Below are 286,849 nucleotides of genomic sequence, written 5' to 3'. Positions count from 1 at the left end.
CGTTACGTTATCGCAAGCAGCGTGTTTACTTTCTGAAAAATACTTTCAACACTCTCAAGGTCAAGTGCGCTGAATGGGGGGGGGGGGGGGGGGGTGGAAAGAGGATCGTAGGGGGAAAAAAGCAATATGAACATGACTAGATTATTGAATTTTACTATCTGACATTTTACTATCTGACGTGTACCAATGTAAGAGCCTGTATGGTGTATTGGACACGCAATAAAACATGAATGAATGAATGAATGAAAAAACATGAATGAAGCGTTCTAAAATTCTGAGTAATATGCGAACGACAGCCCCATAGCTTTGGGCTGAGTGGATTTGAAATATCCGTTTTACTTGCAAATTTCTTACAGTCCCTGGCTATGGGGCCCCCTCCAATCAATCAATCAATCAATCAATCAATCAATCAATCAATCAATCAATCAATCAATCAATCAATCAATCAATCAATCAATCAATCAATCAATCAATCAATCAATCAATCAATCAATCAATCAATCAATCAATCAAACCCCTTTCTCCCAATCAATACCGAAATGAAACGGTCGTTTCAAACTGCGACTAAGGGCATTTCCAACTCAGTATGCCTAGTTAAAAGTTGTTCCGTGCTCAGTGAATATTTCTGGAGGCAAGCCGCAGCGCAGTCACAGTGTTTCAGAGTATAGATCTGTTCGAACGGGGCTTGGCTTTCGGAACCCCGCATTCTTCGCGCCACTTCCTTTAAAAAGGTTCACAACCCAGATGCCATCGTTTTTTTATTATTATTTGAAGTTTCAAAAATTGCGCCAATGAACTCCCCACAGCATCACGTGACGAATGCCTGACCGGCCGGAATTACACGCTTAACCATCAATAAAAACAACGTGCCACCGTGGAAATCCCTCGTTAATTCGCTTCACAGCCATTGAACGTCGCGAGTTTAAGCATTCTGCTTCACTTTCGGAAAGAACAGCTTGCCGGCCGCACAATTGTTCCTTTCTATCGAGCACTGAGACACAATTAGCCACCATTAAGCGCCAGCAGGGCAGTCGCGGTGTCCAGCCGAACGAGGGAAACTGGCCGTAGAGGGAGAAGGGGCAGACTCGTACAGACGCGACGCCGGCGCAGCCTCGGGGACATTTCGGCGTCGTTCCCGGAATCGGGCTCTCTCGGCCGGCGTTCGACGCGCACCGGTTTCTTATCGGACGTTCGCATGCGCCGGAATTCTCCGCGCCGACTTGTATATACGCGGGTCACAGTTTGTACAAGGCGACCAGGTATACAGCGCTGGCGGGAAGTGTCTCTCGGTGGAACCAACTATCCTTAACCGTTGCAGCAATGAGCTGCTGTAGGGACGTAATTGTGAGGATAATTATGCACAACCGGCGGTGATTCAATCAGCGCATGCGCGTACTTCACGTCAACAGGTGCACTTGAAGGCAAGAACTGTGGTTACAATTTTTTTACGTATCGTTACGTGTCTCGTGGGTGTGCAACGCTCAAACGATTTTCGCGACCGCGGAAAAACGAACGCGATTTTAATAACTCGCTTGTGTAATCCAGTGGACTCGATTAATTATGCGCAATCTATCTACGTCGGCTTCAGGTCGACAGGAGGACTTCAAGGCACGAACTGCAGTTAGGGTGTTACACGTCCCGCGGGCATATAACGCTAAAAGATGCTCGTTAGGCAACGCCAGCGTGGAAAAAATTTTGTTAAGAAACAAGAATGCCCGATCTGAGTACACAACCTTGAGCACTGCAGCGCGCAATCTTGCGCCAAGTTGCGCACAGGATACATATCACTTAGGGTGCTTTCAGTCTGAGGACGCTGCTACGGGAAGTAACCGGCGGAAGGGAACCTATTGTGGTGTAGCAGTTAAACAAAAAACGGCGCCTGTCGTAACAGGTCGACCACCGGAAGATCCTGACGAGAAAAATTGCCAGGTGGAAGCTGTAACGATGAAGGACGACACTGCTTGCTACACGACGTCATTTCGCTAGGTTGCTGCGCCAGACCGCTTCGACCGGCCGACGCCCATCGAGCCAATTCACGCGGGTGCACCTCCCGGTTATAAATATTGATGCATTTTAGTAGAAAGGTAGCAAGACGCGCCATTCTGAATAATTACGCAAGTGTTCCCTGTATACATTACCTGAAAACCCGCGTCGTCTAACGCAAACCTTCCAGTGTAAAGTACGTAGATGTAGTGTAACAGAAAGCATTTGTGCAAGAGCAGGCTGCCGACGCTGTGACGGCGTTGACTTCAGCGCAAGACATCTATAGGACGTACTTTGCATAGGCGAGTTTTAAGTTCACCGATTTAATCTGATTCGAGAGAGAAAAAAATACGGCTCTAATTCCCCCTTTCCACTGAATCTGCGTGAACGTAACGATGACAAGTAGTTGGTGTATTCATGCCATGAGACATCACACTTATGAAGTAAGGCACCATGATGTGGCCCCTAATGGAGCGTAAACGGTGCGTCGTTCCACTCTGCCTATAGCAATCCACAACTGTGCAAGGTCGAGTTCCTGCTTCATCCATCTGCTCATCAAGTTAGTGCGCTGAGCTAGTCGTGATCATGACGATGGCATCGCGTCCTGACTCCTGACGTACGGACAGTTGTTGACTTGGGGCAAACACTTTCTGTCAAGAGAGAGAGAAACAGAGACACGAACAGAGATAGAGACACAGACAGAGATAGAGATAGAGACACAGACAGAGATAGAGATAGAGACACAGACAGAGATAGACATAGAGACACAGACAGAGATAGAGACAGAGACAGACAGAGATAGAGACAGAGACAGACAGAGATAGAGACAGAGACAGACAGAGATAAAGACAGACAGAGGCACAGACAGAGACACAGACAGAGGCACAGACAGAGGCACAGACAGAGACACAGACACACGGAGACACACACAGACAGAGACACAGACAGAGACACACACAGACAGAGACACAGACAGAGACACAAACAGAGACACACACAGACAGAGACACACACAGACAGAGACAGAGACCCAGACAGACAGACAGACAGAGGCCTTTGTGACGCAACAGGAATGTATACGACACCTTATTAGCGAATCGTCGCTAAGCCGTCTACTTTTTATCAGAGCAACGGGGCCGCAGAGCCGCATCGCGTCACCTCCAGATGGCGGCGGGCCGATCGGAAGCGGTTTATGGCCTCTTGGCGTTTTTGTCTCGACGAAGTTCGTCGGCTCGCCGTTACCTATACCAGCAAAGAGGAGGAAGCTGGCGGCATCTTTAACGCCGTTTCGATTCGGTAAAAAGCTTTGCCGCGAGGTCGAATTCAGGCGGCTGATGGAGCGCCCTGTTATGCAACTGCAGCGCGCCTACTACGCGACTGTGCGGCAGCGTTCGATCGGCGACCGACTCGTCTGGCGACCTGCTGCAGCAACCTGCTATGGGGGACGAAGACGATAAAGCACCCGTTTCTTCACCCCCCTCTCAACCCCGCTTTCTGCGGCAACCCGACAAACCACGGCGTTCAACACCGTTCAGAGAAGAAAGTATCATCACTGCGCCGTTGTTGAGGGATGGGTACTACGATTCGCGCTTTTTCGTAACGGCGGAGGGTCGAAAAATGTTACCGCAGTGAGCTGGAACTTTGGACGTATATGACGGGAAAAGTGGAAATGAAAGGTGATGAGGAAGCTTTCTGTCTGGAGGGTGGTGATGGAGCGCCTCCCATTTCGAGATTCCCGCCAAGGCTGCCCTTTCGTTCCAGAATCCGCCGACTGCAGCTGAACGAGTCTCCCTTGACGGGGGCCCTCCGACGAGCCCCGCATTTTCAGGCGAAACTGTTGTCTCGACGAGAGATGTCACGCACTGGGACGACCTTAAAGGAGCCGCCCTGTTCGCTGTGCCGCGCGCAAGCTGCGTCCCATTAATCGTGCTTTCATGCGCGCTAATTGCTTTTTGATGTTGCAACGCTTTAAGAGAAACTGCTTTGAAAAATAAATTACTGACAGACGATATGTCGCTCACACGCACGTCTTTTATTTTTTGTTCCTCCACATCCGCTACTTCGAAACGGTATTCGGCTAATGTGTCGTTTGGACAAAGTGAGTCCACCATCTAAAGAGCTCAAGATAGTTCATTAGGGAACTGACTATTTCCTTCCAGGGCATCGACTATTACCTTCACTGACGGTGCCCGCACACTGAAACATTGGAACATGCCTTGTTTCAGCGTCGTGTAGCAGTAACGTTTTGGACTGTATTAAGCAGGTTGTTTGGTCTTACACTTAGAACGAGCACACGTTCGAATGAACGTTGGTTGGTTCGAATAAATGTTGATGAACTTCCTGATATGTGCTAGTGCTTTTGTATTGTGGCGAAATCGTGGTGCCGCGTGTCTTCGCGCCCGACCTCAACCGGCGATGTTCCACTGCTGTGGCGTGTGCGGCAATGCAGCACGTAGGGCCGTGAGTTCAGTAACCATCGACGAGTCACTTAGAAAATGAGTTGGCAGCGCTAGGTGAAGAAGCCTTCCTGTTACGCTGGTCCACGCGATTCATAGTGGTCAGTAACAACATCATGAACATCACCATTGGCGGATCCAGAGGGGGGGTCCGGATGTCCTGACCCCTCCCTTAATTTTTGAATTTAAACCTTCAAGAAGATGACCACTCAGGTCGCAGAAAAAGGTGAATTGATGACTTGTTGTATTCCTTGTGTTTTTGCTTTCCCGAAATTTCAGTGAAAAGTCATCATCATCGTCATCATCACTGATAGGAGCTCACCCCCCTCTCAGAAAAATCCTGGATCCGCCCCTGAACATCACTATTGTACCGTATTGAGTTTCAACGAGTTTCTGAACTCTTTCTGTGAACGCCTGTGAACTTTCTGTGGATTGATTTTGGAGTAGCTTGTTTCACCACCGCATACATTTGTTGTACAAAGTGTTCACTGCCTACCCGGAGTACTTGTAAACTGATTGTTTTCTTTTTCTGTGTTTAGGGCAGCGCTGTTACCACTAGTCGCTGCGAGCTAGTATGTGGTTTTATAATAAATTCTCTTTTTCACACTGACGGTCGCCCTTTTCCGCCAACGCCTCCAATGGGCGCCACTACAGACCGGAACCACCTCCCCTTTTGTAACATCGTTACACAAGTTAGTCGATAATAAAGCAGTGTAGAAACACAGTTTCAGTTTCCGGTCGTGGCAACACAGTGCGATAATGGAGCCATTATAGGAGGAGGGTGGTCGATAGCGAGAGCCGCTAAAATTAGGTCACTTCCTCGTCTTCATGGCACATGCCGGATACAAGACTCACACCGCTGGTCAATTAGAGCTAAAATGTGCGATCGGCAAGCGACAGCTATTTGGCGCCCTCTCCCATTCTCCTCACTTCTCGCACTCCTCCCGGCGACAGCGCTCAAATTCTTGCCCGCAGCCAGCGTTCGACCCAGATTGGTATCGGCGTCCCTGTACCTCATGATGCCGAACGGAACAACTTGCGCGGGATAGCACACACACACACACCTAACGAGACACGCCCGAGGTGTGTAACCCGCGGCCCAATGCTCCTTTCGTTCTGTTTCTTTCGTCCAATCAAATAACCGGACTCGGTGGTTCTTTTCCACTTCCCAATTCGCCCCTCTCTGCAGCGCGCGGCTGTTCAACTTGCGTCCTTTGAAGGTCGAACTCTTCGCGCGTACGTGATTGTCAGGTCATTAGCTCTGTGCACGTGATTGTATCGTTACGCCATGTACGTTCGCGGACGCCTTCTTCGTGCGCGATCCATCGCCTCCCGTAGGGAGACTGGAGCGGAGGAAGTCTAGAAAACTACGCCGTCGGTACGGTGGAACCACTGTATTTACATAATTTACACGAACAAAAGCCGCGATGGTCGTTAATGATTCTCGTCGTTGTATTTCACCAACTTCTGCAACTCATTGTGATAATGATACAGTAGCCGACCGTTTTTTCGGACTCCGAAAATTCGGACTTGCTGGATATTTCGGACTTTCCCGAGGAACCGCAAGTTTTCCCATTGGGGTAATGTATGTGAACAACGGATATTTCGAACAAAATAAAGCCAAAAGTTCGATTTTACGAACAAAATTTTCCGCGACACAGCCACGGTGCGACTCTAGGACGACGCCATTTGGAATGCTAAGCCATCTGGCTAGCTTCGGGAATTGGCTTGATTCCCGCGGGGTAACAAACTTTGATCTTGGAGGCCATAATTTTGCATGTAGTCTGCGGCGGGAGCAATCTCGAAGGCCGGAAACGGGTCGTACGTGGCCAGTTTTATTTTTTTTAGACACCATTTTTGTTTAGGAACCAGGTAACGCTCACTTATAAGCAACATCATTATCAGGTTTGTCCTTAACCATTCGCGGCTTCTTCAGTCCCATTTAAATGAAATAAATTAAATGAATTACAAAAGTTCGTTTTTGCGAATCGCGATTTTTCGGACTATTTTTCGTTTCTCTCTACGTCAGAAAATCGGTCGGCTTCTGTAATTCTGGCAGGAATTGTCCCGAAGGACCCGGACCTTTCGCTTTCACACTTTTTCCAACACAAGACGATTGAAGCAAAGGCAAACGGATGTTGCATTTCGTCTCCGTTCCCGCGCCTGTATACTTAAAGTATACCGAGAGCGATTCTTGCGTTAAGGGGTTTGAATTGCTAGTCCCCTCGTGGTAATCATATTCTCCCTGTTCTTCGTGTAGGGAAAGATTAAGGACACTAGGCGATAAACCTTGCCTTATTTTCATTTCCAGAATCATTTAAGCTGTTTTAACAACCTTCTACCCCCTCCCCCTATGATTCTGCAACTGTATTGCAAATTACTCAACTCAATTTAATTCAGTCAATACTATTAGCAGTAACTGTCAGCTGAGGATTCAGCCAGTTTGGTTGGTGGGCTATAGGACCAGGCAGGATACACGACTTGTTAATCGAGAGGTTGGTTGGCACGTGTAGCCGCTTACTGACCCTGTGCGCGTAGGAAGAGGGTCGGATAGAAAATATGGGAAGAAAAAAAGAATAACTGGAAGGTCTTTCAAGAAGAAGAAGAAGAAAGAAAGGAAAGGCCGGGAGGTTAACCAGGTGTAGAGCCCGGTTTGCTACTCGGCACTGGGGGAATGGGGCTCAGGGAATAAAAGTGCGGGAAAAGAGGAAGAGATAGGAGTGGGAAAGCGGGCACTCTAGTCCCATTTCGGGCACTATAGTCTTTCACGCAAGTTCGTTTCACTCAGGAAACGTAAAAGGGCTTTCGTCGCCTTCTGCGAGGTCGATGGTAAAGACCGATGACTTAGGATTGTTTCCACTGTCCTGTACAAATGTACATGGTTGATACCTTCAGAATTGATGAGGAATTGGATAATACAAGAAATAAAAACACAAAAGATTTGTAATACGGTCTAACCTCGTTATAAGTGGTAACGGAGCAGTAAATTAGTTCGTTATATCCAATATTCGTTGTAACAGTGGAGGTAAAAATCGGCTCTAACAAATCGAAAATCTGGCGCCCGCGAAAATCCTAGATAATAAACACATTACTGTAGGCTCCGAACCCGCTATACATGAGGTGATCCTTAGATGTCTCGTTTTGGCATTTGAAACTATATGGACCGGACTGCGTTCTAATTTATTTGAAGAAAAATGTTATCTTCGCCCGGCGGCTATTCACAGAACTGCCGGATTGAAGTTTACCACAGTGTCCACGCCCCGAAAGGGCTCTTCTACTTTTGTAGTTTTACAAACTGTTATCTTCTATATTTTATATTTTGCTTTTTAAAACTAGCTATCAAGTTTGAAGCCTCACGTGAACAAAATATTTCTTCGTTAAAGCCGACATCGTGCTCGGCTCTGGCGGTTTTCGTTTTGTTATGAAAAGAATAAGTGGCACCGAAATAAAGCATGACCAATCAAAGTAGTTCGCTGTATCCGATAATTCGCTATATCAGTGTTTCTTATAACGAGGTCCGACTTTATGCGCTAGCAATGCATTTGTGTACAGCAGTGAAGCCGACTTTGTAAGAACTAGGCTCATAGCTCTCTGTAGGGAACACGGAGCCTTCATAGCTACTTCGATACGAGTGGTTGCATCGCCGCTCATAAATTGTATTCCCAGCAATGCATCAGTGTACCATAGTGCAGCCAACTTTTGCAGCAGTCAATCCCACAGCGAAGCAGCGAACAAATTGAAGGCCATCGAACTCACTTCAACATTCCCTTAATGGGCTTCTTTCAACTACGGCTGGAATACGAGGCGCTAAACTGCTCGAGTTACTTTTCACGCAACAATTACTCCAAAAACAAAACACCGCAGTTGGCGGAACGCTGAAATCACACCACGCGGGGGGGAATATACGAAGGGGATCGCCGAGGTGCGAGAAATGCGCTTTAGGGCAACCAAGCACTCGCACAATCACAAAGGCGCGCATTCAGTCGTAGCGGACACCGCAGGATGTGTGATTTATCGCGTTGCCGCGCGGCGTTATTGGATTCGGAAGTAAACAGAACGTGACGCTATTCCGGCAGGAACACACAACGGAGAGCTTGTTTCCCTGGAAACGGTTCACCGCGCTATACTTGCTGTCTGGTATAGTAAACAGCCTATAGCCAAGTGCATATGGCACATATATATCCATACCTGCATGCCCCTATATATCACACATTCACACAAACACTGCGCCAAAAACAAATAGACCACGATTATGATTACGTACAAATACTTGGAATGGGCGCAGTTTACGATAGTATGCGATGCAACAATATTCAGGGCAGAAACCACCAGTTATCAACATAAGGATAATATCACGGCAAAGAAGACGGAGAGCCGATGAAGATCATCTCACGCATGATGAAGAAGCGCCGGCACCATAGAAATTCCTCTTATCGTATAGCAACCCCCAGATTACCTAGAAGATCCGATCGTAAACACTGTGTGTGCGCGTGGGCGCGCGCGCCTGTCTGTCTGTGTGTCTGTGCCTGTGTCTGTCTGTCTGTGTCTGTGTGTCTACGCCTGTGTCTGTCTGTCTGTGTCTGTGTGTCTACGCCTGTGCCTGCATGCCCGTCTGTCTGTGTCTGTATGCCTGTGTCTGTATGCCTGTGTCTGTATGCCTGTGTATGCCTGTCTGTCTGTCTGTCTGTCTGTCTGTCTGTCTGTCTGTCTGTCTGTGCCGGTATGTCTGTCTGTGCCTGTCTGTCTGTCTGTCTGTCTGTCTGTCTGTCTGTCTATATGTCTGTCTGTATGTCGTGTGCGTGTCATTCCAATTAGGTTTATTCCAGTATATTAGCACGAAACTTGTGTGTGCGTTAGCGTTCAACTGCAGTGTGCGTTACCACATCGGGTGCATCAACGGCCATTTACGACGGCTTGCCTTCTGAACACTATCCGGCACTTCTGCCTCCCGTTATAATTCTCATACTAATCTGCTATCTAATCACCTTCTACCACATCTACTCTGAACACCTCCGTCTTCTGGGTTGGCAGTCCGAGGCGAGTGCACGCCGGGATTGTTCTGCCACATTCAAGCCGTGTAGTTAACGGCTTATTAACGGTGCTAACGGCACATTAATCTCAAGCAACCAATGAGGCGAGTTGGTGTGATAGCTCACCAGAAAATCAGCTAAAAAACGCCGGATCAAAACGCATTAACAGGCGTACAGCAGTGCTGTACATCATCTTAGTACAGTGTTTCCATGCTGTTTTAGTAAGGCAGTGGTTCTGAAATGGGGGTCCGCGAGAGCATTTCGGGTGTCCGCGAAGCCTCCCTCAAAACTTTTCTTCTGCCAATTTTTTCTAGATTTTGCCAGCACGTTCTCGCAATACAAAAAGGTGGGTTCTCCGCATTACCAGTACGTTTAGTTTCTCCGCGTAGTACATATTTTAACATCTTATTTTTGAAAAACACGCCAGCTATGAATATAAAAAGAAAACAGGCCCACAAAAGGCAGCATATAGGTGTTTAGAAGACTTATAGATTCAAGTACAAATCGTTTGACATTATGACACCGATTAGAATATGCTCCATCGTGGGGTTCCCATTCACTTTCGCAAGCCCAAAAGGGGTCCCCGCGGCAGTCATGGCTGAGAACCACTTTCTAAGGTGCCGACGAATCGTTCGCAGGTAAGGACAGTTGTTTAGTTGGCACAGACGAGCTATGCGCAATACCAAAATAAGAGCTCCCCAAGCAAGTGTTTGCTATATAAGGTATTGTGTGATTGTGAACCGGGCACTTACGTCATGCACAATCCACCTGCCGCATATGCTCACCGTGCTTTACAGAATGCCGCCGTGGGAAGCACGTATTGCGCAAGAAAAAGATAGAAAAGAACGAAATGCATGCAGTCTCGGGCTCAACTGTACGCGCTGACACGCGCTTTTGCGCGCGTTTCTACGCGCCGACGCAACCGCTGCAGTCTAGGCGGTGACACATCCCGGATTGTGACGTTAACTTCCGGCGGAATTCCTCCGTATCTCTTTCCTCTACAACTACTCCGTCGGCTTCCAGCGTCTACAGATCGAACTTTTCATTTTGCTTGTGTTGTGGTTGTAGGCGGGCTGATAAGTGCCTGGCAGATCTACAACACCACGCTGCAAACACAGTGGGCGCTTCGTCCGGATAGCCTACATATTTGTCAGATGCCAGGCATGCAGACGCATTCCTTTCAACCGTGCGCGATGCTGTCAGAAGAGTCTGCTGTTATCCCAGCGTAATCTACGCACTCCAATAGGTTCGTAGCTCGGTGGCGACACCTTTCCTGGAAGTCCGCCCTATCCCGGTGTGGCCGCGAGTCACGAGTGTAGACGCGTTCGTGTCAATCTCTGTGCCCGCTGTTTCGCGTGCGTTGCTTTAGGAGGCTGACAAAGGCGTTGTTTCAACAGAATTTCGCGGTTTATTTGTGCTTTTGCTTAGTCTCTCGGCTTATCTGAGAGGGTTGCCGGCACAAGATTTTCCAACATTACTGCAATAACGCGTTCCGTTTTGCATAGCTTACAACCCCGCCCTGTCCATTATCGGAGCTTTGCGCACCGTGTTTACGTTTCAGGGGCGAAGCGCCTCCCCTTAGTGGCTGGAGCTGTCGGCGTCTTCTGTCGTCGTCGTAATCGTCGTATCATGTAGTCACGGTACTAAAACACCGGGGATCTCTTTCACGCCTCGCGCTAGAACGTAACGCCAACTAAAAAAAAAACACCGGGACACTCGTTTACGCCTCGCGTTAGACAGCTTCGTGCTTCAAAGACAAGAGACTTTTGCAGCAAAGCTGTACACCTCTACCCCCAACGGTTTCATCTCCTTTGGCAGAAACGCGAAGGCGCCAAGAATACACTCATACACGGCATGCTTCGCCCCTCTCCAGGTTTTACGTTAGTGGAGATGGCTCGGGATATCTTTTTAACTGAATTTCCGCCGCTAGGCATTCATGTTAGCGCGAAAGCTAACGCAATAACTGCGTCACCCAATGCCACCGCGTAGACCTCAGCCGCCCCGACAATGGCGCTGTCAGGGGGCGTGGTACACGTAAAACCCATACAACGAACTGCGGGGCAAGTTTCATAACAGCGTTTTCATTCTCCAACGTTTGATAAGGCCCGAACATGCTTTGGAATGCTGTTCACAAAGACGTCAACCCAATCTGTCAAGTGCCCAATCAAAACGCGGCTGGCACATGCGATAAAACGGCTGAGGCATAAAAGAAAAAAGTAAAATGCTTGTGTAAGGTATTTTTGACGCCCACTGAGGTTTTTTTTTCATTTTTTCCTCGTAGAGTGTCCGTATCAGCGTGAGAGGCGTCACCGCGAGGAGAAGCGTGTCCACACCCTACATGGACAGTGACTCTTACAACAGACATTCATCGATGGCGCCACGTAGTCCATCAATACAGACGGACAGGATTGAGGGACAGTGTACAATCGTAGACAAATGAAACGCGATCACGAAAGTATGGATCAGAACACCCAAATAGCGCGATTTCTTTCCATGCAAGTCAAATTGACGCATGGCTTAATTACAGTAAGAAAGTTGGTAAATGCGGCTTTCCAAATATACCAATAGCGCGCCATTATTTGACCTCCACGAATAGTATATATTCTTCAATTTTGCGTGTTTTGATTCATATTTTCATGTTCTATTTTCATTTGACCATGATTGTACACTGTCCCACAATCATGTCCATCTGTATTGATTGATCATGGGCGTTTAACGCGCCGACGCTACACAGGCGATGAGGTGCGCCGTAGTGGAGGGCTGCGGATTAATTTTACCACCTGGGGACCTTTAACGTGCGCCGAAATCTCGAACATGCGGGCGTTTTCGCGTATCACCGCCATCAGAAATCCACCTGTATCCCTCCGTAGTACCTCGTAGACCTGTTATTTGGACACTGAACGACGAGCTGTGGTGACATTGTTGCGTCGATTGCGTTACGAGGGTGGCGGAGGCGTTTAAAAGTGAAGATAATATCATAACAGGGCACGCCACTGGGGAGAGGTTACGTTATGCATGAAGTGCAGTGCGACTGTTAAGGCGTTCACCCCATGAATACGCAGTCACAGTCTCTTGAGAACCATCTTTTCGTGCTCGAGGTGGGACAATTATTGCTCAAAGGGGTTCCCCTCGCCCACTCGCGCACACCTTGTATGCGCTAATGACAATTCAGACCTGAAACTCGGTTATAATTCGCTAACGCGTGTACAAAACGTAACGTCAACAAAACGACCACGCCTACCCCGTCTACTCTTCCGTAGTGTCCGCCGGAGCTAGGTGAGGGTAACTAGCTTCTTAATTTTAAAAAAATTCAGTTTTAGTCAAGCACTAGAAGAACAAGAACATAATTTTAACAAGTCTCTGGTTTACTTCGGTTTTTTGAAGGACTTATATAAAACGCGCACAGAGAGGAAGCAGTATGCACTGTCTCAACCATCCGTCAAAAGAGAAGGAACAAAGGAAAGAATTTCAAGAAATTCGCCTCCAATGATTTGAACAAACATTCTAGGCTCCAACAGCTTGAATTAGGCCGTAAAAAATTTTTTTTTTCAACTTTAGAGACTAACAAAACAGGCCACATGGCAAAGAAACAAAAGAGCTGTCCAGGGCTTTTCGGGCGAAGGCAGAGCCGTAGTTTATGGCACCGATTGCGGATTAACTCTCAAAGATTTTTTCACAATCCTTAGGTGGACACAGTGCGACCGAGATACTTTCACGCGATCCAGAAGTCGATAAGCTTCACAGGCAGCTTACAGCCGTGCTCGAATTCACCCGATCCCAGCTGCATGCCCGAATACATCAGTGGGCGCGAAAGTCGAGTGGAACGAAAACCTTGACGCATCAATAAAGGTGCAGGCAGGGGCCACCCGCGGACAAATCCAATCTACGCTCCGGCGTTGAACGCGATTACATCACCACATTAATCGACTCCGTAAGGATATACACGTCAGAAGTCATTACGGACAAGCGTACGCGAGTCATGAGCTCGGTTTGAAAATGGCGCCCAAATGGGGACGAAATTTAAACTTGAAATGAGGCGGGGCGGACGTCGCGATCAACGAGTTTTCCGCCGCGCCTTCGGGAGCCTCGCAATGGCCTCATTTCGAGGGGGGGGGGGGGGGGGGGGTGAACTGTGTAGACGAGATATAAGACGACGTGAACGAGCAGAAACAGACAAACACATATGCCCGGCGGAAACGGCGGTAGACGTATAGCTTGTCCACGACTGCGGGCGCCGAAAGATTTTTCTTATTTTCCTCTTGCTCCTCAAGCAAGAAATGTCCTTCAGCGATTCTTTGCCGCCGTTCTCCGTGATCAAGAAGGAAGAGGAGACAGCACTTGCTGGCGCCCGCCCGCTTTTGCGGTTGCGTTAGAGGAGATATATAAGCCGATAACTCGCCGCTGGGAGGTCTATCGCCCTGGGCAGCGCTTAGACAAGCATAGCCTGTTATTCCATCCTTTTGTTGGGTGGTTTAGTGAAAAAAAAAATGAGGCAAGGCTGAATACTGCTGCCTTGTGCAAAACACGCTAAGGAAAACCGCTTATCTGATTTATTAATAACCCCGACAGCAGTCCTTAATCTCTCCTTTATAACCCGGCTACTCTATAACCATACGTATCCTGGTTATTAAGTACACTGTAGCGAAGAAGTAAAGGCGCCAAACGAATGAATGAAGCTGCGACCCCGAGTGTAATGCCAGAGGAACGCTTGAAAATTTCTCGGGACATTGACGTCGCTTACGTGCCTTGAAAGCCAAAACGCGGCGTACTATTGTGACATGCGGTACTTTTTATAACGCGTCCACCCGTCGACACAGCAGCCACGCTGCTTTGCCGTCCTTAATCCACATCAATCCATTTTGATTCATCTGAATGCAAGTTAATCTCAACATAATTCCCCATAATCCCGCCTTAGTCCATCTTAATCCTTCCCAATTCGTCTCAGCTTAATCCATCTTAATCCCGCCTTTGTAATCGTTTTATCAATCATTATTCAACCATTAATTCGTCTTAATTCATCTCGATCCACCTAATCACTGTCAATTAATCTTGATCAATTTCAATCTCACCCTTACTAAACATTACTATCAATCACTAATCAGTCAGTGATTAGCTTTGGTAATCATTAATAACCTCTTATACACGGCTGCCATGTTTTGGTTCGCTTCTGGCCTTCCTGATGTCACGTGGGTTTTTATACCATTAGTGTGGAGGCCGGGGTCATTCAAGGTCACCTTCCAATGAAGCATACAAGTCTTTCGCCTTAAAAGTGTAACTAAAATTTCTGCTGCATTAGGTCAGTGGAGTACCCGAGGCACCTCCCCCACATCTCCTTTCGCATAGGCACCCTTGGCGTACTCTTCCGGAGGACCCTATTGCCTCAGGCTCATCAACCACTACTCTATTCTCTGAACAGACTTCTGGAGTTTGCAACTGTTGATCGTGCACTTTTGGTCTTGCCGCCCCCACACATTAGTAACATCAGACATTCCAAAGGATAGTTGACGAAAAAAAAGTTGCCTCCTTCCAATATACATCTTTGATGTCACCCGTAACATCGATACCATTGTTTCGCGCGTTCAATGATCTACGCTCAAAGACACAAAGCCAGTACTTGTATCCAAGCCCACGTCACTGCAAGATATCACTTGAAATGGCAGCGTCCGCATTAAAGGGCCACTGTGCACAGTTGCGAAAGATTTAGGGCAATAGGGAGGCGGGTAGGAATGAAGCCGCTCGCGGCATCACCCTTCAATATCGGTGACGGCAATGTCGTTTACGACGGCTGGCGCAAGGAGGCAGGTGCTGTCTTCGAGCGTGGCGATAAGTCACTAGAGGTCAACTTCAGAGGTCACACAGAGGTCAACTCTATAAACAAAGTCTGGTGTGTACATAGTGGAGGCCATATTCGTTTCCGTCTATGTCTCCTCTTCCGTATTCATTAAAACTCTCTCCCCCTATGTGTGTCTTAGAGCGTACAGTGTAAATGAACGCCTTGTGTAAACGTCGGCAGACGTGGACCACAGATGGAGTTTCCTCTACAGCATATTTGTAACTTGTTCTGACGTTCCGTATCACATTTGTTTCAGTTCTTTCGCTTTTGTATATAATTCACCAGCAACTACTCGTGACGAGATCGCCGACTGGTTCTATCAAGACCCTCCAAAGCCGTTGCCAACACGTCCTTTCATCGATCGAAGGTTAAAAGTTGGGGGAAGAAAATGGCCGAGGAATGGGAAGTTGTCGCCTTGACTGACAGTATCGCCTCACGCAGCGGAGGGTACCTTTGCGCCAAGAAGAGTAACGGCGACATTTTCAACGAAGTGCGTCAAAAAAAAAGAAAAGAACGCCGCCTTTGACAGCTTGCGCACCTTGCCGTGACAAATTGCAACACCACGGGCAACTGCATCACATTTGCCTCGTATTTTACATCGCGCGTGTCACGCCTGCGAGTTGGCTTCCCTGTACGCCGATTCTCCTCGAAGCCAATTGCACGGGGCCGAGAAATACTCCCTTCAAACTTCTTCCGTAAGCCCGTAGGAGCTACCCATGGAGCAGTTTACGATCCGACGCGCTCAAAGAGGCCCGCGACGCCGTGCGGAATCGCACCCGGGGCGGAAGCATCAATCAAGCCAGCAAAACGCGCATTCTTGGCCCCTGACAACGCCTCTGGGAAACTGGCTAATACTTCTTGAGGCAACGCCTCGCATACCTTCCGACTAGGAGAATGTGCTTCCGTGTCGCAACGGGCAAGAAGGCCATATCGCCCGCACGTGACGCTATGGCGCGGGGCAGGATAGCGTCTCAAAGTTCCGCGGATAACGAGCACGCGTAAGGATGACGCTGCCACCGTTTGACGCGGAGCTGACGCGCTCAGAGATTTATGACCAAAGGTGCATCCTTTAAAAACTTCCTTTCCTTGCGTACTTGTTTTTTTGCGCTGCTCCTCAAGATGTTCAATGAGTACCAACTCGGCCAAATATCGATTCTTCTGCAGACGCAGTGACGATCATCCCGCTCCTCGCTAGCGTTATTTCTCTCTTGAAATAACCAGTGGTAAGGCTTCCGCTCCTCTCTAACAGAGGAGCATTGACGGATTCGGGTACAGTAGAAGATCAAGGTAGAGTGGCAGGTTCCGGTGGAGTGCATTTCACCGTAAAATGAAACCTTGAGAGGGAAATATTAACCTGAACGTACAAAATTCTAGATTTTGTTATCTCAAGGTAGACCAAAAACGTGTCTCAATGATTATTCTCTGAACGTGAAGAGTGTGATAAAAAAAATCAATCATATTTACTTTTCCTCGCTTGGTATTGCTTTTTTGTTTACCTGCAAATAAGAAACTCCGGAATGTTTCACTATATGCCCGAGTTGGGTCCCCGTCAAGCTGGCTGCGACCAGCTTTTTGCCCTCCTTCCCGCATTTTCTGTTGTTAAGAAAATGCAAAATTGAATGAATGAATGAATGATAACCGGCTGCAATCGTAGCACTTTCTCCTCCTTCTCTAAACATGCCAGCATTTCGTTTCAACTAAAAAAAAACTAGATTTGTATACGTTTATGCGTTCACATTGTTCAGCGTGATTTTTTGTTTGTTTGTTTGTTTGTTTGTTTGTCGAAGTGCATGGCCTCATCGCGAAGATATTCCCTCAACCAAGACTTTTTCACGCGAAATTAGGGCAGCACGTGAAGCACCCGCGTCGATCGCCCGAATGGGACACGGTGGTGTTTGTGGCGAAACATGGAGCAACAGCGGTGTGACGACGCGTCAAGCAAGCGCCCCGTTTCCGGTCACCTGGCGCGTGGCGAGGTGTCAGTGGGACGAATCCGTAATTCCCCTTCAAGGGTATAGACTGCGACGGATCCCCGAATTCCATTTGTGAACTTAAATGAAGCTCGGTTAATATCTGGCTTGGATATTGATCGCGAGAGAAAGGGCTGGACAAAGCAGAAATCTTGCTTCAAACGTAAAAGAATGTGTGCGTGGGTATATGTTGGACGGGGAAGGAAAGAGTCCGAAAGGACGGAGGGCTGATGCTTGAAAGCGCATTAGCTACGAGGAGGAATGTACGGAGAATGGGGAGCAGGGGAGAATTTTGGTATATAGACCTACTTGTTGGGCTTCTCGAACAGTTTTATACGGATATTTGTTTTCAATGCAACTGCAGTCATTATTATTGTTCATTTAGGAGGGGTGACTCAAGGTTTAGTCAAGGATGAGGAAGGCGGGAAAGGAGGTGAAAGCGTCTGCATCCTCTTGTATAATAAAAAAAACATGGTCGGCGAACGAGTGCCGGAAACCGGCCGAACGCAATCCGGATAAGCCAGAGCATGTTAACAATTGGCAAGCCAAGCCAAGACAAATAAAAAAGCCAAGCCGAACCAAGCGATAGAGAATTTCTCAAAGATAACCGAAAGGCGGAATCCACCTGCGTTAAGATTCTTTGCATGGGTCACGTGCATTTCAAAACTTCTCCTAAGTTCACATTTTCGGGGGATTTAACGCGTCGAAGCTACATCAGGACTATGAGGCGCGCCGTAGTGCATGGAGGGCTCCGGATAAATTCTTACAACGTGCGCCCGAATCTCGACACAGGGGCGTTTTCGCTTTTCGCCTCCATATGAACTCCCACGACCGTCCACGGTACGTGCTTTGCTACGTCGTACAGCCGTCGATCCCCAAGGTAGAAAACAAAATTGCAGTGCCTGCTGTTCGCATTATACTTCTGAAGGCACACTTTCGTATCTGTATGCGGCCATCGCACGACGACGGCACGACTCTAGAAGTGCCCGAGGGAGATTGTAAGGGGCCGAGATTGTACGCTGATAAGAGATGCACGATGCTCCGGCGAGATTGAGGCAACTGTATCAGGAGCCTTCCAGAGAAGACACGAGATAGTAATAATAAAAAAAAAATTCCCGCGCCTTCCCGCGAGGGGAACACGAGTAAATGCAGAGCATTGGGGGTCGTTAACGCCGCGTAAAGTCGCGTTAGGTTGGGTAGTTGGGTCGTAGTTACGTTGGTGTTGGTTTGGGGTAGAGAGAGGAGAGTAAAGTCGAGTTAGGGTGGAGCGAGCGTCAACCAAGGAAGGAAGGAGCAACGCAGTGACTGAAGCACCAGCGACCGCTAGCCGCTTTATATTTGCAGCGCGCGCAGTAGAGGGAGAGCAGTACGGGGGGGAGAGCGCGCATGCGCAAGCAGCGCGCGCCCTTCCACCCCCCCCCCCCCCCCCGCGCTGCTATCACGCACCTGTTAGGCCGAGACCGCGACGGAGCGAACGGGCTGGGCTGACTACGACGCATGCGCGCGCCAGCTGCTGTTGAGAGAGAGGAGGGAAGGAGGAGAGGCGCACCTGCTGCGGACGCGGAGCTGTGGACGCCGTCCGACGCAGGAAGAGGCGAGGCTAAGAAATGCTCTGCATTTAAAATCCGTCCCCTGCTGTACGTTGGAGAGAGGGTATTTAATTATTGATTTAAGACAATTATTACAGGGTGCTAATTAAGCTACTAAAAACAAGTACAAGAGAGGTGAGGGAACGTGAGAAGCTTCGGTCCCACAAAGAAGCTCGTTCATGCTCACAGGACGAAAAGTATCAGATAACAAGAAATAACATTTAATGAAGGGCAGTTGTCAGATGGTATGGCCACTGCCAGGACTCCTGGAGGGTGGACAGATCAGAGTTCATATATTTCCGCTAGAAAAATATCTCTCCAGCAATGCATTTGTGTGTAATTGTGAATACGACTCTAAAAAAGCCACGGCGTATAGCGCTCTAAGAAAACATGGAGTTTCATGAGGCTATTTAAAAAAAGGCGCCATGGCCTTCATATTTTCATACGTTACGTCCCTCTTAACAAATCTCGTGCTGGCAACATCATGCCCACTCGTGAATAAAATCTCTCTCTCTCTCTCTCTCTCTCTCTCTCTCTCTCTCTCTCTCTCTCTCTCTCTCTCTCTCTCTCTCTCTCTCTCTCTCTCTCTCTCTCTCTCAACAATTTTTCTGCCGGAATCCCAAGTAAAACTGATCTGGCCCACCACCGAATTCTGGGTTCAAAGAAGACAAGACAGCCCACAACCCAGCACGAAGACGTCCTGTCGGTTTTGGCCGAGCTCGTATAACTATACTCCCCACCAGGGAGCCTGGTACCCGCTGGACTGTGACCTGATACCATGATACCAGATACCATTCATCATCATCATCACCACCAGCCTATCTACGCCCGCTGCAGGGCAAAGGCCTCTCCCATTAATCTCTAATTACCCCGGTCCTGTGCTAACTGCAACCAATTTATCCCCGCAAACTTCTTGATCTCATCTGCCCATCTAACTTTCTGCCGCCCCCTGCAACGCTTGCCTCCTCTAGGGATCCACTCTGTTACCTTTAATGACCAGCGGTTATCTTGCCTTCGCATTAAATGCCCTGCCCACGTCCATTTCTTCTTCTTAATTTCTATTAATATGTCCTTAACATGCGTCTGTTCCCTGACCCACTCCGCTCTCTTCTTGTCCCTTAATGTTACACCTATCATCTTCCGCTCCATTGCCCGCTGAGTCGTTCCCAATTGAAGTTGAACCATCTTTTGAGTCTCACCATTAAGATACCATTAAGCACGTGTTACTCTCAAATGAATTAGATTTTGTCACTGATTTCGATCAGATTATGAAATGCCGTTATGATTTAAAGATATGTGCCGGATTTGTCTAATTCAAAGCTTCGGCACAATTCCACCAAACTCCAGTGGTACCGTCAAGGTCGATCTAACGGTTCTATAGCGACACCAACAGCAATTTACAACGAACTATAAAAATCCACGTCACAAAAGCAACTGTTTTTGGGCTCTGTAGCTATGTTCGGGTCGCGAATAGCGGAAGGCCGAGGGATAAAAATAGAGCAACGCCCGTAATTCCGTTAGGGGTCACATAGGTGATAACCTTTCGAGAAGCCCCACGTCACGGGCGTTGTTCGAATACCCTACTGAGTGCATCTGTGACCCAGGACGGACAAAAGAAATAAAAGTATGGAATCAATACAGGAAGGGCAACCAGAGGAGAACGTTGACTGCTTGCGTTCGCCAGGTCTCCTCGATTTCCGGCCATCGTTTTGTTTCCGCCGCCTGCACGCGAATGGATTTTTCACAGGTGCGATCAAAAGTGCGCTAGATTCTAAGCCGCGGCCGTGACACCATATGTGGCTTTCCAGCAGCTGCCTAGGAAAAAGGACGTCACTTTCCGTTTCAAACAAACCAGTCCACAAAAGGAAGTGAACGACTGACGTCACGGGGCACAGGTCGTGTACTATGGGTGCCGCTAAGCCCTGCATACGGAGTCATGCAGACGTAAAAGCTGACGCAGTGCGCCACGATCGAGAAGAAAAATGGCCGCCCTTTCTCTTTCCCGGGTAAAGTCAGGCGCATGTAACTGAGGGCGTTGCAGCCACAATTGGGGACACTACATTAAAGCACGTTCTTTTTTTACGCACCAGTGTTCGCTCTTGCCTCGCTTCTTGAGCGGGTCGGTGAAGCTCCGCCTTGGTTTCTCTGGTAACCTGACGCTTTTCTGGTGGCAATTACCGGGCGGCCCACTAGAGCTTCTTTCTGTGGCTTATCGAAAGCTTCGAGGCTGCGGTAGTGTTTCCAGCTGTCGTAACTCCATGGAAGTTTTTTTCCCATTTAAGTGACTGTGGAGCCCCGTGACCAAGGTCTCCTCCAATCGGCCTCCCAGCAGGACGACCCCGGTTTCGGGAAGGTTCTAAAATGGCTTCGTCCCGTGCACCTTCCACGATATGCCCAAGCGCGACGAGGGTTCCCCGGCAGCACATAAAAATATATATATATTTTAAATCAGGACGCCCTCGTACAAGTGAAGTAGTTCGGTTATACATAGGATGATGGGCATGTCGCACAGGACAGTGTCGACGATGTGTTTTTCCCGCAATACTAGGGTTGGCAGAGTCTAGAAGCATAAGCCTGTATGGTTTCTTAGAAAGGCCGATGTGATTGTGGTCTGGGACAAATGAATCGCGACAGAAAAATATGAAGCTGGACACAGAAATTATCGGACTATTCTTACATAAGTCAAATTGCTGCCGTACTTGATTGTGACAATAAAGTACTGTAATAGTTCTTGCTGTTTGTTCAAAGTCGTGATCACTTCAGTTTCATGCACCAAAATCTCCAATACTGTGTGTTCTGGTTGATAGCTTCGTTTTCGCATTTCATTTTTTTTTTTTTTTTTTTTTTTTTTTTTTTGCTAGCCTATGGCAGGTCATGCACGAGAGAGAGAAACTATACCAGGCGGAGACAACGCCACCACGCAAGCAGCGCTACCGCACTACCGAAGTGCAGCCGTCAGTGCACTTCGCAACTTTCCTTTCTTCCCCCAAATCTCTCTCTCTCTCTCTCTCTCTCTCTCTCTCTCTCTCTCTCTCTCTCTCTCTCTCTCTCTCTCTCTCTCTCTCTCTCTCTCTCTCTCTCTCTCTCTCTCTCTCAACCAGTATCCATACTTCATTGTTTCGTCAGTGTATCGCCCTGTACTTCTAGTGCACCACGCAAGAAGGCCTAGTGCTGTTGGTGGGCACTTTCAAATAAATAAATAAATAAATAAATAAATAAATAAATAAATAAATAAATAAATCCCAAGTCCTAATTGCCATTCCTCTTGTCAATAAAAGAACTGCGGTTAGGTTCGTGACACAGAACTGAAATATAACTGCGGTTAGGTTGGTGTGTTAGGTTTACGAGGCAAGCACTTAGCTCCCTGACGGTTACTTATATTTTCCTGTGGTAACAAAATATCACCTCTTCGGCTCCCTTGCGATTCCAAATTTGATTGTAACGCAGCTGCTCGTATAGTTCCCGACTCAACATCTCCGTTTTAGAAGGCAAGACAACCAATCTCTGCCGCCTCATTTTAATTCTTCCGCGACGAATCAACGCAATTTGTCACCCCGAGCAATCGCAAGCCCCCCGCGGCCCTTTTCATTAACTATACTGGCAGACAGCCAGCTGTCAAATAAGCAGCCTCGGCGCAGGTCAAAAAGGTGGCTGCAGCCCGCAGCAAAGACAATAGGCTGCGGGAGCCGCGACCCCATCGAACCGTCCGTCGTGGTGCCGGCGAACGTTTGCTCGCCGAAAATGCCGCCGCCGCATCCTCCCGTCAGTCAAACATCCCGCGCGGCGGAACACAATAGCGATTGAGTTACGCGCCACGGCCAAAGCCGTTTGCCGCCGCTCTCGCTTTGCCGCCGCGCGCCGTTGCGCCGGACGAGACACGCAAGTCCCGCCGTGTCGCGTAGCGGCGGGCAGTGTGTCGACTACGCGCCATATTTGAAGCAACTGAAGCGACACGAAACCGAATCCGCCGGCGCGCGATCGAGTCGTCGCTCCATGCATGCTTGATCGCGCGACAGACAGCCCGTCGGGCCGCGATCCGGTTGCGGGCTCGCCTCGTCTTTTATATAGGCGGACGTCGGCGTGTCCCCATGCTTCGCAAGATTACGACCGTTTCGAGAGCGGTGCACCTGCGAAGAATGGAAGTCAGTCCTTGGGATCCGGGACGGCGAAGCGTTGTGGATGAAAAGAGAACGTATAATAGCTAATAAAAAGACCCGCTGTGGGTAAATACTGCCCTGACCTCAAAGATAATAGTTCCAGTGATTGGAAGCGAACAGGAAACCTTACTCGCCTAATGAGCTGTATTGTGCAGGGCGCTCAGTTGTACGCTCGATTCACGCAGTACCAACTTCCGTGAGAACTCCCGTGCACCGATATTTCCATGGTGTCGACCTGCGCAGCTTATGCGTTGCAGCCAAAGCAGAGGAGCCCAATGTCTTAAAAGCTGCAGTAAACGTGGAAGTGATTGATTTGATTGTAGGGTTTAACGCGCCGACGCAACGCAGGCGATGGGGCGCGCCGTTAGTGGAGGGCTCCGGATTCATTTTGACCACGTGGTGATATTTAATGTGCGCCGAACACACGAGCTTTTTTGCTTTTCGCCTCCATCAGAAAAGCAGCCACCGCGGCCGGGAATCGAACCCGCGTCCTCTTGCTCAGCAGCGCAACGACTGAGCCACCGCGGCGGGTATAAACGCGGAAGTCCTTACCATGCTACCTGGTGCTGCCACCACATATGACTTTCAGCAGACAACATCGTCAATCAGTTTATGCTATGGGAGGCAGCTCTGGCCAGCTCCGACCTAGGGGTCCACAGGGACCCAGCAGTTAGGGTACGGGGAGGAGTGAAGGGCCCCATAGTTACAGCCATAGCCTCCTTTAAAGGAGGCTATGTTACAGCTTAACCCCTTTGGACTGCTGAACAAATGTTTCTCTCTCTCTCTCCTCAGATGCTTTGAGGGAATAAAAATGGCTGCAATGCAAACGAACTTTAGGGCGACCCCAGACAGTGAGACCCAACATTTTATTCAGCGTTTGGAGGCATAGCAGGTGGTGCCGTTGGTCGCTGAACTCAGCAAACCACGTGGCTCAATGGCGGAACGCGCGTCTCGTGAGACCGTATACATTGTGCGGTGGTTCACACCTGGCGGGTGTTCAATCTCGAAAGGTCGACGACCGCTGGCGCCGACGCCTGCACGATCGTAAACAGCTACCTGCTTCTTTCGGAATTCATTAAGTAGTGCGGATCTGGTGGTTACGACATCAGCACGCCATAAACGAGACGACAACACACGAGGGAGCACACAGAGGGCGTATTTAAAACTGTTCTGTTTAATGGTGCAACACGTGGTTGTCGCACAGGGCGGAATACCAGGGCTAAAATGAGAGTACTATATGTTGTGGGTCAACTGCAACTGGGCGTGCTTACATCTTGCTTGGTTATGGCTGGGACAGCCGCTACTATGATAAGGTGCTCGTCAGCAAGGTATCCCATCAGGAATTTAAGCAGAGAGAGAGAGAGAGAGAGAGAGAGAGAGAGAGAGAGAGAGAGAGAGAGAGAGAGAGAGAGAGAGAGAGAGAGAGATTAAATTAATACTAACGGCTGCACCCGGGCGAGAAGGCGGTCAACGGACTTTTTTCTAATGTGGTTAGCGGCGTTGATCAGAGGGCACCCCCCTCCCCAAACACCCCTACAGCCCCCTCAACCCCGAACACAAACACCCCTACAGCCCCCTCCCCCCGGAACACAAACGCTCCTACAGCCCCCCCCCCCTCCCCCCCACACACACACACACACACCACACGCCCCCACTCCCCCCACGAAATTATCTAAATCACACATCCGTGCTCCTGGAATTCCACCCAATCGGATGCAAATACCGTATTCTTGTAAAACCTAACGCCCAGCAGTTTCGTGCAAACGGCACGCATCCCTTGGAGATTCACAAGGTCATTTTTTGAGCATTCGCACACACGAACGTTCTCGCCTTCGTATAAGAACATATTAGAATAAGATAGCCTTTGCTTACATAGCCATGCATATAGTTACACTTTCGCCGACCTTTCCCCTTGCTTTGCGCCGGGTAAAGCTGCTCGTGATAACACCAAGTTGAATTTTCGACGTCATCTGCGCGCGCCAACAACCGCCTTTATAAAATGGGATGCCTCAAAGGCAGCACACCTCCACGCGACTCAAAATAAGACGGATAATCACACGAACGCCCCCACCTACCCTCAGAGACTCCGACGGGCACGCGAGCACACCCACGCACAAATATCAACTCCCGCAGCGCGGAGACGCCGAGGCAAACGACAAGAAGAGTTGGAACGGCTTCTACTCGGATCACCCAGCTGTTCGCCGCCGTCAGTGCGGGTAAGAAGACAGTTCCAGTCCCACGGACATCCCGCGTGCGAAGCGCGGCAACCGGATGTGCTCGTTGCTCAAGGGAAAAAAGAAAAAAGATCTAGACGCCGGCCGATGTGCGTGTTCGTCAAAATAATGTGTGGGAAGGGAAAGGGAGGGAGTGAAAGGGCAATGCCGGTAGCGTGTGTGGATGTGTGCGTGAGAGAGGGACCCCGTCTATGCACACTCAACAAGCCACCAGCATCGAAGCGCAGAGCCCAGGTGTGGGTCGTGACCCGGTTTCACCGTATGCAGTTGCCAACACTGCGTGCATCCACCCCCAGGCGAATTAAGCCAACGGGTTCGGGCGAGGGCGCCGCGTACGCGAGCGCGCAGAAACACGCGCGCGGAAGCGCGTGCTGCCAAAAGAAATCGTCGGGGGCAGAGGGCCATTCCGTGGCCAGACTGTAGACCAAGAAGAGTGCGGCGTTCACAGCTTCGTGTGTAAAAGCTACATCGCTGGCAGGCTGCTACACTCATGAACAGGGTGGTAGGTTACTGGGCTTGCTTTCGCGGGAAATTGAAGTACATCGAAAACAAGAAGAGAAGGGTTTAAGAATTCGGATTCTGTCGGAAGACACTTCTCAAGATCATTGGTGCGTGATGGTCACTGTAGACCTGAACGCCACGGAAAACTTTTTTTTTAACAGCGAAGCTGTTTAGCAAATAGCAATTTTTCGTGTCCGAAGTTTAAAATACAAACATTGGCAAAAAAAAAAAAAAAAAACTCCAGCGTTCACCGTAAGCTTCGGAACGAGAAAGACTCCAGCATTCGCCGTAATCATGGCAACACTTGCCCGGAACGAGAAAGACACGTCATAACGTACGCCCCTCCAAGGTGATGTCCAATGATTATCACTTCCAAAAAAATGAGAGAAGCTCACACTTATAGCAACAGTGACGGAGTAAAGGTCGTTGCGGCAGCGAAGAAGAAGCAAATCGCGGGGACATAAACCTTCGTGATAGTCGTGAAGGTTGCGCCCAGCTTCGCTACCTTCAAGTCTTATGCGTTAGTGTGAGCTTCCTTCATTTTTTTTTTATTGAGTGAGTATTCAGCTCTCAGATGGTGGCGCCCCTAGTCTAAGGCCCCATTTGCTGCTGCGATCCGTCTCCTGTTAATCAGCCTTGCGCCGTTACTTCATCGTTTGGGAACTCTAACGGCGAAACTTGAATACGGTAAGGTTTCTCATTTTTACAATCCAACAAGCTTTCTTCTCAGTGAAACTTCGCACTTTGCCCTAAAGCTGAACGGGCCGCCAAATTTCACCAGTGCTTCCGACCGGCCGTTGGGGTCCTCAGTCACTCGCAAACCGTTCCACTCAGGAAGACCCACACGTTCGAAAGGCCTCTCAATATACCGCCCTACAGTATGCTGTGCAAACAGCCCCCGGCTAGCCTCTCGTCGTCGGCGGCAGGGTGTACAAAGGTGTACAAACACTGGCGACACGCGCACTGGAACTCTTCGCAGTGGCGGCATCAATCCAGACAGCAGCAGCAGCGTGACTTCGAGGACGCACAGCATCGAAACCGGCCGGGCGTGGGACGCGTGTACGCTGAACGAAAGGAACTCCAGACAGAAGAACAAAAGCGCAGAGGAAGTGGGCTCGGTAGCGGCGGGGGAAGCTTGGGTGTCAAGACAAGAGAGACGGCCCCGGGTGCGATGCTCTTCCCGCGACACTACTACTACGCACACCGGAGACCGACAGCCCAGCGTGTTCGCACGAACGCGCACACAGGGCAAAAAAATCGTGCGCGGCGTGTGGGTCGTGCTCCGCTTTCGTCGCCTCGGCAGGGCCGATGGAATTTGGACGCTTTCCTCAGAGACGGCGCTGGGGTGAATCACACCGCGTGTCGCGCGCCTTGGCTCTGCCGACCTGGATATTTTCCCGTTGTTCAGTTCTTATGAGCCGCCCTCGGGGTGTTTGTTTTCGTCCTATCTCTCACCTTTTGGTTGTTGTCTCTCCGCCCCCGGCACCCTTTATTTTTCTTTTTGTTATCTTCCCGCGGCCGCGGCGAACAACAAGTGAGCGATAGGCTCTGTGTACGGTGGTTACCGTGGCCCATTTTCGTCCCAGCGACGTTTCGGCAATGTGCCACATTGCTCTCCGCGCGGGGGTTGAGGCTGTGTCATCTGCTGGTGGGAAGCCACAAGAGCATAGGTGGGACGAGTGTTCGGTTGGTACTCCACAAGGCTTACAGTCGAATACCCCCCCCCCTTCCCCCACCCCGCTGCGGCGAGACTGTCGTACGTAAGAATGCCCCTCATCTTTAAAGGGCTGAGAAGACAAAATAAGAGCCTCGTTCATTAAAAAGACCGCTTTGTCACTCTAACAATGACACCAATTTCATCGCAAGTTTCAAAGAAATGAGGAAGATGTTGCATGTATCACTGGCATGCATCACTGGCGACTCCCCCGTCCCTCTCCGGCGATTCGTCTATGCCGTCACAGAATCTTTCTAGTGCGATTGGCGGCCACCGACCAAATCCACCACCAAGAAACATGGCCGGGCGATCGTAGTGGTGTCTACAGTTCCATTCTATCACATCACTTGAATAATAGCGTGCAGTTAATACACTTATAACTGTTTTCAGCGCTGTTCCATAACACGTGACTGCTGCCATAATACGGCACTGCGGCGCCAAACTTGAAGGTTTTTCACTATTTCTTGCGTTTTTTTTTTTCGTCTTTCGTGGCTGGGATGGAACTGAGTGAGTTAGGAAAGATTAGTTCTTTCTAATGGGGGGAATTTTTTTTTTGTATTCACGCATCTTTCACGTATCCACGCATCGGGATAAAAAGCCACTTACTTCAACCTCTTGTAAACTGTTCACAAAAGTTCGCGACGAATAAGCACACACCGAAACAGCCGACGCCACCACGTTTCCCTCAAGGACCAGTACCCTGAAGCTGATTCCACTAGTGACGCAATAATGTGATGGACGTTCGCGCCGACAAGGAAGATCCCGTGACGTCAGCGTACTAGTGCGCTTCGCCAAATCGGAGCTTAGTTGTCGCGCCCACAAGGTCCTATCGTCGCGAGAAATCGCTTCAGTACACAGGCCCTAATACGTCGTTTCGCCCGAGGCTGCCAAAACCGGGCGTGCTCGAAGGCTTCGGTTGTCGCGGTTGAATGGCATTCGGTTGCAGAACACGCGTAACCAGCGTTCGTGATGCGGAGTGCGGCGGCGGACACGCGGTCATGACGCTAGGCTTAATAATTGCCTTGCTGACGAGTTCGTGGAAAACGGGCAGGCAAGACATTCGATCGCGGGAAAATCGAAGCTTCTCAGCAAAGCACACAGGTGTTGCTGTCAAGCAACTTGTTGCATTGATGGAGGCACGTTGCATTCCGATTTCCGGGTGATTCGTAGAACTTCGCGTAGAACTCCGCTAACTTTGCGCACTGTCTAGGTAGCCTATAAGGCCGGTGAATCTTCGCTGCTATTTTATTGTTGTCTCCAACAGCTCGTACGGTCAACCCATGCAATCTGCTTGAGTACGCCAGTGAATTAAACATTACTTATTTGCTATCACTAGTAATTATTTTTAATACTTAACAAAATATTACTGTTCCAGCTATCTGCTATTCCGTTTTAACAATTACAGCGCACCTGGCTCTTAGCTTAGGCTATGGGACCTTGTTTAAATTATTGTTACCCCTTCTACAGGACCGACCCACGGTGGTTATGATCATAAACTGAACATTGAAGCGCACCACAACACGACTACAGCGCAAGTGCCATAAACTCGAGAAGAAGAAGCTGATAGGACGAACTAACATAGGAAGCCACACACGTATACCTGTCAGGACGGCACACGACACACAGGGATCACATAAGACACGCACACGCAATGAAGGAACAGGATATACAAAGAAGACTGCGAAACTGGTTAAGGTTCAAAAATCAGTTTTTATCTGGCATCTTGGCTCGTGCACCTTGGATGCAACTCTGTGGCCCGTACTCGACTTGAGCACAAGATTTTGTGCTCACAAGCTAGTCTCCCGGCTACAAGCTATAAACGGGACGGCTCGTTAAGGTGACTGTAGCCCTGCTGACCCTACTTTCAGTTATTTTAATCGTAACTGCAACCACGGCCGCTGAAACTGTACACGCGTTTTTGTAAAGCTATAAAGACCCCTAAATAAACTTACGAAACTATTTTCCGACGCCAAAACGCATAACCGACTGCCCTAGCAGAGTTCCGGCTTCCCTTGCTCAACTAAACGCCGACATGCGTGAAATTGCCGCTCGTGGGTCGTTGACACAATTCTCTCCCTCTTCTTCGGTCTTTTTCGCCGAGACAGTGGTCGAGATACGCTCGGAGCTTCCGCTGTACCACGTGTTCAGAAGCCCATGCGAAGCGCAGCCCCTCAAGGAAATCCATTTTAGGAGATCGCGTAATCCTGTCTGCGCTAGACTGTGGGCCTCGTAAACGCGTACATGGGCGTGTACGTGGTACAGTTCTCGAGAAGACCCATGGTGTCCATAGGAACACAAAAATGAGAATAAAAATAAAAAAAGAAAGATAGCGGCCGGCCATACTTTTTTTTCTTTCTCTCTCCTTCGATGAGACCGTTGCATTTTTGCTCACATATCTTGTAAGAGGAGGAAGTATTACACAATTGGCTCGCAAATGACGTCACCATTGCTCTTACTACTAGACTGCCCTCAGATTTCTCAGCGCTGTTCGAGATAAGAGTGGCAGATAAGTTCACAACCTTCCACCATGCGCGCAGTGGTAACTGCAGTGGTAGCTGAACACGAGGTCGCGGGTTCGATTCCCGGCCGCGGCGCCCGCTTTTCTGATGGAGGCGAAAAGTAAAAACGCCCGTGTGTACAAGATTTCGGCGCATGTTAAAGATCCCCAGGTGGTCAAAATTAATACGGAGCCCTCCACTACGGCGCGCCTCATCGCCTGCGTTGCGTCGGCGCGTTAAACCCTACAATCAATCAACTACAGTGGTAACTATACAGTGACGTCAGCGCAAGCTATGTAGAGTGTATACGCTGAGAAGAATTAGGACTAGGCGGTAGGCTAAGTACCAGTGTAGTGTGTGCAAAGTGTAGGCGAAGGGGTATCACAGTGCACGTAGGCTAAGCTAAGTACAACGATGACAAGCGGATATAGATAAGAAGTATCACCCATGCAGGGTCCACAGACGTGGATAGTTCAGCGTGCGCGCCCTCACACATCAAGCGCGTTCGGGTCAGTGAAGGTCATCGGACACCTTCTTTAACGAGGGCGGCCTGACACCTCGATCCCGTGTCGTGACTAGCGACATGACGCCGTGTGCGGTGGTCGCGGCCGTAAAGGGCTGCAACGGCGGCCGAGGACAGGCTACAGCCGTTATGGTCGCAGTCAGCTTCGTCTGCTGCAGACGACAAAAAAAGAAAGAAAGACAGAAACCGGTGCGATCCGGTCCCGACGTGTGCGTGCAAACGGACCGACCCGAGATGCTGCCGCGGTGTTAGGCGCCGGGGAAGAGATCGATGAACCTATCATCGCGGTCGAGGCGGCACGCATACAAGCTGGATGCTTGATGCTTGCTGGGGCGTGCCTTTGATAGATCTCTGTAAGGATCGTCAGCGCAGTCGTTTGTGGCAACTGACAACACGAAATTGCCCGAACCGCAGCGGGCGAAAAGGCGCCATCAGTCACGCAGTCATCACTCCGTTGCGCAATCATTCCCCATTACGTCAAATTTCGGTTTTTCTTGCCTCTCGAGAGTCAACGAAGCTGCGGTGATGAATGCTGGCATACTTGTATATAAACAGCACACAAACCTCTCCTTCTCCCCTTCAGTATTTTAACTATATGTCCGCATTAACCTGGAAGAAAACTAGTAGCCATGGATGTACGCGAATGGTTGCACATAGGGCAAGGAAATTGACATTAAGAGGCCGTTAATGCGCCGAACTATCCTTTTACTGCATCTGCATGCACGGAAGTCCGGCTTTAAAAAAAATGTGGGCAGACATGCTTCAGGAATGGATTCCGAAACTATGTTCCAGGATTCTACGTCAGGCGGGAAAAAATTAATTTATCTCGTTGCCATAGATTTGGAAATATGAGCAAGGATTTCCCTCGTTCCTATGGATATTGGTCCACCTCTACAGCCTATTCGAGCGATACGTCTGTGCGAAAAGACGAGGACGTTCAACGGTTTCACCCTGCCCGCGTACCACAGAGACGAGAAATGACGCGCGCTCGAGATGATCACGCCAACTGCCCCCTAACACGGCACCCTAAAGCCCAGAATTGCCGCAACTGCCTCCGGCGCGAAGCGATCGTAAAGGTCGTGTTTATGGCTTTCGGGTCGGCGCAGTCGGCTCTGGGGGACTCGTAAAGACGGTCCCGCCGGAGAACACAATGGTCACGCTGCCGTCGTCTCCAAGCTTCGCTGTCGTGGCTTTTTTTCTTTTCTTTTTTGAGATCTCACCGTTAAGCCACAGGCCGCACCGTCCTAGCTCGTATGCGTGACACGTCTTGTACTATGCCCGGGGCGTTTGCTCACAAGACGCATAGAAATAAAATAAAAAAGTGCCTGGAAGTATACGGGACCGTTAAGGACGTAGAAAATACGGCCCCTGAGAAAGAACATTAACAAGGGCGACCGGACAGCGTAGGTAAGTAAACCATCGTTCATTACCTACGACGACATGATTTCGGTTCGGTACGTGCAGTTGTCAAATAACGCGTGAGCAGTCACTACCTGCACGCGAGTTCGCGGGATTTCTCGCTGCTGAAGTGGAAAGGCAACCGACTCAAAATTAATTATACACTGAATGTAGCAATGGTCGATACGGAGGCCACGTTTCGAGGCCGCTCTTGGCAAAAATAATGCACACTTGGAGTTTGCTTCAATTTTTTAATGTACCGAATAATCAAGGCTCTCACAATAACTGGACCTGGCGCAGATAAGAGCCATTACGCACACCCCTTATTATTCAGCACGATTGTGGACTCACGCTACGACCCGTGGCTTTGCTCAGTTCCAAGCGTTTAGACAAGCTGAACCAGAAAGCTTGCAGGAAACCGAGAACTGTTGTAGCGGTGTCTACACGATTCTGTTCATGCCAGAGGACGCATTAAGAAATTTTCGGCGCGAAAAACTAAAAGCGAAATTGAGGAACGCCGGTGTATTAATTGATGCCCCTCGAAACCTTTCTAACAAATCTGTGGCACATATTTTCAGTATTTAGCTCTCAGATGTACTTCCATGTTAGCCTGTGTACAACGACACTAGACTTACATTAGGGTTTTATACACCGAAGCTATACACTTGGGTCACGAGTAGCGGAGTAGTTGAGGCTTGCAGGTTAGTGTATAGATTAACTTGGCACCTTTAACGGTCGGGTCTTTAGAAAAGTGTTAACTTCTCGCAAAATGACCCTTCAATATTTTATAGCATTATCTTACTCTATTCCTCTCCGTTTCCCGCGAGACGAATAAATGGCGAAGAACAGGTCAGGTTGAGCTTAGAGAATCTCAAGAAATTGTCGACTGTGTCCTTGACGTATAAGGGTTGTGATATTTTTAACGTTATTTTCCCACTAACTCACCTACAAAAAAAAGCCCTGATCTGATGAGCGTCCTATGATACGGATAACCTACACCCAAAACAGAGGGCTTTTCCATATTACCTGCAGTCAGCCCCATAACGGTTATTTATAGCCATTACACATGCGACGAATTTGGAAACATATTCCCGGCCGCAGACACCAATTTAGATCTTTCGCTGTATACCCTCCTATCGGAGTATGTACCGACAGCGAAAAAGCAAGTTGACGCCCGAAGCAGGCGCGCGTGCGCGAATCACACGAGGACAATCCCGCACTCATCGATGTCACAACCATCAAGCGAGTATTCAATGTCGGCGCGCACTGTACATACATACATACATACACACATGCCGTATTTATAGTACAGCGCACGGCGCATGGATGCATGCAAGGAGCAGCGCCCCAGGAGGAAGCCCCGTCGGAAAGCCACTACTCTGCGGCAGGCGGGGGGGCTCGTAAAACAATTCCATTGAGGAAGGTCGATCGCACTATCTGCTGGCGGCACTGTCGCCGCGCAACCTTTCCGGCAAACGCCCCATCCTTCATTCCTGCCGATGGACTCATATCCTGCCGGCTGCGGCATTGGCAGAAGACCATGTGCAATGGCACTGTTACATAGCGCCATTCTTGCAGACGACGCGGTCGTCTGCGGGGGACACAGTTTCGACATGGGGCCGCGCGCGGCGAGGGAGTCCTACGGGCACAAACAACCCTTGCGGATAACCAAACCAGCTCTCGCGTTCGCTGGCGTAATCGTTAAGCCCTTACGACTGGAAGCAGTGTACACCTTTAATGCGGTTGCGAACGTACCTTTAGCGAAGTGTGAGCTTTAATGTGGCTTGGCTCTGATTGTTTGGTTAAAACGTTCGTATAAAAAAATGGAATAATTAAAACAGAATTTTGTTCTGGAGGTTCAAGTGTATTAGACCAGCAGTACTTGCAAGCATGTCCTAGAAAAACTAATAAAAAGGAAGAAATAGAAAATGCGGGCTATTCGGGCCCAAACGATCGACTACAGTGGTGGCTATCTAGCAGATGATTTTTTTTTTCGCTGCGCTCGGATAGACGCGTCACAGCGGTAGTGTACGGGGCAGACAATTATGGAAGAGGCCACCGCATCGCTTCAGAACATACAAACCAGTCATTTCGTCTCGCTGTGCAATAGCGCATAACCCGCGGAGTTCACACACACACACAAACACACGTATAGGCGGCTTGCTGCCGCTTGCGCGCTCCGCCGCTCACGACCTCGGAGCTCATGCATAAAGGCGCCGACACCAAAATTACGCGGAAGAAATTAAACGCAAGCTCCATTGGGGAGGGTCTCCGGAGTGAATGCAGACGACAGGTGCACGCGCGCGCTACAAGGGAGCGTCGTCAACTGATCGCGTACAGTAACGCTGAGTGCGTATATCATTCATCCGTGCAGAGACGGACTGTTTACGTCTTCTCTACCGGCCTTCTTAACTTCTTGCTGGGGATGCAATTAGAATACGCAGACGAGCTTATTTGAATTCCGCGCGTATCAAGAGTCGTTAGGGAAGGCACAACACCGATACGGCTGCCACTCGCAGAAGACTTCAGCCTTTCTTTTTTTTCTTTTTCCCAGGCCGTAAGGCCGATACCAACGGTTCCGTAATAAGGACCTTCTGCGGCGAATTCGGCCTCTCCATTATAGCCGTTTGGGGGAGGGGGGGGGGAGGGAACGGGGTTTGCAGCGAGGAGAAAAGAGGCCTGAATTGCTTAAACGTAGAGGCATAACCAATGAAATGGCCTTGTTTATTCATGAACGACCTTGACATTTCAACGTATTTATCTTGCGGCTCAGTTGTCATCGGCCGTGCTTTTTATGCGCATGCGCACGACCCCGCCAGTTCGCCTCCCGTTCGCGGCCACTATTTCTTTGAGGGTGAGATAAAAAATACACTAGATTATACTTGTTCATGCGAACTCAATTTTGCTTTCCCCGCATGCGACCTATTGAGTGCCCACATGGCCTATAACGCTAGGAAATAAGGAAGTTGCAGGTTTCGGGATGCTCATTTTAGCTTGGCGCGTGACTGCATTCATGCGAGACACCGGCCGTGGTTTCGGATGGTGAAACTTCGGGCGCGGGTTGTTCGGTGGTTATGTCACCGCTTCATGGGTCGCTCAACAACCATACCTGATTTGTTGGTTCTTTTCCAACGTTTTTCGACGATTATCTCATTCGCAAAAAAAAAAAAAAGAACAAATGGATAAGTAAACGATACATCTGCAGACATTAGATGCAAGACCAGCACGGGACTTTTTTTTTTTTTTTGCCTCAGGAATTTCGGCGATTTAAGCGCAAATTACAGTCGCCGCGGAGGTATCTCATGACATCGCGCAGGCACGTGACATGCGGCACTTTTTTTCCTGTTTGCGATGCTTACAGTTTCGCCCGGCACCTGTGCAAAAAATAGCGTAGTCTGCAAAGTGCCGTTAGTTTCGGTTTTTCAAGCGAAAATTTCAACTCACAAGTTGGATGTCTCCGCGGCAGCAATTCCGTCGTACAAATCCGATTAGCAGCTGTATCCTCTCCGGCGTCCCCGCGTTGCACCTTGCGCGAGCTGGCCGCCGCACACTTCAACCCGTCGCGCCGCAAGGAACAGTTATCGCAGCACACGCCGGCTGCTCAAACGTGATGGCATGCCGCTTGGGGGCTTTACTTCCACTGACTGTCACCAGGGTCGTGTTAGTCGCTATGCGGACACATGAGCGCAGCGCTCAAGCGAGTCTTGTGCAGCGCGTCATTGTACTACCCCTATTTATAAACTTTGTAGTGCTTCAAACTGCCGCTAGATGCAACTTAACGCGTCCTTAAGGCAAAAGTTGGCGCTGTAAGTAAACCAAGTTTAATGGCTTCAATAAGGTTGACTTGCAGCGCTTTTAAGTTTGTTTTTTAGGTTCAACGGTTTTGCAGCGGGAAATAACTGAACTACAAATTTTTTAAGCTACGTTAGCATTGAATCAACATGAATGGTGGTGACAGGGAACAAATGATTGGGAGTGGGGCCACTAAAATATTTTTAATAAACGCGCCAAATGTAGCAGAGACGCCCCTCTTCAGCTTCCCTTTCCCGTTGGACCTGCGCTGATCGAATCGGCTGAAACGAGCTTGGATCACGACTCCGATGCGGTGCTCCATGGTTCCTTATTTCGATGCTACTGGAATACGCTCTGTTTAGGATGATGGGCCTTGTGCACGTCTAAGCTAGCCATGCAGTCAAGGAAGTCTATGAAGGCGGTGTTCAAGGAAGTCAGCGATGGAAAACAGACAAGAGTGTTCATTGAAAACGACGTGAGTATGCGGCGATTATATCTGTGGCCGCGTCCAGTGAGCATCTTGGACGTCAGTTGCCTCAATGCGAATCTAGTTGTAATTCCCTGCTTTTACAGTGGTTGTTCTGACGTTGTTCAATCAAGTTGCATGTGTGGGCCTTTTAAAGGAGACGCTATTTGTAGCGCAGGTAGCAGCAGGACCGTTCATTCATCATGTACCATGAGAAAAGAAAGGAAAAAAGATATCAGGCTGTCTTTACGCTATCGCGCAATCACTCTGCTATGTGTGTCACTAGGCATTTTAATTGAACCTGAGCTTGACGGCCCGATTTCATGTTTTCCGTCGCGCTACCTCTACCTCATGTCAGCTGCCATGTGTGTGGAGCCCGTGGACATGTGTTTTGTTTCATCACACTGACAGCTGACTTCGTGTTTTCCGAACGTTTGGCGGCTGTACGCAGGGATTTGGCCTTGGTATTAGGCTTTTTTCTGAAACGTCGCCATTGCTCGAGGCTTTGCATTGTAACTGTGTCTGGGCCGAATGTGCGTTGCGGGATGCGAGCGAAAATCGATAGCGCGCAGCGTAGATGTAGTACAAACGCTCGATGCCATTCAAGGCCGCGGGGTCCGGCGGCTGCTGCGTCCGAAAGTAACCCTGACGCCGGCCGTTCCTTGGCCCCTCGAGTTCTGGCAGAGTTAATTTCGGGGCGTTTTATATTGTTCGGCACGATATGCCTCTAGCGCTTCGTCAAAGATGCGCTAGCTGTCAACGTCGTACTTGCATCTTTTTGACAGAAACGACTTCAGACGGCGCGTTTTGGGCGATCAATTGCCTTCAAGGTCGCGTTAAAATGCGCTAGTTGCGCGTCTTTAATCCTTGGGTTAAAAATTTTGGGACATATGTTAACAGCTTAATCGCGCTGGTCAAACCTCTGTAGATGCTGTTTATCTGCAATGCATATTCATGTCTGTAAAAGGTGCAGTAAAACCCGCGTTATTACAAAACTTCGGAACAGAAAACTAGCTTCGTTATAAGCGATATTTCGTTAAAAGCCGGTAACCCTGACACATTTGGAATGAAGGGGTAACCATATGCAGCGATTTTTAAGAGCGATGCAAAATGAGCGATGCTCAACGGCTATAGTAAATAGGTAGTCTGGGAGGCAGTGACAAGCGAAAAAATTAATACACTGCCGCTGGGCCCGTCTGTCGCTTTCGCTCACATCTGTGCAGGCAGACGTTGCCCACTAGTGAGCGACGGCAACAGAGAGCCCGGCAGCAGGGTATTAATTTTTTCGCTTGTCGCTATCGCCCACACCACCTATTTACTGTACCCATTGAGTTGCGCTTTTCTTTTCGCTCACAAAATTGGTGCATGTGATTACCCCTTAAACCGAGATTTCAGATGAAGTGATTTCATTAAACAAGGGTTTACTGTGCTCTTAACTTGCTGAGGCAATTAATAGATAACTAAAAAAAAAGCATAGGACCTTTTCTAAGAAAACTTAAATATTAGTGCTTTTTCACAGGTCCGCTAGTGATGGGAAATGCGTCTTTTATTCCCTCCCGATACAGTGGCTTCGGGTATCAGTGTGTTATGGCCCTACTTTCGGTTGAGTACGGTGGGCAGGTATCTTTATGTATGTCCCTTTGTACTTTGCAGGTTGATATCCCAAAGGTGGACAAGTATTCTGTGTTGGTCAGCGTGAAAGCATGCGGCCTAACCAGTACTGATGATAAAGTAAGTGGTGGCACATTTCAATATCTTGATGCTTAACACGAGTGTATATATAGCTGTTCTGTTTTTATAAAGTTTTTTGCATAAAGTAGCTGAGAGGGCCTGTATGCTGATAACGATGAGTTAATCTACATTCAACAACCCTGCGGGGACACTCGAATTGGATTCTGTTTTAAACTTTGTTATATCACCTCCCCCCATTTTGCATTGCACGTATGATGAACTCTTTTGAACAGAGAACACTTTACTCCTTCATGCTCTGAAACCATGCCGCACCATGCTAGGCATAAGTACCGTATATTGAGTGCACTATGGCAAGCCTTGAAAACTAGCAGAAAAAAGTTGCATGATTATCGGTAAATGACCGAACATAAAGCTGCCGGGATTTGTTTCTAAAAATGTCAGTCAGATAAGCTCATAAGCTCTTTAACTCCTTGGTGGATAGTGAAAGCTTGTTAGTGGCTAGACGAGGGGGGCCTTGCGGAAAGGAATAGCATCTGAGGTTAATAACAACCTTTTTTGTTAAACAAAAATGAACTGTGATCAACACGATTAGGTGTCAATACTTGATGTTCACCCTTGCATGTCAGTCTGTGTTGATATCAGAGAAGAGCTGCTTGCTAGGTGGCCGCCAGGGTCGTAATTTTCACTTTTTGTGGTCAGTTAATCCCAGCAAACTGTTACAATAGTGTTTTACTTATGTGCGTTAATCTTTAATATGAGAAATCACAGAAATTGAATATGTGTGCGACTGTAAGGGAAGTGTTCTTCAAATAATATGTTGTATGATTTTTTTTTAATGATGTGTTAAATTTGTTTTTCTTTTCAACCTAAGTAATAATGTCATACAGTGTGCCCCAAACACAGCTTCTTTAATCCACTTGCATCCATCTCCTCTTCAAGGTCCTCAAACTCTTGTACAAGGACCAGTCAAAGACCAAGTATCCGGTGTGCTACGAAGTGGCTGGTGTGGTGGTTGAGGTTGGCGAGTGGGTGACTACTGTCAATCGTGGTGATGAAGTTGTGGGTACGTACCAGCAGAAGCAACGTGCAACACAATCTCGGTCCCCAAATCATCCAGAACCTGTTGACGTGGTGCTTTTTGGCCTTTTCTAACTATGGTGATTTGGTCTTTGTGGGTGTTGCATTAATGGCTGGCTAGTATTTAATATGAAAAATAGTGGAAAGCATATTTCCTTACTTCATTTGTTCATATGTGCCATGTTTGGACATTTTAAACCTGTGGTGAGCCAGTTACTGTTGCCATTGTCGTAAATGTAACCATCACAGTCAGTCCATTAAGCCTTGCAGCGCATGCAGGGAGATGGTAATTTTTTTTCTTTCAAATATTCACTGTTGCATCGTGGAGCTAACTGTGCCTCCCATAAGTTATTGCGAGAGTTGTAGTGGTGAATTTACAGGCTTTTCTCATTCTAGGACTGATTCCTCTCGACTATGGCCAGTCTGGATGTGCTGAATATGTCCGTCTCAACGAATATGATGTCAGTAAGTATGCTAAGTGTCCCTTGGCAGTATACGTTTGGTGCAGTCCCCCTGTTGGTGCACCCCATAAATTCATCATCATCATCATCACCATTAGCCTATTTATCTCCACTGCAGAATGAAGGCCTCTCGCATTGACTTGCAATTGCTCTTGTCCTGCACCCTCTAAACTCATGCTTTGCCACCAAATTGCCTTATCGCATTCCTCCTCTGAATTATAAGTCTTCTCTTATCGGCCCTTCTAATGGTAGCCAAATCAGTGCACATTAGCCGGCGTTTCCCAGTTTTGAGCCCAAACGCAGGTGCATGTGACACTTTCACTAATTCCCACGAGTATGCCAGAAGTACCTTGAGTGAACAGCATTACGATTATATCGCTAATGGTCTTATGATTAAATAGCACGTCATCATCAGCATCCACCATCTTGGTAAGGTACCAAGATCACAGTTCCCTGATGAATCGCTGCAGTACTTCTTGTGCGAGGGTGTTGTTGGAGCTTTTAAAGTCACCGATTCTTTTGTGGTCTGGGCAAAAACTGCTAGTTAACTCTTTTTTTGTTCCTAGGTATTCTGGCTTCATCAAGTTGACTTTGTAGCTTCACTAGAAAAGCACTCTTGGCAATAAATGGGCACTCTTGCATTATTTGCTGGGCTGTCAACAAAAGGCGAAGAAGTGCTGTCTGCAAGGTCATCTGGAACAGCTCCAAGTATTGTAACTGGTAGTAAAGCAGGCATCAGATTCTGGTACTTTTTGTTTTTTTGTGTGTGTAGAATGTGCACTCTAGCTGTTTTCTATCCTCTTAGAACCGGCATTTGTTACTTTAGTGGAATTGTGTTTTCAGAGATGCTTGCGTTGCTCTCTTTGCAGCCAAGAAGCCGAAAGGGGTGAGCTTTGTAGACGCGGCCGGCTGCATTGGCGATGCCGTGAAGGCCTACACGGGCCTCCACTACCTTGGGCGCCTCACGAGTGGAGACACCGTCCTGGTAATGGACGGCGCATCCTCTTTCGGAGCCATCGCTGTTCAGCTGGCACAACACTGGGGTGCAAAGGTCAGTAGTAGTCCTTCAGTGATTAACATGTGTGCTGGTTGGGGGCAAGCCATGAAAGATGAGAAAGGAACACGCGATCACTGGACCCTGCCTCACCCATTTTTATTCTTTTTGTTGCAGTTTTAGCGTCTCGAATTACTGGACCTATAAATGGCTGTTAATCTTATCACTGAACGATTTTGTGATGTGGTGGCGAGACGATACAGATTTCTGTGTGCATGTAGAACATGCACGTTAAAGTTGAATTGTGCTCTGCAGTGGGCAGTTGTGTCTACGAGTGCTTCTATTCGCAACTCCTGCTGGCTGCACGCACATTCAAACCGTGCTCGAACCACACAGCCAGATTGCATGTATAGTAGTATAGCGTGCTTCTTCTAGAAGTTGGTGGTTATTAAACTCTGATGATTCAGTGCTGTTACATATTTGCCTTTGTGACCCACTGCGACGCAGCCTAAACTGACAACGGCTCGCAAGACAGAATAAAGATTACTTGAGTGGCAACAAAAGCTGTATAGCTGGTATCCTAGCTGAGTGAAAATTAATTGCAAGCAATGGCAAGGTAAAATATAAAAGGACAGCGTGCTTTGCTGAAGAAAAATACCCTTAATGTGTTGCATTTCAGAGCATTGCTAATCCTCTTGTGGTATGGCATCACAGCGCAAATTAAAGAGAACAAGTGGACCTGGGCGGGGCATGTAGTACGGAGAGCTGACAATCAGTGGGCCATTAGGGTAGTGAGTGGCTGCCAAGAAATTGGACTAGAAATGGAAAAAGACCATTAACTCCATGGAGGGATGAAGTCAGAAAATTCAGAGGCTGAGAATGGATGAGGGAATCACCAGACAGGAAAGGCTGGAGGAACGCGAGAGAGGCCTTCATCCTGATGTGTACTCGAATAAACTGATGATGATGATTGTAATTATAAAGGCGAAGGCGGTGTTGTCTCGGGTTGTTCTGATTGGGAATTGTGTATTTGGACGTGCAGGTGATCACGACTGTGAGCTCTGACGATGAGGCGCTCTACCTTGAGGCGCTCAAGGGCCAAGTGGCTCGGGTGGTTGACTTGCGCAAGACCGACAACTTGGGCTCTGGCTCGGACTTCCACACTGGCTACACAATTGGCGTCAACAACAATAACAACAACAACAACAATGTCAACAACAACAAAAGTGGAAGTGCTACTGCGCTGCTGCCAGCTTGCATGCAGGTAAAAACAACCGTGGTACTTCTTTTTGTGCCGCAGTAAGTACAGATGTCGGAAATTGCACACTGCCCACTAGTCTTGTAACCGTGTTGCTTGAGCGTTTCGAAGGCCTTTGAGTCGAATGTCATTTGACTCAAATGACACCTTTGAGCTGCTACGCAACGTTTTTCAAGGCCTTTGGTTGAAATGCCACTTGAGTCAAAGGAGCACCGCCAACGACCTTTGAGATTCTCAATGGCCTTTGAAACGCGAATGGTTATACTCTTGGGCACAACTTCTATGCCGTAGTTACAAAGACAATTATTTACCAGTAAAACTTTGTGTTTAAAGTGCATGGTCTTCGTAATTTTTCGCTTGTGTTTGTTTTCTATCACTTGCTCTATGATCACGGGGTAACTTCGTAGTCTGAACGCTGGCTGTGAAAAAAAAAAAAAAAAAAGAAAGAAATTAACTGGTTGTTCATGCATGTTTTGTTTGCACTTGTAGGTTGTTATCAACTTGATCACTACTAATTGCTCTTTTCTCCATTTTTAACTCCAAAATTAAACTTTTGTCGACAACAAAACAGGGCAGCAGTAGTGACAGCAAAACATGGCGGGCGATAGCGGAAATTTTCAACTGCCTTTGAGAATTGTTGTGCAGATCGGCGGAACTCCCTCCTGTTCGAATGGCATTTGAAATTTCGATGGCCATTCGACTGAAATGTCCTTTCAAACGCTCGTGTTGCGCAGGTGTTACCCTTATTGTTACATGGTTTTTCCAGCACTTATATCAAATTAATTAGTTCTTCATTATATTATAAAAGTTATATATTACTTTGTAGCATATTATACTGCTCTTTTTGTGATGTTCTTGTTTGTTACCAAGTCCCATTGTATTGAACCTGTTGGGGATACTCTTGTCTGGCATGGTTTTACTGTGCTTCCACTACTAAAAAACAAAAACAGTTGTAACTGCTATGATCAGATTTCATTTCATCAATGTTTGCTGCACTACGAGCTTGTGAGACGAGTAACGCTTGCTCTGTCCTCTACATCTTTTTTTCCTGCAGGAGTCTGGTGGACTTGGCATTGACCTGGTGCTGGACAATGGTGTGACCCAGTTTGCGGACACCAACTACCGCATACTCCTGGAGGACACCTACAAGCACCCTGTGCCGACCAAGCACGACATCGTCTCCTGTCTCGCCGTGGGCGGCCGCTGGATCACCTCCAAGAGTGACCTGCAGGTGACGGACTTCTTTCAGCTTGTGTTTGTCTTTATGGAGTGCAGTAAACCTTTTATTAATGTTTGCTAATCTAAAACTGCCTTAAATGAGCAAAGAACACTGATTGGGTCACTGCCCCATAATGGATCCAGTGCACACAAAATTGTCACAAAACCCATGGGTGTCTCCCTTTAACAGCTGTCACGGTAAAAGTACATCGTGTTGCACTTATTGCACTCAGAAATGACACAAAGTACAATGATGAGGAGACAAAATTTGTGCAGGCGCTTGGTTGCAGTGATGTTGCGTCATATGCTGGCATAGAACAAGCAGGGTGATTTTAAAGGTTGAAGTTTCTGTTAAAACAATTGTGGGCTAGCAGTATATTTGTCTCCCTGTCACATAGATGAATGACCATGACTGATAGTGATGTTTATGAGTTGAGGCTTAACCTATACACATATAACATGTATCCTATACAGTCAAACTTGGTTATAACAAACAGCGTTATTCAGTGGGATTTGTTTGCTATACGAAGTAATTTGATATAACCAAACCCGCTTTTAACAAACTTCAGGATCAGATTCATTATAAACAATATGAACAGTTTATTGAAAGTGCGATAACGAAAGAAAGACCATGCCACACTCCATGTATAGTAGTCTACTTCATAAGAAATTTATTGCAAAGAAATGTAGACCTATTTACAGTAGGCAGTGATTTTTGCCCGAACACTCCGTTTAGCATGCGCAACGAGAACCGCATTCTCGACACACAACATCTTTTCGGCAAACTCCAGTCAGTTTTTCCCTGTATTTCGGCACAGTATCGCCGCAGCCCACTGGTAGTAGAAAGGGCTTCTTGCAACGTAGGGCAAGGGCGATCTTCTTCAGGCGGCAGTTCATTGGTGGCACTGGCCCCAGACGCCATCACATCAATAACAATTTCAGAATCCAATGGTGTTGCTGTCATAGCAACGTAGTCGTCGGCTGGCAAAGGCACGGATTACTCCTGCTACTGGGTTTCATGGAAACGCGGGCGGACAGGCCTGCGGCCCGTAAGCTAGGCATGACCGGTGCTGAAGCGCGTTGGGGAGGGTTTGGTGACCAATCATGCGGGCTCAGAATTTGATATTACCAATGTTTACTTATAAAAAATATATTTTATGTGCATAGTGACAGAACAACATTGAGTGTTCGCTATAGAGCATAATTCGCTCTATCCAAGTTCGCTCTATTCATAATTCGCTCTATCAGAGGCATTTTCATTTCGTTAGGGTGCAGTGATGGTGATAAAGTATACAAGTGATAAACCTGTCTCCCTTTCTTTTTCCCATCTATTTTTCAGCTGGACCCTCCACATTCCCAGATGTTGTTCATGAAGTGTGCCTCGATTGGATTTCTTTTCGAGCAAGCCTGGATCCTGTCTTCAACACAGCAAGGCCGATACTTGCGTATCCTTGGCAAGAGCTGCGAGAATTGTGGGATGTTATTAGCGCCTATCGCTAGTTGAAAAAATTATGAATTTCACGAATTCCTTGCGCGGGATTTTTTTCGTCCACATTTTCACTTTTTGTATCTTTACAGGAGACGGGAATAGAAATATTTGTAATGTTCGCTTTGCATGAAACTAACAAATTTTGCAGAAGAGTAACACATTACCTCGTGCTACTTGCTTGTTTATCCTTCGTTGTTAACTGTTATCGCTGTGTGAGTTTCTTCCTTGACTCTGGTGAAACAGACATCCTGATGGACATAATGGAAAAAGTTTCCAGCGGAGTGATCAGGTACTTTAACTGTTTTGCATAGTCTAAACGCATGCTCTGTGAAAGTTTTTGAGAAAAAAAAAAACCGAAAAAAGCTCACTTTCGTGCAAGATTACTGCTCTTCAGCTCATTTTTCTTGTACATTGAGCCCGATTTGCAAATTTTATTTTTCCACCCATCTGGGACATAAAGAAAACTCACGAGAGCTCCAGAGAACTCACTATAAAAGGGCGTGGTCACCCTGGTGTAGTATTAGGCTAAAACTGTCCGATGAGCTAGTACAACCAAATTCACGGCCAGTACCATAGCCAGAAATTTTTTTCGGGAGGGGGTATGGGGTCAGAGGGAAGAGTTTTTCTGAAAGGAACATCGAGTCCTGCCTACACGCTGCTTCAAAAATATTTTGGAAGGGGTTTGAACCCCCCAAACTCCCGCTCTGGCTACGTCCCTGTTCACGGCCTTTATCCCCCAGCAGCTGTAGAGCACCTGACCATGGCGGTGGTCAGGCCAGCGACACAGCAGACGGTGCTAAGATCTCTGGGTCCGGATAGACCGCCCCTGGAACATAAACATGGCAATGTTCAACATGTGAACTCTGTCTGGCAAGGCAAGCCCTTAGCTATGCTACTAGAGGAGCTCTCAGATCTCAGACATTGATTTGGATGTCATGAGATTTTAAACTAAGAAGATTAAAAGAACAGGTGAAGGCTTTGATATGTTGAATAGTGGGGACATCATGGGCTATCGAAGACACCTAGGAAGAATTGATCCTCAGTGAGATAGCCAAGAATGTAGAAGAACTATAGTGCTAGCAAAGGGCTTGCAGCCTTTGTTATGTGACCAAGCTAAACAAGAAACACAAGGGGGGGGAAGTGAATTTAGGGTGGACATGCAATGCGGAGACGTAACAACTGGCGGATTACTAAAGTAGTAGCATGGCTACCAAGAGATGGGACCATAAGTAGGGGAAGAAAATTTGGATGCAAAAAATGGACCCAGGCGACGCTAGACAGAAACAATTGGAGATCTATGGGAGAGGCTTTCATACTGGAGTGGACCCAAATAGACTGGGGATGTCGATGGTGATAGTGAGCCCGATTCAAAGATTTGTTGACTTGCAACGCATATCCAACTATTCCTCTGTTTTTCTTGCAGGCCAAACATCCACCACACCGTTCCGTTCGAGGCTGTGCCCGATATCCTGCAGGGCCTCTCCGAAAAGAGGGTGGGGAAGGTTGTGATGAAGATGAAGTGAGCAAGGCGACGTACCAAACTCTCCAGTAGTGTTACGGCTCTAGAGTCATTCATTGTCATCTTCTGGTCAGTTAAAGGCACCTTTATGCCTACCTTAATGGAGTTACTAGTAGAAGATTTGCTCTAATCTCTGTAGTTAGTGCTTCAGATAATCTTATCTTCCGAGAGGCTACTTTTTGATGTGCACTTTTGCCGTGTGGTCCCGCCTTGCTACTACTGTTTCTTCAAGCACCGTAGAGCTTGCTGCTAAAGGCAGCCTCACTGTGTGATGCTCGTAGAGGTTAGTTTTTACATGTGCAATACGCTAGGAACATGCACACCTTAACTTGCTCATTTGTGTAGCACGTACCGAGATGTGATCGTGATAGAGCACTAAGCTATGTGGCAGCCCAATCCCTTCTTGCACTTAGACGTAGACACTTAGCTCTCTTTCGTTTCTACTACGAGCTCCAAAGCCTGTTTCGACTATCTTGGAGCAAATACTAAACTTCTAAGTGACTTGTTCGATGTTAAGGCACGTCTCTACCTCTGTCTAGTCGTTTTGGGGTGCGTGTGAGAGGGTAGACATCGTTGCGCGTGGATGAGTTTGACTACCACCAAGCGACACCCCAGTCATGGTGATCGTTTGTGGTCGGTGTGAAAGAAGTGATGGTGTCAGCTTAGTTTGCATTTATGAGGGCTGTTGAATGTCTGCTGCTTGGTGAGGTGGATGCACTTGAAATCTATTCAATGGCTCGTCACTGTTTATGCAAGCTTCGCCTCGATGCAAGGCAAGTTGTGTGTCGGACAGCTTTGTCACGGTCACGTATTATATTTCAATCCGGTGCCTGTGTGATAATTTCACCACGCGTTTGCAGTAACCATAACTACACTGCTTAGTAGTCTCTCACAAGTGAAGTCTTGGAAGACTGCACTGTCCAATTCTAGACCGTCTTTTGGACTTAGCTTGGACTTGGACTTGGTGTACGACTTAGCTACACGTGGGAATCGCGACGCATGTCTATGGGTTGTCGGTGTCGCGCTTTTCGAGCCGAGTTTTTCTGCAGTTTCGCTTGCATGCTGCTGGGAAAAAGAAAAGAAAGAAAAAAAAGCTGCATAATGATTTATCAAATATCTTTTGCCTTTGCTTTCACCTCGTTCAAAGGTTCCAGTGCAAATGGTGCTACACCTGGTGAAATATTCTTGTAGGCTAGTTCGAGCTGAGAAAGCAGTATTACGTAGTGTTACAGAATTTGATTCTTTTTTTGGACATAGTTAGTCACTGGGAATCTTTGACTTCATCTTCACTGTCGTGGTCCTAACTGCTATCATTCCGAGACTACTTCTTGTCTTGACACTGTGTTATGCAGAGACCTATTTATCTGGTACCTACAATCTCGTGCTTTGTGTGATGTTCCCATGTTGTCTGCAGCGCACACACACAATGTATTGGTGTGCTAAACAGAACAGGCATGCATTAGGGCATTGTTACGTAGATTTGAGGCAGTGAGAGATTATTCTTGTATAAAAATGTAAAATGACCTCCTGAAGCTTCTACTTTAAAATTAAATAGTTCTTGCTTTGCATAAGTTTTGCTTTTATGTGCGCTATTATACTTGAATGTTTAAGAGGGAACGGTCAATAATTTTGTCGCGACAACAAGATTTGAGTGGTGAGACTGATGTGACTAAAAAATACAAATTATGAAATTAGTTAATTTTTTTTTAATTTCTATTCCTCTTTCTTTCAATAAGCATGTGAAGTAATTACTGAAATTAGCTTTCTTTCGAGTTCTTTACTTTGAGGCGAGGAGGATATAAACTAGTGACCCTTTTGTATATATACACGCTAAACAATGGTCAAGAATGCCTTTGGATTTTCTCCGAGTCAAAAGTTGGCAATGCTAAGTGTAGATGTTGTTGTTGTGCTTGTACTATAAACAAGGTTCACATTTTGTCCATTCTGTAAAATGCGAAATACTTTCTTGCCTTCTTTTTCTAGCAATACCGTGTGCCGTACCATTTTCAGGCAGATTGATTCTCCATCTTTTGTGCAATACAGTTTTGCCGTCTTCTACATGTTGCAGATTCCATCCATACTCAATCGAAAGCAGACCCAGTTTTGCATTCTTCTTTGCAAGCTGTTTTTCGACCTACGATATATGGGTCGCCATACCTAAACCTGCCCTGTGCAATTTTTCTGGGTGCATAATATGTATTGCAGCTTCCACTTTTTGGGAGGAAGTGTTTTTAAAGCCTCTTTCTAGATGACCGTTTCTCGTCAGAGCTAAACTTATCCAGTGCTTGGCTGAGTATAATGGATCGCACGTGTAATGTCCAAGAAATTCCTTCCGGAATTCCCACTCTCGAAATGGTTAGACGTTACATTGCGACATCCCTGTCACATCTTCTAGGGTGTCTTCTTTTTCACTGCTGTTGATGTTGTAGGCAGCAACAGCTTACATAAAGGTATTCATAAATTACAAACACCAAGTTCTGTGAGCTAGGTTGAATGTCTTGTATAAAATCGGATTTCTAACTACAAAAATATAACAATTACATCCATTATTTAATTTGTCGGCATTCTATTCTGTGCACAAAGTGTGTGCTAGCATGTCCAAGCCTCAGCTATTCTTGCAAACTTGAACACTGCATACCGGCTTTTAAGAGCATGTCTAGATGAACTAGATGAAAGTGCTAGACGAACTGCTTAGTAGCGGGTCGTAATGACTGCAGCAAGTAGCAGCTAAATGTACGTTTCCGCAACATCAAATGAAGTGGTCCTACCTGTCCACAACATGTACATTTCAGGCTTGTAGCTTCATGTTGGGGTTGTTGGCCAGTGTTCCTGGCAAAGCGCTGAGATTCCTCAAAGTTGTGCTTCTTCGTTCGTCGCAGTTTTAACAGCTTTCATGCAAAAGAACGAACGGTTGCTCTCTTTGTTCATAATCTTGTACAGACTGCTGAACAGCTCTATTTTTGGGCACAGTACTATATTGGAAAAGTGCAAAGAACAACGAAATAGAAGGAAAAAGTGTGCCAACAATCTTCTACTAGTAACCTAAGCTTCAGAAACTATAACATACAAGGCTACCACATGACGGCATAGACTACAGTCTCCCAGTGCTCCTTGCGGCTTTTATTGTCGTGCGTTCGACGTAGACGTACTAAACTTTCTCAACTCTTTCAGCAATGTGACAAATTTTTCTTGCAGTATTACATGAAAGAAATCAAAACAAGCAAGCGAAGACAGGTGGTGTTTTGTGAGCATTAGGGTTAATTCTTTAAAAAAGCAAGTTTGCATTACTTTATCGGCCAAGCATGCATGTTTATCTATCCCCACACCTGGAATGTCAGAAATGACAGAAAATGCCTGGCCGCAGTTTCACTTTGCATGCCTATTTCAAGCTGTCTTCACTTCTTGTTAGAGCGCTCAGATTCAGACTGACCCACTGCAACTCGTAAAACTCCTTGTGAAAAATCTATTTATGCATCATTCAGATGCGTACGCGATGCAATGCTGTGCCATGTACTTCTTCACTGAGCAATAAAAACTTTTCAGCAGCTTCACTCCAGAAAAACCTGGTATAGTACTTTGCATCTGTTGCTCAAACACCGTGCATCATGTTCAAACAGATGTTGCTGCATGATTCTTTTTAAATTTATAGTGACGGGACGATCTTTAATAAAATTGAAAATGAAGATTGAAATGGATTCGCATTTCTGCCGACGGGCCATGCCAACAAAATGAAAGTTTGATTTGATTTCAAAGCTTGCAACATTCGAATAACAATCATGCCAGCTTTAAAGAAGCCATGCAGACAAAACACAAGTTTGGTCCGTTCGAAAGATTGCCTCGTTGGAATCATACTGACGCCACTTTTAATGTAAACTTTGCTCAAATAAGCTACATAATTAGGAAAAAAAGGGAATGCCCGTGCAACCCACTAGCTCATTTCCCACAACAGAACCTATGATGTCATATGCCTAGCTGTGTGATTGGCTGAGGCCGGCAAAAGCAAAAGCAAACTCAAATGAGGCAGGGCTTATAAGCTTCCTGAACGAGCTGTTTGCGCTCAAATTTTTGGCACATTATTTTTATAGCGGTAGGAAGTGGGGGTGAACAATTAAAGTTGCGAACAAACACGCAAACAGTGAAGAAGTAAGTGCAGCACTTTTGCCGGCTGACACTGCATAGAACAGCTGTCGGACACCCTGGACTTAGTCTGACACAATACTGACCAGCTGACATAAGTGGCGCATTCACTTTCATGACCATGTTTGTCGAGTCGTAGCCTATGTTTTAGGAAACTATTTGTATGAACCCTAACAAAGAAATACGGTAGGCATAGAAGTCTGGCCAGAAGCCAGAACTCTGGCACTTCAGTGGTATTGCAGCGCCATCTATGAAAGTGGGCAATAAACAAGATAACGGAACGGCCGTCTGTAACGTGGGAGCAGCCCTGGTCACCAGGCTATCTTAGTTTTAAGGCCCTGCTCTGGATATGTCATTGTCACGAAAACACACAATGTAGGGGGGGAACTGAAATTTTGGCTTAAAATGTTTAATTTTTCGGTGAATAAAGCATCGTCTGCTGCCGGGCAAGTGCTGAAGTCACTGTAAAACACTAAATCTTTCGAATAAAACAAACGTGTTTTGTCTGCATGGCCCCTTTTACAGCCAGACAACAAGATATACTGGAGACTCGCTGGGCGCTTTCTTGAATTGCCCGTCATTTTTTTTGGTTGGAATGGAGGTGAGCAAGTTGTCAAAGGCTGCTTCTTTCAAACACACGAGACATATGTTGTTTTCACGGTCTTTTTAATTAAGGAAGTTTGAGTCGTCAGAAGCGACCGACACCAGAAATGCATAACGCGCATTAATAAGATTCACAGACCCAAGCACGACAAATCGGTAAGTTCAAGAGTACGGCTAATTCGGTTCTTCTGGTGCTCGCAGACCACATGGTTGCATTCTGCAAAGCATGTCTAGAAGCGCAGTGCAAGTGCTGAATTTAGTTTTTTACACACACAAGCAACATTTGGGCTATACAATACTGTAAAACATCTCCAGATGCTTGGACATCTCCAGATGCTTGGTTGCCAGGGTTTTTTTTTTGCAGGCATCAAAATATTGCATACAGAAGAAGTACATGCGTTGTTATCCCCATAAACAAAAAAAATTGGAGGTCGATCAACAATGTGAAGGTGGAATGCTAGTGAAGCTGCCGCATGCCCGAACTCTCTTCTAAACCATGATGCGAACAGGGTTGGACAGCACAGCAAAATAAATGCACGAAACAGGACACAGTCTGAAAGAGTAATTTGCAGCTGAGCTTGCTTCTTAGTTATTTAGCTGAATAAAATTTTGGAGGACAAGGGTTTTACTTTAGGGGACGACCCGCCGCGGTGGCTCAGTGGCTAAGGCGTTGCGCTGCTGAGCACGAGGTCGCGGGTTCGATTCCCGGCCACGGCGGCCGCTTTTCTGATGGAGGCGAAAAGCAAAAACGCCCGTGTGTACGAGATTTCGGCGCACGTTAAAGAGCCCCAGGTGGTCAAAATTAATCCGGAGCCCTCCACTACGGCGCGCCTCATCGCCTGCGTTGCATCGGCGCGTTAAACCCTACAATCAATCAATACTCTAGGGGACGAACATCGTGATGTCGATTGCCCTCCTATAGTGACAGCAGATTGGAATACCCCAACTTTTACAACTTCACCATGCACTTTGATTGATTGTAGGGTTTACCGTGCCGACACAATGCAGGCGATGAGGCACGCCGTAGTGGAGGGCTCCGGATTAATTTTGACCACCTGGGAATCTTTAACGTGCGTCGAAATCCCGTACACACGGGCGTTTTTGCTTTTCGCCTCTATCAGAAACCATGAACTTTGTACAATTCTACCCCTTTATAAGAGACACACACCGTGGAGCAGTTTTTGTCTCTTATATGCAGGGTACCATGTTTTCACTTGCTGATCAACCCCTAGCTCAATGTCGGCACCATTGACTAAAATAAGCAAAAAGGAAAGCTAAAGCATGTTGCAAACGGTCTATTGTAATTCACGTTTTGCCACGACAATTTATGAAGTGGCTCTGAATCTCTAGTGTATACAGTGTTTTAATACGAAAGTGTTTTATGCCGGGGTCCACCGAGATCTCCCTGTTGTCACATCCGTCACGGAAATGACATCTCCAGAAAAACTTCGACTGATGCGGCTGCGCCGGGATTCGAGCCACAAACTTTTTCGCCACAACGGGAGGCACGGAACGTGCTCCTGACTGCGCTATGAACAGACGCGTAAATAGAACGATGAACATGCCTTATACAACTGCTCCTGTGAAGGCACATTTCACTTCGTGTTTTACTGGTTCCTATGGAAGACGGATCAACCACATTTTTTTTACAACCGGTTCTTCTAGCTTTCTCTTCTTCCACTGTTTGTGCAAGAAGAAGCATCGCAGATGTTAAATCCGCAATGCTTCTTAATTGGGAGCTACATGTTTGGAAGAGGCCAACGCACATCTTTGGTATTCTTGGCTCGCGCAGACGGCCATATGCGTGGTCGCCCTCATATGCTTGGCGGTAGGCTTTAGCCACTTCTGTACATTGAATTTCTATTGCCGGGGCTCCTCAATTGCTGACTGAACAACCCTGCGTTTGCTGAAGTTGTAATGAATAGTCCCCCTTTGTATCCACAACAGATTGCAACTGCACTTAGTGACTGGTGGAACCGCATCTGAAATCAAATGTCTGTTACAAGCGAGCTTGTTGACCAAAATTCAACGATAACTTGTCCTTTAGAACCATCTTCTATATCCGATGTCTGTTATAAAAGAGGTCAAACTAACGGAAAGGTAGGGCGGCCAACCATGTGGGTGAATAGTGTCTCTCATACCTGATTGTCTGTGATGACCCATGCCTCTCACAACGGTGTTCAACTGCAATCACAAAAAGTAAATGAAGCTTGCCATAATGAAGTCATTGTAGTGGCTTGTCACATAATTTGCTGCAAGACAATACTGATAAAACAAGAGTTAACCATTTTCTCTAACGATAATCCTGTAGATTCCCATGTGCTGTTAGCAGATGGAAATTTTTCATCAACTAATTATAACATGTAAAAGTAAATAAAACTTGGAGTAATGTTGCCGTTGCCTTAGCGGCCAAATGTAATATAATTTTTGGGGTGACAGTTTTGATGAAATAAAAGTTACAGCCGTTTCATGCAGAGCATTTGCGATAAAGTTGACTTTGCCACAGGGAATTTTTGTTCCCGATAGAACATTAGCGGCCCAAGGTACCCCTCGTGGGTGGGGATGCATACAGGGACTGGAGCTGAACAACTTCGCTGAAAAATTGGGGGCAGCTGCACTAGGCATTGGAATGTCTCAATTGCTGACAGAAACAGCAAGCTTCCGCAAACGTCTCAACAAAAAAATATGAGCCAGAACACGCAAAACTGAAAAATGCTGTTTGTTGAGGTCCAATAATGTTGCTCTAATGGTATATGGTATTTGGAAAGCCACGATTCCCAACTTTATTTTTTTTAACTAAGCCACGTGTCATTTTGGCTTGCATGGAAAAAAATTACAATATTTTCATGTATGCATTTTGATTTGATTACGAGGTTTAAATTACTGCATTTAGATCAGTAAAAGAATATTTTAAAAATTTTGTTTGGAATTGAGTTATTGATTGACTGACTGACAATGAGATTTAACGCGCCGACGCAATGGAGGCGATGAGGCGCATTGTAGTGGAGGGCTCCGTATTAATTTTGACCACCTGGCGATCTTTAACATACGCCGAAAGTACAGTGTACTATACTGATGATCACATTATGCAGGTGCCCACTAAAGATATCTTCCAAATGGTGTTTTAAACACCTAGCATTTAAAGGGCCTTTGGGAGTTGTGCCTATGGTGAAGCTGCAAGCATTTGGCAAGATGTACAGCTGTGAAACCACGATTTGGATCCCTCTATTTCGATGTTCACTTGCCCTTTTTTCTAAAATTTTTGTGGTAGGGTGTTTACCAGCGTCCTTCGCTCGTTGCAGTCCATAAAGTCATTAAGCCTGCCAGACATGTGACCTACCCTGAGAGATGGAACCTACATGACAATGTGTTTCATTGCTTAAGAATTAGAGCTGCTCTATTTACTGTGGAATAACCTGAGACCCAAAGGTTGCTACAACTATGAGGCTGATCAACAAAAAGAAAAATGCAGTCGCACAGAAGCACCGATTTCCTTAGAAGTGACCAAAACGATGCAAGTGACAAAATCAATTCTTTACGCCTTTTCTAAAAAGTTTCTTATGGCTTCGAAGTATTTTAGAAAATGATGGATGTTGTGCAGGTTTAGCAACACATAGGCCAGCATTTCACCAGTGTTGAGCAAGTGGTTTACATACGCCCTTGTGAAGTGTTCGCATGTGTAACACTCGCATCCTTCCAAAAGTGGGGTGAATTTGTCCCTGTAGCTAAGATCCTTCATGTTCAACGCAAGTTGGTGATCCGACAGGTCTCCTTCGAGCATCAGGGAAAGATCCTTATCGCCACTGCAACTGAATGACAGCGCTAATCCGCCGTCGGTCGCCGCTTGTGCGAATGACGCATCAAAAACGTCAATGCCGCTCATAGCGGCCTTCAGAATAAACTCGGGTCGAAGGATGCCGTACATAAACCTTGGCTTGTTCTCTGGCAAGGCCGAGACGACTTCATCCAGCAAATCCTTCACATCTTCGAATTTGAGAGTCATCGATTCGGGTCCGTCGACGTGAAATCCCTCCACCACGTATCCGTCAACGTCGCGCTTTGCGATTTCCCGCACGGAAGCCATACGGTGCTCTCTGCTGTAGCCACCCACAACCGTTCCCAGGATGGAACAGTCGCCGAGGGCGCCGGACAGGGACTTCGCGGCGATGCACTGATCGAGGAGAGAAGTGGTTCTTTCGACGGCACGATCAAGCCTCTTGTTTGATGCGTCTTTCGGCGTGTCGCTGTCGCAAAGCGCTTGGTAGCACGCCGGCTTGAAGGATTCCATGATGCGCGTGAAAGTTAACGCGTTCAGATGAATGCGCCCAGCTGAATCCCAGACCGACACGCCGGCCTTGTCGTTGAACCCAGAAGGCGTGAGTTTCATCGGATCCTGGACCCTGACGATGGCCGGATGCGACGGCAGGCCCGTGAACTTGGAAATGCCGCCGCCAAACTCTTGCACGGAGCTCGAAAAGCTGGCGATGGGGGGCAGAGGAAACAGCGCGGGATGGTGGTCGATGTGTTTGATTCTGTGGAGCGTGTCGTAGCTTAAGTGTGGTACGCTGCCGGCTTGAGTGTAGAGAAGGCACATCGGTGTGGAAAGCTGCTCGCCGTCAGGAAAATCTTTCAGCGCCAAAATCTCGCCGCGGCGGCCGTTGCATCCTTTGCAGGCGTGGGAAACGGAGAAACGCATCGTGATGATTGCTTCGAGCAAGACGACGTCTCGGCCCTTGAAGAAAGCAGAAAAGCAAAACAGAACGAGAAATTCAGTCATGCGTTACGCAAGTCCGAATCATGCTTTCTGCGTGGGAGTATTTTTGTTACGAGAAAGCATACGGACGAAGTGTCGTGACTTACTTGGGAAATATAAGCTTATTTTGCAGTGCGCGCGCACCACCGCACTCTCACTTAACACTTAATTCCAACCAAACGCCGAAACATGAACGCGTGCTCGTTGCATATCTTTGAAGACGTTTAATTCGTGGGCGCAGCCATCATAAATGCTGATACTTTCGCGATGGTGCTTTCGAAATTCTTATGGTCCCTACGTGAGTGCGAGAAAGTACAGATAACTTCAACGAAAGTACAGAAATTCTCAGAATTTTCTACGAATGAGCAAGCATTCTTACGCCGCTTATCTGTTTCACAAACCTTACGCTTCCTTCGTAGAACCGACGGAACACGTCAACTCACAGCGTCTTCTCCTTCCTTTTAACAACGGAGCTGTTGCTGGCCGTAAGGGCCGTAATGTGTGCGGGTGCGGCCTCATCAGAAAATCCCGGGTCATACTTACTACCACCGTTTACCGCGCACGTGAAATGTCCGGGCGAGGAGCGCCCGGCGTCGTCTAGGCTTGCGCATGACGCTCGCAAAAAAAAAAAAAAAAAAAAAAAAAAAAAAAGGCGCCAGTTCACATGCTTTTGCGCCTCAGGGCTGGTAAGCCAAGATAGCTCGCGCTACAGGCGCCCAGTTCGCGGAGCCGGTTGCCGCTGGTTCGAGTAGTTCGAGCGCGTGCTAACGCGTTTGGAGATGATGATGATGGTTCAGACGGGGTTCCTGCTTGGGAGTGGCAGTGTCCTCGAGTCTCGACCCTTCAGACGGCAGTCCGCAACCCTTGGGCCCTGGCAGCGTCTTCCACTAGCTGGACGACTGCTGTTTGACGTAGGGTTAAGAGCTAATTCAGTGGGGCCTCCCATTGCTCGTGTCTTGTAATGCCTACACCTGATGTGGGTGTCCGTTGTTTACTGGCACACACCCAAACCATGTGTGGAAGTGTGGCGGCTGCTGCGCTGTACCACTTGTACTTACCACTTGTACTGATCTGTGCATGTATTTGGTGAGTTGCGGTGGCACAAGGAGGGGTGTGGGAAGGTGTTAGATTGTATCCTGCGCCATACAACTGATTGCCTTCTGTTTAGTGTACGATGAGCGGCTGGAAGCCAGCCTGTCCCTCCCCCTGTCGATGATGGTGCATTGTCTTCGAAGTCGGCCTGGTAGCTAAATCCTTGGGTTGCAAATTTGTGTGCCATCTTGTTTCCAGGGAGAGACGAGTGCGCTGGTGTCCATATGATATAGACATGTCGTGAGGGTAGGGTTTGTTTGCTTTGAATTTTCTTGGCTACAGTTATGGATATTCTTCTTTGTGCATAATTTCGTAGAGTGGTCTTGGAGCCGAATATAACGGTCGTAGCTGACGTGCCCGCAACGACCAGAGCGATGGCTACCTCTTCCCCAATTTCAGGACTAGCCTCTCTGACAGAGCATGATGCGACTGTATTACCCTGCTGGTGTACTATAACAGCCATGGCCGCTCGTTGTCTGGGGTAGTCAGCCACATCAACGAGCAGACTTCCGAGTTGGAGTGGTACTGCTTCCCTCTCTCTTGATGATGCTCCGGATGCATTATTTTTTTGGTAAAGGGGCCACACTTTGGTGTGGTTGATTCGTCATCAAGCAAATTTTTTGTGTTGGCCTGCGTAGAAGATGTTAAAAAGATATAAGATGGCTCTTCCAGTAGAGCTTCCGGCTAGTCTGTTGTACTGTGCTGTGTGCTGGGCTTTGACGAGTTCGTCTACTGTGTCATGGATGCCCACCTCGATCAGTCGTACGGTAGAGGCTGAGGCTAAGACGCCCACCGCCAACTTGATGGCTTTGCGTGTAATGCACTCAACTTTTTCTTCTATGTTATAGTGGGCTTGAGGTACGGAGTGATGTAGGTAATTCTGCATATAATGAAAGCATGCACTAGACGTAGGATGTTGCCTTCTTTGAGTCTATGGTGTCTGTTGGCTATTCTCGCTATTAGCCTGCCAATTTGAGTAGCTGTGTTTTGCAAGGCCTGTATTGTGACCGTATTGGTTCCCATTTCCTGTATGGGAGAAATGCGAAAGCCTGTGGACGAAACGATCCAGGCCTGCCAGTAATGCACGAGGAAGACGACGATATAGATGGATGCGACGATGAATACTAGTCTACCACAGTGAAAAGAGACAATGGAACAAAAATAAAGAATTTCAAACCTAACGCAATGCGTGGTGGTGTGGCCTTGTGTTTACATAGCAAGAAATCCTACAGCTCTGCTATGGTTCAGGCCTTGCACAATTCAGTGCAAGCTTCGCCAACTGTTTTGCTTTTTCGACTTAATTGAATGAGACTGCTGTGTGAGATACACCTAACATCACTAAACGAGGTGTTATTGGTTCTGTTGTGTTCTTAATCTGTTATTTATAATTATTTCGGCACTAGCCTGATTGCAGGAATGTCCAAATTTCTCAAATTTTTTAAAAATTAATCGAAATGCAGTTTTGAGAGGAACACAGCATTATTATTTGACCTAGTGACAGCTAATGCAAAGACAAAATCACAGCAAATATTTATTACGCCTTGGTTAAGCATGTACAGCATTGTTCGTCTACCTAGTGAAAGCTAATGCAAAGATAAAATCACAGCAAATCCCTGTCTATTATGCCTCTCTTATGCATTGTGAAAAACTGCGCAAATCTAACACACACCATGGACTAGTAGCCCTGCCTAATCATTACTCCAATTATACACTATTCTACAAACTTCTTCACTGCATCTATGAATCATTAGTATGGGAACTCCCAGCTCAAACAAGAGATAGCAAAATCCATAGGAGCCTGTCTAGATCAAACACAATGTCAGTGGATAATATTTTCTGTACTTTGTGCATTGCCAACCCTAACGCCCGAGCACAAATGTTTGTCTCTGCATTTACCTTACCTTGTCTCCTTGTTCTTGCTTTCAAGCGTGGTAGTTAATTCCATGCACAAAACCGGACTGTACCAGCACAGGTACTGTCTGCAGCACATCACTACAAGCAGCAAGGCCTCCGACATTTGTATTCACAGCTAACAACACACCCATGACACATTCTTTGTAACATACGCTTAAATTTGGTGTTTTTTAAGCTGTCTTAACTTGAGGTGACCTGAACTCTTAACATTTGGGCAAGAAAATGAGCATCCCAAGTTCCTGACATTTCTTCCGATTTTTACAGCACATGACCATACTTTTTGTGCCACTCTGTTACAAGAGCCTCACAGAGATGGCGCCACAGGCTGGTTGAGAGGGGGGGGGGGGCAGGAAATACCTTGAGGCACTTCCATTGTTTCCCAGTTCATGCAGTGCAGCTTGTATCAAACTTGCCACGTTTGACATTGGACTATGGCTACATTTTGTGCGAAGCAAAGTTGCCTGCTGCCCTCAACGTCCCTTTAATCTTCACATCTGCATAAATGGGATGTGTGGCGAAGTGAGCCTCTCGCCACGCTCAGTGTTTGCGTCAAATAACTACCTCAGTGGTAGAGGTAGTTATTTGATGTAGCAAGGTATGGTATTTTATTGCTGCTTGCAGACTCAACGCAAGTACCAATCCAGAGGCCTGCACTAGGGAAGGCGAGACACACAAGCAGCTGATGCGAGCGGATCGAGATTTTTCCGCAGCCATAGACACACTAAGCAGGAGGGGTTGTCACTGTCACGAATATGCTTCTGGAATGCCGTCAAGGCTGCCTTGCTTTGGCTTGCCTTAGGTGCATCACTGCTTTCGCTTCGACTCGCACATTTTGGACCTCTCAGAGTGGTATCTTGGCAGGCACGCTGTTTCCTTTTAACTTCTTGAACTTGGTGGTGGTCTTGTGAGGCAGCATGCTGCGAAGATGGCACTGCTACCTTTTAGCCGAACCATCTTTACCACAAATAAGATGGTGACAATAACGAAATTGCAATAATGGTGGCTTTCATTTAGGTAGTCTCTTGGTCAACATACTCAGTCATTGACGATGTTGATGAGGTGGCGACATTGATGGCAACAATAATGATGGCTTTCATTTAGGCAGTTTCTTGGCCATCATGCTCAGTCATTGAGGATGATGAGATGGCAACATTGATGGCAGCAATGATGGCTTTCATTAAGGTAGTCTTGTGGCCAACATGCTCAGTCATTTAGGATGTTCATGAGATGGTGACATTGATGGCAACAATATTGATGGCTTTCATTTAGGTAGTCTCTTGGCCAACATGCTCAGTCATTGAGGATGCGGATGAGATGGCCACACTGATGGCAACAATAATGATGGCATCCATTACAATGGCAACAACAATGATGGCATCTTGCTTAACCTGCTTAGTTATTGAAGGATGCTGATGACACTGAAGGTGATTATCACTTTGACTGCTGACCTTTAGCACATTGACAAGTATAACAGTGAAAAATTATGATGGCTCAAATTTAGCTTGGCCAATCATTGTTTCATGCAGGCTGCTGGCCAACTTAATGGGCTGCCGCAGTAAAATTCAAGGCTAATAATATGGCCTAGCACAGTACAATACTTCCAACTTACATCACAGAGCAGAAAAAGCTGGCACTCAGCACATCTGTTCTCAGTATGCCAAAAAACGTAAAGAGCTGCAAACGCACCGCTCAATTAAAAATAACAAAAACATGGCACACCAAAAGGAGTGTTCTTGAACAGCATTTACTGTTTCTTGGCATCTAAAACTGCTTAGTTTAAAGGGACAGACAACCGATTTTTGTTGAGTATATATTCTCTTTCCCAAATGAAAGGGCATCACCTTGACGAGAAACAGTTTTGCTGATAACGCCCTAGAACTTTTTAAATCGAAATTTTTATATCTAAGCCGTATGTGTCCCTCCCAAAAATAATGCTTGCAACCATGACATAGAGTAGCTCGGCAACATACTTTTGTCTGTATGCTAAATGAAAAACGATATTTAAAAACTTGTCCCCAGCTAAAAAAGTTTGAACCGCAGGCTGTCCTGTTCCTTTGTGTTTTTTTAATGCAATGGTCTATTTTTAACGAATGCGCCATCTGTTGGGATAGACGATAGGTAGAATCTGGCTTCACGTTGTGGAGGTGGCAAGTTCGATTCTCCCCGGGTACGACGTTCTTTTTTTTTTTTTTACGCTGTCGTTGGCGTATTTGGAAACTGAAATCAAATATTTTGGCAGAACAAACGCCCCTGACTCGGGCAGAACCGTCAAAGCTCCTTCAGTGGGTCTGTTTACTGAACGCTGCCGTTGATTCTGGGCATGGAGGCTCAGTTAGCCACACTGAGAGCAACCCAGCTATGGCGGGCTTTCAATTTTTAAAATAATGTTTAGAAATACATATGCAATTTAACCTTGTACAAGTACTTGTGTTAAAAGGTTTTCAATATGTAAATAAACGTTTCAGCAGTTACAGTAGCTGCTAGGTTTGCAGGTCACGTGACAGGGACACATATTGTAGTGTCAAGTTTCAACACTACGAACCGCCACCCTTCCGATTACAGGAAGTTTGCTGCCAAATTAAAATTATTTCCGCAAATTTGTTCAGAAATTGCTTGTGGCTACCGGGCTATATAAAACGCTGGCTTTCATGTGAGCTAGAGAACATATACGCGACAAAAATCGGTTGTCTGTCCCTTTAATGTAAACCGACAAGGCCATAATGCACTTAGTGGTGAACATGACGATGTAACTGTACCACTAATGACAGCAGTGACCTAACAGGAAAGAAACAGGCCAGGACACAAAACGTGAAAGCGTCACTTTTTCCTCAACACGTGCGTTTTATTGAGTGCGTCGTATATGTACACAAATGAACATGCGTATGGGCACAATGTGACGATGGTGAGATTGAACACTTAAAAAACTAAAAACGTGGTTAAAGACACGGTAAAAACTTGCAGCATCTGCGTTGAAATGGCGATAAAAGTACAGCGGTGAAATGACAGCACTTGCGCTATTCCATGAATTCAGAATCATTCAGCATATGCTGTGCGTTTTGGGATGCTTCAACCTCTTCGGAGGGGGCGTCAAGGTCAGCAAGGACGCGTGGATTTATTGTACACGAATCTGTGCAGTTGTGCACCTTGAAAATGCCAATGAGGCGATCCGAAAGCTCAAACATGTTGTTCCTGAGCGATATGATGATGAACTGGGCATTTCTTGTCCGCTCCTGAGGGAGAGAGGGGGAGAGGAAAGATATTCAGGTTAATTTTTTTTCCTTATTTACGGGTATTTGGGTCCAAAAATGTTCCCAAAAACCATTTACAGTAGACTCTCGATAAACGGAGCTTTAAGGGACCGAAAAAGTCAGTTCCGTTTAACAGGAGTTCCATTTACTGAGACAGGTGTGTGAAAGTGCAAATTTATGTGCGTACACACCCTTAATACCATTTCATGGAGCTCTAAGTACTTGAAGGTGAATGCAGCTGATAGTTTTTCGAATGCAAGAAAACTACAAGAGGTTTAGGCACAGCATTCACAAAGTTGATTTGGCAACAATGAGTCGCTGTGCACTACAAAATGCATCAATTATTTTTGTTTGAGTCCTTGCAACTGCATCTTCATGGAAGCTGAAGGCCTCAACTTCACGACTGCTTACGAGCCATTGAATTTAGAAGACGGCAACGCAGTTAATGAAGCGCGAATAGCACCTTGATGGCACAAACGAGGAGGCAGGAGCTGAGCCCTGTAATCTCGGCGTCTTGAATCCAGGCCGAACGACTGCAGCAAGAACTGCGATGTTGCATTTGTTGCACTAACACGGCTGACGACCACTAACGAGATGAGGCTTACAAGGTAAAAAAACATGGAGGAATAAAAAAACAAAAACGAAACAGCCGGAAGCGAAAAAAGCTGATTCTCATGCCAATGATTTTCACAAGTTCATTTCTGGTTCCGTTTACACGGTGACGCGGAAAATTTAGTTCCGATTACCGAAAGTTTTTTTAAAATGCAAAACCAACCAACTTACAGGCTACTGTTCCGTTTAAGCGGCAATGCCATTTAAGGGGGACGTGGCTTTCAAAATCAACTTTTTTATTTCTTTGTAGATTTTGATGAAAATTGGCAAAGCAATTGGAAATGCTTCTCTGATAACACGATAGAAATTTCAAAGTAATATTTTGAAAACTTTGTTATTTATTAACTTTTAGCTTGAGTGGCTTATAAAACATGATAGAAAACTTGTTCGAAGTGCTTTGCATTCCCAAATGAATGGACGAGGTCGTGACAGTTTTAGAATTTTTTTTTACAAAATGTTTTTTAGTTTTAATTTTTTTAGAGGTTAATGTGCAACAGGCATGTCGACTGTGAGCGCTATTTGAATAAGAAAAATCACAAAAAACAAATCTGGAAAACCAAGAGTGTCACGAACTGAACTGTTCATCAAGGAATGTAAGGCAAGAAACGGAATCAAAATAGACCCAGTGGTCACGAAGAAATCCCTGGAACAAGCGACACAGTTGGCAAAAAAAGGTTTTGAGAAAACGGCTTTAGAAGTTGCAACATAGGTTTCACTTGTCAAAAGTCGTCAGGGTTGTAGCCGTTCGTGTCCTTTTGAACATGGGGCTTCTGGAAGGCCATGCCTTGAAATTGGAGTGCCTTTTGCAGCCTTTCTTTTTCTACAAAACATCATTTTCAGCTCCTCTGTGAAGAGTACATACCCCAGTTTGCAGACCGAACAGAGGGGGAGATGGCTCTCAATGGGCTTGCAATGCAAAGTAGGTAAGCTGGTTGGCTGTATCGCATTGGACAACTTCCCTTTGCAGTGTTGTCACAGTGAAGCATTTTTTTTACTAAACATTTTTCGCTTTTATTATGTTTTATCATCTTGCCTGGCGCAGCAACATAGTACTCATACGTGCAGGTGTTCATTGCCAAAAGTTTGCATACCACAAGGATGCAATCGAGCTACTTTGAAGTTTGGAAGCTTGTTATAATATTCTGCATAACTCCAACTTCAATGCAAGGGCATTTTTTTTACTACTTTTGACATTCAAGGCATTCAATATTTCTCGCAGCACAGCCAGTATGTCCTAAGCCATTGATGTATGCATTGGTATCAATATATTCCCTAAAAAAATCACCGTTAAATGCTGCAACAGTAAGGTACATTTTTAACGCAGAGAACATATTTTTACTCCTATATTCCTAACTCAAACCTGTTTGCATGATTATTAGAAGTGAACGGGAAACGTTGCGCAAGAAAGGCGATATGGCTCGCGTGCATCGCAGTGCACGTTTACCACGACATATCGTACTTTGATTATCCCTGATACGGCTGGTCAGGTCGCTTTTAAGATTAAATCTAACATCCCAGGCATTAATTACAACTATTGGCGTTCAATCGTAACCGGTTGCACAGTCATGTGATGCTCCAATGCGCGCCGGCTATGCCGTGCGCGCCGCAGCGTTTGACGCGTCGACAGTTTCTTTCCCAAGGCTAGCGAGCCCACAGTCAAAGCGCAGCAATAACTAAGTGTGTAAACATTGCAAATCTGACTAAAAGTTCACTTCAGGAACCGCTATCGCAAGCGCACACACCGCGTCACCCTCCGGGGTCTGGCGACGGTAGCGTCACGCGCACCATGAAGCGTTCGATGACCTCCGCCTTTCGAGCCACACAACTTCCCGTAATCTGGCTCGTGATCTCAGGCATTGCAATCGCGATAACGTCCGTGTTGAATACCACAGATTGAACAGAAACTTGGCCGAGCGAAGCAGTGAAAATGGCACGCTACGCAGTTCTGGCGGCCGCCATCTTGCATTGCGCCGCGACACCCAATCAGGAGGGCCGTCTTGGCGCGGCCCGATCGGAGGACGAATAGCGCTTCAGCATCTATTTCTAGCTTGGTTTGTGCGTCATTTCTTTTCGGCCGTTTGTGCGTTTCTGAATGAACGAAGATAAAAGAGACGAGCGGAACCGGAAAGACGAATGCTCGGCCGATCTAATGATATCAAAATGGCCGCGCCCGGTGGCACCGTTGCGGAGATACAGCCCTCCGAAAATTGCCGTTTTTTTGCTCTTTTGCGCTGATAGGTTGTCACCGCACCTGGCAAAAGTATTTTTTATGCCACTTTGCGACGCTTTTCAGCGGAAAAACTTTGCCGACGCACAGAATAGGAAACATAGAAGCCAAATAGGTGACTACAAAAAAAAAAAAAAAAAAAAAAAAAAAAAAAAAAAAAAAAAACGCACACACGATGTTTTGGTCATTTTACAGAAGTTTAAAGCCGTGTCCCCCCTTAAGCGATTTCTGTTTATCGAGAGTCTACTGTATTTTGGTTATCACATTTTCTTAGCTTTCACAGTTTTTCCTCCAAAAGGTTGGTACTTGAACAGTACCAGGTCCTTAAAAAGCCACACAGGCCCAATTTTGAAGAAGAAAAAAAAAATGTTTTTCTTCTATAATTCCCACTTCTTCACCACGATAAGTATTGCAATGATAGGAAATTCTCAAGAGGTACATCCTAGCATGTAGCGCAGCTAGAAAGATCATTTCTTTCGCAGCGTGGAGCTGAATGTGTAAAACTTGCAATAAGAAAAACACATTATGTATTTCACATTTCAGTAATTGTTTAAGTATCATTATTCATAATTTGTCAGTAGGAGTACTTTAATCCTAGGAGTTAGAAGCATCCACAAACCCTCCCGCCTTCCTTCCTTACCCACTTTACTCCTAACCTGACGAGAAGATGGCATGTTATGCCTCACATGAGAAGAACTATCATGACCTTGCTCTTGGAGAAGGGCAGTTCTGCTGTTTCTGCTCATCTGAATCGCGATTCCCTTCATCCTGCTGTTCCTCATGCCAGCGAAAAAGGCGTCCTTGCAGCGGCTTTCCGAGCCTCCGTTCATGACGCAGGACAGCCCCCCAAAGAAATGCTCGTAGTGAAATGAAGCAACGGCGTACCTTGATGTAGTAGCCGACAATAGAGACGTTCCTGATGTCCAGCGCCGCGTCAATCTCGTCCATCACGTAGAAGGGCGTCGGCTTGTAGTAGTGCAGGGCGAAGACCAGGGCCAACGAACTCAGCGTCTTCTCACCCCCGGACAGGTTGGAGATGTTCTTCCAAGACTTTTTGGGGGGACGCACACTGCGTGAGGAAGGGGGGAATGAACTGCTTAGCAGCGCCTTTGCTGGCAGGGAAATGATGTCTTTTCGTGGCAGGGATAAAACGAAACCAAAGCAATGCGCTTTGTAGAAACTGACAATGTGGGCTTCCTTAATTAACTGAGCACATAACAAAATGCAGAAACCACTGATGTTGGTAGGAACCCGAACACTCAACAAGTGTCACTGTTTTTCTTTATCAGTTATGGTCACAGAAAGCAGCAGCAGCAGCAGCAGCAGCAGCAGCAGCAGCAATAATAATAATAATAATAATAATAATAATAATGATAATGATAATAATAAAAATAAAAAATAAAACAGAATTCCTATGGGGGCTTAGGAAAACAGAAAAGAAACACCCGGCATTTGAGGAACCCCATAAAGGAAAGCTACAGAATTTCGCCTCAGATTTTTTTTTAAACCCGTGCTGTGGTCTCTCAGAAGAGAAGCAGTTGGTTTTCACCTTCTCCAGAAAAACAGCCACCACGATAAAAAATCAAACTCAAGATCAACTCGACGTAGCGAACAAGAAACAACCGTTTGGTTGTGAGCAGTGCTTCAGTCCCTCCTTTTACAGGAGTCACGAAAAACATTTTTTAGGAGATAAAATGGAGGGAGTGCTGAAATTTTTCAAATTGTGCACTACAGAGACTTATCATGGGCACAAGTTACATAACATAACAGCACCGTATCATTCAAGTGACATGATCAAACGAAACTAGAGACCCTTCTACGATCTCGGCAGAGACTTTGGTGGGTGGCCGCTGATCACACAAACAAGATTCTGCGACGTCATAGAGACTTTGCCGGAAAGTGGTTGGAAGGACGCGACTGGTCAGGGGTGGAACAGGGTACATGGGTTTGGGAGCAGTCCTGGGAGCAGCCAGAAATGGCAATTGGACCGGACGCAACACCATTTGATAGCATTATGGTGCCTGACTAATCTCCCTACGGGCCTATGTGCAAGTCCCCCGCCAATCACGTTTTTTCTATCTACTATATCAGAATCTAAACATTGCTGGCACTAAGTGGGACAAGGACGAAGAATTACACAATTACACATTTTTTAATCACAAACATAGCTTATAAGGAAACATTAAGATGACGTGACAGGAGGGTGTTCGATTAAAAAACCAACTAGCCCCATTCCAAGCTCTGGTTACTATATCAGGCGTTCTACCATGAACTATAACCCTGAATGAGGAACGTAGTTCTACAGTCAAACCTGACTATATCGAACCCGTTTACATCGAATTATCCTCTACATCGAACTATTTCTGCGCACGGAATGTTTTCTATGAGAATGTATAGAAAAAATTACGCTACAGTTATATCGAACAGAAATAGCAGCAACTACCGATATATCGAAAGCCAGCGGCGCAAAAGTGCCTCCCCAAGTTGGCTTTCCCTCGCGGCAGAGGAGAAACCCGCCAACACACCCTCGAAAAGTGGTTTAGCCCGGCGGTTCCTGTGCAGCTCCTTAACCTCGCTCTTTCTCCCTCTCTCTCTCTCGGGCTGTTTCCGCGTCGGGAAGCCGCCGTCGACCCCCCAACATAAAAATGATCGTGGCCCTCCCGCCCCGTTTGCTCAGACAGCCAATCACAGGCTGTTGCCACTCCAGTTCTCTCGTCACTGGAGAGGCGCGCGTTGTTCTTTTTGCTGTTTTTGCGTTCCGAGTGTTCGAATTGTCGGCTTGTGTTGGACTTGTACTGTGTAGCCATGATGGCTAGCGCGAAGCAGCAGAGCCTGCCTTTCGCCGTGAAGCTGGAAATTCAGGACTACTTCGTGCGGAAGTGAGTTTGTTTCATTAATAAAGTACTTTCATAAACGGTAGGTGCTTTTATGCTGTCCAATTCTTCAGCATGCATATATCGAATTATGCCATATATCGAACTCGCGGGCGTTTTTTTGCGAGTTCGATATAACCAGGTTTGACTGTATATCTGGATGTTTACAAAATGCGAAGTTATCGAATTTTGGCCCCAGAGAGCGAGCTGCGTTATTACCGTTCAAAGATACCACGTCTTGCTTTGTTTTTGGTGAATAGCAGTGTTTAAAAGCGAACGCACAGCGGAATTCCGTAAAACAAGGCGTTCGCTTGCATCGTTTTCTATCGAACAGCAGTTTCAGTGCATGCAAGGCTAAACATAGTTTTGTCTTAGGGTGGCGAGAGTCGACAAACTTATGCCGTAGACTACATAACTAGAGCGTGTTAGAAGACATCAATAGTGTTGGATTCATCCTCTACTAAGCAAAAGCAAACCCCAAAGTTCACAGGCAAAAATGATTAATCGCCTCAAAACAAAAGCGAGCTGAATTAACAAGCGCGGGCAAGGAGTCCAAGATGCGGTTTGTTCTACACATGCAGCTATGGAAAGTTGCGGGCAGCAAAGCAAGCATCGCCAAAAAAGGGCGACTAAATTGAGTTTCACCTCCAATAAACAACAACATTTCACGCGACTATTATTCTATCCGTTTGCGATGAGACACACAAACATTTTACTTTTTGCCGTTTTCTATTGATTGTGGCGCAGCGGACGACACCCGAAGACAAAAGCGTGCAAATGCAACACAAAGAAATGTAAAGAGAACGCGGAGAAGGCATGTAGTGCCTGCGGCCTTACGGGTAAGCCAAAGCCAACTTCCATGCTTGCTCATAGCCTTTATGAAACTGAAACCATAACCGTCGTGATGAAACCGAAAACGCAATGTTTCAGCCAAGTTTTCAGGCATGGGGCATTGTGGCGGTCGTATCTCGCTAGACAATTCAGGCGCTGCGGCGCAGGACGCTGCTGATAAACAAAAGTTCGGCACAACAGGGGCAGTTCGGCGCAGGATGGCGCAGGTGAATGGCGCAAATGGCGCAGCTGTTCCACCCCTGCACTGGTTCATCCGTTTTCGTTACTTATCACGATTATTTGTTCGAAGTTTGCGATAATATTGGCATCGGGACGAAGCAGTCCTTTTAACGAACCAAACTTGAACGAGGTCTACCTGAAGACGATGCCCTCGGAGAAGGGGTCGAGCGAATCGACCAGCTCGAGCTCGGCGTCGCCCCCGAGGGTGAGCATCTGGTAGGTCTCCTTGAGCTTGCTGCTGATGATGGCGAAGCCGCGCATGAACTCGTTGAGGCGCTGCTTGCGCAGGCTGTCGTGGTGCCGCCGCTGCTCCGCCCGCTTCTCCGTCACGGCCTCCAGCTCGCTCACCCGCTGCTTGTACGCCTCCTCCTGCAGCCGGAAAAGATGGATTGGCCTTTCAAAAGGGGTTGGCTAGTCGATCGGCAAACCCGAAGACAAAAAGCTTTTGTCCGTACAATAAAGTCAACTGTTATTCTGCTATTACTTGTAATTCCTCAATATAAAAAGACATCGAATGATTCACAAATGGCGCGCTGTTACTGAATATCCAAAGTTCTGGGTATTAGCTCGTCGCAATCGAGAGGTTAGCAAAAAATTTGAGCAACAACCAGAGCAGAATGGTGCAATTTCTAGCCTCAGCTAAAGTTTCCGATCGAATTTACTAGTTGGGTGACTGAAGCTGCTGATTGGAATGATTTATATAACTAGCCATTTTGCAAAAACCTTAACCACTCTCCCTCTGTGGATGTGTGCTACTCTGAATGTATGTGCACTGGGCCTTACTGGGACACAAGTTGGAAAGATTGATGTACACAGATATTGCACAAATCACGAATGCACCAGTCCCCACAATGACAGCTGACACCGTTGAAGCAAAGTCAAAATTAAGTCTCCAACAACTATGCGAAGGACTAATGACCTTGGAAGCTGCTCAGGCCTTATCAACTTTCAGGCCTATCAACAGGCATGCTTGGGTATTACCAACAACCTCAAAACCCTCGACACTGACTGGTCAGCGATACCAACACCAGGTAATATGCTGAAAAGCTGGAAGGTAGGAAAAATTGATCTGCTACACTCATAGATGTCACAACTGAAGCTCACGTGAACTGTCCTCACTTTGGCAGCAAAAAACAACCACCATTGGGTAACAGTGGCCGCAAACAAATTTTTACGCTGCGGTCCTTACTTAGAGTTGACCAACATGGCGGCGCCCTGCCCCTCCTGTTTTTCAGCGATATCAGCTTTGTTGCCAATTTCTCGGTGCGATATCGTGTTCTAAGCTGTTTATTTCACCTTCAATTAGTCCATTCTTACCCTCACCTAAAGTTTAAATCTGCAAACAGCTTTTGTTTTTCAGGGTGATTTGTCAGCTGTTAAGCCTGACAAAGTAGCATTTGTCGTCGTCATAGCTCGCGAGATCATGAGTGGCTACACCAATGTCTCTGTCTGTTAGTAGATGGCACTAGGAATAATGCGCGGCTATGGGCGGAAAGTGCGTGCTTCCAGGCGCCCCACGCACGGATGCGTCGCGTACGTGTACCTATAAGGGTTTCAAACTACATGCGCGCACACTAAGTATACATTTCACGTTTGCGCACGTGAACTCTGTTCTCACGTGAAAGTAAAACTGTCTAAAGACGAAACACAACTATGTTTCATTCGGAAAAACTAGCCTTTCGTAACTCATTCAGCACAACAAGAACTTGTTGCTTGGCGAGCTGAGTGAACACTTGAGGAGATGGTTTAAGCGCTAAAAGAAGTGAAAGAACAGGTGCTTGTCCTGTCACCTTTCATGCGTCTGTCTTTTTTAGCGCATAAACCACGTCCTCAAGTACTCACTCAACGCCATTCCAGAATACCCCGTGGCCCCACTGGGGAGAGACGCTTTATGGGGCTCGGACCAATCGCCTGCCGCCCCCGTGATGATAGAGAGTGCGAGCGTGGCTTGCCTTGCGCTTGTACTCCTGTATGGCGGCCATGTTGGGCTTCATGGAGGCCAGGTTCTCCTTCAGCATGGCGTGCTTCAGGGTCAGCGGCTCTTCGTCCAGCTCCTCCAGCGCCTGGGCGTCCAGCTCGGGAAGGGGCACCTCGGGCTCTCCTTCGATCGCATGACACGTGAGCTTCTTCACCTGCGTTACACAAAGGAAAAGGAGCCATTGTCACACGAGGGGCCTCAGTGTTACAATGCAGTGGATGTCACGTACTGCTTCGTGCAACCAGCAGTCGGGGTGCAGTGACAAAAATCATCAGCTGTTTGCATCAAGCAGGGGTGAGACAGCGGAATCAGATTTGGGAGCAGTTTTTGGAGCAGCGAAACCTCGATTTTGGAGCAGAAGAACCTTGATTGGGAGCAGAAAAACGACACTTATTATGTCACGTTAAGAGCCTAAAAAATCAAACTTTTGGCAACTCACGGGGGGAAAGTGCACTTTTTAATCGGTTCTGAGCGAACATAACACTGAAACAACCTTTAAATAAAGTTTTTTCCACCAGAGTATCATCAGGTACGAACTGCACTAACTTTTTACAAACCATTTTTAAATTCTTAGTCTCTATGCATAAATAGCGTGGAGTGCCGTTGAAAATATCGAATTGAAAAGCTAAGCAATCGTAAGGCATTTTCATTATGTGAATGCCGAAATGGTTATTTCTGTAATCCCAGACTCGGCTTTACGCACAAGTGTAGAGCCCGGCAAAAGTTGTGCAAAGTGAGGTGACAGTCATCGCACCCCACCAGGCCTCCCATTTCAATTCCCCCCGAGGTGCACATTCACTGCGATCGTAATTTGAGTAACATTGGTATGTTTACCCGCCTCCCTCTTGGCGTTAAATTTTACTTCAGATAAACGAACCATGTTTACTAGTGTGAAATACTAGCCCGTCCCACTATCGTGACACTGCTTGAGCATTTTGCGGCAATATAGTCTGCGACGCTACTTCTGCAGCGTCGATCGTCCCATTCGCACCGCTCGCCAGCTCGGTGTGACAGGCAGCAATAACTCAGCATTCTATAACACCGCAATGAGTCCGAAATTTCACTTCAAGCACGCACCGGCCTCGCACTCAATGCCAAAACACAGCGAATTTGTGGGCGCCATGTTGATTTTGATGAACTCCCATCTTTCGAGTCTTGCAACTTCCCGCAACAGATCAAATGACTGAATGTAAACCCGGCCACCCCCATAACTAAAACCAAGGCAGAAATCGGCGAAGAGTGCGCACTCTGCCTTGAACCACAAGCAACTGCTTCGCCCGGCGGCCAGGTTTTCACACCTTCACCACACCAAGTTGGCGGCGCCAAGTAATGTCGTTCCGAAGATACGGCGCTCCAAAAATTGTCGTTTTTTTTCATCAACTTGCACAGGAAGTTGGACGCCTCAGTACACATAAGTATTTTTTCTACAGGACATTGCAATGGTTTTCAATAAAAAAACGTTAAAAACACGCAGAATATAACATGTGCAACCCGCAGGACATAGTGACTTTCAAAAAAGACTATCTCGGGGACAATTTTATGCAGGTTTTTCATTGAATGATCACTCACTTTACAAACAGCATCACTTTCGGGGTGCTGGAAAATTATGCCGTCAGTAAGAATTTTTCCCCACCGAAACTGACGGGAGCGTTGAAATCCTTGGCTTTCAGGCTGTTTTGGAGCAGTTTGGCGCAATTTTTGCAATTTTGAAGCTTTTGGAGCAGCCTGGCCCAGGAAAACAGATCCGTATCAAAACTGTGCAATATCAAGAAGCCTCATTTTGAAAACTACTAGGAACAGTTGCGCAAAGCTTCCACTTTCTGTTCCAGGCGCTTCATTCCAAACGTTCCTCGTCCTCAGTGGTGATGCCTCCGAGTAAGAGCGACCCACCTCCTTGGTCCAGCGAGCCACCTTGGCCTGTCTGTCCTTGAGCGTGGCCTCGTACTGCTCCAGCTGGTTCTTGACCTCGATCTGCTTCGAGTTGAGCGAGGTCTCGGCCGACTTGCCACCGTCGATGGCTGCTTGCATCTCGGCCAGCTTCTGCTTCTGAGCCTTCAGCTCTTCCTGAAACCAGGGGGGAGTAAGCACAAGTAAGCACGATGGGAAGAGATCCAAAGTAAACAATTTAATAAATAAAGGAACAGCAATGCAGTCACTGATCAAGTCGAAAAGTTAAAAGAACACATACAGGTACCGAAAAGTCTTTTAACTTTTAACTTGGTCATTAGGGGAAGGCCATTAAACCCGATGGAGGGATGAAATACAGAAATTCAGGGGTAAACTGTGGACTCAAGCAGCGCCAGACAGGAGCGGTTGGAGGTCAATGGGAGAAACCTTTGTGCAGTGGTACCGAGTAGGCTGATGCTGCTGCTGATGAGTGACTGCATTACTGTTCTTTTATACAATGCTAGACTGGACAAACTTTTGTCAAACTCTTGTCTAAATAAATTTCTGAGTTAACTAGAATGAAACGAAAGAGTGCTTCAATAAAGTCAGAACCTTGTACTGAACAAAAAAAACTTCACCACATCTGAAAGGACAAAAGAAAGTGCCGATGCCAGCAGCAAACAATAACTTTGCGAGGTATGGTAACCTCAAATAGGCACCAACAAAGCGACGAAAAAGGAAGTTTGGTTTAATGAAGCCAAAAACTATCTAGCCTGTAAGTGACAGAAATGTGAATGTAAGCTGCGTTTCCTCCAAAGATAAATAGTAGAGAGAGCGGCGCTGTCCTGTCTTTTACTCCCTTCTTCAGTGCCCCGTTGTTTTGTGTGCTGATGATCATTGATGATGAATATCCACCAATTCGCTGTCCTCGTGAAAGGCACGCTCACTGGTGGACGTCAGTCAGCGATGGAGAAGCATTGCGCGAGGAGGGAAAGGCGGTTCTTACCGCAGCCTTCTGGCTGACAGCGAGCAGTTCCTTGGCCGCGGCCTCCACTTCGGCGTACTCCTTCTTCAACGCGTCCAGCTTCAGCTTGGTCTCCTCAAGCTCGGCCTCTATGCTGGTCACCTTGCTCTCGGCCTTCTTCAAGTTTCTACAAAACAGGGAAAAGAGCGACACCGACTTCTGTGTACTGCACACAAGTAAAGGCACCTAGCAACAAACAGCCACTTCCTTTCAGAGCAAAAGCGCCACTACTTCCAGTACAAACGCTGAAAATGGCTCGCGGTGTCAGCCTGGCCTTCAAGCTCGGCCAAGGGCAAGCCAGCGCACCTTGTGCGGCTGTGCAGTGAAAGCCTCTAAATTCGTTCCAAGGGGAGCAGAACAGAGTGTGCGGTAGGGGGAAAGATTGACTGATTGATTGAATTGAATTGATTGAAGGGTGTGGGAATTGCGGAGCTCCGCCATCTTTCCTATCCCTCTCGACCTGCCGCAGAGGTGAGAGGGGTGGTACCTCTCTCCCCGCGGTCGCGCGCTTCCCCCTCCGGGAGGATGCCCGTGAGAGCGGGGGGCGCTGCCGAACCCCTCACGTGACAGGTTCCGAGGCGGACGACGGAGGTAGGGGTCTCTTTGGACCCGAACCATCGTCGGGAGCGGCCGTAAGTACGACTCGCTCCTTTTTGGCCTGCCTTTGTCCGCCCTCGCGCCTGTCTCTCCCGCCCTGGCTAAGGTGGTCTTGGCGGTGTAGAACGACGTGCCCGACGTCTCCTTTATTGCATTGCAATAAACGTCGGAGTGGGCGAATTCTGTGTCCTGGGTTCCTTGCTGTTCGCTGCTGATAACGCCAAGTTGGCGATCCGTGGCGGTGTTCAGTGGAGCTAGCCTTGCGGCTGGATCTCGAGGATTGAGCTAGGCCGCCGTCAGAACCCTGGACCCCACAAGGGTTTAACACGCCGACGCAACGCAGGCGATGAGGCGCACCGTAGTGGAGGGCTCCGGATTAATTTTGACCACCTGGGGATCTTTAACGTGCGCCGAAATCTCGTACACACGGGCGTTTTTGCTTTTCGCCTCCATCTTTTCAAAAAAGCGGCCACCGCGGCCGGGAATCGAACCCGTGACCTCATGCTCAGCAGCACAACACCTTAGCCACTGAGCCACCGCGGCGGGTGATGGGGGGGGGGGAAAGAGTAAAGGCGCATGCCAGCAGATACAGGGAGGCTCTGGCTGCATCCAAGTGCACTGCACCTGACTGTGCGCACTCTCGGTGTGAAAACCGAGCTCTTGCTCGACAAACTTTGTTTAAGGGGAGACAATGTATCTTAAAACAATTTCTTTTAATTTGTAAGTAAACTCTGTGAAACTAGTCAGTCTTGCTACCTTTTCCCACTGATTTCAAATGTGGCATAATTTTTTGAGTAAGTCAATTAGTTCCCAAGATAATTAGAGATAATGAGCCATTTTTGGAGGAACAATAGACAAAACCGTGTTGGTCATAGAACTGTAAGCTCTATATTTTTCCACCACCATGAACCCTGGTGAGTGCAATAAGAGAATCGGTGAACCCTGGTGAGCGCAATAAGAAAATTAACTTTAAAGCTTATTAAACTTTGGTGTTTGAAATGGGCATTCGAAATGGTTCCTTCGCACTGGGGCCACCAAAGTTTAATGAGCTGTAAAATTAGTTCCAAGCGGCGCATCAAAAACTTGATTCTCTTGTTGCGCTCACCAGAGTTCATAGTATTGGAAAAATATAAACATTACAGTTTTATGACCAACACTGTTTTGTCTATTGTTCCTCCAAAAATGGCTAATTATCTCTAATTATCTTGGTATTTAATTGATTTACTCAAAAACTAATGCCATACTTGAAATCAGCGAAAAAAAAAGCTGCAAGACTGACAAGTTTCACAGAGTTTACTTGACAATTAAAAGAAGCTGTTTTAAGAATCGTGTCCCTCCTTAACCACATTCAACCACTACTTCATTATAATGAGGTTCGACTGTACCGCCTCCGGAATTGCACATTTCCACACCATGCTGGCAGCCACAAAAGTTGGGGCACACGGAAAGGTTGTCCGTACCGTTCGGCGGTCTTGATGCTGGACTCCGCTCTTGTGATCTCCATCAAACAGGCGTCGAGCTGCTTTCTGACTTTCTCTGCCTCCTGCTGAGCCGATCCCATGCACTTTCCTGTGATCTCCATGATCTTGCTGTGGAGACTGGGGTGGGGAAAAAAAGACAAAAATCGCGGTCAGGAAAAAAAATGGCTCCAGCAGACACAGTTGCAGCATGAGACATTTTTGCTCTCTTCTGAGTACAACTATGACAAACCAGACAACATGGCACTGTGCAGAAAGCGCTGTGTGTGGTGTTTTGAACTCTGCTAAGGTGAACTGCCCTGCATGTCTTGGCTTGTTTAACAACTCTTCATTTTAAACCACGCACCAATAGTTGCTCAGCAAGAACACGTTGGCTTATATCAATAGATTACAGTGCTGTGAATTTCAATATACCAGCAGTTTGTTAACGCAGGAAACACCAAATGTGTGAAGACAAGTCACCCGGTATGTCGTTCCGCAGAAATATTCCTGATGTCGGAAATTGCACATGGTGGGATGTGATTGGCAAAGCTTATCTAAACATATCTGGCACATTTTGCTTAGCACACCTTTTCTAAATATATATATATATATATATTCAGGCATTAAACATTTAAAAAAAGACTAAATCAGTACAGTTAAACCTGGATGTAACGAACCTCTATATAACAAATTCCTGGATTTAACGAAGTTTTTCGATTCCCCATTTCCACCTTCATTGAAGCACATGTGTTTGCGACCTCTTTGTTACGAAGGAGTTGCGACGGTTAACCCGGATGTAACGAATTTGCTACGCTGATGAGTCAAGGTTTCTTGCCCCTTTTTGTAAAAAATTGGCTAGCTGCTAAGCCTGGCTGTCGGCGTGTAGTCGCGTGTGTCCCCTCGAATCTGTGGTGTGGGTTCGTGGATGATTTCTGCTGCCTGAATACGAAAAGATTTGCCTTTTCAAGACAAGCTCGCAATATTAAATGCTGTCTCCGCCGGGCGAAAAAGAAGAACGTCACCGCCCGCTCCATGTCACAGCTAGCATTCCTTCAACAATTTTGACCTCAGAAAAGAGCATGGAGTTCGCGAAAGGGCGCCCTTTCAGCATTAGTTTGGTTCTCTAAACGCGTTAAGGCACCGCTAAGTATCAAAAAGCAAAAGTGATACTTAGTTACGTTAGTGAATTCGGAGGCCGTGCATAGTAGCAGCAAGCGCAAAGCACGCAGTTTTTCAGTGTGAAATATATCTTTAAACAAGGGTGAGTTCAGCATTACTGATGCCTAGCGTATTCGTCTCGTTTCTCGTTCATTCCCGAGAGCTTTAACTCGAAACCTGGATGTAACGAAAACCTGGATGTAACGAAAAAATGCGAATTTTTGTCAACTTCGTTATATCTAGGTTTAACTGTACCATTGATGGTGGGCTCTGCACCACATTTAAAAAAATTAATGGCTACTTGTTAATTATAGATAGGGATGATGATGATGATCGATAGAAGTATCCCCTTTGTAGTGAGGATGACGTGCCATTTCACACACACACACACACACACACACACACACACACACACACACACACACACACACACACACACACACAAAAAAAAAAACCTAAAAAGAAATTAATATACGTATGTTTTACACTTTCTGTTTGATACTAGCGCTGTTCTTGGAGCAGGCACAAAAAGCTTATTAGGCACACTATACTTATTTTTTTCGTTACAGGTGGTAGCTGTCCTAGGCAATATTCCCCTCTCCGCTTTTTGTCCACCAGCATTCTAACCTTCTTTTTGTCGCCTCAACAGCTTTGAGGTTAACTCCCTCTGTGCTACCCTTAAATCCTAGGGCTTTCGGAAGCCGAATATTTCCCTCTAGATTTGGATGGATACTCTCACATTCTAACACTACATGCCACATAGTTTGTTTGTTTTCTGCAGACCACGCATACCCCATATTTATATTTATAGTAGGTACAGTGTAGACCATTTATAACGTAACCGCTTATAGTGCGGGACCGGATATAACGCGGGTTTTTGCGACCACCGGTTTGCCTCCCATAGAACTCAATGCATAAGCATACCGCTTAAGATGTGGTTGGCCGAAGCACAATACCGTTTATAGTGCGGTTTTTCGGCGGGTCTGCTGATCGACCGGCGCAGCTGAGGCATCGTTTTAGGGTAGCAAAAGAAAAAAGAAAGGATGAAATCGGCCATCTGACGCAGCGTGCACCCCTTGCCCTCCTCTAACGTGGACACCCCCCCCCCCCCCCAAAAAAAAAAAAAAAAAAGGCACCCTATAGTTTGCGCGTACCTGACTGATAACCACAACTGACCTTGCTTGATGCACCTCGGAAGATAGCGGCAGACAAGATCCGCGCGCGGCAAGTTGATTTTATTAATCGTGAACCGCATGGCCCGTTTTCGCGCACGAATCATGCACATCAGCGTCGGGCGTTTTTTTTTTTTTTTTTTTTCGTGCTCGTATCGACGATTCCGCGCTCGCGGTGGCTTCTTCGCGTGGCAGTGGGAGGAGCCTGACGACTTGCACCAATGGGGAGACGCGTACCTAATGGCGGGAGATTCGAAGCGCTCCGAGCCGGCTAGCCGCGCCAGAGATGTTTAGGTTTACCACCGCGGTATTTTTTGATGAGCGCTTTCACAAGCAGCGTGGATGGCAGTTTATATTCCACTTTTCGCCCACATTATTAGCTCTTTTCTTGCATGAGCATCTTCGCTTGCGCCCCGTGCGGCATTTCAGCGAGCGGTTAGAACTGGAACTGCCTGCACCGCTTCACGGCCAGTGCCGACGCCATGTTGCCGCCTCTTACCGCGCCGCCCACACCACGCCAGTTGTATCCGCGCTGGCGAGCACTGCACGTTTTCGCGATACCAAATCTACCACTCGGTTCACGCTTTAGAACGTTGTTGCAGATAAGCCACCGCTCTTTCCCTTTCCGAACATTCGAGCCGCGCAAAGCCGAAGATTTCCACCACCAGTACGTTGCGCTGATAAGCAGCCGCCTTCGGCATCGTGAACACAAGGCGGGGTAAAAAAAAAATCCCGCTGGCGTTCTTATCACGTCTTGCGGCATTTGTTCATAGACGCTAAAAACGCAGCCATGGTCTTTCAAAACAAACACAACGGAAGTTAAAGCCGCACTCGCCGTTTTGAGACTGCGCTTTTGCCCTGCAGCAGCGGCTGATGTTAAAAATAATACGAAATATAGACCGTGCCTTCGTTTTTAAGCGCTGTGCGTTTGAGTGATGATAAATATAGGTTGGCTTGAGCGATAGGTGGCGATGTGGTTGAATTCTCGCGTGTTTTGGTTATAGTGCGGTACCGCTTATAGTGCGGATTTTTGCGGCTCCCGCGACATACGTTATAAGCGGTCTACACTGTATATGCAAGTTTTTGTAGCTCGATCTTGCATACAATTTTAGTGTAGGGAGGCTACGACAAGAGCTTATTTTACATCCCTGGTTTCAACATGCAGAGAAAAAGAAAGGGAAATTCTCTTTCCCCATTTTCACACTACGTTTTTTGAGAACCTTTCTTTTCCTCCAAGACCGGGGAATAACTTTTTACTACCACTAAGGCAATTTGTGCTGCCCGCTATTTTCTAAAACACTACAGTAAACTCATCCTTTTGAAAAAGACCGCTGAACTGAAGCTAAACCTACTTGAGTACTTTCTCCTCCACTTCGTTCCACGATGACATGGCTTCGTCGTAGTCTGTGACACACACACACACAAAAAAAAGCAAGGTGGTCACGCAACATGATGCAAACTAACAGCACAGCAGCTAACAGCTGTGATTTTGGCACTACAGACCGTCACACGCAGCGCAAGGAGAACCACACGCAATCTTGAACACACAATTCAAACCTCTCAGTGGCACTGCTGTTTCGAACGTGTGCATGGCGATGTTCTGAAGCTAGAGTTGACAGCGCAAATTCATTGCATCTTTCGTGACCCTGAAGACATTGGTAATCTTGACGCACTTATCCTTGCTTGGGTGTCCCCTTTAGTGCACATTTTGTTAGGACAAGAAATTCAAAGCGCCATTTGAACAAATCGGTCACGTGAGCAATCAACTGCCACCAAGGTGGGTTATGTGACAACACGCGCTGGTGCGGTAGCGCACACTTGTTCAAGAAACGCTCAAACATTTCATTAAGGGGTGCAGGTGCGAGAATTAATGACTGACGAGTACTTGGTCATGCCATCGTGATCACCATAAACGATGGCTTAATGCCTGTGTGCTAAGTGACAATTTAGACCAACAGACCAAAGTTTTTTGGGGCAAAAAAATTAATGCTGCCAACAATGGGGTCACTATGAGTTCATGTTGCCGATAGTTATCTCAGTATTAACAGTAATGCCAAGTAACTCCTTCCCCTCTCACACTCGTACAGTGCTTGTTTTGCCAATCCAGAACAACTCAATGTATTAGCTACCCACCAACAGACGTCAGACATTGTGGCACACTAGATAATAACTTGGGCAAGCAAGTACATTGGAAATATCAGGGTGCGATATACTGGTATCCCCCACAGCTGAACAGCTTGACGTTTCAAGAGCCGTTCAGCGACTGTGATGCAAGAAAATGAAATTGGACACCCTTGGAAAGTTCAAGACAACGAACCCTTCTTGAACGTAGCCACGTTCTTTTCCAACTGGGCACATTTCTTCTTGTCGGGAACAGCCTTAGCAACCTTCTCCTTCTGTTCACTCAGTTGGGAGGTGAGCGAGGTGTGTTGCTGCTTCAAGCCCTAAAAAGAGAAGAAAAAGTGAATGAATGAATAAAACAGTGTCCCAAATGTATTAAATAACCTTTCACACTAACAGATGCAATCTCTGTCATTATTAAGGATAGTAAATTTTCGTTGCGCTTAGATTTTTCTTATGACCTACTAGAGCCAGATAAAATCAAATTACACAATAGTCCACAAAGCACTGTGAGGTAGCGAAAATATTTTCTGCAATATACCCTCGTATTCTTAGTAAGTTTATGAAATAACAACAATACCACGAAAGAGCCCTCCAAAGATGCTGACCTCATGCCTTTCATTTTCTTGCAATTGGGAGCACTATGGAAGCTAACAACAAAACCATGGAGCGTAATGGCAAAGTCGCGGAACAGCACAGAGCAGGGAAGGAGTGCGGAGTACGCTTGGTGCTTTGTTTGCAAGCCAGAGTGCTTTCATGGAGCTATACGCAAGAAGGACTGTTCTCTGTGTTCAGCAGGTGGCATTCCGCAAGTGCGCCATTTTTAAATTGTGAGCCCCAGCATTTGCGCTCGCGTCCCTGGCTACTGTTGCGTTTATTTTTTTTTTGTTATAATGTTTTTTTTGCCCTTTTCTGCCTGTACTGTGGCATGATATCAAGTCACTGCGATCGTTCATGGCATCATCAACCATGCTGAGATAAACACATTGAACAGTAGCTTTTCCATTCCTGCAGCATTTTTTATGCGAGGTGACAAGAAAGTGAATTCTCAAGAAGAAAAGTGGGGAGGGGGGGTTCCTTACGTGAGTGGGTTCATTATGCGGGTAAATACAGCATTATGGGCAGCTCATTGCGCTTGAGCTTAGCGCGTATTCTTTTTATAGCAGTAAGAGCGGTGGGGAAAAACAAAAGTTACGAACGAACACGCAATCATAGCAGTTCGTGTGGCACTTTGCCAGCTGACAATGCCTCACAGAGCCGTTGGGTGTGTTCGGCATGTCTGACACGACTTTGGCCAAGTGACATAAGCGGCCTTATTTGTTGAGTCATACCTGATGCTTTATGAAACAACTGCTATCAACCGTAACAAAAATATGGCAGGCATACAAGTCCAGTCAGAAGCAGAAATGCAGACAGCGGTCCTTCAGCAGTATTGCAGCGCCATCTAGGAAAAAGCGGATGATAAACACGATAACAAAACAGGTGCCTGTGGGATGGCAGCAGCCCCGGTCAACATATTACCTGTAGGCTTCGGTACCTGCCTTGGATGAGTCATTGCTGACATCACGAAACGTACGATGCAGTGGGAGAATTGAAATTTTGGCTTGACTTGTTTAGGCCAGATCATTTTTCTTTGTTTGTTAAATCATTTGCCCCCATATAAGTGTTGAGTTTACTATAAAACCAAATAATCTGAATAAAACAAACATGTATTTTGTCTTCATGGCCCCTGTAATGTGTGCCCAAGTCTCGTCACACGGGGGCATTTTCACTTTTTGTCTTTACCTGAAAAGCAGCCTGAAAATGAAATTTTCGCTCGGGGAAAGGAGAGGAGGGGAGTGGGGGGCAGCAGCGCACCTTGACTTCCACCTGGAACTTCTGCAGGGCGTGCTTGGAGGCGGTGCAGTCCTTGCGCAGCGCGTTGACCTTGTCCTCGAGGATGGTGCGCCGCTCGTGCAAGTCCTTCACCTTGTTCTCCAGGGTCGACAGCTGTGCCGTCAGCTGCTCCACCTGGGCTGCGTTGTCCTCCACCACCGCTTGGCCCATCTTGCCCCGCATGGCACGGCCGCCGCCGCTCATCGTGCCTGCATGAGACATGATGCATCTCTGAGCTGGCCTTCTTCGACGAGTGGCTCCAAGGTACCTAACTAGTGCCTGGCCTCTTCGATGAGCAGCTCCAAGGTACCTACTGGTTCCTTGTTGCTTCGATAACTGGCTCTAAGGCACCTACTAGTGTCACTAGATAAGATACAGAGTACCGTCACTAAGGCACGCTAGTGAGCAACGGTGGCCATTTTGGTGTTTATCAGTGTTTCCAGATTGCCGCTTCTGCGGCTTCACTGCTAAGTTTGACGAGGTTATTTGTAAACAACACTGCCGAAGACGCAACAGAACGGCATCTTCGGACACTCTTCTGCAGCTGAAATGCTGCGAAAGCGCGGTATTTTTTATTCGCATTCAGAACGACGTCATCGCGCGCAGCCACAGAGCAGGCAGGGCAAGGTAGGACTATCACAGTTGGTGACCAAAAATGCATAAACAACAAAATGGCGGTGCCCATGAACATTCACAATGTAAACAAATGTCACGTGATGCGAACTGACTAATGATCATGGCGGCGGCATGGAACAATAGGAAACAAGAGTGCCAATACTCTGTAACCTTATCTAGTGACACTAGCACCTACTATACGTGGGTACAACTTGAGAACGACAACAGAAGTTGCCCCTGTGCCTACACCGCAGCCTACTCTGCACGGCGCAAAAAATGCGCTACTGCGAGTACTTTGAATGCGTCACGAGTCGTTTTCGTAATTTTTCGGGCTTAACCTGTTTTAAATTATCGCCGCGATGAGAAACAAACTAGGTGAGATGGAGCAGGCGACGCCATGCATTAAGTGCGATCTCTATGCATTGCACTTAATGCTGCCTAGACCACAGGGAAAGAGGACTCTGGTTTAGTTCTAGGCCCAGTAATCTTGGTAAGGGTTGACAGGGAGACGTAAAGCTGACTTTACTGCAATGTGTCTACATAAATGTGGCTTCTTCACGTAATACAAAGATTTATGGCAATTACTCTACAGGAAAGCCGAAGCTTAGCTGTGACAACACACCAAATAAGCACAGAATGTGTGCAAAACGCAATGCCTGGGTCGTAAAACCTGGAAAGCTAGTGCTGCATACAAATTATTAGAGATTAGCCACACTTAACTATACAGTAGACTCATTAAACAGAACCTCAAGGGACAGGAAAATATGTTCTGTTCATCAGGAGTTTCGTTTGCAGACAGAATAGGTACGGCTATCATATGTTCGAATAGGTTCAACTACGCAAAATTAGGCATTAAGGAGAACGGTTGATAGTGGGGGGCAAACTTTATCACAAAACTACAAAGTAAGCAGTGGATTGTCTTCATTCCGAAGTATTAAAAAAAAAAAAAAAAAAAAAATCAATTGCCCACTTACTCATTGTGCCTGTAAAATACAGTGTAAAATGCAGCGATTTTCTGGCTGTTTGAACAATTACTTTACATTTGCTTGTTTTAATTTTTGCAGCTTTTTTTTTTAATGGACGCACTAATACCATTCAGGCTTTGCAGAGGCAGTTCAGAACAGTCCAAGAAAACTTTAAAGCTTCCCAACTCCCGATTCCACCTGCGAAGGTGTCACCAGACAATTGGATTCTACTGTCCTTCGGCTTTAAAGGAGCCATGAAGCCAAAACACAAGTTTGGTTCATTCAAAAGATTGCCTCGTTAGGATCAAACTGACACCCCTTTCAACGTAAACTTCGCTCGAATAAGCAATATAATTAGGAAAAAAGGGAATGGCCACGCGACCCCCTAGATCATTTCCCGCAACAGAACCTATGATGTATTACCAGCGAGCTCTACGATATGCGGAGGCTGGCAAAAGCAAACGCAAATTAGGCAGAGCTTATCAGCTTACCGAACAAGCTATTTGCGCATAAATTTAGCGCACATTCTTTTTATATCAGTAAGAATGGTGGGACAAACAGTGGAAGTTACGAAAGCACACGTAAACATAGAAGTACTGGTGCGTACTGCTGTTGATACTGCGCTCACTATGCTTGGTTTAGCTGCACAGCACTGCGGGGCTTTGGGGTTGTCTCAGATGACACGGGTCGATTGACGCAAGCGACGATGTCTTACGTGACCATATTTGTCGAACGACCACTATGTTTCACGAAACGATTATTCTCTCCCAGAACAAAAACAAGCCAGGTTTAAATATGGCCAAAAACAAACCAACGGCAGAAAACGGTTTGCAACGGTATGGCGGCACCATCTAGGTTCACAACGGCAAACAAGGCTTCAAAATCGGCTGCACAGCGGTCGGTTCCTGTGATGTCATTGCGGACCACGAAAACGCTCGATTTAGCGGGAAAATCAAAATTTTAACCTAAATTGATTAATTTCTCGGTGAACAAAGCATCGTTTGTATCCGGTCAAGCACTGGGGGCACTATAAAACACAAAATCTTTTGACTAAAACAAACTTGTATTTTGTCTTCATGGCTCCTTTAACGAAGGCTCTAAGGCTTAAGGCCTTCTGGAACACAACTGCTAGCACACCGCAACTACAAGCGAGTGATGTGGCAGCACTATATTGAGAGCGCAATATAATAGGAAACTGCCGGAGACATGAGTTGGGGAGTGAGGCTAACCACGATGGCACTGAGTTTTCCGAACTCTGCTTTGGTAAGCAAAGTTGAGATCTGATTAGACACAAGATCTTTTTTTTTTTTTACATTGCCCGAACACAAAACCGACCAACTGCGAGGCATTTGTTCGTTTAACTTTTTTGCAACCGCGGGAAGACGGCCGATTTTAAGCGCTTCCAGAAAATTTTTTTTTTTCTCTTGAGCTACTGGACACATTTACCATTGCTATGCATAAAATTGTACCTTATAGATTTTATGAAAGGTGTAATTATTCAGTGTTTATTGGTCAATGAAAAAGAAAAAAAAGCACCAAAAAGTATACACAAAACACTAAAAGGCAATTTTACTGAGCATAAAAATTATTCAGGAATTCTAAGATATACAAAATGTTTCTACGTTCCTAAGCTATGATTCAATATACAGTAGAATCTCGATGATACGATTCTGGGTGATACGAATTTCGGGATGATACGAATTTCTGAAAAGTCCCGGCAAAATTGCATTGTTTGCAATGGGAAAAATTTCGGCTGTTACGAACGGACCTGTGCGGCCCGGCGGATGATACGAACGAGCCGGCGAGGCGCCCGAGTGCCGAACAAGCAAGTGACGGCTCTCTCTCTCTCCCCATTTGTCACTCTTCTTTCTCCAGAAACAGCCGGGCTGTTGTTTTCTGCTCGCGAAAACGCGCCCCGCACGCCCCATGCACGCCGCAAAACCTCTCGCACGCTGCGCGCGCCGCGGCCGGCGGCGGCAACATGGCGGCGGCTTCGGCCGCGAAGTGGCACGGCCGCTTGAGCGACTGCTTCTAGCCGCTCTTTAAAATGCTGCTCAAGGCAGACACGAAGTTTCTTGTGCAGTAAAGGAGCTGATAACGTTGGCGAAAACGGTACTATAAAACACCATCCGCGCCGCTAGTGAAAGCGCCCATAAAATATCTGCTGGAGTGCTAAGCCTAAACATCTCGGGCGGAGCCAGCGGGCTGTCTCGATCGTTTCGCAAGTCGTCAGCGTCTTTTTCTGACCGAGGTAGGAGATACCGCGGGCGCGAAATTGTCAATGCGGCCGTGAAAATATAGCGCGTGCAAAGCCGAGGCGTGCGGTTAACGCGGTTCACTATGCGGTTCACGCTTGACTGTTGCGGCGTGTAGCGACCTTGGACACCAGGAGTGAGGAGACAAGCGCGAAGCTAGGCGAAGCGTTACGCGCTCCAGAAAGGACTGCTTTGTGACGTGGGGGTTTAAAAAAAGCAGAAAAAATCATAGATTTGTTCACGCGAAAGTAAGAAAAGAAATAAACGAAAACTTTTTTCAGTGCTCAATTTTTTGGTCTGTGTTGGTTCATACGAATTTCGGATGATACGAATATTTTTCGCGGTCCCGCGAGATTCGTATCATCGAGATTCTACTGTATACATCAACACTGTACACCAAGTTCTGGATTTTTGCAGGCCCACCAACCTAACGGCCCTGACGGCTGTGCCACTCCGCGAAGCCACTTGAGAGTCAGTCGGCCTCTCTAAAATATGCATCCAAGCATGCTTATTTGTGTTTTCACACAAAATCCTTATCACAGGGGGAGGGAAAAAAAAGGGGAGAGAAGTGCTCTTGAAAAGCAGTGCGCGTCACTCTGCAGCACTAATTTTACACAAGCGCCAGGCTATCTTGAAGCCGAAAATGCGATACGGCGCGGTGCATTTGGCAAAACATCTCCGCTGCACGTTGTCCAGGCCCAACACATGAAAGTAATACCGCAGTCGTCAGATATTAGGCATGTTTTGGTTATAAATACAGCACGAAGGCAAAAACAAACCTTCCCTGGCAGCACCAGCCAGACTATGAGGCTGTGGAATGGGAAAGTCTTTATCAGAACTAAAATCTCGAAAATCCACATCGTTGCTGGAGCCATCACTGCTGTCGGAAAAGAAAAAAAAAACACCAGCAAAAGTGGCCAAAGTTCCTACAACTGCTGTCCGTCTTTGCAGAGCGCGCAGTGAAACAGGATGCCATTTTCGCCCAAGTCGCCACTACCTTGGGTTCAAATTTCACTCGCAATGCGGTCTACCCACGCGAAATGTAAACAAACGGCAACGAAACTCAAAAAGGGGTCCCCAATGAACATGCCAGATGGCATCAGTTGTCCGAATAGTGCCGTTTTTAGTTTTTGAGGGAGGTTTGAAAATCATCGTTCACCCGTGAACGCACGGTCGCGAAATAGTTAAGACACACTTCAGCTGAGGGCTGGTTTTTCACAAGAAATGTCCCACCCCACTTCTTTCATTACAGCACGGTGCCCTCCCCTCCATAGGAGACCCTCACAGCGACCGGTTCCCCCTCCCCCAGCTCACCGGACATGTCGACCAGCTCGCCCTTGAGGGTGACCACCCTGTAGCGGCGGCTCCCCTGGAGGCCGATGCGGGTGGCCTGGTCAAGGTCATCCGCCACCAGGGTGTCTTGCAGGGCAAAGTAGAAGGCCGGCAGGATGCTCTTGTCCTTCACTTGCACCAGGTCGAACAGCCGGGGCACATTTTCAGGCCTGCAGAGCGGAGCAGCACACCACAATCATAGTCATCACAACACAATCATTGGCTGTAGACGTCCATCGGAGTAGAGTTACCCAGTACCACCACTTGCGAAACTCCGCATGGGCCCCATGTATCAAAAACCGGTCCGCGGTTCGCCGCCTGTGCTGAGGGCAAACAGGGACAAGCATGAAGCTAGTTGACTGGCCTGCCATCTGTAGGCAGAAAGTTCAAGTAATGCTCAATGCTTGCGGCTCATGTCACAAGTTGCAAAGTAAAAATAACCGTGGAAACATAAGCAAACATTACCTAATTCAGTGTTTCCTAGTTTGAAAAGAAAGCTCTGTTTTGTTAAATTGTGTTATTAAATAAATGTTTAACAAACTTCAGTTTTGTCCCCTAGCTGTCGCGCCAAGACACTTGCTCCTCAGCTTGAATGAAGCAGGGCTGCTCGCACAGACTGGATTCCAGAGCAAAGTTTCGCAACTGGTGTATATTGAAGAACTCCGCATTGGACGAAGACAAAGACCTTTCTATAATAGACTCCCTGCTAACCCTATCACATGCCCTTCGAATCCATTCCCCCTCTTAAAGTTCCTATCTCATCCTTCCACGGAGTTCTCCGTATAGATTGATTGTTGGGTTTAACGCGCTGACGCAGCGCAGGGGATGAGGCGCGCCGTAATGGAGGGCTCGGATTAATTTTGACCACCTGGGGATCTTTAACGTGCGCCGAAATCTCGTACACACGGGCGTTTTTGCTTTTCGCCTCCATCGAAAAAGCGGCCGCCGCGTCCAGGAATCGAACCCGCGACCTCAAAGCTCAGCAGCGCAACGCCTTAGCCACTGAGCTCGGAGTTCTCCGTAAACCTTTAACACTTCTGGAACGAGGGTAGTCCACCGGTTGTTCTTCATCTCTGCGCTGAATCGCAACTTGCTACAGAATTAGCGATTGTAATTCCTGAAGAATTTGTGTAAGCGCGACAGCTTGACATTTGAGGTAGTCTTCGTTTTTTTTTTTTTTTTACCGACCGATTGATTCATGAGGGCTGAAGTATAATATCAAAAATTTAGCCAACTCCCGCAATTCATTTACACTTGTTTAAAAACAGGATTTAGAGCAACCTGAAATTGCCCTTGCTCTATTCCTTGTGTTTTCCCTTCTTAACTCTTTCGGGACCGCTCCATAGGCCATCGATCACATATGATCGATGGTTTCACGAGCCTGCAGAATACAAATTTTCGCTCGATGGAACACCTAGCGACATCTAGGAGATAGTTTGAAAACTATAGTTTTCTCTTTTGTGAAGTTTCTTTTTTTATCGCCAGGCGGCAACGCATCAGATATTTTATTCTGACGGGCAGTGGTTTCAAATATAAACAAACATGGTGTCATACTCGCGCGAGCGCGATAAGAAATCCGCCTCGTCTCGTCTCGCATATCTTCGCCTTCTACTGTGGATTTTAACGATGAGAGTGGCAGTGAAAAGTCGGAATGCGGCTTTAGAGATCGGATTTCAGCTCGAGTGAGGATTCAGGTGTCGATCAGCCTGGAACATCAAATCGCGCTCAAAGGTGGGTGTTGGTTTCGGTTTCAATTGTCTCTGGAGTAGGTATGTGCACTTGAAATATCTTCTGGCTGGTTTATATTTGTTCGCTAGGGTGTTAACTACCTATGGTGGTGATCTCCTGCCACCATCTCAGAAAGGGATCAAGTTTTCGCCGAGACGAAAGCCCGGCGTGTACCTGGGCGACGACGTAGCCATGGCCCTAGTGCCAAAGAAATCACGCACAAAACAAAAAACCAGTTACACCTAGCCGCATCAAACTTTCGCGATGCAGAAACAAAGCATTGTGTTAGATTTTGTATATCCTGAAATAATTTTATTCTTTTTTAATATTTTTATATTTACGCTTTTTTATATCTTTTTCTGTAGTTTTTTTACAAAGTTCTTACTTTAAGATTTTTTCATAATTCTATCGTCAGTGTTTAAGTAAAACTTGGTATTGTATGTCAAAGAACATATAATTAGCTGCATTTTGGTATATGCTAAGGTAAGATGGTGCCTTTGCTTTATGTAATAAAAAATTTGTAGCGAGACCTCACTTTTTCGGGCGGTCCCAAAAGAGTTAATTAAGTGCAGCCAGTATCCATCAACTCTGCTTAGTTGCTAATGTTTTCAGGAATATTTGCTTGCTTGCTGCAACGCACAATTTCCTGCAAGACGCCATTGGTCAGACTCGAGGTAAAGCCCTTTATAACCATTTAGACACTGGTGATCAAAAGACTTTGCGCAAGAGCATAGTAGGCGCTAGGCATGGCTACGGAAAAGTGGAAGGACTCCGTAAACACAAGAGTGCTTTGTACACCTTTTCAAGGCAGATTGAAACCTTTCCACATACACTGCCAATATGTCTAATTTCTTAGAATGTTCAATTGGTTGCTGATACAAAAAAAAAAAAAATCTGATACACTACAATTGCGTTTAGCAACATCACTGCACCATTCCCTTGATAGAACAATGAATTGCATTCATATTAAACGCAAAAGGCCGATTTCAATAAGGCATGAGTGGCAGTTTTATGCACATTGAAATCTTTCAACATCCACCGCCAACTTACACGGAAATTTTCTTTTGCATGATGGGTATCCAGCGATCCATCTGCAATTCATAAAAGAAAAGTGCTTCAGCTATGCGAAGTGGGACACATACAGCAAAACATGCAAGTTACACAAAGAGCAGCACTAGTTCGCTCTTCAAAGCTGTTGTACCATCTTATGCACCTTCAAATAAAAAAGCAGGATGCTACAAGGCTGGAAAATTGCAGCATGATTTCACAAAAGGCAACACCAGTACCATCTCTTTTTAACCCTTTTAATCTCATGAACCCTCAACAGCTCCCTCAGTGACACGAAAGAACCATTTCCACCTCACATCAGCAAGCAAGTCATTGTTGTTCTCCCTGGTGAAATGCCAAAGTCAACACAGTCGAACCGGCTTATAACAAACACATCGGAAAACTGAAATCAGTTCGTTATATCTGCTTTTCGCTATATCTGAACACAAAATCTATGTGTACAAATGGTAACAGGAAATGAAGATTTGCTCATTATAGCCGCTATTTCGTTAGAACCGGGTTTGCTATAAGTGGCCTATACTGCATTAGATTAGTCTGCTTATCCCATTCTCACAACTTCAAAAGCAAAAAAGACTTCTTGTTGCTGTGTGTTTGTTACCCATTTTTGCTTCACAGCAGGCAAATGAAGTTTTCGCTTCCGCATAACATTGGCCATTTATGCCTTCATCAAAGTTTGTTTTTCGACAAGAGACGCTTTCGGTGCTGACAAAACCACAAACAACGAACGTCTTCCATTTCCTCGCCAATTTCTTAAGGGGGGGATGTTGAAGACAAAATATAACATTGTTTCAATTTGAAAGAACCAGCATTAGGCAACTCAACGCGGTTCTATTCCAGCCACGAAATGTTTTTTTTTAACAAGAAAAAACAAAAAAATGGTGAAAAATTTCGAACTTTCATGCTACAGTGACATAATATGGGCAGGTAAAATTCTAACGCGCCCCCGATTCTAACGCACACCCGATTTTACAGGCAAAAAAACTGAAAAAACTTGCACCTCCGATTGTAACGTGCACGGAACTTTGTGACCAAAGAAACAAATGCGAGCGAAACAGCGATTTATTCCCCGAAGTAATCTCACTCATCTTACTCCTTGTTGCTTTCTGCCGACTACAACACCTCGTCCTTGGTCAAGCGCATTCGCGATGCCACACTCCTGAACGAACGTTCAACCATTGTCGAAGGGATCGTGGCCCACACCTCGCATGCCCGTCCCGCGAGCTTCTCCAGAGGCGCAACGCTTCAGCCGACCGCTTGTTTTGAACGCAAGGGAGCCGCTCGTAAGCCGCTCGTGGAAGCGGCGCACCTTCGTTGCCGCTACTGTCACTGCTCTTATCAAGGACGCAAGTGGAACGATTTGACAATTTGTGTGAACACCGATAGAAAAGCCCAGGCGCCTAGGCTTCCAGAGTCCGAAAAATCGTTGCTAAAGCTTTGGCGCCATCTTGAGATGGTGATGGTGATGGGTGGGACGAAATTTCCGCTGTTTCGGCAGTTTCGGTTTCGTATCCGATTCTAACGCGCATGCAATTTTTCGGCCTATTTTTTCGGGGGAAAAAAAAAAAGTGCGCGTTAGAATCGGGTAATACAGTAACAAGGGAAGCACTAAAAACCCTGTTATCAGTGTGTTAACTGCACTTTTCATCCAACAGATAAAACCAAATGGAACTAGATAACTAGATGCCCAACGCAATCACACAAACAAGCTTCTGTGACATCACGGAATCATCTCCAGTGGCTGGGGTGTCATCACCACTTCTCCAACTGTTTTGGTTAAAATCTCAATTATTTGTTTGAAACTTGCAATTAAAATTGGTATCACTGTTATCGAGACATAGCACTGTTTTTAATGAACGAAACCTGCATTTGCTCTTCATTGCCCCTTTAAGAGCTGCGTCTCAACCTCTCAAGCCGACAACAAGACAGCCCTTAGCAGCAGTCGCACAGGCCCCTTGCCACTAAAGTTCGCCAGATGCGTTGTAGGGAAGTTCTATACAACTTCTAGGTAATCAACAAAGTCCGCCAGTGATCCACTCTCGCAATTCGTAACACTACTTTTATAGCTCCTTCCTCCCTCCCTCCCTTGCAATTTAGGAGTTGCAATGACCTTTTCCAGCGCAAGGAATTTGCCCAAGCCGATGTCGTGCTTCTTGAGGTACTCCACACTGCACTGGGCTGTCAGCACTGTGTCCGTGACGACGTAGTCCAGCTGCCCACAGGCTGTCGAAATCGCCACGTCGTACTTCGCATCTATGCCTCCCAAGTCACCCTACAGGGGAAAAAAGGGGCGGAGATGGTTACTGTGGCATTTCAAATAGTACACCGTACCCTCCATTTTTGACACCTTTATGCATTTTTTTTAACGTTTTCACACAAAGAAGGGTGCTCAGTCAACAGAGAACACCACAGGGGAGGGCTTCTAGCACATAAAGAACCATTCGCACGCACTTAAATTCTTAAACAAGTGCAGGGGTGAGACAGCTGAATTAGATTTGGGAGCAGTTTTTGGAGCAGCAAAATCTTGATTTTGGAGCAGAAGAACGGCATTTATTATGTCACCCTAGAAGCCTAAAAAGTCAAATTTTTGGCAACTCACGGGAAAAAAGTGCACTTTTTAATCGGTTTTGAATGTACATTCAAAACCGAACCAACCTTTCAATAAATTTTTTTCTACCAGACTATCACAAGGTACGAAAACTGCGCTTCCTTTTTACAAATAATTTTTAAATTCTTAGGCTCTATGCATAAAGTGGAGCGCCGTTGAGAATACTGAATTGAAAAACTACGCAATTACAAAGCATTTTTATTATAACATGAATACTGAAATTATCATTTTTGTAATCCCCGACTGGGCTTTACGCGCTTTTTTTGTACGTTCTCGCCTTTTTCTCTTTACTGACATATAACGTGTTATTTGTTGTTCCGCTTTTTGTTGATTCGAAGTTTGATGTTACCGTACAATTCTGTCGCAACACCCACCCTTTGTTACCCCCCTTACACAATGCCCTGCAATGAGGGCCTGTAAGGTATTTTTAAATAAATAAATAAATAAATAAATAAACAAGTGTAGAGCCACGGAAAAAGTTGTGCAAAACGATGTGACAGTCGTCGCACCCCACCAGCCCTCCCATTTTAATCCCCAAGGTGCACGCTCACTATGATCGTAATTTGAGTAATGTTCGTATGTTTAGCCTCCTCCCCCTCGGCATTAAATTTCACTTCATATAAATGAACCATTATTACTAGCGTGCAATAATAGCCCGTCGCGCTATTGGACACTGCTTGAACATTTTGCGGTGATGTAGCCTGCACCGCCAATTCATGCAGTGTCGATCATCCCATTCCCGCCGCTGGCAAGCTCGCTGCAAAATTCAGTCATAGCTCAGCCTTTTATAACACCGCAATGAGTCCAAAATTTCACTTCAAACACGCACCGCGCCTGACACTCAAGGCCAAAACATGGTGAATTCTCGGGCACCACGTTGTTTTTGATGAACTCCCGTCTTTCGAGTCGCGCAACTTCCCGCAACAGATCAAACGACTAAATGTAAACCCAGCCGTCCCCATAACCAAACCCACGGTAAAAATCGGTGAAGAGCACTCGGCCTGAACCCCGAGCAACTGCTTCGCCCAGCAGCCATGTTTTGATTTTCCAATCTTCACCACACCAAGATGGCGGCGCCCAGTGATGTCTTTCCGAAGATATGGTGCTCCGAAAATTGCCGTTTTCTCGTCAACTTAATTGCACAAGTTGTTTGTCGCTTCAGTACACATACGCATTTTTTCCACGGCACTTTGCAATGGTTTTCAATGGGAAAACTTTAAAAACTCACAGAGTATAACTTCTGCAACTCCACATTGTGACTTTCGAAAAACTATCTCAGGGACAATTTTATACGGGTTTTTTTATTGAATGATCAATCAATTTAACCTTTTCAAACAGCATCACCTTGGGGGTGCTGGACAATTATGCCGTAAGTAGAAATTTTTCCCCACTGAAACTGACTGGAGCGTTAAAATCCTTGGATCTCAGACTGTTTTGGAGCAGTTTGGTGCAAGAAAACAAATTTGTATCAAAACTGCGCAATATGCGCAGCTGTCTCACCCCTGTAAGTGTTGCCCCCATCAAAAACAGTTTCTGGCATGGCCTTGGATGAAATCAAACTTGCTCAGGCTTCGCCTCGGGTACTAAGCAGTTACTGCTGTATTGTCCTCTCCCATGCTTCCCCCAACCAAGAGTACCAACCCCAGGTGAAGTGTGGCGAGAGAGTCCAGATGGATTTACAAAACCGCCACACATGTGGGTGCTTACGGGTTTGGCCCAAGCCAGTCTCTTTACAGCCCAAAATTGAGAACCCCCCCACAACTCTGATAACACGCCCCTCCTCCACTGCGACTCGACTCACCAATCGTCCGATGATTCCGGGCAGCTCGCCCGACCGCTTGGCCTGCAGGAGCGAGTTGAGGACATGTGACCGTGACCGGTTGGCCTGGGCGCTAGACCGCATCTCCTCGACGCGGCGCCGGTCGAGTCTCAGCTGCGCCTGGGCCTCCTCCTGTTCCTTGGTCACGCGCGCTAGCTCGGCCTCCTGCTGCTGCAACTGGGCCTGCCTCTCCGGAACCAGCTTCTCCAGCTTTGTCAATGCACTGGGGAGAGCAATAAAGGACGAGGATCAAGATGGTGATTAAGGCTTTTAAAGCAACCAAAAGGGTGCGCTGCACAGAACACTGAACGCCTCCACTGAGGAACTGTCCACTGACAAACTCAGCACTGGTGTTTCCCAAAAAGAGAATGATCGCAGAAGGAATAATACTCAGTGATTGCACTGTTGGCACGCCCGAGAAAGTGACCTTCGGAGCAGCTGCTGCAGCTGCCAATACGTTGCATATGTACCTCAGTTCTAACTAAACCGGGAGTCAGATCAGAGTTGAACAGTACAGTCGAGCACGCCTATAACAAACTTGATGACCGACCTACGCTGCATTTACTCGCCCTGCCCAAGAAACCAGAAAATAGAAAAAGCTTCCGACATTTCCCCGGTTTTCCCATACTCGCAGAACTCCCCGAGAATAGCTTGTTTTCCCTGTAGGTACACCCCCACTGTTATAGGTTGTATTCACTGGTGAGGCACGCATGCAGGCAACTATGCGAGTGCGCCGTCACTGGTTACGTCGGGCTCTGCTGGATGGCGGTACTTGTCCATGCTAAGCACATGATGTATGTTGGACATGCCAAACTCTACCCCACCAAATGCAAAGTAATGCCCCGACTCCAATGTTAGTGCCATTAATAACATCTCTGTTGAGACCACCATTGAGAATTGGGTTGAAACGGAGCAGACGACGCATGCCGGTGTTTTTTTTTCCTGCAGCGTGCGGGCGCAGCGGCACAAGCCATGCCATGTCTATGGCGTTTCGGCCATGTCCGTGGCCATTTCCAGTGTTGTCAAGGGAAGACATTGACAGCTAAACTTTTCAATGAATACCATCTACAGGGGTGAGACAGCTGACTCAGATTTGGGAGCAGTTTTTGGAGCAGCGAAATCTTGATTTTGGAGCAGAAGAACCTTGATTTGGAGCAGAATAACGACATTTATTATGTCACCTTAGGAGCCTAAAAAATATAATTTTTGGCAACTCAGGGGGGAAAATTGCACTTCTTAATCGGTTCTGAACGTACATAACATTTAAACAGCCTTTCAATAAAGTTGTTTTCTAGCAGAGTATCACAAGGTACGAACTGCACTACCTTTTGAAACCATTTTTAAATTTAAAGGCTCTATGCATAGATAGCGTGGAACGCCGTTGAGAATGTCGAATTACCCGCCGCGGTGGCTTAGTGGCTAAGGCGTTGCGCTGCTGAGCACGAGGTCGCGGGTTCGATTCCCGGCCGCGGCGGCCGCTTTTCTGATGGAGGCGAAAAGCAAAAACGGCCGTGTGTACAAGATTTCGGCGCCCGATAAAGATCCCCAGGTGGTCAAAATTAATCTGGAGCCCTCCACTACGGCGCGACTCATCGCCTGCGTTGCGTCGGCGCGTTAAAACCCCACAATCAAATCAATCAATCGAGAATGTCGAATTGAAAAACTAGGCAATTGTAAGGCATTTTTATTCTGTGAATGCCGAAAGTATTGTTTTTGTAATCCCAGACTGGGCTTTACGCACACGTGTAGAGCCACGGCAAAAGTTGCGCGAAGCGAGATGACAGTCGTCACACCCCACCAGCCTTTCATTTAAATCCCCGAGGTGCACGTTCACTACGATCGTAATTTGAGTAATGTTGGTGTCTTTAGCCACCTCCCTCTTGGCATGAAATTTCACTTCAGATAGGTGAACTATTATTAATAGCGTGCAATAATAGCCCGTCCCGCTATCAGACACTGCTAGAACATTTTGCGGCGATGTCACCTGCGCCGCCACTTCTGCAGTGTAGATCGTACCATTCCCGCCGCTCGCAAGCTCGCTGTCAAAGGTAGCAATAACTTGGCGTTTTTAACACCGCAATGAATCCGAAATTTCACTTCAAGCACGCACCGCGCCTCCCACCCAAGGCCGAGACACGGCGAATTCGCGGGCACCATGTTGTTTTTATGAAACCCCGTCTATCGAATCGCGCAACTTCTTGCAACAGATCAAACTAAATGTAAACCCAGCCACCTCCCCAACCAAACCCATGGTAGAAATCGGCGAAGAGCTCTCTGCCTGAACCATGAGCGATTGCTTCGCACGGCGGCCATTTTTTCCAATAATATTCAGCACACCAAGATGGCGGCGTCCAGTGATGTCGTTCCGCAAATACGGCACTCCGAAAATTGCTGTTTTTTCATCAACTTGCACAAGTACTTTGTCGCCTCAGTACACATAAGTATTTTTTCTACCGGACTTAGCACTGTTTTCTGATGAGACAACTTTAAAAGCTCACAGAATATGTTATGTGCAACCCGACATTGTGACTTTCGAAAAAACTATCTCGAGGACAATTTTATGCGGGTTTTGTATTGAATTATCAATCAATTGAACCTTTACAAACAGCATCACCTTTGGGGGGTGCTTGAAAACTATGCCGTCAGTAACCATTTTTCCCCATGGAAACTGACTGGAGCGTTAAAATCCTTGGCTCTCAGACTGTTTTGGAGCAGCCTGGCGCAGGAAAACAAATTTGTATCAAAACTGCGCAAAATGCGCAGCTGTCTCACCCCTGCATCTATATGATAGCACCATCCGTCCGTTAGTATGACAGAAAACATGCTCTGTGCAGATTTCCAGGTGCTCATTTTTACCAGCGCAGTGTTACCCTCTCCAAGCCCTCTCGTTCCATGATGTGCACACACAATGAACTATAGCCTCACCCGTTATGAACTTGCACAACAAGCAGCCTCTCACCTGGACTTCTCGTTCAGCGAGGTGGTCACTTTTTCGAGGTTTGTTTCAATCTCCCGCAACCTTGACGTTTCCCGCTCGTACGTGCTGTTGCAAATATCCAGCTCCGACTTGGCGAGTTCGTACTAAAAGGAGGCAAGGAATATGTAGAGCCACGTAAGATTAGTTTCGTGTTTTACGCCTACACACAGAGTCAAAACTGATCAGGCCTTACAAAACTGGAAACATGTGATAACACAAACAATGAAGTACAAATGCTTCTGTATTTTCACACAACAACAATGCAGCGTCCACATGAAGGAAGGCAATGGCAACACGAAACGAGTTCTGCTGCCTCGCAGCGTAATTGCACAAATAAACCTGCCATGTGTTCTCTGGCTTGACAGAAGCGTTAATTTTTGTCTGTGACTACTACAATGCCATCAGGTGCGCTTGAGTTTCTTGCTTCAAAACTCCACCTAAATCGAATATTTTTTTCCAGATCTTTAGCACTGTATTGCATACTTGATTGTATAATCAAGTATTCAATCTTTCATAACTCCTGTACCATCTCCAATGCCTTCTCAATCGCCATCAGATTTAAAGTGCTGCTGGAGCTACTAAGTGCCAATAACTTTTGGTGTTGTAAACGACAACATTTTGTGAATTCTTTTCATACATTTCCAGGCTTTTGATAATTCGAAGTCACTTGACTGAAATTTTCGGTTAATTGGAAGTGATGTTCTGGTTTGATTGATTGATTATGATGTTTATCGCGCCGTCGCTAGACAGGCAATGAGGTGCGCCGTAGTGGAGGGCTCCAGATTATTTTTGACTCCCTGGGGATGTGATGTTCCGGGCCCGGCAATTTTACATGCAATTCAATGGATGAAACTGCTCAATAATTCTAAGCTAAAACCCATTATATAAGTTAATTGGATGTTATTTCGAATAAACAGCATCTAGGTGACTGCCATTTTTCGATAAAATTAACAATCTTAAGCGCCAAAACACCGCCGTGCTCTGCACTATGTCGGTGCCATCACATCAAAGCAGCAGTTCAGTGGAGACTTGCGCCAGCATATGCATCCCTCTCTTTTCAGATCCTCGATCTTCTTTGCTGCACAAAACACCTTGTGAGCAGTCTGTGTGGTGGGTGCTTCAGGATTTGATTTTAGCGATAAGTCTAAACTATCAATTATCTTAACTACGCTCAAATTGGCGACGACAGCCAAGAATCTGGATAAAATGAAGGGAGACGTGTTGCGGACTCATACAAATTGCGTTCTTGTGTGTTTTTTGTCAAATTGGAAGTTTCTTGTGGTCCTCGTGGACTTTGTATTAACAGGAGTCGACAGCACTACTACGAGCCCCACTCGGTCTGTCGTGTTCTTTCTCATCCTTTAATAAGCCCCCAGCCCCACTACATTTACACTATTATTACATTTGCTGCTAACAGCGAGGTTCGTCCATAATTGTTGGTAAATAATCTGGCCCTTGAGTTGTCATTTCCTCTCCTCGTCATTCCTTCCACTACTTTAGACGCTGCAATTGTTGTACATGTCCAGGTGCGCACAACACGTCGCACCAAAGCAGCACATCTTCTGCACTAGCTTTCATACCATGCAATTATTAAATGCAGGGCTAAAAGCACACTCCCTAGTAGGAAATCAAGCTGCCCCTTTTAGCAAGATCTTTAAGCGACTTCCCCGCAATCGAGCACAGCCCTAAATGTTTGGCAGATTTGCACGCGCTGGATAAAAGTGCCCGGACAGAGCAGCATAACACTTACCCGAGACTTCTTTTCACTGACTCCTTTCTGGAGTCCAAGCAACTCTTGTTCGTGGACCTCCTTCTGTTCTTGAAGCGCCACAGTCTGTGTCTTGAGCGACTCCATGACCTGCAAACAAGGATAACAATATTTGCAAGGTGGCAATATTTGCAATATTTGCAACACAACACGGCCAAATGAGCAGCTATATTTTGCTCGTTAATCACTTCCCAGCACTGAACATCCGCCTATAACTAGTGATGTTCCCATTCACAAGGTACAAACAATAGTACCAAATGATTTGACTGATTGATTGTAGGGTTTTAACGCGCCGACACAGCGCAGGCGATGAGGTGCGCCGCAGTGGAGGGCTCCGGATTAATTTTGACCACCTGGGGATCTTTAACGTGCGCCGAAATCTCGAACACACGGAAGTTTTTGCTTTTCGCCTCCATCAGAAAGCGGCCGCCGCGGCAGGGAATTGAACCCGCAACCTCGTGCTAATAGTGACAAATGAATAATGGCCACAATTTTTCACAGGCCTTGTCGTAACCTGCGGACAATTGCAGGCTTTTGTACACGAAGCCACACACATTTCCGGTAGGATGAAATCGACTTGTTGGCTCCATTATACCCGTTTTGCTGGTCTCCATCTGGTAACTTTATGGTACAGCACACATCATTATTTACCAGTCAAAATATCTTGTACTTATTTCCTTGAGACTCACATAATAAAGTACTCCGATTTGTACAATTATTAAATGACCTGGCAAGAAAGAAAGAAAAAAAAAAAAAAAAAAAAAAGGCGCAAACTTGCGAAGAAAGATTGTTACAACAAGCAGCTCAACATCACAGAGTGCAGCACATTTCGGTAAAAGCAAGGTTTGCAATCCTCCTCTCCACGAGGACTATATGCACAGATTTACCTCGGCAAGCTTCTCCTCTGCAACCACCTTCTCCTTTTCCAGCTTTTCCTTCTTGGTCTGGAGCTTTTCAATGTCCTTCTGATGCTTTGCTGGCAGCTTCTGACACTCATCCACCTGCACACAAGCACAGCGCTTTTGTCAAAACAAAACCAAAACGTTTTTACCAGTGAGTTTGTCACAAGTTGTATGCAAAAAGAGGCAACGACGCCAATGCGCAAGAATCTCAGATTTATACTGAAACCACTGTCTGCCATCCATCTTTGTGTAGGCTGCGGTGATTTCAAATTCAGTACGTCTAACGAACATGTCCAAATCACTACCTCAGTTCCATGCTTCGAAAACTGAAGAGGAACAGAACCCACAACGAGGATGCCGCGTTGCGGAAAGACTGCTTTAAGCAATGTGGGCATGGTTTCTAAGCAGAGACTTATCCATGTTTAACTGTGATTGCTTGGACAATGGAATAGGGGGTAATATTTCAGCAAAGTTAACCTCCGCACATTACTAACTGCCCTGTGCCTCCGAAGACGAAGAATGCTTGCCAGTTGAAAGGCGTGCAATGTACAAAATAGAGCAGCGTTTTGTGTTTTCAAGCGGGGATTGCTAGAACTGCAATTGCATGCATTCATGCATCAAGCTTATTTTGTATTTTCACACAAGACTAGCATCAAACGTAAAATAAAACTGCACACTGCAATAAAAAAAAATACAAACTAAAGAAATACACGTTTCCATAAACACCTATCTTTAGAGGCACACAGTGGACCGGTACCCACTGAACAAGGCCATTGTACCTCTAGACGTGCTTTGTTCCCAGTGTTAAAGAGCTCTTAGCAACCCCACAGCTCGGGCGATTGCCAACCCTTGAACCGTAGAGTTTCATGCCAACATATACTAGAGGAAAATCTGTCTCTGCAATCACTAGGTGTCGTTGGTGCCACCATAGCAGCTTGCAACATTCCTTTACCACTTGGCTTGGCTAGCCACATGGCTTAATTTCGCTCCTGAAACCAAAACCAACCAAAGGGCAACATCTTGTTTCTTATTTGTCTTGCATGAAGCTTCTAAGAATGCACTGACAAATAAATCTTTCAAGGCTCCACTTTTCTGCTGATATAACAACTTTAAATATTCTTTTGCAATAATATTGTGCTTTTCTGCAGCCGCAGACAACTTTTCAGCCGGCTTGTGAGCCGTGCCAAGGAAAAGAGAAACGTTCCAAACCCAGCACATGACAACACGCTTGCTGAAGTGCAGCTCGCCTGGACACTAGTGCTGGTATCCCCTCTATTGTGTAGTGTTACTATAAAAACCTCCATCCTGAAGGTCCCAGATAAGGAGGAGGAAAAGGGGCAAAAGAGGCAGGCATGGGGAAGGCGACAGGATGCGGGGGAGACCTTTTGCTTGGCAGTGTCCATACTCTTCTCCAGATCCTTGCCCTTCTGCTTGGTGTGCTTGATGTTCTCCCGGATCTGCAGGTCTCGGCGCTCTAGCTCGGCATACTCCTGCTTCTTGGCCTCCACCTCTTTCTCCTTCTTTTCGCACTCCCTGCAACAGAGCACGGGCCAGGGTTCAGAGCACTGCCACACTGTGATGCTTCCAACTACAGTCGAACGTCGATTTGGGCCCCGGAATAAGAAGTACAAGACGGGAGAGGAAACGGCGCTTCCTAGGGGGACCAGATAACGTCACAAGCACTTGGCCTAGGTTAGGCTAGCGGCATGTGTCGTGGCAGAAGAAACTGCGCAGCCGCCGCGATTGGCATTTCACTGCGCAGCCCTGGAATAAATGGCTGCTATCATTTTGCCTATCAGATGCCACTACTCTCTCCTTCACCGTCACAGCTACAAAGCTTTGTAGTCCAAGTTCGCTTTCATTGTGACATTATCTGGTCGCTCGTCTTACCGCAATGGGCGATTTCGCCTCCTAGATATATTCTTTCTCCATGATTTGGGCTAAGTTGCCTGGAGCCATTGATAATTTCGTTAAATAAAAAAATCACTAAAATAAAACATACAATTTAACAACACAGGGGGTTAGTGTGCTGAAGCTACATCATAGTGCATGCACCATAATGGAAGGCTACGGACTAGGATAGGTTCCAGAGAATCTTTGTTTCATTTTTATTTGTTTGTTTACGGTGCTGCATGCCCCCAAACGGCATGATGCCTTCAGCATGGTGCGCATCAAATACGAAGTCAAGAAAGATAAGTGTGCAAAAAAAAAAAAAAAAAAAAAAAAAAAAAAAAAAAAAAAAAAAAAAAGGGGCAAAGAAAGATCAAAAGAACATGCACCAAAATCTTGACGTGCGGGTGCTTTTGTTTGGCCGAAATTGAGCCTGCGTGTTTGAACTCTGAAGCACAAGGTGAACTTCATAAAATTGAGAAGGCATTGAGCCCACGAGCAACTGCAGAGACGATTTGAATTTGTTTGTTAATTTGGGAAATTTGTAAAGTCAGGCTTCATAAAAGGAGCTTTAACCGCATTTTGTTTTGTGACTCAGTGTTCTTCGAACTTGTCCATGCAAGGAGTGTGCAAAACAATAACGCTGAACCTGACCCCTGACCTCTGCTTTTTGCTATTTAGTAAAATGTCACATCCTTAAGTTCAGCATGCAACAGCTCTGTTCACACCCATTCTTAACAGACAGCACTCAGTCATTCAAAAAAAAAAAAAATAGTGTAAAAAAACACTGACATAGAATGGTAGCGTTAAACAGCCCATCTTGATTAAGACTGCACACATTCATGTCTGCCAAAAAAATTTCGTTGCTTCACGCACCAATAATTAGGCTACACTTCGGACCTAAGCAGTACACAAAACAGGGGAGTCAATATTTTTTCGGCGCACAGTGAATCGTAACACTGCACTCAGAGGGGGCAGCAGTGGTCAAAAGTTTCCGACCCACTGGCCCATGTGAAGCATTAAGACGATGTGTGACTTGGACGTAAAACATCACCATCCGACTTTGTTTAATTTAAAAATCGTTTCAAAGGGGAGGGGGAGGAGGAGGAGAGTCCGCAAAGTGAAAGAAAGCGTGGCACGAAGAAGCAAGCAGAATAAGAAGAAATACTTGGCTGCATATCTGTTCACTTTACTGCAAATGTTGTCGAAAGACAATAGTCCACTCCCACCCCTGCCACGTAAACGCCACTCCTCTTCCCCTCTGTACCACTCCCCCATACAATAAACATTGTGGAGGTCTGCTCAAGTCAATTCAATTTTTTCGTGTTCCACTGCTTTCGCGCCATCTACTTTAACGTTTTGCTACTGTTGTACTTCTTGAAGTGCCACCACAATATGTATGTCACGAGAGCTTTTTGTATTTTTGGGTGAAAACATTGTTTTCAACGCGCATTTTTTAATTTGCTATCGTTAACATTCAGCACACATTTACTTTCAATCGAAAGAACACTGCCAGTACCAGTTGGGCATTGCTGTTTTTCCTCAAACGTACCTAACGTTTCTTTTTTGCTGAACAATGTTGACAAGTATGAATTGTATTGTTTCCATATTATAGGTTTGGAAACATTTTTCCTTTATAAACTTGTCTTAGTATTCCTCTAACTTTTGGCCGGGCGACTGAATCGAGGGACAAACAGACGTACATTGATTGATTACATGGTTTAACGCCCCGGCGCTACAGCTACACAGGCGATGAGATGTGCCATAGTGGTCGGCTCCACATTAGCATTGACCATACTGGGGTTCTTTAAAGTGCACTGAAATCTGGAACACTGGCATTTTTGCTTTTCACCTCCATCAGAAAAGTGGCAGCCGCGACCGGGAATCAAACAGATGTACATACAGATAGACCAAAATTCTCGCGTTCGAGTAGCCCACGAAAGACTATCACGTTTAAAGGGGGGAAAACTAGCCTTAAAAAAAAAAAAAAAAAAATCTGTATTATTTTATTTGCAGTCTACAGGTCCCAAAGAATGCACCTGCAAAATATCATAGCTGTGTCATAAGTATTCACAAAGCTGTCACCCTTTGAAGTCGCCTAAATGACCATTTTTGCCTGTGTTTGCCAACTTCGTGCCGTTTTCTCGGAACCAATTTTTTTCCCGCATGGTCAGCTGTCGGGTACAATATCTTGGGATGTACCGGTTCGATTTACATCATTTTTGCTGCATTCGAAAGCTTATGAACTGAACAGTGCAATAAAACCACAAAAGTACAGAATTCCTTTTTGCTGGCACAAGATTGTAAGCAGTTAGATTTACAAAAACATTGTAAATTGATGACCTGACAATTACGAATCTTACAGCGTTTGCATAAACCAGTGGTTCTCAGCCATGAACGTGCCGAGGACCCCTTCCGGGCTTGCAAAAGTGATGGGGGACCTCACGAGAGTTGCCTAGCCAGAAATATTTGGGGAGGAGGGGGGGGGGGGGGGGGAGAGAGGGGGGAAGGGTCTATGTTACCGGTAAATAAAAAACACTAAAAGGAAGATAGCCTGTCCAAAACATTGTCTCAGTCCCTCTTCATCCTTGTCATTTTTATTTTCGCTTTTACACATTAACATTATTTGGCGTGTACATATTAAAAAGACTGAAAGTGGGGAGATGCAGCGGTTAGAAAATTTCGGGGGCGGTTCTTACACCGATCACATCTACCCCCCCCCCCCCCCCCTGCCCCCCTGCAACCTCGGCCTTGCTTTTCCCGTGCCCCCCGACTAACTAATGCTGACTGTGTCATAATGTCAAACAATTTGCACCAACATTCTTATTCAATGCCAGCCTGTTATGTAACTTTTATCCTTGTTCACGTAATATTGCCGAACAATTCGCTCGTGCAGCCAAGAGTCACCAAGCCTTTTGTGTGTCTGGCTTTTACGCATTGTTTTCATGTCTTGCAAAAAAAAAGTTAAAACATGGGCTACGCGGGGAAATTAAACGTACGAGTCATGCAGTGAAGCCACCTTTTCGCATTTCCAGCGAGGTTTAGCAAAAAGACGAAATGAATGGGGTGGGAGGCTTCCGGGAGAGCGTCGGGGAAGGCTTCGCGGACCCTCGAAATGCCCTCGCGGACCCCCTTGCGTCCGCGGACCCCCATTTGAGAAACACTGGCATAAACCATGCTAAAATTACTGCAGTGGTATAGTTGCACTCCCTGGTCCTTCTAGAGCACAAAGGGATAAAAGCTATTTGAGTATTTCATAGGTACATAATGAAAAAAATTGCCCGAAACAAAGTGACATAACATGTTGCACAACCCTAAACTTGCACCCCATATACACTGACTGCAGGTTTGTGCTCAGGATGTTGAAAAATACACTCAATGTGTAAATCTCAAGCACATAGGTCAAAAAATAACAAAAATGTCCTCAAGACCCGCGTCCCCCCCTTAAAAAGGAAGTTGCACGCAGCTCTCACTTGAACGCCTTCTTGAACTCGGCCTCCTGCTGCTTCTTGGCTTGCAGCTGGGCGTCCAGCTCCTTCTGGAGGTCGGCCAGCTGAGTGCGACCCTCTTCCACCTGCTTGGCAGCCTCAGCTTCCGCTGCCTGCTCCTTGAACCTGGCAGGGGAGAGATCGGGAGACGCGATGGATCAGGAACGATGCACACAGTTCAAACAGGACGGGGGGGAGGTGTTATTAAAGGGGACGTGACGACAGAATACAACTTTGTTCAACTTGAAAGAACTTGCTTCTGGTAACTCACTCGTCTCCATTCCAGCCACAAAAGACTTCTAAATTTCGCGCTACAGACACATATGGGCCAGCACTAAAAGCATGGTTTTTAGTGTGCTGACTGCATGTTAGAATTCAAGTACAGTGGAACCCCACTAATACGTGCCCCGGACTTACGACGACCCGTTTCTTACAATGGATCACCGCGGTCCCAGCAAACTCCCCATAGAAACAATGCATCAAAAACCTCAATGATTTGACACTCAGGTGCTTGCGGTCCGCTTCATACGACGGACCCTGGCGCGAATAAACCGGCGTTTTTCCCACATTTTACACCACTTCGCCACCTCATCCCGATCTTTCTTTATTCTTAAACCCCGTTAGACGCTGCTTTGTGTGCAAAGGTTCGAATGCGGGCCAGACCACTTGCTGAACAGACGCAAGCAAGCAGGCGGGTACTTGTGAGCGGGAGTTGACCTTCGACGGCCCCACACGGCAGCAGTATGCCAACGCACTAACCGTGAGAAGTTCAGGCGGCAGGCGGATTGCGAATTTGAAGCTCCCATCGAGCTGTCGCAGAACGCGAAAACACATGTGACGCGACCCCACGGCAGTGACCGAACACCCGCTTTCCCCGCCTGCTCCATCTAAGTTGTTCCTTTCGAGACGCTCTCTCTCCCTATATCTGTGCTTGTGTCTTTCAAAGCCGCGTTGTCACTCCGCTCCTCTCTTTAGTACAGTGTCTCAATTCATGCGCGTCCGCCACAAGGATGGAGACACGTTCCCGTTGGCACTGCCATTTTGGGTCACTCGCTGGCCGCTGCAGAAAGTCACTGCACAAGACTGCGCTATAATTTTCACCGCAACACGGTTTACTCACAAAGTTTGAATCATCTATTTCGCGTTGCTGAATCTTGTGGGAAACGAAAACAGCTATGTGTTGAGCACTTTCACCCAATAGTGACGGCACGGGACCGTTCAAAAGGTGTCTCCACCATGTACGGGTATGCCGTTTTTTTTTTTTTTTCCCACCTAGTACCAACGTCCGTTTCACTTAGCAGTTTCACACTCGCCTTTTCCCCTCTCGATCTATTTGACCACAACGGTCTTATCTCGTGCACGCATGGTGCCGGCCGGCACGGGTGTCGTACAGCATGTGGCACTTGTCTGGCGGGCTAGCTCTGACGCATGTAGAGGAGGGGGGCGCAACATAGGCCTTACTTTTTTTTTTTAACTTAAAATTTCAGATAAAGGTTCACAAATCACACGAGAACGCACTACATATAGTACTGTATATACAGGGGTGAGACAGCTGAATCAAGTTTGGGAGCAGTTCTTGGAGCAGCAAAATCTCGATTTTGGAGCAGAAGAACCTTGGTTTGGAGCAGTTAACGACATTTATTATGTCACCTTAGGTGCCCAAAAAATCAAATTTTTGGCAACTCGGGGGGGAAAGAGCACTTTTTAATCGGTTTTGAATGTATCCAACACTGAAACAGCCTCTTAATAAAGTTTTTCTACCAGAATATCACGAGGTACCAAATGCACTACCTTTTTACGGGCCATTTTTGAATTCTTAGACTCTATGTATAGATAGCATGGAGTTCTGTTGAAAATAACAAATGAAAAAACTAAGCACTCGCAAGGCATTTGTATTATCATGGGAATGCCGAAATTAATATTTTTGTAATCCCAGACTCGGCTTTAAGCACAAGTGTAGAGCCACGGCAAAAGTTGCGCAAAGCGAGGTGCCAGTCGTCGCACCCCACCAGCTTTCCCATTATAAACACTAAGGTGCACGTTCACTACGATCGATCGTAATTTGAGTAACGTTGATATGTTTAGCCATCTCCCTTTTTGCATTATATTTCACTTCACATTGATGAAATATTATTACTAGAGTGCAATAAAATAGCCCGTCACGCTATCGGACACTGCTTGAACATTTTTCGGCGATGTAGCCTGCGCCGCCCCTTTTGAAGTGTCGACCGTCCGATTCCCGCCGCTCGCAAGCTCGCTGTCAAAGGCAGCAATAACTCCGCGTTTTATAACAACGCAATGAGTCCGAAATTTCACTTCAAGCGCGAACCGCGCCTCACACGAAACGCAGTGAATTCGTGGGCACCACGTTGTTTTCTATGAACTCCCCCTTTCGAGTGGCGCATCTTCCCGTAACAGATCAAACTAAATGTAAACCTAGCCACCCCCATAACCAAAAGCACGGTAGAAATCTGTGAAGAGCGGTCTCCCTTAACTAGAGTGAACTAGCCTGAACTACGAGCAACTGCCTCGCCCGCTGGCCATGTTTTCCGATCCTCACAATACCAAGATGGCGGCGCCCCGTGTACGTACGTAATGTCATTCCGGAGACACGGCGTTCAGAAAATTGCCGTTTTGTCATTAACTTGAAAAAGTTCTGTCGCCTCAGTAAACATTAGTATTTTTATACAGGACTTTGCAATGATTTTCGATGGGAAACCTTTAAAAACATACAGAATATAACATGTGCAACCCGACATTGTGACTTAGGAAAAAACTATTTCGGGGACCATTTTATGCAGTTTTTTTTTATTGAATGATCAGTAAATTAATTTTTACAAACAGCATCACCTTGGGGGTAATTGAAAATTATGAGGTCAGTAAGCATTTTTCCCCACTGAAACTGATGGGAGCGTTAAAATCGTTGGCTCACAGACTGTTTTGGAGCAGTTTGGCGCAATTTTACCAGTTTTCAAGCTTTTGGAGCAGCCTGGCGCAGGAAAACAAATTTGTATCAAATCTGCGCAATATGCGCAGCTGTCTCACCCCTGTATATAAGTTCTTAGCCCACCTGCCGCGCGAGATCGTCTACTAGGCCGGCATTTACCCGCACCCTGGTCGTACAACACCCGGTCATACGATGCTTTCTCGCAGTCCCTTGAAAATCGTATTATCGGGGTTCCAAAGTAATAAGATCAGACAGAACCTGAGACCCCACTACGATTGTCCGGTTCTTGGTGGTGGCTTAGGTCCACGGCCGCCAATCGCACATGCATTCTGCGACGCCAGAGAAATTGCCAGGAAGTGTTTGGGGAGTAGTCAGCACTGCTTCATATGTGCTCTTTAAACCTTGATTATTTGTTCGAAGTTTTTTGATAAAATCTGCATCGTTGTTATTGGGACAAGGCAGTTTTTTTTAATAAACCAAGCCTGTATTCTGTCTTTGTGGGCCTTTACATAAGGAAACAAAATAGATTAGCTCTGAGTGCTTCACAACATAAAAAAGAAAGTCAGCCTGTCAGCCCTAAAACGCCGCTGCCGAAATTTAAAAGAGACAATGTGACATCACTGACGTTGCTCCCATTGCTACGAAAACAAAAAGCATGAAACAGTGAAACTGCCGCAAAAGTGGTGCAAATTCATCACTAGTGCCGTTCCTTTTCTTTGAAGCGAGCAATGTGTGCTTGGTAGCATTTTGCCAAAAGGCATCATTGTTGCCTTACAAAGGTCTGTTTTCCTGAGCTTACACTCGTTCGAGCGTGGTACGCGACCACTGGGAAGGCAACTGCAATGTGTTACTGTTTATTGCAGCGTGTTTTAGCTGGGCAGCTCGTTGAACAAGACAGGGAACAAATTTTGAGAAAGGCTTTGTTTGCCATCCCCACACAAGCTTAGAGTTCGTTTTGTTTTTATCGAAGGTGAATCTGAAGATAATAAACAATAAAAAACTTGCATGAAATATTAGTGCCCACTTGTCCAAGCTATGGGCTAGCTAAAGACGCAAACTTATTAGTGCAGCGAAGACTGAAATAGAGATTAGTGACCACTCCATGGACGCACGTGGCCCCACTAACCTGTAGTGCTGATAGAGCTGGTTCTCCACAGTGGCAATCTCATTCTCAAGCTTCAAATACTCGACAGCTTCGTCCCGGGCCCCTTTCAGTTCTTCCATGTCCTTCTCCACCAGCTTGACTCGGTTGAGCTGTGGGCCAGGGAGAGGGAAAAAGTTAACGTTTACGAGGCAGTACCTCGAAAGTAGACGGCAGAAATAGAAACGGCAGACAGTCACTGATCTTAGAAATAATATGCAGCAGAACGGGCCCCCTCGGGGTCTTTGCGTAGCTTTCTCCGAGCACCGCATTCATACTTGCCTTCTCGGTTCTTTCCTCAGTGAGCTCCTCAACACGCTTGCCCAGCAGCTCAATGGGCTCCTTGTAGCGGGAGCTGCCGATGATGTCTTCCAGAAACTCCAGCATCCCCGTATCGTGCTCCGTTTGCGCCTTGGCCTTCATCAGGGCAATCTGCTCCACTTCTCCCTTTGGGGGACAGGATAAGGGGGGAGGGTGTTGTTGCGCCAGCACAGCCATCTTGCGTGCCAAAGAAGGCACCTACTACCCCATACCAGCTTGCTTGCTTACCAATACACTAGACACACAAAAAACAGACTACGTTCCTGTTTGAACACAAAAAAGCCTGTTTTGGAGCTCTCTGGCCTTATTTAATGACAAAAGCTGCCCTCATTGTTCAATTGCTAAACATTAGGCTAGACAGACAGAAAACAAAACAAAAAAAAAAAAAAGCTTCAAAAGAAAGCCTCTTTTGAAGCTTTCGCTAGGCTTATTTAATAACAAAAGGAGCCTTCCTTGCTTAGAAAGTAACATAAAAAGCAGGAATCAGTTTTCTTTTTCTTTTTTCACATCACTCTGGTGTTGAGTGCGACATCACAGATAGCACTACTCCCTGTAGTACAAGGCAAATGTGAGGGCAGCATGTTAAAGCTTACCAAAATCATTTTCCGTACATTCACAATGAGCCTGCACGCTAACATTTTCTATGAGAGGCCCCTACAAGATCTGCGAATCCAATGTGAAGATTTGCGAAAACACAAATTAAGTTACAAATTCGATGGCACCGCCACTTGTCCCTACACCTTTCCTCATTTGCTGGTTTACCAAGGTGTTGATGCCACCGAGTATCGTGTCGCACCCCTCTTATTTTTATGCAAGTTACAACCCTGTCACAGGGCAAATAGAATGTCATTTACAACGAATGGCGTTAGCTGTAAACGCCATTAGTTCGGTGCCACACGAGAATACCAAAGACACAAACGGCATTTGGTGAGTGAATGAGTAACCTCAACAGCAGTGGCCCATGCTAAACAAGGGAATTTAATAATAAACCGGAGAGCCCGCCGTCCAAAGACTATCACCAAATCAACAATCTTCCAATCTCTGAATGCCGTTTTAGAAGAAAAAGAAGGCAAACAACACCTTCACAAGGCTCTGCTATGTTGCTGCTACAAAATACGGATTCATTGCCGACTTGTCTCGGCTTGTTGTGTCTACTTATGCTGCCAAGAGCAGGGACAATCTTCCTTTCTTAGAAAAAAAAAAAAAAAAAAAGGGGGAGGGGGTCTGTTTTGCCTTTATAGTAGTAAAGGTTATAAAATATTATAGAAGCATTTATATCATCTTGCAATTCCGCCACTTTTCTAGCTATCGTTATCAAATGACATTTTTGTTTTGCCCCTCACGGCCAAACCCAATGTCATACAGGTGTCATGTGCTTTGAATGACATTAAAGTAGCAATGAGACAGGGGTATTATGACCTGATCGCTTAATATTTATCACCAGGTTTACCTGTATGTCGAATTTACAGGTTAAAATACATCTTGCATAAAGTGTGAGAGGAACCGAAAAGAAAAAAAAAAGAAAAAAAAAAAAGCACTGGAAACAATCAGTCAAAAACATATAAAGAGCACCTAGTGTGTAAACTTGGGGTAAAGTGTGAGGGTGTAAACATAAGCTCTGAAGCTAACCTGAAGGATGAGAAAGCGGTTGTGGTCCAAGTCGATGCCAAAGGACCGAAGTAACTTCGTGGCCTCTTTGAAGGTACAGCGGCGGCCATCAACCGTGTAATACGAAGAATTGTCACGGTGGGCCGTTCTTCCAACCACGAACGCAGAGTTTGGAACCACTTCGAAAGCGTTTTCATCCTAGAATAAAAAGTTATCAACATTAACAAATGCGGGACAACCTTCTGGTAATGTTATACAGTTGAACCTCGTTATAAGAGACACTGATGTAAGAGACAAATGGGTATAAGAGACACTATTCACCCACATGGTTGGCTGCCCTATCTTTCCCATTAAATCGACCTCTTTTATAACAGACATTGGACGTAGGAGATTGGTTATAAGGGACAAGTCATCCTTGAAGTTTAATCAATAATCTTGCTTGTGACAGACATTTTAACTTCAGATGCAGTGCCACCAGTCACTAATTGCAGTTGCTTCCATTGTGGAAACACAGGGGGACGACAGACACCTGCAGTCGCTATTTATTATAACTTCAGCAAACACACAGTTGTTCAGTCAGCTATGAAATGACGATGAGAAGCCCTGCCAATGGAAATGCAACTGACAGAAGTGGTTGAAGCTTACTGCCATCCATTGGATGGAGCGTGATCGCACATGCGGGCTCTCCCACTCGCGTAGCTCCCAATCAAGAAACACTGCAGATGTTGAGTACTGCAAGCATAATGAATAGCCTGAGCACACAGCGGAAGAAGCTGTGCGCTCTGGCTATTCATCAGGCTTGTGAACTCAACATATACGATTCATCTTCCACAAACAAGGAAAGGAAAAAAAGCTTGTAGAATTGGTTGTAAAAAACAGTGTAAATACAGTCATGAAGCAAACAAAGTTTCATAAACTCTGGGGCCAAACATTCATTAGAATGAATCTTTTGAAACATGCTGTAGAGTTCTTTTGAGCTTATTTTAGTCATACGGTGCCCACATGGAACTAGGGTCTGATTTGTAAGTGAGAACATGGTTCCCTGCTTATAAGAGACATCTCGTATAAGAGACAGAAACTGCTCCCCGGTACGTGTCTCTTATAAAGGGGTTCAACTGTATAAGTGGCAAAGCTGCTTTGTCACATAATGAAACACTGGGTCCTCCTGTTCGCGTTTCTTTCAAGGGATGGACCACTGATTTTTGTCACGTATGTGTTCTCTACCTCACATGAAAGCCAGCAATTTATACACCCCGGTAACCACAAGCAATTTAAAAACAAAACAAACTGGAGGAAATAATTTTAATTTGGCACCAAACTTTCTGAAATCGGAAGGGTGGCGGTTTGTAATGTAGGAACTTGCCACTACAATATGTGTCCCGGTCACGTGACCTGCAATCCTAGCAGCTACTGTAACTGCTGAAACATTTATTTTTAAATGCTGTAACTGCTGAAACAACATTTTCAAGACACGCCGCTGGGTTGCTCTCAGTATGGCTAGCTGAGCCTCCATGCCCAGAATCAACGGCAGTGTTCAGAAAACAGACCCAGCGAAGCAGCTTTGATGATTCTGTCAGAGTCAGGGTCATTTCTTCTGCTTAAATATTCAATTTCGGTTTTCAAATATGCCAACAACAGCTTAAAAAAAAAAAAAAAAAAAAAAAAAGGGGGACGACGACGACGCACCCGGGGAGAATCGAACTGCCGCGTTTCACAACGTGAAGTCATGTTCTACCTATCGTTCATCCCAACAGATGGCGCCTTCGTGCAAAATATAGTAAATTAAAAAAAAACACATAAAGGAATAAGAAAGCCTGAAATTCACACTTTTTAAAGCTGGAGACAAGATTTTAAATATCACTTTTCATCTCACATTCATACAAAAGTATGCTGCCGCGCTACTGTATGTCATGGTTGCCAGCATCATTTTTGGGAGGACACATGGCTCGTAGATCTAAAAATTTCGATTTAAAAAGTTCTAGGGCCTTATCAGCAAAACCGTTTCTCGTTAAAGGAGTACTGACACCAATTTTTGCCATTAATATTATTGCACAGTTTGGTTCATTTACTCAACAGAGTACCCTAGCTGAAATATGAGCGGCCTGCGACGCCAAGAATACTTCAATGGGATCTCATTTATCACGCTGACGGAGCAGCGCACGGAGCGGCACTCAGCAAATGGACATCAGCGTGACATCACCCCATGAGAGGAAAAAGAAGTGACGCGACAACGCTCGTCAAAAACTCGTAACGTCACTTCACGTGCGCAGCGGCGCGGACCCGCGAGCGGGCGCCGGCACATTCACAAACGGGTGCACGTAGCCAGAGCTACAGGCATAACCGCTCCCCAGAAAGGCACTGTTGTCAAAAATAAAGTTCCACGCACGGGAAAGGAAGCAATAATATAGCCCGGAATCGTAATAGAAGTTGCCATCAGGACTTTTATTGAAAGCGGTCATCGAATTTCCGCCGCAGTGGTAGGCCTAGCACCTTCAGGCAGCGCAGTCGTTCAGCTACGGCGGTGACGCTATCGAAACAACGCCCCCACCGGCCTCCGCAGTGTTTTGACGTCCGCACAAAGCGGTGAGGTAATGCCAGGATTCTGTCATATGCGCCTTTCGGGATGAAAGCGCGGGAATTTGAAACAAAAGATTTTCAGGCCGTTCAATGTAATTAATTATTGCGCGCTGAAGTGCTGTTTCGGCTTCGCCAGACCATTAAGCATCGATAAAAGCAATAAAAGTGGAACATAAAATTTTCGTGTCAGTACTCCTTTAAGGTGCTTTAAGGAATGCCCTTACATTTGGGATAGAGAACATATGTACTCAACAAAAATTGGTTGTCTGTTCGTTTAAAAGATGGAAGCAGGTTTTATGTGTAAGAATTTTCAGGATAGCTCCAGATCACTTCAGTGCATAGGAAGATATGGAAGAACAATTATCAGGTAAAACTTTTAGAAGTTCCATATGCAACCGGTTCACTCACTATCTGTAGTACCAAGTACTGGGAAAGCAAATTTGTTACACTGAAACTCTGAGAGGAGGTAACAGGGATAAACATTGCCATAGCCATTTCAGCATAATGACAGCCACAAACAACTGCCGAGTAAGAGATATGTGCGAAAATAATATTCTTGAGCTAGACTTTGCCCCTACACTTAGAAGAATTAAGGAATTACGTTCACAAGCAATCTAATAATTAAAATAAGTAAGAAGAAACGACTTTAAGAATGAAATTGAATAAAAGAGAAACATCCCTGTTACCCTAGCTAACTTTTAGGACATGACATTCTTCTAGGGCAGCTGTTTTAACGTACCACATCGATGACTCTCTGAAAGTGGACGTTCACTGTGCAGCTCTCCAGATTTTTGTGGTTTGTGCTGTTGTGGATGAGAACACCGACTTTCTTGGACCGAATCTTCTGCGCCCGGTAGCCAAACACAAAGAGCATGGAGTCGATGACATTGGACTTCCCGCTGCCGTTGGGTCCCACAATGGCAGTGAAGTTCTGAATGAGAGGACGGAAGAATAAAGGTGGGAACGTCAACTTTAGAAGGAACACACATTCAGTGCTAGTTCACACAAACACATACACAGGAAAAGCAAAGGAGAGTGGGGAGGGGGGGTGGGAGGTAAGAAGGAAACATGACATCAGGTACATCCTTGGGTTAAAGGGTACCATCGACTACTCGGAATGTATTTTGGGGCAAACTCTATTGTCCCAGCAATCTTCTCCCGCAAGAATTATGAACATTCATTCACTATCACCGCCGAAACTATGTGCCATGAATTGTGAAAATTTATTCACTATAACCGAAACTACGCGCGATGAGAAATCGCGCATAATTGTTCCCTATCAACTCGACCGCAGACAATGCGCCTCTCTTCCGGCGAGTGGAGCGGCTCGCGGTGTTCTCTTTGGCGGCCTTCGATATATCACAGGCCGGGGAGTTTTCTCCTTTTCTCCGAAACGTGGAGGGGTCTATTTTCGGTCTGGTGCCACAAAAAAGCAGGCATGGCTGCCTGCTCGCAAATGCGCACTCAGGCTGGTATGGCGTTTTTGAAGCAATAAACGTTTGTTGTTTAATGGTCTCGTTGAAAGGGGAGTATTGAGTTAGTCACTAGAACTCTGCGTGCACTCAAAACAAAAAAGAAACGCCAAAACTGTGCGTACAGGTTCAGGCATAGAAGAGGTTGGCACACAGCGCCGACGACGGCAGATTGTCACAGGAAATGCAAGAAATAAGCCGTGAAGTTGACCAGCGGCAGCCAATAGAACGGCCATGGCCGCAATGACGTCTTTTAGGCCATGCCAGGGGTGCAAATGAGGAAAACTGAAGAGAGCGCAATTGGTTTTTCCGCATCTTACACAGCGATTTGCTTGTGTAATATTTGGCTGACAGAACGCCGCACAGTTTTAAAATTACCAGAAATTAGATGTGCCAGTTTCAGGTTCGTGGGCTAAGCAGTGGAGAAGATTGCCTTACAACAAAAATAAAAACCAGAGCTATCCCGTACGCCGCTTACGTCGCCCATATAACGCCATAATTCAGTAAGCAGACTCCAGCTTTCACGCACCTTTGGAATACTCGTGCATTTCCGTGGAAATATCCGTTGCTCTCACCTTGTGAAACGGGCCGATCACTCGTTTGCCCGCGTACGACTTGAAATTGATGTTTTCGATCTTGTATATCATGAGCCGGGGACCGGTCGGGTCGAACGTGCACGAAGCAGGTGGTGGCGGCGGGACGTAGATGTCGTCTATGCCTGCGGCACAGAAAAGTCTGCCGGTTAAGGTTGGCGTATTGCAAGTTTTCATCTAGCTGGTGCGCGAGACCAAGAAAGTTAGCCGAAAGTTAAAGCTAGCGAACTACGCACACAGAATAACCACTTTATTACGCAACAGTGCCACCTAAATGAGCACACATGTATCATATGCAAGGAATGTTGAAAAACCGAAGGCGAGCACACAAGGTGTAAAGGAGTACACAGAGAGCACATGAACTTACGGAAACCTCCTTCTTCTTCTTCGAGCTCATCGTCATGGTCTTCGGCAAAGCCGTTTTGCGTCATGGTCGGAGTGCGCTAGATATTTTAAAGTAATGAGTAAAAACCGGACTTCAATTCAAATCTGAAGACGTTGGGGGACTGCAATCGTCCCGTACAGAAAAGCCAAGCAATGAAGAGCTCATTTCAGTAAGAAATTACAAAAATTACAAGCACGAAACGTCACCTTGCTGGTCGGATGAACCTTTTCGCAAACCTTCAAAGGAACAATACCACATAAATTAAATTTTTAGCACCTCGCACGAATAACCGCCAAATCAGGCCAAATCCGCGCTAAATTCTTGTTGCCAGATCGTAAGCGCAACGGTAAATGCCTTCCGCCGCTTCCGCCCACGACCGAATGCTTTTTCGTGTTTCTTCACCTAAAACATATATTGTAAAAAGTAAAATTTTTCTCGCCATTATTTTTATTTTCATAAATTTTTATTACAAGTGCCATATAATAATTTAAATTCCTCTGAAATGGCTTTACGTGCTTCGTCAGCTTCGGCAGCTTCGGGCTTTGTTTTGTTTAGTGTTTAGTTTTGTTCAGTTGCTGAGTGCCTTGAGGAAAAGCACACTCAACTGACAACAGCGGTGGTAGGGTTGCGTGAGCAAAGTGTTTGTGGTCATAACCTTTGAGCTGAATGTAGTACACAGTTCGAATTAGCTAGATCAGCTTCGTATATTCGCGATTTTATGCTGGCGGCATTGAGAAACCTCACTTTGTATCCAACACTACCTGCTAAGCCAAGAGCCTACAATTCCGGCGCACTGAAGGGCCATGACGGATGAAGCTACAATCATGGGAAAACTAGAGTGTCTCAAGGAAATAAGGTATTGTTATGATATTCAGATATGCTTAGCTCCGCGTTTTTCCTAAGGGCAGCCAAAGAAGCTTTGTAAGGAAAGCAAAGTGGCAAGGTATTGCGAGGTGCGGGGTGTGAAGCAAATCTCGCGTTGAACGGGGGAGTGCGCGTTCTTCGGAAATGCAACGCGTACGAGTGCTGAATTGCCGTAGAACTAGATTAACAGCAATGTTTCCTTATGCCTTGAAACGATATGGTCCGGAACTTCACCCTAGATCAATAGCCTAGCTTGCAATGTAATATGTAAAGGGCGCCTTGTTGATGTAGTGTGTGTATTTTGGGAGAGGAGATGCTTTAGAAGTTTTGGGGGGAAAATACGACATGTACAAATGGGGCGGCCATGTATGAAAACACATCGCAGTGCCACTAGGGATGAGCCACTCTGTGTCAAGATTCATAGGTGGTGCATTTTCCCCTTAATTATTTCAGAAATTCGGGTATGCCTCCTTCGGTCCGGTACATTGGTATGATTCGCACACGTTGAAATTAGTGGCCAAAACGCGCCACAGTTAGTGTACATGGGCTGATTCAACTTCCTGCTGGAAAATGAAAAAAGCCTTTTATCAGTGGGGCAGTTTTGTATTGACCAAATAATTTGGGAGACAGCATCCCATTCAACTGTAAATGGCTTCTCCTTGAAACATCAAGGACATCACATTACCAGTATTTATTTGTTTGGTATTGATTACCAGTATTGAGCAGACAAAGCAAAGGGCATGAAAATCTAGTGCACAAGGTGTTTGTTAAGCAGGTAAAGGTGGTCAGGTTTATTGTAAGCCTTTGCATTAACGGCATGCTGTACTGCAGCAACTATTATTCCTGGTGAGAGTAGTAAAAAAAAAGCAAACTTTTGTTCCACTGCACGGCTTTTGTGTGGCTGTTTGGTGTCTTAATGAGCGCACCTCCACATTTGATTGCTTACGGAAGGCTAAGAAAGGTTTTTGAAATGTTCGGTGACACCATCCAAGTATTCATCAAGAAAATATAAATGAAACAGATGCTTGAAGCTTGCAGACCACATCAGGTTAGCAGTTCCAACCGCAAGGCGCATCTAATCGTCGAGTTATCACAACTACTAAGACAGTAGGGAGGTCAGATAACACCACCATATTGGAAATCAGGGAGAATGCAGTGGCAGTGCAAATGTGCCAAGTGTGGTTTTCATTCGCAGGTGACCCTCCTAAAGCCCCCAGGAGCTTTAGACCCTCCCACTTGTTTGTGTGGCGATGTATCTTGACCGATGTTCTTGAGTTGCACTTCATTTTGTTCACTACTGTACCTCAACTCCACGTAGTGAGGCCGTACGCTATTCTATTCACGTCATTTTTATTTTTATTTAAACGAGGTGAGCCGTTCTTTTGAAGGCTGCTCGGGAACTCAAGTGTATTGTGAGCCAACTCTTGTCTCAGTAGAAGTTGTGCATTTGAGTGGCCGTTCGGTTTGCTGCAGGGCTCGCACTGTCCAGATGGAGAAGCTGAAGTCGAGGCTTCGCAACGAAATTGAGGCCACTGAAAATGAAGAGAGGTGTCTTCAGGAGTACAGGCATGAGATGGAGTTGCTGCTGCAAGAAAAGATGGCTCATGTGGAAGAGCTGAGGCAGATTCACGCTGACATCAATGTGGTACGTGTGAAATATACTTACTTTTTGAACGTAGGGTCACAGAAGGTTTAGTTGACACTGTCTATGACTTTGGGCCTGCTTGCCTTGTTTGTGGATGAAGGTGAATACCGTAACTTGCAAGATTACTGTTATAAAACCTCTGTTATTCCCATAGAGGTTTTGTTTCTGCTTATTAGCTATTTACTATTTGATACCATCTATCACAACTGCTGTTCCTTAAGTGTTGTTAGAAAAGTTACTTAATATGAATTAGCCATTGTTTGAATGTGCACTTCCAATGCATGCTATTTGAAGTTGTAGTGCGATTGGGGATTTATTCCTGTTTAAGTAAATCATTTGCACCCACAGTGGCCACACCTTTAACAAACTAAAAAAAGAAAGTTGTGTTTGGAATTCTACTTTTTTTTTTTCTCGTAGTTCGTACCTGTATAACAGGAATCAACAAACAATATATCTCTCTGCGGGATCTTGATTTGAATTAACACCTAGCTGGAAGCGACATTCCTCGTTTTCACATCACTTCTCATGGTTTCACTTTTCTTACTTTAACTTTTTTATTTTACCCTCATGACCAGGGTTACGAGTTGCAGAGGGGAGTCGATATAATGCAAGGTTGCAACTAAACTAAGTTCATAACTAGCAAAAAAAGAAGTTCTGGGGAAAAAACGTTAATCCTGATTTGCGGTAGAAGAATCAATAACAAGACAAAGAATGCAAAAAAATCGTTCACAGAGACTAATAATAAAGCACCAACAGAAGCAAAACAAAGGGCACAAGTAACCATAGTCGTCTGTTGCATATTCAAGTTATTTTTAAAGAACTGTACTCAGTGTGCAATATATGAGCAGGTAGTAAGCAAGAACAGTAAAAAGGCGAACAGCTAACAAGAAACATCTGAATGTAAGTTACAGAAGCAGGCCGTCAGAGCTTATTGAATGTATGGTGGTCATGAATTGATACCGGTAGCTAAAAAAGGCGGTCCTAGTTTGTTACTGCCTGTGTTAGAAAATAGGGGTTGCATTGATGTACAGAAGATGAGTTTAACAGTGTGACACGGAATTTAAGCGATGTAATATATACATAGGACTCAAAAGGAGCAAACCAAGTATGTCATGGCGAAAAAATGTGCAAAGCGGGTGTAAACATTGGAGCTGATAGTGTGATGACAAATCGGGTAAAAGCAAATGTGATTTCGTTGTGACACTAGTGGTGCAGTGATAATTAGGAAGGATAAAGTATGCAGATTGGTTTGGAGCAAGCACAGCATAAGAAGTTGAAGATGCCATGCCAGGGTCCCAAATAGAAGCAGCGTATTTAAGTTTCGAACATATAAGCGTTTTATGAAGTTATAGTCTAAGCGACGAAGCAAGGTTAGAAAAATTATGTTTGAAACAGGCAAGCAGGCAATTAACATTATTTATTATCTAGTTGACAAGCTGTTCCTAGAATAAATTATATGGTGTGGGAGCGCCTAAATATTTGTGCAGATGCACAGCCTCTGGAAGATTACCTCAAAGAGTGTAAACATAAATAAGTTAAATTGTGTGGGTTTAGTGCATTGCCCTAAATTTATTGTGCTGAAGTGTATGAGACCCAGTAGAGAGCACTGTCACCACGGCAAAGAGGTTAGTCAAAGACCGAAGAACTGTGGTGAATGTGAATTAAAAAAAATAGCAGCGACACAGAACGGAGCCTTGGGGGACACCACGGGAATCACCCCCCGTGGCCACCACCACTGCAGATGGAGACGGTGATCAAGCAGTCGGAGGAGGACCGCAACAAGCACCTGGACGGGGCCAAGCAGATGCACCACGAGTACAAGCCGCTCAAGGAGCTGGTGGATCGGCTGCGGCTGGAGATCGGCCTGGCCAAGCTGCCCGAGCTGCACGAGGAGGACCAGGCGTTTAAGCCGGAGTTCTTCGAGAAGCAGAAGAGCGAGTGGCACCAGAGCGAGCTGGCCGAGGCCGCCCTGCCCCCGTCCCTGGCCGCAGCCGTGCACCAGATGCAGCAGCCGGGAGGGAGGAGCCGGGCCGCCCTCGCCGCCACCGAGCGCCCACAGCCCTCGGCCTTCCGCCAGCAGCCCCCGCCCATGAAGGTCTCGCTCCCCTCTCCTTCTCCCCTGTGCCCTTCTTCGCTGCTTCCTCTCCATTTCCCCCCACCCTCTCCCTTCTTCTCTGAGCTCACACTGTGGCCACTTCTTGTCCTTTCTCCTGACCACCTTTTACTTCTTTCTTCTTCTCCTCTTCTTCCATTCATTCTACTGCTTTTTGTTCGTTTTTTCCCACCTCTCCCTGCCTCATCGAGGCCACTCTGGCTCTCTTTTTCCTTCCTGCCACCTCCTCTTTTTTTCATTCTACTTTCCGCCCCTTCTCTTCTTCTTTCACTCCTACTTTCATCTCATTTTGTTCACCCCTGCTTCTCTCACCCTTCATCCTATCTCCGCAGTGTCATATACCCACTGAGGCACATTGGCAGCATCACTCTTTCTTTAACTTTCTGTATAAATTACTTTATATGGAGAGCAGGGTATTGGTATAAAATGCCGAAACAATTGAAAAATGGCATGCGGAACTGGCACTTGCTCTCTGATGCGTCGTGAAGTATACAGGCACAACAACCAGTGACGTTCCCTGCGGGGAATTTTCCCTTTTTGGGAGAAATTTCGGCTGTAATTTTTGCTAAAAGGGAATCTTTAATGCATGCAGGGAAATTTAGGAGTCGTGGAGTAGCAAGCGAAAATAATGTCAGTAAACTGTACCTCTCATCATTTATTATGCTGTTTTCTTTTGTTCCCTTAATACTTTGTCAGATTTATGTTCAAATACCTGAAATCGTGTTACCGCAAGCCACGAGCATCCAGGACCACTTACAATTCATTTCATAAAACAGGAACGAGCATAGAGGAGTGAATACTGCATGATAAAGACTTAGTAAAGCGTGAAGCGGCGGCGCTAAAGGGCTGAAGCCTGTTCGCATGTATTCCTGCGCAATATGCAAAAAAAAAAGTATTTTGGGTGCACCTTAGTCCACATGCTGTCAACAAGAGATGGTGCCAGAAGTCCCGGTGCAAAGCTAAAATTACCTCAATGGCTCAGAATGTCTTGTTCTTTTTAACATGGGCAACTTAGAGCTTTAACATGCAAAGTAAGCATGCTGTTTGGTGCAAAATGTGAAATGCATAGTGAAATGCTACTGGAGAGACCGATGTTGTGAAATTTGGTTCAGCTGACACTCTGATTCTCTGAACGGTGGCTGTATCCGGAAGGCTAGAATGAGTAGGCATAGGGGGCGCTGGCGAACGCCTAGAACTAAACAGGAGTCCCCGGAAAGGTCTATGAGCTGAAAAAAGAGAATGGAGGGAAATTTGCAGGGAATTCTTGAGAAGTCTGCGGGGGGGGGGAGCAGCACTAAAAAGAGAATTTGTAAACCCAGAAATGGGAATTTTTGACTCAAGTACGGAACATCACTGACAACAGCGCATGCCTGCAGAAACAGTTGCCAGAGCCTGGCTTGTCCCTAATCTCGTCTCGTTTGTTGTCCTTGCTGCCTGCAGGCTTGCCTGTCCTGTCACCAGCAGATCCACCGCAACGCACCCATCTGCCCGCTCTGCAAGGCCAAGAGCCGTTCCAGGAATCCCAAGAAACCAAAGCGCAAGCTTGAGGATTAGGCACAGCAGCTTGCTTCTGAACCCCTGCTCTTTTTTTTTTTTTTTTCCTCCCTTTAATTCTTTTTGTTTTGTTTCATTTTCTTCGTCTCTGTATTGTACCTGAACACTCCTCCGACTTTTTACGAGCCACTGTTTCACACGATCGCTGATTGGTTGAGAAACAAGTTTCTTGGTTGTATGAGTGGTTGAGAAACGAACATGCCACTAAACACAGTAAAAGCCTAACGGCTCTGTGTTATGCAAAAGTTTTATGTTATGTTCAGAATTCAGAATCTAACCCGAGTTAATAATTGAACGCGTTATCCTGTTTCGTTATTTAGTTGAGTGAAATTGCACGGTGGTGTATTTTATCCTTTCCCATGTGTGTGGTGGCTACTGAGGGTCCCACTCAACTACATAGCCACTCTTCTTTGTATTGAAGGTGTCATGAGGAACTCGCCCTTCCTTCTGCAAGTATCGTGCATGTAATTTCAGTCTTGTTTTGTTGGTTGCAGAAACGCGTTATCTTTTGTTCAGTGCATGGCTGGCGCTATCACGAAATTAATGTGGCGTGACCGCTTTTCATTTGATTATATTTTCTGCACTTAGACTGACTGTTGTCTGTGTCTATGCTTTTTCTGGGAGTTATTTTGTATTGTTACCACTGAGGCAGTTCTGTTAATTAAGCTGTGATCGTGTTTGTGCCAAAACCTGACACAATTATCTGGGTAGGGTCATTTTCATGGGCTTATTTTTGTTTGTAGCAGGAAATGTCACTTAACCAAGGTTCAATGCTACATTTAGCCCTTTCGTTGTTCTCTGTTATAGAACACAATATAAAAAATGGTTGCATGAACAAGTTCTCAGTTAAAAAAAATTGCAGAAATTCAGAGAATTGTCCGCTAATGCGTACGTAGCCTTCTTGTGCCACTTGTCTTGCAAGTGAGTTCTTTACAGCCAGCTTTTTTTGTTTTTTGTAAATCCTGTCCAACCAATTATCTCCATTTGCGCTAATATAACGATTACAGGGGGAATTTCCGCAAAATCTGCGTTATTGTGGAAATGAAAGGCATTACACGGTGTGCCATTTTCCGTATTTTTGTTTATTTTTTCGTCGTTTTTTTTTAACTTCATTCGACCAATTATTGCCAGTTACGCTATTATGAACTCCCGTGAAATCTGCTTTATTGTGGATGTGCAGGGAGTTGCACGTTTCACCATTTCCTGTTTTTTTTTTTAGTTTTTCAAGTCTTCATGTGACAAGTTATCTCTATTGACGCTATTATAACAATTACAGGTGGAACTTCCACGATATCTGCATTTTTGTGGAAATGCAGGGCCTTACACGGTCGTGGAGGTACTCGGCAAAGAATGCTATGCATGAATAGGCTGGGGAACTGCAGTTATGGCAACAGTAATGCTAAGTTGAACGGTTTTTCTAATGATTACTGGGAAACTACAATTGTGGCAACGGTAATGCACAGTTGAACTTTTTTTTTTTAATGATTACTACATGTTTGTCGCTATGGCTAGAGCTGAAGGCTTAGGCACGTACTTTTGGCATCACATTCTGGGTGACAATTGTTGTTTCGGTTGGATCCAAGGCCTTCGAGTGAGTGTAATTGTGGCTGGGTGCTTTCATGATCTGCTGTTGGGTACTGGTACGAGTGTGTAGCATTTGTTACAAGCCCATAACCAGTGCTGCATCATAGAAAGTTCTGCTGGCATGTGTAGTCTTTATTGTTTCCTGGCTTGGAAACCTGTAGCTTTGTATGTTTCACCATATTTAATTGTTTTTATTTAGTCGTGAGTTCATGATTGCTTTACGAGTTTTAAGTGCAGTTGAGATTCATTGTGTCAATCGTGCGGTATAATTTTTACGAATGGTTAGATTGAGTAGTGTTAGCAATTTTTTTACCGATTGATTTAATTTAAAATTAGCCTTTTAGTAGTAAGTGTCATAGTACAGCATAGAGATAACCAGTATGCATTCTATATACCTGTTGTGAACTGTAGTGTTCCCATTATCATAATGGATGCCAAAGACCAAGTACGGATTGAGAAAAAGAAAAAAAAAAAGCCATTCTTAGCCATTTCAGTGGCTTCAATTGTAGATGTGCTAGCATTGAGTTTTTTTAATTGTTTTCTTTTGCATGTTAGACATCGTTGTTTATCTCCTTGATGACCAAAATTTTGCGTGGTCAAGGGTAGATGTTCTTCCCGCCTCTCTAGTTGTCTCTGAAACTCGTGTGCATTTCTTGAAGTAAGAAGTTCAGTGTTGTATCTGCGCACGTTGGGTGCTCTCCGCTGCCAGCTCTTGTGCTTACTGATGTCGTTTTGGCAGTGCTGTCCAGTGGTGGCTCATGATTCCTTGCATTTAATGATTGCTAGTAAGGCAGTCATGTTTAGTGTGAACCGCTGCAGCTGTAATCAGTACTACGCTACTACTGATTCTACTGTGTTACGGATTAATGGCCAAATTGATGCATTGGGAGTTTGTTGCCCAATGAATGCATGTTTGTCAGGCTTCAGTGCTCAGCTGAGGCAAAGCTGTAATTACCGTTGCAAGTCGCATTGACCGAGGCTACGTGGGACAGATCGTGGGAGCGACACTTCACCCTCGCTTATGTTTTGATACACAGTGATACACTTAACATCGCTTTTGTGTTTTAGCGACTCCTTTCTCATTTTTGTTTGAGCTTTTGTGTTTTAGCGACTCCTTTCTCATTTTTGTTTGAGCTTTTGTGTTTTAGCGACTCCTTTCTCATTTTTGTTTGAGCTATTTTCTCATAATTTGAAAACTGAAAGCATGCTTTTTTCTGCTATGAGCTCGTTGCACTTTCTAAATGATTGTAAAATGGTTTCTGAAATTCTATGGCCAGGGCAAGATACTGGGCTACACCCTTGCCCCTCCCCCCCGTGACAAAAATTAGTTGAATGTTTATTTTCTTAGAATGTACGCAAGGCCGGGTATTGTGCTTCCTACGCAAACCCACATTCCCTGGAAGAATTTTCATGGTGTGTCAAATTGTATGCATGTGGCCAGCTGGTGCCACCGTAGCTGACATTGTACCCAGAATGCACAAGAGCTCAGTGCAGAAAATGTATGATGTACAATAAAGGACAAAGGCTCGCTCAATGCCAGTAGTAGACGTGTCTGATTAGTGTGTGGGCTTTGTTGTGTGCTTAGTTGAGTGCGTCTGTAAAAGGCTGTTGCTCTGTCGTAAGTTTCCGGTAACGCATCTAGCTGCACTTTATTATGTTACGAGCATAAAAGTTTTCATTGCAAGCTTTGCCGCATTAGTTTACGGAATTGTGGAATGGCCGTGCCAATTCTATTCTAAACAAACAGCCGGTCATGTAGCTCTGAATCATTCCTTGTAATGAATCAACGAGGTTTGCACTGTTTCGATTTTCAGGAATGCAGACCAAGTGAGTACAGTACAGTAAGAGCTCGTTAATTTGACCAGCAAATGGAAGCTGTTTCAGTTCGAATTAATGGTTATTGATTATTGCTTATTATTGCCTCTCAGATTATTGCTTGCTTTTTTTTTGTTGTTGTGATGTTTTTCTTCTACTCGCTATCCTCTTACGCAGATGTATTTTAGTCAAGCTGTGTCACTCATGTACTGATCTTGTAGTTGTGTTTGTGCCCCTCCTGCTTGGGCCTTTTTGGCCTGCAGTATTCCACAAATAAATAAATAAAATAAATGGAAGTTTGAGCTAATAAAAATGAATAACAACTGGATTGCTACTGGAAAGCAGTAGGACTCGTCGAAAAATTTTATAATTCAAATGTTTCATTGCAGTCTCCATTTCGTCGTTGAAGGCAACAGCCAGAGCTTTTTGCTTCATAAGTGAATTTAGGGGAAGGCCTCGTGTCGGCTTTCTTCAATGTTGAAAAGATGGGCAGCATTCAATCCGGTCAGGACTTCTGAGTGGGCTGCCGCACTGCTGCTTCATTTTACTCATCATCATCATCAATGCATTTGATTGATTGATTGATTGTAGGGTTTAATGCGCCGATGCAACGCATGCGAGGAGGCGTGCCGTAGTCGAGGGCCCTGGATTAATTTTGAACACCTGGGGATCTTTAATGTGCGTTGAAATCTCGTACACACGGGCATTTTGCTGTTCGCCTCCATCAGAAAAGTGGCCGCCGCGGCTGGGAATCGAATCCGCGTCCTCGATCCATGCGTTTGACCTAAGAAATAATATTTTCACCTGTCAGTGCAAAAACACACCCCTGCACTCTCGTCCACATTGACATTGCACAAAAATGCATCTTCCGAAACATCTGCTATGGGTGACACACCTAAGATTGTTTCTTTGTCCAAGTGCTAAGCACTAAGCCGTTGACTGTGGCGCCTACTTACACTCGTGTTCAAATTAACTGGCTTTTTTATACAGTTAAACCTGGATGTAACGAAGTTGATAAAAATTTGCAATTTTTCATTACATCCAAGTTTTCTTTACATGCAGGTTACGAGTTAAGGTTCACGTGAATGGAGTATAAATGAACCCAGACTGCTAGACATCAGTACCGGCCAACTTACCCTTCAAGGATTTATTTCACCGTGAAAAACTGACTTCCGCGTACTGCTTTCTCACGATCTTAGTCACTACGCAGCACTTGAAAGAAGCAAGGCCATTTACCCCCATATTCACAAACGTAACTGGAGTACAACTTTTGCTTTTGATACTTTTAAGGACCAACCTTGTGCTTTTCACAAACTTGATGCTTATTTCCGCACTCAACATTCGCGGGGGGCTGCCAGCTGGGATACTGTACCAGACGGCAACGTTCCTCTTTCTCGCTGGTGAAGACGGCCGTCAAAAGTGCGAGCTTGTCTTGGAAAGACAAAACTTATGTGTTTCTGGCAGTGGAACTCATCACCGACGAACCTACACAACAGATAGCAGAGGAGACGTGGGACTACACGCCGACAGGCAAGCCTAGCGCCTAACCGACACGGCGTTCACACTTGAAAACGCACGGTAGTTTCTGGCGCGGGCAAAAATTCGCTAAATTAGTACGCTCCTCCAGCTGAATTTTCGGAAAAAGGGGCAAAGAACAATAGCTCATCAGCGTAGCGAATTCGTTACATCACGGTTAACTGTTTGCAACGCCTTCGTTTGCATAGAGGGCACAGCAGCATGGATTTTAACAGAGGTGGCAATTGGGCATTGAAAAACTTCGTTAAATCCAGGAATTGGTGACATAGAGGTTCTTTACATCCAGGTTTAACTGTCCATAGACTTCTATGAAGCTTGGCTGGACTAGATCATACAGTTTGAGTGACGTATAAATTCAGTTTTTCGGAGTTCGAATTGACAAGCTTTCAGCGCACTATCTTGGGATTGATTTTTGAACTAAAATATATACTCGCAAAAGTGAATCACCATTTCTAAGCTAAATTTTCCAGGTTGATTTTGACTGGTAGCCGCGAATGAGAGGTTGTTTTATGGCAGAGCTGCTGTAAAGACAGCATGTAGCAGTTTATAGAATTTCTGGTTTCTGCTTGTTAGCGTAGCAAATTCAGTAAATGTGGGGATTACCATCTCTGCTCATTTTTAGTGATTTTTTATTTTATTTTTAAAGATAAACCTCTGAATGAGGGTTGTAGCCCCCTTGCTTGCCAACTGATATTGGTTTGACTCTACACATAACCTTTGCCATTAAAAATTGCATCACACCCCTTGACCCAAAACACGACCTCAAAGAGGCATGTCTTGCCTTACGATCTGTCACGGCCACTTTCAAGTAGATCCCTAGTCGCTCCGGGATTTCCAGCAGCAAACATGTCGATTGGCTCCCCGGCCTAGGAGGGTTCCGGCAATTCCCACCATCAGCCCATTAATGAGCTATGAGGCACTCGTGGCCAAATGCTTCCTTAAACTATACTACTCAAAGTGGACCTCGCTAATCTCCCTACTCCCCATGCTGCTCAATCAATCACACACTCGTATTTTCGCAAAAATTCTAACTTTCCCTTAAACCCATCCTGTCTCTTTCAATTTACTCTACTCAACCCCCCCCCCACCTGTCCCTACTTTCCTTCTCTCTATGCCGAACTTGAACTCTCTCTTCTTTTGCCTCACAGTGATCACATTCGTTCCCCTTCCAACCCCCCCCCCCCCCCCCCCCCTTTTTCATGTCTGGCTAAGTGCTGCATCACTGTCTTTAAAAAGCAACTAAAAACCTTGGTGCAACAAGCTACAACCTCTTCAGTGCTTGTTCCTTAAAACTTAGTACCATTACTACTACTATTTCTACTTTTTGTAGTTGCATCTCTTCTCAGATATCAGTGCAGTGGTAAAGGCAAGTTCGTCAGGCATGCAACCGAACTCGTGATTTATCTTCGGATAGATAATGTACTATATACTGCGGTGGAAAATAACAGCATTGCAACAACCTAGCGATCTTTTCGCTTGGACCCATAAGCCAGGGTTTCACCCTGCCTGGCATCTCTAAGTAGCAGCGCTCACTGGGCTATGTTGTACCAGCAGATTGAATGGCGTGCCACAACGGTCACACAAGTGGCCAGATGAAGGCTTCTACATTCTTACCCCTAGTGTTTACTTGGTCAGGCCAATTTGGCATCTCTCAGCAAGGAGATTTCGGTGAACGTCAAAGGTCCCCAGGTAATTAAAATTAATTCTGAGGCCCTTCACTACAGCGTGCCTTATAGTCCAGCTGTAGCTTCGGCTCGTTAATCCTGTCAGTCAACCTTTCAAGTTGAGCAAGACGTGTTTTCATGACAACAGTCTGTCATGGTTCATTGGCAGTTTCAGCCTTTCCAAGCACGGAACTCTCACTCTCCAGGTTTTTCTCCTTGACTGCTGCCAATAGGTGATGACAGGGCTGCATGCACACTACCGATACTCCCTCGCAAAGTGGCTTCAGCTTTTTTAGAGCGGCAGCTTCTAAGCGCCTCCTTGCGCATGTGGCATTGTCATCATGACTGTAGAGAATGAATGACAGTGCAGAGAGAGTGCGAGGAGAAAAGCAGAGGGGAAGAGCTCCTAACGAAGAAACACAGTGCTTATTCCTGCTTGTTCAATCCCAGAACCAAGCACTGACTAGAAGAGATAGTGCGATTTCAGGGGCGCACCCTTAATTTTCCTTGTGGGTGCCTTTGGTTTAGGGTTGAATAGTAGTAGGCCATGGACCCTTGCAGTAAAATTTGACATCACTGTAAAAAAACTGACGCACAGCTTGGCCACCCAAACCACAAAAATAATGTGCACAAGCAGCTCATATTTCTGAATACAAATTATTCGGATTTGGGTGTGGGTGGCCTTAACTCCTGCCGTGACCCGCCAATGGTCTCACTTCATCTACGAAATGAACATTTTCATGTTCACTTAATCAACTGTCCTCATCAACTCGTACCCCCTTATCTATGCCCTGTGGCAAAATAAATGCTCTTAAAAAAAACAATTATATACCAAAAGCCCTCGGTGAGTATGTTAAATTTTGATTGGCTTCAGAAAATGCACACAGGATTTGGGATTCTGTTGTCAGTATGTGTCATTTTGTTAGAATAACAGTAGCATATGTTGGGTATACGGCAGTTTAGGCCTACCATTTGGCGTTGAAGTCTTACAATGTCAGCTGGTAGGTTCACAAGCAACGTGTTCTTTTCCCAATAGGTACTGGCTGGTTCACGGTAGACCTCAGCGTGCTGTTAGGCCTAACATCCCATGTTTAGGCTTAATTTTGGGTTACCAACTTAAACATTACGTGCCAAGCGTCATCATGCTCGCTGTTCATCGAGCTTTGGGTACCGGTTGGCTACGTTGAACCTCAAAGCACAACTTCGAGTATGATATGGATAATATGGCAGAAACGAATTTTCCACCGGAACTGGCAGAAGTCGGGTTACAGTGCCTTCACGCGAGAAATATCTCAACAGCTGCACTTCAGAGCAAGGAAAATTCTGAATGCCGATCGTCATTTAATCTTTTACTAGTGCTCACTACTGATACAGCCTTACAAAGCTGTACCTGCGTACGTTTTCCTTGCATAAATATCACTGGCACGCAATGCACGTGTAGCCGACGGCCTCTTCGAGGGGGAATTGTTTGCAGAACATATTTTCGTCTAACCTCCGACTGCAGTGCCCACCGGCCGTGACAAAGTCTTGCAGCATGGACTACCTATCACTTCACAAAAATGGTTTCTACACATCTTGGTTTTAATTTTCAATGGCGGATTCTTGCATATTTTCTTGATCAATGTGTTATTGCACCTTGGCTAAGGCCCCACTTATGTAATGCCCTCGGGACTTTAAGGGTCAATAAATGAAATTTCCTAGCCAACCCCTCTGTAAGGCTTCCAGTACTGCGTAGTTCTTTCTCAGGCAGAGCAGAACACCTAATGACACTATTATATTAAGCTGAGCACACTCTTGCTGCCAAAGAGTCCTTTTATTCTTTTTCTCTTTCACTTGCACTTGTCTTATATAGTACACAAGAAGTCAGAATGCACCAATCACAAGGAAGTTCTGCTTGGGAATTGTTCATGCGAGAAAAAAAAAAAAAAAAAAAAAGAGAGAAAGAGAAACAACTTCACATGTGCGCACATCCCAAGTGTTCGGTAAAAGCGGGCTTTCTTCGGCGCAACCAAAACAGCTCTACTAAGCAGTAGCAGCAACTATACAGCAGCAATAAACATTGCTCGGGAAAAGAAAAAGCAGGAAAAGCGGCACAGACAGAGTCGTATGCAAGTGTGACATCCTTCCAGAAAGTCCTTTCTTAAACAGCACGGTCTAGGCTTGTAGGTATGTACAATAAAAACTTTCTCCTGCCCCCCCCACATGCACTCAAACACATGAAAGACAGTAAGTACAGTTTAAAAAAAAAAAAACGTGCTGCAACCGGCCCCTCATGCGGCAGCCGCGACAGCAAGCGGGCGGTTGCAGCAAACTCGAGAGAAAGGACATTTACTCTCGCAGCAAGGGGAGGTTCTTCTCAAAAGGAACACAAGCTTTTTCACACACAGGCAGGGTCTTCTTTCCTGGCAGCCGTCATGTTTCTCGATGTTGTTGACGTCCCCACACGAAGACTTGTCACGGAGCCATCTTAAAAAGGTGGTCGCTCCCTCGCTCTTTTTTAATGTCTTTAAATACATGTACACTGATAAAAAAAAAGGAAAACGCGGTGAAGGGTTGGTTGCCTAGAAGAGGAGCGTGCTCATGCCACCCATGTCTCCCTGCTCCTTGATGAAGATCTCGAAGTACTGGTAGATGATTGTGACGGCAAGGAGGATACCAGTACCACTTCCAATGGCCCCTGTGAACAAGAGGAAGATTTTGTTTGAGCCCTTCCTCCTGTAGAAACACTTTGTTACCTGCAAGAGCTTTATGGCCTTAGATCAGCATACACGTTGCTTACTTGGAACTCAGATAACATGAACACACACACTTCTGGGAAACAAGAAGAAATACTGGAAAAACTTAAACCTTTGTTCCAATTTAAGCTTGCAAATCATTCAGATGCCCAAAGTCTACGTTCAAGGCTCACCAAAAGCCCCTGTTTTAATTGGTCTGCAGCTAGTGCCTAATTTTTAAACGCTAGAAGCAATAACATACCAAAATGTGTACTGTGGTCAGTCAAGATGCAAGCTATTCTAATGACAGAATGCCCAAAAATGGCTGGTCAAGTGTTTATTTTCGATGACCAGGGCACTACTGCTGTTGTTAGCCTTACTTTCAAACTCGTTTATAGCTTAGTGAACAAGCCTCCGTTGCAACGTATAATCCTCAGGATGTAACCTTAAAGGGACACTGAAGTGAATTTGTCAAGCTCCCGTTTTTGCTTGCACTGTGTAGACTGGCTCAAATTAACACACTATTCATCGTTTATCCGGTTGACAAATCGGTAATTATTTTACAAAGCGCGAAAGAAGAAAAACTACTATGCGCGGTTTGCGGCGGCCGCACCAACTAAAGGCTGTGACGTCAGGAGGGGGGGGCACCGTGATTGGACGATGCCCAAGGTTAGCAATCAAAAGTTTCGGTTTCCGTTTCGGTTCTGTAAAACAACATGCTTGACATCTCTGGCGTTGTTGGATGGGCATTCTCGATTTCTCAATTATCGCCGTACCGCGCTTCTGCCATGTTGTCGGCTGTCAAATGTCTAAGATAAACCTCCCAGGGCGGCTTGGAATCGTAGAAATCACTAGACGAGGCCTACGCAGTGGATGAACGCCCTCCGCGTCACCGCAGACTCTCAAATGCCATGCGCTTTTCCCGCATATTCGGAGCTTGCCTCACTCATGTCTGTTCGTAAAAAGCTAGTTCGCACCAGGCCAAGGGTGTGCTGATTCAGGCCTGGGCCCACTGCCCGCAAGCAGTCGGTGCTTGTGGCAACAGCAGGCCAACGAACACTCGCTAGCGCGTCATTGTCAGTATGCGCGCGTTCTGCGATCTCGCTCGTGCAGCAGTGAACGTTACGGCCCAAAAATGGTGAACTCAGTTTAGAAAACATCGGCCGCATACGAAAAAATCAATTTACAAAAAAGAAAATACATGTACCCTCGGGGATTCGAACTTGCGACGTTGTAAACAAATTCCAGCGCCTCAGACCGCTAGGGCACGAACCGGCGCCGGCCGGCTTGGATATATAAGGTTTATAATGTATGACCAGTTTACACTTTTATTTATTTTAAGCATTTTAAGTACTTTATGTGACTATTTGTTGTATATCACTCCTGCAGTAAGTGTCCCCCAAACTTCCACAATATCTCACGTCTAGCAATTGCATTTCTTTGACGGAAAAGCGTTCGCAGATGTGCGGTCGTGCTGCTGACCACTGTGCTTGTTTACCCAGCGCAAAAAGTGCTTCCTGCTCCCTAGTTTTGCGCTGTACGGTAAAAGTTTCAGGTGATTTTATTTTCTTAGTACCTATATTGACTTCGCTGACTCTTCTCCCGCCTTCAATTGGCCTTAGATTTTCCTACTAGCGTAAAGTCAGCGAAGCGTCGCATGTGCACTTGTGCAGCGCTTGTGTGGAGCGACCCGGACTCTGAGTTTGACACAGTGTACAAACTAACAACGTAAGGAAAGGCACATTCTTTCATTCACAAAGGTGTTGTGGCTTAGTTTCAATTGAGCGAGCGAATAGCGACGACCCGTCAGCGGCCGGCGGACGAAACGCTGGGCCGACTGACTCGATCGGTAGGTCGGCTGGTCGGCGAACCGTGCAGTAGCGCAGCCATTTTCCAGCTCATCTCCTGCTGACGTCACACGAAAACGCCACAGAAAATGGGCGAGCGTAAAGAGAGGACAGCATTTTCGAATTGATTTTTCTACTAAATAAATTCGCGTAAACGCGGCCAGAGTGGTCGAAACAATGCCTACGGACTCCGAACTACAATTTGCGCTAGTAATCCCGCAATGTTTACAAATCACTTCAGTGTCCCTTTAATAATTAATATTAAAGGGACACTGAAGTGAATTTGTCAAGCTCCCGTTTTTGCTTGCACTGTGTAGACTGGCTCAAATTAGCACACTTTTCATCGTTTTTACGATTGACAAATCGGTAATTATTTTACAAAGCGCGAAAGAAGAAAAACTACCATGCGCGATTTGCGGCGGCCGCACCAACTAAAGCTGTGACGTTAGGAGGAGTGGGCACCGTGATTGGACGATGCCCAAGGTGAGCAACCAAACAAGTTTTGGTTTCGGTTTCGGTTCTGTAAAACACAACCGGTGGCGTTGTTGGATGGGCATTCTCAATGACTCAGTAATCATCGTACCGCGCTTCTGCCATGTTGTCAGCTGTAAAAATGCATAAAGATAAGCCTCCTAGGACGGCTTGGAATCGTAGCATTCACTAGCCGAAACCTACGCAGTGCATGAACGCCCTCCGCGTACCCGTAGACGCCCAAATGTCATGCGCTTTTCCCCCATAATTGGAGCTTGCCTCCCTCATGCCTGTATCGTAAAAAGCGTGTTCGCACCAGGCCAAGGGTCTGTTCATTCTGGCCTGTGCCCACTGCCTGCAAGCAGTCGGTGCTTATGGCAACAGCACGCCAACGAGAACTCGCTAGCGCGCCAGTGCCAGCCTGCGCGCGTTTTGTGAACTAGTTCGTGTAGCCATGAACGTTGCGGCCCAAAAAAAGGTGAACTCAATATAGAAAACATCGGCGGAAAACAAAAAAGTTAACTTACAAAAAAAAACAAAAAGCACGTACCCGCGGGGATTCGAACTCGTGACTTGCAAAACATTTGCGGTGACATACCCAGCGCCCCAGACTACTGAACCACGGAGCGGGACGCGAAGGCCTTGCTAATATAGGGTATATATTGTACAACCGGTTTACACTTTTATTTAGTTTTGGCATTTCAAGCAGCTTAGGTGACTATTTGTTGTACTGCGATCGTGCAGTAAGCGTCGCCCGAGTTTCCACAGTAGCTCACCTCTAGCAATTGCATTTCGTAGACGGAAAAGCGTTCGCAGATGCGTAGTCGTGCTGCTGACCGCTGTGCTTGTTCGCCCAGCGCAAAAAAGTGCTTCCCGCGCCCTAGTTTTACGCTGTACGGTAAAAATATCAGTTGATTTTATTTCCTTAGTACCTATATTGACTTCGCTGACTCTTCTCCCGCCCTGAAGAGGCCTTATATTTTCCTACTGGCGTACCAGTCAGCGAAGCGTCGCATGTGCGCTTGTGCAGCACTTGTGTGAAGCGAACTTGACTTGGAGCTAGATACAGTGTACAAACAAACCAAGTAAAGAAAGGCACATTCTTCCATTCACAAACGTGTCCTGGCTTCATTTCAACTAAGCGAACGAATTGCGACCAAGCAATTTTTTTTTAACCTCCTTGATTGCGACGACCTGCCGGCGGCCGGCGGACGAAACGCTGGGCCGACTGACTCTGTTGGCCGGGGAGCCGTGCAGTAGCGCAGCCGTGGCGCAGCCAATTGCCAGCTCATCCCCTCCTGACGTCACACGAAAACGCCACAGAAAATGGGCGAGCGTAAAGAGAGGAGGACAGCATTTTCGAATTAGTTTTTCTACTAAATAAAATCGCGTAAACGCGCCTAGGGTGGTCGAAACATGGCCTGGGGACTCCGGACTACAATTTGCGCTAGTAATCCCGCAATGTTTACATATCACTTCAGTGTCCCTTTAAGAGGGATGATAAAGCAAATTGCACAAATTGTCTAACTGGATACCTTAAGTACAGAATGCTCAGGCGATGTCCAGAGTTTTTCCAGCTGAATTACACGCAACTTTCAAAGTGAGAACATGCATTCAAAAGTGCTATTTCTCTGCGCCGATTCGCTGACATTGGCTATGACATTACACTGGTGAGTTCTCAGCGCTAAATTTACTACTACTAGCATGTTTAAGCTCAACCATCTGCACACAAGGTACATTTAAGTTATAAAAATGAGTTATAACTCGGATTTTAAAAAACTGAGATGACGCATACCCTAGTTACACGGCAGAAGTAACCAGTTACATTTAACCATGGTTACTAAACTTTAACCGCCGTAGTCGCAAACTGCGGTTTCGGCTGTGACACACGAAATTCCAAGTGTGGCGACAGCAGTCACATGGTCATGAGTGCAACAAAATTAATTAAATTATAAAATTTCTAACCTCACGATAAAAAAAAAGGAAAAAAAAAAAAAAAAAAGCAGTGTAGACGAAACGAAATATTGGTAAAACGGTAGCTTCAAAACCGCACGCAACGTGCTTGCATGCGGCGAGTTTTAGGAAAGGGGCTTCCCCCAACAGCTCGCTGGCTTGCGTTTCTCAGGTCGGCTTGGTGCTGGGAACTTTAGGCTTGGCATTGATGTGGCTATTTAATTGCCGCTATCTGTACAACTGTGAAATATAATCCATATCACAATTTTTCACCACACTAAAATCCACTTTCTCAGATGCGGAACTTTTTTTCCACGATCAGATTAACTTCAAAGAGTGGCGACAACCTGTTGCTGCCGTGGTCCGAGCCGGTTCGAGCCGGTTTGTGGGCCGCCTGCACGCGTGTTTGCAGGCATGGCCAGCGTGCGCACAGATCGTTTCAGAGTGCTGAAAATGCTGCATGATTTCCTGCTTTATCCATTTCTTGCGAATGACGCACGGAATTTGCAGATTTAGCACAGCTATTGTCGTAGTTGATTGGGTGGATCGAGAAACGAGCCGCAGCTTTCGCTTCAGTTGTGGTCAAGCGCAATCGCGCTGCCTGCGAGAGCCGACGTGAGGAACACAAACTCCTCTTGGGACCAGCTTTGAGTCAAAGTGCCTGCAATTTTTTTTTTCTGCCTCTGCTGATGCGCCGCCACTAGCGAACTGACTGCGGTTAGCGTGACCAAACTGAGTATGCCTAGCTCGGTTTGCGTTAACCATGGTTACCAGGATAACCGCAATTCTGTCTGTCACAAGGCACAGCAAACTGCGGTTTTGTCTAATTGCGGTTTGCTTAACCATGTTCAAGTGTGCCCGTGTAACTAAGCTACTAGGAACTTGTTGCAAAATGGCATGACAATCATTACGGCAGATGGCACGGTGGCTTCAAACAGCCTACTACAAGTTAACCATTGCTAAATAGTCAGATCATAGATTAGTTACACGGTTTCCACAATCAAGCCACACACCCATAAAAACAAAAGAGGAATTAAACAAGTCCCTTTCAGAAGCTGTGCAACTTACCGAGGAAGTCGGCCAGCACGGACAGTGCTCCGATGCAGAGGCCACCGAAGGCAGCCGCTGTGGGGATGTACCTGTTCAGCTCGTGGATCATGGACTTCTCTCTGTGACCACGCATCACCATCTGCTGCTCCTTCAGCTGCTTGGCAACCTGCAACGCCAACGGGGACAAGTCACCAACCAGCACCGCACGCTCCTCCCACTCGTGCACCTTCCACACTGCTCGAGATTTTCACTTGCACAGCGAACCGGCAGGCCTACACTGTTGTTGAGGGCTAGAACATTGAAATTAAATTTGCTGTGCACTGCCCCTGAATGGTTCATCCCCTATTCATTCTTTGCAGCATTGTTAATCTGCGGCATGCCAGCACTTCCAGGTATACTAAAAGAATTAAACCAAGCTTGCCCATTTAAAATTTGCTGCCTGGCACAATGCTTGGTCAAAAAGCAGGTGCAAGATAGACAGCCCACATAAACTAACCGAAGAAGAATGCAGAATTGCATGAAGGTGGGGGGGAAGGGGAGAGACCAAAGCTCCCACTACTCACATCCTTGGCACTGGAGCCGGACACCTCGATCCACGTCTTGGAGAAGAAGGCACAGGAGCCCAGCATGAAGACAATGTAGAGCACTGCGTGGACGGGGTCTTCCAAGATGTGGGCTAAGTTCTCCGGTGGAGACAGGTAGTAACACAAGCCCCCGATGGGGTACGCGCGGGCCGGGCCCGCTCCACCGACATCCTACAGGAGGAGGAAGAGGAAAAGAATGAGCGGGCTGAAATCTAAAACACAGCCAGCAACATCACAGACAGTTGCAGTGGCTCTGAGAATATTGCAGCAACTTATCCTGCTAAAATCAGTGCTTAGGGATGACTCACAATAGTTATAGAACTCAAAATAAAAAAAGCCAGGACACTTACCGCCCAGACTCCCAAGAGGTTGACAAAGACGTTTCCACTGAACTTGACGGCAAGCATCTAAACAGTGAAAAGAAAATGGGGTAAACATTTAGTCTCAGCAAGGTACATCTTGAAGCACTGTCGAAAGGTCAGTTCACGTTGCGTGCGCAGCAGTGTGCCTACGAGCGAGACGCAGAAGTGGAACTCACCTGGGAGATGACGTAGAGGTTGGAGACGAGTGCGGACTGCAGGATGATGGGAATGTTGGATGTGTAGAAAAGCTTGATAGGGTAGGAGCTGTACTGCCCACGGTAGCGGGCAGACTTGATGGGAAGATCCACACGGAAGCCCTGGAGAAGAGAGGACAACAGAAAAACATGTCATCGCACTTAACCGAAAACAGTAACAGTGTGTTCTCACAGGTACACACAATTACACTCAGATGATAAAAAAGAAAAGGGAAGAAGAATGTCTACAGTAAAATTATGCTAGTCCTGGCTAAATGTAACCTAACACCCAGAACACAATGCTTAAAAAAAAACAGCTGGAACTGAGATCTGCATGCACTAAGAAAGTTACAATCCTCTCCTTTGCTCAGTCACTGCCAGCGACATTGAAGTTGGCCAAACCATTTTTTTTTTTCACGGCAAAATATTCTTATTTAGACCGGTGAAGTCAGCCCTCTTTTCATTGCCACCTCTTCTTCGTGCACCTTTTCTCTAATTTCAATTCTACTGCAACATTGCTTTCTCTTTTTATCCAATGAGAAAACTTCCCCTTGACTGTTGCGTCACATTCGCACAGCGGAGCTTGTGACTCCAGCCCTTTTGTATCCGCACACACTGATATACAAACCATGAAATTGCGACACGTTGCCACAAATGCTAGGTAGTAACGAAACAATGACCAGTCAAATGACTAATGGAAACGAAATGGATTGTAGCCGCCCTTGAGCAGAACGAGAAAGATGTCATTTATATTCAAAATTTCACAGATGTTCTAACCTCTGGGAAAATATTATAATCAAAGCTTTACAAGTATGTTTCGTACAACAGTGGCCATACATAAAGCTTGTATTCGGAAACGTTCTCACTCTAGGTCCAATAACGGCAGCTTACACCCAACACATCAGCCAGAATGAACTGCATAGTTGGATCAATTTATTTTAACAATTCAATGCAAACTGTCTTGGTTGGCATGGCTAAAGGCAAACAAAACTGCTTTACTGGGCCCTGCCACTTATTAGACAGCTTGCACATACCAGAATTAGTAAATAGTATTCAGGATTGAAGCCGGCAATGACTGACACGCGTAGTCAACCAGCAACAATGTTTGCAGAACCCGGGCTTTGCGTTGCATAAAATTCATTCAAGTGATGTCAAGTATTATCCTGTCAAACAGAGTCAAATATGATCCTGTAGGGCGTACATGAAGTGACGTTTTACTCAACCCAGCATGCCTCAATGGAAGAGAGCAGGTTTTTCCTTCTCAAGTGGTGCACTCGAGCTTTAACCGCCACTTTTGCCAGCTGTCACCAGTTACAGCGCACAGTGCTGCAGTAGGGAACGCACCTGGAAGTATATGACGATGGCAAAGACGAGGACAGTGGCCAGCAGGTTCATGAGGTTGGGCAGGTTGGCTCGGTAGAAGGCCTCCCGCAGGGCACGGACCTTGTCGGACCGGGTGGCCAGAAGGTGGAACAGGGCAATGATGGCACCCTCAAACTCCGTGCCTGCACACCACACAGGGAACACGGACTCAATCTCCAAGTAGACCCCATCCCGCACTCCAACAGCTCAATGTTTAACCTCTCATCCCCCCCCCCCCCCCCCTTGCCCCTTAACATGCATATTCGAGTATCAAAGAAAAAGGTCAACTGACAAGAGGGGAAAGGGAAGAAGTTGAACATTTTATTTCATACATTCCCGGTGCTTTAGCAGCACAAAATTTCCTCATTTTTACCACTACTTAAAAGGCTTAGTGAGAGTTGCACTTGTGGTGTTTACAACCTCGTAAACCAGTAAACAAAAGCATCGGCAATATTTTAGCAGGAGCGATAACTTTGGCCAGGCTACTGCACATGAACTGAACAAGATAACCGAGAAAACGTGCAAAAGATAGACGCAACCCCACTGTTTGCGGCTTTTGAAATAGCTCCGTTCTGGTCTGAAGTGTTCCTAGTTTCTTTCTCACCACCACTGGTCTTTTTTGCCCACTGAGTAGATCATGCACTTGAAATGTTCTTGGCGTTACCCACCTCGGCCCGTGTTGACTGTGGCAGGAGAGAACGCCTTCCAGACGATGGTCTCACAGATGTTGGTCGCGATGAAGAGGGAGATGCCAGAGCCCAGGCCATAGCCCTTCTGCAACAGCTCGTCCAGCAGAAGCACGATGAGGCCAGCCACAAAGAGCTGGATGATGATGAGGAAGCAGACACCCGCACCGATGTCTGCTGGGTCTCCGTACATCCCGGTCATGACGTACACAATGGCTTGGCCAATCGTGATCACCATACCGAACACTGGAGGAGAAAACGTGCAAGACGCAAGAGTAAGACGCTGAAGGCTTTCACAGTTTGGGGCATACTGGGGTCAATCACCTCCGACAGATTCAGTGCCTGCAATAATCATGCCTACTAACACAGAGTTAAAAATAAGTGCTACACCTGGACTATGAGGCGTGCCATATTGGAAGGCTCCGGATTAACCTTGACCACCTGAAGATCTTTAATGTGTGGCGAAATCTTCACATACGGGCGTTTATGCTTTTCACCTTAACACATAGCAGCTGGTGTGCATTTCATTACATCAAAGGTCCAGAACATTTGAAGTCTTTCACGAACACACAAATGGTCAAATGAACTGGCTTTTCTGATTGCAATTATATGTAATTAAAGGGGTTGGGAACAAAAAAAACTAACTTAGACACAAGTACGAAATTGGCAAAGTGTGTGGGGGACTAAGCACAATGAAAGAAAGATCAAACAGCCTCCTTATATATTTTGTGTGATTTGTGTAATTATTACAATCTTGCGACAACCCCACTGTTGTCCATGAATTAGCAGAGGTTCTGAAATTTGTAAGGGACTTCCTTTGCAGTCAAATAGTTTACCACTTCCAGGAAGAAGGAAAAAGAAATAAGAAAGCCCACAGAAATGTGACTGCACCTTAGAATAATAATAAAAAAGAAAAGTTTTTTGTGTGTGCTCGTTGGCTCTCCAACATATTTTAACATACATAGTACAGGTAGTTACCCAAGTTACCCAGGTAGTTACCCTTTTTACAACCCAAGAACATCTTTTGAACCTTCAGACAAAGTAGCTGCTTGGCCCATTCCTAATTTGCACAGCCAGTATTGTCTTTCCACATTAGCTGTAGCCGCTACGCAATAACTTCAATAGCTACCCTGTAAAACTACTAAACTGCTTGCCAATTGCCCGTCTTTTTTTGTGTGTCGCATGCATTTTTTCATCTTCTGTAAGGGCAAATTTTGTGTAGGAACCTCAGTAGGAAGTCTATGTACCAGCCTGATACAGTCACCAGTCTTCACCCCACACTTTTCACCCGATCACTTCTTGCCCTCACCATGGCTAGCCTAGGCAGAACTGTGCATGCTACTCAAAATTTCACACTCCCGTCATACTTCACCTCTGAGAACAGTATTTCCGTACACGAAGTATGCACTCAAACCAATGAGGTTATCTTGGAGATATGTTGAAAGCAAAATAAGCACATTTGAGGATGCAAATAGGCTTGGGTAAAAATGCGACAAAGACCTCCAGCTCTAGAGTCTTCAATGTTGTCCCTCCTACCTTGACTGTTACACAGAGTACCAAGTCTGAACCAAAAACACCCAAGTGAGCACGCACCCTGTTTTTATGGCTGACGTCCCCACCACTGCTGCCAGCTCTGTTTCTTAAACTTCAGCTTTTTTTTCTTTTTCAGAGGTGATGTTGCAGCGGTGAACACTCACGTTTCTGTGCACCGTTGAACAGTGCCCGGTCCTTTGGCGTGTCGCCAACCTCAATGATCTTTGCTCCGGCCAACAGTTGCATGATGAGCCCGGATGTGACGATGGGAGAGATGCCGAGCTCCATGAGGGTGCCTCTGTTCGACGCAAGGATGACCCTCATCCAGTAGAACGGGTCTGCAGAGTCTGAGGACATGATCCCGAAGAGCGGGATCTGGAACAAAGAGTTGGAAGCAGAGAGTTAGCAGTCTGGCAAGAAAAGCTTCAGCAAGGCCTACACTCGGAGGTAGTTCTGTGTGAATCGCAGTGTGAATCTCAGTCATCTAAGTTGCACACAACTGCTATATCCAATTGAGTGAACCAAACTAACGTGAGCAGTGGTAAGACAGTTAAGATGAAACAATGTGTGAACTCTAGATGCAGATGAATAACCCTTTTCTTTCAATTAGAAGTTATGGAGGCAACTACACGGAACTGCTCATGCACATATGCCAAAATTTTTACCGCTCTAACCAAGACTGTGGTAACAAGTGCCATATGCTACGGGCGTTCTCAAAAAGGCTGCATAGGTTGTATCGGTGGCAAAAATCATCAGCGGTGCATTCGTCATGGTGTTTTCAACGAGTGGACTTGGGCTTACCTGGCAGCAAACGAGGAAGATGAAAAGAGTTATGGCTGTCCATAGCACCTTTTCACGAAACTGGATCTGGAATGATGGGAGAGAGGGCACTTTTTTTTACAAGTCTGCTAGCAACGTACAAGAATAAGAGATCACAAGTGTGCGAGGGGAAAGATTAAGGGGGTGGGAAAAAAAGTGTCCACACTCTTACCTTACGTTCAGGCTTTGCAACTTCGGGCAGGATCCCGCAGAAGGGCTTTATGACTTCCAAAAATTTTACTGGAACAAACGAATTGACAAGTCAGAGAGCGACTTTTACAAGGCCTGTCACTTAACATCTGCCTCACTGCAACATGAAACAGCGCACAGTTAATGAACACGAAGAGCGAATTTGCATCCTAGTTTCAAGGCATACCGTAACAAGTAGCATCCCGTAAGCATATAACAGTCCATACATGCTCCTTTTCTTAACAAATGCGGACGAACCGACACGGTCTCCTAACCGTTATCACAAAACGTGGCCACGGGGAGTCACTGCAACAATCTCTCATGAATCTCAGGCACGCTAAGCTATGCACGCAATTTCAACCCGGCGGAAAGACTGGTGGTCTCCTGCGTCGGTCTACTTGCTCCAATATTTTCACGGTCACGGACACGGGCAAATAACTCCGGAGACACTAAGCGTCACGCACTGTGCACATTGCGTTGTCACATCGCGTCCCAATGACAGCATCGGCGAGCAATACTTTACCGAACTGCCGAATAGTGCCGCAAATAAGTTCCTCTTGCGGTGCGCACGTAGCAGGACGGTAGCAACATGTCAACGTCACCAGGCCGCTGGCCAGCAAGTCGCGACCAGGATGACCCCAAAAATCAACTCCGCACAAAGTGCCCCGTTTCAAAATTCTTGAGTCATCGCGTCAACGGAGCGGTCACAGTAGGATAAAAGAAAGAAGTACTTACTAGCACGATAAGGTCGCGAGACGATGTTAAAATATTGCGCTACAGCGTTCCGGTATGTAAACACCAAAAGCCGGCGAAATGCTCTTGAAAGTCGTTTCGCCGAAAAGCGATATCCCCACACAAGACGTTTGATAGCTCTCGCTAACCGTTGGCGTGGAATCGTCACGAAAATCGCGAAGGAAATTGGTCTACTTACTTCCCATGTTGTTCAATAGCGGGGCCGCAGCTCGTGTGAAGAGCGACTACGACGACCGAGGACTGAATACCCCACCACCTTGCAACGCCGCACTCTCACACGGCCGCCAGCGGCAGCTAACAACCGGATAGCGTAGCTTACACCGGAGCAAAAGAACCGACCACGTCGCAAGCGTTGCGCATGACGTTGCAGCCGCCCATTGTTAACGACATACTTTTTGTCCGTGGCTGCATTTGGTCACAACAAGAAAAATTATTAGTTTCAAAGCAATTTTTCGTAAAAATTTTACCTTGTATTATACAAAAATACAAGTTAAAAACAAATTCAAAGTATAGCGGGACGCAAAAATTTTTAAAGCGAGTTTCTAGCACCTGCAATTACAGAAAATAAACAAAGGAAGAAAAAAGTCCGGTTTCATATTTTATTGCGTCTTTTTCTTCGTGCAACCGCAGCCTGGCCTGGCGCGTAGCAGCCATTGTGATTGGAATTGTTTACAGTTCTACTGTGAGTGGTTCGCGTCAAAGTTTTCGCGCCCCAGCACTTCAGGAGCGGTGAATTTGGGGAAGTTGCTTCATGTGGCCTCTCCCTGACTGTCGATGGTCGCATTGCTTCCGATTAGCTGAGTTTTAACGAAGCCTTTGTGCGCTCGTCGCTTACTGGTTCTGGGCTGACCAACCAAGTGGCGGTCGCTTCCAGGTTTGTCCTTTTATCGTGACTTTGACCAATAGGTTCTCTGGTTCGTCATTTGGGGCCGATGTGCCGAATTAAACCTCGCCCGCGATACGAAGCACGTGTAACTGTGCGACAACGCGAGCGGGGAAGTTGATTTAGGTCGGGCCGGAGCGTAATCTTCGTCGTGGAATTTTCGGCGCCCCGCAAATGTCAGGGCGGCCGGGCAAAGCCCCGGTTAGCTGATGCATCTGTCGTGACGCGGACTTTCTCGCGAAGCTCTTGCGTAGTTTCCGATGTCGGCGCCTTACCTAGGTTTTTGCCACAGATGAGCGTAAAATAAGTTATTCGCATCACTTTGCTTGAGCATCGTTACTGCAGAAAAAGGCCTAGCCAGCGAATGGGCTAGTTTTTCTTCGTTTTTTTTCCTTACGCGCTTTCAGCACTGCACTTCTGCAGTGGTCGCAAGACGCCTAGCCGTGTACAACCGTCCCGATGGCCTATTTCTATCCTACCAGTTTTGCGGAGCCTATTTTGAGCGTGACCTGTCAGATTGTGCGCCAGGCCGTAGATCGCTCCGACAGTGCCCAAGGCTGGAGGAGTTGGCACATACCGCCGTCAATATTCAAGCTAGAATTTTTCGACAGTGCATCTTAATAGTTGCAAAGCGCTAGCCGCCTTCTGGCGCTGCAATAAAATGCCCCGCGCTTGCATTGCTTCTATAGCGGTATTTCATCGTTTTCTCATCTTGGAGCTATCTCTCCTATCGGTGCATTTCGTTATCTCCCGACAAGGCGATAAACGAAAAAGAATGTGAAGATAGGCAAGGCGCCCACGTCTGGTGCTTTAATTTCTACGTTTCTTGGGGGCGCCGAAGTATTCTCCGGTTTTGTGAGTTTAAAATTCGTGCCCTCGCTCAAAAAATCTATCCAAGAATGTTTCTACCAGAAATGCGCGCTTCATAGGCATATTTTGTTTTTATTCTCCGTTTAACGGTCCATCTGTGGTCAAAAAATTTCTTAAGTGGACCTCTTGCCATGTTTTTTCTTTCTATGTACCGAGTGTAGAGAGATTTTGTGTGTTCAATGGGGTGCAGGTTGCAGTTGCAGGTGTGTAAGAAATTTGAAATTTCGGCCTTGAGCTGCGTCAGAGTATCTTTCTCCCCTTTCAATAGGTTTTCAGTCATGTAGGGGATGGTTATGAAATAAACTAACCACGGAAGGGAGATTTGATGGGAGTTTAAACCATCTCTCTTGGGCATGGTCCTGATCAAGATTGGTTGGCTTACCCAAGTAGTGTGCTGTGACACTACGTTTTTTTATGTGGAGGAAAAGTGAAGGGCTAGGTACTCCTCCCGTATAAGCCCATTTATGGGGAGGAGGTGAAAATTCCAAAATGTTTGCAATGTAAATTTGCTATGGAATAGCTAGTATTACAAGCAGAGACATAGACAGAGAGGGTGGTTTGGGGTTTCAAACCCCCTCCGAAATTTTGTACAGGCGGCGTGTAAGCAAGGCTTAGTGTTACTTTCAGCGAAACTGCTCCCTTCATACAACCCATAACCCCTTCCGACTACGACCCTGATTACAAGTGAATGAAACTCGGTGCAATGGCAGTCGTCTTAGCAGTCATGTTCACTCGTTTCTCTTTTTTTTTTTCTTTTGCAAGAAACTGTACATTAGATTTAGAGTTGCAGATCTTTCATGAGAAAGTTGGCTTTGCCACATAGCATTTTCTGTCTAGGATGGTAATAACAGCTATAACACGAAATATTCTGACCAGTGCACCACTAACAGCTCTGCTGCATATATCATTTTGTAAGGTAAATTTGGGGTTAACGTTCAGTAATTACAGTAAAAAGTTCATTAAAGGAGCCATGAAGAGAAAATACAACTTCATATAATTTGAAAGAACTAGGATTCAGTATCTCACTCAGCTCCATTACAGCCCCAAAAGATGTTTTTTAACGACAAAAAAGCAAGAAGTATTTAAAAACATTCAAATTTTGCGCCACAGTGACGTGTTATCAGCGAGAATGACGTCACACGGGCCAACAATAAAACATAATTTTCAGTGCGTTAACTGCACGTTAGCATTCAATTGATGCGGTCAAATGGAACTCGAGGCCCCATTACAGACGCCCAGTCATGAATCGTCGCGACAGGTCAGTTAGGCGGCCGCCAATCGCACAAACAAGGTTACGTGACGTCATAGAAAAGTTGCGGGAAATTGGCTAGGGGGTCGCGACTGCTTCACACGTTTTCTTTAATATCTCCGTTATTTTTTCGAAGATTGCGATGATATTGGTATCGTTGTTATCGGGACTAAGCAGTCTTTCTAATACACGCAACTTGTATTTTCTCTTCATGGCTCCTTTAAATTGACATTGGTAGGATCGCAAAAAGTGTCGAATTATCCGATTGTCAAAATATCGAACGAACAATAAAAACGCGAAATTTTCCCTGGCATGACATACCGTTTTTTGGCAAAGAAAGTTTGTAATCTTCGTCTGTTTTTTTTCAGGCGAATTTGAGTTGCGACAATAGCTCTAATAGCTGCCAGATGCTCCGTGACACACGCACCATGCGGTATTCGCTTACAAAAGTCCTTGAGCACGGACAAGGTTTCTGCTGCTTCTTTTACCGTGCGTTTTGGTGGTTGGGGCAGTTGGTCACAATCTTCGCCTTCCGGCGAATCATCGTTGTCGGCACTTATCACATTCTGAATTATTTCTTCCTCGGTGAGAGCTGCCCGGCACCAGCAACACCATCATCGATAAATATGTAATCGGTGATTTGCACATTAGGAGGCAATGTCATCAAAACAGCTGTCATCTTCTGTGGTTGCGGTTGTATCAGCTGTTTCAATTGGCAGTTCCTCTGCACAACAGTTCGCTTGCACAAACCCGCTATGCCGGAAGCAATTTGCTATAACAGCAGCAGGTGTTTGCTTTTGGCATTTTTTTTCTTTCTTTGCTGCTCTCTGCGCATCGACTGGGCGAGCACGCAAGGTCGAATTAACCGATGCGTGCTAAAATTTTCCCAAATTATCAACAGTTTCGCTCCATAGGCTACTGTACATAATTATAGGGACCACACTCACAGGTCGAATTAACTGATTTTCCAAATTAACAGAGGCTCAATTACTGAGCTTTCAATGTACCACTTATTTCTAAATGTTGCGCTATAATAAATTATTCACCCTAAATCACATAACATTCTTTCTCTCTCTCTGCAGGATGGAAAACGGCGATAACGATGGCGGTAACATCACCGACTCATTCCTCACAGCAAGTGGCCAGTACATAGTTCATGCAGAAGGTAAGCGATATTCCCATTCCTACAGGCACTGGACAGCGCCCAGAGGGCGACGCGGAGCCCGCGACACTTAGCGCCACCTACAGCAGATACGCGCAACACTGGGTCGATCCCCGCAAGCCAGCACGTTCCTGGCTCGGGCATGCTCCTCTTCTTGCAGCGCAGATAAAGCATATTAGTCGCCACTTTTGGGTTTAAAACAAAGTACGAGATTACAGAGAAATTATGCCACACACTGCAGGCGAATGAAGAGGGATTGATTCAGTTGAACTTGTGTGTGGGAAAGCAAATAAAGGCAGTATGGGCGTTACGCCCAGAAAAGAAACTCTTGCATACGCCTAGAGCTTCGCGATCGCTGCACCGCCTGCCGCCGCTTCTCCGCGGCGCTTACGGGAGTAGTGCTGCGTGGCTAATAGGGGCTCTTTCGCTTATTAAGCCTTTCTGTGCCCTAAAGAACTTGTTATGATGATTAAAAAGCAGCTACGTTTTGGTAGAGTGCTCGATCGCCTACAAGAGCTATCTGGGGACGCGGTTCTGCGCACTTGTAGGCTGCTCTTACGGGTGTCGGCGACGGCAGCAGCATATCACCACTGTCACCTTCGAATTCGTGAGGCACAAGTGAATTCTATTGTTGCCTCGTTTAGACTTGATACTGGCACATTGGGAGGTTGGTTTCATTTTGCAGCGTAGATGACAAATGTGGCTTCGTTTCGAATATATGCGGTGTAGAAAAATATATTTCAAAGATGTGATTACCCAATGCCTGACAAGCACTCGTGCCTTTTATGGGGATATAAGCCACGTGAAAATGTTGAGTATATTCCAAGGCTGTGATTCATTAAATATGTTATGATTCATTAAATTAAACCTTATAGCAAGGACCAAGAAAAGTTAATGAAACCACGTAAAAATAAATGGTCAGCCAAGCCTGTAAGAAACAGAACAGCTCGCATGGGAATGAAAAAAACCCAGTGCAGCTTCGGAAATGCTAAAGACATTTGTCAAAACTTAAGCAAGGTAGTGCTCATTTAGACCAACTAGATGCGAAATGCACTGATATTTCGCAAAACATGGGGGGGGGGTAACTATGTTGTGTACAAATGCGTTGCGAAATCATGGACTGGACGTTTTAGTAATCACATACAAGCTGTGTGTTCCCTTTCCTTTTGTTTTCCGACTTCAACATACAGCTAATCACTCGACGTACGCCGTTTTTGAAGTATACAGTAAGTAAGTTAGTAAGTAAGTATACAGTAAGTTCACAAGCGATAAAAGGTGTTGTTGGAAGAGTATGGTATCTGATTAGGCCCTCCGATTTCAGTTTGTGCTAGATTTTGCAGGGTCCCTGTGTCATATCACGATGTCTTGAAGAAGCGTTTAGTCACGGATGCAGATTACTCAATAAGTCCGTCTCCGTGCTGCTCGCGGAAGATATGTGTAGCAGATGATCTATTGCAAGCGCTGACGTCGCGACAAGACGACACAGCATTAATTTTTTGTAGAATTCTGCGTTATCCATCATGCTTATTTTGTAGTATGTTCGGGAAATTTATGCCACATTGCCTTCTTCAGGCTAGTGATCAATATCAGAGGCGTGATATCAGCAAGTGCAACTGGCGTGCTGTCAGGTATGAGTGCTCTGTTAGATTATGTAAGCACACAAAACCGGTTTACATCATAGTGTATAGCCGTAGCATGACTATCTGAAGAAACACTGCTTACGGAGATATTGATAGTAAATTTAAGGGCAGTAAAATGACAATCAGCTTCACGCATATGCTAGTTTCGCGACGTCGGCTTGTGACACACGCCTAGCTCTTATACGGACATACGGACCGAATGTACCGCACTAAGATCACGTCAGAAACTTTTACACTCTTGTAAATGCACCACGTTTGCGAACAGATTGACTGCTCCACATAAATATGTATTTCGAACGCATACAAACGGTAAATCTCAGCTGTGAACATGTGTCGCAAAAGCAGCAGCGACAGTGGTGAGCGGGCCAGAGCCTTCCACGACTACTTTCAGAACGGGCCGCTAGGGGCATTTCAGTGGCGCCCCTACAGGCAGCGCTCGAGGCTTATAGTAGGCGTGTGGGCACAACTTTCTCAAGATCTGCATGTTCTATTTCAAAAGAAAACTTAACTTATATTTTTCAAATCCATGAAAGAGGAGGATTTGTTTGCAAATATATCAGATGTTGGGCGATGTTTCCGCGCAAAGTATTCCGTCTATGCAAGTACACTTGCGGCTGCAGTCGTCCTGTCATGCGGCCATTTCAGTGTCTGTTTTGTCGAAACCAAAATTGACACGAATAAACGAGGCTGTAAATAATTCTCTACACTGCGATCGACCATCTAATGTGCCATTCTATGATTAGTGGGCTGGTAGCAGCGAAAAGAAATGAAACACAAAATTTTTGTGTCGATACTCCTTCAAATTAAGAAGCTCCCTTTTTTTTTTTTTGCAATAAAAACATTTAGATGAGGTAGCTGAAAATTTGCTTGAATTGAGTGGCTATGGATCAACCAGTTATGAAAAACAATCTCGTTCGTTAAAATAGTTGTGTAGCACTTGTCATTAAAACATGCACTTTTTTTCCCCCATTGGGAGCAGCAGATGCATTTGTCTTCACTGTGTAACCTACCTCAAGTTAGTTCGACTGAGACTTAGTATTGTGTTTCTAATTGGTTTCATGTGTTCGGGCATGACCATAGGTTAGGGTTACACGGTAGCCACAGCGCAAGAGAAGATAAAGACAGAGATAGGGGAACTAGAGGGCGCTACTTCATTCCTTTTCCCTGCCTTCCCCTCACCCATCGTGCTGCGCCTACCGCTGATCAACCTGCCAACCAACTCGCTATTTTCCAACGTTGCAGGCTCCTTGTCGGGCACGGAGGGTGAGGATGGTCTTGGAATCGCTGGTGATGGCTCTGACCAAGGTGACAGTCAGAAAGACTCCGAACCTTTACGGGAACAGGTGCGTAGATGTCGTTTTTACTGAAACGCTCCGCAGACATGCGGATTCAGTGTCTGCGTTGAGTCGCAAGTGTGCTCCTTCAGCGATGCAAGCCAACCATCTTTTTGTTTCTCTGCCCACAGGATCGCTTTCTCCCTATTGCTAATGTTGCTCGAATAATGAAGAATGCCATTCCTAAAAGCGGGAAGGTGAGCGTTCCTTCCTTCTTATTTTTTTCAGCGAGCTTCCAGTTTGAAGGCGGTTGTGTTGAGCGGCTTAGAGATATCAGTTGCTTGTAGACTGGAAGCATCAGGTTCTACATGCCTTGCATTTTCGCTGGAAAACAGATTTATGTGCGTAGATTAATAGGTGTCATCCTTTCAGTTGGTAAGTTTGTATGAACGTTTATTTGTGCTTGATATAACCTGACAGTATAGATGCTGTATGTACAGTAGTTTCCCCCCCCCCCCCCCCCCCCCCTTTTTTTTTCCAGATTGCCAAGGATGCGAAGGAGTGCGTTCAGGAGTGTGTTTCCGAGTTTGTCAGTTTCATCACCAGCGAGTATCCTTTCCTACGAGTTTAGTCCAACGCTTTCCAATCCAGGTTTAAACAAAGGAATGCAAATACAGTAATGGTTGGTAATTCGAACTCGAAGGGAAACCATAAAATTATTCGAACTAAGCGGAGTTCGAATTAGCGGGCGGGCACTGGAATGAATGAAAAACTTGTGCCACACTGCACGGGCAGAACACAAAGAAGCCACCTCTCGACTCGTTATCGCAAATTAGGCGCTACTACACGTTTGTGGAAGGTGGTTCCGTAAATAATGTTTTGGAAATAATAATGGCATGTGCCGGAGCACTGGCTCCGGTGGTGTGGCACCCTCTGCAGAAAGGAAATAAGCTGTTGCAGGAGCGTAGCTCGCACCACGTTTTTTGTTTGGTTGTTTTGCACATCTAGTAAATTTGTAATCACTCTGGGCCGACTTTTTCTACGAGGAGCGATGGAAACCATGGGATCACAGTTTGAGGGATCACAGTTTGAATTAACCGTTCTGTATACCGACACGTTCGAATCATCGTAGTTTTCCCCCATTGAAATATACAGGGCTGTGCTGGGACCAGGGTGCGAGTTCGAATTAACCGGAAGTTCGAATTAACGAGTATTTACTATACATAGTTACTCATGAGAATAGTTCTTCAAAAATCAGCTTTCACTTTCTTTGCCTTTGTCTCCAACCTTGGTGAAGATACTGGCATATTTGCAATACTTTCTGTGTGGATACTTGCGTAACTAGTTTTGAGCTCGTGGAATTTTAAACACCTTTTCGACAATCTGCTGAAGGTTCTATTGGAAAAAATGGCAAGAAATCCATGAGTTGTAAAGCAAGTGGTTGATTGATTGTAGTTTAACGCGCTGACGCAATGCAGGCGATGAGGCGCGCTGTAGTGGAGGGCTCCGGATTAATTTTGATTACCGGGGGATCTTTAACGTGCGCCGAAATCTCGTACACACGGGCATTTTTGCTTTTCGCCTTCATCAGAAAAGCGACCGCCGCGGCCGGGAATCGAACCCGCGACCTCGTGCTCAGCAGCGCAACGCCTTAGCCACTGTGGCGGGTGTAAAGCAAGTGGTGATAAAAATAGTGAAGGTGATGAGGCGATGGTCGCTGTGAGAGATTATGCCCCCGAGCTTTGAAGTCTAATTAGCGCCCACTTTCACATTTGCATTTCATGTTTTACAAATTGCTGTCTGAACCACTGTCAATGCCTGCCACCAGTGGCATAAAGAATTATGATTACTTCCGTATGTGTTAGTGTAGAGCTTTCTACGCAACATGTACTGTGCATTTTTTGGGGGGTTATCTCGATTCCTGGAAAGCGCAAGCGCACGGTTCCTTAGCCATCTTTCGCAGAGCCAGTGACCGTTGCCACCAAGAAAAGAGGAAGACCATCAACGGGGAAGACATACTGTTTGCCATGTCGACTCTGGGGTTTGACAACTACATAGAACCACTGAAACTGTACCTCCAAAAGTATCGCGAGGTGGTAAGTACATTGTACTCTGAAACACTTGCATAAAAATTAATTGCTACCTGCTTCTTAATGCATGTGGAGAGAGACTGATTTTTTAACGAACTGCTATGACGCAGGCCATGAAAGGCGAGAAGAACCTTGGAACTGCGTCCGCGTCGGAAACCTCTTTGGAGGAGCTTGCTGACGACTCCTTTCGTAAGTTTATTCTGTCTTGACCTTGAATATAGATAATCTCCAAACGTTGCCTGTACTGAGTGAGACTTGTACTTGGTGGTGTCGCCTTTGCCTGAAGGGGTAATGTGCAGTGGCACACCTACCGTGCTACACTTAAAGGGACCCTGCATCGCTTACCATCGACTACTTGGAATGTATTTTGGGGTAAAGTCTATTGTCCCAGCAATCTCCTCCCAGAAGAATTATGAAAATCCGTTCACTATCACCGAAACTACGCGCGATGAGAAATCGAGCATAATCGTTCCCTCTCAACTCGACTGCGGACAATGCGACGAAAGCTGCGCACTCTCTCGCGGAGAAGGGGGCGGCTCGTGGCGTTCTCTTTGGCAGTTTTCGATATACCACAGGCCGGGGAGTTTTCTCCTTTTCTCGGCAATGTGAAGGGGACTATTTCTGGTCTGGTGCGTCAAAAAAGCAGGCATGGCTGCCTGCTTGCAAGTGTCCGCTAAGGCTGGTAGGGAGTTTTTGAAGAAGTAAACATTTGTTATCCAGTGGTCTCGTTAAAAGGGGAGTATCGAGTTCATCACTCAAACTCCGCACGCATTCAAAACACAAAAGAAATACCAAAACTGTGCGCACAGGTTCAGGCGTGGAAGAGGTTGGTACACAGCACCGACGACGGTGGATCGTCACCGGAAATGCGAGAAATAAGCCACGAAGTTGACCAGCGACAGCCATGGCTGCAATGACGTCATTTAGGCCATGCCAGAGGTGCATAATGAGAAAAATTGAAGAGAGCGTGGTTGGTTATCTGCGCCTTTCACACCGATTTGCACACTCACCCGCTCCATGTGCACATGTAATATTTGGCTTAGGTATTCCTGGCAGTGTAATCTAAACGTCACGCAAGTTTACTTGCACTGCTCAGAGTGTTGCAGGCCCCTTAAACCCCACCGATGCGCCAAACGGCAGTTGCACATGCCAGAGTTCTAGGAGGTCTTCTCCCAACAAGAGTGTGTCCATTGTAGAAGCCGTGACAAAACTAAGTTGTGGTTTTGTTCAAGCATTTTCTGGAACTTGACATCGATTTCGTGAAATGTGCAAAAGAGAGTGCATAGTACCAAGTAATGCCTTGTAATTTTGCTTCGCCCGTTATGATTTAAGAAATTGGCTGAACAGCTTGCACTATTCTGCAGTGCTGCAGAATTGAAGTATAATAGTCTTGTATATTTTTACAAGAATAGGTTTAGCCATTGATGTACAAGCAGCACATCTTTCCACTGGTAATTTATGGCATAGAAACTTTACGCCTTACTGAACACCTTAAAGGGGCCCTGAAAGGCATTTTGAGCACACTAAATGAACTAGCGCAACCGTTAGATTGGGTCGTCAAAGTCCTCTGTGCCAAGTATTACTCTTTTACGCGCAGCGGAAAGCTCACACTTTTGTTGCAAAGTTTGTCGTTTTTTTCTCACCCTTTCCTTCGTGTTTTTGGACGCCGCCATCTTCACGTCTACATCATCGATTCCCAGATGTTCGCCATGAGCTAGACACTCTGCTATTGGGCGGCTTTTTCACGCACTTCCGGCAAAGAGACAAGTCGTCTGCTCAGCGTCGGCTCACCGGCTTATCTGCCAGCGGAGCGCTTGGGCATTTTACGACAAACGAAACAAGTGTAAAACAAACGCTTAACCGTTTGTATTGAATGCAACACGGCCATAACACGACATTGATATTCTGTTACCTGAGTACGTTCCATAAAGAAAGCGTTGAAGCCCCATTCGGCTCAGGGTGTTCTCTGCAATCGCAGAGAACGCCCCGAGCCGAATGCCCGGGTTTGACGCATACATTTTATTCCACTTCAAAACAATCCAGAGATGCGTTTCTAACGAACACAACGTCACAACATGCGTTGAAAGTCTGAACCACGATTGACAAAGGATGGGTTGCCTCCTGCCCGTCGTAAATTCGGTACTCACCTCGCGCGCGCTTTGCGGGGACGAACAGCAAGTCATTAACTCTGGCGCACAAGCAGATGGCTTTTAGCCACGCACACTGCACATACCCCATGCGAGGTTGAGTCGTACGTCGCTCGAGAAAGATAATCCAGACCATGGGAAGCACTATCCACCCGCAGAAGCACAGCGGCGCATTTCATCGGCGAAACAAAGGCGTCCACAACACACACACCATCGCCTCCTGTAATGCCAAACGCATCTCGCACTTTCCAATGGGAATGAATGATACGCCTGCAGTGCCCACATGTCGCGAGGTGGGGCCCCGAGCTGAACCGGGATCACGGAACCGTAACTGACTTCTAAGCGGTTTGTGCCTTGTTGCCAAGGCAACCGATGTTTGAGATTGTCGAAGAAATGGCGCTCGCTCCAGCGCAGAAAGCTCAGAGCCGCGGCGGAGAATGTTTTGCCAACGTTGCCGCTCTCCACCACGCGTCGCCCCAAGCTGAACTGATCACATGATTGAAGCGTTTTGTGCACGGGTTCTGTATCGGTTTAATACGACTTTTCCACATGCCGCCGGCAGGAATTGCCACCGCCGCAAAATAAGAACCGGCAGCAGCGGGGCCACGTCTGATACGGCGCTTTTTGGATGAACAGTGCGCGGTGCATCAAGGGAACGAGCGCACTAAAGTCCCTTGATAAACGCCGATCGAGGGACTTTATAGCGCACGACCCTCCCCTTGCGGCTGGGAGTTCGCCGCCGATAAAAAGTCATGTGCCGCCAGCAACGTACACCGCGAAAGGGCAAGGCGAGGCCGCCGCATGCATGCGGCCAGATTTTTCGTTCACTTTTCCAGCCTTGAGCTGAGCGGCGGAGTGCGGAATTCATGGTGTCAACAAAGCTTGCCCGTAGCAGACGACAGTCTGATCAGCGCAATAGCGGGTGTACGTCACCGCTGCGGAGCGCAGCATCATGGGAGGCAAGGCTCGCGTGCCGTCAACAGCGGAGAGCAAGTCGAAAGGAGGAGGAAACGCGAAGCGACGATAATGCGCGGTTTTTGATTTACGATTTCTCAGCTAATACTCATCGCTTTAACAAAATTCTTGCGGGAGGAGATTGCAAATACATTGCTCTATTTGGGTAGATGTACATCCATGCATCGGCGGAAGGTATTTCAGTACCCCTTTAAAGCGAGTCTTGAGTCAGCCCAACAAGCCATCAAAGGATAGAAAACGAGGGTCTTATATTAGGGAGCAAACCTGTGGGAGGGGTGGGGGGAGACGTCCTAGCTCAAATTGAGACAAGTGTAGTTGGGCCGGGCTTAAACGGGCTGGTGGTGATGTGTAATTGTGCCTTAGTAGGGACGCAACATTACAGCATAACAATGCATTGAATGTGGTTGGGCTTTGGAAGGTAACAGTGCCAGTAATGGTTTTGTGACCACGAAATCTGCAAGATGTGTTTATCTGCAGTATGTCCTTCTTTTGCACAGCTAACATTCTCACCCAGGAGCCAGCAACGCAGCAGAATGTTATCTTCACAACATTTCCCAACCAGGTGAGCATCTCTCTTTATCATTCAATTCCTTCCTTTCACTGTGTATTCTTTGCACGCTTAATGGCACGGTGTAAAATTACGCGCACTTTTTGTTTTGATCTCCCAACAGGACCTCACGTTCTGATTCGTCTTTGCCTGCCTCACCGATGTGGACGGCCGGCACCTGCCTGTTGGACGCACAGTGCAGTCTTCAGGATGTACATAGTGTTGAATAATTAAACCAGGAGTCCCACATGTCCCTAGTGGAAACTGGTGCCTTCTTTTTGAATTCATTCATGTGCAGGCAGAGAAAAACTCCCTTTAATGAGATTATGACCATGTAGGATGCCATACTGCAAGCACAATCCCACCTGGTCAGTCAGCAGCAGCAAGCTTAGTGAAAAACAATACAAATTAAGTTTCAGATGGCATGTCTGTGCGTGATATTGCGACATGAGGCTTTTGCACAGAGTGCATTATAGGCATACTGCGATACACTAGTAGAGATGGTGTAAAACTACAAAGGCAAAGTTTAAAGGGGCCCTGAAAGGCATTTTGAGCACACTAAATTGACTAGCGCAATCGTTAGATTGGGTCGTCAACATCATCTGTACCAAGTATTACTCTTTTACGCGCAGCGGAAAGCTCACACTTTTGTTGCAAAGTTTGTCACTTTTTTCTCACCCTTTCCTTCGTGTTTTTGGACGCCGCCATCTTCACATGTCTACATCATCGATTCCCAGATGTTCGTCATGAGCTAGACATCCTGCTATTGGGCGGCTTTTTCACGCACTTCCGGCAAAGAGATAAGTCTGCTCAGCGTCGGCTCGCCGGCTGATCTGCCAGCAGAGTGCCGGAGTGCTTGGACATTTTACGACAAACGAAACAAGTGTAAACAAACGCTTAACCGTTTGTATTGAATGCAACAGGGCCATAACACGACATGAATATTCTCTTACTTGAGTACGTTCCATAAAGAAAGCGTTCAAGCCCCGTGGCACTTCTTTCTTGCAATCGCAGAGAACGCCCTGAGCCGAATGCCCGGGTTTGACGCATACATTTTATTCAACTTCCAAACAATCCAGAGATGCGTTTCGAACGAACACAACGTCACAACATGCGTTGCAAGTCCGAACCGCGATTGACAGACGATGGGTTGCCTCCTCCTGCCCCTCGTAAATTCGGCACTCACCTCACGCGCGGTTTGCGGGGACGAACAGCAAGTCACTTAACTCTGGCGCACAAACCGAGATGGCTTTTAGCCACGCACACTGCACATACCCCATGCGAGGTTGAGTCGTACGCCGCTTGAGAAAGATAATCCAGACCATGGGAAGCACTATCCACCCGCAGAAGCACAACGTCGCATTTCATCGCGAAACAAAGGCGTCCACAACACACACACCATCGCCTCCTGTAATGCCAAACGCATCTCGCACTTCCAAATAGGAGTGAGTAGTATGCCTGCAGTGCCCATATGCCGCGAGGTGGGGCCCCAAGCTGAACCGGGATCACGCAACCGTAACCGACTTGTAGAGCGGTTTGTGCCTTGTTGCCAGGGCAACCGATGTTTAATATTGTCAAAGAAATGGTGCTCGCTCCAGCGCTAGAAAGCTCAGAGCTGCGCCGGAGCATGTTTTGCCAACGTTGCCGCTCTCCACCATGCGTCGCCCCAAGCTGAACTGGCGTTTTGTGCACGGGTTCTGCATCGGTTTAAAATGTCTTTTTCACATGCCGCCGGCAGGAATTACCACCGCCGCAAAATAAGACCCGGCACCAGCGGGGCCACATCTGATACGGCGCTTTTTGGATAAACAGTGCGCTGTGCATCCAAGAGAGCGAGCGCAGGATCCTCCCCATGCGGCTGCGAGTTTGCTGCCGATAAGTCGTGTGCCGCCGATAGCAAAGTTCTGCAGCAACGTACACCGCGAAAGGGCAAGGCCAGGCCGCCGCACACATGGGGCCAGATTTTTCGTTCGCTTTTCCAGCCTTGAGCGGAGCGCGAGATTCGTGGTGTCAACAAAGCTTGCCCGTAGCAGACGGCTGTGTGAGCAGCGCAATAGCGGAAGTACGTCACCGCCGGGGAGCGCAGCATCATGGGAGGGAAGGCTCGCTCGCCGTCAACAGCGGAGAGTAAGTTGAAAGGAGGAGGAAACGCGGCGCGACGATAATGCTCGGTTTTTGATTTCCGATTTCTCAGCTAATACTCATCGCTTCAACAAAATTCTTGCGGGAGGAGATTGCTAATACATTGCTTTATTTGGTTACAAGTACATCCACGCATCGGCGGAAGGTATTTCAGGACCCCTTTAAAGCACTTGACATCCCATCAAAAAAATTAACACACAAATGCCGAGGTAGTTTTCGATGCACCGGTGAAAGCAAACAAGGGTCCTCGTGATGATGCATGTTTTTAATGGATAGAAACAGGGGAAACAGTATGTTAGTGGCGGCACGTTGTGAGGTTGGCACAACAGTTGGGGGAGCACATCCTTCACTTCATGTACTTGTCGTTGTTTTCCGCCAATATTTTGGCCGAGGACTTGGCGTCGTGGAAAAGGTCGTTGACCTCCTTGACGTCGTCCTTGCGGATGGACGCGCGGCCGTTGACCTTGGCAAGCAGGCTCGACGGGCTGAGCAGCTGTGCGGCGTACCTGCCATTGCAAAAGCACCACTTCTCAGATCTCCTTTTCATTGCAATGAACCACATGAACACAGTTTTACAAACAGCATAAAAGCTATTTTTGTCTCTGCTTTAGTTATAGCAAAACAACATCGCTTGTAAGGAACAGCTCCACAAAGGGCTTGGCCACATTTAGAATACCGTTGCCTGGAAGACACCATTAGGTGCACAGCAGTAACAAAGTTGTTGCCCTCAGTGTGACCTACGGGCGCAAATGCATGCAGAGGTGTGCTTGCAGGCTGGATAATGGTGTTGATCCAAAACAAAGAGCGAGTTCCGCTGTACTAGCATCACTTGGCACCCCCTGCATCTTGCCTACTCCGAAGGCTGATTTTCTTCTGTGTCCATCAGTTACTTAAGGGGGCTCACTGGTCTTAAACCAAAAAAGTTTATTTTTGCAGTTATGATGATGAAAATTGGGGGACATATGTAGTTTTTCATTCTGATTGTAGATATAAAATTTGTTTTTGAGTAAAAAGATTATATTCAGATTTATTTGTATTTTTATATTCGATTTTTTGACAGCCTTTGTAAAAAAACTGCTGGAGGGATGCAGCTAAACAGGGTACCAGTGAACTGTGCACAAATCAAGGAGTGCAATAAGACTAACATTATCGTTCTATCTGGTCTGTAGCAGAAGTTACAACCATTTGAAATTTGGGCTTCAAAGATGGCAACCAGAAAAACCGGTTTTCCCTTCCAACCCCAAACTTCAAATGGTTGTAACTTCTGCTACAGACCAGATAGAACAATAATGTTAGTCTTATTGCACTCCTTGATTTGTGCACAGTTCACTGGTACCCTGTTTAGCTGCATCCCTCCAGCAGTTTTTTTACAAAGGCTGTCAAAAAATCGAATATAAAAATACAAATAAATCTGAATATAATCTTTTTACTCAAAAACAAATTTTATATCTACAATAAGAATGAAAAACTACATATGTCCCCCAATTTTCATCATCATAACTGCAAAAATAAACTTTTTGATCAAAGACCAGTGAGCCCCCTTAAAGGGGTCGTGAAGAGATTTTGAAAAGAATCGTGTTGTGTGCGTATTTTGAACTTCAGGGCCTTGACAAACAGACTGTGCATAGCCGTTTCACCGGACGATATTGGCAAATACCGTAAAATTCTAAACAAGTGCCCCCCTTTAAGCAAGTCAAGATCACCCGAAAAAGTGAAGCGGGGGCGCTATCCTGGAACAACACCGAAACTCATGATGGCAGCGACAAAGATTCCTCCGCCAAGAAATAAAAGCAGAATGCTCATGCACCTAACATTTTGCCAAAGAATGTTAGTCATCACTCTAAAAACCATCAGAAAGCTCCTCTGAGTCAATGCCAAAGATAAGTTTGTGGCATTTTTCTTGGGAAGTCTGCCTCAGTGCCCTGGCTCTTACACCTGCCAGTTTACAATGCAGGTTGCCTTCCTCTGAGTGATCCAGCGGTTTATTATGCCACGGCCTCTGGAGGACCGTGCGTGCCACAGTAGCCTCGGGTATACAGCGGTCGATGCCCCGGCAACAAAATCAAGCACACGGGCTATTGGGCTGCTAACCAGGATTGGATTGGATTGGACTACAGACTGGCCGAGGCACGCCATTGTTGCCTGTGTGCGGTGGATTTTGGGGCACGGAGCGAAGGGAGGGGTGGATTTAGGGGGGGGGGGTCCCTTACAGAAGTTGGGGGCGCTTGTTCGGAATTTTACGGTAGGTAGAAAAATGCAGTTACGGTTTGACTGAGGCTTTCCTCCTCAAATCGTGAGGTGACGTCATGTTAAGAAGTTAACCAGCCAATCATAGATCCCCCTCATCTGCACAACATGTCGGCCTAGAGTGTACTCACAAAGGGTCGGATACAGGCGCGATGATGAAATTTGCCTGCAACCTAACGGGCAATGTCTGATCTCCGATACGACTGATCAACATAGCCGATCTCCCAGTCAACAACGTGGGCAAGCGGCACAGGCAGAGGTAACCAGTAAACTGGGTATTTTTGAACTGTTTATGCTGTTTCACCCTAGTCTAACCTGTCGTTCGGTACGCCAGTATTTCGTTCAAGCTTGCCGGTGTATCTTATATAACCTCTAATGTGAGTTGCGCACATGTGAGCTTCCTGACCTGACGAGCTTAATGACTGAAAGCTTAAAATGGGAATTAACTACCTGAGCACATTTACCTAAGGAACTTCGAGTAGTCGGAAATTAACACCAACGCGTCTTTTACTCTTAAAGTGTAAAAATAACGAGCCAAAAGCAGTGATGCAGCGCATCGCCATGCTCCACCACCACGCAATTCAATTCCTTTCCTTGTTTGCAGTGAACGTTGTTAAAGGAGCCATGAAGAGAAAATGCAAGTTGGTTTTATTCGAAAGATTTCGTGTTTTATAGTGCCCCCAGCGCTTGTCCGGATACAAACGGTGCTTTATTCACTGAGAAATTAAACAATTTAGGTTAAAATTTTGGTTTTCCCGCTCAATCGTGCGTTTTCGTGGTCCCAAGTGACATCACGGGAACCGACCGCTCTGCAGCCTAGAGTACCTTCATTAACGCTGGCGCCGCCATGTTCGGTTGCTCGCTCGCCGCCGAAGCAAGTCATTGTGTCTAAACCGCGCTAAAATTATCGCCGCAACGCGGTTTACTGAAGAAGTTTGAATCATATTGTCTGTTTCGCGTTGCTAGGTCTCGTGGGAAATGAAAAGAATGACGCGTTGAGCCCGTTGGCCCAATTGCGGCGGCACGGGACCGTTCAAAGGTTGTCTCCACCCTGTACAGCGGTGTGGTTTGTTCCCGCGTTTCTTTACGTTCCGTAACCTAGATGGCGCCACCATACCGTGGCAAGCGTTTGGTTTGTTTTTGCCCGCATTTAAACCTGGCTTGTTTTTGTTCTGGGAGAAAATATTCGTTCCCTGAAACAGTGCTCGCTCGACAAATGGGGTCACGTAAGACACCGTTGCTTGCGTCAATCGGCCAGTGTCGTCTGAGACAACCCCAAGCCCCGTAGTGCTGTGCAGCTAAACCAAAGCATGCTGTGCGCAGTACGAACAGCAGAACGCATCAGTACTTCTATGTTTACATGTGCTTTCGTAACTTCCACTGTTTGTTCCATCATTCTTATTGCTTTGTAAAGAATGTGTCCTAAATTTAAGCGCAAATCGCTCGTTCGTCTAGTTTGTAAGCTCTACCTAATTTGCGTCTGCTTCTGCCAGCCTCCGCCAATCGCAGAGCTTAGCCCATGTGACATCACAGGTTCTGTTGCGGGAAATGAGCTGGTGGGTCGCATGACCATTCCCGTTTTTCCTAATTATGTAGCTTATTTGAGCGAAGTTTACGTTAAAAGTGGTGTCAGTATGATTCTAACGAGACAATCTTTTGAATGAACCAAACTTGTGTTTTCTCTTCATGGCTCCTTTAACACGCATTAACATTTGTCAATTAGATATACTCCTCTATGGCTTACTGTAAAAGCTTTCTGACAGTAAGTTGGCGGTTAAAGTTCTAGGTAGATGAGAACTTATGAAAAAAAAAGCGGAATGGTGGGCTGCAAATATGAAATGAATTTTATTAACGCAGTTTTGCGCTGCATGCGCTCCCTGCATCTGTGGGCTAGTGTGGGTTAAAGTGTTCGACTTAAATGCAGGCTGGCCTGGCAGCTGCACATTCGAATCACATGCGGGGCAACTTTTCTTTTTTCTTTTTGCTTGAGTGGCTTTGTGCCGTTTGATACAAAAAAGGTAGGATTCGGAATAGAATTCCCCAAAGTAATGCGAGCTTTAGCAGGGAAACTGAGTACACACAGCCAGTAGGCCTGAGTTCCCCTACAATGGTTGCCAGACAACTGAAGCAGTCGCGCCGCCGATCACGTGGATGGAAGAGTATTTATGGCAACAAATAGGATGCAGTATATTTTTAAAATATTGGGGTTACAGCTTCGCAAAATAGTATACACGTATACACAAAGAGCATTTAACTCTCGAATGTTCTTAAATTAACACGACGTCACTGCTAGTTGCACTGCCTACCAACGATGTGCACACGGTAGCGATGCGCCTGAAAATGGGAATTTCAAAGGCATCTCCTAAATTCCAAGAGCAATGAATTGCGCATATATTTCATATTCATGTTCTTAAAATGTTGCTCAAGCAGATAAATATAAGCAAAGGCAAATGCATTTTTTCTTCATAACCCCTTTAGCACGCATGTTAATGAAGTTGCAGCTGCAAGCCCACTTGCATTGTTTATCACGATCGATTAGGTTCTGTTCATTTATTGTCAAAGTTTTCCTGCACAAAATGTGCATGTCGGTGTAGTGGTGGGAAAAATTGTATTGCTACAGCAAAGCTGCCGATGGCACCAGATGTACAGAAGGAAACGGAAAGCAGGCTGGGGGTGTCAGATAATGCAAAAAGAACAAAATCCTTTTACCCGGACACAAAATGTTGTTCTGCACTAGCGTACTACTGCCTGACAGCACACTCTGAAATGCCATTATGCATCGAACGGCATACTGAACATGACAGTGAGCTGACATACAAACATAAGCAACTAAAAACAGCCTTTTTCGAAGGGCATCCTGGCTGAAAGCCGGTAAGTACATGCAAAGAACGATAGTATACTTTGTTTATCTCAACATCTGTGTAAGAAAAACTACAGGGAAGGCCCTGCAGGAGGCGATGTGTAAAGCAATGCACAAGAAAAACAGATGTCAAATTGTTGCCTGTGGTGGGTACAGGATTGATAATTAGATCTCTCTAAAACAATTTGCAAAGGAGGGTTCTCGGAAACTGTACGACTTGCGCATCCCTTATGTATGCGTTGCGTTATTCAAAGGTCTACTCCTTTGAAATGTGCTGCCAGCAAAGTGGACCCTCTCTCTACCTGAATCGAGCTCCCCATACTAAATGCAATTTTGGGTGCTAAACGCTGAAGCTTCAACTTCCTACATAGAAGAGATACAGAATGGCTTAGTCCACCATGGATTGTTTAACATGCTCCGAAATCTCGTCTAAACAGGCATATTTGTTTTGCACCTTGGTTGGAAATAAATCTCTCTAATTCAAAAACTGGATTCGCAATCACAACGCTGCAGCCCAAATTGAGGCCCCTCTGCCACTGCAACCACGAAGCTGTAAATTTAACTGCACTGCATTTAAAGAAAATAGGGTCACCAAGTTGCACACTGTTTAAAATAAGTTTCACGGAGCTTCACCAAAAATCTGCCATGATAATTTAAACCCATGGCATTGTCAAAAGACCACGTGAATTTATCTCACAGCCATTTCTGTCTGACGTCACTCAACTTTGCCTGAGTGTCATGTTTGCAACCAAGATCTTTAGCGTGGGAGGTGCATGGAGTGAGGACTCTATTCAAACAGTAGATCGGAAGTTTTTATCAGCAACAGATCTGCTAAGCCATGTAAGTTACAAGCAATGAACTATTACTATTTGTGACAACAGCACCCGATTGAGGCGACTGCCAACATTGCTACCCTTGACTTTTCGAGATATTACTGCTAATCCAAAATGCGCTTGTATCACCACTGTGCAATAAGGCACCCTTGCAGGCATACCTGAGGGTTGTGCGCGTGCCAATCTCGCCCAATTCTTGGAGCGATTCCTCGTCGATATCTATGCCTTCAGTCTGTGCCCGTATTCTGAGGATCTGGAGGCAGGCAAAAGAGTAAAGTACGGGGTCACACACCATCAGCAGAGCAGCGGGACAGGAAGTGAGTGTCAGTGTAAAATCCCCCCTCCTACCTGGACCATCTCTTCCCGCGTGTACGGCATGGTCCTCACAATCAGCAGCCGGTCCAGCAAGTCCAGCGGGATGCCGTGAGGGGAGACCACGTCTTCCGTGCCTCTGAAATGCAGCAGGAACTGAGGCTCAACAGAGACACTCGCTTGTTGAGGAATGCAGGCACATGGGCATGGTGCACGGGCAAAAGAAGTACTACATTGAACACTACAAACGGCATTAACGTCAGCTTCCCTTGTCCTAACCCAGTTAGATTTTTCAGCCACACAGTACACACTTGCTGCCAGTACCAAAAATAATTTACTGTCATTTTGATTATTTCAGTTTGTCCAGGTATGTTCAGCTTTCAACCATTACCTACAGCCCGCCCTTCGTTACATTTTAAAGTGGCCATGCGGACAAAATTTAAGTTTGCGTTATTCGAAAAATTTGGTGTTTTATAGTGCCCTCAGCGCTTGTCAAGTAGCAAACGATGCTTTATTCACCGAGGCATGAAACATCTAAAGTACAAATTTCAACTCGCCCGCTAAATCGTGTGTTTTTGTGGCATCGACAATGATGTATCCAGAGCAGGGCCTTAAAGGGACTATGAAGACAAAACACAAGTTTGGTTCCTTCGAAAGATTGCCTCGTTAGAATCATACTGACACCACTTCGCTTAACACACACTTCGCTCAAATAAGCTATATAATTAGGAAAAAAGGGAATGGCCATGCGACCCACTAGCTCATTTCCCGCAACTGAACCTATGATGTCACACCAGCCAGCTTTGCGATTGGCGGAGGCCAGCAAAAGCAAACGCAAATTAGGCAGAGCTTACTAGCTTGCCGAACGAGCTATCTGTGCTTAAATTTATGGCACATTCCTTTTATACCAGTAAGAATATGGGGGATAAAGAGTAGAAGTTACTAAAGCACACGTAAACATATAAGTACTGATGCGTACTGTTGTTGGTACTGTGCGCACTATGCTCATTTTAGCTGCACAGCAGTCCGCCGCTTTCGAGCTGTCCAACACGCACTGGCCAATTGCCGTAAGCGACGTTGTCTTACGTGACCCTGTTTGTCGAGGATATTCCATGTTTCATGAAACGATTATGTTCTACAGTTACAAAAACAAGCCAGGTGCAAATACAGTAAAAAAACAAAGCAACGGCAGACAACGGTCCGTGCATGAGCATGGTAGTGCCATCTGGGAAGACTGACAGCAAGCAGCGCTGCAGCCGAATCACACAGTGCAATTTTGTTTGTATACGCGCGCATGACTTCATTGCTGACGTCCCGAAAACGCACGATTTGGCAGGAGAATCAAAATTTTAACCTAAACTGATTAATTTCTCAGTGAATAAGCCATCATTTGCTGCCGGACAAGCGCTAGGAGCACTATAAAACACGAAATCTTTCGAATAAAACGAACTTGTATTTTGTTCTCATGGCTCCTTTAAATAACTAAAGATAGCCTGCTGACCAGGGCTGCCACCATCTCACTGACGGCCATCTGGCTATTTTGTTTGTTGCCCACTTTCATAGATGGAGCTGCAATACTGCTGAATGCCAATGTTCGCACTTTGCTTCTGGCCGGTCTTCTATACCTGCCGTAATTTTATTAGAATTCATACTAATTGTTTCCTAAAATATAAGCTATGACCCGACAAACATGGTCATGTAAGTGACCATGCTGCTTATGTCAGTTGGTGAGTGTTGCGTCAAACACAACGCATCCAACAGCTGTGTTAGGCAGTGTCAGCCGGCAAAGTGCTGCACTAACTGCTTCGACGTTTATGTGTTTGTTCGTAACTTTCATTGTTCACCCCAGAATTCTTACTGCTATAAAAAGAATCTGCCTTATATTTAAGTGCAAATAGCTCATTCGGCAAGTCTATAAGCTCTGCCTAATTTGCTTTTGCTTTTTCTGGCCTCCACCAATCACACAGCTGACACATATGACATCATATGTTCTGTTGCGGGATATGAGCTAGTGGCTCACATGGCCATTCCCTTTCTTCCTAATTATATGGTTTATCTGAGTTAAGTTTACCCTAAAGTGGTGTCAGTATGATCCTAACGAGGCAATCTTTCGAATGAACCAAGCCTACGTTTTGTCTGCATGGCCCCCTTTAAAAGAAGGGGGGGGGGGCATCGGACAGTGCTTGAACAGGAACAAAACACAAGACGGAGACTGAGAAAAAAGATTTCTCCTTTCTCTCCGTGTTCACTCTTTGGCTGGCAACCTTCATTCTAGAACTGGCTTAACCCACATTTATCTTGAGCCAGTGGGAGTCGATGTAAATGATCACTGCCCGCAATGTCTCCAGGACCGTCTGCAAGCTACGCCTTCAAAGCCCAACAGAATTTGCGCTCGTTTCTTTCTTCGGCGTCCTTTGAGGCAGCTCACCGGATGGTGCAGCGTCCGCGGTTGGTGGCAAAGATGACGATGGGGGCGATGGAGGACTCCAGGGCCCGGTGGAGGTACGTGAAGCACTCGATGTCCAGCATGTGCACTTCGTCCACAAACAGCACCCCGGGCACCAGCTCCGCTATGCCCTGGTCGATGTACTTGTTCACCACCTTGTTGATCTCCTTGCGCAGCTTGTCTGCAGTACACACCCCGTCCCCCAAAAGTGTGAACTTCCCACCATGACTCCGCGCAAGAAGAGGCGGCACTTCCAGGCTCCTGCTCTAATAACTCCCTCCATTTCTCACTTGTTAGGGTTCTGTGTCTTCAGCGTTTATTCCCCTCGTGTTCTTCAGTACCTCATGCCACTGCCTAGAAGATGCCGGCATTCATGGCGGCTTGTGTTGTGGAGCGACTGCATACTTGTGAAGGTTACAAATTTTAACTAATGTAGAAAATATATTGCATATTACACGGCTCCACCAAAGGCATTCAAACCACTTTGCACAAGGAGTGCCCCGTTAAGACATTTTCAGAAATACTATTCAATCATTAAAAAAAAAAAAAAGTGGGCACCCAAATTTTGAGCGATTTCTCGGCCATGGGAGCGCACTTCTTGGTGCACGGAAAACACGATGCACGTCCCAAGCTCACCCTGACGCAGTGATGGCAAGAAAATCAAAGGAAAAAGATTAATGTAAGATTCAGCGCTCTAAACGTCTCAGCGGTCTTGTTTGGTCGCTCTAGTAGCGGCACTGACTGCCTGTTGCCCACCTTGTTGTCCATGAGTATTAGCATTTCGTCACTGTCACTCCCATTCCATCCCCTTTATGCCGCACACTTGGTTCCGCACCCACATCATACTGCAGTTTAGGTGCAGAGCACTTTAGGGGCGCGCCTTGTCGTCATAGCTCGCTGGCTCAACCCAAGTAGAGCCACACGGCGTTCCGTCGTAGCGGCTGTCGTCGCGGCGTAACCCAGAGGCTTAGAAAGCCAAGCGGTTCATAGAGTCATCAGCGTTCGAAACTCATGAACCGCTGGCACTTGTCATACATCTCCCCGTTGTTTAGCGCAAAGAAAACTGCAGGCACATTTCAGTCAAAATATACGTAATTAACCGGCAGCGCCCGCATTCATTTAGTTAGGAACGCTCAATGGGTTGGTTTTTACAATAGTAAGCGAAAAAGAAAGCGGCAGTGCAACGCCGGCACATGCGGGAGGAAAAGCAAGCACAAAAAGAACAGAAATCCCGCTGGCGCAGTTTCAGGCATGGGGTGCGCGAGCACTGTGAAGGCGAAAAATCTGAATTGCATCGGATGGTAGCAGCGAGAGGACAACGCTGCTACAGCCCATTATGGCGAATCACTGCTCTGCACTTCCGACAGCTTTCACATTGAGTAGAACGGCTTTAATTTTTTTTATAATGCATACAAGGGATGACGGGATGTGTCGATAGCTGGTCGACGGGCCAGTAGGGCAAAAGAGGCAGTGCAAATGCATCATCGCCGCAGTTGATACTGTCACCAGCCTGGCACTCCCTACCTGCATGTGCTCTGTTGTTCTCTGTTATTCTGGTCGCTCCATGTCTGCAAGCTAACAGCACAAATTTTCGCTGACAGGCCCATCTATGGCTCGTGCAATAAAAGCTTTTGGCAACACTTTGCACACTCCAGGAAGTGCTAGAGGAAGATGTAGCGGGAGAAACATTCCACAAGCTCACGTTTCATAAATGGCAGTATACAAAGCTCACCACAAGCAAAAACACTCTACCAACGTATTTTTGTGTCGTCATTAGTTACTGTACCAGTACACCTATTCTGTGCCACAACTATTGGGTGAAAGATGGCTCGATTTCTTTAAAGCTGGGGTTCTCTCCATACAATGACATTTTTTCATTTGAGATCTTACAGTGTTCACCCATGGTGAGAAAACAGCCTCAGGGAAGGGGGATATCTTCTGGTGTAATCTGGTAAATACCATTAACGTGGGTTATCTTCGAATGTATTCTAAGCCACAGATTCCGAAGAACAACCTCAACTGCGCAGTGCGACAAACTTGCAATGGTTGCGTTGTAAATCCCAGCACTTTTTGAAACATCTTGGAAACAGTATTGAGAAAGACCAGAAGAGAGGCGTTCTTTTTGTCTTTAGAAACATCAAAAAGTACGGCTGGTAGTAAGGTCCAAAGAGAAAGTAAGAGTACAACAAAAGCAGCAGCATTCTTACTGCCAGCCCTGTCTGTTATTTCACCTATAATGCAGATAGCCATTTAAAAACTGCACTGAAATATGTCTCGGCATTTACTTCCAACCACCTGCTTTGCATTAATTCTGAAGGTACTGACTACAGTGACGGGGCCCCGTCACTTTAAAATCTGCACTACAGTGACGGGGCCCCCTAAAGTTCCATCCAGAGGAAACACAACTCGCGTTGAGAGCAGTCTCTCTTGATTTTTACCCAACCGGCCAAACCGCTACCGCTCACTGACTAGCCAAAATCACTGATAATTATTAATCATTATTATTAATTACACATGGTCGGACTAACTCTAGCTCTATCCGAACGGATCTCCAAGCCGCCACCCGACGCCCACTTCACAATATTTCAGCGAGAGCAGCCGGTCTTGATTTTTACCTAACCGGCCAAACCGCTTCCGCTCACTGACTAGCCAGAGTCACTGTTAATTATTGATCACTGGTAATAATTACAGGAGATCGGGCGTAACTGGCGATGGCTACGCCAGCCTTGGCTCCAGTGAGCGGGAGCGGTTCGGTCGCTTGAGTAAAAAACCAAGACCGACTGCTCTCACCGCGTGAATTGTTTTGCTGTTACAAAACGCTAACCACGCGGCCACACACACACACACACACACACACACACACACACACACACACACACACACACACACACACACACACACACACACACACACACAAAAAAACATGCGAGAATGGAACCACGGACTACAACGTCCGTAGTCAGCGGCTGAACCACTATACCAAATACCAGAACGAGAAACGGCGGCTAATCGGCTGGTTTTGATTTTGTTATATTGAGGGGGCCCCGTCACTGTAGTGCAGATTTTAAAGTGACGGGGCCCCGTCACTGTGGTGCAGATTTTAAAGCGACGGGCCCCGTCACTGTAGTCAGTACCAATTCTGAAACTTCTCTGTACGAGTGTATGATTCCATAATTCTGTACCACCAATGATTCTGGTCTTGACCAGAATAAAGTATGCATCCTTTGCTACAGTGAAGATGTTTATGGCTAGGGTTCAATGAATTTTTCGTGCGCTTAAATTAAAAACTCAGGTCCAGTCACATCTCCTGCTTCACTCAAGGCAACGTCCTGAACTCTATCCGTGGGGGAAACGAACGTCCTGGTGTGCGTGCTATTAGCACGCAGACACCATTCAAAACGTAACTTGGACCTTAAAACTTGGATATGCATTTTGATTAGATTAGTTGCCAATAGGCACCATTTCCAAGATCAGTGCTCTCAGGTAAAAGCTTCTGAAAGGTTTGCCGCTGCGCAACTTGAGCCATGTTTACACTCGCACCACCCTGTCTTTGTTGGCGTTCTAAGTGCTCGCGTGTCTAATTTCCTCTGGCTACTCAGGGCAGTGGTCCCATGTTCAACACAAGTTCTCCATTCTGAACATCACTTCTCTTTCCATCGTCATAATGGAGACGCCGTGTACAGCATGGACTCCAGCTTTGCTGGTCATCCACATGGTGGAATGGCTCGATTTTTTTTTTCTTTTTTGCTTGTACCCTAGCAATGTACTGCTGTTTGCACTAAAACAGCCACAAGTGGTCGTGCCGGAAACTCAAATATATTCGGAATATGTGGCTGCAAGTTTCGGCTTTGCTCCAAGTAAGTCTACAACCCGCTTAACTCAAATCCATTTTTTTTCTCCCCCTCTTTGAATTGAAATGCACTACTGTATTCCTAGAGAGAAGAGCTTCTACAGAAGCCTTCCAGCATCCACAAAGCATACACATGGGAGGGTGGACGTCTCTCACCGGTGATCTCTGTCTTGCGAGGCTTGATGAGCTGTCCCATCATGGAGAGGATGTCCTGGCCGCCCTGCGGCCGGGCATTGGCCACGTCCAGGTCATGCAGGGTCACGTCCTGGATGACGTCCTTCTTCTTGTGCACGTCGCCCTTGGGAAGCGGCACGTACTCCTCCGCCTGCAGAGACCACAGAGAGAGTTACGACAACTCTCAGCGGCCCACACAGCAGCTTGATGTTGACCAGCTAGTGAGGGATTGACCTCATCAGTTAGCAGTGGCTCAGTGGCTAAGGCGTTGTGCTGCTGAGCCCAAGGACGCGGGTTCGAGCCCAGCGAGGCTACTGCTTTTCAGATGGAAGTGAAGACGAAAATGCCTGCTGGCTGAGATCTCGAAGCACGTTAAAGGAGCCATGAAGAGAAAACAAAAGTTTGTTTTATTCGAAAGATTAGGTGTTTCATAGTACCCCAAGCGCTTTCCCGGAAGCAAATGATGCTTTATTCACTGAGAAATAAGGCAATTTAAGCCAAAATTTTAAATCTCCCGCTAAAATTGAACATTCAGTGACGTGTACAATGGCATCATAGAGCCGGTCCATGAAACAGATACTTAATATGTCGACTCCATATAGCACCCACACGCGGGAGTCGATCGAGACGGCGGCCATTTTAAAAATACTAGTAAAACCTAGTACACCCGCAGCCCTAGTCATGGAATCGCCTGATCCGGAGAACAAAACTCTCGCCGAGGAGCTCGGGCTTGCATTTAACAACCGCACACCACAAAAAACCTCAATGCTTCTAAGTGCACGAGCGGCAAGAGTTGTGGGATACGCGGTGGACGGGAAAGCGACCATTCCGCGATAGCCACAACAGACGAACGCCCAGCCGTCGGCACCGCTGCCTCGTCAGCCCCGTCGCGACGGACGAATATAGACTGGTACGTATGTGCCGTATTTTGATTACGGTTAATAATAGTTCAATTTCAGTAGCAGGATCACTTATGCCAGTTGGCCGGTGTCGTGTATGGAAAGCCGTTCGAAAGTACTCGAACAAACTGAAGTTTTCAGTGGTTGTAAACTGGAAACGAGCTCGTAACGACAGCAGCAAGCCAACACCATTCGAAACTTACGCGACGACTGGTACTATCTCGTCGCTTCTTGCTGTTCCTTACTCCCCTCGTTTCTATTTTTACCTTTGCTGGTTGGTGATATGACGGCCAACCTTCTGTGAAGGGATTACGATACGAAGCAAGGTCGCGGCTGTGCGTGCTGGAACGGTTCGTTGGCCCCGAAGAGCCTCGAACCCGAAAATTCGTCTGCGCGACGGCGAGATGTTGAGCTCGGCCGGCGCTAGTTTCGTATGCATTGGCGCACACGCTTGCGAGTTCGTTCGGACCTTCAACCGTTTACTCCACCGTTCTTTGTCATAAAAAGAATGTGCAGTATGTTTCACGGGCATTTAGCTCGCTATGCAAACTGTAAGCCCTGCCTAACATGCGTTTGCTTTTGCCGGCCTCCGCCAATCGCAGAGCATTCCCAAGTGACATCACAGGTTCTGTTGTGGAAAATGAGCTGGTGGGTCGCATGGTCATTTCCTTTTTTTTTAATTATGTAGCTTATTTGAGCGAAGTTTGCGTTATAAGTGGTGTCGTTATGGTTCTAACGAGGCAATCTTTCGAATGAATCAAACTTGTGTTTTCTCTTCATGGCTCCTTTAAAGATCCCCAGGTGGTCAAACTCAATCCGGAGCCCTCCACTCTGGCACACCTCATCGCCCAGGTGTAGCTTCGACGCATTAAAGGGACACTGAAGTGATTCGTAAACATTGCGGGATTACTAGCGCAAATTGTAGTCCGGAGTCCACAGGCCATGTTTCGACCACTCTGAGTGCGTTTCCGCGAATTTATTTAGTAGAAAAATCAATTCGAAAATGCTGTCCTCCTCTCTGCATCCTCGCCCATTTTCTGTGGCGTTTTCGTGTGACGTCAGGAGGAGATGACTTGGCTTGACTGCGCTACTGCACGGTTCGCCGACCTTCCGAAGTCAGTCGGCCCAGCGTTTATGGTACAGCGTTTAGTCCACCGGCCGCTGATGGGTCGTTACAATTTGTTCGCTCAGTTGAAACTAAGCCACGACACGTTTGTGAATGGAAGAATGTGCCTCTCTTTACTTTGTTAGTTTGTACACTGTATCAAGCTCCAAGTCCATGTCGCTCCACACAAGCGCACATGCGACGCTTCGCTGACTGGTACGCTAGTAGGAAAATCTAAGGCCACTTGAAGGCGGGAGAAGTTAGCAAAGCGAATATAGATACTAAGGAAATAAAATCAACTGAAACTTTTACCGTACAGCGTAAAACTAGGGAGCAGGAAGCACTTTTTTGCGCTGGGTGAACAAGCACAGCGGTCAGCAGCATGACTGTGCATGTGCGAACGCTTTTCCGTCTAAGAAATGCAATTGCGCGACGTGAGACATAGTGGAAATTCGGGGGACGCTTACTGCGCGAGCGCTATACAACAAATAGTCACCAAAGCTGCTTAAAACGCTAAAACTAAATAAAAGTGTAAACTGGTTATACATCACATACCTTATATTTCTGCCATCGACAGCGCTAGCCTGTGGCCAAGTGGTCTCGAGTGCTAGGTATGTTATTTTGCGAGTTGAAAGTTCGACTCCCCGAGGGTACATTCTTTTTTCTTTTTTTTTTGTAAGTTACTTTTTTCGTTTTCGGCCGATGTTTCCTATACTGAGTTCACCATTTTTTGGCCGTAACGTTCACTGCTCCACGAACGTGTTCGCAGAACGCGTGCAGACTGACACTGACGCGCTAGCCAGTTCTCATTGGCGTGCTGTTGCCATAAGCACCGATTGCTTGCGGGCAGTGGGCACAGGCCAGAATCAGCAGACCCTTGGCCTGTTGCGAACACGCTTTTTACGATTCAGGCATGAGTGAGGCAAGCTCCAAATATGGGGGAAAAGCGCATGGCATTCGAGCATCTGCGGTGATGCGGAGGGCGTTCATCCACTGCATAGGCCTCGGCTAGTGATTGCTACGATTCCAAGCTGTCCTGGGAGGCTCATCTTAGGCATTTTACAGCCGACAACATGGCAGAAGCGTGGCATGACGATTACTGAGATATCGAGAATGCCCATCAGATAACATCGGATGTCAAGCATGTTGTTTTACAGAAACGCAATCAAAACTTGTTTGAATGCTAATCGTGGGCATCGTCCAATCACGGTGCACCTCCTCCCATCCTCACAGCGTGCGGCTGTGATGATGGGAGGAGGTGCGGCCGCCGCAGACCACGCTAGTAGTTTTTCTTCTTCTGAGCTTTATAAAATAATTACCGACTTATCAACCGGATAAACAATAAAAAGTGTGTTAATTTGAGCGAGTCTATGCAGTGCAAGCAAAAACGGGAGCTTGACAAATTCACTTCAGTGTCCCTTTAAACCCCACAAACAATCAAGTTAGAATTATGTGCGTCACAAAGAATGGCCCAACAGGCAGTGATCAAATTCTTGAAGTAGGAAAAGTAGGAAAACTGACAACCAATGACGAGAGAAAAGTAGGCGAAAAAAAAAAAAAGTTAATACAAATGTAAACATCCTCCCAGCACAAAAGTTGCCATCTAATGTTTCAAAGGACATGAACTGCTTTCTCAGTTCAACGACGCATTTGCTTCTGATGCTTTTTCCAGGAGCGCCCCTGGTGTGTGTTGATAAGTGGCAAAAAGTAGTGTCCTATTCCATCGGCATATGTACTAACTGCTCAAGTCTCGCAAAAAATCTTGGGCTCCAATTGCTCAAGTACCGCCAAAAAATTGGAAGCTCCAATACGAAGTCCTAAAGCTAAAGCTCTAGTCCCTGCTGATGTGGTCTTGCTCACATGTTTAAATGCCTGTGGGTCAGAATTGTTGTGGTCAGAAGGGCAAAGTAAGCCCTTCAAACAGGGCTGGAGTGCAATTTGACTTGTTTGAGTTGCGACATCACACACTGGAAGCACGGCCATTTGCACTGCCCATCACAGCGCAATGTCGCTGTACAAAGCTACAGCGCCCGCATGCTGTACAATGCCCGTCGCCATAGTAACCATCCCGCATTTTTATGGGTTTTTACGAACAGCAATGCAAAATCACAAAATAATGAAGGAAGCTCACGCTAATGCATAAGAGTTAAAGGTAGCGAAGCTGTAAGCAACCTTCACGATCATTATGGCGGTTTAAGTCCACGATTGCAGCTGATTTGCTTTTTCTTCGCTGCCGCAACGACCTTTACTCCATCTTTGTTGCTATACGCCTCGAGCTTCGCGATCGCTGCGCCGCCTGCCGCCGCTTCTCCGCGGCGTTGACGGGATTTGCGCTGCGTGGCTGATAGGGCCGCGTGCAGTGTTTAGGTTCTGTTTCGCTTCTTTTCGCCTTTCCGCGCCCTGAAAAAAACTTGTTATGGTGGCAAAGAGTACGTTTAGGTCACCTAAAAAGCAGCTGTGTCTTCGCAGAGTACGCGATCGCCTGCAAGAGCTACCCGGAGACGCGGTGCTGCGCGCTTCGTCGCCGCTCTTCCGGGCGTCGGCGACGGTAGCAACATATCACCCCTGTCACCTCCAAAACATCAGGCACAAATGAATTCTGCTGTCGCCTCGTTTAGACCTGATACTGGCACAATGAGAGGTTGGCTTCTTTTGCAGCGTGGACAATGAAGGCGGCTTCGTTTCGAATATATACGTCGCAGAAAAATATATTTCGGGGATGTGATTACCCAATCCCGGACAATAACTTATGCCTTTTATAAGAATATAAACCGGCTAAAATGTTCAGTATCTTCCAAGCCTAGCTTTGCGTCGTTAAATATGTGCCCACACACCAAGGCAAATTAATGAAACCACGGAAAAATAAATGTATTGCAAGTGCGGAATTAAGAAACATAATTCTCTAACGGAAATAATAAAAAAAAAACAGTGCAGCTTCTGACATGCTAAAGACGTTCGTCGAAACTTAAGCCAGTTAGGGTTCACTGGACCAACTATACGCGAAATGCACTGCTATTTCGCGAGGCATCGGGGGGGGGGGGGGGAGGGGGAGGGGGACGCTGTGTACAAATGCGGAGCGGAATCAAGCAATGAACGTTTTAGTAATCAATCACACACACAAATGTCGCGTTCACTTTCATTTTATTTTTCTACTTCAACGAACAGCTGATCATACGGCGGCCGCATTTTTGTAAGTGTATACAGGGTAGGCTGTTCAACAAGCGATGAAAGGTGTCGTTGGAAGAGAGTGGTATGTGATAAGGCCCTATTATTTCAGTTTCTGCTTTATTCTACAGGCTCCCTGTGCCATATGACTATATTTCGAAGAAGCATTAGTCGCGGACGCAGATTATATTCTCAGCCCGTCTCCGCGCTGCTCGCAGAGGAGCAGATGAATGTTTGCGAGCGCTCACCTCACGACAAGACGACTTTGTCATGTGCTGATCCCCGAGTATAATTATGCATTGTCCATCGTTCTTTTGTTGAATATTCCCGAAATGAACACAGACTGGCTTGTAAATGGTGGTGATCAATATCTGAGGTTTAATATTGGCAAACATAACTGGCGTGCTGTCAGGTATGAGTGCCCCGCTGATTATGTAAGCGCACAAAACCAATTTAAATCGTATACCCGTAGCATGAACATCTGAGGAACCGGTGGTTACGGAGAGTAAATTCAGGTCAGTGCAACTACAATCGGCTCCATCACACGCCGGTTCCGCGCCGCTGACCTGTGACACACACCTGGCGCTTATACAGACCGAATATACCACACTAAGTTCGCGTCAGAAACATTTACACTCTCGTAAACACACCTCATTTGCGAACAGAGTGATTGCTCCACATAAACATGGATTTCAAACGCCCACACACGGTAAATCTCAGTCGTGGACGTGCCGCAAAAGCAGCGGCGGCCCTGTGGAGCGGGATGCCGACTCCCGCGCCTGCTTTCGAAACGGGCCGCTAGGGGGATTTCAGTGGCGCCCCTATAGGCCGCGCTCGAGGCGTATAGCGGCGAAAAAGCAGATCGAAAAAGCAGAACCAACGGAATGCACACAATTAAACTAGGTGCCCGCACCTGTGACATGTACCGTATCAGGTGTTCTGTGTTGAGCAGGTGGGGTAACCCCTCTCCTCACAGTCACAGCCGAGTAAGCAAGCCGTTTGACTCTCAGGTCATGGCCGTAGCCGAGTGGGTAAGATGACTGACTGTAACTTGGTTCATCTACCAGACACAGGTTCAAATCCTGCCGGTGACGCTGATTTATTTTCTTAAAACTGTTATACTGAGTTTGGGGAAGCGCAGGAATCAACAAATTGCTAAACAGTGTCGATGTTAAAATTGCCCCTGTATAGAGCCATCACCTTCAATACCGCTGCACTATACATCAAATGAGACTACTCAGACACACAACGAGTGAAATGATCCGAAACTTTGTTGTAGTGGACATGCTTTGGCAGCAGCCTTCCTAGTTACAAGCCAAAATCTCACACAGAAGGAGTGAGCTACATTTGTGGGTGGACAACAATATTATAGGCGATACATTTGCAACTTTGGTTGCAATTTTGCCTTATAATACGAAGCCACAGCTTGTGTATGAAGTGCATTGCAGTGGTGTGCTACAAATGAGTAGCTGTAACCTGTTTTTTGCTGTTACCATAACTACTGTAACAATTTTTTTTTTCTTATTGCCTAGTCGTGCCCACCCCTCATGCACCATCCAAATAGGACCCTAACAAATAAAAATACGAAAGACTTTTTTTTTTTTTTCCACCCAAACAAGAACCTAAATCTTCTGGTGCTGGCGATGCACAATTCCAGTACATTAACTCGGAGAAGCTGCAACTTATGTGACCCTGAACCACAAAACTTACCTCAAGGTCGAACTCTGTGGCATAAGCGTCTGACCTTCCTTGCCGCTGAAAAAGAAAGGCACAAAAAAGAGGTAAGCATACACATATGCACTGTTGTAGGTAGAAAACAAACATTATCTTTCGAATTAGGAATGTCTGCTGATGCTTTCAAATTCTAAAATCCCATGGACTACACAAAACCAACCAAAATATGGATGGTGGTGGGAGAAAGGCACACCAAAACAGAGCAACAATTTACCGATCTTGTTTTTTTCTGTTAGTGCCAAGCCCAATGAAGTGGAATTTTGCAGCGTTTTATTTTATGTGTGCCAACTTCGATACTATGTCTCAAGCACGTGGTACTACATACAGTAGACTCCTGTTAAAACGAACTCAAAGGGACCGAGAAAATTTGTTCGTATCACCAAAAATTCGTCTTAAGCAGTGCTTTTTTGCATTGTCGATGTTACAAGAGAGCAAAAGTGTTGTTCGTCTTAACTGGACTCTACTGTACAAGGGTAATTTTTGTTGACAAAAAGAAAAAAGGTTTTCTGTTTTTGACATGCAATTTATTGCAGCGTTTTCCCAGAGAAAAATCTATATAATCTGTGTGCTGACAGAGACTCCAAATTTTGGTTATTGCATTGAAAAGTAACCGAATATACTTCGTCCATTAAAAGCTCTCTTCTTCCGTTGTTGGGCCTCTTCGTGGTCTCTCAGCTCACTCGCCCGCATATTTTCCTTGCTCACATGTCTTTGCAGAGCTTGTTGATACATATTTATCATTCTAGGTGCTGAACTGGCGCTTATAAAACACACAAAAAAAGCCATCCCAGCACAACGGCCGAAAAAACAGCCGATGACAGCCGGTTAGGACAGACCGGCAACCAGCCTGCTGCCTAAAATCTGGTCGGGCCGGTTAAAAACTGGGCAGGGGGCAACCCCAGTAATGTCACGCTACACAAGCAAAGCCAGAAGTAAATGCTACGTTAGCCACGTGATGGCGCTAGCCACTCTGCTCATCATCATCATGAACATTGTTTCTAGGTGATTCCAGAGGTTGGCACTGCTGCTGGGTTGTTACAGTAGTGCTAGTATTTCTAAATTCATTTCTCCAGCTGATTTTTTGAGTAAAAGTGCAAAAAACAATGACTGATCAGCATGCGACTTCGTTGCATCAAGGTTACCAGCCGCGACGTTTTGTTACATAGAGATAGTAAAAATACGTTCTTCAACGGGGATGGCAACAGGGAATTGAACTTTCTTAAATCCAGGAATTTGTTACATAGACATTCGTTACATCCAGGTTTAACTGCACGAATTTTGGTTGGTCATGCTTCATGTCAGTGACGCTTATTCTTTTTATAACGAAACCGAAACCACGAGAGCCACGTGCGATATTGGCTGTAATGAAAAAAATATCTGGTTCACGATGAAAAAGCCACCCCACGAAGGTCACATCCTCTTTCAAGAAAGTAACAACACAGGCCTGTTTTTGCTAAACGAACCTTGTTCTGTCGTGATTTGAACGTCCTCATGTTCCAGTCCATTTAGTTTGAAATGCCACAAGGAGACGGGTAAGGATTACCTCGTTTAAAGTGGGTTCGAAGACTACAAAAGCCGCTTTCGAATCTAGGATTTTTGCACGAGCCAGACTGCCCATTTGTTAGAGCCAATTTTTACCGTTACTGTTACAATGAATATCAGATATAAAATAATTTATTACCATAATATTACTTCGTCATAACGAGATTTGACTGCATTGCCATTTGAATTAAATAGGGGATGAAGAACCCAAAAAGTCATTGCAAAGGTCCATTTGAAGTTGACACACTAATTTCATGTGTGGATTGTTATCATCCACACATTCAATAGCACGGCCACTACAGTAATGTCGAAGAACGTACTACCATCCGGGAACATTGAAGACAACAAATTAGAGTGTCGTGCTGCTTGGACGTACCTTGACAGCGCCGCTGTTGGCCTCTATATAGATGACGTCCCCAACCTCCACCTTTTCACGCTGAAGGCTTTCATAGATTGTTGGATCCAACTTGAGCTGCTTGGTTCCCTTTGCAGTCTTCAGACCAATTATGACGTGGCTTACTGTCTTGCCATAGCCTGCACAAAAGAAGCACCCGAAGGGGTCACAATTACACCAGAAACAATTATAACCAGGATAAACTTGTAGCTTTTATCATTTAAAAGACTAGCAAAGCACCCAAAATTACTTTAAAATGTAAAGGGTGCGAGGTTTGCTTGCCAACCCTTGTCATCTGTCCGTGGTTAATTAACACCAAGCAATAACTTCTTGCTGCCATTACGTTGAACATAAATATCCAAACAGTACGTGTGGCACAAATTGATGTTGTGGAGACAAACTGGGTTGCGATGTACATCTAAGTGCCTGCCGCACAATGAAATGTGGACACGAAATATGGGCACTTGGTGCCACCAAAACTGTTGAAGAACGGCCCGCGCCTAAGGTGCACATACCAGGTCAAAAATAGAAAAAAGTGATAGCTACTTACCGCCCATCGGGTTTTCTGTTTCACAAGGTGTGAGCTCTGTTACTTCACCTTCATACACTTCCTTGGTTTCCTTGATTCGCAGACCTGCAAATGTAACCGTGTCAACGAAACTTAAAACCTGCTTAAAAAGGGCACTTTATGATAATTTAGAAGAAGAGAACCATGTAAATACGTAGAAATATGTCAGTGATTCACATTACTGATGGAGGCGGAACTGCTTTGTACGCACCAATAGCCCGCCTGAAGTTCTCCATGAGCACTTCTGTCTTCTTAACCTCTGAGGAGTACACTTCACTTCCAACCATAGGGCAGAATGGAACTTTGTTGCCCAGCTCTTGAGATATCGCCAAGGCGATGGCAGTCTGGAAGCAATAACAGCGCTTTGTGGGCCAAGTTTCTCACTCAAAGAGTCTCTCTGAGCTGAACCTCTAACAAACATGCATGCTTAGAGTGATCAGCCATCTAATGTCTTATAACTAGACAACTATGCATGCTTGGATAAAAGCACTACTGATGCAAGCGTCACGCCCTACAATTCGTTCTACGCTGCTGATCACCCGAGGGCACATTAAGATGTACAGCCACGATCAAAAGTTTTTGGATCAGGAAATTGGCAATTTTAGGTTATTTCTCTTCCTATAGCAGCCCGACAAACTGTTGAATGCATGCCAGATGTCATGTAAGTACTGAACGAACGAAATTTACCACACAGAGTACTCCGGGCTGCCGTGCGGCAGAGAAATAACTCGAAATTGCTGCTTTCGTGGTCCGTAACCTTCTGCTCTTGGGTGTACCTGGACACCAGGGTTACCTGTACTACGTTTAATTGACACACCACAACGGTAACGAATGACAGTGCGTGCAAACGCCTGTCCTAGCAGACGGCTGTACACTCTTAAATGTCTGCTTGCTCACGTATGACTACGTTAGAGACGGCGATGTCGTTGGCAGAGGACGCACCTTGCCGGTTCCAGGCGGTCCGGCCAGCAATACAGCTCTCCCGGCCATCTTCTTAGACTTGATCATCTCAACGACGATACCAGCCGCCTAATAAAGCAAAACAAAGAAAACGCCCGTGACCAAACTGAAAATGTATCTATCATCACGGTATAAAGTGGTACTGAAATGTAACAACGCCATTTATTATTAACATGCAAAGGATCTCAGAGGTGCAACCGAGGTTTTCAGTCACGGTTTAGTAGAAGCAGTGTGAGACAAAGACGGCGTCTACTAATTCACGCAAACGACGAAGAAATGAGTGTAGGTGCTTCCACTTTGCGTAATACAAACGTTCAAAAGGCACAGCAACGCTTCCAGCCATGTGTATTTATTATTAAGGCGGTGCGCAGCCACCGGCGTAAGGACCACGCGACGGTAGCTTACCTCCCTGGCTTGCTCCTGGCCGACCAAGCCGCAGGCAACGTGTATTGCCAGGCCATTTTCATCGAGGCCGATTCCCTTGACGTGGCTGTGGGCAGCGATCCTCTGAGTCTTTGTGGTACTTTTAACTTCCTCGATCTTCATTTTCGACGCAGTCGTGGTCAATGAGTACGACACCACGTTCACGCAGAAACGCGCCGCAATCGATACAAGCAACTGCAAGACGTATGAGCAGCGGTGAGAGCAGTCGAATGATAGAGATAAAATGACTCAACAAGATGTTTGGTGCTGCCGCTAGCGGCTGTTCTGGCGTGCCTCCTAATTTCGGTTTCGGTAGATGCGTGAGTGGGCTCTGATTCTCAATCCAAAATGCATTATCGCTAGCGATAATGAACTCTGCTTTGGTGAAACACCGAATCACCCAGAGAGGCTTCAAAGACCGCACTAGTAGCAGCTCGTGTTTTCGTCTCCAAAACGCTGTAGGGCATAGAGAAAGAAATAGTGTAAGCAGACGACGTCACGGCAGCTGAGGGAACATATGGTATTTTGATCAAAAAGGGAGGCTTTTCCAATGAGTCTGACGTTATGAAAGAGGCAGAACTCGCTCAAAAGGGCCTTTTGAGAAGGGGAATCAAGTTTGTGCTGCTTCAAGCAAGCTTACGTTTGGCTTGACAGTACACGACGAATAAAAGAAAGACGCTTCGTTGCGCAAGAATGAAGGACGACTCAGTGAGAATGCAAAACTGTATGAAATTAACAGTGTGGGCGAAAGAGAGAAAAAAATGTCACAATTTTTTTCTTGCGTTTTTTTTTTATTTGTCGCGCTGCGTGTCGGCAGTCAGGATTGCAGTGTTCTTTACTTTTTTTTTAAAGGTGTAATTTACAAGCATCCAGAAAAATAGCGTTTCAGGAAAGATTAGGAGCCATTCTACTTTGTAAATGTGAATGACCAGCGAAGCTTTTTAGCACACGGCATAAAGTTGGCACAGAATTCAGGCAAAATGTATGGTGGTGGTGAAAAACGTTCTTTACTGAGCTCAAGGGGTAGGGAAAGGGGTGTGGTCAGCCTCCTTCGTCCAGGAGGCCGTGGGCCTGCGCTGCATCCGTGGCTCGTTGCACCAGCGCGAGTTGACGCTCCGGCGCCGAGCTGGTCAGCGCAGACTCCCACTGCTCAGGGGATGGGGATGGGGTGAGGGTGGTGGGGACAGGAGGTTGTAAGTTGAGAGTGGGATGTCACACTGTGGGCAATTGTAGGGGAACAGAGATGGGGAGATGTGGGACAGGATGGTGTGGTTGTAGTATGTCTCGGTTTGCAGTCGCCGGTAGATATACGCTTGATGGTTGGAAAGAGTGTGATGAGGAGGTGGGTATATCCTTCTTGTGTTTGTGTAATGAGAGAGAATATATGGAGCTGTATGTGAGGTCGAGTGGGTTCAGTGCCTGTGGGACAAGTGGGGCTTATTTTATTTCTCTCGGGCGTTGATGGCGGTCGCCCTAAGAAAGAATTTTGCTTCTTGGACTGAGTCGGACACGATGCATACGTGCATCGTAGCAATAAATTTTGACGTAGTTGAACGCGGTTAAGCTAGGTTTGTCGAGCGATAGCAGAGCGCGGAATGAACGCACACACAATTGCACCGCAAGGCAAAACACAGGTGCTGCTTGGCACAGTAGCTGATTTAAGCGCGAACGCGCTGTGAACTTAGATGAGGCCCCCGCATGTTTGTATTATTTTCGATGGCATGCGCCCTTACTTTTTTACCTTATCCACCTCTCCACGCCCCTCCCCTTGGGACGAATGAACGACTAGAGGCTTTCACTGCGCAACTCCTCCCTGTACAATTTTCTGGTGGCACGCCCCTTTACTCTTTCCCCTAACCCCTTGTCGCACGCCTCTCCTATGAAGAACGAACGATTATTTATTTTTAGTGTATTTATTCATCCCTCAAGGGTCCCGACTAGGGGCATTGAATGAGAGGCGTACATACGGCATATGGCGCATGGTAATGTCGCGAAGCCGCATGGGCGTGCTTAAAACACTGCGTGTATATGATAATATGAGTTATTTTGAGCCGGCAGGTGATTCCAGTCTCGAGCAGTGCGCAGAAAAAACGATTGCTGAAAAGTAGTGATGCGGGAATGCTCAGGATACACTGCATTAAGATGGGTGGTGCGGGAAATTCGATGGGCCTTCTTAATGAGCTGGTTTTCGATGGGCAAAGAATAAAAGAAAACTTGTGATAAAGGCAAAGTCGTGCGATCCTAAGGCGGGAAACAAGAGTGGAAAGGTTAAGCTGGGTGTTGAGGGCGGAGATGCTGGAACCAGGAAAGTACTCGGAAAGTATAAACTTTGTTGCGCGATTTTGGACAGATTCAGAACATTGATCAAAAATTAAGTTAAGTTGGTGAAGACCAAAGGCGGTATTAGTATACTCAAGCTTGGGTCGGACAAAAAGGCCCATCTCCCCGCGAGGGGGACTCGAGTAAATGCGTCGCATAGGGGGTGGGTGTATTGCGTTAACGTTTAGTGTTTGGGGAGTTGGTGGTAGTGAATGCGTTGTATCAGCAGCTTCTTGACGTAGTTTGAATGAGTCAAGGATATAAGGCGCGTTCGTAGCCTCCCATTCTGTGTCCATTTTGTGGCGCAGTGGGAAGAGCACCATGTACCCGCGTTCCGCCCGCAGGGTCGTGGGATCGAAACCAGGCGCCGATAAGTATTAATTTTTTATATAGTGTAGGGGGAGGGGTGCGGACCTGTTGTTGAGAGCGAGGAAGGTAGCGTGATGCGGGCGAGGAGGAGTGGGGGAGAGGGCGCACCTGCGCGCTGAGCTGTTGCGGACGGACGGCGGACGCTACATGTGAGTTAAAGAAATGCTCTGCATCTAAAAGTTATGTAAGCGGGTAGTTTAACAGAAGGAAGCGTCAAGGCGAGGTTTCGGAGAAGATATCCAAGATTTCGGCGAATATATGCAGTGAAAGATTAGGCACTTTCACTGCGCAACCGCACGAGGCGCTGGCTTGACCTTTGCTGAGCTTGAAGGTCAGATAGACGCTACGAGGAACGAGCCGTTTTTGGGGGTTTGCCCGGGAAAAATAAAAAGCCCCTTTTTTCTTAAGAGAAATATGATTAAAACGCAAAGTTTCCTCCGAATGCAGCCTCATTCAAAGTCGATCATCAATAAAATTTCGATTTTTTTTTTTTTTGGGGGGGGGGGGTGTCGGTGGGATGTTTGAAGGTGTGTATAGATCCCTAGGCAGAGTGCTTGTGGTTGTGGAATCTTTTTTTTTTTTGGGGGGGGGGGGCTGTCGAAGTTCTTCTGGGGATTCCGAGTCACCAGATCCAACGCGTCAGTAGATCCAACGAGTCATTACATCCATTCGTGGATCTACTGACTCGGTGGATCTATTGACGCGTTGGATGTAGTGACTCGGTTGGATCTACTGACCCGTTGGATCTAATGACGCGTTGGATCTAATGACTCGGATGGATGTACCGACCCTTTGGATCTTACGACTCGTTGGATCTAGTGACTCGGCGGGGTGGGAGGGAGAGGAGGGTAGTTAGGGGAGAAACCTTCCCCCGCCGCCTACCATTCCGGCTTTACAAAATTAACAAAAGGGCGCCACTCTGCTTACTGCTTGGGGCGCGGCTATGCTTTCTAGGGTGCCTCGTTGCGCGCCCGGGCGCGCATCGAGGCACCCTAATGCTTTCTAGCGCTGCACACCTTTATTTCCGCTTTGTCGACAGCTCGTGGTGAGCTCGTGCTGCACACAAAGAAGGCTTTCAAAGGAAAGGGGCAAAGACGTTTGAGATTGACCACGATGATATTATGTGCACAGGTTCTCCGAAAACCTTACTTTGGAGATGGGGGGTGAGGGGGGTGCCTTACTGCTAATTTTAGTTCGCCGTGGCGGTTGCTAGGAAGACCGGTACAGGAAAAATGTTTATTTTTTTGGTTTTTGTCGGTTCTGTGCCCAATAGAAGTAAATGAAACATCGTAAAAAAGCAACGCAAGGAGGGAAACAGAGACCCGGAGCTGTGCCTCGTCTTTTTCTGGGGTTGCTTTTTTCATTGCATCATTGCTTTTATTATGATGTTTAACACGCCGACGCCACACAGGTGATGAGGCGCGCCGTAGTGGAGGGCTCTGGATTAGTTTTGACCACCTAGGGATCTTTATAGCGTGCGCCGAAATCTCGAACATAAGGGCGTTTTCGCTTTCCGCCTCCATCAGAAAACCGGCCGCTGCGGTCGGGGATCGAACGTGTCCATTTCTTTGCTAAATTATTTATTTACTTATTTTATACTGCAAACCTCACTTCAGGGTATACAGGTAGGAGTATAAAACGAGAAACCAATATACTATAAGACAAAGAACATTAGGATTCGTGCTGCCGGTAATACAATCCTAGCGAATGCTCAAACTCTAACAATCAAACTAGGAACACCGTACTCCGATAGCCTATTCCGCACTTAAGAAAAAAAGATCTTTAAACCCGTCTAGACGAGCCAGATAAGGCCTTATCGGTTCGTTATAACTTAACGGAGCACCTCGTTTGGTGGCCGGTTGTTCATACGCGTCTTCGTTTATTTTAGTTTATCCCCTAATATATAATTTCAAACTTTTTTCAGTCTCTTCTTGTGTCAGTTGACTTGCAGCAGTTCCAGATCATATGATGTTAAGATATTTTTGACAGATACTATCCCGACGTATAGTCGCACTGGTATTGTTTATTTTTTTTACTAATCTTTTCCTCAGTCAATGCTGATGAGGACTCCGCATGGAAGAGGCATATATTATTTGACAATACTGCAGGCCATAAATTTGGCCCCACCAGGAGAGGGTACTACGCTAAATGCACGACACTATTCACATGAAGGTTACACATTGACCAGAATGAATAAATGTTTGTCCCGAAAATTTAAAAAGGGAAATGTTTTTCTACCTCGGTGATGAAATTAGAAAAAAGAAATAATTGTGCAGGGAGTGAATTCCAATCTTCAATTGTTTGAGGGAAGAAATTGTACTTGTAGCTATTAATTTTTGCCAAGATGGGAGCGAATGAATGTTGGTGATTGTGACGAGTCCTCCTTGTTTTTAGAGGTTCTACATAATCGGGTAGGTTTAGTTTAATTTTTCCTGAGAAACAGTTGTGTAAGAATGCAATGCGACTAATCTTTCGACGAGTTTCCAAGGTCTGAAATTGATTATCATGCATTAACTGGGTAGGAGAGTCCTCCCTTTTGTACTTCCCAAATATAAATCGCACGGCCTTGCGGTTGACTCTTTCTAGTTGAATCTTATCTTTTTTCGTATGCGGGTCCCATATTACCGCTGCATATTTTAATTTACTTCTTACAAAAGTGTTATAAGCTAAAATCTTAACTGTCCGGGGCGCTTCTGGGTTTTCTTATGAGAAAATATAGCTTACGCATTGCGGACGCACAGGTTTTCGAGATATGGGCTGACCATTTTAAATCGCTTGTGAAGGTGACGCCAAAGTATTTGTGTTCTTTGACCTCAGAAATAACACAATCTTGAATTTTATAAAAATATGAGCTCGGTAACTTTTTCCTGGTTATGCGCATCAGTACAGTTTTCCCCTGTTCAGTTCCATGCCCCATTTCTCACACCACCTGTCAATAGCAGAAACAGCACCTTGTAGTGAACTATGATCATCTGGAGATAAAACCTGTTTAAAAACAACACAATCATCCACGAACAACCGCCATGAAACGTCAGCCGGAATACCAGAATTCACGTAAATTAAAAATAACAGCGGTCCGAGTACGCTTCCTTGCGGAACTCCAGAAGAAACACCACATACATTTGAAATACGATTACTAACATCAACGTACTGTTTTCTATTCATAAGATAAACTTGTACCCATTGTACCCATCGCATACTTTAAAAAGGGGCATAGAAGTTTCTCGCATGCAAGTAATTTAATATTTTCGGGCATGTTGTCGTTTTTTTAGGAAAGTAGAACAGCTTTTAATAGGCCTCCGCCTCCACCGCATCCTCAATCTGAGTGTGCCGCCCAAAATCGTATTTAACGCCATGTGCTTTATTAATGCTGTGTTGAGTCAAGGCGTGGCGGGAATGGAACAAGGTAAGAAGCGAATTTATTTGCGCGGCACCCACGGCAGGCGTTCGATGTTTGGCTGCACGAGGGGCGAGCCTCGATTTCTTTAGTTTCATTTCGCTGGGCATATATTTTTTTCGCCCCCTACTACATGCTTTGTTTGCATTTATCCGAACCATACCGTATTGGCTCGAGCTTGCGCGATCGCACCTAAAAAAGGCCAGAACATCTGCCGTTGTGGTTTAGCGGTTACATCTTAGCTTTTTGCTACATAAAGCAGTGGGTCGAGTGCGGCTCGTTGCCATCCTTTATTTTTCTTTTGCGTTTTCATGCACAGCTTAGGTTAGTTTTCGTTGTTCTTTTTTTTTTCTCGTAGTGAGGTTGTGTTCAATTCGTTAACCTTACGTTACCATAATGGAAGGCGAAGTAGTGCCAGACTACAGTGCCTAGTATATTCTAGGCACTACAGCCAGACGGTCCATTTTTCATCAAAATACCGCCGGTGGGCGTCGCTATAGTGAAGGGCTTATAATACCGCGGGGCGGCATATAGCCACAGCCTAATATAAACGCACTCGACTTCATTGAAACGATTTCTCGTGTAATTATTAATTGAGAATAGTTCCTCGATCACGTTTTATTCTCTTTACGTTTTTTTTAATATCTCCGACTGGTTTGTAAAAAAAACATTTATTGGTGCCACAGTAAAGTCTGCATTCAGGCTTCAGACGTGGCCTACGTCGTCTTCTTGACCCCAACCGCGGCCGAAGCCCCGCTAGCCGTTCCCGGCCCGCCGGGCTCCTGATCGATTCCTCTGAAGCGGGGGTCCCAAACACGCGGTGCGCGGACGTTTTGATTCGAACCTATTTAATCAAGCCTATTCATTACAGATGTCCTTGTTCGCAATTATGCGTTATTTTTTGCCCAGCGGATGGTTATGCGGCATCGGCAAAAACATATGTTTATTCGTTGAAGCTTTTCTGGAATATTTGAACCTTCCGGAAGCTTCGCTTTAAAAACGCGGAAAGCCAAAACAAACTACTTCAGTAGCGATGCACACAGTTTGCACCAAAATACGGAAGCTTCGCATAAAAACTGAGCATCAGTCCTGCTCAGCTGATTGGACAGTGGAGCTGTTAGACACCAATGAAAATGATGTTACGAAATGAAATACAAAAGCGCTTTGAATTGCAATTTAACAACATAGTTGACTCCTATTGATACGAACTCCATGGGGACCGTAAAAAGCTTGGAACCAACACAACTTTGAAATAAACTGAATACCGCTGTGGTAGCTCTGTGGTTAAGGCGTTGTGCTGTTGTCCAAGGACGAGGGTTCGATTCCCGGCCGCGACGGCCGCTTTTCGGATGGAGGCGTAAAGCGAAAACACCCGTGTGTTCGAGATTTCGGCGCACATCAAAAATTTCCAGGTGGTTCAACTTAATCCGAAGCCCTCCACTGCAGCGTGCCGCGTCGCCTGTGTAGCTTCGGCGCGTTAAACCTCATAATCAATCAATCAATTAAACATAGCACAAAGACGGCATTGCCATAACTACGCTAAACTTCTTTATTTTTGATGTTGGTCACAGCCTTGTCTTTCCTCGCCAATTCAAGCGCACGACATGGTTTGTCCTGAGTGTCAAGACTCATCGTTAAATTTGAAGCCTGAAGCGTCCAAGCACGTAAACTGCTTACATGGAGTTTTGTGCAACAAAAAACGTCGAAAGTACGTAGAGATGTGTTCGCTGGCGCGAGTTTCAACTGAAATGGCTGCGCGTGGCCTCAGTTGCGATGGCGCCGACATAACACAGTTCACGGTGCTGTTTTGGCGCCGAAAAAAATCGAATTTCATCGAGAAATGACGGCCCCCTGTATGTTTTTTACTCAAAATGTCTCCCAATTAACCGACTTGCTTGGTTTTGGCTTCAAATTATCGGGTAATTTTTTCACCTAATTGCACGTATATTTGCCGGGACCAGAACATCACTTCAAGTTAACCTAAAATTCTAATTAAGCCACTTTTAATTATCGAGAGTCGGTTCAATCTTGTTTGCGAGCGCATTGACCGGACGTAGTCCGAACGAGCGCAAGGAACACGACACTATTGTTATTTTCGACTTAAAGCTATTTTTCAGTTCAATGTAATCAAATCTGAAACTGCTGCAGTTTTATTCCAACAGGTGAACATGACGCTGCCTGTTTTACGTTTTTTTCGAGACGCTAATGGAATGTCCTAGGAGCAGCTGCTTCATGTTCTTTGTATTAAAACTGCGCCTGGTAATTACCCGTGATATAGTCTATAAAACTCCCCGCGAGTAGTCAGAGTTAGTTTTATGTTTCTGGGTTCGATAAAATGGCGCTCGGTAAAACGGCGTTCGATAAACTGTCCGGATCCCGTTTCGGGGTCTCTTCAGCAAAACAAAAGTTACAGCCATTTTCTGCAACCATTTTTATCCCGTACATGTCCAAATGTTTACAACAAACGACAATTCCTCGACTTCAACCATTTCACTGTGTATCACCTAATTACGACAAGTAAATGAATCAGTAATAAAATACCTGTCAAGCCGCACTATAGTTTTTCCCGGGATGTCTACGCTACAGCAGCTTCCTGAAAAGTTGGGGCTTTGTCGCAAAGCGTATTCTGCTGAACGATCCTGCTGACATAGCACGGTAAAGTAGAAATGCACACGAGCGAGCGACTTCGAGCTGCGCTGTAAAATAAATAACTTTATTGCCACCTACTCGGGAAAAAATTGGGTATAACAAATGGTTGAATAAAGCAAGACCAGGTGACGCTTTCCGGCTTACCGCAGTTCTTCCAGATGTGATTACTATGAAGTTATTAAGCGCAGTGCAATGAATTTTTGCGCAGCCTATATTGGGGACAAAAGCTTGCTTTTTGCGCAGTTTCAAGTTTATAACTTTGTTCTACCAGGCTTCATGGCCATTAAAATATCCCTTATAGGTGTCTGAACAGTAATTTTTGATATTTAATGACACGCAAACTATTCGGAGTTTCATATCCAAGTCCACTTCTTGTTCAGTGTGAAATATCACTTTTCTCTTGCGGATTAACTAAGCTCCTGCCCAGTTATATTTTTGAGCAGGAAAGCTGGGGGTGAATCAATTATAAATGAGTGATTGTTCGTTGATCTTCCGTCTTGCACGCCAACTGGAGGTTGGGGTGACTTTGCGCGCCAAACTCGTTGCCAAAGTAAATGAGGGCCAGGAAGACGAAGTTTGAAGTAAAATAACGAGATTTACGTATGCTTATTTACATTTGTGAAAGATGGTAAAAGAGGGGAAATCATCCGGATTGACGACATGGGAACAAACCCGTTCGGCGAAGTAGATTGGGCTGCCCACCCTACATAAAAATACTGAAATATTCGTCCACTCGCGGGGAAGTATTTTCACCTACACCCTTGCGTATCCCATCCCTCCGGGTGTAGGCCCGTTCGTCACATGGCGTTTCGTCATAGGCCGGTTCGTAATAGGCCGTTTGGTCACATAGGATCATTCGTCATATGACATTTTGTCACTTAGGGAAGTTCGTCACAGGAACGGTATAACAAAATTTGCGGTGTGTTTTTAGACGTAAGTGGTGATAAGGCACCACTCATTATCTTTCGTACATCTTGCATAATGGTTGCTTGGTGAGAAAGTGTAATTGTAACTAATTTGTACGTGTTGTTCTCACAAATTACGTGATTCCCGCAATGGACCTTTTTCCAGTACCGGTCCCTTTACCGGCCGCCACGGCGAAGTAAAAATGGCAGTAAGGCACACCCCCAAGAAATTTTGGCTTTCGGAGAACTCGTGCACAAAATATCCTGGTCCTGCTGCCGCTCCCGCACTGACCCGTCACCCGCACCTTTCACATGAATGTTACGGTAGCAGGCGAACGTTCTCGTGACTAATCTGGCGTGTTCGAAGCGCCCCCCCCCCCTTTTTTTTTCATTTTTGTAACCCCCTCACTGGCAGCCATGTGCTGGAGCATGGTCAGTCTCAAGCTCAAGCGTCTTCGCCCCTTTTCTTAGAAAGCCATTATTGTATGCACCTAGGAACCCACCACGAGGAGTCCAAAGAGAAAAAAAAAAAAGAAAACGTGCAGATTATAGCCGCTCCCTAAGCAGCCGGCCGAAAACACAGAAAAGGGGGGCCCGCGTTCTTCGTTGTAGCCCGTCTTCCAAGAACTTTATTACGCTACGTCCCCGCCTCACTTTTCTGTCTAGGGTTGTGAACTCCTGTCGATAGTTGAGTGTAAGTGAGTAAAAAACATTTTATTGAGGCCGTGAAGTGGGAAGTTATCAACACACGCCACCCTACATGCCCACTCTGGGTTGCATTCTTTGCTGAACTTTCCCAGAGGGTACGGGCCGCAAAGAGAGAAAAAAAAAAGAAAACCTGTGCCTCACTTGCCGAGAGAAATTCGGGGAGGGACAAGTCGCTGACCCTTGGGGAGAACGCCCATCGGGATCCAGAATCCAAAATTTGCTATACAACAACAAAAACAACAACAAAAAAAGAAAATAGAATAACACCCTTGTTTTGGCGGCATTTTTAGAAGGCCTTTTCGGTGCATCAACATACCATTACACGCACAGTTAGGTACCGCACGGCTACATAGTGGAGTTGCAATGAATTAGATTTTTTCATGTTCATTTTTAATAATTATAAGGGCACTTAATTTCTTCGAAACGATTTCTACAGTAATTGTGTATTAAAGATGGCTCCGCTATCATGTTGTATTGATTTGAACCCCAAGAAAGACGGGCAGTGCAGGTTTTCTCGTTGGATGTAAAGTCTCGTTGGATCTAGTGACTCGGTTGGATCTAGTGACGCTTTGGATCTATTGACGCGTTGGATCTAGTGACTCGGTTGGATCTAGTGACGCGTTGGATCTATTGACGCGTTGGATCTAGTGACACGGTTGGATCTCTTGACCCGTTGGATCTTCTGACTCGGGCATCACGTGACCTAGTGGATCTCCTGACTCGTTGGATCTAATGACCTGTTGGATCTAGTGACCATAAGCGCTTCTGGGGGGGTGTTAGGGCGCTTATGGTCAAAAGATCCAAAGAGTCAAAAGGTCCAAAGAGTCAAAAGATCCAATAATCACGTGACAGCCGAGTCAAAAGATCCAACGGGTCAAAAGGTCCAATGTGGGTCAAAAGGTCCAAAGAGTCAGAAGATCCAATGAGTCAAAAGGTCCAAAGCGAGTCAAAAGATCCAACGAGTCAGGAAATCCAAGGGGTCAAAAGGTCCAATAATTCCGAAACCGCGTCAGAAGGTCCGACGAATTATGAGAACCTTCGGAGCCATGGCTAGGGTATGCAATTAATAGACGGCGTCATTTTATTGTATTTTTAGTGTTATTTTCGCTCCCATACTTGAACTTTCACTTCTAAATGTAGAAGATATGCACTTGGCGCGCCGAATGAAGCCGTGGCTAATTTGAACGTTATGAACAACACCATTCATCAAGCTTGTTTTTATTTCTGATTATTTTCTCAGGTTGTTCTCGTTCCTCGCTCCTCTGTCATTTGATACTATTACATTAGAATATTTTGGTAGTTATTGCTTATGTAGAATGTGAGCTTCAGCGATGTCGAGGAGCCACGACCACATGTCGCTCATGTTCGGCTACGCTGCGCCGACTTGTATGATTGCTGCTGAAAATATTCCGGACAAATGTTCTTGCATCTCGTTTATCAAAGTCAATATCCATCAAATAAATGACCCTTATATGGCTCATAATTACACCCACAAAAAATCAAGAGTTCGAATAGCCGCGCTACATTGCTACCCTTTGGGAAGCTGGTTACTAGGTTTCCAGGCGACCTGAGTTGAAGTACGTCATGATAACCTGAAGCCGCTAGTTGCAGTCCGCGTGTCTCTTTTTTTACAGTCTCGATAGTGTAGTACCAACCCCTGCTTGTGTGGCTTCGCTTCCATTTTCCATTTTGTGCAGCTAGAGAGCTACAGGCGGTGGGGAGCTGATGCTGACATTGGTCTCGGATAAGAACAAAGCCACGGCCAAAGTATGGCCAGTATGCTTTGAGGAAGAACGCCGAAAATCACAAATGACCTCTTCTTTCTGCAAATTAAATCTATGTGTGTTCCAGAAAGCATTAACAATGCCTTTGGGCATTTCAAACCACAAACACACTAAACACAGAAGCGCTCAAACAAACAAGGACGAAGGAAGAAGTAGACAACACGGCGCTTCGTCCTTGTTTGTTTGAGCGCTTCTGTATTCCACCAAAATGAACACATACCAACTAGCCCAACTTTCCGTTCTTCTATTGTTAGCGTCACTGATTTTTAAACAAAGATATGGTGATAATAAGTCGCTAAAAAGAAAGCGATATACGCAACAATAATATTATCTCAAAGCTACAGTTATTACGGCAACAAGTCCGCAGATAAATGCAGCTACCAAAATGAATTGCAGGAAAGCCAAATTTACCCAATGTGAGGGAACATGGCCATGATGAAACAAGAAAAAACGCTTCCCGTGGTCGGAATCTGACCTGGACCTCGCGTTACGAAGCCGACGTCTACCCGATTGCGTCATTCCAACACGGTGGAAACAGTTTGTATTTGTTCTAAGCTACTCGGACTTCTAAATAAATCGAAGTCAAACAAATCTATCGCAAACACCCACTTTCTGAATTTCGCGCCGAAAAACCCGGTTCGCCTAACAACAAAGAAAGGCGCTTTTCATCTTCAACATCATCATTATCATCAGCATCACGTGACCCTCCTGAAAACTTGCTCTGTAAGGTTGCCCTTCCTCCAGTGCGCGTTGCTTTCACGATCTTCGGCGCTAGCGAGGCACAGGAAGCTCCGCTTTAATAATTAGGCTCCACTTAATACGACAAACACATCAGGCGACCTAAGGCAAAGCAAACCGATGAGACGAGCCGAAAAAATTCGTGCTGCACATGATTGCAAAGAATTTCTTTTAACAGCGAAGGTGTTTGTCAATTAAATTGTAATTTTTCGTGTCCGCAGTTAAAAATACCGAGAAATTGCTGAGCGCGCGCACTGTGATCGCGGGCCTCGCGGCGACCACCCGGCAGTTAACAAAACGAAAAAAAAAAAAAAAAAAAGAACGAATAGCGCTCGTGCCTCGCGACGGCCGCCCAGCGTCCCGGGCGCACGTATGTCAAGCCAACCATACCCACTATTATCACACTTACAGAAGCAACACGTCCTCTTCGTCGAGGTCACAAGGCAGGGTGTTCCACGCTTAACATTCTCTTCACGTTTGAGGGCGAAACTTTCTCCCGTCTGGGCCGATCCCTGCAGGCGCTCCGCGGTGCGTCTCGGGTTTTGTATTTCTTGGAAAGCTTGGTTCCCTGTTCTTGGTTCTTTTACTTTACCCTTGGCCTTTCGGTGATTTGTTACAGATTGGACCTCTCGACTCGTTGGACCTTTTGACTCGCCTCAGCCGCGTCAAGAGGTCCACGGTGAGTCAAGACGTACAACGAGTCAAGAGATCAAACGAATCAAAAGGTCCACGGTGAGTCAAGAGCTCCAACGAGACAAGATATTCAACGAGTCAACAGATACAATATTGGACCTTTTGACGCGTTGGATCTTCTGACTCGTTGGGCATCTTGACTCGGAATCCTTTTAGAGGTCGTCCACAATAAATGTACGAATTCGATCGCTCATATTGTCACAGGACATGGTGGACGATGCCCCTTGGAGTCATGACACACCGTCCACGACAAAGATGACTACGACGATGATGATGACGACGAAGGAGTGGCTGGTGGGCAGCCTCTGTCATCGCCGCTTGTATATAAAGTAAATAGATCATCTGCTATGGTTCCTCTCATTTGTGTCCTGCCGCCACGTAACAATATTAAGACTGAAAAGTTTTCTATTAGGAAGGCCGGTAGACAAGGAGACTCTGTCAAAAATGCCCAGGTTGTGAACGGCGGCCTGCTTGGGCAAAGTAGTGCATACAGGTCAATAAGGATGAAAACACGTTATTTATTTATAACTTGATAAAACTTTATGACTTTCGACGGAACGTATGTCCTTGCAAGCGAGGGCCACAGGCGAAGGCGGTATATGCACCGCATTGAGTTTGGCGGATATTGAAGGCGGTTAATTCTTCCATCCTGTAGCTCGAAGCTCGACGAGTTCGAGCAGGATCTTCTGAGCTTCTGGCGGTAGCTCCGGGTTCTTGCTCGCAAGGCCAATCAAGACAATCAGATCCCCGAATTGCTGAGCAGCGACTGACTCGGCAGCTTTGCCGGCTACCGCAAGCGAAGACTGCAGGCATTTCATCTCGTCGAGGACGCCGAGGGCAGGACAACGGAGCATGATGTAGCAGCAGTCGCAAAGCAACACTGCAACCGAGGAGACGAGCCAGAGTGGCTTGTGGTCCGCGGCGCTCCGTGCAGCAGCAGTCATGGCCGCCAGCAGCTCGGCCAAGAAATCGACGAACGCCGTCCACTTGTAACGAGGCTCTTCTCCAGCCTTCTCCTCCGGGCGATCTCCAGCACGTGGGAGCAGCTCCGCCCGCCGGGCGAACCACTGGTGGATGGACGTCAGGAGTAAGTCGGCGAACGCTCTGCCACGCTGCTTCGAGATGACGCGGACGCAGAAATCGGCGATGAACTTGCCGATCCCGGTCCCTTGTGCGACCTTGGCGCAGAGAACACGCACGAGACACTGCGTTTCCATCGGCGTCAGCAAGCCAGGGTCCTCCGTGGCCCTCTCAACAATGGGCCGGCGCTGGGTGTTAGGCTTAGGAACGTCCTGCTCTTTACCGTCGGGGCATGAGTCTCCGTCTGGCCGTTCACGTTGCCCCGAGCAACTCTGCTCTTCCGGGACCACTGCTGTAGCCATCGAAAGACGTAAATCTTATTGCACGGCTTATCTGTTCCGTTCTGAGGTTCGTGCAGCGTCGTCACGCCGTTTGGAACGGGTTGCGCAACTGGCGGGAACGGTAATGAAGAACAAAGGCCAGTGACGTCAACTTCAAGTGTGCGATTGTAGCGCGACTATCGGATGAGGGGCGAACATTTGTTAAACAAAGAAGAAGGAGAAGTGACTTTAAGTTTGATTTAGAACACGTTTCCCAAACATAAGCTTTTGGTTAACGCCATAGTTATTTGCTTGCGGAAAACGTTACGAATATATTTAACTTTGAATACCAAACTCCTGCCCGCAGTTCCATGCAGTGTGTACCGTGAAGTTGGTGCCATTGAAAGAGGTGTGGTGGATGTCTCGTCATTTTTAGCCGTGTCATGTTCATGGAGTGTCAGTGTTTCTTCGTTGCTACGGCTGATTTTCCAGCGATATTGCGGCGTTCGGTTCCTTCGGAGTACGTCGGCTTGAGCGGAATGCCGCTTGAACGGAAGTAGCGTCGGAGGGGTCAAGTACGGTTGTTGATTTGGGACAGATCTCGCAGCATCCGCAGTTCCTTTGGCGTTCGCTTGCCCGACCAGAGGCTCTCTGACCGGAAGTAGCGGTGGAGAAGGCGAGCAGCAGCCAGGGAGCATATATCGGGCTCAGGGAGTAAAGATAATATTCTTTGCACGGAAGTAGCGACGTAGCAAACGAGAACGCTTGAATTCGGAGGACTCATTTCACGGCGTCTGCCGGACCGATCCCTCGGCGTTCGCGTTCGCTATCAGCTGCTCTCTGACCGAAAGTAGCGGTGGGGACGGCGGGGCACAGCAGAGAAGCGTAGGAAGGCGTAGCAGAAACGGTAAACTTCCTCCCTCTCGCCCCCTTCCGGGGCTCACGCAAAGTTCTCTCTCTCTCTCTCTCTCTCTCTCTCTCTCTCTCTCTCTCTCTCTCTCTCTCTCTCTCTCTCTCTCTCTCTCTCTCTCTCTCTCTCTCTCTCTCTCTCCATGAGCGGGCTGCATGGGTATAGATGGCGGAGTGGCTCCACAAAAAGCATAACAAAAAAAAAAGTGACGCTGTACTATTCTGTTCTCAAAGGCATGCAATAATACACGTGACGGCCCGCCGTCATCACCATCTTTATGAAAGTCGCAGTGTCTGGCCTGGCAGCCGGCGTAGAGGGTGAAGCGTGTCCGCGTGCTAGGTGTGGTGTTCTCGCCTCGCATGAAGTAGCACATATACGTGACACGTGCAAGCGCCTGCTGAAAACTGCGGTGCAACGTCTTGCGATTGCAAGACATTTCAGGCTCTCCTTAGCAGAGAGAAGTAATTCTGCGGCGCTTATAACGTAGCACGCCTATGCAAACATCCTCACCACGTCACCCGACATCCCACCACCAAGTTTGGCTCGTTTTTATGGGCGGGCGAGACAGAGCCCAGGTCACCTGCGCTCTTGAGACTTCCCAAGAGTACAGGTGAGTTCATCCTGCACTGTTCGCAAGGAATGTCTAGCGTACTTACGGTACGCGCAGCGCTCGACCTATAGACTCACAGGGCGCTGGTGCCGTGCTTTCTGAGGAGTACCCGCTCGATGTTTTATGAGGACTCGCATTGCCGGTTCACCGGCCGAGCAACTGCAGCCATTTTAAACGTATATATGTTAGAAAAAATTAGCAGTGGCGTAGCTCGGCTATGCCATGATATACGTAGCGTGAGCTAAGGTTCAGCTGGTTATTCTTAGGTTTCGTGGTTGTCTAGGATTAGCTGATTATCATGCTTGCTGCTGCTAAAACGATTTCCAATCCGATCCAATCCAATGCAATCCAATTCAGTTGCGGCGGCGGCGGCTCCGGCCATAGAGATAATATACTCTGCGCCGTGAGAGGGCACTGCTTCTCGCGCATGCGCAGCATGGCTTTCCAGGAGCCACGCGAAACTGCTCAACCTCGGCCAGTGTATAGCTCACGCTACAAAATAATTATACCCGCCGCGGTGGCTCAGTGGCTAAGGCGTTGCGCTGCTGAGCACGAGGTCGCGGGCTCGATTCCCGGCCGCGGCGGCTGCTTTTCTGATGGAGGCGAAAAGCAAAAACGCCCGTGTGTACGAGATTTCGGCGCACGATAAAGATCCCCAGGTGGTCAAAATTAATCCGGAACCCTCCATTACGGCGCGCCTCATCGCCTGCGTTGCGTCGGCGCGTTAAACCCTACATTCAATCAATCAAATAAACAAAATAATTGTGGGCCTCTGGTCTACCTTGACAAGCTTACATTTAAGAGAGATTATGGCAAGCGATTTATGTGAAAAATTGGTAGTAAACCAGCTAGATGATCAACAAATAGTAAGGCCTCGCGGTGTCCGTTGGAATTGGCTGACCTCGGCGGCCCTTCCATGGCTGATGCTCGGAATTTGCGGTTTTGCGTGGCTGGGAAGTTCTCCCGATGTGTGACTGTCTGGATAGGCTTTACTGTTCGTTCCGCGTGGTGCACGCGCACTGCAGTCACCCTAAAACACGGAACTGAAACAATGTCGAGTGGCGGCAACGTTTTGGACTATTTCGAGCAGACTTCTCTGTTCCAAACTATGAATGAGAAAACACTCCAGTGATGTGTTGGCGAACTTCTCGCATGTGCTGGTGCATTTGCATTGTGGCAGAATCGTGGTCCGTCGTACCTTTGAGCCCGAGCGCGGCGGACGATGTTCCCAGTACTCTGGCGTGTGCGCAAAATTCTGGTGAGTCATTGGGAGTGCGAGCTGTAAGCGCTAGGCGAAGAGGCTTTTCTTTTACGGATGAGTACCATCTTCATACAGGCCAGGAACAATACTCTGTCTCATATATCGTGCCGTATATATACTGAAGTGTTTCTTGCGTTGTTCAGATAGTGTAAGTCTCTGACAATTTTTTAACGGCATAGTTGTTTAAACTTTGGCTGGGTCCGGTGGCGTTCGCCAAAAAATACAAACAAATACCGAGCGCACTTGAGTGGGCGCCTCGTGAGGAGCGCCCGGCGTCGTCCAACACTGACCTTCGAGAACACTCTGCCCAGCGTTCGTGGAGCGATTTCTCGCGCGCTCTTCCCTTCTCCAGTTCATGTGCGTTCGCGCCTGAAGTGGGGTGCATAGACGCCGAGTTCGCGAAGCCGGTTGCCACGGGTTCAAGCATGTGCTAACGCGAATTATTTTGGGAGAGATGGGAAAGCGTGCGGACAAAACAATCCGGTCCTGCCAGTCATGAAGGACTTCTCGCAGCAAGTTCGAAAACCCATGTGAGGCACGTGCAACAACCGGGACTCCGACGAAGGGAGAGGGGCCACCAGATCTGCTGGTTCTACAGCCTTGCATGCACCACTAGTGGAAGCTGCACCAATTTTTTAAAACACCCTGTCGATTTGGACTTTCCTGTAACTTCTCCGTTTTGGTGTTTGCTCGCCACCCAGTCATGGTTGCTGCAGGTCCGAGCCCACCTATTCGTTCTTGTGCTGCACTTTCAGTTCTTCCCGTAGCTGCCGAATTTCGTCCTGGTCAGCCACGCATCCCCTCCGCGTCGCACTCTTGGCGGTAAGATCGGGATTCGCTATGTCCGCACGGAGCTCCACGTCCAGGTCGAAGAGTCGTGACGTACCTTTTGTAAAATGCCGTCGGGAAGATGGGGTTCCACGCTTTATGAGAGAAAGTAGCGGTCTGGAAGCACGCATGGGTGCCCACATAAGTGAAGTAAGCTATGCTGACAGTATGTGTTGCATTCACTTTTTTTCCCGCAGCAAGTTATAGCGCGTCATAACGTCGCCAGAAACTTTGCTAGGACACTGCGACTGGGTATGGCGATTTCCAGCGGTGGCAAATACTTGCAAATCTCTTCTGGTAGATTTTTTTCTTTCAATTTGCGTCATAGTACGCCTAGTTTTGCCATATACCTTATTACTGGTTGCATACCAGCCTTTTCTGTGACAAAGGCACTGCTGAGGTGTTCAAAGTACTTGTGCAGCGTACCCCATACTTGTTCTGTGTTTAATTTCCTTGTTGTGATTTGGATCGGCATTAGTTATTTTCCCCGAGATAACTATACCCCTTACATTGTTAATTACATTGTTACGAAGACGCCCTCCTTTGACTTTTTTAACTCTACCGACTTTGAAGGTGCATCGCTTCCCAAAGGTATATCTTGCTCATAGATATCGTTCACTTTCTTCGTGTTTATTTTTAACTTTGCAACAAAACTCTCCACGCACAATTTTCGAAGCAGGTTCTGTAATTTTTTGCCGGGCTGACTGGATAAACCGATGTCATTCACCGAGTCTGATTCACTTGATTGTCCCCGAGGCAGGCATAACCTGGCTGGTAAAGCAAGCACAAGGTGCCCCGCAAGCTTCTGCTGGTCTACGCTGGAAAGTGTTCACCCCGCGGTCCACATACATCCATGCACGATTGAACGATGGTCGCTACTCAGCGTCCAGCTCTACAACGGCATCCAACGCACGTGTGTACACGTAGCGACTTGTCGCCCGCGCTCGGCTGTCACGTGACATTCGTCGAAGAGATGCTCCCGGTTGTAAGGTCGAAGAGACACTGATCACGTTTGTAAGGTCACTACCCACGGCTTCAATGGCCTGCAACCGTGTTGCCGTCGTTTCCAAGGATCGCCATGTCAGCTAGCTGCTCAAGGTCGAATCATTCGAAGGGCCTGACGTATTCGTGGTTACAGGCCCGCATTAAGTATACTGACCTCGGGCACACGTCTACACATTGCGACATCACCGGCGCCAATGCTCGCCCCTCTGGCACGTACGCGGGGGGAGCAGAATTCGGGTCCGACTTCTACTGGATGGTGTACAAGAGCGGCCCCACAGTGGATACAGCGAGCTCCAGCTCGCAGTAGCCACGGCGGGGTCTGCGAGCGGCGCAAAGAATACCGGAAGTACTTCCAGGTTTCCTGAACCTTCTGCCAGGTCTCGCTTAGCCTGTTCCTTAGCGCTTACAGATCCTGTCGTCACGCGTATTCCAGTCGCTTTCAATGCTCAATTCTTTTAAGTCAATCAGTTTCAGTCCCACGACATGTATCGAAGAGATCACACTGTTCACGTTTGTAAGGTCACTACCGACGGCATCAATTACCTGCAACCATGTTGCCGTCGTTCCCAAGGCTCGCCCTTGCGGCTGGCGGCTCAGTGCCGAAGCATTAGAAAAGCCTGACGTATTCGTGGTTACAGGCCTACAGTAAGTATACTGATGTCCGGCACACCTTTACTCCTTGCGACATCATCGGCGCCAATGATCGCCTATCTATAGCACGTACGCGCAGGGCTCAGTAACGGCATTCGTTGGGTACGACTACTACTATCGTGCGGATACTTTGCCTCTGTCCCGGCGTATCTGACTGCTGCCGTCTTCTGAAGGACTGTGCCGTCAAATGTATAGTTAGCAGGCACGCTATGATAGCGGCAGCACCCACTTTGAGGCAGGGAAACAGACTTTCAATGTCGCCTGTGGTAGTAGGAGGAATACTACACATTTCTTTGAGCAAAACAACGGAAATGTCGTCCACAAGGCCACGAGCACTCGTCCAATCGCGTGCTAGCTGCACCAGCGTTTGTTGGAGCTCCGGCGCCCAGCTGGTTACAGCAACACATTTGCTGTAAAAATGTAACTGACAACAGCGGCTCCGCCGAACTATAGACCTCAAACAACGTGATCCAACAACCTTGAGAGGGCTTGTCGCATTGTTCTCGAATCCCTGCTTTCCCACTCCCACACATCTAACAGAAAAAAAAAGACCGTATACCTCGAATAGTGCGCGTTGAAAATGACATCAGTGTTTTATTTTACGCACAAATAGATTGTTAACCGGAAATGAAAAGGTTCGACAATGCAGCTATACATGAGCTCGTCCTTGATAGACAAGGCCAAACATTGGATATGAACTGTACAGGCTACTCATCTGGCACTGAGCAAAAGCATGATGTACACGCAAAGCGCGCGCACAAAAATTGACTTTAACAGACAATATCCATTTATAAGACTTCAAAAGCCAGTGGTATAAAGTGATGCTTGCTGAGGTGACACTGCATCGTTGCTCGTAATGACAGGAAGGGGGGAAATGCGCAAAGGCAGGCGTTAACAAGCAAAATACACAAAAGAATGGCTGCTGGATTTACAGCTCTACATTGGGCCATGGCATACTGGGCTGAGGCAGAAAATTTCTTCTAGGGCAGCGATATGACACTTTCCTTCTGCCTAAATGTCACGTAAAAGGACACCTTTACATCCGTCCCTACACGAGGAACGCAGATGTTCGAAACCTGCTCCGTCCTTTGGATGCTCAGAAATCAATTACAACAGGCAGTGCCTTGATGTGCGGCGAGAACTTGAACTCACATCGCGCAAAACGGAGGAGATTTGTTGCAGAGTATGAATAAGTTATTCCAATGGATGTTGGCGGGGATCTCAGAGTTCGACTACTGTCATCCTACAGAAGGCTTCTTCTTTTTCTGTCGAGCTTGTCGGGCCTGCGAGAAAGATAAGATCGAAAACAATGCGCTGTTATTTTCGTAGAACGAACGTTTGGAAAGCGTAATATAAAATGTGGCAGAACCTTACACCGGCAATGACGTGCATCGCCTCCTAAACGATGGGAGAACTAAGATACCAACGGAGAAAAAAGTCAGCATGAGCGATTCGTATTCGCTCCACGGGCTCATTCGCCGCTGCAAGTCCCTGGAGGCCGATGACGAAGCACATAATTTGTATTTAATACCGTCGGCCTCCTCATTTAGTTCCTCTGTGTGTATAGTAAGAAACTCTATGGTGTAGCTCCCCTTCTGTTGAGAACGCGGCAGGCACACTTTCCTCTGGCTGTTTGCAGACAAACCTAAGCACCCGCTAACTGTGACTGCATGGTCACGACCGACATTATCGATAGCGACCTGCCCAGGCTTTCCGACTCCGCGTGCCGAAGTTATTTTTGCTTGTTTGGCTTTTTTTAGTTCTTTCGTGCGCCACTGCTCCGGCTCCCGCTGCTTTTGATCCCCGTTTACTATGCGTCGTCTAGCTGCTACATTTCTGGCCTGCCGTCGATGTTATTTCGACTTTGTCTAAGTTAGTTGCACTTATATTTGCTGATACACCCCGTAGGAAGTGCGCACCTTCTGTGGGCTTGACGGTGTGACTTAATGAAGAGCTAACTGTACGGTTTGTAGCACTGGCAAGCTACTTCGAGCGAACTGCTACAAGAGTGGCACAGTTTTGTGAAAAATCGTGGTAGTGTGGGCTTGTTGGTACATACTAAAAAAAAAAAAGGAAGAGTGCCTAAACGGGACAGAAGAGTGACAGGACACGATGCGGGCCTGTCAAGAGTGACTGGCAGCGCCCTGTCCTGTCACTCTCCTGTTCCGTTTAAGCGCTGTTGGTTTAATTTTTTTTTTTTTGTAAATGAGCCACAGCCCCTGAAGAAGTTGGCGCCGACTAGGGCTTCCTTCACCGGAAAAACGTTTTGTTTTTTCGCAAGAATGACCGCGCTGCCACACTCAAAAAGGCCAGGTTGGAGCTGCTTTGCAAAAATTCAAGCCTTTCCTGTGAAATTTCGTACGTGCGCAAGCGAGCTTATCGCAAAAAGAAAGCTCCTCAGCGCAAAGTCAAAGTTGGCAAAGGTTGTGAATGTTTAAAGGGACTCTGAAGCACTTCTGATAAACACTTTCATTTTTTCCTTGGCGTCTGGAAGCTCTGCGAAAGTTACAGTTATCGCCAGCAAGGAGCGGCACTGCGCGCGTGATTTGCTCGTCCCAGCAGATACGCCTTCCGTTTCTGCTTGCTTTTGTGGCTTTCTTTTTAAAGCGGCTACCGGATGCGTTCATTGCTGCAACTGAACGAAAGCCGGCCAATAGCCGCTACACCGCCGTAACGGCGTAATTCCAGCGGTCGAAAAACGCCAAGACCGGGAAAGAGAGAAAAATATTTTGTGCAAGTTTCTAAGTTATATTCTGGGCATATATTGGCGGGGGTACTTTGCGACCCCCTAATTTAAGTACAGGATGTGTTGGCTGACTAATTTCTGCAAGCATTAAAAATTTCGAAAAAGAAGTTGAAGGAAGTGTTGCGAGGTCCCTTTAAATGAACGGAAATGCCCCCCCCCCCCCCCCCAAAAAAAAAAAAAAATATTGATGCTAGTCGAGCAGACATATAATACGTGGATTACTTCTGTACGTTGACGTACACATAACTGAGAATCGGATCCGGACGCACCAGAATATTCTAAGCGCTGACCGGTAATGTAGGTCGGTACAATTGGTATTGATTGGCACGACCACTACATTTAAAACCAGCAGTCGCAGGTCGCACTGCGAGCGAAGCGAAGCTGGCGATGTTGGGAATTAAATTTAGCACCACTTGACGGGGCACGCCGTCCCTAACAACATTTTTTCGGCACGCTGGTTCCCATTGTCACCGGCTGCGAAGGGCAGGTCGCTATCTATAAATCCGGCCGTACTGAAGGCTACTCCTTTTTTCGATGAAGGTGAGTTCCGTACTATTTATTCGGCAGCAAGTTCAGTCACGGGGAGCGATATGATGACAGCATGATGTAGATTGTGTGAAATTATGTTGAAATCAGCCTTCTGTGTGTTACTCCGCAAGGTCTTGAACTGTGTCCAACACGTTTTCTAATCCTCCGTCCCGTTTTGTTCGCGCTGTTACGATTTTTCAAGGTCATGAACCAACTAACTCGCACCGGAGTCCTCACCCCGCAAAATTTTTGGGCAGTCAATTGATAAGCAGTGGAACATTCTCTGATGACGCGCGATTAAAAGTCTTAACCATGTGTCATTGAATGAGTGTTGTTACGAATCGACTGTGGCGTGTGTTGACGCGGCGCGCAGGCTTCGTACAACGCGCCGACGTGCCGCAGTACTTTCCCCACAGAGCATCAGTGAGGTGAGAGGAAGCCGCGGCGTTCATGCGACTTCGAGAATACGGCACGATCAGAACCCTCTTGCGTTTGCACGGACTTGCCGCAGCGGCTGTTCGCGACGCGACTCATCCCACCTCCGACTCTGAGAGAGTGTTTTGCTTGCGCGTGTTTGACTCCTCTGCTTCGAACGTATCGGCGCTTCTGGACTCTCTTCCGACGAGAGCAGTGCGTATTCCGCCTACGCTAAGAACGTTTCCCTGCCCGTTCGAGTTATCATGTTGTAAACACGCCAGTGTGCTGCTACCTGTATCATCGCTGTTCTCTACTCGCCACACATTAAACCAGTTAAGTTTGCCTCTTCGCTCCTCGTCATCGGAACGGAGGCAACGCGTGCAAACCGCTCGCCAACCTCGCCGCCTCAACATGACGGAGGGCCGTTCATGTACGCCTTCACTCATGCAACAGTGTGTAATGAACATACGACAGACTCTCACCAGGAATTTTGAACTATTCTCGTAAGTTTTGGGAGCGCTATGTTTTTACATCCCGCTGTCCTTGATACGATTTAACCACACTGCGACAAAGGTCTAGATGGGAAAGTGCGTGACGCGTATACCCGCAGCACTTGCTGTGCGCCAGGCAGCAGATGAAGTTCCGCCCGGAGAAGTCGACGTCGAGATCGCAGATTTCGCACGCCGTGGTGTTGCCCAGGTAGGTCAGGTGAACGCCCGACACGCCCGTGGGCTGCTCGCTCAGCAGCAGGACCATGGCGACCGCCAGGCAGCAGGCCGCGGCATACTGCGAGCGCCAAGAACGAAGAGGGTAAATGACGCTTTGCCCTTGCGTCAATCATCACATCAGATACAATAATCCGTCACGAAGAAAAGAAAACTAGGCAAGGCCAGAAAGAAAATGGAACGTCTCGCGGAATATGGGGAAAAAGGAACGAATTCTTCTCATCCTCCATTAATCAGGCCTTGCGTTGAAGGTGTGCGGAAAAAAATTTACCATCCTTTCCTAAATGAAGTTGAGAGAAGCGCGAAAGCTGAAAGTGCGCCTAAGCCCCCGCCGCGCTGGCTCTGTGGCTAAGACGTTCTGCTGAGCCCAAGGATGCGGGTTCGATTCCTGGTCGCGGCGGCTGCTTTTCCGGTGGAGACGAAAAGCGAAAACGCCCATGTGTTTGAGATTTGGGCGCACGTTAGAGATCCCCAGGGGGTCAAAATTAATCCGGAGCCCTCCACTACGGCGCGCCTCATCGGTAGCGTTGGAGCGTTAAATGTCATAATCGATCAAAAGTGCGCCCACCTTCGCTGAAAGGGCGTCAAATCGATCGTCAAACATCATCATCGTCGTCATCATCACCATAATAATCAACACCACCACCACCACCACCATCACCATCACCATCATCAGCCTATCTACGCCCACTGCATGGCAAAGACCTCTCCCATTAATCTCCAATTATCCCGGTCCTGTGCTAACTGAGACCAGTTTATCCCCGAAAACTTCTTGATCTCATCTGCCCATCTAACTTTCTGCCGCCACCTGCCACGCTTGCATTCACTATAGGGATCCACTCTGTTACCCTTAATGACCAACGGTTATCTTGCCTTCGCATTACATGCCCTGACCACGTCCATTTCTTCTTCTCAATTTCTACTAATAAGTCCTTAACACGCCTTTGTTCCCTGACCCACTCCGCTCTCTTTTTGTCCCTTAGTATTACACCTACCATCTTCCATTTCATTGCTCGCTGAGTCGTCCTCAATTTAAGTTGAACCCTCTTAGTGAGCCTCCAACTTTCTGCCCCGTAGGTGAGTGCGCCTCATCACTGCACTGCAGTCACCCGTGCTGGGGTTAGGGGGCACGTATTCGCGCCTGCCTGTGTAGGACATGTTCTTCATTGATAAGGCGGATGTGTGGTTTACGGCAAGGTTCCGGGTTGTACCATAGGTCTTCCAGTGTGATGGGTTCTTGGCCGGATCAGATCTCTATGGGGCTGGATGCAGTGACGGCCTCCTAAATGAGGTTTGTCAGGTCGCCTCTTTTTTCTTCTTTCTTCAGCCACTCTCTAGTGTATTGTTTTACATTTTAGGTAAATCGGGGGCACTGCAAAAGTTTGCGGTTTTGGTTACTGATACTTTTTCTTTGTGGACATAAAGGTAAAGAGATTGTTTTGACATGTCTGAAGAGATTTAGCCGAGTGTTTCCGCCTGTTCTTGTCGGTGTAGGGTTTGCTGCGGTCATGCTACGTTGCGGTGTAGGGCTGAGAGTTGACGCCTAGCCGTTCTGTATTCTTTAAGGTGGAGCTGCGGATGATTTGGTTCCAGAGATTGCGGATTTTGGAAGCCGTTTAGAGGAACCGGAATGTATACATCGCCTGCGAGCTCACCGGCATGACCAGGAATTCAGACCAGGAATCCAGAACAACTGGAGTGTGCCTTTGATGTGTTTGAATAGGTGTGCTGCTGACCGGGATGTATGAGCGGAGTCCAACAGTTGATATGCCTTTTTGTTATAGTTCAGTTCAGTTCATTTATTTAGACAAACCATGTCTCGGGAGGAGAGGCAAAAGGCAGATTAACTCTGCCTGACGGCGGCCATCAACCCCGTACATGTGAAACTTGAAACTTGAAGGAAACTTGAAGGGGCGGGCTGGTTGGCTGAGGTATAGTTGTTTTCCCCGCTGACATGAAATGTTTGTTGCTTTCTGTAAGGGACCAGTAGTGGGAACAGTCCAGTAGGTGATAGCTTATACCCCATAGTTTTGTTTTTGTAGTTTGTTTACTTCTTCTTTTCCCGCTCCTCAAGCTCCCCTCCTTGTCTTTTATGTACCCTTTCTTCCTCTTTAACTATATGCCGCCTTTTCCACTTCCCTTGTGTAGGGTAGCCAACCGGGCTCTCCCTGGTTAATCCTTGCCTTTCATGTGTCTTATCCTTCTTTCCTTCCTTCCTTCCTTCCTTCCTTCCTTCCTTCCTTCCTTCCTTCCTTCCTTCCTTCCTTCCTTCCTTCCTTCCTTCCTTCCTTCCTTCCTCCCTCCCTTTCTCCCACGAGGTGCCTTTTCCTGCCGCATCCGTGTAGGCATGTAATTGCCGGAGTTCTTTTCCCGGTATCTTGTTGAAGTATTTAGTTCTAATGGGTTATTCTATCTCCATGTATGCTGGGTCCATATAACCGACAGTGACTGCTGTCTGCATTCTGTCAGGGTTGTAACCTGTAGCCTTCGGCAATTGCTTGGGATTAATTATAGCTAAAAGGTTGTGGGACCTGAATCGTGGCCTTTGTTTGTCTTAGTCTTCCATGTTGGTTTTGTATTTGTCGACTCTTATGATTTACTGTATTGTAGCTAAGGCGACCATGTTTTTGATGGATTTAGTGCTGGGGCTGATTGGTAGCCCTAGATATATCATTGCGGCCTTCCTTAGTGCGGTGTCTGTTGGGTCTTGTTAATGTTGATATAAGGTATAGCCCAGCCCATCTTATGCGAAGTAAGATGAGCGCTTTTTTAGGTCGGGGTAGTTTTAGGTCGTTTTCTTTGAGTCCCCTTTGCATATCCGAGACTAGTTTCATATCCAAGAGACTGTGGACCCCACCATCATCCTGGAAGAGCTGGCGAAGGAACTTATAGTTTGCGGGATAGAAATGCTTACTTTTTATACTCCTGATTATTTTATATTCCGTTGGTCGACTGAGGTTATGACTGCTCTGTGTTCGTTCATTTTCCTATGCGCGAAATTACACTTGATGTGAAATTATAGGACGGCCGCGCGCGCTGCCCTCGGCGTGCGTACGCGGGGTGGGGTCCCAGCCAAGGGAACGTCTATATTGGCTTTTTGACCACACTCCTGGCATCACAAGATGTAGATGCAGCAATAAATTTGAATTTGTATTTGAATTTGAGAAATGGTTTTACCCTGTACGTGAGATCAAAGAAAGGTGGGTAGTTCTCATCTTCTACTCGTCACCGTGATAAGTAACGTTTTTTTTTTGTTTTTTTTTTTATGTGGAGGATGTCAGGCCTATCATTCGAGTAATATTGTTATCTGTTTGGTAGCTTATCTTGAGAAGGCACGTACGAGGTTTTAGAAGGTTCATGAAAAAAAAGGGGGGGGGGGATTTAATCAACCCTGTAGACTTTGGCTTGAGTATGCGTTTGGAAAATAGCGCATATGTAAGAGAAGTTAAGCATTCAGTGTACGTCGCCTTGCATTTCTGAGCAGGCAGAAGCCCCGACCTGCGGTGTGAGAACCTTGAAATCATCCTTACTGTCCCTGAAACGATATATTGAGATTCAGGCTTACCATGACAGCTCGACCCATAGCTGTAGACGACAGAGTTCACGTACAGGACGTTCTGCGGGCGCTAATAGGGGAGCATAACCTGGAGGAACAGGATAAAAGTAAAGGAAAGAAGCATGTGTTAGCTAAAGAATGAGAAAGGGATATTTAGTAAGACTAATTCGTATATCGGAGATTGTTAAATATATGAAGTAAATACAAATGATATTACTGACCAAAAACGTATATTCAGTACCCAAAAATAACGCTTTAATCACATTGTAATCTTAATGGTGAAAATGAGCGCGCGTGTTCACACGAACCTTTTCAGGTTCTGCTGCCCCCGTGCCCGGGAATCATACCCGGAGTTTAGTGCGTACGACGCCATGTTATAACAACTTAGTCTACCTAGTCCTTTTCTTTGAAAAAAAAAAATCATTGGGTGGGTGTGCATATGAACACGGCTAACAAAACCAAACTCGGCTTACTTTATAGGCGGCTTCGGCGCAACTACATGCTTGGTTTTGTATTCTACTGTACACTGCATATCAAAGTTAAGGTATTTACGATAACAACATAAGGGGCTCACTAGCATGGCCATGGGCCATTTTTTTGTAGCCCAAAACTTTCGAATCATAATGCAATTTTGTCTAATTCCAAAAGTGTTGTGGTATCCATTCGCGGCAGACATTCGTGGCAGACATCTCTCATCGCGAGATGTCTGCCGGCGCAACGAGCAGGCGGGAAATGCCGTGTGGCGTTATCATCACCGGTTGTATCTGAAATGTAATAATGATAATGAAATAATTTACGTGGAGTTAAATGAAGGCAGTTGGCCTTGTTAACCACGGAAAACATGCAAATGATAAATGTCGGTGTATTTTGATCGTAGATTCTCGCCATAACATATACCGTGGCAAACATTCACGGATGCGAGTGCCCGTGCATCAAAAGCAGCTGAAACTGGGAGTGGCTGCCCCCACTGTGTAGTCGTCGCTAATATTTTAGAGCGCAGCCCTTTGTTGCCCGTTCGTGCGCTGAGCCGCGTCGCCGTGGTCGGGACCGATCGAACGATGGCAAGACCGACAAGTGAAAGAAAAACCGAACGATGAAAGAAAGCAAAGCAGGAAAGTGTCGCGAAATTGGGACGGGAGGGCGGTTCGCCATGGCGGCGCGATCCAGCGCTCTCCGAAAGTGCGCGGTGGGGTAGGGGAGGGGCAGTATGCTGTGCCCGCACGAGGCCTCCGCTCGACGGCGCGACACTTGGCGAAAACGTGAGGGGGGCGTGCGCGTGACTATGATGCGCGTTCGCTTAAGACGCAGTTCGCCGTCCTTTCCTGAGACACACTTCGCACGACCGATGCAGAGGCTCATCATCGCTGCCGTCGAGAGAACCCAGGAGTGAGTGTTGCCTCAGCGCACTGCCGCTGCGCCCAAATATCGCATTAGGGAGTAACTTAATTGCCAGTAAATTTTGTTTTGTGCTTGCTTTTCCTGCCGCACGTGCCGGCGTTGCACTGCAATTTTTTTTTTTTTTTGCATTCAGATCTATTGTGCGCGCTTCAACAAAGTTGGCTTTCTCGAAATCAGCACATGCTTGCAGTGAAGGATCCTTTGCAGGACGCTTCCCGATCAGATGGAGGACAGCTCGATACGCGCCATTCATTTCGGTGCAACTGATCCCAAAATGCAAGAAACATTGTGGGTTGGAGGTCAGCCTACAGTGAAGACGTTGTCTTCTGATTTTTTTTTATTTTGTTTCGCTTATGCCTTTGTGGCTGTTGACTTTCATTGAAAGCAAGCATGGCTGGGCGTCGGTTAAAAATTTTAACCGAGACCCAGCTTTAGTTTAATCACCAGGCTTTAGTCGGCTAACTGATAGGTTATCCGGCAGCGTTGGTTTGTGAACTAAATTTCAATAACAACACTGGTAATTTTAATAATAAGTTATTGTTGAGAATAATATCAGTATGCCCCTCGTTCTGTTCACAGACATCCCAGATAAAATAAGCAGATTATCGTCATGGCGCTGATGGCGCCGGGACTCTTACTCCCGCATTCGTCATTCGCATTATTTCTAGAATCGGGAATATCGGCCCTCGGAGTATTTACAGGCGGCGTCGATAAATTGTGGTTTAATTACTCCATAGTTAGTCCATACAAATGTAAAACGGTGTGGGTGCCCGCTCGCCGTTTTTTGTGCGTTGTATATTTGTATTAAGAACAGCCTTTCTCCCGTTTGTCTTGGTTGTCAGCTTGCTGTTCTCATCCCTATCACCTCTGAGCACGCTTGCATCGTTTCCTGTTGTTACTTAAGGCTGCTTGTGTGAACACGAGTATGATCCTCGGCATGCTTGCGTAGAATTTCAACATGGCACTCTTGGTTCATTTTGCTCTCATAGCGATCATTAACGGTTAAAAAATTATTCTTGACTAAAGCATAATCGATTAATTAGAATTAAAATAAATCGACAAATCTCCCACCCCTAAAAGCAAGTGAGAGACATTTCCATTAGTGCTTCCTGTAGGCGTGTGGGCGAAAAGTGTTACATGTGCTTCGATTAAATAATGACTTGAAGTAGGGGAAGGAAACTAACTTGATGGGGGAGATGAGATTAAATAAAAATCAGGGACAAAGACTGGATTCGGGAACAACAAGACAGCAGCTGTTGGAAAATTATCGGAGAAGGCTGATTCTGATGATTCTGTGTGCCGATTCTGATGATTCTGATTATTATGATAACAGCGATGACGTCATTCTTCAAAGCTACTTGTTAATCCTTTAAAGATGGTGGTGTGTATGAACTAACTCTCTAGGACTCTGTCCGGCAAGCAAAATAAAAAAGGCCTATTGTAAAAAATGGGGAGGAGGGGGTTGGCAAATCTGTAGCTGGAAGTGTATTTTCTATACAGATGACACTCACATGGTCGTCTATGACGGCACTGTCCGTAATTTCAATTGCAGATAGCACACGTTGGTATTGTGAGGGCGCAAGTGATAGCGCAAGTTGCTAGTCGAAAGCCAAACCTCCCAGAAACGAATACGGCACGGTTGTAGCGTCTCCCGTTCTTTTAACGGCGGAGCTGTTGTACATGCCGTAAGGTCGCCGTTGTAGGAAAAAAAATACCAAGAAAATGCCGAGCGATCGTGAGTGCGCGTCTCGCGGCGACCGCGGAGCGTCCCCGGCTCGCGCAGTAGCTGTTGCAAAAAAAAAAAAAACAAACTTCAGTGCTGCCGTCAACAGCTAGACAACTGTTTTTGAAGGAGCCGATTGAGAGGTTGGGGTTGACTTTATCGATAACACTTATATTATCTATTGGCGCATCAAAGCTGGGGTTTGCAAGAAGGGATATATATAATTGCATTCAAAATTTTCTTCCTGCCTCAGGTCGTTTGAATTGCTAAGCGGTGCTGATTAATGGGTAATTCGGGTTTCATTAACAACTAAGTTTCCTTTTACAGCCTCTTTCCGGAAATAAGTATATTGAAGTCCCCACGTTTTTAACCGATTTAGCCCTGGCCAATCCCCCCTTGTGGGTACGTGCCAAAAAATTTGAGGACATCATCATCATCATCGTCAAGGGCTACCGGGCATGGAATACTTGGCAGTGAGGAACACGACGATGTGTATGCATATGACGATGACTACTACTAGCACAGTACAAAGCGACGATAGAGCATGTAAATAAACATTTTCGTCTTCCACGAATGCCTGGTGGTGTGTCTTTTAGTGTTCACGTAGAAAGAAATCCTGCGGCTTCGCTATGGTTCGAGCCTTGCGCGACTTAGTGCAAGCTTCGCCAGTTGAGCTGGTGGAAATCTGCAATGCTGATGATGGCTTTGCATTCACCACTACAGCCAAACCCGATTACAACAAACCCGGATAGAGCGAATTATGCTATATATCGAACAAATAAATATCAGTTACGAAAATACACGCGAAACATATACCGTATAACGAAGTTCACATCTGATATATCGAACTCGGCGCGCGTAGAATTGCCGCCAAAATGCATGGTCTCGGAGCGACGATCGAGATGTTGATTGGCTGTGATGGAGACGTTGAGCCCCTCCCATGGAGCGACGTGACTCCCGGCACTGTCCGTAACTGTTTCCAACGCGCCTGACTCATGATTAACCACCCCCCCCCCCCCACCCTCCCCCAGTCAGCGAGTCCGGCCTAAGATGGAAACATCAGCGAACTGTGGGAAGAGCCCGCCAACGTTCCGGATGTTGTGCTGAAAGTAGTGCCCTTCGAGGATTGCCTGAGTGCCGACGACGACGTTGCCCTCACTGTGAGCCGGAAGCACCGAAGAGGCGGGAGGGTGTCGCGAGTGGAAGCCATCCGATGCTTAATGAAGCGCTTTCGGCAGTGAATGTGCTCCACCAATATTGCTTCGATATTGAAGGACGCGGACTGCAATTGATGCAAATGATGTCTCATGTAGAGAATGCTGTGCTAGTTGACGCCGCCCGTCAAAATGAAAGTGGAAACAAGAATCACCGCTTTTTAGGAAAGTAGGTAGTTACAGCGGACAGTAGCTTTATTGCTTGCAATAAATAGATAGTTTTGTGTATGGTAATGGCATACTTTATTATGTTTGTTTCTACATGCGGGTATAGCAGGAAGAGCGGGGGTTGGGTTGGGGGGGGGGGGGGGGGGTCCCGCGTATGGCGAACTTGTAACAAAAAATTGCACCATCTTCCCGAGGGGAACCCTGAGGTGATGCGAAGCATCGCAGAGTTCCAATCCAATCCAATCCAATCCAAGCCAAGCCAAGCCAAGCCAAGCCAAGCCAAGCCAATCGAATCCAATCCAATGCCCCTCGCGAGAGAGTGTTCGCTATCTGAGAGGAGAGGGGGTGAGCGGCGGAGAGCGCAGCTGGCGCGGCGAGGAGAATGGGGGAGGGGCGGACGCCGACAACGCCGACAACAACGCCGGATGGATGCAGGGACAAGGCGAGTGAATGAGATGCGTCGCATCTAAAAAAGTCGTTATTGGCGGGTTCGGCTATTTCGAACTATTGGATTTATCAAACTAATCGTGGGGCATATTGCAGTTCGCTATAACCGGGTTTGACTGTAGTCGCGAAGACGACGACGACCTCCTAGATGCATATGACGACGAGAATTACTATCACCGCAACTGTGCAAATAAACAATGATACTGAAGCTTAACTATGTGTCCGGCAATGCTCACCTACAACAGCTTCGCCATTGAAGCCTTGTGCGCGAGTGCAAGCTATTTTTCTTCTTTCTTTCTTTCTTTCTTCCTTTCTTTCTTTCTTTCTTTCTTTCTTTCTCTCTCTCTCTCTCTCTCTCTCTCTCTCTCTCTCTCTCTCTCTCTCTCTCTTCTTTCTTTCTTTCTTTTTCTCTTTCTTCCTTCCTTTCTTTCTTTCTTTCTTTCTTTCTTTCTTTCTTTCTTTCTTTCTTTATTCTCTGTTCTCTGTTCTCTTCCCGCCACCCCTTTTGGTGAAAACAACGAACCACCCAGAAAAAAAAAACTGCATGTTCCCGTTCCTGGCGTCTTTTGCGCGCGCTTCGCTGTAACATCCCTCGACCGCAGTGGTTAACCCAGCCGGAAGGACATAAAAAAGGGAGGAGAAAGCACTGTCGAAGAGACACCGCGGCACATAAGGAAGAGCTTCTCGTTTCTGGCCTTTTTCTTTGCACAGCGCACGCACCGGAATGGGAAGGAAATTTTGCGTTTCCACACGGAAGCAGTCAGCGGCGCCAGCGATGATCCGAGATAATCTCCGGACCGCCTCTCTTACCTCTTGCGTCATTACGGACCGATCCGTCTTTTCCCGGCACAATGGCTTCCGCAGCCGGAGGTCATTCCGGCGATATTCACCGCCGGTGCACGCATGAACGGGTGCCGAAAGCAGAACGGAAGAGATCCCCTTGCTATGCGATCGGAAGTAAGCGGGATGTGAACCCACAGCGTGTCTTGCATGCCGTATGTCGCCTTTTATGCAGTCATATAAGGCAGGCCGTATAAAAAACTCCTTCTTGTACGTGTCCCGTCAACAAAAAGCTGAAATATCTGATCTTGAGAACATAATGACCGGGCGATGAGCCACGGGTTGGTTTTCGTGTGCCGGCGGACTTTGAACAGTCGCAACCTAAAATGAAACGTAATTCAACGCGTCTGTATAGACGGCCATCGGTGCACGTTAAAGGGACCCTGCAACACTTTCGATAAACGCTTTCACTCTTTCCGTCGCGTCTGGAAGCACTGCGAAAGATATAGTTATCGCCAGCAGGGAGCGGCACTGGGTGATTTGCTCGTCGCACCAGAAACGCCTTCCGTTTCTGCTTTGGTTTTGTGGCTTTCTTTTTGAAGTTGCTATCGGAAAACGTTCATTGCTGCAACTGAAGGGAAACCGGCCAACAGCCGTTACATGGCCCTAGTGACGTAATTCGGGTGGTCGAAGAATGTCAAGACAAGGAAAGAGAGAAAAGTCTTTTGAGCGAGTTTCCAAGTTATCTGATGGGCATAGGGCAGCAATTTTTTGGCTGAGGCACTTTGAGACCCCGTAATCTAAGTACTGTATGCGTTGGGCGACTACATTCTGCAAGCATTTAAGATATCAAAAAAAAAAGTTGAAAAAAGTGTTGCAGGGTCCCTTTAAGAAACCTTGTGCGTCTTCTATTATTCGAAAGTCGTCACGAAGGTTTCCCTGGTGTCGCTGGGGTGCTTCAAACCCCGATCCCCCTCCTCCCAATCTCATACCTTCAACAGTCTTCTTTGATTACACGAGGTGATGCATCATCATCGTAATCATAATCGACATCGTCATTATCGTCGTCATCTTCGTATTATCCGCTCCTCACAAGCCGGGAGATGACCCGCTTATCACATTAGAGAGGACAGGTGTGACAAAAGAGAGCGCGCGACCTCGTGCAAATATAGTGACGGATGACAAAAGCGTAGATTAGAACAGGAGGCTCTTGGACCAGTTGAGGGACTTGGTTACCGCGATCCTCTCTTTCAGAAAGGACAGCCATGTGTCATCCGCTAGTTACATTACTGTGAGGCAGATAGATAAGGTGCGCGTGTGCATATGCGTGCGTGCGTTCGCGGGTAAATCTTCGTTATAACGAAATCGGTTTATTCGAAGTATCGCTTTGTACGAATTTTTTACTTTCTCAACTGCAGTGTAGGGAGAGAAAATGATCACCTTTTTTATCGAAGTACCGCTTATAACGAAGTCACTTTTTTTACGGAGGACTATTATAACGACGGTTTACTGTATATTATCTAGTACATATTTGAGTATTGAGTTACTTGGCTTATGAAATCGTAGAGCTGCGTGGATCCCTCCTTCCCGTTTTCCCACTTCTTGGTATTTTGAAAAATAATAAAAAGGAAAAAAGTAGTAACGCCCTACAGATATTGATATCCACGAGAGCTAACTTTGGAGTATGGTTTGATTTTCCCCCTACTCTATTCGCAGCCCTTCGCCCGCCGTGCGAAATAATTTATGCCCACGAGCAAGTACACGCATCGGTGCGGTACGAGAAGGAGGCATCCGCCGCGGTGGCTAAGTGGCTAAGGCGTTGCGCTGCTGACCACGAAATCGCGGGTTCGATTCCCGGCCGCGGCGGCCGCTTTTCTGATGGAGGCGAAACGCGAAAACGTCCGTGCGTACGAGATTTCGGCGCACGTTAAAGATCCCCAAGTGGTAAAAATTAATCCGGAGCCCTCCAGTACGGCGTGCCGGCGCGTTAAACCCTACAATCAAATGAAATCAAATCTAATTTTGGAGAATGGTTTTATCCTTACCTTCCTCTATTCACACCCCTTCGCCCTCCGTGTGAAGACTTCATGCCCACGAGCAAGCACACGCATCGGTGCGGTACGAGAAGGAAGCATTTTACGAGGCAGTCGTCCAAACTTCGCGACGCCCTGCCTGTTTTGTTCACGACTACCAGCACTTTTACTTCCCGTATCGATGCTAGAAACGGCAGGCGAGATGTATATTTGCAACAAGTCTCGGCCGCCGTGTTAATTACGATATATGAATAGACGTGTCGGTATACGCATGCCACCGTCGTTTCATACAAGGTCAAGCACGCATACAGGTGCGCTACTATCGCAAAAAGAAAAAAAAAAGACGAGAATTGCTCCTTGGGAGGCTAACGTATGTATAAACTCATTTTGCGCGAAAATGTAATGCTGCTTCATTTCAAACGATGGCCATCAAACGCAAATCAAGCGCCGCTTGCCGGTTCATCGCAGTTCTTTCTGAAGTGACTACCATGTAGCAATTCCATTTAATGTATAGCATTTTCTCACAGCTAATATTGATCGCGGAAGCTTCCTTTGTGTGCAGTTTCAAGTTAAGTGCTTTTCTCTACCAGGTGTTAGGGCCACGGAAACTATCCCATTGAAATGTAGTGTCAACAACTTTTGACGACGAATTGCACAAAATCTATTTAGAGTTCTGCAAACTATTTTTGCCATTTTACATCAAAGTCGACGCCTTGCTCTACGCGGAATGTCTCGTTCCTGAAATGATTTTACCAGGTTCCTGAGTGGCCAGACGTTTGAGCGAGAATGGTTGTGATAGCCTTGTTCGGTTGGGCCTTAATGCTGCGTCTGCACGATTGCTGTTACTATTAACCTGCTACTCTTGTAGTGTATCAGTACCGCCATTCGTAAAATAACGCTCCTTACCTGGTGTACGGTTACAGGTGCGACAGTGGCGGTGTCAACGCCGAGGCTCCACAGACAGTCGACGACGGAGACTCCAGAAGGCGACGACGGAGACTCCAGAAGGCGTGACCGGGAGCCGCTCGCACGGGGAAAGTGCGCTCGAGTGCGTCAGCGCGCCCCAGTCGCACTTTGCTTGCCGGACGCCGGCTGCCGAGTTCCCCATCGGCGTCGCTGCCGGAGAAGAGGGGGAAAATGAAATGAGCAGAAAGAATGAAAACAGCTATTGGAGGAGAGCAGAAGAAAATAGCTGTAGCGGACGACATCGGGCGACGCTGGTCTTCCTTTTTTCTTTCGGCTCACGCGCGTGCTGCGTGCGTCTTCGCTTCCTCTCCGTCTGACCTCGAAACCCCAAAAAACGCGAGAGGCCCGCCGCTTTCTCCGATTGGAAAGTGGAGCCATTAGAGGAGATGCCGACGACGTATGGCTCCGGCTTTCTCTCTTCTGCTCTTTCCTCTAGGATTTCCCCGACACCCTCTCCCCTCTGCCTGTATCTTCCACAGCTGGTCTTTGTTGAGTACCGGGTGCAAAACAATTAATGGAGACGGCCAGCGCGGGAATGCCATTTTCTGCGGATGGACACATTGGGGTACTGGCCCGAGATAACTGTCTGTTTGGGGACATACACGGTCCTTTGCGCAAGAATGCGGCGCAAAGGTAGACTGTTCTAATTTTTAGGCAACTACTCTCTCGCCTTTCGTGGTGGAGGTCGAGAGAGGGTGAGTTGGGCTTGAAGGCGAACTGTTGCCGGGACCCCGGATACAAGGGAATAAGAAGGAAGGAATATCGTAGATTGAGAGGGTCGGTATGTCAACACGCACGAGGATGTAATGTAACCTGCGGCGGGAGAGCCAAATCTAGAGGGAGGGGGGACGGGGTGTATGTAACTCTGCCCAACCAGCCATCCCCCTTTCACTTTGCTGGGAAATAATTTATTTTATGTCTGTTCCTCTTTTGCTTTTGTTAGCTTTTTTACAAGTTTAGTTTAAGCGTGTGCACTCACACAGAACGCCATACCCCGCTGGTGCGTTCGGCAGCAAGAAGTGCTCCTACATTGCGATGGGGGGACTTCATAAGATGGACCGTCGCAATGAGCCGTGTCAGGGTCAAGCTCTACAAAACGGTCATCTTTATGACGTCCGAAAAAATCGTGACACCCATCTTGGCACCGAGTGTCATCTCACGGTCTTTACTCGCTAAGAACAGGTATACACGCATGTATGTAAAATTTCTTTTTGAATTTATTGAACCTTTGGAACATTTGAAACCATCACTCGCCACACACGGGTCGCTTGAACAGAAAAGACTCCGTTTTGACGCAAAGAATACTTTGCAACATTCTCTACCGACGCACTGTGGATAAATACGGTGCTTCGGTGACAGCGAAGTACATCGCATGTCGGTAGGTACACCTGTGACTATGGGGGCCATGGAGCCGTGGCAGTGTCACAATGGTTTGACAGGGGGCACGCTGTTTGAGGCTGATAACTTCGTGCGTTCTTTCGCCTCCTTCATCGCCTGTCCTGATGAAGCGAAATATGGCCTCCCCGTACGTCTTCCTTCCCTCTGTTCCGACCTCATCAGGAAGTAAGTAAAAGAAAAGTAGCATTATGATCATTTTTATACACAATGAAAACAAAACGAAACCCAAACGTCTCGGGTGAAAATTACAAATTCTGCGGGTTCATGGTCATTCCTATGCTGGGCAGACGACATGAACATGCTGAGCATGTGCGTGACTTGAATCGCGGAGCAACCTGACCAGATGTGGTTTGTGCGGTTGAGCTGACGATACGAAAGTAGAAACGAACGGCTGTACGGCTGTCACGAAACCATAGCGATAGCGCGTTGCCCGCGAAACCCACAGAATTTTCGCTGTTGCCACTTGTCACCCCCTCGTCTGTAGAACTGATTAATGGGGGATATTTTACGCGTAGATATATCTGGCACACAAGATCTCGGTCTTGTTTTCTTTTCTCTTCAACATCCTTTTCCCACCCCTGAGCTTTGGGAGAACCTGGTGACCAGCGACCAACTGGACGTCCAGCAGCTCCTGGAATCCAGAGCGAAGGCTCTCTGCTCACTTGATGGATTCCCGGACTAGGGAACCACTCCCACTTTAGAAAGCTCGAATAAACGTCTCTCTCTCTCTCTCTCTCTCTCTCTCTCTCTCTCTCTCTCTCTCTCTCTCTCTCTCTCTCTCTCTCTCTCTCTCTCTCTCATGTCGAGCTCGTGTTGCCTTTGGTACTTCCCTTCATCCTGTTTGGCTCTTACAGCAACCTGTCCTTACGTTTCTTCATGCCAATGCAACGCGTGCTTCAGTGCATCCAAGGGTTCAGCGAGTAAGATGCAGACCTCCTGTGCTCTCTGTGCGTGCTGCTTATCGAGAGCATCAGCCTAAGTCTGGTCGTAAATCGTTGGATGTAGCCCACTGTTCGCTGCCGATAATGTAGACCTCGACCCGCGTCAAACAATTGCGTACCCTCCGAAGAAACCACTCGTCTTGGTCGGCAGCGCTGACGGCTGTCGGGGGGATGACGTGTTTATCTTGTAAGCAACAGCAGCCGAAAAACTCCCAAGAACCCCGAGTCGTCATGTTCTTTATCTACGGTGAGAAACCCTAGAGCGCGAGCATTCCAAATAAATAAAAACAGAGACGCGAGAGATACGTCGCTCAGTCTTCTCTCGAGTGTGGTTTGGAAGCCAGGTTGTGTTTTTCCAGGTAGCAGTATTTGCGGCCTGCCAGACAAGGCGTGAATTCTAAAAGCAAAGTGAGGCTTTATAATGTACTTCGTGAAAACCGGAGAAGGGTAGTGTGCACGGAGTTACCATGTCGAAACCCCACTAGTACACATCACCACCCCACCACACCGCCACTATCATCATCATCACCCCAACACCAACACCACCACTACGGCCAATACAGTCAACTATATATGTGGAGAGAGAATAGTCTTTAATGGTACTGGAAAGGTTAACGTGACAAAGGCACCTAGGTTGCTACACCAGATGTATGGGAAGAAATAGAATTGATGAGGTGATGATGATAATTATGATGGCGACGATGCGCTCAGTAATGAAGCCTTATTTAAAGAGTCTGATTAAGTCCTGTACTTCCAAGGAAAGTCAATAGAGCTTTGGTCGCTCGAAATTCTCGTTTTGAGTTAGACCAAAGGCCTAGCACATCCTTATCGTTAGTCCGCTAGAAAGCGGCTGGCCCAAGGACACTAAAAGGGACGTCCTAGCTACTGTACTCCACGAACATTCACATGGTACAGGACTTGAACCACAGTCAACTATAAGACTATAGTTCACTGTACCACCCCTATCGTCGTCGTCGTTAGTCATCTTCATCATCGTCCTAATCCCCATTACCCTTTTCATCATCATCGTCCTATTTGTGTCCCTTGCAGGACGAACGACTCTCCCACGTTTCTCCAGTCATTCTCAAGATTTACAGAGTCTTGGCGAATCGCGGGCGGCGCTTCGAAAAGCTTTCCCGTGACGTCAGCGTTGGTACGCACGAATTCGTGATCTGCTTCACTCGGTCTCCGTCTCACTGCTGTTCTTTTACGCTTGGTTGAACTTTGATGCTTGGCCGCACAGGATTTTGCGTGCGCATAATAACTTTTTATTATATGTACTAGAAAAGCTACAGGTCGGATTTATTCAAAACGGCTTTCTTTATAATACGGTTATTTTCTGTTACCACTCTGGGGTAAATGTTGCTTGCTTTTCTTTTCGTGTGAAGCGCGAAGAGTCCTTATCGCTACGAAAATACACATCGTCTGCTTCTGCGACCAGCAATATTTCAAACGAAGTAAATAATCCAGCTGCTAATAGTAAACAACCGAAATTTAAACACCAAAATGAACTCCAGGCCTTCTTTTTGCAAGGGTTTGTCGGCTTTGCGAGATGTATGGCATTACGATTCGCAGTAACCGTTTACAAGCAGAGTATAAGTGTTTTGTAACGTTGAGGAACGTTCGAATATACGGTATCACATTCGTTTACGTTGTCATTGCATGTACACTTATTCCGGCATGCATTAGGTCCGCAAAAATGTAAGTTGGAATAACCGTAGCCTTATGTTTTTGCGGTTGCTTGCTCGTTTTATACCAGGTTTCTAACCTGAGCGCATGTTTATTCGAGTCAACCTGTGTTTCATCACGATACCAATAATAAGCACGATACCGGTAATAATGTTATCGGTTGAAACACCAAGGCTTTGCGCGTACAGTGCACGAACAGCATAACCACCTCATTCTCAAAACAGTAAAAAAATCGCGGTTTCAATCTCACCCGTCTTAAGCAAATCTTTATATGGCCACGCTAACGTGCATATTTTTTTGTGCAAAGCCAACATTATCGCTAGTGCTCAGTAGGAAAAAGGAACCGGCTTTAAGTCTTGTTTTATTAACATTTTTTTTTCAAAACAATTATATGACAATTTACCGCTAAGACCCCTGTCATTACTCCGAGTTTCATTTACTTGTCATTATACAGGGTGATCAAAGTTAAGTCGACAAGTCTTTTTTTTAAATAGGCGCTTAGATTTACGCGAAGACGACCTCTACAGTGAGGTTATGCGCCCAGGGGGACACATAAATAGGAGGTAATTATTTATTTCGGAGGCTTAATTAACTAAAATTGATTAATTAAATTTTTGCTGGCTGCAGTAACCAGGCATGTTTGTATTGGAAAGTTAGACGCAATCATGTTTCTACGCAGTTTCAATTGGAAGAATTCTTCTAGCGCATCCGCAGTCCGAGATATCAAACGGTGAAGTTTAATTGCCGTTCGCATGATTACGCATGCAAGACAGTCTGCACCGGAGCAAAGCTCCTCCTTTCTGTGACGTGCCTGCTGTGTACGGAGTTTAGTTCCAAAAAGGGGTGGAGGCACAGGAAAAAGTGATAACTAGCACCCATTCATTCTTGGCTGGCGTTATCGTAATCTGCAGTACTCGGAACCGCTATCGACACAGAACAAAAGGGAGGAGCTACGCGCCGGTCTAGCATGTGTAATCATGCGAACGGCAATTAAACGTCGTTGCTCGATATCTTGGACTACGGATGCGTTAGAAGAATTCTGCCAATTGAAACTGCGTAGAAACACGATTGCGTCTAACTTTCCAATACAAACATGCCTGGTTACTGCAGCCAGGAAAAAGTTAGTTAATCAATTTTAGGTAATTAAGCCTCCGAAATAAATAATTACCCCCTATTTATGTGTCCCCCTGGGCGCATAACCTCACTGTTGAGGTGGTCTTCGCGTAACTCTAAGCACCTATTTTTTAAAAAGACCTGTCGACTTAACTTTGATCACCTTGTATATCGGTTCCCAGGCAAGTTGTCAACGTTACAGAATTCCCGTCTGTTGTCGACCCATGGGCATCTAGGGGAAAGCTATAATTACAGAAAACGGCTGTAGCCCTTGTTTCATTGAAACTTTCCAGCCAAACATTACAGGACATTTGGCCGATAAGACGACTCCATCATTATGACGAGTTTAATTTACTTGTCATTATCAAAGCCCAATAAAGGAGTTCGTACCCGCGTTTTAAATTCTGTGTCATCTCTGTATTGTGTGCTAGAGAGAGAGAGAGAGAAAGACTTTATTTGAGGCCAGCAGGGAGTGGGAGGTCGGGATGCGCAGAGCCTCCACATCCCACCCACGTTCACGACGTCCTCGGGACTAGGCCCCGCCGGTGTCGGCGTGAGCAATGCGCGAAAGGTACTCGGGAGTTCGTCCCTTTCCCCCCCGTCTGCGACTCGCTCCGCTTCTGCCTGGCGAGAGCAGCCTCGAGCTGCTGGACGGCTAGAGTTTGTGCGTTCAGGTCCGTCGAATAGACGGCACTCAGACAGGTTCGATGGACGCCGCTGGACGCCAGTAGCTCATAATTTTTTTGGAAATAATTTGGTTCTTGGCCATAAAGTGCTGAGCGCCTCTTGTTCAAAAGCAACCAATTCACAACCAAAACTGAAAATACCTGGTATAGCGTTGATTGATTGATTGATTGATCGATTGATCGATTGATCGATCGATCGATTGATTGATTGATTGATTGACCGATCGATCGATCGATCGATTGATTGATTGATCGATCGATCGATTGATTGATTGATTGATTGATTGATTGATTGATTGATTGATTGATTGATTGATTGATTGATTGATTGATTGATTGATTGATTGATTGCGAAGTATAACGCGCCGACACTACATAGGCGATGAGGCGCGCCGTAGTTGAGGGCTCGGAATTGATTTTGACCGCCTGGGAATCTTTAACGTGCGCTGAAATCTCGAACACACTGACGTTTTCGCTTTTCTCCTCCATTAGAAAAGCGGCCGCAGCGGCCGGGAATTGAACCCGCTTGGTTTAGCGTTCCTGTATAGTAGCGCTCATTTAAACGCCGAAAGTGTCACCGTTGAACGGTTCAATATGCCTGGACATCGTTGGCGGAATTAATATCGCCGAACAAAACGTCATCGAGACGATGGGTGAAGAGAATAAAGATAAACTGATAGATAAACGTCGTAGACGCGTGTTATCGTGCAACCGTCTCTGCAAACAAGCTTCCAACACGAAGTAGTAATAAAAACGCTACCCCGTTCTGTTCGTCCGTTCGTAGATCCGATACCGCGCATATCCCGTGCCAAAGAATCTGACATAAATCGCGCTTTGTTGCGCGGTAACTACCGCCGGAAATTGCTAACGTACTAGAAGCGCGTGGCTTTGACGATGCGAAAAGGACCAGCTGGCATGGAGTGCGCAGTTCCTCTTTCTTCGCCGCGTGTGACGTCGGCTGGCCAAATGAAGGTTGCGGAAACCGTCTGTTACAATTTACGTCAATCTCTACGCAGAACTTGGGAGACGTACGTCGAAAACAAGCAAGGAGAAGGAAGATCTTAGATGTGTGTACTGCGGATTGCTGCCACAGTTTACGGGAATATAATAAGTGCCCTATATTTGTTCCGCGCACGTAAAACAAATACGATCGCTTTATTTAATAAATGTGATATCATCCGCATCCCGCTATTAATCGATCGGACTTGTAATCACTCTGTGGCAGTTTACCGTTCGACTGATTAGGTTTCGCTACCGTCCTGTCTGATGCGCTTTTAGGCGGAAACTTTGGACCATAGTTGGGATTGACGGTCCGTCGATAATTAAGATGAATTCATTGGCAAAACGTTTAGTTAACAGATCTCGAAGTTCACATCCGATTGTTTGGGGGGGAAAGCGGAACACAGTCAATGCTGGGAGCGAAATTTTGAGTTTCTTTATCTGCATATTTCTCATCTCCCTTCGATCACGTGTTGCAATGCTTATTATTTACACGATTTACACCAGTTTACGATTTAGTTGGAAAAAGAGAACTGGTCGACGTAGGGAAGATCATCTGCGACGTCGGGAAAAATATTCGAACGACAGTAGTGTCCGAAAGTGACCGGAGTCTTTCGCTTTTGAGATATCTGACAATGTTTTGCTGCCGGTCGTTTCGGAGTGTTTTTATAGTCAAATCTAGAAAGTTTGAATCCAAGTTATACATTTTATAATCATGGCTTATGATTAGTTATAAGATTTTATAGTATTACAACAACAATGTAGAGTTTCCCCGCAAGGGCGAAAATCTGGCAGAGGGTCACTGAAGGCGTAGCGCCATTGCGAAGGTATATTGAAAAATCCTGCCGGTGATTTTGAAATGCACAGAAATTCACTGCCAAACGTCGCTGAGCTGGGCCGAACAACTTTCGCGTTGCGGCGCCGCGCCGTACGGCGGACACGGAACCGGAGCTGAGCTGGTTACCTCCTTTAGAAACACGAGGTGATTCTAAATCTCATCAGCGCCACCTCACTCCATCTCCTGTACGCCTCCTGGCGAACTCTATTATAACGCAGTTGGCGTCCTCTAAACCAGAGGTTATGGACATTGAAACCAGTGGGAGTTCACTGTTTATCCGCCGTTAATCCTTTCTCTTGATGCACATCTGCCGCCTCTCTTACTATCCGACTCGACGAATTAAGCCTGTTTTGCACTTACTGACCGAGCGAGTTAGCGAGCTACGCAGTGATATACCTACAACGTGCAGTAAACATGTAGGCTATAAAAACTGACGGGTTTCTCCCACGGCGCGTAAGGCAAATGCAGGGAATCGTTTACAATGCTTTATTTATCCACCCACGTCGACAAAGAGGACGGCGAAAATTATAATGGTGTGTACGTGCGTCATTCCGCTTCCAATTAAGTACAGGGCGGGCACTTCCTGTTGCACTTAACGACATCTGGTGGTTATCTTTGAACAATGTCGCAATCTTCTCGATCAACTGATAACACAACCTTGATGTTCGGCGTTTGTGGCCTCACGGCTTTTAACTTTCGCATCGGAGGTTCGAGGTATAGAAATTCTAATGCTTTTATTTACAATATTTTTTTTTGAAAAAAAAATGTTCCCTTAGAAATATATTCTTACACCGTGTCCCTTAGGTACATTATACACATTATTTTTGTAAAGAAGGGCGCGTTAGTACTTTTAAATCAGTTTAGGTGCGGAGAGGAGCCTATCACCACCTTTATTCAAGTTCTTCATCGCACCGGGAGTGCCCCTCCTTCAATGACTTGGAAACGGAATTTCGCTATACATATACATCTAGCTTTTCGGCCAATTGATCTCATGCATAGACGAAAACGAACATTGTAATTATTATTATCCCTTTTGGCTGCTGACTCCAGAGTGACGATGATGACGGCGGTCGTTATGGTGCTTTACTTTGCCAGTCTCTTGTGTCACGCAGACGACGACGACGACGACGAGGAGGACAGTGATGGCCATTTTGTGCGTGCCGAGTGAGGGAACCTTATCGTAATCTCCCGACTACATGTGAACAGCTGTGGTGTAAAGCAGCTTGTCATCATTTAACTGTAAACAGCGTTCAGATGTGAACGGGCAGTTCCGGATACGGCGTCATCCTACTCGAAGAATGATGATTCTCACTATCGGCACCGTCCTATCCGACGAAGGATTGTCCAAGATGCTAAATCATCATTATCGTCATTATCATCATTATCAAGCCCACGTCGACTAAGCTTAGTCGACGTGGGCTTGATCAAAAATCTAAATGGGCCTTGCGCAACATTAGCGAGGTCACCCTGGAATTTTAACAGCGATGATGTTTAAGCGGGTGGTTGGGCCGGTGAACGTGCGCAGGAAAACCTCGCCGAGCGATGACGTCATCGCGCGCGCTGACACCACAGCTTTACTAGAGTGTCAGCTCCTTCTAGTACACTCTAGCTTTACCGTATGTTTGCTTCGTCGTGCTCGGGGATGAATATATACCTGTCCGAGGCGCCATACAATTGGTACAAGCACGTCTTTGGAAACGCGTCGTGGGGTGGCTAGCTGTTTAGCTTGTTGCAACGAGTGGTGCAGTTTTAACGTCACAAAGAGAAGGTTTAATGACAAAACCAGAAAAGCCGAAAGGCCGAGAAGCGATAACGCTAATTAAAGGGGTCCTGAAATACCTTCCGCCGATGCATGGATGTACATGCACCCAAATAAAGCAATGTATTTGCAATCTCCTCCCGCAAGAATTTTGTTAAAGCGATGAGTATTAGCTGAGAAATCGTAAATCAAAAACCGCGCATTATCGCCGCTCCGAGTTTCCTCCTCCTTTCGACTTACTCTCCGCTGTTGACGGCGCGCGAGCCTTGCCTCCCATGATGCTGCGCTCCGCAGCGGTGACGTACTTCCGCTATTGCGCTGCTCAGACTGTCGTCTGCTACGGGCAAGCTTTGTTGACACCATGAATCCCGCACGCACTCCGCTCAAGGCTGGAAAAGCGAACGAAAAATCTGGCCGCATGTATGCGGCGGCCTGGCCTTGCCCTTTCGCGGTGTACGTTGCTGGCGGCACATGACTTTTTATCGGCGGCGAACTCGCAGCCGCACGGGGAGGGTCGTGCGCTCGTTCCCTTGATGCACCGCGCACTGTTTATCCAAAAAGCGCCGTATCAGATGTGGCCCCGCTGGTGCCGGGTCTTATTTTGCGGCGGTGGTAATTCCTGCCGGCGGCATGTGAAAAAGACATTTTGAACCGATACAGAACCAGTGCACAAAACGCTTCAATCATGTGACCAGTTCAGCTTGGGGCGACGCGTGGTGGAGAGCGGCAACGTTGGCAAAACATTCTACCATGATTCTACGCCGCGGCTCTGAGCTTCTAGCGCTGGAGCGAGCGCCATTTCTTTGGCAATCTCAAACATCGGTTGTCTTGGCAACAAGGCACAAACCGCTCCAGAAGTCAGTTACGGTTCCGTGATCCCGGTTCAGCTTGGGGCCCCACCTCGCGACATGTGGGCACTGCAGGCGTACCACCCACTCCTATTGGGAAGTGCGAGATGCGTTTGGCATTACAGGAGGCGATGGTGTGTGTGTTGTGGACGCCTTTGTTTCGCGATGAAATTCGACGTTGTGCTTCTGCGGGTGGATAGTTCTTCCCATGGTCTGGATAACCTTTCTCGAGCGACGTACGACTCAACCTCGCATGGCGTATGTGCTGTGTGCGTGGCTAAAAGCCATCGGCTTGTGCGCCAGAGTTAAGTGACTTGCTGTTCGTCCCCGCAAACCGCGCGCGAGGTGAGTACCGAATTTACGACGGGCAGGAGGCAACCCATCCTCTGTCAATCGTGGTTCAGACTTTCAACGCATGTTGTGACGTTGTATTCGTTAGAAACGCATCTCTGGATTGTTTTGAAGCTGAATAAAATGTATGCGTCAAACCCGGGCATTCGGCTCAGGGCGTTCTCTGCGATTGCACGAAAGAAGTGCCACGGGGCTTGAACGCTTTCTTTATGGAACGTACTCAGGTAAGAGAATATCCATGTCGTGTTATGGCCGTGTTGCATTCAATACAAACGGTTAAGCGTCTGTTTTACACTTGTTTCGGTTGTCGTAAAATGCCCAAGCACTCCGGCACTCCGCTGGCAGATCAGCCGGCGAGCCGACGCTGAGCAGACGACTCATCTCTTTGCCGGAAGTGCGTGAAAAAGCCGCCCAATAGCAGGATGTCTAGCTCATGACGAACATCTGGGAATCGATGATGTAGACATGTGAAGATGGCGGCGTCCAAAAACACGAAGGAAAGGGTGAGAAAAAAAACGACAAACTTTGCAACAAAAGTGTGAGCTTTCCGCTGCGCGTAAAAGAGTAATACTTGGCACAGAGGACGTTGACGACCCAATCTAACGGTTGCGCTAGTTCATTTAGTGTGCTCAAAATGCCTTTCAGGGCCCCTTTAACTGCTAAATAAGCCGAACGGTGGCCACCGAACGAGTTCGAAAATTCTGAGCAAACGCTCATCCTGCTGCACCCTCCTCTACTCCTGGAGCTTCACCGCAAAGCCGGTGGGCACGTGTGCGTTGTACCTACTTTAAAGACCGAGTGTTCATTGCTTTTTTGGGGGGGAAGGGGGGGGGGGGGGCTAATGACGACGCCACGCAGAAAACCTGGCTGAGACTTGAAGCACAACCACGCGTAAACTTAGCTGAACCAAGAATAAGCTAAATGGGGCTGCCAGCTTCGCCGTTTGCCCAGTTTTCCCGCCACTAGTGCAAAAATGCCGCAATTTGTTTAGCTCTGGCATTTTCCCACAGTTTTTGCATATGAAATCTGTATTTTACAGTTGTAGATTTCTAAAGTTATGCCTTTATATCGGTGCTTACTTCTGACGAAGCGCCACAGTATACTATTGTTCGCATTTGCGAAAAGAATTTCAGCAAGAAATGACGCTTCCAGTTCACAGTAAAACGACCATGGGGTGGAAATATTATGAACACCTTCTGGGATAGTACAACAGCCCTTATCGGTGTAGGCCGCAGATGCACCTTCTCCCAAGGCGCTGTTCACCCGGGACTACTTTGTAGGGAAGTGAACCACCGCAAGAACAAAACACTTACCACGTGGACTAGCACAATTTCAACGCAAATTACTATAGTACTCATTGAATGCTTATTGTAGTCTGTGTGGTTGGTCCGTTCGTCGTCAACTCAAAAAGTTAAAAATGGCAAGATGTTTTTTTTTAAGCGAAACTTTCTATGCCCCATTGATAGCGCTTTCGTAAAAAAAAACAAAAAAAAAACACACTGCAGAAAAGCCAACTTTAAAAAACTGCAGAAAAGCCAGCTTTAAACGCACTGCAGCAAACCCAACTTTACACAACGGTTCTTACAAAGGATACATCAATCGCACACAACATAACAATGGAATGTCTTTGCACACCTAAGGGACCCCTCGTAATACTCAAAATATATTTTGTAAGTACACAAGGTTAGGAATGATGATGATGAAATACATTTTCTGACCAGGGTTGGACTTTGGCTTCAGGCATTGGTGGAAAAGGAGTTGGACACTGGCTTTGACCATAGGTTGAGCTGAAGTGGGCTTTGGTTTGAGAATTTGGCAGTTTGGATTTTGGACTCTGGGAGAGTAGATCTTAGACTTTAGCTTTTGACTCAGAAAGCGTTGTGTTTTAAACATCTTTCTCTTAAGGAAGAAGCTTCGATTTTGTTTAAGTGAGACCAAACAAATGATTATTTCTACTGAATAACAATTCCTTGCCCCAAACGCGGCGTGCTTGAATTATCGTTGCTGACGGCCATGCTGACGGCCGTGACAGAATTGCTGACGGCCATGAAAAGGCAGCGATTTCGAGCTGATTCTCCCGAGGGGGCGATTGATAGGTATTCGTTAGCAGGGTTCATTAACTGCCACAGAAGTGGCGCGAGTGGTGGGAAGGGCGCCGATATGACGTCATAAGAAAAAAAAAGAAGAAATGGTGGGTCTGTTTGAGGATTGCGCTAGTGCTATGAGATGGGCGTGTTAGCCCCTAAAAGCCACCTAGTTTCTTGGCCAATCCCCCACGTGGATATGTGCCGTCAGTAAAGGAACAACAACAACAACTGCGTTCGACAGGACCACCCAACCCGCAATTGGAACTGTCACATCCAGCGACCGCCCGAAATGCAGTTTTCCCGCTAAAGGCTTCCAGCGAGGGAACCACCTTCTGCCATGGGAGGACTTCAAACATGGCAAGGCGCAGGCCGTTTAACGTGACTACTGGGCTCGCCGACGATGAAAAAGGCTCGTTGACCCCTCTTCAGGCCCCTAAGAAAAACCGCAAACGCCCGCAAAATTGCTCCGCAAAGCTTTCTCGGAAGACTAGCCCGTCTCCAGCTATCGCTTTGGCCGAACTGATACACAAACACCTGGACAGTGCAGAGCAGGTAACAACTTTTCTGTCGCTCTCATTGGGACTAAGTGCATTGACAGAAAAGTCTTATTCTCTGGGTTCTTCGAAGTTTTTGAGGAACCGTTTTGCAATGTTCCGCAACAAGCTGTGAAGGCTGGCGCACCTTGCGAAAGCTGGCGCACCTTACGTGAGACCGTTTTTTCCATTGGCCACTGCATCCGCCGTGGATCCGGCAGCCTCAGCGAAAGAAACAGCAACGCACCAGGTCCTGTCAAACATATTGTGCACAACTTTTTCATGCTGGCCGTCCTAGATGACGACCTCTACATCCACGTCAGAGATCTTGTACAGTACCTCAGCGCGGTGGCCCCCCTGGGCGACGACCCCTAACTACTCGTCAGACATCTCGCCCAGTACTTCTTCGAGATGGCCCTCCTGGATGACGACGCCTACCTATATGTCAAGACATCTTGACCACCGCTTCGGCGAGCAGGACCTCCTGGATTACTACCCCTACCTCCGCGTCAGACATTTTGTCTAGTGTCTTCGGTTAGATGGCCCTCTTGGATGACCCCTGCCTCCATGTCAGACATCTTGTCCAGTACTTCTGCGAGCTGGCCCTCCTGGATGACGGCCCCTGCCTTCACGACAGACAACTCGCCCACCGCTTCAGCGAGCTGGCCCGGCTGGATGACGACCCCTACCTCCATGTCAGAGATATTGTCCACCGTCTCTACGAGCTGGCCCTCCTGAATGACGAACCCCTGACATGTTGCCAACCACCCGCGAGCAGCCTCCCTAGATGACGACCCCTGCCTCCATGTCAGACATTTTGTCCAGTAATTCTATGAGCTGGCGCTCCTGAATGACGAACCCTACCTCCATGACAGATACCTCGCCCACCGCTTCTACGAGCTCGCCCTGCTGGATGATGACCCCTACCTCCATGTCAGACACCTCGTCCACCGCTTATGCGAGCTGGCCCTTCTGAATGACTACCCTTACCTCCATGTCAGACACCTCGTCCACCGCCTCTATGAGCTGACCCTCCTGAATGACGACCCCTACCTCCACGTCAGACATCTTGTCCAGTGTCTTCTGCGAGATGGCCCTCCTGGGAGATGACCCCTGCCTCCATGTCAGACATCTCGTCCAGTACTTCTGTGAGCTCGCCCTCCCGGATGACGACCCCCTACCTCAACGACAAACACCTCGCCCACCGTTTCTGCGATCTGGAACTTCCAGATAACGACCCGTGCCTCCACGTCAGACACCTTACCAACCGCTTTTGCGAGCTGGCCCTCTTGGATGATGACCCCTACCTCCAGTACTTGCGCAACATCGCTGCTGGCACTTCCATGAGCTAAGCGAATACGGCACGCATCAATGGTGTGAGATGGGGTTGAGGAGTGTGACCATGAGTTGAGCAGTTTCTACGAGTGTTTCCGCCTTCAACGCGACGGCTTTTACAACGCCCAAAAGCCTGTTCACAACTTCAAAACTCCGGAATCGCACTGCAGTGTGCCGCCAACGCGAAGACAACTTCAAACCGCCCGTCGTGAGGACGGCCAACAAAGAGTTCCACCGTGAATACGATTACGACTACGATTACGATTAAATAACCTCTGGACGTGCACTTCCTTGCTGAATCAATGCCTCTATTTGATGTAAAATGTTTAATACTTGCTTTTTTGCTTCTATGATCATCAACTATCATTGGTCTGTTTACTAACGTTGTTACTCTCTTATTTACATGCTCTTGCACATATACATATTTTCTTCAGTTAGTGGGTAATCAATCCCCCAGGAACTTGGCAGAACACTTTCGTAAGGGTGCTTGCACACATCAAGCTTTCTTTCCTTCAATGCAAATTTAGTGACAGGACTCCGTAGAAATCTCTACAGTTATTGTGTAAGTACTTATAAAATGCTGCCACCGATAGAGCTAGTCCTGATGGCTTCCATAGCTCTTATGCGTGACACTGAACCAAAAGCAAGGTGTTGCCTTAGCTATCTGATCAAGCAAAATTAGAAGAGACTAAAGAACATTGGAGTAATCAGTCAGGAATGTAATGCGATGTCTAGAAACTCCGGACATCATTTTGATTTCCTCTCATTATTGTATTTGCTATCGGACTCAGTTCAGGGGTTAAATTGCGAAGTCTGGTAACAAAACACTGTAGTTTGTATTCACTGGACAGGCACGCATGCAGGCAACCACGTGAGTGAGCCATTACTGGTTACTTCGGGCCCTGCGAGATGGCGGTACTTGTCCTTGCTACATGATTTGTGTTGGACGTTCCCAACTCTACCCCACCGAACGCAAAGTAATACCTCGACTTCAATGCGAGCGCGATTGATAACATCTCTGTTGACACCACCGTTGAGAATCGGGTTAAAACGGAGCGGACGACGCACGCCGGTGGTTTTTTTTTCTTTTTTTTTTTTTTTTGCGTGCGGGCGCGGTGGCACAAGCGGCGTCATGTCTGTGGCCGTTTCCAGTGTTGCCAAGCGAAGAAATTGGCAGCCAAACTTTTCAATAAATACCACCTATAGGTAATTTGAGTGGCTTGCGTGCATAATATAGCAAGTGGCTTGAACGTACAGACATGCATTGGATGTGATGGGTTTCGTTACGGCAGCGATGGTTGGACGCAGGTGGACCAATAATATGTGAATCATGCCACCCATTAATTCCGCAGTAACGCTAACCAAGGGCGCTAACGAAATCCCGTATGCGGTGATCAACTCTTCTGACGACCCATGACGATGTCCAGCAACAAGAGTTCGTTTTGTAATTTTGCTAGGATGATATACTATATGCAATAGGTGAACACGACTAACAAAACAACGCCCCACAAAGGTTGGAATGACGTCAAGTACATTAGGAGGATAATAGTCGCTGCCCGGAAGTAGCTCCTTTCATCAACGTAACTGCCATTTTTAACAGACATGCATGTAACTAACCACCCTAAATTCCGACCGTGGTTTAATCTGGTAAGTTCCAACTGTAATAAAAATGATTCTGAAGTTTCAAGGTTTCACTGGATTGTCTGATGGTTTTCTCTTCTTTTCTAATCGTCCAATAGCATAGATCCTATACTTATTGAATCAACTTGCCAAAGTACTCGACCAAGGGCTTCACTTCACCCAGGGGCGAGCTGGGAGGCAATCTTGTAGCTGTATTGGCTTACGCGAACAACTCATGCCATGGCGCTTGCAGATCCGGAATTCAATCCTGGGCGCCAAATCACAGGACCTTCTAACATGTTTTTTTTCCCCTTTTTGGTGCGACGAGGGGAAATGAGACTGCATATATAAGCCCAGCTCCCACATATACAATATGACCGTCTTTGTACACACGTGTGTCGGGCCAGCTGATTTAATTTATTTTTGCGCATTATTCCATGGTAATATTGTCAATTTTCAACCTACGAATTCAAGTTTGCATCTTCGGAGCGAGTTTAGATGGGGTTCGGGCATTGCGTCTGAAATTAAATAACTGGAACATTCTGTATGAACAAAATGGTTGTGGTTGGTGTCACAAAAGCTCTGGGGAAACCGGCCTCGTAAAATTGTGGCTGCGACGACTTCCCTTCATGCTTGATCATCATTGACCCTAAAGTTGGACAGGAAGCTCCCACTGTCTCATTTAAGGAACAATAGTAAGACCACATTTTTTTCTGTGTTTCTTTGGATGAATCAGTGCTTACAGAAGGCGGCTCAGCTGGTCGCCTGGGAAGGTTAATGCACTGAAACTCAATCGTCACACATTTCTCGTTTCGCCTATAAATCTAGACCTGGCGACAGTTATACTCAGGTGCTCAGTAGTAGTTGGAAGTAGCATAATTGCATTCGCTATAAAGAAAACTTCGCGTCGTAACATTACACTGTCTTCATTTTTTTACATTAAATAATTTTCCCACTTGCTCCATTCTTGAGTTTGGGCAAGCGACGTATTTCTTCGAGTGGCTTAAAGCGCTTTGCCACTCCTTTGTTTCGGTGGTTAATTCTACCGCTAAGAGCTTCGACAAAGCTTAGAATATAGTGCTGTTTTGTGGGATAATTGGTGCGAGGCATTTCTTCAAGAAACACTTAACGAGCGAAAAAAAAGAAAACATGGGTAAGCGAGATGTGACAGCCTTAAAACAACGAACCAAATATGCGTACATTACGCCGGGCTTTCAATCGAGGAAAAAAAAGTCAGTTCAAAGTGCAGCGAGCGTCCCGGCATTTCTCAAGCCCGCATCTTTGCTTCTCTGGTTAAATGCTACTTACGAAAGCTTTAAGTGGCTCGGGTATTAGAGTCACGGGATGTCGCTTTGTTTCTTTCGCTACATCCTCAAGCCATCTCCTACCAGGCAGACTTTCACTTACAGGACCCATCTCCGAGACCTTAAGCAAGTAGGAGCTACTATACGTTGACATAAACCTTTATTGCCATAGCGTTATAAGCCATGGATGCTAAAGTGAACGGCGCCGTGAGGCTCCTACAACGGCCGCACTTGCAAATGAAACGGACACGGGAAAAAAAGCGCTCTTGCACCTTCTTTATGGCGATGAGGATAATAAAAAAGCGCAGCGCTATATAATTGAGTGGCCATTGTAGGACAGATGTTTTGCCAGCACGCAGGTGACCCGCCTCTTTTAGCGGCTGCCCGTCCACAGCCAAGCCAAGACAAGCCAAAACGTCATGATTAACTCCAGTTGAAACTCGCCTGTGCAGTTCCTTGCGTGCATACAAATTCCGCGTCATTTTAACCGAATTAGATAAATGTTAAAGAAATCGAAAAATAGCACATTTTCTTAGCAGCCTTTCCGGGCTGTACGTATACCAGAGCATTAAAAACTGTCGTTTTGTCTGAAGAAAGCCTCAGACTGTCAGTATCATATAATTTTGCTGTTAAACCTTAATCTGTCTAGCGGGTAGATCACTTCCGTATAGGGATTGTCGTGCTTTCTTTACCTTCAACGAACCCTCAAACCTCAACGAACCCTTATGATTCGCTTGACCATTCTAGTTACGCATACTAATGATAACGAGCCTTTACTGAGGAGATCTGACAGTCGGTGGGGCTTTTCAGCGTTAAACCCCCCCCCCCCCCCACCCCCCCTTTTTTTTCTCTCTGACCTCGACAAGTGAAGCAATAAACTACCCAAGCAATTTCGTCCATAGATTATTACTGCAATTCATTTAAAATATTTTTTTTCTGACACAAACTCTGTATGAGCCCGCCGAAATAAGCTTTAGGAACGTTTGGGACTCATGTAAACTGCGCGAGGAGTTATATAGTAGCATCAGAATCATAACAAAGCTTGAGGGTTCGCGCGACAATGTAACAGCGCAAGAGGTAACAAAGCCGATGATTTGGCCCGCTGCTATTCTTGCGCAAGTCAACTTTTAATGATCGCAGAAGCTGCATATACAATTTCTATCTGTTCGCTTAGTACCTTCACTTCCTTTCTCGTTCTTAACATTGGCTCAACTGAACGTCATTAGAACGGTCTTTTGGACCTCGTTCGCTCTTCAAAATGCACTCAGGCTGCACGCGGAGAGAGTGAATGACGTTTTGACCAGTGCGCAAACAAGCGCGGACTTTGTTTCTGGACACCCAGCGCGACAACAGGCAGCCCCCCTTATTTGTGAAGTGCAAACTATGAGAGCTGCGCAGTGAACACACGTTCGCACGGACACGAGCCGGGCGTCGCATTGTCAGCGGGGGCCCGAAGCCCACCCCAACAGACGTGCCGCCGACGGCGTGCGTTTGCAAGGCGCGCCGTCGGTCCGGCTCGAGCCCTTATCTCGCAGAGCCGCGGTCTCCATGCCAACTGGCCATGCAAACAAGGAGAGTCTCACCGAGTCCAAAAGTCCGCGATAACGGGGCGTATCAAGAGTACACACAGCCCCGGGCGCGCCGGCCGGTCTGGAGAGCGCCAATCAGCGACGAGCTGGGGAGCCGCCGCGGTAGCCGGCCGCCATATTGAGGACTTCGGACGGCCACGACGACCCTCGCGGGACGCCATAGCGGGCCACTGAGTCTTCGGCTTCGCCGCCAGGCCAGCTTTCGCCGAGGTCCGCCCCCCCGCCTCCTCCGTAGCTCGCGCCGTCCTCGAGGTGTCTTCGGCACTGACCATGGAAGAACAGCAGCCGCCACAGCAGCACCAAGCGCAGCAGCCGCCGCTCGCAGCAGTTCCAGGACCGGCGGGGCTCCAGCAGCGGTCCGGACTGAGCCCGGCCGAGCAGTCTAACAGCTGGTGAGTTAAGTCCTGATACGGATAATCAGAACCGAAAGATTACGGACTTAATGGCTCCTTCTGCGGGCCGCCGCCGCGGCTCCCGCGCAGTGGTCGCCCGTCCACTGGGGCTTCGACCATCGGGACCTGGCCGGAATTATAATCAGTGGCCCGCGGCCGCCGATATCACCGATCTTATCTCGCGGCGGAAGCCTTATATTGGTGCTATAGGGCTGGTTTATCAATGTTACCTATGGTTATGCCCACAGCTGCCCTTAGGGCCGTATCTTGGGCGCCGGGCAAACATCTGTCGCTAAGATATGCTCACGGAGAGACGGCGGCGTTTTTATTTCGGATAGGCTTCACAACACTGCAGCCATGACGGCATTGGGCTGCTCGTTGTGCAGTTCCGTCGAAACGAAGAACTAAAACTTCGCTCGGAGGAGATATCTGGAGTCAGCGAAGCAATTTGACATCTTCGAACCGACAACAACCTACACATGCTGCGTTAGCTCGCTGGGTTTTTCTGGAATCGATTTCAGGTCGCAATGAGCGTGCAGTGCGAGACGCCTGGCTTAGCGTTTACTTGCCACCGCCCCAAATATGGCGCTGTGATGGCAGGGCTCCGGGGTAAGACTTGCGCAATGCTTGCTGCAGGCTAGAACAGCAATGCGTACACTGGATGGATGTCCGCTTGACTGATGTATGACATGGTTACGGACAGCTTTACAATCAAATTAGCATTTAAATGTCAAAGCTGATTTGTAATCTTTTCGTTGCCCTTTCCGCCGATAATTAAATGGTAGAGCATAAGGTTTTATGCATAAGCATTGTGTGAGGCACCGCGCTTCGTGTAAGCGCCGTCAACGTCAACACGAACAGGAAGCTCTAGCTTTAAGCGGCCTTACACCGGTTTCTATAGCGGACGGTATCGGGTTCGTTACACTCTTTAGGATTTTATATGCATGAGCACTATTCTATTTTTGAAATGCGTATCCTGCATTCCGCGCACGGGCCGTCGAAACCTGATATACAAGAATCCAAGAAACTAACATGTTACGCAGAAGTCATGTGTGACTGATTTCGCCTCCGTGTGAAGGTATAGCCTACAGACGTCGCATTAGGCCGGGTTCAAACTGTTGTCGCAACTGTCGTAATATTTTTAAATAATGACGTTATTTGACGTCCCAGCCAACCTATACTGCGCGAAACGCCGTTTTTTTTTTGCGTCCATGGAGCACGATATGGCTGTTACGTCGGTAGTCTGAACATAGCCTTAGCTTTTATAAAGTATTTTACGTTTTGTTTGTAGCGCAGGTCTATTTTCATATATCTACGCATTTTAAATCTATATTCCAATAAACCGAGGTATTCAAGTTTTCGAAGATACAGTGCGGAATATATGACACGTGCACTTTCATCAACATATAAACGGTAGGTAGATCAATAAAAACGAGTACACATACAAAAGGACACCAACGTTAGTTATGTATCTTGGTTCTACTAATACACACCAAGCAATCTGATACTTGCTACGTCAGAAGGGGTACTAGTAGCTACGTCATCAACTGCATTAATTGTAGCTGCCGTGTGATACGAAACAAAAAATACCGATGCGCCCGTTTTCTTTAATCGACACCAGCTGATCTAAGCTCGAATGTAGCAGCAATGCGATTCTGTCGTGCGCTAACCATAAGGTCCAACTAATGAGTGTGATTGTGGAATCCGAATCTTCATGCAAGGGAATTCACCTACTACTCCTATCTGTTTCTTTTATATGTCTTAATTTTATCTGCACAATACTAATCGCGGCTTAACGGTGCTTATTTGCTAGTATTTATTTTTATTTGTTATTGGCTTTCGTTACTTGAAACAATATGTATCGCTTTATTGCGCAAGAATAACGAACCCCCTAAATTATACAAAGCATGCCGAAGGGAGGGAACCAGGGTGGTTTAACTTCTAGCTCTTTAAGCAATACTTTCGTGCCAAAGAAGAAAGAAAGAACATATCATTCATAGCTATATAAGAGATAAACTATCCGATGTCGCTGAGGAAATGCCTACGGACTCCAGTGGTCATTTTGTAAAACCAGCTTCATGCCTCTACGGAGATTATTGGTCGGTATTTTTTTTTGTTGTTTACGAACGTTGACTGGCTAAAAGTTATTTATTGCTGGAAACTAAACAAACTTTATATTTGCACTCTGACCCCTTTCTGCTGCGAGTGGATGCGGGTTGATGGAAGGAGCGGCGCATGCAAGACAACTTACGGTATCTAGTTAATTGTAATAGAGCTATGGTTGGGTTTGTGAGGGAATTAGTGCTGTATACAATAGCGTCTTTCAGCACAATAGAGACTATAGCGTCGTTAGTGATGCTGGAAGGCTATATGTCTGCGGACACGTACGACGACAATTCCGTGACTTCTGTCACCAACGACGCAGTTCTACGTGCAATATGTTCACAACACGCATGTCACCACGTCACGAAGCCACGAAGCCTCCCCTCGAGCTGACCTCGCTGAAGTTGCGGGTGGGTATTTGCTTGTTGTTACGCTTCAGGGAACTGTAAGATACATTTTGCGTTGTTTGTAGGCGCTTGATTTTCGATTAATCCATTGGGTATAAGAGAAATGAATAGGTAGGAGGTAGCGTGGCTAAGTCATGGAAAACTAAGGTTTATTTTTATATTACTTCTTAGTGCGGATATATTCCCTAAATACATAGCTCGCATTGACCTGAATAAACACCGACATCACTCAAACTCTGTAACACCATCCGGTTAGCAACAGCAGCCGGGTTGCTGGTATTTGTTGCCTAACCACGTGGGTTCACTCTGGTGCAAACAGCAAGGAGCACCCTATTTGCTCGCGGATTTGAACAACACGCCCCGCGGACGCTTCTGGATGCGTCGTCATTTCCGTAGGGCGGCTCGACGCGCAAAAACAGGACAGCGAGGCGCCGTTCTCTCGTTTTTTTCTTTTTTTCCCACGTCTGCGCGCGCGGTAGCCAGCCACGTTGCTGTATAACGCCAACCCTGCCACAATGTTATCAGCGGCGGAGAAAGAATAAAAGGTAGAAAACAAAAGGGCTAATGAGGGTTCGGAGAATAAACTGCCCTGTGAAAGAGGTGAGGTCTGCCGCGCGCAGGAATGACCGTGGTCTTCTTTCGACACCTAGCACTACATAAAAGCCTACAATGAGATGGCCGACAGTTGCTTCGAAACTCTCTGTTGATTTGAAATGCACACGTGGTTAACGCTGTATATTAAAGACTATACTTTTTCCGGGGAGAACTAAAGGCGAAAAGTTTAGGCTATTTGTATATCTGTCTATATCTCTGTCAGACACCCGTCTGAACCACCCGACCAGAAAACAGGTGATAGAATATTTGTCAATAACGTATATATAGGCAATGCCGTTTCAAACTCCTGAAGCTGCTGGCATGGCTTATATCTGCCCACATTGAAAACATCAGCCATTATTGCTGTAAGACACTAGTATAGTCGGTAAAACGCTTGTCTAACAGCGATTTCAACTTCAACCAGCTACATCCGAAAACTGCCGAAACATACTCGTTTCAAACATGTCGGAGGCAAAAGCGAAGGGCTAAGACCTCAGTATTCCGCAGTAATTTTATTCAAACCCCGCTCCGGCGGGGCAGGATAGGGCTGAGAGTACGAAAGCTGCGTTATAGACAAGCCTTTTACCGGCTGTACATAACAGAGGGTACCAGCGTTCTTTTAATCAAACATGCGCTTTAGATTGGTTTAGATGATAAAAAAAAAGGTAAAGAAAAGACAACTACGTGTTGAAAATGGTGTCGGAGAGAAAAGAGTTAACAGCAAACGATAAAAATGGAAAATGTCCGTTTGAGCTACTCCAGGCACAGCAGAAACAAAAGATTCCAACAAATGGCGCGGAAGCAGGGCGAACGCGGGAAAATTGAATTGCGTTGAGCAAACTTCCGATGCATTCATCACGGGAGGAGCCTGAGGGGTAAGGAGGGTGAGAGAGAGAATAGGGTGTTATACTGCAAGGGCAGCAGAAGACTAACATCATTCGACGACATTTACAGCGAAGCAATCAGATACGCGGTCACTTTATTTCCCCATGTCACCCAATTGAGAATTATATGTCAATATAATGGTTTTGCGCGCTAAATGCCCTACCCGGGCTTTGATGCGCGTCGAATTAAAGGGTCACTGGTTAAGTTAGCCATCCTGGGGATATTCAACGTATGATGAAATCTCGCACATGCGAGAGGGTTTCTTTTTGTTTTCGCATTAGTCGGAAAGGCAGCAGCCGCAGCAGGGAATCGACCCCACACTTCTTTTAGGTACGAATTACTAGAATATTTCTTTTCGGTCACATGGTAGGGGTAGGGGTAGGGGAAGGAGTTTTGGGGGTTTTGTACTTTACACTTTGACGCTAGCAAAACTAAAAAGGAAATGCCATTCTGAAGTTATCGGACCTAATACATTGCTTCCAGTAAGGTTATTTTTCTTAGTAAGAGTTCAATAAATCAACGACAGCATGGTTAAAGTTGTGGAAGCGTGCACCCGAAAAGACAGACCTAACTGAACTTTGTTGTGGATCACGCCGTCGGTAGCGAATTAGTGGACCAATCTAACGGGTTGAACATCCGTATTTTAATGCAACCCAAGGAACATAAAGAAAAATACAGCCGTAATATTTTTCGGTGTCAGCGTAAGGACACTGGATAAGAAATGTCATCATTCTAGAGGCTTTTCCGTTTACGCCGCTTACAAAAAAAAAAAAAAAAAAAAAACACTATACTGGCACCTTGGAGAAGAGGCGGCAATTCGTTTTCAAGACCAGCCACTACTCTCCGAAAACAATGATAATACGTTTAATTTGGGACTGGCCCAAATATAGTACATCAAAAGAAATTAAGCCGCCTGGCTTCATTCTTCGCAGCCATCCCCAAAACCACAAATAAAGCTGTTCTGGGGCTAATTGCCAATCTTACCAGTCCACGAAGAAGACCCAGACGCCCGCCCCTCCCCCTTTGGTCCATTTTGAATACACTGACAATTCTATAACGCAATTGCGGTAGGTTGAGGTTTTCATTAGGGCGCTGTCTATTCAAATCAAGAGCGCAGGCATATCCAAAATACAGCAAACTCAACCCGCCGCGGTGGCTCAGTGGCTAAGGCGTTGTGCTGCTGAGCACGAGGACGCGGGTTCGATTCCCGGCTGCGGCCGCCGCTTTTCTGATGCAGGCAAAAACAAAAACGCCCGTGTGCACGAGATTCCAGCGCACATTAAAGATCCCCAGGTGGTCAAAATTAATCCGGAGCACTCCACTACGGCGCGCCTCATCGCCTGCGTTGCGTCGACGCGTTAAACCATACAATCAGTCAAATCAATCAAATACAGCAAACTCCAGTTAAGATGAACTCGGTTCAGACGTATTGTCACATTTGCCGGACAGCATTGGAAAGTTCGTTTTCCATAACTAAATGAAAAAAAAAAACGATTAACACAAAGTTTCGCTCTGTGCGCAACCGCTGGCGAATCTGCACAGCGAAAATGAAGTCTTGGAGGGGCATCTACGTGACCGGTTGGAAAGGAAAAAAATAGAAAGGAAAGCTTCACAGCGAATATGGCGGCCTTGAAGAGGCCCTTGAGTGCCTTTGGATGGTACTTGTGACGACGGCGAAGGCGCTAGCATAAACCCTGTACCGATGACGTGTGACGCAGCAGATGCTTCTTATCTTTGGAGGAATAACATTTATTTTGGCGAATTTTTTAGCAGCACGAGGACACCCAAGGATTTTTAAGCTCATTAAACGAAATGGCGTCATTCATGACGGCACGTCGATTTGCAAGCGACAATTGTTCATCGCGAACTGGTTGAGACCAAGAAAGAGTACTTTTCTTTTTCTTTGAAGATGAGGTAAATAAATCGTTTCGGTGCGGGATTTTTCTCAGTGTACGTCTACTTCATTGACCGCTTTCAAGTGATATATTTGGATTCACCTGAGCGGCAGGGGCGTCGGAACAAGGGGTGCAGGGGGAGCGAGGGCTCCCCCTAATGTAGAAATGGGGGAGCACGGCTCCCCCAGTCAGAGGGCACCTGTAGGCTTCCGCTGACGCCCCGCTAAACAGAAGCTCGCTGACTGTAAGACCAACGATTCCGAAAATGGTGTCTTGCAAAAATAGAATAATTCAGCGATTCAACCTGCCTTTTTGACACTGTTGCGAACTCCGAGCGTGGGTGTCCGTCTCCTTCACTCGCTATTAGATCACTGCTTATGTTTCACTTTTACGACAGGACTCTTCGTAATGTCTGTTAACTGTTACCACTGGGGTATTCTATAGATTTAGAGTGAATAATTAATTTTATTTTTATTCTTTGGTTCTAACGAGGAGCGTTAGGATATTTTTGACTGCTGTGATGTTGGATAGAAGTTTGACTGTATTTGATTTGGTTTTATGTCGGTGATTGGGTTTATTTCCTTAGCCTACTCACCTGCAATATTGCGCATGCATGCGTCCTCAAGGAAAATAAGTGATGATGACGATGATGTGTAGTACAATTTTTTTGGCTCCCCCAGTCGAAAAATAATTCCGACGCCTCTGCCTGGGCCCGTTTTTTAAGGTGGAGGGGGGAGGGGGAGCCCTTTGGATTAGCCGAACTGATAATGCAAAACAGCTTTCACGGTCCCTTTAAGTTACTCTTAGCGGAAGTTCAGTGTAATAGCAGCTTTTTGGGAACATTGAAAAGCAAACATTAGCCATCGCCGTTACGCGCGTCAGCAAAATATCAGTAATTAACAGCAGATAAGCTTCCGAATTAAAATGTACCATAAAGGTCAGGGTGCGGCCATCCATAACCTTTTACGCCCAGGCTGTGTAGCTGAGCACGAAATCAAGGCATTTGTTTCCGGCTGCGGCGTCGGTGTCTAGGATAAAAGGCAAAGAGCGGAAAACGGCCACTTCGCGGTGCATCGTGCGCGTCGGGAGATTCCGGTTCCTATAAATTACTCCGCGGTATCTCCGTCATAATGAAGTCCAGTTGTTTGTGCGACGTGTTGATGAAGACAATTTTTGTGTCTTCCAGGCTGCACTGAAGTTACAGGCAGACAGATGCTTCACCGCAACACCTAAGAAGCACTCTTCACCCCTTTTCTTTTATTTGTACGATGTAAAATCGATGTTATTAGAGCCTAAGTTTTCTTATTCTGACCGATTGCGAACTATAGAAAAAACGATGCATTTCCCCGTAGACCGGTTGGCCGACCGAAGAGCTCTGATAACATCTCTATACACTGTGCGTGCGTAAAGCCGGGCTTGCATTGTGTCAAAGCGGTTACAGTTGAACTTCGTTATAACGAACACTGATGTGGCAAATTATCGGCTATAGCGAACTAAATATGAACTTTGGTTGGTCACGCTTTATTTCAATGACACTTATTCTTTTATAACGAAACTGGAACCGTGACAGCCGCGCACGATATCTGCATAACGAAAAAATATTGGACAGTAGGCTGCGAAGCTACTTGGAAAAAGCTTCCGGCATCCGAAACTGCAGAAGTATAAAGTCCCTTTTGTTCGTGGACAATGTGGAAAACTCCATCCTGCTCAGTGTTGTGAGTAGCCCCGAGATGAAGATCACATCCTTCATCAAATAAATAACTACGCAGGCCTGCTTTGTCAAGTGAACCTTGTCCTGTTGTAATTTCACGCACTCATGTTCCGGTTCATTCAGCTTGAAATGCAACAAGGTGAAAGGTAAGAGTTAACTTGTGTACAGTGGGTTCGAAGCTTTAAAAATGCATTTTTGTATCACGTATTTTTGCGCTAGCTAGATTGTCGCTTTGTTAAAGCCGATTTTTACCTCTACTGTTATAACGAATATCGGTTATAACAAACTAATTTGCTTCTCGATACCCCTTCGTTATAACGAGGTTCGACTGTGCTTGAAAATCGCGAAAAAGGAATAGTTCTAGATAAGACAATACGCGTATCGGTCATGTAGGAATAGTGCAACCGTATACCTTCATCTCGTAATTACCACGTATCGGTATACATTTAGATCGTTCGTAGATGCGTTTACTTAGTGCGCGAGAGATCGTCGCACGGTTTCGTTCTTCGTTTGCGATTTGGGTCGTTGAAGGTTTGGTGATCGATTGGACGAACTTTCAGCGAAGGTTAAACGAAACTTTAGCATTCGCGCTTCTCTCAATTGTAAAAACCATCATTAAGGAACAGTTCAGATCTCTTTGGCGACCGCAACACCAACCTCGTGTTACCAAAGGAATGAAGAGGACAGAGGCATCCTTACTGTTCCGCATCCGAACCAACTCAGCGCGGACACCGACGTGGCTTCATAAGCTGAACCTTATCTCCTTACCTCTGTGCGCGACGTGTTGTGTAACCGTTGACATCGGACATTTTTTTATGGACTGCCGAGAGCATGCGACGGAGACGTTAGCGTTGTTTGAAGAACTTCGAAGGAGAGCCGCTCCGCGTGCCTCTTAGGATGATATAATTCTTCCTATAGGCCATAGATCACCAGGAGAGGCGTTCTGCGCCTGATCCTCGGGTTTTTAACTGACACACGCCTCAGTGACTCCTGGTGATTTCCCGCGCATAGCGGCAAAAAGGTGTTGATCGGGGGAGCTATTGCCGGCATATCACGCAAGGTTAGATCCATCCATTAATAAGCACCATCCCCACCACCACGATCAACTTTCTTTAAGATGGTAAAGTTCTATTATTAGTTCCAACTCAGTAATCTGGCTGAAGCGCAACAGTGGTGTTTTCAGCTGCTTTGGTGATGAAAGCAGGCAGCCAAGCAAGCTCGCTTTTTTGCTTTCAGCCTCAATGATTTATTTTTCTTTATTTATAGACCGCCCACAGCCGTGTGTCCGAGGGCACCTTCGATACGCGCACTCACCATTCCCAATCACAACCTTCCTCCCTTGCTTTCCGTCTTGTTCTTTTGATACCATCCGGCTCTTAATATCAACAGTCCCTTCTAATCTTAAAAGTCTACCAAGGACATAGAACAGATTAGTGGATTGTGATGGCTTTTTTTTTTTTCAAGACGAAAAACAAGAAAAAGCTCTACGAAATAATTGGGAATTTGGAATTGTACTTACTCATGAAATTATACAAACACATGGGACACGGTTCAGAAATCGATTCCTTTTCTCAGCGGCAACGCCTTTTAGACTGTCATTCGCCTTAGCTAAATATGAAAGGTTTCGAGAACAATTGAAGCGGCCAGCTATGTCACTATCTACAGAAATTTCCGCCTACTCACTCGTCAAATTTGTGTTGATTTTTTGTACCTACTTTAGCATAATATGATTGGATGTTTGATCTGCGGCGCAAAAAAAAAAAAAAGTTTTTGCAAGTCATTTGAAGGCTTTGGCAAATCCGACTTTGTGAGCGGCAACTCCTACTGCAACATTAATGAGCCCTCAGTGCCACTGCAGCTAAGAAGGACTGTTACAAATCATTCCGCATCGTCAGGGACGAACCGCGTAACCGTCGTTCAGCCCTCAACGGGTACTCCGATCCACATGGCAGCGTCCACGTGACACACGATAGCCGTCGAGAAGTCGGCACTCGAGCAAGCTCGAAGCCCCATTAGCCCGAACTCGGTGCGCTTTTCATTTACCTGTTTTCCTTTCCTGGAACAATGCCTAGAACGAGACCAACCATCCGCCCCCCGCCACAGCGTTCCTCTTCGGGCCGGCAGAAGCTTGGCGCAGCAGTGAGGAGCCATCCGCACTCGTCGGCAAACGCTCGCTCCCTTATCGGACTCGTTTGCTGAGACCACTTATCGGCGCTCCCCGAACGCTAATACGTACACGAATAGCATTGTTCTTGTTCGGTCCGGCCAAACGGCGAACAATGAAGCCCGTCGCCGCCTGTGACCTTGGCGGCCGGGGCAAGGGCAGGGGTGACTAGCACGCTGGCACTGTTGCTCATCGTTGCTGTCCGATCCTGCCTTATCTCTCTACCCTTCTCGCTGTCTCTCTCTGGTTTTCTGCTTAATTATTTCTACTGTATAACACCACTCGAAGTGCGACTGTGTAAGGCCGTAAATCGCCGTTAAATATCGGATTTCACTCCTCAACGCCGTTTTCGTGAGGTATAAGCTAGTGAAGAGCTGTATAGTATGCAAAAATGATCTTTTGCGTGATTTGGGTACCTCACATGTAAAGTTTACTTCATGAGTAACGGCTAGACAGGAACGGCTGGAGGAACATGCTAGGGGCCTTCGTCATGCAGTGGATGCAAACAGGTTGAGGATGACGACGATGATGATGATGATTATTAGGAGGAGGAGGCGGAGGTGGAGAAACAGCAGATGAGGCTCGGAGCCGAACTTGCGGGTCAGTGGCAAGGGATGACATTGATTGCACTTGCTTAACTAACTGCTGTGGCAGGAGCATACTATATATCCTCACTATAGGCGCAAAAAGACACGGACGAAGAACTGAGGTAAACACAAACGGCGCCACTCACAACTGTTTGTATTTACCTCAGTCCTTCGTCCGTGTCTTTTTGCGCCTAGTGAAACCAACTCGCCCAGTTTTCTGTTATTGATCATACTTTTCTTCCTTCCCCCCTAGAAAGCATTCTCATTTGTCTTTTGTTACGACCTCGTAACTTACACAGATATACGGACAGGAGCTGCAAAGTAGAATGGCCCTAATCTGCGCGAGTGGGTACATATCTAGTACCTATCGCAGGTGCGAGTTGGTATATATCACTGACCTACCGGCGCATGCGGATAATTTTCATTCATATACCTGCGCTCTCTTCAGTACAAATTCACTTGTTGATCAACAGCACCTCCTTTATTTTTTATCGTCTGCATTCGTCCAAGTTCGGGATGCTTTCCATTCAGAGCTGTATGGAGGGGCTTCAGCTGGAAGAAACGCGGATACTTCCATGTGTTTTTTTTTTCTCTTAAAAAAACTAAAACCCCTTTTGGCGCTCCCCTCGTATGTATTTTCTGTCTCTAACCAGGTGTGCATGTGACTGCTTCTGCGCGACACGTGGCGTTTCGTCACGCGATATCTCGAAAGGACTGGATGACGCTATCTCTTTGCGCACGGAAGTGCCAATGTTAGGCAAGAAGAGTTGTGTACACAATCCTCGTACTCGGCAACCCGTCGACGGATATGCTAAGCTTTATTATCCTCGTCACAGCACTTAGCGGTCCGTTATCGGGTCATGCTACGTACCATCCCTGATCCTCTCAGGCATAACCGCATCGATGCTGTTGAACGGGTTGGCCTAATCCCTTCCATCGAAGAACTCTACAGCTGCATCACTTTCGGCGGACATTGACGCCATCGGCCTCACCTCCACCTCACCCTTCGTCACGCCCTCTCCCTTTCCCGTTCCTGTCCCGTTGCTCGTGAGAGGGCCGTTCACGTCGTCCTCGCGACGATATTGCCGGATGAAGTGGACATTTATACGGATGCCAGCCTTTCCCGTACCCGCGTGGGCCTGGCCTGGCGCATCCCATGACAGCGCCAGGCCACTGCCAGTCCTGGCCTGTCCAGGTCCAGGTCCGCCAGTCCATGCCTGCCAGACTGGTCTGCCAGTCCAGGTCCGGCCTGGCAACGCCAGCCCGGACCTGGACGGCTCTCTTACTTTTCACGCTCACCACTCGTCCCCGCCTGGAAACAGAACTCCAGAGTGTCATTCTCAGCGCAGTTGAACGCGTGGTCTACACTATTACAACCCGGCCACTTCAGCTATTCGGATTATCAGAAAGGCGTCTTTTATTCAAGGGACTCTGCAACATTTCCAATTAGGGCTTTCACTTTCTCCTTCGCGCCTGGAAGCACTGCGAAAGCTACAGTTATCGCCCGCACGGAGCGGCACTGCGTGATCTGCTCGTCGCAGCACAACTCTCCGCCTTCCGTTTCTGCTTTTCATTTGTGGCTTTTTTTCTAAAGTGTCTATCGAATTCGTTTATTGCTGCAACAGAAAGGAAGCGGCCAATAGCCGCTACATCGCTTCAATGACGTAATTCGAGCGCTCAAAGAGCGCCATGACTCGCGAAAGATAGAAATTTTTTTGAGCAAGTTTACAAGTTGTCTGATGGGCATAGAGCGGCAATTTTTGGCTTACCGGCACTTTGTGACCCCCTATTCTAGGTACTGGATGTGTTCGTTGACTACGTCCTGAGGGAATTTAAGATTTAGTGAAGAAGTTCAAAAAACTGTTTCAGAGGTCCTTTCAGTAACCCCGGCGCGTATTTGGTGCCCCTATACAGTGGCGCCATCCATCATTAGGCGGGTGAACCCGCAAACGCTGCGCCACGCGGCGTCGTATCGAGGCACATTGATATATAGGCCTCCTGCGCTGGAGTTTTGCCGACATGCAGCGCCCCTAGCGGCCGACGCCTCTGGGTAGTACAAAAGCAGACGACCCTCGCCGCCCTCCATGTGTTTTCAATTACAAGACAGAGTGAAAGTTGGTTGTGGCGCTTTTTGGCGTGTTTAAATGACTGCACACTGTATGAAATAGCCCTTAAAGTAGTTGCAGAGGCTAAACAAAATAAAATCCGCTAAAAGAAGCCGATTTGTCGGCTTTCTTTTGAGCGAGCTGTCGTTGTGGTCGCGGCGTGGTACAGTATCGCCAGGTCGGGTGGTTTAACTGTTTGACGACAGTAACAGTTTTTTCTTCTTGCGTGCGGTCGACAAAGGAAAGTTCGCGAGTAGCATAAACACGGAGCGCTGCTCATCCTATATCCTGAGGTAACTGCAAAAGGTTGCTTCAGCGGGAGCGTGCAAGCGAACGCAAGAATTGCGCAGCCGACTCAGCTGACACTGCTGGCCTGGCACCGCCTTTGAAACGAGTGGAAATTTTGTTTCGTATTTTCGCAAACTAAATAATTATTGCGTAAGGTTTTACGCCGCACGATTTACGAACGGCAGGATACATGTATATAGCGAGTAGGTGGGGCAATAGCGCCAAACGAACAAATTAAGCGCTATTAAAGGACGCAAAACATGCACCAAATCACACGCCCGCTGCCTGCAGAGATGTGTACTTCTATAACATCACATAACACAGCATAACGTACATAACACAGCCGCATACACGGCGCGGGGCCCCGAATATTTACATACGATCATCACTGACTGTATTGGTTTTCTAGTGCATGGGTCGTCGAATCTGAACGCCGACACGCCAGTTTTGACTTCAAATGGATCCTTGGAGTTAGACAGCGAGACAAGAACAGAGAATCGGCGTCCTCCAGTTGAATTGCCCCCCCCCCCCCATCTTCACACTTCGCCAGATTATTGTCAAATATTATTAGAAATTCGCTGAATTTTTTCTCTTTGCATTCAAAGCCCCCCTTCTCCTCCCACCCGATTAGCCGTCCAGCCCTCCGCCGTGTCGGCTGCATGGAACTCGGCCGTTGCTGACCCTCATTCTAGGCTATTAAGTGTGAACAGGGAATGTATGCTGCAAGAGCGTAATTAAGTAAAGTGAGAGCACAAAGGAAAGCGAGCGGCCTCTTAGTTTGCCCGACCACTTTGTTTTACGGCCACTAATTTCGGAATAGCAAAACAGATTTCACGCTTCTGACGGTCACGGCATTTTGTCACTGAGACACGCAACAAAACGGCAAGCTAACGCTACACCATATATTCGTAACGGTGACGCAAACGAGCACTGTTTAATGAAAGTGCACGCATAGTGTGCAGGTACGCAAAAGAGCGGCGCACCGCAGCAGGCGAGCCTGCGCGGTCCGCCGGACTCGCTGGCTTTTTAAAGCACGGTCATCGCCGATTGCGTCACTCTTCTTTTTTGATCGGCTGTTTTTGAGAAGTCTTTGTCACCTAGAGTATTAGTTTAAACTAGAAATTTCACTTAAAATTTCACTTCGTACGACCATCGATCGGTGAACCTGCGAGTAGCAGACGCCATCACGGTCCCGGCACTTTCGTCGGCGCTGTAAACGTGTTTAACACTGCAAAGCTTTTTCCTCTAACGCCAAGTTGATCGCTGAAATAGACCGGACGCGTCGGGGATGAGCTGGTGACCACGTCGCAAAATAATCGGGAGCGTCGAGCTCATTTTGCTTCTGTCAACACGGGATCCTATGGGACCCGCGCAGCTTTGTACTACCCGGAAGTACTGCCCGGAAGCCGTTTGCGCAGCGCCCCCTGGGCAGCGCAGGAGGCCTATACAAAAGGAGACCACGTCATAACAAAGTCCTCGAGCTTCTTTATAAGCGACACTTCGTTAAAAGTGGGCAGGATGAGCTAGATCTCTATACAACGCGGTCGGGACCGCGAAACACTCCGAATAAGGAGAGATTTCAAATACAGCGATTCGGTTACGATGTGAGTTTACCTCTATTCGTATCCCGCAAACGCAGGCACATGCCTGAGGCTTCGTTCCATACGAGAAGACTGTCCAAATTCCGTAAAACTTTATTCCCCATTTTCACCGTGGATTTCCACAGCAAGCGCCTTCCAGCGCGAAAGCGGGGTGGCGCTATTGTAGGCAAGACGTTCATTGCCCCGTTTTTTCTTTCCTTCTTTGTCAGGCAGGAAACCGGCCAGAGTAATTAAAAGTGCCATATAGTATGGATATTTTTCGAACTGTTGTAGTGTCGAAGGAAACCTAATAGTTTCCTATCCGGAAGAGAAGGCAATCTACGTATAAGCTTATGAGTGAAGCAAAACATCGCTCATCGCTCAAGGGCCGAGTCCAGAGTGAGAAATTTATAAGACATTTGAAACTGCCACACGCCACTGGCGGGCATTCAAGGCCGCCGTGACGTATCTCCTCGGGCTGTGTGGGCGCGCGCCTTATCTCGCATGCATCAAGGAAGCCGCGCAAGGTGACGTTTCTTTTTCGCCTTTGCGTGACGGGAATTCCCGCATATCGTTGCGACCGTAAAGATTAACCAATCAGTCCAGTTTGTCTGACATCGCTCACTGCAGATACGCGCTATCCTGCCCAGATGTCTGCCCCATTTTTATCCGCGACCAACTGATAGGATTTTTTAACACCAGCAGGTCGTATATTTATAAACACACCCCGAAACGTATCTTGCCGCCCTCTGAGATACACGGCGGTTCTTAAATAGGCCCGGTGCGATTGCGGTGCGAGAAATGGATAGCGGAGTCTACAAGCGTAGTACGCCATCTAATCGCCGTGTCGAGATAGCTGGCTTCGCACGCGCCAGTTGATTTGGTGGGAGGAGTAATCACCAACGTCCTTGCCAGCGGCAGTGCTCAACAATGCTGCGTCGGTGGCGCCACCTCGACGGGTAAAGAGGAGTTAGGCGACGCCACCTACTCCATCAATTCATACAGGACTTCACGCTCCTGTTTCGCTTTATCGTCGAACCTCGACGATCCCACATCTCTACTGATATCCCGTAATATCTCTTTCTATCTCTCTCTGCTTTTGGAAAGACAAATTAATCGCCCTACATTCGTAATACACTCATAGCGCTGGCATTGTCATCAGGGAGGTGTTGACTGCGAAGATGAGCTCGCCTTATCGCTTGTCAGAGTTGTCACCGTCATTATCCTAAGCACAAGTGAGGAAGTTTATAGCGATGTTTTTCTGGATACCAGCCATTAAGGAAGTGGCATGAGTTAAGGACGCAGCAAAGGAGATTCGCAGGCCGCATCCTTCGGCAGGAGATATGCAGTGTAGTCTCCTTACTTCAAATGATTTTTATCGCTCCCTCCAAACGAAGGTAGCACAAAGGCGGAAGCTAAAACCCTTAAAAGTCGATCTTTATTGCTATAGTGGGTGTATTCGGAATAATCGGTCGTAATATTAAATTACGTTGAACAAAGAAGTGTGTCATTGGCGGATGCTGAACCCGCAACCTCCGAATTTCGCGTGTAATCATCTCTACACCAACACAGTTACAAAAGTACAACTGTTCCCCCATCCCGTGTTTGTTTATTTTTATCTTCTTTATTCAACTGCAAAAATGTTTTTACACGAAATTCTCCGCTTGAAGCATGACGTATACACAAGCAATACAACCTTCAAGTGCGTATATGTGCATATATGCATTGGTGAGAATCACGGGTCAGTGTTATTGAGGATATAATTTTTCGTGGCACTAAGTACGTGTTCTACAGACGTGCGTACTGTTGACGACGCCTGCTGGCAGTTTATTTCAGTATACGATGGTTGATGGTAACTACTATCATTTATGCGGCGCATTTTTGGGGCGGTTATCGTGTAATTCGTTCTTATGTGAAGCATTACCTGTCTGTTCCAAAGAATTTTTCGCTTTGGCACAGGTTTCTTTACTGGTGTCCTATTTCCGGCTCCGCGTGAAAGGCACATCTTGGATGATGGTCCATGTCAGCATTTATCCCTATTTATTTAAACTTTATCCACAGCGATACGTATGTTCATTTATTCTCTAGATTCTATCGCTCGCGACGTAAAAAAGAAGTAATTGGAACTCTCGAACATATGCGCCCTTGTGTAAAGTCGTCTTCAACTTTATACGCAAATGCATTGCCTAGAAACATGTTTCAGGGCAGGATGTATTGAAAAATGCAGCTCCGTAATGTTGGCCAGACAATTACCAGATTTTCTATCATAATTAGTTTTATCAGTTGTGAGGCCACAGATTTTGGGAGAAAGTGCGGGTGAAATAATGTATAAGGACTCCCACGAAGTCACCTAGCGTTCGGTAAGAACTGGTTTCAGTGTCATTTTCGTATTTTCCCTACAAGCATGCAATAGAGAAACGTAGTGTCTCAATATTACGATTGTCTTAATTAACTTGGTCAGCTGTTCTCTCCAACATCCGCAACTGCAATGCTGTTGTAATCAGTATCCAACTAACCTTCAACTAATTAAATCTTCAACTGTATAAACTATTATTAGGCGGTTAATTTATATTCGTTAGTGTAGGTTCCCGTGCTCATCGTTATGAGCCCCTTCACCAAGTCGGAGGGAGAAATGCGGAATGATTAGCTCCGGTGCGATAAACATCCGTACGCTATTGAAAATTGACCGCGCTTCTGCTTGCGTCGCTGCAAATGTCGTCGGACTACTATAGTCTTCTGCCGTTCCTTCCACGTAACGCCCTCTTCTCTTCCTCCATCCTACATTTCAAGCGCCTCCTTTCCTCTTTCGCTCCACTCCCGATGAATGCAACTGGCGTTAACTCGATTCATTTCAATTTTTCCACGTTGATGATGATGATGATTCCTATTAGTTTCCCCTTTGAAGCGGGGTGATGACATGTCATCTTACCAAAAAGGACTAATATAACCATGTTTTACACTCTTGGTTTAATACTTGCGCTGCTTAGGGCAGGCACTAAAGCTTATTAGGCCCGAAATACTTTCTTTTCCCTGTTACAGGTGGTAACTGTACTAGGCAATATTCCCCTCTCTGCTTTTCGTCCACCAGCATTCTAATCGCACGTTTGCAGCGCTTCCGCGCCACCTGGTGGGACCTTTTGTTTATGTTGTGCTTGGAAAAGATGGAGCTTGTACTTCTGTTTGAGTGTTTGTTTTTATCTCGTCCCTCCCCGACACCATTGTAATGCGTTGTTATTTTTTTAACACCAACGTGTTTTTTTTTCGGTATGCACAAAGGTTCGACTGGCGTCATACCCGTCACGGAAATGACGCCAGTACAACGAAGCAAGCGACCTGTAAAGGGTGCACTCCTGCACACAGGGTCTTCTTGCGGGGAAGCAACCTTTAGTACTAAAGAGTACGTGATACTTAGGGTTGTTCGCTTTCGGGTTTTATATGTTAACACGACAGTGTTTTATGCCGGAATACACTAAGATTTCACTGACGTCATGTCCGCCATGGAAATGACGCCGTACACCTTTGCCGAAGCGACCCGCCAGGAGGACGTCGCTTGCCAAGTACACCTACAACACAGCCGCCGAACCGCAAATCATGCTCAGCTGCAGATTTCGGTGCACATTTCTCTTTCGTGTTTTACCGATTCCTATGACGGAGTAATCAACGACAGTTTTTTTTCATTTGGTGCTGTAAAATCCAATAAAACGTGTATTCTTAATAAGAAGAACGCTGGTACTTTCGATTATGTGTACTTGATATTTTGCTCTGAATGTACCTGCGGTGTCCTTTGCGGCGAATAATGTGAACACGTATGAAATGTTGCATCAATTTTAGTAGCTTGAGATGGTCTGTCCATATATACTTCGTGTTTAAAGATTTTTTCACCGGTTTTATTTTTCGGCAGGGTGGTTAAATAGCGTGACCAACAATCATTATTGGGCACTTGTTCTCGGGGCGGCGCTGTTATAATCGCTAGTCGCCGCTCCCTGATTTATGGTTTTTAATAAACTCTCTTATAAATCAGGGATACAGAAAGACATGCTGAGAAATATTTTTGCTTTTACTTGGTAACCCAAGAAGACTGTCGTCTCTAAAACGCGGTCTTTAATGTCCTGGCCGGGAAGCCAAAACAACATTAGCTGTGAGACAGGTATTGCTGGTGCACTGGCGCACCAGTCGCAGCTGGGGTAAATTCGCTCTCACCGTGTACTCAAGAAAGGCCGTGGTAGGGTGCTTAAAATAAAAGCAGATCTTTTTTTCTCTAGCAAGCGGCGCATGGTTGTTACTGCTTAGACACATTATTTCAATTTGCAAGTTGGTTTTACTGCAAAGCGTATACCTCTACCATCAAATAAAATTTTCATGGCGATGTCAGCAGAAAACTATCACCATTAAGAAGGAAGGAACATACCTACGCAGGGGGACTGGCCATACCGGTAAAGATAACAGTTGCGTAAGCTACTCCGAGTGCAAAAGTACCCAACAGCGTAGAAATCACGTAGTGACGTCACCGCGCTTTCATATATTAAAAGAGAGACCGGTATAGCACCTCCTTCAGTTCATTCCAGGCTACCTAGCGTCACTACATAAGCTACGCTTAAGAGTACCGCCACTTCGGGCACCCGGGAGCGTCTGGGGGCCATTTTGTTTCCGGCCTGCAGTGTTGCCATCTCTCCCAACGAAACCGCCGCCGGTTGTGACGGGCACAGTGTGACCGGACGCTCTAGCGTCCGCACAGCAGATAGAGAGAGAGGGAGAGAGAGAGAGAGGGGAGAGAGGCGCCCAGAAACAAAATGGCTGCGCCCATATGTAAACAAATATCACGTGGTGCCGACCGACCAATGAAAATCCCGGCGGCACATAACAATGAGAGAAAAGAGTGCCGATACACTTAAAGCCTTTATTTAGTGACGCTAAGGCTACCTTGGGTAGACCGCTGAAAGGAAAGACGCTAGAAGAACAGCCAGAAGAAGAAGAACATAAAGCAGTCGTAAATGGCGTTGTGCAGTAATAGAAAGTGTGGTTAAGTGCATTTCACTTGTCTTTTATTTCACTCTTTGATGAGTCACGTGTGAGAATTCATGTGACGTCGCATGGGTAATCGTTGTGGGTGTCGTTTACAGCTTCGCAGTCAAACTGTCTCCACAGTGTGAATTGGAGCCACATTTTTTTTTCCTTTGTCGTTCGTGAAGGCTATGCTGTACGGGGGAGGCTGAGCAAAAATAAACGGTTAGTTTAGTACATTTCTTTCTGTTCCTATTACTTTATCGTTATGCTTAGTTCAATTTCAAGTTATCATACTATTGAGTCGTTCGTCTGCGTTCTGTAGTATTTAAGCTGAACGATGAGCTAAGCGACGGAAATTTGACAGTAGGTTGCTGTTATTCAGTCAAGCAGCATCGATTGTCGTCCGACGGCCCTTAGAACAAAGCAAAATGTATCTGCTATCTCCGCTCCGATTCGATGAAAGAAACGGAAACCATGTTTACGGTGTCTCGCGGTCCAAATACTTCAGCACTATAAGCTTTGAAGCTTGTGAACGCGACGTGTGTTTATCGGTGAACAGAAGAGATGTCTTTATCAGTGCACATAAGTGTTGCGGTCGCGCATCGACATTCGCCGAATGGCGTGTTTTTGGGTCCTTTTGAGACCGAGAAGACGTCTAATCCAATTGAAAATAGAAATGTGCGTAAGGTTTTGTCATTACGTTAGTCACTGCTGACAGGTGTAGCTTGCAGCGAAAGCATTCTATTCCTCGCATTTGTAACGGTCCCAGATGTTGACCGTGTAAGCGACCTCTGATGCCGCCCCAATCCTGCTTAGGCTGGAAGCTTCACGTTTTGAGCTTCCAGAACACGCCACGGCAGGTAACCGGACCGCTTGTTTAAGTGATTCGTCACAAGGTGTGACCCTTCGAGTGGAGTCGCGGGACTTGAGACGTCGCTGAAGAGTGCCGTGTCTTCTCCGGCTGCCCTGCCAGCAAGCAGCATCTCTCGCTGTGCGCCGTCGTCGTCCTCCCCGAAGCTGTCGTCCTCCTTATCGCCCGACTTGCCCGGCTCGGCATACACACACACGCACGCGCACTCAGCCGGGGTAGGAAGGGGGGGGGGGGGGGGGGCGGTTCGAGAGGGCAGCGGTCGAGCGCCTTCTTATCAGATAAGCCTCGCCTCGTCACGTTCGGGCCACGCTGGCAAAGTCTCGCGCGTCGCGATGTCCCCGGTCGGCGTCGACGCCCGAACTGCCTTCGTCGCCTCATGCTCCAGGCGTCTTGTGGAAGTGGAAATCCGTGAGCCTGTGTACTTGCCCGCCGTTAGTACTGCCGCTATTGTGTTCGACGGTGTTCGACGACGCTTCGGGAGGTCTTCCCGTATTTGCCGCTCCTCTTCTCCCACCCGATATACTCGTCGTCATCCACCGTGGTGGCGGCGGTGAACGGGGACGGCTGAACGGGCGCTATGAAATTGATCTACCTTAGGTGAGCATGGAGACTAATTTAACGCTTCGCTTGTGTACGCGCCTGAGAATACTCGTTTGGCGACGTATTGGCGTGTCAGGTGAGGGGCCTCGTTGAAACTAGAAACGGCGTCATCTAGCGTCGCTTCCTCGGAAACTGTTGCGTCATCATAGCCATTTATTAAAAAAAAGACAACGACAAGTCATGGTTTATGCTTTGAGGTAGCCGAACCGATGCGAAATCGAGCCGGGCAACATGTAAGGACGAATTAACCGGAAATTAAAACAAAGATTACTTTCTCCTTTACCTCATTGTCGTTAAATGGCTCCAGGAAAATCTCAACTGTTGTTGTCCAGAGAAAAATCATTTCATTAACTACTGGGTTGTCCCTTCACTCAAAAGAGCCTATTCGTTCGGTGTCAGTGCTAGTTTAACTTCCAAAACAAACTTGTCAACAGATATTCAACCTTAGTCCATTGATTATAGTTATCGCTCGCTTTCGAATTCCCTTCTCCATCTTTCTTAGTATTCTTTTTTTCTCTCGTGCAGGCACTGGCTAACCTATTTTGGCAATTCTCCACACAAACAAAAAAGAACTCGTGGCACATCTTGCACGTCTGAGTGGAAATCCGAGTCGCCTGATCCATTTCCGTCTTGAAAGCCAGTATCTTTCCCAGTGTTCGTATCGAGGGCCCCTTTTATCCGTTATCACGATAACGGCTATATCTGCTACGCGCTGCGGTGTGGATATGGGCGTCGCTCTTAAATTCCAGAGATTAGATAGCCAGGTCATCGGCTCACAGACGGGGCGGCCTTATTTAAGACCCTTCCGCTTATCTTTGACTTACTCGTGCGGGAAAACTAAAAATACGGAGATAACGTGCGGTCACACGAGGTTCACGTAGTAACAATGCACTAGCATTGCCTGATATACCTTTTCTTAATCGAAGCTTTGATTAGAGGCTGCAACACTTTGACACAATTACGTACACAAAAATGCACGCAGGAAAGATCCCGGGCCATTTTCACAAACGTGAAACCTGGTGAGGGGCGAAGCATGCAGTATATTGGTGCATTCTTGGCGCCTTGGCGTTTTTGCCAACTGATATGAAACCGTTGGGGGTTACAGGTATACAGCTTTGCTGTAAAAGTCTCTTGTCTTTGAAGCACGAAGCTCTCTAGCTCAAGGCGTAAGCGAGTGTCCCGGTGTTTTTTTAGTACGCGTTACGTTCTAGCGCGAGGCGTAAACGAGTTTCCCGGTGTTTTAGTACCGCGACTACATGAGATGAACGACTATTGCGATGACGACGACGACGACGGCAGGAGACACCAACAGCCCCAGTTTGTAAGCGTGTCCGACGCGTTTCTCAAGGTTGACAGTTCGGTATTCTGAGATCCCATCCTTGGAACAAATCATTCACTGTTGTCGTTGTCATAAAATATCTTAATGCTCACACACAAAAAAGAAACTGCGGTTGATTCTTCTGTCATAAGAATAGGTAAAACTCGACAGTGAAATGTGCAACGAAATCTGCAGCTGAGCATGATTTGTGGGTGCGAGCGACGTCCTGCTGGCGGGTCGCTTCGGCACAGGTGTACTGGCGTCATTTCCGTGACGGATATGACGTCAGTGAAATCTTGGTGTATCCCGGCAGAAAACACTTTCGTGTTAAAATATAAAACCGGAAAACGAACAACCCTAAGTATAACGTACTCCTTGGTAGTAAAGGTTACTTTCCCACAAAAAGACCGTGTGTGCGGGGGTGCACCCTTTACATGCTGCTTGCTTCGTTGTACTGGCGTCATTTCAGTGACGGATATGACGTCACTCAAATGTTTGTGTATCCCGGCATAAAACACTTTCGTGTTAAAAATCTACAAGAGACGTTACCTTTAGTTCAATTTATGGGCCTAATAGGTCTGAAAACACGAACAAAACAACCATAATAGCTCCATAGCACGGCAGGGGAAGCCCTTCTGTAAGAGCACGGAAGCAGACGGAAGTGCCCGAGGAATTTTTTTTTCCTTGCAGCTTGTGTTTCTCAATTTCATGTCCAAGATAAGCATGCTCGCAATCAGCATTTTGTTCTTGCATAATCACTTTCAGGCTTAAGTTTATAGATAAGCCAGTGGCGGGCTTCTTGTAGACTTTATGCTGTGAGCACACGGGCATGCGTTCGATTCTCGGGCCACACTTACCCGTATCTAAAGAGCTATACATTGTACATATATTTATAGTTGAATTGCTTCAGAAGACACCTGAAGTTGAACTCCAAACATGGTATTTTTTCTTGAGGAGGCTTTATCTGCCCCTCATAACTACACATTTTTCCTTCTTTTTTTGATTCCAAAACAATCAGGCATGACACATGTAACTTGCTATGAACGTTTCGAGTTTCATGTTGCATGTCAAGACAGTGTGGTGATTGGTTCACAAGGTGCTGCGATGCACCATGTGGGCCTTGCAATTGTTTGGAGATCCAATACATCTATATATTTAAAAAAAAAATAAGAATAATCTGCACGGAATCGCTATTCGGAGGCGACCTTGTTGAAGTCAGGGACCAAGCGTACAAAACACCAGAAGATGTCACCATGCTGGTTCCAGTGCAAATAATACAATAAAAGAGTGGGCATCAGAAGCACAGCCTCCTTCTTCAGTCAGAGCAAAATAAAAAGTACGGTAAAGAGTGTGCTCTTTAATGTAACCCACAGATGATTGTCTAAACCCTGTTTAGGGAGAACGAGCGACAGAGAGCTCTTTAACGTGAACTGGTGCGGCCAGGCCTGCTGGCGGCAGTATTTGCTACGCCACATGGGGATGACTGCAGTGATGTGGTATGAATGTTGGGAATTACGGAGATAGCATTGAGAGGAAAAAAAAAAAACAATTGAAAATGAGATGCAAGAAAATGCTGCAAACTAACCTCGCACATAAACAGAACTTGAAGAGGAAACTGTAAAGGCAAACGCTGGGTCACAATATAAAAATAACGGCGAGGAGAAAGGGAAGAACAGAAGATAAAAAGATAAAAAATTAAACATGGCAACGCGAACGAGTGTATATATATATATATATATATATATATATATATATATATATTGAGCCACTTGCACTGTGTAAGATCAAAAGAGTTGAGAGGGCCCATCAGATGCTACTACTGCGGCAGGATATGGTAGTAGAAAGGCTACGTCTATAAGGGAAAAAGTCCGGAAGGTACTGTGTCACTTGCAGCGGAGCTTTGATTCTGGGTGGTAATATTTTTTAAAAATTAGGAAATAAAAATGGAAGACTATTTATAATTTGTTCAAGCGAGGAGAAATTGTGTTTCTTATTTAGGTATTTAGGAACCTCATGTTTTATTTTTTGAGACAAGAAATTATTAAAGCACGTTTTAAGACGTAAGAAAACCTTCGGTGCGGGTAATATTGTACCAGAATGCTGTTTAGGGCGAGAACGAGAATATCACATGTTTGAGTATTAGTCACCTCCGTCGTGGCATGGCTGAAGCCCGCTGCCATTTGTCGCCGGTGATGAATTTATTGTCGGCGGTTTACGAAGACGTTCAGTAATTTTATTTTAATTCCCACAATTGTGTTTTCGCAGTTTTGTTCAAACATGCCCAGTCCGAACTCACTAGCAAGTTTGTGTAATGATTAGCGAATTGCAACTCATAAGACGACGCACGACAAAGAAGGCAAAAACTCAGCGATATATGTGCATAGCGCTGTAGTTGCGCTTATTTGCCTTTTCGTCCCCATCTCGGTCTCTGCAGCTCCGCCCCATGCCGCACTCACTGAACCAAGCTTTCATCGCTACAGGCTATCACGGCCTGTTACGCATCTTTCAAATGTGTTGCCTATCGTATCATTCACGACGGGCAGGCAGTGCCTGCGGCTCAAGATAAAACATTCGCCGACCTTTGCTAATCTCATGCGCGATACGCAAGGCTGCAAGCGTTAGGCAATGTGTGAAAAACGGCGTTTCACGTAACTCGGTTGGCTGAGACGTCAGACGACGTCGTGGATTAAGAGTTTTACGATGGCTGCGAGGACAATTTGAACCGAGCGTTACAGAGGGTCAGGAAAATAACGAGATCCTTTGACGTTAACTATTTTCACCCGCATTTTTATCGACAGTATGTTGTAATGCGTTATCACGGAGAGATATTGAGTTCAAGAGTAAACCTTGTTTCTAATCGAGCAATCCTCTTACCGACATGTGTATACGATAAGGTTATCTCGTTTGGCTCTGCAAGTTGGCCTTTAAAATGAGTGTTGCAGGAAGAGTATTGAAGATAAAGAGATCAAATGGAGCGCTTAAGTTCTCGCCTAAGAAGTTTTCGTGGAGATAATACATCTCAGAGTTGACTAAAAAACGAACAAACCGAGAGTTGTAAGTGATAAGAGGGTAATATTTTATGCCACAGATAGCAGTGCCAAGCTTTAATAATGACGGCGAAGATTGCGGAGATCGGGGTGAAGGGGGGGGGGGGGGCGGGAGGGGTGAAACGAATACTCGAAATTTTGAATACAAGCTGAATAGTTATTATGATTAGATTCGCATTCGATTCGAAAAGCTCATATTCGATACCTTTAAATATTTGTTTTAGGTGACTTCCCTGAAAACGCTTTGTGTCAAAGGGTTCTAGACGATGCTGCCTCATAAATACCGTACATAAAAGTTTTGCTCTCTCTCTCTCTCTCTCTCTCTCTCTCTCTCTCTCTCTCTCTCTCTCTCTCTCTCTCTCTCTCTCTCTCTCTCTCTCTCTCTCTCTCACCAGTTACGTAGGTATCCCGGCGTTATAAATCGAGGGACAGTTGAATATGCCTGACAACGTAGTTATTTCTACCCTTTCGTGTCGGTGTCCTTTTGCAAACCCCACGTCAAGGTTACACGCCATCTACTTTATCTATACTGCTTCCTCTTGACTTAGCCAGGAGTACGGTCTGCTGCACGTGCTGTTATCAGAGCACCTTGCAACACGCATGCCTCTTCCGCCTTTCCCTGCATGACTCGTCAAACTCATAAAAGATTGAAAAGTCGCCCTTGCATCCCGTATTCACAACCCTCCTCTTCCACCTCCGGAGGAGGTGGAGGTGGGGAGGGCGAGTTACGTGAATTCAAGTCTTTAAGAGAAATCCCTCACACAACGGCAGTCGCATTGCTATGGCGGAACGATTGCCACCGAGACCACCGTGCATAAAGAGGCCACCATATGGGTTAAGTGCGCATGCGCAGCTACTTTATAGCATGATAGAAGTTGTTCGTTATCCCCGCTCCAGCGTTAAATAGCCCATTGCGCGAAAAAGCCGGAGTCCGGTGTTGGCGTCTGGGACAGAGAAACGGCTCCGTGAGGGGCATATATTACTTGCCCATTACGTCACCACCGCCCTTTCTGCTGCTCTGCTATCGCCTTCCTCAGCGCTGCTCGATATAGGAGCGGCAGGTGAGTTACACTGCATTCCATTGCACACGCGTGCACCAACATGGCAGCTTAAGTGACGTCGGTGCAAGCTACAGACAGCTTCGCAGTAAAAACTCATTGACAACCAGGCTGCAAAGAAAGGCAAAGCTACTTGGGGAGCGGAGAGTTGCAGCTGAAGCTGTGAGTGCGGTGCTCGGCTGCATATCGAACACTAACTCCTCCACTGACCCCACACAGCGGCGCACCAGTCGCAATTACTCACGGCGCAGAAATCGAAGGAGCCCCCAGAGGCGTCCAAGTGAACATTAATGCTTTCGCATTCACAATTCATAGGAGGTGCTTGGGAGTCATCGGGTTTTTCGATTTAAATGCGTCGCATTCTTTGCCCAATACCCCCCCAGCCAGGACCCTGTAACGCCCTGCATTTCCACAAAAATGCTGATTTGGCAGAGGTAAGACTTTTAATCGTTATAATAGCGTAAATGGAGATAATTGGTCGGAGAGAATTTCGACAAACTAAGAAAATTTGCTGTAGAGAACTCACACTCTACACAAGCGGCATAACGATGGTACGCATTAGTAGACAAGTTTCTGAATTCCTGCAGATTTTTCTTTTTTTTTTTAAACTCACCCGCATACGTTTGCACTGCTGGGACTTCTGTCTGTAATTACGCCGCAGTATATGCATGCATTGAGACACTCCCCATCAGTATTACCGCTTGTACCTTGATTCGGCTAAACTTCCCCCGTTTTCCCATGCAGGGTATTTCAGAAATGTTTGTTGTACTGAAATGTTGGTTCAAGTGAAGGTTATACTACTCAAACTACTCACACTAAAGTATATCTGCGTACCCTCCCCTATTTCCGCCGGTGCGGCTGGCCGTGATCGCTTCTCAGTGACCAGTATAAAAAACACCCAATGAGAAAAAAAACTCTCTATTAGCGGGTGTCCCGGATGTACACCTCGCCGGACACGGCCCCATCGATATAAAACCCAGTGCAGAAAAACAAAGCTCGCAGCTGCCGCCGAGTTCACGCATGCGCCGCTCTCGTTGCGAGAGAAACTCATTGTGTTTGCTAGACTCTCCCGGCGCGCGGTACGTCTATGGATAAGGAAGAATAGAAGAGGAGAAAAGGAGAAACAATACAGACAGCACTTCTGATCTATTATCCACGCGGGCTACACAACGCAGTTACAAAGTTCATCTTGATGTGAAGTCAAAGGTGGATGTATTTAAAAAAAAAGAACGGCTGCAGGCGTTGTTGGTGCACGGAGGCAACCGCCCTAAAGCTCCTTTCCAAGTCTCCTGGAGCGTCACTCCCATCCCCACAAGGTTTCCTATGTGCTAGAGACACGTATTTTCCATTATCATCATCATCATCATCATCATCATCATAACCACCATAGTAATCAATCAGTCAACCTTTATTTTCGGTGCCCAGGAACAACCGTAGGGTCTTGATACTGGTACACCATATACAAACATTCATAACAACAAACTAAAATCAAGACAACACAACACAGAAAACCATATGTATGACAGAAACAATAAAGTAAAAATAGTTACAGAGATCCCAGAAAGCAAAACAGCAAAAAAAAGGAAGTCTGGTGTTAGAAGCCATGACACTCGGCCAGCAAAACGTTGAAGGCACGTGAAAAATTGAAAATACACAAGCAAATACTCAATGAACATGACCGAGATAGATTAACCCATAAAAAGAAGGTCTTGTAACAAAATGTTAGGAATGAATGAATGAATCTATTGTCAAGAAAAAGGAAAGGAAAGACCACCAGCAGGCGTAAATTGTCACACCTAGGGGTGGACACCGGAACGCCTGCTCGTGTGGGAATTGGGGCAGAGGATGACAGAGTCAGAGAGAGGAGAGACATGATAGAGGTGACATATTTATAGAACACAGGGGAGACAGGGGCATATTTACAAGTTAACACACACTCACACACCCACACAAAGTCTGGTCCAGAAAAAAAAAAGAAAAAAAAAAACCGGAAAAGTTCACACAGTCACTGGGCCAGGGAGTCAAGTGCCAGGCGGAGCCCTGAAGCATCCAGGTAGCCGCCCAGCGCCTCGTGGACGCTGTCCCTCTCCCTGGTGTTGCCCGGCGGCCATAGCAGCTCGTCTAGCGGCCGAGCCCTTCCCCCCAGGGCGGCCAGCAGTTCCAGCCTCCCTGCCGCATACTCGGGGCACTCGAAGAACAGGTGCGGCAGGGACTGGACAGGTGTGCGGCAGTGCCGGCAGGCAGGGCTGTCGGCCAGCCCCAGGCGGTGCTTTCCGAACACAGGATTTCCGAACGCTGCTGTCGGGGCAGCCGTGCGGCCCGGCCCGCACAGGTGGTGGGGCCTCTCCAGCGGCCAGCCGTGGGTCCGGGTGCTGTGCCCGCACGTGCCGCTGTATAAGCAGGCGGGAGTCGTCCGCTGCCTGGGCATCCGTGGCCGAGGGCGTCAGCTCGTGGGCCTCGGCGGCCAGCTCGTCCGCCCGCTCGTTGACCTCGAGCCAGATGTGGCCGGGCACCCACTGCAGCCGCAGCCGGGCACCCCTGTCTGCCAGCCGCTCCGCCTTTTCGCGCACGCCCCGAACCAGAAAGGAGTGCGGGTCGCTATCCCGGATGCGCAGCAGAGCCACCCGGGAGCCGCACAGCAGGGCGCAGCGCTGGGGTGCGGGCTCCAGCTTCAGCAGCAGGTCCAGGCCCAGCTGGACCCCCACAAGCTCTGCCGTGGCCGAGGATGCAGCGTAGTGCAGCTGGGCCTGCCGGGTGGCCTCCCCCAGCACGGCGGCCGCTGTAGCCGAGCCCTGCCGCTGCCGCACAGAGCCATCCGAGTAGGCCAGGGTGTGGCCCTCCAGGTCTTTCCAGACGAAGGCCCGGGCCAGCTGCAGCAACCCGCAGTGGGGCGTTCGCCGCTTGCTGCGCAGGCCCGGAATCTCCAGGTGCAGCTCGGCCGCCAGGTCCAGAGGGCGGCTGGAGGGCCCCAAGTCTGTGGTGCTCACCACCTGCTCGTACCGGGCCAGCATGCGCCCCATGCGCGAGTGCCGGTGGGTGCGCAGCCGCTGCAGCAGGGGGCCGCCCCCCTCGGCTCGGCGCAGCCGGTCAATGTGGCCCAGGGCCCTCTGCTCGGCCGTCATCTCCAGCGTCCACACCCCCGTCTCAGCCAGCGTCCTGTCGCACTGCGAGTTTCGGGGCAGGCCCACGCAGGCGCGGACGCCCTTTAGATGGTCGCTCTCCAGCTGCCGCCAGTTGGGTCTCCGCAGGGTGACCAGCGGCAGCGCGTACATCAGTAGCCCCACGGCCGAGGCGCTGTACAGCCGCAGGGCTGTCTGCTGGGAGCAGCCTTTGTCTCGGGCGACCATCTTCCGCACAGCCGAGGTGGCCAGCTGTGCCCTGGCACGTAGCTCCTTGGCGGCCTGGCGGAAGTCTACCCTGTGGTCCAGGGTGAGCCCCAGGTAGCGCACCCTGGTCTTCCGCTCGAGCTCCTCGCCGTCTATGTGGAGTTTCCTCGTCCGTCCGCGGGCGGCTGCGCTTGGGTGCACAAGCATGACCTCTGTCTTTGCAGCCGACAGCTGCAGGACGACACCTTCGAGCTTGTACCTCACCGCATCCATGGCTGCCTGCAGCTGCTGCACGACCGCCCTGCCGTCTCCTTTCGGTCCCAGCACCCACAGACAATGTCCCTGTGGGGTGCCGACATCCACTGGCCGAGGTGCCGACATGACGTTCCCCATCTGCACCTGCGCCGTTCGGCCCGTCAGGAACGCCACGACGAAGCCCCGCAGCTTCCCTGCAATGCCAGCCTCCTCCATGGCAAAGGAGATGGCGGGGCGCTGCAGGTTGTCGAAAGCGCCCTTCACATCGAGCAGCACCAGGGCAGCCACCTGCCTGGTGGCACGGGCGTGTTCCAGGGCCGCCACCACGTCAGTGATGGAGTCGGTCGCCGCTCGGTGCTTCCGAAACCCCGTGAGCTGCTCCGGGATCGCCTCTTCCTCCACCACGATGGCCTCCATCCTGCGAAGCGCCACCCGCTCCAGCAGCTTGCACCCGCAGGAGGTGAGGGCCACGGGGCGATATGCCGTGACCGCCCCAAGGCCCTTCCCCGGCTTGAGGATGGGCCTCAGAATGGCGAGCAGCCACTCGGGCGGCAGCTGCCCCGTCTCCCAGATGCGGTTGTAGGCCACCAGGAGCTTGCCGAACCCCACCTCGTCCAGGTTGCGTATCATCTGGTAGGTGAGGCCATCTGCCCCTGGCGCCGACTTGCGCTTGCAGCTTCGGAGGGCACCGCGGAGTTCGCCCTCCGTGATGGTGGCGTCGTTGAGCGGGTGACGTCCCTCGGGCTCCTCCAGCGCAGCCGCGGGCCTTGATTCCGTCCGGTGCTGTGGCAGGAAGTGATCCGCAAAGAGTTCGGCCAGCTCCCCAAAGCTTGCCTGCTTGCGGATGGCCAAGGCGGCGAGGGGGTTGCGGTTTATCCGGGGCTTCAAGATGGAGCGGAAGATGCCCCAGAGTCGACGGCAGCATGGGTCTGTCTCCGAGCTGACACACATCTTAGCCCACCGTTGCCGGTTGAGGCGGTGGGCATGTCGTCGGCAGGCAGCATCCACGCGACGGTACTCCGTCCAGTCTGCCCTGTCCCCCGAGCGCTGCGCCCTCCGCTCCGCCCGGTTCCGTACTGCCCGCAGCTGCAGCAGCTTCAGGTCTGGCATGGTGGTGGTCCCCTCGGCGACGGTGCAGCTCCGCATGGCTCGCCTGGCGCAGCGAACTAAGCCTCGGAACATCTCTGCTCCCTCCCCCAGCTCCTCCTCAGCAAGGCAGCGCCGGAACTGGTCCCAGTGGGTGATGTGGTGCAGTGCGGGTCGTCTGGCCGGCTTCCCAGGTGGTGCAATGTGCAGCGGGTAATGGTCGGAACCCCATGTGCTGGGCTCCCGCCTCCAGGTGGCCTCATCCCTGGCTGACACCAGTCTGAGGTCGATGGCAGTGGCAGTGCGACTGCCACGCCTAAAGGTGCACTCACCGGTGTTCAGCACAGTGAGGTTTAGGCGCAGCATGGTGTCCCACAGCTGATCTCCCCGCGTGTCGATCCGGCCATCTCCCCAAGCAGTGCGGTGGGCGTCGAAATCACCACAGAGGAGATGACGGTCTGCGCATAGAGACACCAGCTGATCCAGGAGGCCCGAGTCCCAGCTCTGGCATGGACGCACATAGACACTGCACACAGTCATGTCACCACCCGTTCCTAGCCGTAATGTCACTGCCACGCACTCTTGCACAGTTGTTGTCACCCCACTGGTGTCCAGCACCGCGTGCTGCACGCAGTTGCTCACGAACACGGACGCCCGCGAGGGTCCTGGGGGATGGGCTGGCTCGCTGCACGCCACCAACGAGCACTGCGCGTTGTCGCAAGCCGTGGGACTGTGGTAGCCCTTATATCCAGGCAGCCTGAGCCCCGATCCTTCTCCCGCACGCACGTAGCTCTCCTTCAGTGCTACCACGTCGGGCCCGTGCTGCAGCAGATATGCGCTCAGTTCTGCGTGACGGGGGCGAAGCGCGTTCACGTTCCACTGCAGCGCAGTGGGCACTTGAGGCTGCGTGTGGCGGCTCCTACCCATGTCGGTGCTCGGGGTGCTGCTGTCCCTGCGCAGCCTGGGCCCACAGGGGACGCAGGTGAGAGTCAGCAGGCAGCAACTCCCGCAGGGTGCGAAGCACCCTGGAGGAGTTGCTGCCTGCTGACGTATTCTGGAGGTCGTGGGTTCGGATCCCACCCGGCGGGCATTTTTTCACCACTTTCTTTCTGTCTCAAAAAATTCATCTGTTTCTATGACCTACGCATTCTTCCCTTTGCTTTCGGAGGTTTTCTTGATTGCCAACCCTTATTTATGTCTATATATATATATATATATATATATATATATATATAGGACAGAAAATAAGGGTTGGCAGTCAAGAAAACCTTGGAAAGCAAACGGGAGGTTGTGGTGAGTCATAGAAAGAGATGAAGAATTTTTTTAGTCGAAAAGAAAGTGGTGAAAAAATGCCCGCCGGGTGGGATCCGAACCCACGACCTCCAGAATACCGGTCTGGTGCGATATATATATATAGCGAATCAGAAAATGGGAAATGAGGGGCTCCGTGAAATAAGACAGAAAATAATGGTTGGCAGTCAAGAAAACCTCGGAAAGCAAAGGGGAGGTTGTGGTGGGTCATAGAAAGAGATGAAGAATTTTTTGAGTCGGAAAGAAAGTGGTGAAAAAATGCCCGCCAGGTGGGATCCGAACCCACGACTCCAGAATACCGGTCTGGTGCGATAACCACTACGCTACCAGCGGGGCTGTTTCCCCAGCACTTTCTCGGGTATTTATGTTAGGTAATTTTTGTTTCCTGCACTTGGGGGTGGTAGCCAGCGCCACTGGACCGGTATTTCTGGAGGTCGTGGGTTCGGATCCCACCCGGCGGGCATTTTTTCACCACTTTCTTTTCGACTCAAAAAATTCTTCATCTCTTTCTATGACCCACCACAACCTCCCCTTTGCTTTCCGAGGTTTTCTTGACTGCCAACCATTATTTTCTATATATATATATATATATATATATATATATATATATATATATATATATACAGAAACATAGGTCGGCAGTCTACAACGCCAAAGGAGGCATAGGGGTGTGGTTAGGCTCTATTTTTTACTACGGTTAATGAAGTTAAGATTTTTTTTTAATATAAGGAAGAAAGAAAGAAAGAAAAACACGCGCCCAGAGTGGGGACCGACACGAGGGTTCGGTCCCCACTCTGGGCGCGTGTTTCTCTTTCTTTCTTTCTTCCTTATATTAAAAAAAAAATCTTAACTTCATTAACCGTAGTAAAAAATAGAGCCTAACCACACCCCTATGCCTCCTTTGGCGTTGTAGACTGCCGACCTATGTTTCTGTATTTCCTCAACGAGCCCCTCATTTTCCTTATTATATATATATATATATATATATATATATATATATATATATATAGAGAGAGAGAGAGAGAGAGAGAGAGAGAGAGAGAGAGAGAGAGAGAGGGAGAGAGAGAGAAAGAAAGAAAGAGCTGAAACACCGGGAATGATCAGTAATATGTGTGTGACGGATTGCCCTCTCGAACAAATAAATATTTCCGTAACCCGTGCGTGCTTACCGTAGAGTTTCAGCCCACTGTACAGTTTCATCACCTTTAGTCTTGCAGTTGTCATGCTTCATTTTTTGCCGCTGATGGCGTTGCTACACTGTGGGTTTGTTAAAACTCAATTACAAGCCAGCGCTGTCGTAGATTTGTGTCAACTTCGGAGGCACGAAGGGCTATCTGTCCACGTGGCACATGGCACGAGGTCGGCTTAGGCGTTACAACAGCTTAGCACATCAGCCACGACAACTGCTGAGAACAGCTACAAGGCCAGCTGTCGCATAAAGTAATACAAGACGGCGTGCGTCTGACAACCTAAGAACACGCGCGCATTCACAGCGTTATCGGTCGCTCCGCCTGGCACCCGAGCAAGCTGTGGTGAAAGAAATGTTATCGATAAGAAAGCTCTATGACGAACGCAACTCAAGAGGCCCGCTATACGGCGAAGTCAACCTGTGGTTTTCTGCACGGGGTTGCTCACGCCGATTCGGGAGCTATTGGTTATTGCGACGGCTGTCTTTGAATTGTAGAGGCCGTGCAGATCTCACGGCACCGGGCAGGATGGGCGTTAGCTGTAGCAGCAGCGCAGTTGTACACCGGATGTTGGCATGTAGTCTGGTTTCAGGGTGTTGCTTCTCTTCACTACATCGGTATTTTTATTACACGAAGATTCGATGTAGAAAAAAAAAACCCTATGAGGTGTAATTAGTGAATGACGCTTAGTTCGCATCATTGCTGTTGCCTTTTTCACTGCAAATTTGTTCATTTTCAGCATAACAGCAACAGTCAACCTGGGGGAAATTTTTTTATTTTAAGATTGATAAAAAGGTTTGAACCACTTTTCACCGAATGTGACACAACCATGGAACGGGGCAAAATATAAGCTGCTATAATATATCAGCCCGACTATATATTATGTAAGTGGGCTGATATAAAAAATAGCCACCGAGCGACACACAATGGACCTCATGTTGTTTTTCTGCTCTCAGATTACCCGTGTGCGTCATACATTCCTGCAATGAATGTAGGGATGAGGCAGATACAAGAACTAGCCCTCGCCTCACCTCTCCCGTGATGTAATTTTTTTTGCGCTATATACAAATCACGTTTTTCAGCCGTTACTACATTGGGCTAGCGTTACTACACCAGTTCTGTAAAGAGTAGACCTAGCATTTCAAAAATATCTGCACTATGTTTGCCCCTTTCATTCGACAATTTCCCAGTGGGAGCGCTACATCTCCCGCTTCCCTATTCTTAGAAATGGAACGTGCTGCAAGAGTTACTGTGGAGGTGATAATCATTGAAGCCGCCCCTTCGACCAGAGCAGTGGGAACTGCTGCAAGTACAGAACGGTTCGCGCTTCGCCTCGACTTCGGGGACACGTCGGGGGCTTGGTAGTGGGTTGCTCGTCAAACAACACTACGCCGATAAGATAAAGCGAGCCCCGACGCGGACAGAAAAGCGGTGCCGTTTCAGCAAGGCACGTCCGAATTCCTCGTTCCCTGACCGTCGTCGCTTGCTCTGGCAAAACTGGGCGGCAAGAGGACCTTTGGAAAGTACTTATCGTGCCAAAGCGATAGCCGGGGTCGTGAGACGGCGATGGGTCGCTGCTAGGCCTCGCCTGCTAGTTTCCTTTCGTCTTTTTTTTCTTCTTTCCGTCGGCCGCACTTACACTTTATTTGCTCTCATAGCGAAGCAATTGTACACGCCAAGGAAAACACGAGAGGGACCAGCAGTTCGGCGTTCCCAGAACGAACGACCTTGTCGCTAGACAGGACAATGGAAAATGGGAAACGTTTTTGGTGCAAGGAATGGTGGCGTCCTCTGTGGACGATGGCTGTAACTACCTTAAAAGGCGGCGAAATTAAATCGGGTTGCTTTTCGCGTCGGCGACACTGCATTGAAATATATAAAGATACATTCGGGTTTGACGACTGGGTAATAGCGTAGTTTAACTATAAACTGTGTAGCTTAGGCTTTGTGCCTAATATGTGCCTGGAGTATGTAGTGAATTTATAATGCACGCCAGCGGTAGTGAGGTGACAAAACTGAAGACCAACGAGGTAAGAACATTAGCGGGGATTTCAACGCAATCGCAAGCCCGGAAACAAACTCAAGTGTTTTCGTAAGTAGAAGAGAAACAGGGAGTGGTCGTATGGCCATAGGAAAAATTGGGCCCATCTCCCCGCGAGGGGGACTCGAGTAAATGCGTCGCATAGGGGGTGGGTGTATTGCGTTAACGTTTAGTGTTTGGGGAGTTGGTGGTAGTGAATGCGTTGTATGTGCAGCTTCTTGACGTAGTTTGAATGAGTCAAGGATATAAGGCGCGTTCGTAGCCTCCCATTCTGTGTCGGCTTTGTGGCGCAGTGGGTAGAGCACCATGTACATTGCGTTCCGCCGCAGGGTCGAGGGATCGAAACCAGGCGCCGGATAGTATTTTTTTTATATAGTGTAGGGGGAGGGGTGCGGACTACGACTACGGACGTCAACGCGGGTGACATAGTGAGTTACTGAAATGCTCTGCATTTAAAACTCCTACCCGGGCGCATGGATTCACAGGCGCATTGGCGTACGGACGGACCCACAGACAGGCGATCGTACGGGAATTGTGAAATTACATAGCTTCCTGCCATAAACGAATTCCGTGTCAATGTCGAACTGTTTACATAATTGGTACAAATTTTCTCAGAGTGCTTCATATGCCTGATAGCCTACAACGTCCAATTCCCCTCATCGTAACGCGATCTCCACTAGACTCCTTTTCCCACAAGAGCTAAAACATGAAAAAGTTGTTACTGGGAGAACTTATCCATATTTCTGAGACCCCAGGAGAATAATGCGGACGGAACTGGCACTGTCTCACAAGGAACTCGAAGCTTTTGGGTTACGACGATTTTACGGTTCTATGCTTTGTTTTGTAACATTAAATTTACGACTGAAGTCCGTCCCGTCCCCATTCCGTAACTATGCTCTCGTGTTTTCTTGTGCTAGGCGATATGCATAAGTTCTCACAGAGGACCATACGAGTCTACGACGAGACGAAGACCCTCCCATTCAAGGCTTCATTAAACCTCACCCAATCCTTTCACCTCCTTTAACCAATACTGAAACAGGTCGAAAACCCGTCCTGCCTCCCAAGAAGACTTTTCACTATCTTTCTTTCCTACGACAAGTTGATATCGTGCAAAACAGGACTCATGCCGCACTCACCTACCACAGACGCTTGGGAAAGGTCTCGCTCCGTAACCAAGGTTGCCATCCGGAAGGCGCGACCCAGACGATCGTCGTTCGCACCAACGTGTATAGTTCGCACGGAGACGCAACGGAGATGTTGAGCGGCCGTTGCACGAGGAGTTACAAGACCGTCTGTCGCGGCGCGTGACCGATGTGTCTTGGCGGCTCCCCGCACACAGGGACGCGTGCGCTAATCAGGCGGGGCTGCTGTCACCGAAAATTACGGTTCTGTGTATCAGCGGCCTCATAAAAGGCCGCGGGATCTCGGACCCGCGCAGTCGTGTTCTAAGATAGTCGCCCGGATAACCAGTGGAGATATCCCCCGAAGCCGTGGTGTGGTGTGTACCGTCGTTCGCCACGGGGCTGTGTGCCCTAAATGTGCGCCTGTAAAGAGAGACCTGGTCTGTTGTTTCGGTGAACGTTTCTCTGGGGTAATTGTCTCTAAAGAAAAACAAAATAATATTATTTCTTTGATTTTTTTTTTAGTTCATAAAGCTCGCGTTCACTGATTACAGATAAACCTCAACGCCGACAAGGTTTTGTAACGAGGTACGAATTGGGAATTATTCGAACAAGGAAGAAAGGAAAAAAAAAATTAAGGAAGCTCACACTAACGCGCAAGACTTGAATGTAGCGAAGCTGTACGCAACCTTCACTACCATCACGACGGTTTGAGTACACGATTGCGGCCAATTTGCTTCTTCGTCGCTGCCGCAACGACCTTTACTCCATCATTGTTGCTATAAGTGTGAGCTCCTTTAATTTTTTTGGAGGTGATAATCATTTGACATCACCTTGGAGGGGCGTATACTCTATGACGTGTATTTCTCGTTCCGAGCAAGTGCTACCACGATTGCGGCAAACACTGGAGTTTTTTTTTTTTTTTTTTGCCAGTCTTGGCCAATAATCATAAGTGGGTATGCTTGGCTTGACAAACGTGCGCAGGGAACGCCGGGCGGTCGTCGCGAGGTCCACGCTCAGCAATTTCACTTTATGGGCACCCTTAAAAAATTACGATAATTTTTTCTCGAAATAGATTCGTCCGAAGAATTTCAATCAGCAATAAAAAATGGACCCTGGGGGGCCGCATTTGACGAAAAATTTCGACCCTCAAAGGGTTTACTGCGGACGCAAAAATTGCGATTTTCTGAACAGCTTCGATGTTAAAAACGACAAACATGGAAGAAATTGGGGTGCAAAGAAATTGGGAATAAATTGAAGGAGAGAGAAATACATACGTCTTATAAACTCGCGAGCAGGGGGATGTTGTTAGTGCCTTCATCCCGTGATTGGCGTCCTTATTATAAGATACATTCGTGGAAAAAAAAAAAAAAAACGACGGTAAAAGGAAAGCAATGAAGTTATTGTGGGAACAAAGGGGCTGATGACATTTTTTGGGAGTGAGGTCCATTAGCAGGAGACATTGCACTCAGTGCCAGCATTGACCACAAAACGATTGCTTCACCTTAAAGCTTGCTCACAGTTGCTTAGAGATTGAGGGAAGTCGGTGAGGGTGACGTAAAAACAGAGTGCGTGCTTAGCTTACGGGTTTAGTTTGGCCCGCTCGCCATTTCTCATCAGCACTAGCGAGCTTTGGTCGGTCGCCGTTTATTCAAACGTTCATATCCCCACGTCTTACGAAATGGAGAGTTTGTGCGCCTAAACCAACAAAAGCATTTTTTTGAAGCTGCGTATGGAAGAAAAGGGTCGTAATGGGAGAGCCTGGAGGAGCATATGCGTGTGCGTGCGTGTGAGCGCCTGTGTGCGTCTGTGTGTGCAGCAGACTTTTGCCTTCTCATACAGATACTATTCCACGCATTTTTTTTTTTGCTGCATTGAGAAATGTGTGGGTGCGATTCAGGTGTTGCAGGGAAAAGTCGGTGGAAGTAAAAGCGCGGTGTACTAGCGCTATTGTCTGCGACGTAAACGTATATTTTCACAGGAACTATACACAGACCACAGTATCCGGCAGTGTGAGGGACTAAAGAGCACGAATGCATGGCGGTAATGGTGGGCCCCAAATAATGTTGGCATATTTATGTTTTATTCTTGGGCAATCTGCTAAATCTTGGGCTTCTGCTAAATCTTAGGGTGCTTTATGTGTGAGTGCAAAGCGAGGATATGTACCAAATAACTTGTACGGAAGCGTCAAAATAAGTTACGTGGTGAATGAAACGCGCTCACGTAACGTGGCTATTCAACTGCGTTTTGACTTATACCAATAGTGTTTTCCGTGTGTTTTTAAATCATATTTGCTTTTATACGAATTTTATACTTGTAGTTTTATACTCGTCTGCAGACTCGTATTTATACTTGTTTAATTAAATTATCAAGGTGATTTATTTACACCACCGTTTTTTTTTGTGATATAGTCATACATATCGGCTGCTAAACACTCGTATTGGGAAGGTAAGGGGGTGGGATTGAACAGGTATTTCAGAAATCACAACAACGCACTCAGTCGGCTTTTTGCCGAGCACTGCTGTTATGTAGAGAAGCCAATGGAGGTTGGAATCGTTGCACGATACGAGTTTCATTTACAACCGTGCGACGCCAACAAAGCGACTTCTTCAGCTGGTAAATAGTTATGTGATTTAAAACGTGGACCGTATTCACTAGTGCATGCACAATGTGTGGAATTTTTGCGCTCGTTTACATCCTGGGGTGGATGACGCCGTTGCAGAGTTGCAGTGCACATGTTTCGTTGCGTTGCGTTTCTCTCTTGGTTCGGCGTTGTTGCAATACACACTTGCTTAACGGAAAAGCAGAACTGCTCATCTTGGCATGCTCGGCAGCGAATTGCTGAAAATTGAAAAAGAAGGCCTAATAGTGATTTACAACTAATTTGCCTTTTCTGCGTCAGATACCTACGTGGCCGGGAAACATTCTCAATTTCTGAGAAAAAAATATCACCAAGAGCAAATCTTGCGTATTCCGGCGTATTCAGAGGCGGGTGCCTCTACTGGAAAAGCAAGGAAGTCGTATTTAGGCACTCTCAGCAACACACTCGTGGGGTGGCTGAGGCTTACGTCATCTTTTGCATAATAAGAATTGAACATGTGTCAGTTTGCCTGTCTTGAAGACAGCATCCAGTGAACAGGCAGTGATATTTCTTGGCTTCATAAAGGTCGGTTATGCAGGTATCGATTTTGCAACGCCTGCGCGGAACGATGGCTGTTGTGACGCATGTTTGATTACAGATTCCTTCCGGATTGATCTTGTTGTTTAAAACGTTGGTTTTTTGTGTGTGTGTGTGTGTGTGTGTGTGTGTGTGTGTGTGTGTGTGTGTGTGTGTGTGTGTGTGTGTGTGAGTGAGAGAGAGAGAGAGAGAGATGGAGATAGAGAGAGAGAGAGAGAGAGAGAGAGAGAGAGAGAGATAGAGAGAGAGAGAGAGAGAGAGAGAGAGAGAGAGAGAGAGAGAGAGAGAGAGAGAGAGAGAGAGAGAGAGAGAGAGAGAGAGAGAGAGAGAGAGAGAGAGAGAGAGAGAGAGAGAGAGAGAGATTCATGCATCATACTGGCAGGGCACTCGCCCGGTGGAGGAAATCCCTAGTCCGGGACACCCCTAGACTTCAGCTTGCGGTCCAGGACCTTTTCACCAAGGTTTACTGGAATCCAAGGTCCAGGCCGGCCTTGAGTTAGCCACTGCTCATAGGAGGGGAATGTATAGGGGTGAGGTTAGGGTTTTGTTGTCACTCCCACAACTGGCGGTACAGGGTGCCAGGAGTCAGTGCCCCGCCTACAGAGGAGGTCGGGCCTATCACGTTACATCACGTTAACGCCCCAACAGTCACGAAAGAACAGGCAGTCTACTTTACTTTGTAGACTGTGGTTGGGAGTGGCCTTCACGAAAGCCTACTCCTTCCTCATCGGGATGGCCAGTAGCGCCCACTGCGACGCCTGCGAGGTTGAAGAGACGATCGAACATGTGCTTCGTCATTTCCCCCAGTATTCATCGGTAAGACGCGTTTGGCCGTCGTGCTCAGCCGATTGGACAATCAACCGTTCACAGTAGAGGCTATTCTAGGACATCGACGCCTACAATCGACTTCGCGGAAGGCAACAAAAGCTCTTCTGCGTTTCATGCAGGTCACAGGCTTAGATGAAAGACTGTAGTGCCCACAAAGTGACTAAAGTGCCTCCTCATCCCAGCCCTTATCCCGTCCCTTTCGCCTGCCCTCTCTTTCATCCCTTGAACATCCCTTTCCCAGTGCCGAGTAGCAATGCGGGCTATGCACGTGGATATCTCGGCCTTTCCGTTCGCTTTCTCCTCCTCCTAACAGCGAAGTTCCAGCTTAGATTCTTACTTCGTACGTAAAGAGTTTGAGTTTTGTATTCCACCGCGTGATTTCACTCGAAGAATTTGATTGAAAAACGCATGTCGAGCGGCATGTCCAGTCCGGTGGGTCTATCGTAACTTTTTCTTACTTATCAGTAAATAGTTCCCGAATTTTTCACGTCTTGGTTGTCATTATTGTCAGCCTCTTTTGTAGAAAGTTAGCCTTCACTGTATAATAATAATCAGGTGATCAGGACAAAAACGTATACTTTTGCATCGCCTAGTCGCACATACGAAAATAAGGGAGGCTGCGCCGTTCTCCCATAATTGTCGGTTTCTAGGCGGGTAGCGGCGGCGAGGGTTGGAAGGAAAGCGGCGGACGCCACCGATTCTGCCTATCATTCAATGGAGGCTACCGATAATAGAGTTTTAGCTGACCGTTTTCGACGGTCCGCTCCCGTATCGGCGGCACGGTCAGCGCAACCGGAGCCAATGCCGTTCGCGGCCAAGCGCGCCACGCATGCGCAATGGCGCTCCCGCTTGCTATCGGAGCGGAGCGGACCGTGAAAAACGGTCAGCTAAAACTCTCAACTGCCTTGTCGTGAGCGCTGCACCAATCTTACCCGGCTTCGACATCTGCTATCGCCACAACGAACAATCACAACCCAACAAATAACGAACAACGAACAACGAACCTAAAAAAAAAACTAATAAAAGAAGCTGAAAGTTACGTAGAGTACGTTCAAAGAATTCCGAAGTTTTATTTTCTGGTCTTGAATTCATTTCTTGTTTAGTTGCTTTTAAAATCCAAAGTAGGCAACTGTCATCGCCTGTTCTTTTCTCTTCGGCAATGCCCGTTACATTGACTTGGTTTTCTTTATTGGTTTAGTTGGCCACAAAGCTTAACCTACCACAGGTTAAGCTTTGATGGTGATGCATAAGCAACAGGTGATGCATAAGCAACGTTTCGTTTGTTGCTGACGAAGGTAAATATATTCAGAGTCCTTTAAAGCATCAAGGCACTCTGGGATAATGCTAAGTGAAAGTCTTGGACATTAGAGATCTTCCAAGCAGAACATAAACAAAATGCCCCAACAGGTGCCCGCGCGAGCAGCACGTACGTGGTGAATGGGAATTGGATTCAGAAAAACTCCATCGCATTCATCATGGGGGGTCGAGAAGTGAGGAGTGAACGCCGCAGCGGCGGCAGAAGACGACCGTTTTTCGGTGATACCTGCAGCGAAGCAATCCGATTTGCACTCATTCTTTCGGTTTGAAATTCTTGTTTGATGGTTTCAGTGGCTTAATTCAAGACGACCGTTTTTCGGCGATACCTGCAGCGAAGCAAGCCGATTTGCACTCATTCTTTCGGTTCTAAATTCTTGTTTGATGGTTTCAGTGGCTTAATTGAGCAAGATCGTGAGGAGTCCTTAAAGATATAGGGTGGCGGGGTGTCGCTAATTACTAATTAGCAACGCTCGTTACTAATACGAATAGACTTATTAGACTGTTGAGGTTTGCGTCCTTCCGGTCCCTCATACTTTGCGCGAATCATCATCTTCATCGTCGTTGTCGTCGTCATCAGCGTACGAAGTCCGCTCTCACAGCCCTCTAACCGGTGCTACACTGCGTTGTTCAAATTCATTCTTTGCTATCAGTTCTCCAAATCTCATTCCTCTATGGAGTTATCTGCCATCTACTTCTAGTCCTATCTCTCGGTATAGCCACTCTGCTATCCACAAGATGGTCCACTGTTGTCTGCCGTCCGCCCTACATGCCCGGAATAAGTCCACTTTTCCCCGTAATTTGATCAATGCCTCCCTCCCAAGTTTGTTCCCCAATCCATAGACGCCCGTTTCCCTATCCCCACGCGTAGCTCCTAACAACAATTAATTCACGACTCTTTGGGACGACCCAATTTTTTTTTTCGATTTAATTTGTAAGTCCTGAAGATTCTACCACGTAAGTCATCACCGGGAGCACGTATCGATTTCTTTTTAGTGGCAGGGGTAGCCTATATTGTTCATCACTCGAGTGTGCTTGCGGTTGCATCGTTGTTACTATATAAAGCCAGATTTCCTCATTTTGGTTTCGACCAGGAGAGACAATTTGTCCGATATAGTTATAGTCCTCCACCTCTTCTAGTGTTTCCTTGCTCATGCCATTGGCGGATCCACAAGGGAGGTCTGGATGTCCTGACCCCCCCCCCCCCTTCCCCCTCTTAATTTAGGAATTTATACGCCCAAGATGACCCCACAGATCGTAGAAAGTCTAGTTGATGATTTTCTTCCGTTTGTTGGTTGTGTTTCCGGTTTTCCAAAATTTCGGTGACTATCCTCCTCCTCCTCCTCCTTATCACCACCATTATCATCACCGAAGGTCATAGAAGCTGACAACACCCCCACCCCACCTCTCAGAATGAATGAATGAAACTTCATTGACACAAGGATGGCGAATAAATTTGGATCCGCTCCTGGCTCAGACGAGAGACGGCGCCTTCTGTATGTCTACCTGAGATTACTCTCGCTTTCATCATATTTACCTATAACCCTATACTACTGATCTTTCATGTGGGTCTTCACCCGATTCCCTAAACAAGACGAAGTCATCCTCACTTCTCGAGCGGCTCAAAATATTCTCTATTTACTTGTACCGTGACTCTTTCCAGTCAAACTTCTCAAATACAGACTGCTATTAATTTAGGTCATGTACTATACTCGGTTACAACTCAAGAACGGCACCACCTCATGTAGTGTATCACTCCGCCAAAGCGCCGGACCCGTGACGTCAGTGCGCGCGCGTTTTGAAAGGGGTTTGCTATGAATGCGTGATATTGTCTGCCTTGTCTCACGCAGTTTGTTTGTCGTCACTGGAGTCATTTATAAGCATATTAAGTCCAAAAAATCACGGGAACGATTCACGCCATGTTCAAAATATTCCCAGTAACGCCCTACTTGCGCCGCGCGGAGAAACATCCGGCTACGGTGATAAGGCACAGCGGCAACTTCCGGTGCCGTTCTTAAGTTGTCACCGAGTATACCCATGCATTAAATAATCTAAGTGAGTGGTTTTCAACCTTGAGTACGCCGGCGACCCCTTTCGGGCTGGCGATGGTGATGTGCGAACCCATGATGAACGATGTCGTCAGAAATAGTGTCGAAAAATTTGAGCTTTCCGCTAAAATCGCCCACATACTTATTCAATGCCCGAATTTTGCGTCTGACTTCTATGCTGACGCGTGTCATATTGTCAAGCAATTTGCTCTTACAGCTAAAAGTCACCAAACTTACATGTAGCCTTCTGTGTGTCTGGCTTTTTTGCATAGCTCGAGTGTTGTGCAAAAAGCCAACCTTAGAGACACTCGATTTTTGTCGAGTATATTTTCTTCATCCCAAACGAACGGGCATCACTTAAAACACCTTAATCCCAAACAGTTCTGTTGATACAGCCGTAGAACTTTTGAAATCGGAATTTTTAGTTCTACCAGCTATACGCGTCCCTCCAAAAGCAATGATGGCAAACACGACGGTAAGCTCTGCAGTAACGTACTTTTAGTAACGCGTGAGAGTAAAGGACTTGTCGCCTGCTAAAACAACAATAGTTTGTAACCTTTAATATTCCTTCATGCGGTTTTTGAATCGCGCGCTGAAATCGACTGAAATGTGTGGACACGCGGGTCCTCCGCAGCCGATGGCGGAGGCCATGGGACACTAAACGTAGTGACAACGCTGAGACGCCGCACGGAGCCACCTTTCAGGCTACAGAAATTTTGGCGAAAATTAAAATGATTTCCGCCCGTTTATTTAAAAAATCCTAGCAGTTACCCCAGTATATAAAATGCTGACTCGCTAAGGAACTTTTACGCTTTCTACGGGCGACGAACTTAAACACCAGACTATAGACTGAACGCCTCCAGTGTCTATCAGTGTCAGTGCTTCAGCGCTGGGCATACGTGTCTACTCCAACGTTTCTTCATTCTTTCTTTTATCTTTTCTTGCCTATTTTCCCTTTTCCAAGTGCAGGATAGCAAACTAGGCTCCAGCCAGGTTAACTTTTCTGCCTTCCTTCTACACCCTTCGTTCCTTCCTTCAAAGGAGCTAGACGACCTACACTCCACAAAAATCGGTTGTTTGTCCGTTTAAACGTACAAGTCATGCAGCAAAGCACCCTTTTGGCATACTAAGCGAGGTTTGGCAAAAGGGAGAAAAGAATGATAAGAAGAGTTTCAGAAATGGCTTCGCCGACACTGAAACACCCTAGAGGAACCCAGGGTTGGGTTCCCCAATGAGGAAACCGTTGTTCGAAACGGCGGAATGGACTAGCCGGATGCCTTGGGACACTTCCATCGGTCATGTCATGTATTAAAATTATTTCTCGTACTGGGACAGCCCAGCGAACTTTAATGGCAAAAGTGCACGCTTAGAATGCTTAGAACGTCGTGATGTGTAGTTATTACTTCATAGTCCCACTTTTTTGAGTCCTTACTTACATTCTTAACCGTGCAGCTATAAGAGAAATTTTACCCAGAGGTGCTGTGAAGTTTTTGGCTGAATATAGATATTTTTAAAAACTAATCAAGGACCCGCGGAGCTAACTACTACACGGGTCGCTGAAAGAACAATGTTTGCAATAACTTCACTTCGGAGACTTATGAAATTTGCGGAACATTAACGCAAGGTCAACGATAGCTAATCCTACCTTGCTATATACGTTAAACAGACACTTAAGTTTATTTGAGTGACTGTAATGGCCCACCGCAGATATTTTACTAATTTGGGAATGGAAGAGGAATATAAACTGTATCGGCGGCATTAAGATGAGTGGTTTAATATTGTTTTCAAGAGTAAAAGAAAAATACGAAGAGCCAGAAAACTAATATTTTCATGGAATTTTTAGACGATATGATAGCTAGTTTGTCTCTTCACCAATTTAACTGTGGCTCTGAGGTTTATGTTTTCGACCCCAAATCGGAGGGAGGGGGGATCGTCTTTCCCGCCTTTATTATCTCCCAAAACGCATTTCTTAAAAGCGTGGGCACCTCTTTCCATGCTAAATATGGAATTGGCGTTGAACTCGGTAGGTTATATTCGAGAGCTGTGCGGAGAAATTGACTTGACGCTTCACTTCTGCGTGTTCTCTACTCGCAGGGCGATGGAGCAAGAGCTGCAACAGAAAGCTGCCCAACAAGCCGCCCAGCAGGCTGCCCAACAGGCAGCGCAGCAGGCTGCTCAGCAAGCCGCTCAGCAAGCCGCACAACAAGCCGCCCACCAAGCCGCGCAGCAAGCTGTCCAACAAGCGGCCCACCAGCAGCAGCAACAACAGGTCAGCCACCAGGTGGCAGCACCTGTCTCGTCGCAGGCGCAGCAGCAGCCGCAGGCCCCGCCGCAGGCGCCGCCGGCGACGACAGCGGCTTCGCAGCCGCCGCAGCAGCAGCAATGGTCTCCCGAGGCCAAGGGCGGGACCCATTCCCCAGAAATTCCCCAGGTGTCCCTAACTGCGGGCGGTGGGGCGCAGGGGGCCGAGCCGGCGGCCGAGGAGTCCCCCACCGCAGACGGCACGCCTCCGTCGGCGGCGGCCGGCGAGGCTCCGCCCCCGAGCGGCTCCCCGTCGGGTCCGCAGGGCCCCACTCCGGTGGCCGTGACATGCAGCTTCGCGCCGGGCGAAGATCCGGGCGAGCACCACAGCCAGGCGAGCAGCATCAGTAGCCTCAAGGCCCTGAACCCGGCGGACGCCCTCCCGCCGGCGGGCGATGACAAGGAGCTGCTGTATCAGTCGCTCGGCTCCTCCACCATCATGGTCAGCACGTACGGCACGCCCCAGTACGCGCAGGGCTACGCCGTTGCCAGCTCGCCCTACCCGAACCGGCAGGTCACCGAGCAGGTCTACGTGAAGGCGGCCGGCGGCGGCGGCGGCCTCAGCCCGCCGGCATACGCCACGGCGCACCAGGCCGGAGGAGAGCTGGGCGGCTCGCCTCCGTCGTCCATGTACTCGCCACTCAGCATGTACGTGCCTCAGGCGCAGGCCTGGCAGACCGGCGGCCAGGGCCTCGAGTCGACGACGCACAACGGCTACACGCTGCAGCCGGCCGCGCTGAGCCCCGGGTCGGCGGCGCTCGTGGAGGATGGACGCGGCGGCGCGGCCAACGGCTTCGCGCCTTTTCCGCAGTACGTTCGCTCGGACATGCCGTGGCCCGTGTACGACAACAGTGCGTCGCTGGCCGCTATGCCGCAGCACGCCTACGCCACGGACTCCATGGGCAGGATACTCTCGCCCGGTGAGCCCCTCCCTCCTTCCTTATCGCGCGCTCCCGGCCGCTTATCGCCGGACGGCCCATTGGCAGCCGCTGGCCCCGATAGCGCGGCGTGCGCGATAGCGGCTCGCCGGCCCACTTCGGGGGCCGTCGTAGAGATAGACCCCGCCGCGCTGCCGCCGGCTTCATTATCCGGCTATCCCAGATACGCCCATCAGCTGAGAGAGCATCTGACGACAATCTGTTCCGCTTCGCTTGCCCGTGTTTTGATCGTGCACTGCGGCGGAGCGCCAGTCGCGTGTATGCCTTATCTACGGCGCTTGGGCAACCCATGCCCGACATGAATGCCACCGCATACGTAGGCTCCGCAGAGCGTGCCGTATGCGGAAGGAGCCGGCGTGAGCGTCGAAGTCGAAGACCCCGAAGGGTTCGTCCCTTTGGCGTGCAGCGCTCCGTTATCGGCTTCTTGGATAGGTGGATGGATTTGAATGAATTGGAGGGTGAAAGCACAGGCGTATAGAGTGGCTCGAGGTTGTATAACATAGTATTGAATGTCTCATTAGTTCCGCGTGACAGGGATTTTAGGTATTCGTTGAGACGTGGTGATATCCTGTGGGTGTGTGTCACGAACCGTGGCTGCAGTGCCGGCATGTTTTTTTTTTTTTTTTCTAAATCTGAATATTCCGCGAATACCCGATACAATGGGGCCTCACGCCTGGAGTAGCTGAAGAATTGGCATGCAGGCCCTGTTGCGCGCCGGGGAAACGTTGTACTTTGTTTAAATTAAAAAAAAAAAAGTGAAACGTGAAATTGCACCTGCAGCTTTTGAAGCGCTGTACAGGAACTATGATGTTTTACGACCGATTTATCGGGTTATAAAATTGGGCAGGGAATATGAGAATGGTCTAAAACACACGCACAGAGAGAGAGAGACGCTTTCTTTTGCGTTCCTGACGTGTTGAAAATAACGTATACTGATTTCGCGGTTTTTCAGCTGAGGTGAATTTGGAGGTATAACTTAAAGGAACCATACCAACAACATAGATAATTGGTTATTTGACAGAACTATACCATTGATAGCTCGACTCCATTCCCGCCTTGATGAATGTTTCCCTCACAGAAAAGGACCCCTCAAGCTTCAAACCCTCCCAAACATCGTCACAACGTCAACAGTGATGCGTTTGATAAGATACCAAAAACAGAGTGGGGTGGGTTAACTCTACACTCATTCAAGCGGGGCGATAAAGCGGAACTGGGAGCACTACTATTGCGAATCATGTTTATTGGCGGGTGGCTTTTGCCCAGGGCTGCCAAGAGAATGAACGAGTGCATGTGGCGTCACAGGGGCAGCGCGAGACAGGGAATGGTTACCCCTCTTTCACATGTTTTCCTGATTATAGTTTCACAATTGAATTCTGTGTTGCAATGGCACGGTTCTTATTCTGACGTAGCACTCTCTCGAATAAATCAACCAAATTTTATCTTCGTGGTCTCCTC

General features: G+C 46.9%; 10 protein-coding genes and 1 pseudogene across 15 annotated transcripts in view; 4 read left to right on the top strand and 7 right to left on the bottom strand.

Moving 5' to 3' along the window:
* Positions 1-35,487, bottom strand: part of Moe (moesin) — a 102,977-nt gene extending 67,490 nt beyond the window's left edge. Inside the window, exon 1 of the mRNA XM_077684166.1 lies at positions 35,331-35,487. The gene's annotated coding sequence lies outside the window, so the exon portion shown is untranslated. The remainder of the gene's footprint in view (positions 1-35,330) is intronic.
* A 431-nt stretch (positions 35,488-35,918) lies between these two features.
* LOC144152744 (quinone oxidoreductase-like protein 1) lies at positions 35,919-49,414 on the top strand. The gene is made up of 10 exons (XM_077684170.1): positions 35,919-36,153; positions 37,798-37,875; positions 38,776-38,899; positions 39,310-39,378; positions 40,244-40,425; positions 41,411-41,632; positions 42,681-42,857; positions 44,184-44,289; positions 44,577-44,622; positions 45,757-49,414. Exons 1-10 carry the CDS (start codon positions 36,073-36,075, stop codon positions 45,854-45,856), a joined length of 1,185 nt encoding a protein of 394 aa, XP_077540296.1. The 5' UTR covers positions 35,919-36,072; the 3' UTR covers positions 45,857-49,414.
* A 1,224-nt stretch (positions 49,415-50,638) lies between these two features.
* Positions 50,639-55,813, bottom strand: LOC144152745 (queuine tRNA-ribosyltransferase accessory subunit 2). The gene is made up of 2 exons (XM_077684171.1): positions 55,453-55,813; positions 50,639-55,324 (listed from the first exon to the last, which is right to left on the bottom strand). Exon 2 carries the CDS (start codon positions 55,286-55,288, stop codon positions 54,128-54,130), a length of 1,161 nt encoding a protein of 386 aa, XP_077540297.1. The 5' UTR covers positions 55,289-55,324; positions 55,453-55,813; the 3' UTR covers positions 50,639-54,127.
* A 5,347-nt stretch (positions 55,814-61,160) lies between these two features.
* On the bottom strand, positions 61,161-116,475 carry Glu (structural maintenance of chromosomes 4-like protein gluon). 2 transcript variants are annotated; one of them, XM_077685651.1, is made up of 26 exons: positions 116,317-116,475; positions 116,093-116,168; positions 115,708-115,850; positions 114,400-114,591; positions 111,105-111,281; positions 109,437-109,601; positions 109,140-109,267; positions 105,052-105,192; positions 101,071-101,221; positions 99,674-99,787; positions 98,769-98,876; positions 97,001-97,122; positions 94,024-94,264; positions 91,725-91,886; positions 89,600-89,640; positions 86,804-86,991; positions 81,637-81,863; positions 79,976-80,102; positions 79,011-79,062; positions 75,329-75,466; positions 73,254-73,398; positions 72,251-72,424; positions 70,335-70,514; positions 68,519-68,751; positions 65,324-65,507; positions 61,161-61,581 (listed from the first exon to the last, which is right to left on the bottom strand). In XM_077685651.1, the coding sequence occupies exons 2-26, from the start codon at positions 116,154-116,156 to the stop codon at positions 61,366-61,368; spliced, it is 3,813 nt and encodes a 1,270-aa protein (XP_077541777.1). In that variant the 5' UTR covers positions 116,157-116,168; positions 116,317-116,475; the 3' UTR covers positions 61,161-61,365. The 2 variants fall into 2 exon arrangements, with proteins under 2 accessions (XP_077541777.1, XP_077541778.1); XM_077685652.1 differs by lacking the exon at positions 116,317-116,475 and having other exon boundaries at positions 116,093-116,310.
* Positions 116,476-116,671: 196 nt separating this feature from the next.
* LOC144153897 (zinc finger C4H2 domain-containing protein) lies at positions 116,672-125,412 on the top strand. Its single transcript, XM_077685650.1, has 4 exons — positions 116,672-116,966; positions 118,448-118,619; positions 120,361-120,714; positions 122,173-125,412. The coding sequence occupies exons 1-4, from the start codon at positions 116,914-116,916 to the stop codon at positions 122,284-122,286; spliced, it is 693 nt and encodes a 230-aa protein (XP_077541776.1). The 5' UTR covers positions 116,672-116,913; the 3' UTR covers positions 122,287-125,412.
* Positions 125,413-130,683: 5,271 nt separating this feature from the next.
* On the bottom strand, positions 130,684-143,751 carry Sec61alpha (SEC61 translocon subunit alpha). The gene is made up of 11 exons (XM_077685649.1): positions 143,581-143,751; positions 142,633-142,700; positions 142,443-142,508; positions 141,806-142,016; positions 140,091-140,354; positions 139,405-139,565; positions 138,043-138,183; positions 137,855-137,911; positions 137,484-137,675; positions 136,939-137,086; positions 130,684-131,562 (listed from the first exon to the last, which is right to left on the bottom strand). The coding sequence occupies exons 1-11, from the start codon at positions 143,585-143,587 to the stop codon at positions 131,447-131,449; spliced, it is 1,431 nt and encodes a 476-aa protein (XP_077541775.1). The 5' UTR covers positions 143,588-143,751; the 3' UTR covers positions 130,684-131,446.
* A 226-nt stretch (positions 143,752-143,977) lies between these two features.
* Positions 143,978-156,488, top strand: LOC144151384 (uncharacterized). 2 transcript variants are annotated; one of them, XM_077682421.1, is made up of 9 exons: positions 143,978-144,276; positions 147,487-147,569; positions 150,449-150,549; positions 150,672-150,737; positions 151,022-151,089; positions 152,444-152,576; positions 152,681-152,759; positions 156,190-156,254; positions 156,364-156,488. In XM_077682421.1, the coding sequence occupies exons 2-9, from the start codon at positions 147,488-147,490 to the stop codon at positions 156,376-156,378; spliced, it is 609 nt and encodes a 202-aa protein (XP_077538547.1). In that variant the 5' UTR covers positions 143,978-144,276; position 147,487; the 3' UTR covers positions 156,379-156,488. The 2 variants fall into 2 exon arrangements, with proteins under 2 accessions (XP_077538547.1, XP_077538548.1); XM_077682422.1 differs by lacking the exon at positions 143,978-144,276 and adding an exon at positions 144,412-144,486.
* Positions 156,489-158,627: 2,139 nt separating this feature from the next.
* Positions 158,628-182,109, bottom strand: Pont (RuvB-like helicase pontin). Its single transcript, XM_077685595.1, has 11 exons — positions 181,876-182,109; positions 181,453-181,539; positions 180,722-180,854; positions 180,493-180,576; positions 179,925-180,082; positions 177,983-178,027; positions 171,086-171,254; positions 167,062-167,260; positions 164,670-164,772; positions 164,483-164,574; positions 158,628-158,887 (listed from the first exon to the last, which is right to left on the bottom strand). Exons 1-11 carry the CDS (start codon positions 182,014-182,016, stop codon positions 158,728-158,730), a joined length of 1,371 nt encoding a protein of 456 aa, XP_077541721.1. The 5' UTR covers positions 182,017-182,109; the 3' UTR covers positions 158,628-158,727.
* Positions 182,110-195,977: 13,868 nt separating this feature from the next.
* LOC144152404 (MIF4G domain-containing protein-like) lies at positions 195,978-196,957 on the bottom strand. Its single transcript, XM_077683675.1, has one exon. The coding sequence runs from the start codon at positions 196,835-196,837 to the stop codon at positions 196,091-196,093; it is 747 nt and encodes a 248-aa protein (XP_077539801.1). The 5' UTR covers positions 196,838-196,957; the 3' UTR covers positions 195,978-196,090.
* A 5,667-nt stretch (positions 196,958-202,624) lies between these two features.
* LOC144152619 (uncharacterized) lies at positions 202,625-274,961 on the bottom strand. 3 transcript variants are annotated; one of them, XM_077683955.1, is made up of 5 exons: positions 274,803-274,961; positions 218,702-218,911; positions 210,042-210,120; positions 206,356-206,537; positions 202,625-203,343 (listed from the first exon to the last, which is right to left on the bottom strand). In XM_077683955.1, exons 3-5 carry the CDS (start codon positions 210,057-210,059, stop codon positions 203,304-203,306), a joined length of 240 nt encoding a protein of 79 aa, XP_077540081.1. In that variant the 5' UTR covers positions 210,060-210,120; positions 218,702-218,911; positions 274,803-274,961; the 3' UTR covers positions 202,625-203,303. The 3 variants fall into 3 exon arrangements, with proteins under 3 accessions (XP_077540081.1, XP_077540080.1, XP_077540079.1); XM_077683954.1 differs by lacking the exon at positions 274,803-274,961 and adding an exon at positions 237,846-237,985; XM_077683953.1 differs by lacking the exons at positions 202,625-203,343; positions 206,356-206,537; positions 210,042-210,120; positions 274,803-274,961 and adding an exon at positions 237,846-238,123 and having other exon boundaries at positions 218,706-218,911.
* LOC144152617 (uncharacterized) overlaps positions 238,110-286,849 on the top strand; it is a 107,524-nt pseudogene continuing 58,784 nt past the window's right edge. The window contains exons 1-2 of the transcript XR_013319196.1: positions 238,110-238,243; positions 284,250-285,376. The product of XR_013319196.1 is annotated as an uncharacterized LOC144152617 (transcript). The remainder of the gene's footprint in view (positions 238,244-284,249; positions 285,377-286,849) is intronic.

This window comes from Haemaphysalis longicornis, unplaced genomic scaffold (assembly GCF_048455015.1).
Source record: "Haemaphysalis longicornis isolate Haplotype H1 unplaced genomic scaffold, Haemaphysalis longicornis Haplotype H1 scaffold_9, whole genome shotgun sequence".
Classification (NCBI taxonomy): domain Eukaryota; kingdom Metazoa; phylum Arthropoda; class Arachnida; order Ixodida; family Ixodidae; genus Haemaphysalis; species Haemaphysalis longicornis.
This window is presented reverse-complemented; position numbering and strand designations above follow the sequence as displayed.

Excerpts from the sequence above, each read along its gene's own strand:
- LOC144152404 (XM_077683675.1), bottom strand. The coding sequence starts at position 196,837 with ATGGCTACAGCAGTGGTCCCGGAAGAGCAGAGTTGCTCGGGGCAACGT.
- Pont (XM_077685595.1), bottom strand. The coding sequence starts at position 182,016 with ATGAAGATCGAGGAAGTTAAAAGTACCACAAAGACTCAGAGGATCGCT. Across the intron at positions 180,577-180,721 it reads GAACTTCAGGCGGGCTATTG|GTCTGCGAATCAAGGAAACC; the intron begins GTGCGTACAAAG and ends TTACATTTGCAG. Across the intron at positions 171,255-177,982 it reads CCACAGAGTTCGACCTTGAG|GCGGAGGAGTACGTGCCGCT; the intron begins GTAAGTTTTGTG and ends TGGTCTCTGCAG.
- LOC144153897 (XM_077685650.1), top strand. The coding sequence starts at position 116,914 with ATGACGGATGAAGCTACAATCATGGGAAAACTAGAGTGTCTCAAGGAA. Across the intron at positions 116,967-118,447 it reads GAGTGTCTCAAGGAAATAAG|GGCTCGCACTGTCCAGATGG; the intron begins GTATTGTTATGA and ends GGTTTGCTGCAG. Across the intron at positions 120,715-122,172 it reads AGCAGCCCCCGCCCATGAAG|GCTTGCCTGTCCTGTCACCA; the intron begins GTCTCGCTCCCC and ends TGCTGCCTGCAG.
- LOC144152745 (XM_077684171.1), bottom strand. The coding sequence starts at position 55,288 with ATGCGTTTCTCCGTTTCCCACGCCTGCAAAGGATGCAACGGCCGCCGC.
- LOC144152744 (XM_077684170.1), top strand. The coding sequence starts at position 36,073 with ATGCAGTCAAGGAAGTCTATGAAGGCGGTGTTCAAGGAAGTCAGCGAT. Across the intron at positions 38,900-39,309 it reads TCGTGGTGATGAAGTTGTGG|GACTGATTCCTCTCGACTAT; the intron begins GTACGTACCAGC and ends TTCTCATTCTAG. Across the intron at positions 40,426-41,410 it reads CACAACACTGGGGTGCAAAG|GTGATCACGACTGTGAGCTC; the intron begins GTCAGTAGTAGT and ends TTGGACGTGCAG.
- Sec61alpha (XM_077685649.1), bottom strand. Across the intron at positions 140,355-141,805 it reads GTTCAACGGTGCACAGAAAC|TGTTCGGTATGGTGATCACG; the intron begins GTGAGTGTTCAC and ends TTTCTCCTCCAG. Across the intron at positions 138,184-139,404 it reads CCATCGTCATATACTTCCAG|GGCTTCCGTGTGGATCTTCC; the intron begins GTGCGTTCCCTA and ends TCTCTTCTCCAG.
- LOC144151384 (XM_077682421.1), top strand. The coding sequence starts at position 147,488 with ATGGAAAACGGCGATAACGATGGCGGTAACATCACCGACTCATTCCTC. Across the intron at positions 151,090-152,443 it reads GTCAGTTTCATCACCAGCGA|AGCCAGTGACCGTTGCCACC; the intron begins GTATCCTTTCCT and ends CATCTTTCGCAG. Across the intron at positions 152,760-156,189 it reads GCTTGCTGACGACTCCTTTC|CTAACATTCTCACCCAGGAG; the intron begins GTAAGTTTATTC and ends TCTTTTGCACAG.
- LOC144152619 (XM_077683953.1), bottom strand. The coding sequence starts at position 238,123 with ATGGTCAGTGCCGAAGACACCTCGAGGACGGCGCGAGCTACGGAGGAG. Across the intron at positions 218,912-237,845 it reads ATCGCGGACTTTTGGACTCG|CGACGCCGATGGGGAACTCG; the intron begins GTGAGACTCTCC and ends CTTCTCCGGCAG.
- Glu (XM_077685651.1), bottom strand. The coding sequence starts at position 116,156 with ATGACGCAAAACGGCTTTGCCGAAGACCATGACGATGAGCTCGAAGAA. Across the intron at positions 75,467-79,010 it reads GTGGAGGAGAAAGTACTCAA|TCTCCACAGCAAGATCATGG; the intron begins GTAGGTTTAGCT and ends TCCCCACCCCAG. Across the intron at positions 72,425-73,253 it reads CTGTCAGCCAGAAGGCTGCG|GAAGAGCTGAAGGCTCAGAA; the intron begins GTAAGAACCGCC and ends CCCTGGTTTCAG.